This window comes from Corvus cornix, chromosome 10 (genome assembly GCF_000738735.6).
Source record: "Corvus cornix cornix isolate S_Up_H32 chromosome 10, ASM73873v5, whole genome shotgun sequence".
NCBI classification, from domain to species: Eukaryota; Metazoa; Chordata; class Aves; order Passeriformes; family Corvidae; genus Corvus; species Corvus cornix.
Window position 1 is genome coordinate 16,597,408 of NC_046340.1, and position 212,574 is coordinate 16,809,981.

Consider the following 212,574-nt stretch of genomic DNA (forward strand, 5'->3'; position numbering starts at 1 on the left):
ACTCAGCAACTCTGGGGGTGAGCCTGTACCAGGGAACAAGGGAACATTGTTTTCCCCTGTCACTGTCAGGTCCCTGCCAGCTCTCCTTAGCCTGGGAACTTGTCACTCTCAACTATGTGCGTAAGGCAACAAATAATTGCTTTGTAGCTTAAAGGTATGTGTATCCTGCTTGCACCACCTCTTTCTACACACTCAGTTGCCAAAGCGAAATGACAGAGGAGAAAGAGGACACCTCCACTATACCACAGCTGCCAGCAAGACCAGGATGCCTCACAAGATGTCTTTCCCTGAATGATGCTTCATACTCTGCATACAAGCACAGAAAAAACCTGTTGGTGCTTTGTTACATGCAGACAAACTGCCACTAGATGGAAAAAGCAAAATCTGTTCACTTGTAGCAAATGCTGGGGGGAAGAACCAAACCACAAAACAAATACAAACCACAAAATAAACACCTGATCATCATTCACATCTACTTCTGTCTGATTATCAAGCTTGATGGCCTACCAGTTTATCAGGGCCACTGCCAAAAAGACCTCCCATTCCTCATAGTTGGCAGCACAGAACATGGAAGCACAGACCAGGAATCCTACTGATGCTCAGCAGACGCAAGGTTACAATGAGAGCTGCTGTTTTAAAGTATGATACAACTTTTCCAAGAGGAGTACTCTAACTGTCTTGCTTTATCCGTAAAGATCCTTATTTACCGGTGTGATTGTGGAAAGTTTGTTGCCTTTCTCCACAAGCCAAAGGGAAGAAGAGATTAGTCTTTAATGTCAGACACAATCTGAATGTCTGCCTAAACCAACACAAACTAAATACTCTATAATCTCTCAGTAAATTAGTTTTACCTTTTTGGGACTGGAGGAAATACCAGTAAGCTTAAAAACAGGAAGCTGAAAATAAGGCACCAGAAAAATTGTATCATTTGTTTAACACAGTAGGGAGGAAAATTCAAGAAATATGGTGGCCACAAGGTGATCATTTTTCCTTCACTTTGTTCCATAATTTGGATTTGAGAAATTCTTCAACGAACTCATGTAACCTGCAGGCATTCATTACTAACAAACAGAGTCCATCAGATTTCCTCTGACTCAAAGTGACTACCCAGGCTGCCTTCCCCCATCATCCCCTGCCCTTTGACCAACAATTTCCCATTGCCAATATCCTTCAGAAATAACCTGGGAAACTTCTGCTCCAGCAAAGATCTGGATGCTTCCTGTGATGGTAGCAATCATGTTAAGGTTGTCCTTTTGAAATAGGTTGTTTTAAAACTTAACTTTCAGAAAACACACATTAAAAAATTAAATTCTATTAACCTGGGATATTTTATTCTCAAACTCAGAAAACTGGTTCTGCTGCTTGAGAAATTGCTATTGTTGATTTTCTTACCTTGACCAGTGCAGCTACAGTCCCTCCCAAATCTCCATTGGTTTACCTCTTCTGCTAGTTTGACTCTCTTCCCTCTTGTGTCTTCTCAGAGCCCCAGTTCTTTGAGCTGTTTTCCTGCTGAGTCCTTGGCCAGCTGGGCTGGTCCCCCCCAGCCACCACTGCCTTCCCAGAGTCATTACCCACTCCTGCAGAGGACTGCCATGTCCTGCAAGCTCCCTGAGGTGACCCCTCCCTCCTCTTGGTCTTCACTCCTCCTTCTTACCATACATCCATTATGTTCCAGCACAGGATCAATGTAAGCACAAAAAAGACACACTCTGTGCTGGGCCCAGAGCAGCTTTGATGGGCAAAGTCTGACTCTGTTTGCATGCATGAGCTGAATCAGTCTTAATTCTCTTTAGAGTTCATGTACACACAGCTTGATCAGAAACAAGAAAAATTAAATCATTTTCTCACTAAAATGCAGTCTGAGGTTAACATCCAAGCTAGAAAACATGAGACCAAAAACTTGTGATTTGACAAAGTTACCAATGACCGAAATCCAGTTCCAATGACAAGAAATATCAAGCAACCTAAATAACCAGCTTTATGAGCTATAATTGTAATCAGCTTCCTAATGTTTCTGGTACCTGTTCATTACCTGTACTTCTCTCGAGCCATTTTTCAAGAAAAGTTATAAAAATAATCTGTTTTCATAGGTTATTTTTACACAGCTGTTTAGAGCATTATATGTTCACATGCTGAAAGGATGTTAAATCAGCTTCACAAATATTTAATCAAGCTACAGCACAACTTTGCTCCTCTCTTTCTATAAAGACAAATAGCTGTGCCTTGTGGTTGCTGTAGTTACATCTTACTGGAGAAACATCCAGGCTGTTCTCCCTTTGGGTTTGAGACTTCCTTCCTAGAGCTCTGGGTCAGCTAAAATGCTAACTATAGTTTTTTAGAGAGAAAATCTACTATTGCCAGGATATTTCACTGGCTTTGTGAAGGAGTGTATATGGGTTTTCGGGGGTTTAAGGTGAAGTGCTGTTTTGGTTAGATTTTTGGGGAGTGTGGGGGATTATGAAGTTGGGTTATTTGGCGGGGGGGAGGGATTGGTTGTGGTGTGGGTTTTTTGGGAGTTTTTTTGATTTTTACAGAATACAGAATATCCGAGAGTGCTGAAATAATAACTCTGTAAAGTTCATTTCTATTACAATATATTCACTGAAATGAAAGGTCAGAATTTATGTCCCTCCTCTTCATGTGGTGTAAATTTTGTTAAAGCTAATAAAAAAAATCAGAAGAGATTTAAGCACTGCATATTGTTCCTCAGAGAGCTTTCATAAGTCTTTCCTAGAAATATGGTGGGGTTTCTTAACCCCAGCAATGAATTCCACTCAAAGAGTGATAATTATTTGTGGTTTAGGTTGCATGTATCGATGTTCAGGCTCAATCAGAGTGTTGACTATGGCTGCCTGGGTATTTGCATGAGTGTGACAGAAAACAAGCTCTCTGCTCCAACAGATGGTGGAGTTCCAGCATGGAAGCAGTTTCACTGCTGGGCAATGCTGAACACATGCCAGACTTGAAAATAGAAGGGACCTTGTTCTGCTTCAAACTCAGCCTTGTCCAGCATCACGCAGTGACACTTGGAGGTCTTTCAAGAATGTGTGTCACAGGCCCTGCTAGAGCAGATATGAAAAACAGCATAACTACTGCACAGCTCTGTGCTGTATGAATGCTGCTCCCATGCATGTTTACAAAGTCGCTACTGAATAATGAAAGGACATTTGAAAACATCTCTTTCTAAAGACATATGTGAAATGTATGTTTTCCCACTACTAAACTAAAGTGAACAATACAATAGAAGAAGTAGTAAAGATGGAATTTAGGAGAGTACTAAAGAAGGAGGGAAAGGTAAGCAGTATCTAATAGACATGCTTGTTAAGCTGCTCCTGTTACTCTACTTCACTAAACCTAGCTACACCTGTTTTTCTATGTCACTTCAGAAGCCACAGTCAGTAACTCCTAAATGGATCACAAGGGTCTGGATACCCTTTTTGCTGAATTGCAGCCATACAAATCCAGCTTCAGGGCCAACACATTACCTGCTGCGGACAGGTGTCTGGAAATGACTGAGGTAGGTAAGTAAAATACTGATGAGTTAATACAGGAGAAAGTGATAAAAATTGCATTGAATCCCTCAGGCTACAAAACCCATCAGATGATAGAATAGACTTATGAAATCATTGATGACAAAAGACAGTGAGTAGGGAGCAATTGTTCAGTGTTTCTTCCAATGAAAGACCTGCAGATTATCAAATAAAGATAGTAGCTAGTTCAGAAGAAGGGGAGACACTATTTCATACAGCACACAGCTAAAGTATGAAGCACTTTGCTGCAGGAATCAATGTTTACATAAATTCCGAAGGCTGCAAAAAATTCTTAGAGGAGAAACCTGTCTGCCACTTTTAAATGCAGTGAAATGGGTTGCAGATCAGAAAGCCCTGAAGCAACCTCAGCTCTGTAGTCTGGGCTGTGTCCCCTGAGCTGCGTCCCCTGAGCTGCTCTCACACTCCTCTTCCAGTCACTATTGCAATATCCTGTCTCAACACAGCACTGCACTACAAGAGCTTTGGGTTTCACCAGGTATGTGGCCATTCCTATGTTCTGTCATTTGCCTGCAGGACCGTAAACCTGACAGCAGCATTTGTGGGCTGTATGGTGAGCAGAGCACAGCACCACCGTGCACTTGGGTTCCCTTTATGGCAAGTTCATTTGCCTGTGGTTTGAGCCCACCACATGTATAGAGACAGAGGGACAAGTTTCTTCCTACTGCTGTGTTTATTTATAGTAATTTGCTCAAACATGGACTTTCACCATTGAAACGTAACAGCATGAATATGCAAATAGTAAATCCCTGTCAAAAAGTAATTTAGCAAGATGCCAGGTACCTTATCTGTCCTTTTCAATTGCATCATGACTTATCACAGCTGACATTTCAGTTAGGCTGTAGTAGCAGATCCAAATTTGAACATTCATAGGGAGAAGATGCAATACAACAGCTTTGGTGTCAATAGAATGTCAGTCTCCATCGACTTCATTCAGACTGAACTTAATTGCAGGAACTGCATTAATAGTCAACATAAGCCATCTGTTTAAACATGTGTGTTTTGAAAAGAACTGCCATGTACAATAAACATGCTCAACTCTAATGACTCACATATCTGTTCATGTGAAATGAGGATTCGGCAATTTCCCTGACAAAAACATTCAATTACAGGTTAAAAGTATTTTTATATCAAGTTAATTTGTTTTCATGGCAGGTGCAGTTATCTGACTGTTTTGAGGCAGTCTGGGAAGTATGTTCACTGCAGAGCTGATGAACCACACTGTTTGGCCAACCTTGCCTCAAGAACCTGTTTGGTAAGTCAAAGCTGCACCAAGAAACATCCGCAGCTCATGGCATTAAGTGGTGGACAGGCACATAGTTACAGTTGCAAAGTGTTCTTCAAAACATTTGTCCAGGTGCACATGGAGGCTGGGTACTCTGTCCCAGGTGTGAAGCAATTGTTAATTCCAAAACAAACCAAGTAAGCCTGTGGTACTGGCAGCCTGGCTGAGTGCTGTCTGTACCCACCATGGGCTCATGAAAGGGATAAGCATTCGCCTGGATTATACATTATACTGAGCCCTGATCGTGTATGGGGGGAAACTGTTACCCTCTCCTTTGCAGGCCAAAGCTGCTTCAAGCAGCTGACACACACCTGAGCAATTATGTGGGAAAAGTCAGAAATATGCAACCTCCCATTTTATCTGTCAGACTAACTAGGAAAAACCGACTTTCAGTCCTTTGTTCTTAAAAGTAACAGCACTTACAAGAGTGAAACATCCTGCCATTAGCTATCACTTGTGGTGTCATTTCTAAGTAAACTTTGTTAAATTTATCATTGTGATGCACTGGTGCCTGGACTTATTCAGCAGCAGCATTAATTATGAATCTGCTTTCATACACACTGAGCAGGGACACAGAGTCTGGCTGTGTGCTTTCCTCTCACGTGTACAGAGTAGAACTCTGTTACATTATTGGCAACACTTATTGGTGCCTGTATAGAGAGACTCAAAAACTGGTGGGGGAAGAGGGAGGAAAAACCCCTTGTAGTCAAGGTACATCATGAATTAGCAAATCCAAAATCTTTCCTCACCCGGACAGTTAGCTTGACATCACTATGGCCTTGCTTTTTTTGTTTTGTTTTTACCCCCGGAACCATTTTAAACTCCTGGGAGATATAAATAAGTCTCTTATTTCAAGCTATTCTATTGCACAAACTGCTTGTTCCAATGAGGTGCAATGCTTCATTAAATTAGGAGGTCAATAATTGTGTTTTATGATGTGCTTTAATATCACCAGTTTCCTCATTAAATGTTTTCTGCTTCATATACCTGAGCAAGTCCTGCTCTGTCAGTGGATTCTGTTAATGTTTATATTTCAGTGACGTTGAAATGGATGTGGTATAGAAGAAACCTGTAGAACTAGAGTTCTGTGTGGTGTACTGGATTGCTCCTTTCCCCTTACATCCTATTATGTCTCCTTTTGTAGTTTCCAGAAAATCTGGTAGCACAGGCCTGTGTTAGTTTAACCACATGTATGGCTGACAAGTCTCCTGGCACCTACCACCACTCAATGTGTAAGAGCACCACTAACAAGCAAAGCTGCAGTGTGCTGCCAGCTCCTTCCAAATCAGAGAACTTTAACCCACATTTTCAAAACCAGTCACCAGGGCAGTGTGAGACACTTAGGTGAGCATTGTAAAAAAAATTTACTCTTCTGATGTATTCTGGGCGAAAACTTCTCTTCAGACATTGCTGTATCACATGTATGATAATACATGTTTATCTAGCAAATTGTTCTGCAATGAGAGTTCAGGGTCACTCTTCAAGAGAACATTTAACAACTCCTGTCTTCACTTTTAACTGCTGTCAGTCTGGGTGGTGCATTTGGAATTACATACTGCAAATCTTTTCATCCTTTGACTTGACATCCTTTAGTCCTGCAGCCTGTGCAGTCAAAAATCTTAATTTAGGTGTAATAAGCAGAGAAACAGATCATGACTGAATGCCATGTTGTGCACTGGTAATCTATCAAAGAAGCAAGACTTCAGCCTTGCCAAATTATTTTTGTCAATGTACTTTTCAGGTTTTAAGTCTTGCTTAGTTTTCTAACACTTGCATTTTATACTGAGGACAGTGCATCTCACATGGATATTAAAAGTTTTTAACTTGGCACTAATGACATTCTGAGATTCCCTTTGCATATAATGCAAGCAGGGTCAGACCACAGATATTTGTCTTTTTTTTTGGAAAAGCCAAGATGGGTGAGACATTTTACATTTCTGGTATTAGCAAAACATATAAGCAAAGCACAGGAAAGTAATCTCTTGTGTTTGGAAGGTGAAACTCAATAAAAGGAACAATGGTAGTGTGATATGAGGAAGCAAAGATGCAGCCAAATTCTCAGTGCAATCAGAATGAACGAAAGGAAATGGGCACAGACTGAAACATGGGAAATTCCATTTAAAGAAAAGATGACACAGGAGAAGGAAGAGGAGAAAAATGCGACTTTTTTACTTTGGGGGTGAGGAAGCACTAGGACAGGCTGCCCAGAGAGGCTGTAGTGTCCATCCTTTGAAGATACTCAAAATCCAACTGAACATGGTCCTGAGCAGGCTGCTGTAGCAAGGGGCTGGACTCGGGGATCTCTGGGTCCCTGCCAGCATTGACTGTGCCGAGATCCTGAAGTTGACAAAAAGTCATGGGCCAAAGCCATAACAAGGACTATTTTTCTTTAGGGAAAAAAAGTTCTTATCAAGCAAAAGTGAAATATGAGTGGTACTCAGTCTTCAAATAGTATTTCTTTACAACACAAACACTGAGTGGAAATATAAATAAGTGGAGCAGATTAGTACCATACTAGTAGTCCTAGCCTGCATTTTGGCTTTTTACTATATCAGTTTTTCTTCCAGTAACTTCCCTGAGATCATGCTGCATTTTGACCTTTTAAAAAGTCCCATGGATTAAATCTCCCTTTGGTTTTGTTCATATTCATGCAATTCTCAAGTGTTCTGCTCATCTCCTGTGCCCATGTACTAACTTCCAAGGGTGACAAATCATTCCTGTCAGCTGGACATGTCTGTTGTCCCATAACTTCCACCCAGTCCCCTTCCTGAAGCAACCTTAACTCATTCATTCGTAGCAAAGTATCTTCAAAACAGATGGCTAAAAAAGCCACATGCTTTTTAAGAACAATACAGAAATATTCCAGCTGGTTTCCATACTTCTTTGTCTACATTCACTAGATGTGTCTGTTCCTTTCCAATAGACCTATTTGGGACAAGTCTTAGGAAACACGCTATTGAATTAGATTTGTGCTTAGGAATTGTGCAGACTTGGAAAGTGTTCAGTGTTCCCAGTGGGTTAAGAATAGCTCTCAGTTTCACCGATGTTTTCATACTAATGGTTTTGTTTCAGATTCTTCTGGATTATACAGGAGCAAAGGATTAGCCCAGCAAAACATTCTGCTAAAGAGACAGTTCGGTTAATGAGCAACAAAGCTGTAGGATAGGTTTTGTAACTTTTCCAAACAGAAATCAGAAGTTTTATCTCAAAAATGCAAAATGATTTCTCCGAAGCACTGCATCCTCTGACAGGGCACAAGGTTAATCCCCCATCTGAGGAGAAGGGTGGATATTTTCCTTTACAGAATGCCACTTGACGATGCCCTCGCTCCCAGCCCAGCCATCCTCCATCACTGGTGGAGCACACATGGCAGACAAACAACACTTAAGGCTCTACACAACTTTTCTTATCCATTAGAAATCATCTGTGGAGGTTTGACTCTCCTTCTTCCCCCACAGACCAGCTGATCCAACACTTCACAGCTGAATTACTGTCTTGAATCAGCTTTGACAGCAGCTAATTAGGGGTGTGAAAGTCAGCATTTACCACCACAGTCAGTTTTTCACCGTTTATGACATTGTTTTTGCCAACACTCAGCATGAGCTATTTGCCTTTAACAAGCTTTACTGGGTGATCCCCCTTCTCCTCGACTTCAACTCCATCTTTACTGTCAGCTTCAGCACAGCAGTCCCTGCAAGCTGGGCAGCAGGTCGTGCTGAGCCCATCTAACACCAAAGCTGTGTCATGCTGTTCAAGTGCACGCAGGAGCAGTGCTGGGGCCTCCAGCACAGCTGAAGTTCTGGCATCCAGCACTGCAAAAGCCAGCTGTGGCCAGTGCCTAACTCCTTCTGCAAAATATAGGAGTTGGGATTTCAACAGAAAGTAATTCTGGTAGGTACAGCTCTGCTATGGGCACTGGGTTGCCAGAAAGGATCAAGCAACACACATTTACAACTAGGGTATCTTCTAGAATCGCAATTACATGAATAAAATAATCTGGTTGAATCACAGAAACCTCAGCGGCAAGCTGAAGTTGGCTCTGGGATTTCAAGACAACATCTGTTACTGCTATTATATTTACTGGTATGGTAAATTCAGGTTTATTGCTCACTGGAAACAGACAGTGGTTAGCACAGGAAGATTTGACTCAAAAAAAAAAACAAACAACCCAACAACAAAAAAAACCCACCCCACCAAAACCAGAACAAAGATTCACGTTAAAGAGTTTCACCTTCTGGAACGGTGCACTTTCATAAAGGGCTTATAGAAATGATCCTGAATATTCATACAATGCCATTCTAAGCTACTTCATCTCATCCTTCACCTCTGCGCATGAGCAAATGAGCACCTTTAGTATAAGCCTCTTACCTGATTGACATTTCTCAATGTCTTTCTCACCTCTTAAGACAGGGAAGAGCTCTTACAGGCAACTGAGGAACATGGTGAGACAGCCATATGAAATCCACAGCACACAGGGATGCAAGCATCAGGAAACTAAACTTGTGTGACCTCCTCTAATTCACAGCAACAGTTTAAACAGGCTGTGACTTGCTTCCCTGTAAGTGCTTCTTCATCATAGAAATGTAATGAAGACACAAAACTTTGTCTGGTCTTCCCACTAAAAAGAAGCCACTCTAAGGTTTTTCAGATGACCTTCTTTCACCTTGTGCTCCTTCAAATGTTTCCTGACTTTGCACTGAAGAGGCTTAGAAAGGTAAGTACAAAAATCATTTAGATTTAACAGAACAGAGGCAAAATGGAAAATCTTGTTCAGTTCTTTCCTGTCTAGAACATGCAATGCTTGACAAGGTCAGGTTCTCATTGTACCACTCAGGATAGCTAATTTGTCAGCATTAGAATGTTTATAGCCAGAAATAGAAAAGTAGCAGGAAAAGGAAAAACAAAATCAGAAGACAGAGCTGTCTGGTCACCTGTGGTGGTTATCTGAGCAAAAGGGGTGGTGAATTTTATTCACTGCTGTTTGTTGGACCCTTCCTCTCATTGACTGTGCTCAGTTCCCAGTACCTCGCCTCAATTGCGCCACATACTACCAGGAACCGGGGCTGTAGCTACTTCTGTTCCTGACAGGAACAAAGAACTACTAGAAGCTCTTTTCCTCTCATAAGGATACCTTAAATGCAAAGATGCAGCAGCACAAAACATGACTTGCTTATCAAATGTAATGGAGGCACAAAATACTCAAAGAATGTAGCCCCTTTCCCCACTCTGCAGGCAGCATAACACTGTGCACAGCCCAGGCTGAAATGTGTTTTGGGACATCACTCCTGTGTTTTACATCAATTACCTCAATGCAAAGTAGGTTAGTTCACAGGCACGCTACAACATTAAAATTTCATTTTACCTCTGCTACAAGGACAGATTGTTCAGCATCAGCCTTTGCTTCTAAGACACTATTAAAAATAATATTAGAGTACATTTCAGTGCCAATCACCAGCATTAAGTCTGTACTGAAATGCCATTCATTTAAATATGCAGATTAATCTTACACACATTTTTTTTTCAGAGCACACAGTACTTGAAAACAAATAGCATCTGATTATGCTATTCCTTTTGTGAGCGTCAGGATACTGTTTGTTTTAATCAAACATCCTGCTGCAAAAAGCTATCAATAGATGTGACTCATTACCTTTCCTGCCCTGGCCAAATATGGCCCACAATTCAGGCACCTATGCAAGCTGGCGCTCCAGCCTTGACACAGGACAACTGCCCAGCAGCCAATGGTTGGGAAAGGCCAGGCGAGCATGGGGTGGCCCGGCGAGCATGGGGTGGCCTGGTGGGCACAGCTTGTGGCATGGCGTCCCTAGCGGTCCTGCAAGAGAAGTCCGGAGCAATCCCATTGACACGGATTTCTCCAGGACAACTTCCCCAGCTTGGAAACCCACAGACAGGCTTTTCACAGATTCATACATTCACCTAATTGTTCTTTCCTCAGTTCTCTGAGGAAAGTAGGAGTTACCCACAGCAAGAGTTACTACCTAGACTAAAAAAATAGAAGAATTTTTGCCCATTAGGCCCCATCATATGTTCAGTCTTTCACCACAGTCACTATGGCTGGCTGAAAAGTCAAGCCCCAGGAGCAGAAGTACCACCCTCCCCAAAAAGCCCTCTCAGATGAAGCACTTAGAAGCAGCATAGGTGCTGTGCTCAGCAGTGCCTCTCCAAAGCCAGTCTGAGAAATGGGAGCAGCTTAGAAGTGATGCAATAAATAGAATTTGATACTGCAGACACTATGCTGCCTAATCCCCAGTCTACAGGTCTGTCCTGTTAGGCTTTTTAGGTCACATGTATTTGCTTCCCTTGGTATTATTTCTGAACTTTACCTGAAAAGGAGCTCAGTTACAGGAATTGCATTTTACCCCACCATACCTCAGTATATTGCAACTCAAATTGTATTTGAGATAACCTGACTGGATTTCTGGAAAGAAAAACACAAGCCTTGCTTTGCAGTAACATTTCTCCAGAACTGAACAGGTGAGCTTGACATAACTGCGTTTGAAAAGGCCAGCACAAGTATTACTTCCAGTGCACCTAAAACAAATAGTATTTGCTCAGCAGAACTTGAGTCCAGGATCTTGGCACAAAGACCTTCTTTTCCTCAAACAATTGTCTGAGGTGTTTTTTTAAATTTAAATTAAGATGTGATCTTCCAACCAGTGAGCACCACTGAACACAGCTGATCAGACTACCCCAAAACAGGAGTTTTGCTTGAAAAGAGTCATTTATGCTCCCATATTTTCATGATATCTTAGAAGTTCCAAAAACTTATGAAGATAATATTTCTTAACTCTGAGTAGGTGTTTGCTAATGCCAGGAGATTGATTTTCTTCTTGCTGCTGACTCTAATATAAGCATTGAGGCATCATGAGTTTTTCCAGGCTGAAGTATCCAGTTGCCTTTTTGTTTGCTTATGCAGGTGTTTTACGTAATTGCCCCAATAAGGCTGACGCTTACGGAAAGCAGCTGCAGCATAGGCAGTGTTGTAGGTGTTCACCACTTACAGCTTAGCTGACCTCTAAGAGCACAGGAAAACAAGTCCTATGCCCTCTGAGTGTTGAGCAAATTGAAGTGTTCAAATTGTATTATGGCTTTGTATTGTTAATAACACCTGATAAGCAACAACCCCAAAGCTCAAACGGGATCAAATACCCCAAAATGTAAAAAGACACACTAAAATAGGGGGGGACCTCACCAAAGCTGTTCTCCATCTAGTGCTGCAGTCATGTCTAGTCTTGTCTAATGTACCTGAATAGGTACTTAATTCAAAGTTCTTATATTAAAGAACATAATTATTAAGAAAAATGTGAAGCTAAATTATTTACCAGAGAAACATAGACAAAGTCCATCTATCCTTCCCAGGCTTAAACTCTGCCTTTGAATTGGGTCTGCAAGTCTTCTACTAATTTGCTTTGTCCCCCTCTAACTTGAAGGCCGATCATCAAACTTCTGTGAGGAAGCTTTCTCAGAAATAGATCATTTTTTGAAGAGCCTTAAAACCAGCTCAGTTTCCTTTCAACCAATCAAAGATGCAGCCTTCACCTGTTTAAATACTTGACTGGATGAGCCCAGCTGCAAACCTATCTTCCTATGACAGGAAGGGAGAACTTTCTTTAAGGACTTAACTCCTTCCCTGCCTGATAAGGGATGAGACTTCAGAAGCACATTTCTTTTATGGCAATAATTGCAGTATGCCCAGTGGGCTGCAGAAGAGAAGGCTCAGGGAAGATCTCATTGATATGTACGAATATCTGCTGGGAGGGAGTGGAGAGGATGGAGCCAGGCTCTACTCAGCAGTATCCAGTGACACGGTAAGAGGCCACGAGAACAGATTGAAATACCAGAAATTTCACTTACACAGGAGAAAAAAAAAACTCTTCTAGCGGTAGGGTGGTAAAACACTGGGCTGTGTTTCCCAAGCACATTGTGGAGTCTCTGTCCTCGGAGACACTCTAAACCCAATGCAACATGGTCCTGGGCAACCTGCTGAAGCTGACTGTGCTTCTAGCAGGAGTCAGGTGATACAATCCCCAAAGGCCCCTTCCCCCCTGAACCACCCCAGTATTCTATGTCCCTGCAGGAGAGCACTGGCATGGCACAGGGCAGATAGATACCCACTACAGTGTGACTGTATGGGATCCTCTGAGGCCTGTAACTGTTCTCTGTTATCTCAGCCAGTCTCTCCATGTGAGTATACCTGTGAAGAGACCCTAAACCCCAAGAAGTAAAACTGTGATGGTGGATAAGTGAGAAGCCTGAAGGTGGAGCCTCTGCCTTCCTTTGGGAGATCCCACGCAATAACTCATTAAATTGGCTTAATTTTTTGCAACATTATTGATTCTTCCTCGAAGTCACATTTTTTAATTTCACTTCTCCCCACTTCCTTTAGGTTTTCCCTTATGGTGAATTTGCCCAGATTCAAGGATAAAATTGACAGTGTGTCACCTCCATCTGAGCAGTATGTCGGTACATTTAATTCTTTCCCTTAGCACAAAGGGATTATTATTCCATTTTATTTCAGTTGGCTTCTGGGAATACACCCAGCCATTTGCCTGAGTTGTCCTTTGTACAAGGATTCTGTTTTTAGAAGTATCTCGCATGAGTTGGACCAAGGATTAGCAGTAGGCATTTCTGAGCACCTGTGGTCACAGTCAACATGCTTTGGGCTTTTTCTCCTATTAGAAGGAATTTTCTATCAGCACATTTTCTGCTATCCTTCCTGGAGTACTTCAGTCTGAAACAGAATCAAATTATTCATTGGCCAAGGAATACCACAACCTCCCTGTGAGCAGTCCTATGATTTGCAGACAACCAGACTCTTGCCAGATTAGGCCAGGGGAGATTCTGCTAAAATCTTTGTGAAATAGCTTTTAAGATGTGTCTTTGGGCACAAGCAAGGCCCTATTTCTACAGCCTCAAAGGGAACACAAAAGTAAACCTTTGTTTTCTCTGCTCCATGCCTTTGTGGATTGCTCCTCCATTAAGGTTTATCAACCTTCACATAATGAAGCCTGCAACTTAAGCAAGGGAGGCAGCAACAAGCCTGGACTTTCAAGTCCATTTTGCCTCCTCCCAGTAATTTATCCATTTTACCCAGCCCCAAGTCCAACTCAGCAAGGAAAGAAAAAAAAAAAGAGGAAGATGGTCTCAAGCGTGCAGGAGTTCTGCACCTTTGTGTTTCCCCTGGTGCTGAAGCAAGTGCTGCAGTCACTCACTGCTTGGTGACAGGAAAGATTGATCACACTAACTGTATGACAATGACTTGAGCAAGGTAGGCATCAAGTCATTAGCTGAAGCAGGAATTCAGTGCATGATCCCAAACTGTCCTTTGCCCTTGCTGCACTGATACCTTACCTGCTTCAGCTTCAGCAAGGATTCAATAGCTGAATTGCTGAGGGCTGTAGCTCTCAGGTACATTCCTGACCAAAACACAGTTACCTGGCAACTTCATTCTAAGAGCTGTGAAACCGACCATGGAAAGGGAAGGTAAATGAAGATGCTGACTGTGCTGCAGCTGTCACCCAGGCAGGCAGGAACCTCTTCAGTGTTCATACTGTAGGTCAGTGTAAAGAGAGCCCTGCCTCCAGTGGCTTTTAGCTGCTGCTCAGAAGCTGATCTTGTTATCCTCAACACAAACTTACACTGGCTTTGGGAATCCAAATCCACCCGTTGTACAAGACCTTATTCTCCCTCCAAATACAGGGCTCATTTAAACATTAGTTTGTGTAAATATGAGTGCTGTCAAAATGGTCCATTGAACCGATGTTGTACCAAGGAGCTGCAGTAGAGTTCAGGGTGTACTGTGTGCACAGGCTGTTACCCACTCAGGGACCAGGAAGGAAAAACACTTCCACCTGAAGTTTATGGCCTGAAAGCTATAAACAAGAACAGCCTTGACTTGGTAACAGCCTAATCCTTTATCCTAAAGGCAAACTAGCCCTTCTCCCCTCTCCTGTCCTACTCTACAGGCAGGTCTTCTCCACAGCCTCCATTTAACACCAAATACCTCACTGAAGTGTTAAACAGCAAAACAAGGCACAAGAGCATGACAGTAACACCAAGCAAGGCAGTGCTTTTAAGTATTCTTAAAAAAAAAAAAAAACCACATAAAAGTCAACCCAAAACTTTATTTAGTAGAAAACTTTCAGAAGACAATTTGTTTGAATATTTGAAACATTACACTGACAACATACTCGTTAAAGACAATTCCCGTTCTCCTAAGGTATAATCCCGTTTCATACTGCACCCTTTGTTTGTTGCTTTCATCCTGACAGAGAGGCTGTACAGCTCTTCTGCTGCAACGCCATCAAAAAAGAAGTCCTCATTGAAGATGGGATTCCTGCTTCTCTTTATAACTGTGCTTCTCTGCTTCTGTGTTTTTCCTGGCACCAGGGAGAAGGAGATACAGCAGTTTATGTTTTTAGGCTCCACAGAATCATCATATAAACCTTCTGCACTGATCAGGCGGATCCGCAGCCTTTCGTTCTCTGAGCAGTATTCAGCCAACAGCCTCAACACACCTCCCTTGTCCATCACCACGGTGCTCTCTCCCACCAGTCTCTCCCGACTGTGGGTCAGGTCCAGAGGGAAGATGGGAGAACAGGAGGTGCTAAAGCTCCGCATGCCAAGCAGCCCCTCTGAAGCCCTCCTCATGGCACTGGGGCTGTTATCAGTGGAGCTGCTCTCCTCTGTAGAGAGAGAATTGTTCCTGGCCATACTAGATTTGCTCTTGGCTTTTAGTGCTCTGCAGAGCAATCCCTCCTGACTTTGTGCTTTGGTCAGGGAGTAGGGTCTGGGAGGTGACCTGCTCAGAAGTGGAGAACTGAAAGGAGAGGAATCACTGGAGGAGGCAGTGTCACTGTCACAGGCACCCTGCCTTCGCAGAGAGAGGTGCTTGGGAGGCAGTCTCACAGAAGCAAAGCTGATAGCAATGGGATTAGACATACTCCCTTTGCCACTGAAGGTGTTAGCTCTGGATCGAGACAGCTTCAGGCTGGGCAGAGCACCACGTGGATCACCATGGAAGATAGACTCCTTTCTCCGGGTGTGGGGACTCTCCAGCAAAGTGCAGAAGCCATAGGAAGTGGGGGCTCTGGCAAAGTGGGGCAGCGAGAGTGCTGCTTGGGACTGTGGGTCCGCATTGGTGCTTTCTTCCTCCAGGGCTGTGATCTCCTCCTCAACACTTTCCACCTGAATAAGATGTGGGAAAGACCTGGGGCTATAATCAGAAGTAAGAGCTGCATTCACTGAACTGCGATCCTGGTGAAAGCCACTGCCCTTGATGGAGCCAGAGCTGGTCAGCCTAGGGGGAATGCAGAATTCAGGGATTCTGTCAGGAGTGAGCACATTTGGAAAAGCAGAAGCTCCCAGACGGGCTTTTTCTGGCAGATTTTGGCCGTGTGGCAGTCCCAGGAAGGAAGAGGTGGGGAGATTTCCATTTTCATGTGAGGCTCTTATCTTTTCCAAGAACCACATCACTGTAGCTGGGCAGGAGATCCTCAAAGGGGAAAAGCTTGAAGGACAAATCCACCTGCAGACGCACAGAAAGGAAAAGGTTCACTAACATCCTTCTTGGACACATTACAGCCAAGCAAGGCACGGAGGGTGCCATTCAAGGCAGGACTAGCACAGGCTCATTCAATGCCCATGTTCAAAACAGCCCCTGCCCAGCACACTACGGTTAGCGAAGTCAAATGGCAAAGAAACGGAACTAAACCACTAAAGAGAGAACAGAGCATCGAGTTACTAGCAGAGGAAAACGTCCCTCTCGCATAATCCCTACCGTGCTTCTCCCTTAGTAGAGGACGTACCTTGACAAGCGCAAGCCTTGCTCTTTCCAGCAGCCCCGGCTCGGTCTCAGCAGCTCTAACCAGGACCGAGCAGCCCGCTCCGAGCCTGCTCTTTTGTAGCCGCGCCGCCGGCCGAGGGAGCGAAAGGGCTGCCGGAGGGAGGGAGGGAGGGAAGAAAGGGGCGGGGGCTGCCGCCCGCACCTCCTACTCTCCCGCGGAGAGAAGGGAGAGCAGCGCCGCAGCTGGCCTGCAAGAGGACGCTGCTGGGCACCGGGGCCATGCCCGGAGCAACGGGGAGGGACTTGCGAAAGGGGCCTCTCACGGGAAAGAGCTTTTGGACGGTCTCCCTTCGCCCCCGCCGAGCAGCAGCTGCGCCCGGCGCTTGGCACTCGCCTGCGAGCGCGGGGGGACGGGGCTGCCCGCGCCCGGCCCCCAGCCCCTTGTCCTTCCCCTGCGCCCAGTTTCTTTTCGATTAATATCTGCTTACAGAGGCGTCCCGAGGTGTTTCGAGATAACTAACACACCCAAGACGAAAGCAACATTGTCTTGGGGATTCTTTTCTTCTGGAGAGCCCAGGAGCTTTCCAGCGTCAGAAGTGGGGGTTGCGGTTTTCAAGCTCATTTGTAAAGAACTTTGGTGCCCTTTTACATCTGAATGTGTGTCCACCCCCTCGTTGCAAAGAACACGAAACGACGGAGCCCTGACACAGTGTTCTTACCGCTGATACTGAGCAACAACAGAAACGGGAATGCAGATGCAGCGAGGAAAAAGACAAGGCACAAAATGCTTTGGCAAGGCACCTTGAAACGCAGCGTCTCAAAAACACAGGCACGCGTGACGCTTAACAGACCCTGCACAGAGCCAGGTGGGATCGATGAACTTCCTCACCACTGCAGCAGAGCTTAAACGGACCTCTGCAAACTCTATAATTATTCTGCTAGCTGCAGATAGGAATCTTTATTGCAAAGCCAGGAAGGCCTGCCAGACTGGTTAGCTAAAGATTCGTTTGAAGCCTATAACACAGGGAAAGCAGACAAATAATATTCTTCTTCCCTTTTCTACTGAAGAGCTAAAGTGCGTGTTTACTGAGTGCTTGAAATAGACGAGATGTGCTCAGAGAAAACAAATCCTGTGGGCAACAGGGACAGGGAACATTTTGAACCTGCTGAAAGATTAAGTTGGGTAACACATGTTCTGGGTGAAAGCCCTGCTTCTCTCCTGCTTGTTTTATACCAGTTAAGATTCATTTGCATAACAATCCGCTAGACATAAAAATTGGAGAAAATTCTTTCTGCCGTGCTTTGTAAAAAGGTTCAGGACACCCCAAACATCCCAGCGACATTCCAGTTGTAGGAGCTCTTGTAGTTTACTTAAATGAACTTACTGATGTGGGTGTGCTCCAAATCATCTCCAACCTAGTTTAGAGGCTTCTGGAGAGGGTTTGCACTTTCTCCAGCCGATAAGACTTTTCAGCAGCACAGTAAGAGGAGTTACTGGAGACACTGGGATGCTCTCCTTTGGGAAGCAGTATGTGCATCATCATCTAGCTGTTATCCATTCTGACCAGGTAATACCATACTATATATTCTGTGTTACATACCACATAGTTTCCAAAGAGTAAGTGAGCTTTTTCCAATATATACACCTCTGCCTTTAATACCAAAGAAAAATTTTACTCTAAACATGGAGAAAAATTAAGGAAATGTAGCTTTTTAGTGGAAACCTTAGTGCCTCCAGTAACAAATCACAGAACTAGTTCATACACAGCAATCATGGCAACCAGCTTCAGGTGCTAAGTTCACAGCTAGCATCAGGCAGTGATGAAATAAAATAGCTACCCTGTTACCAGTACACGATTTCTCTTCAGTCTCTTTACTCTTCTTCTATCGTCAGGGAAAAGAGTTAGGGGCTTTTCCAGAGGTGATCAGAGTCTCCTGATCACAGTTGCCTGTCTCCCTCCGGTGACTGTAAAGAGTAAGCAGGTGCCTTACACTGGGTGGTGTATCCTCCCCTTCCTATGAAAGCCTGCACTTTATAGCCATTTAACAGATTGCTCCTGTGCTGGGAGTTCAGCAACACTTAAGCACTTGTACCTCCCCCGTGGAAATAGGCACTCAGATGTGTATATGTAGCTTCCTGTATTCAGAACAATTTCTTTTTCCTTGATTAGCTTCAGAGCATTATTAAAATATGCTGCCAACAAGGCTTCCTGTTGCTATAAAAAAAAAGCGTGTCTGCAGTAATCCACTTTTAAACCGGATATAATTCGTGGCAAGAGGCTTTATTACAACCCCTGTACCAACAATAGGTGAAACCCTGGGGTCTGGCCAGGGGCTGGAAAAGCTGTAACAAAATGGAATCTCCTACCAACACAGGAGGAAGTCGGGAGTCTTCCTTCATGTGTACTGATATTACTTACCTCCTGCCGTTCGGACTTCACTGGGCACAGTGGCCCGGCTCAGGAAAGTCCTGGCCACGAGTCCCGGGCAGTCCCTGCCGGCCCCGCCTCTGCGGGAGGCCGGGGGTGTCCGGGGTAAATACATCGGTATCCAAAACATGGTTGAAGCTGACTGGTTCAAGGGCCTGGAACTGCAAGGAGAACCCTTTCAGTGGTTTATAGGGGGTAGAGAGGCAGGAGAGCTGCAGGAGCTGACAGCCTTTAGAGAATAGGCACCAGGGGAGGAGGAACACTCCCTGCCCAGTCAAAATGACTGGAAAGATAAGAAACAAAAAACTCATGGCTTTGCTGTGAAAGGGGGAGAGGTGAATGCCAGCCATGGATGAGACAGCACATAATAGTTTGCTATTCTTAAAGCAACAGCAACGGCTGTGCACTATATTACTTAAATATCCAAAATTCCCTCAAGCTTTTGTGAGAATAGAGAACCCAGTTCAGCTTTATTTTCCTAAAGAATGCAGCAGTAATTCAGCTGTAGCTTCTTGAAAGAAGACTTCAGTCAACTGAGAGGTACTTAGATACATTTTTTTTGTTAGAGATTCATGATTTGATATCATGAGCAAATACAGCACAGTGACTGCATATAGCACAGTGATTCTTTCCTGTCACTTTGACAAATGTCAGAGATATCTGTCAGCAGACTGCTCACCACTTCTTGCCTAAATCAATGGCCAAATCATTCTGCATTACTTGTATAGTAATACAAAGTAGTAACAGAGGTTCAGCAAAACTAATCTAACAACTTGGGCTTTCTTTTTTTGTATCATAGAGTAGTTTATATTTTATCTCAGCAGCAAAGACAAGTTTCTGCATAGCTTTACAAGAAATGTCCATGCTCCTTTAAATGAACAAACGAATGAACAGATGCCCAAATGCTGCTTGGCAGCAAGAGCTCAGGAGCTGCAGGGTCCTTGAGGCACCTGGGGACTTCATGCCAAGGATCTCAAGTACCTTGTGTCACAGCAGCGTGAACTGTAAAATTCTAAAGGTATGAACTGAAGAATTCATTCTTGATGGCATATTACATGGTCCTGTGAAGAGAAGCTGAGAATTGCCATGCAAAAATCCAAGAAAGGTATGCTGTTCCTAATTCCACTCAGTTCCCCAAAAAAGCAAGTTTCTACCCATAGATAACTAGGATAAAAATTCAACAGCAAAGTGGAGCAGACTTCCTAGCACCACAGGGTTTACTAGACAGCCTGGGCAGTTTAGGTATGCTGATGAAAGGATCCTAAAGAAGATTGGAACTAGCTTGAGAAAGGAAGACAAAAAAAAGTGAGATTACCTAACCAAAAAAAAACCCCAAACAACAATAGGAAGACTGCTTGCTTCTGGAAAAAAATCAGGGATTTTTGAGCTGTGTTGCACAGCTCCAACTTTGAAGGCACATGTGACTCTCAGTCAAGGCTTGGCAAACTGCTGCCTTTCAGAAGAGTATTTTCTGCAGTTTGGTCCCATGCCTAATGTAGTTTAATTTGATGGTAATTCTCATGTAACCTAAATGAATTCATTCCATATAAAGTTACATTGACATCTGCAAGGTGAATCACACATACTGAGAGAAAAGATATTCTCTCCATCTTCTTTGTGCTCAAAGTAAATTTAAATATGAAAGATAAAAGCTAAAATAGTTTTTGTTTTCAAATAAAAATGAGGCTTTGTAAAAAGAAACAAAACAAAAAAGTCTCCACAAACCCTAAAATCAGTAAGGATCACTTCTATCAAGGTTAAAGAGAAAAAGAAGAAAACGGATTTCATTTCCTAGTACACAGTCCTGGCACTATGTTCGTCCATACAAAGAATGTATTTTTTGTACCCATTTCAAAATGTCAAATTTGAGAAAAGCTATGGATCTATGTGCTGATTTTTTTTATCATTTTAGACATCATTTTATGCCTCAAAGGAAGACTATATGAGTCAGCAAATGGATAATTATCTACTACTAGCACCTTAACCAGGCATTACAATGTCAATAGTTACTCTTCTGAGGAATAACTCCTAGGATTTCCCTGCTTGCCATCTTCCTTCAAGACACAAGGCTAAAACTGTCAAGTTAGACACCACATGCTGTGCCCCACGATTTGCACAAATAACAATATCAAGAGCTTCCTCCACAGCTGTGCCATATTATACTCCTGCAGTCATGCAGAAACTTGTAAAAGGTGATTTTGATTTCCAAAAGTACAGCAGGGTTGATCTGTGCACTGCAAAACACTTTCTGGCAGGTTTTATTAAACAAGCACTTCTTAATAACCTTCTTCCCTGCCCAGTCACACCCACAGAAGTCCTTCCCAAAAGAGCACACATCCAAAGCAACCTTAAACTGAAAAGGAGAGGAAAGATCTCTCTGTAATGCTCCTGAAATTCATGTTTTCAGGACTTCCTGGCTGGCTGCAGTGTGTCCTGCAAGTACAGTATGTATGAAGCTTAAAGGCACCAGATGACATGTCTGTGTTGAAGCAGCAACCTGCTGGTAACAAATAAGGCTCATGAGAAGGAACAAGGCAGCAAGCCAAGGACATTTCAAAAAGGACAATTCACCTTGTCAAAACATGCTGGATCTTGATTGGGAGTGTTTAACACTTCAAAAACAGGTGTGTTGGCAGACATCACTTCCCTGTATTTTCCATGCCATGAGCTACAAAGACTGAGGTGTCACTGCAAGAGGAGAGTTGCTAAGTTCAGCCCTAACAACAAGTGCAGTTGCCTGCAGGCCATGCAGTCATACTGTGATGGGTTGTGAGAGCCCACAAGCAGAGCCCAGCTCCAAGGAGCTGTGTGTGGAAACTGTTGTTCCTCCCTTGGGCCCAGCCCCACGCCCCAGTGGGAGATAGATTGAGAACTAGGTAGGGAATTCTGCTGCCGGAGCTGCCTCATAGAGGGATCCTAATGCTGCTCATGGAAGGGTGTGTAAAGTACATAAACAGCAAGCCAGATGACTTCCTCCTCTCCAGATCATAGACAGTGAATCTGTAGTTGTTTATTTCAGATTTCATCTAGACTTTGACTTCAGATTTGACTGGGAAACATTCCTGCTTACCAGCAAGTGAAAGCCACAAGCCACTCCAGGCAGCCTCACCTAGTCATTGCAAATTAAACATTAAAAAAAGCCCCTCACAAATAACTGAAGGGTATCCTCTGAAGAGTAACATTTAGTTGAACATTTCTTCTACCTGAAGGTGGCACAGCACACTGGTGGAATTGGCCCCAATATCGTGATGGGTAGGACATGTAGTCATGAGAGTTACACCTTTAAGTGGAATACATTTCAGAGTAGTTTCACTATCCAGCAGCATCTCGTTAAGACACAGACATTGCTTTTGGTACACAGAAGTTCAACCTTCAAAGCAAAGCTCAAAGCTAGACTCTTCACCCTTAGACTGTCCTCAGCATTTCTGTGTACAGAAGGATAGTTTTTTTCTAAAAGTCCCACATTTCTAGATTGTGGCTGTCTCCTAAGTTGTGTTTCTGCAGGAGTATTTTCAGAAATGAGATAATGTGCCATTTTTATTTTCCATTTAAAAAAACAGGGCCTGCTATGGCACTGACCCTGCAAAGCTTCATACAGATGATTTATGATTCCCTCCCTTATCTCAGAGCTCCTAATGCCCAAATAATATCTGGACAACAACAGTCCCTTGGACTATCAGTGGTGGGGAGAAAAAAAAAACATTAATCCATTACTGGTAGGAAGAATCTGATTCCAGGAATCAATGTAAAGAGCCCTGTAGACCTAAGGCAGCTTTGGAAAAAGGCTCAGGATTTTGTGGAGGTGCTGGCTTTGGTCTTTGGGAGCAGTAAGGGTGAAAACAGACAGGAAGAGGGTTTTGTTACCCTTTGTTTCTTTGTTACCAAGAGGAAATTGAATGCCTTAAATTTCATTTAAAGGAAAATTAGAAGAAAAGTCACAGGATACTGTAATTATATCCTGGGATAAAGCAGCAGCTCTGGGGCATGTTGTGGGGATCACACCCCAGCACTCCCACATTAAATATCTGCTACTAATGGTTTACAACCAGAGATGTGTAGCAAATTAGGTTAAAAGTGCCTGAAGAACACTGGCTCACAGCAGCAAGCAAGAAGAGTGGCAGAAATGCAAGGATTTTCCTTGACAAAATTCCTTCTAAGTCAGGAATCCATAGGCATGAGAAAACAAACTGTTTAACTACTGCTACCAAACACAGAGTTTAAACATATGGCCAGATATTACTGTATAAAGGAAAATAATTCACAGTTATTGCTGTCACATGCATATTCCCATCGGAAAAGTAGACATAGGATCATGTGGCTATAACATTCTCTGGAACTTGGTAAAAATTGTTTCACGGTGAGAAGCTTTGCTTACGTGGGAAGGACAATATTAAACCCTTTATTGTTTAGCTGCCTCACCCTTTCATTCCCCTGAGGCAAGCCTGAAGTTTGAATCCTGCCTCAGCCTCCCTCCCTCATGCCCCAGGGCCAGCAGGCTCCTGCTGGAGCAGGCAATGTGGAACACATGGCACTTGTGTTCTGGGAACCTCCTCCACCCCAAGTGCTTAAGAGAAAACAGGCTGCAGTTTACTTGTAGTGCATGTTTCACTTGAAGCTTCACACACCCAAAAGGAGAACCCAATACTTCAGCTGTTAAGACACTTGCGGGGTTTTTTGCTACCCAAGTATGTAAAGTAAAAGATGCTTTCCTCTGTTTCCTGGCACTTACAAGTCTCTTTCACCATTAATTTGTCTCAATTAAAATAACAAATACAATGAAAGCTCTGGAAAATGCTTCTTCTAGCACCAGTCTTACAAGGAGCTCCTTGAGGAGAAAGGGGAGACATGAAGGGATACCTTTTCCAGGCCATACTTGTAGGAAGGACAGCTCTTCCTTCATGATGGGCAGCACCATCCTCAGAGCTGAGTCTGAAACCAGTCAGGTGATCCAGCAGGTTCTATATTTTCCTCACACATTAATAAATTATAAGCTTCCTGCACAGCAGTCTTTTTCTATCCCTGACATTAATTTATTATGCAGATGATCAGCTGAGGGCAGGGACCAGCCCCTCTCATGTGTCTCTGGGGCAAAACACACCTGAAAGCTGCTGTTTCACAGAGAAAATCCCATCTCTGGCCTCCAGACAGATTGCTCTTCTATTCTGTGCCAGAGCAGTGTCTGCCTCATCAGCCCTCTCAGACAGTAGGGCCAGGATCAGAAAGCCATCAACTTGTCCCTTCTGCTTTTAATTAAGCAGAACTCATCAGCAAACTGCAGGCCAGCAAATGGCCCAGGCACTAATAAGCCTGATACCCTTGCATTGATTATTCCTAATACTGAGCTCCATGGTAGCAGCACTCTCACTCTGTGCTGTTTGCTCTTAATTGCTGCTTACTGCAGAAATCGGGAAGAACAACTGATCAAAATGTTATACTTCACAATTTACTGCTCAGCAACTTTCCTACAGCAACAAAGACTGATTCATTAAATTACAAATGATTTCGATTGGAAGAGACCTTTAAGATTATTAAGTTCAAAAGCAGCTAAAGTGGCAATAAGGCCAGAGGAGCTTCAGCCCCCAAATATTTAGCCCACATTGTCCATTCAAAGATCAGCTCTTTCAGGCAGACTTAAAGTCATCAACAACAGCCCAGCTTCACCTTTCAACAGTTTGCTCTCCTCTAAGAATATAATTCAGATCTCTTCTGCTTGTGATTAGATCTAAGACAAAGCCCCTTGGAAGCTGTGAGGAACCTTAGTGACCCTGGGCTTAATTAAGTTTTCTAAAGGAAACATGCAAAGTAAGTTACAGGTTTGTGGATTTTTCTTCTCATTTTTGAAGTACTGCCCTGGCAACAGGGAGCTGTTATGACACTTACATTGATAGAAGGCCTTCAAGGATGGTTTCAGAGGTACATGATCTTATTGGGACTATGCAGGATTACATTTCACCCATTGAAAGGAGTGCCAGACAAGGGAAAAAAGTACTCTTAGGCTTGTGCTATTATACTGAATGCTTTAATTTTATATCTTTTTCAAACTGCCTTCAGTGTGCTGCCCAGTCAAATTCTGGAAAGGCATTTCCAAAAATCAATTTAAGTTAGTAGCACATGTCCTCCAGTCAAAGAAATCCCTTATGGTTAATCTGTACAGTTAGCTATCATTAAAAGAAAGAACTGAGGATTACTATCAGAGAATAGCTGACAATAAGACAGAAGATTGATCTGATCACATAAAACGCAAACAAATTATACCTTGTGGGGGGTGTCAGTGAAAAACAGCATTAAAATAAATCATCATCAGACCTCTGGAGAGAAAGCAGCTGGGAACAGGCTAGTACTCCCTCCCCTCAGTCATGATGGCTTCACCTTCTCCATCCAGCTTCAGATTTGCACTGCACAACTGAGAAGAGAATCACATGACAGATCTATGCCATACTCCTTTTGACCCAGCTTAGCAAGCGTGACTCCAGAGTTACCCACATTAGTCTTTCTATCCATCCTGAACATCATTTTCACTGGAGCACTTGAGATCCACACCATAGAAATACAATGCTTTAAGAAAGCTCCTTACTGAGGAAATGAAAAGGGCTGTTCATATATCTGATCCTCCAAAGTAGGTGTGAGCAGACAGATACACAAAGAATGTAAAAGGAGCCCCAGAAGCAGACATGCAACTGCTCCATGTGAGCCTCTGAACCATGAGCTGCATCTCACCTGACAAAGCCCATCAGCTTTACTTATACTGAGCCATGCACCAGACATGCCATCATTTCCCCACTATTTCTGGCACCTATAGCCAGTTTTCTAGACAGGGATGAATCAAGAGGACATTTCAAAACAAAAGTATATCCTAACTCACTGCTCTTAGTTACACTCATTTCTCTCCTCTATAAAGATACTAATTTCCTGGGCCAAAACTATTTCTCTCACTTTCCCATTGTCTTGACTCCTCTTCTCTGCCCACATTATGATCTCACTTCTCACTATTTGGTAGCTAGCTTGCAGACTGTTAGATTGCAATTAGACATACATGCATGGTACCACCTGCTGCATGCTTTTTAGTTTTTGGCTCTGAAACAGCTGTTGGTTCCCATTTTTGCAAATTCAGTGTAAAGAAGAGGGATTTTTTGCTTTCCCAGATGCTTTAATTTTCTGCAGGGTATCAGGGCATGTAACAAACTCAGAAGAAAATTTAAGATCATGGGCAATCAATGTTTTACATAAGTTTTTTCAGTGAAACTGTAGACATGTAATTAGAGTCCCCAAAATGATTCAGGCCCATGACCACATCTGTTCATCCCTAGCAGTTTTTTTGAACCTTCTTCTGATTTTAACAATATCCACAAAGCAAGCCAAGGAACTGGAAATTTTATAAACCAATAAATAGAATAAGAAATTATAAAGCAATCAATGCATCAAAAATCTGCCAAAAGGCAAGATGGTAAGAGCTCACTGCTCTGTCTTGAATATCTCATTTAAAAGTGAGGGAGATAAAGATATACACTGCATCATCTACATGATTTTTCAACTCACTACATCAGTCCTTGACTTTACCAATAATGGAGCATAACTTTCTCAAAAGCATTGATGTGTGTCAGCTTAATTTTAACATCTTTTGACAAGTCAGCTGTAGAAATGCAGATAACAATCACAGCTTTCTACTGCTTGATGATGTGACAAACCCAGTCCTAAGTTGTCATAGAGGAAATGAACCTGCTATTGCAAAAACACAGAGGTGGCCATGCTCCCTGAAGTAATGCTCTTTCCTGGGAAAGATACTCCCCCGTACACAGGCTTGCTTGAGGTGTTGAACAGGGCTCTGGTAGCACAATATACTTTGCATCCCAGTATTAAAGTCCCCACAAAAACTTGAGAGCTGTTCACTGTTGACATGATTCCAACTAGCAAGTATAAACAAAATGCATCTTACCTCATGGGTTTTATTTGGGATTGCTTTCTCTCAAACATTCTACATGAAAAACCTCAGAACTGGTGATAAGCATAGCTCCCCCCATTGGAAGGGCTGTATGTCAGTATTGGGCAGGAGGATACTATTCCCTCACTGAATTGCTTAGCAGAAGCAGTGTCTAAGCACACAAGAACCATCTGCAAAACCTGTCCAAGAGCCAAAAAGGGATTTTGAGTTGTGAGATTGGTTGACCCTGTTGCCCTGTGGCCAAGTTTTCTGAAGCAGCAGAAATTTCCTTGCAAAACCACAAAGTTGTAACTGACATCCTACACAGTCAAAAATGCATAGAGAATCTAATGTTATACTCTCCCTTTTCTTCCCCCACTCCTTGTCTAATATATTTGCTATTTCCAACTATAACCAGTTTACAGCTGTTTTCCCAGCACTCACTGCTGTTGCACATCTCCAGTCTCATGCAACTGGGAAGCACCTTGTGATGGGCTGGACTGTACCTGTACTACAATGCTGGAGAGCTCTTCCCTGCAGTGGGACAGCCTGGCTGGCACAGGGGGGAAGTTTGGACACCTGGGTGGACTCTAAGCTGATTGGGATTTCTGCTGTCCTTCAATAAGACCTAAGCAAAGCAGCTCAGTGGAAAGTGCTTACAGTTGCTCTCAGAAAGGCAAAGCACAAAGGGATCTAAGTGTGCAGTGAGAGCTGAAAACATACACACTCAGTGATGGGAATCAACAATCAGTAGGGTCTCCTGAAATGAGATTTTAAATGACATTGGAATTATGTGACTTGCACTTACAGCTCAGGTGCTTTTACAGTCTGAACCACTTAAGTCTATCTACACAGGCAGTTCCATGCCTTCCTGAATTCAGCCCCTCAGCTGTTCAGCTCTCACTAAAATCTGCAGCAAAACATGTACTGACTTCAGCCACACACCATTTCCCCAGATACATCTGGTCAAACAGCCAGCTCTCTCCAATCCCTTCCCTGACTTTTAGTCAGGACACACCTCACCCAACAGCCTCCATCTGAGTACTGCAATGTGAACATCTGTACTTCCTGAAAAGACACCAAAACATCCCTCACAAGCTACTGGCAATTCTAACCACTGATCAGGATGTGCAGAAAGCCACCAAATCTTCAGCCCTTGGGCCTTGCCCTCCTTGCTATCTGAGCAGCATAGCCTTTGAGACTTAAGGAGACAGCTGTATGTCTGCATGGATGGGTTCTGGTAACTGGAGATTCAAAGGGACCAGCCCTGTCAAAGCCTTTACCCCTAAAATAGTAAGTGTTACAGGGTTAGCCTTTTCCTTAAATTCCAGTAAGAAAGCCAGTTACTAACACGGAACCTCATGGAGCTGAGCTGAAATTAAACTTCAGGGTGAAATTACAGATTTTATTGATCAAGACTAAACAATTTGTGTTCATCACTTCAGTTTCCATTAATTCTGGTACAATACAACCAAATGGTAGCTTGAAATTCAATTTCCCCACTAACATTAGTCCTTCATGTACTCAGAAGTACCTTCATCTTGTTCAAGCATTTAGTCACTACAGCATTTTCATTTGGCCCTCATTTCCCCTTTTTCACTGCAAGAAGCATTCATTCCCATCTGAGTTTAGCTTGAAATCTGACTTATGGCTTTCTCAGGTAAGTGAGAAGTGAGTCCCAGTGGAAGCCTGATATATCCCAGGTCTATAGGATGAGGATTGAAGCAATAACATTGAAGATGGCTGCATTGAGGACACACAACCTATCTTAGAAACAGGGAAGCAATAGTGACCCCAGCCACCAGCAGGCTGCATCCTGGATTGACCCCTTGTTACATGTCATTCTTAACTTTCTGACACTCATTGAAACACTCATTTAAGATCTGTGCATATGCCCCCCTGTCTGAGGGTGGCATTATCTCAGTACCTGGTAATCATTTTCTCTGTACCCTGCAGTGCCTCAACACAAAGGCCCTATGGTAATGCAAAACCCTGGTTGTTGTTCTTAGCTCACAACAGACTGCAGGCCCAGCTTTGGAGAGCTTTCAGCTGAGCAAATGGAAACCTGCCTTACCAGAGTGCAAAGCACAGAAAGAGGAAAACAAGGGTGAATATCAAGTGTAAGATGATTTTATGTTGTAAATCTTAACACAAAAAGGCTGCTCCTACTTACAGTGAACATGCTCAATTACTTGAAGAGGTTGAGTTCTAAAAGAAAGCTGTATCAGCTTACTTCTGTAGTTACTCACAAACTAGTAAAGCAAGTACCAACCTCTATTTTCTGGGGGGTTTTCTTGGCCAATCCTATATAAGGCCAATATCTGTCTCACAGAAAGGAGATATAACCACTGCAAGCATATTCAAGAGATGCTGCCCTACCATGTCCCATTCCCATGGTGTGACATTCCTTTTACTCTCTCCTAGGCAAAGAGGCAGCTGTCCTTTCTGCTGTGTGTTTGGGGCACACACATCTGTGGTAATCACTGTGGCACAGATGACTTCATATTGTAGCTGCAGCACTGCACAGCCTTCCCCTCCTCCTCCCTGTTCAACTCCCTGTGTTTGAGTAACAGAAGCACACAAGACTGCATTAATTTAGCAAGAGTGTGGAAGATGACTAGAGCATCATAACATTTACAAAATGGATTCCAGATTTCTAAACCTGTACATAAAGTGCAGTTACAAATCCTTTTCTCATCTGTTACTCCTGGGCTGCAGTCAACAATGATGAAAAAGTTCTGTTCAGGCAGGTAAGAAGCAGAAAAATCTCTCACGTTTTTCCTAAATAATTACTTAAGTCTATTGTCAAACAAGAGACTTAAGAAAAAAAGGTTTTTTTTCCCCTTTATACTTCCTCCCTACCCCCTAACATGCACAATACACAAGAAGCTGCAGTCCTGTTTGCTATGGAAAGCTTGAGCTATCTGCAAAGCTTGCATGCCAGCTTCTGAGGGCAAAGGCTGGCATTGACAGAGGAAAGCACAGCTACAGAGCCTGTTCTGTCGCTGCAGGAGGGATCCTTCTTCCTCCCTAGGTGGTTAAGAAATATTTAAACCATTCCAATTCTGTAAGCATAAAGTAATACTAAGTAAAATTCAACTAGAACTGGTAGAGTAAATTCATATTAGGATACAATTGAATTAAACATTTAAGGGATACAAAACATTTCTGTGCAGGCTGTGTTTCTAATTTGTGTGGTATCTCTAGTTTGGTACTGTTACATATTATTGAAGGAATGCCAAAACCATTCCTAAGGCAGGTGCTTAGACTTAGAAGTAGGTTTTAGTACTGCTTGCTGCAATACTGCAACTACCTCACTATAAGGTTATCCTGGCAACCTCAGGAGCAGTGGAAGGAAAAAGCCCAGCTCATTGTGTCACAAGGATTGCAGCTCCCAGCTCTCTAAAAAACAGCTAATAGGACAATTAATCCTCTGATGTAGCTATTGCTTCAGCACCATGCCAGCCATTTTTAAGATTCCCTAAATGCTTGCACAGAGAGAGAGCAGGCCAGGGTTCAGATACCACCACATCTTATGGCCTTAGTTCAGCAACACCTTAAGTGCCTCTTAGCCAAAAAACAGGGCTCTGCCTCTCCACTTCATTGTGTACTTTCTCCTTGTCAGTACAGCAGTGGTGCCAGTGCTCACCAGCAAGCTGTAGGAATGCCCCACAGATTCCAGCAGGATTTGTGCCATCAGCTTCAAGAGGTGCAGGATCAATCAGTAAAAGATAGCTTTTTCACAGACAGGACACAGACTAGCAGTGATGCCATAAAGACTTGAGCCATTTCAAAACCACAGCAAAGTTCTACTGGCCTTTTTAGGTGATGGGCTCCTTTAGAAAACTAATCCTTGCCCATTGGATTGTTTTTCCTCCAAGAAAAAAGATGCCACTATAAACATAACCAGATTTTCCTTTTCACTTTTGCCACAGTAAAACTCTGACTATGCTGCTATTGCTGAGACATTCAATCCTGATGCTGGCTGCTGAATCAGGGCCTAGATAAACAATTTGACACACAGAGCTTTGTCAGAGTGGTAGAAAGAGGCAATGCAAAGAAATCCTGACAAATAGGAAAGGGATCTAAAGGTGCCAATAGTTACTGAAGCTCTGCAAGAAATACATTTAACAAAGTAGGGGGTTTTTCAGTATTGTAACATGCAGATCAATTGACATCTAATTGCATGGATGAGTTATCCCCAGATACTGAGTGCTGTACATTGTGACACTTCACTGTCATTCCTCAAGGTGCAATAGTGAGGGGAAATTAATTTTTACCCCTGGTGTAGCAGCATTCCTGCTAAATCCATCAGTATTCGTCTCACAGAGGTGGCTGCACCTAACACAGTTTAAGTAAGCCTCTATTATATTTAGTTATTTGGGAGAATCTGCAGTACAGACTCCTACATGGAAATCCAGTTCAGTGGCCACAAAAGAAATGACCCTTCTGGGCAGGGGAAAAGTATTCCATCTCAGAAAACAAAAACAGTTGGAAGTGTGCCACTGGAGAAAGTTACTCATTGGACTCAGCAACAATTGGAGACATTATTACAATTTCCTCTGGATAGAATTGCAAAAAAAAGTAAAAGCAACACTTGCTAATGACTGATTATTCATAGACATTCTTTGTCCCATAGACTTATTCTCTATCCCTCACTTCCTCCACCAATGTAGAACAGGCTACTTCTAGGTCCCTTTACAAAGGCTCACAAAAGCACAAGAGCATTCTCCACAACTCTGACATCTGGAGCAATTTCTCCATCTTGCCTCTGCTGTCTGCACACCACATAAGAGCCCACAACTTGCTGCTCTGCTGGAACAGAAGAATTTCTCCTCAGTTGTTCTGCTAATCTTTCATAGTTCATTTCATGTGGGTCTAAGTTTTTTTTGTCTGTCTGTAAATATCCATGGGTGTCTGCCACTATTCATCAATAGTTTTACCTGACAGTTGTTTTTTAAAGCAGTATCTATTTGATTTGTGAAGTGACTAATGAGTAATTGAACACATTCTGTTCATAAGACACAGTGAATGCAAGCCAACCACCAGAGCTGGCTTAAGGCTTCTTATCAGAATAAGCAAACTAAGTTGTGCTGCCCTGAGGACGAAGCGCATATATTACACCCAGAGCTGGCATTTTCTGCCACAGAAGAGTGAGCAGGATCCAGCAAAGGCCCACATGACCCATTTTTCCTGAAGTAGCTGTTGTTTCATACAGTCTCATCCCCTTTCCTGGCAGCAGCAGCTGCCAGGCTGGTTTTCAGAGCTCTGCCAGGGCCCATTCTGCCATCCCTATTGCTGCCTCCTTTGCCTGTGCCTAGATCTGGCCCTGCCAAGCACCAAGAGATTAGTCTCATTCAAAAGTAACAAAAAAATCCCCAGACCAACTCTGTCTATGCTTTCTACCTATGCATATACTCTCACCTCACTAGAAATCATTTATCTAGCAATAATCTTGTCTGAAAAGTTGAAACAAAATTATGTGTAGTACATGCCATTTACCCCTTGAGTTTAACTCTTACTGCAATCTGCTGCATTACATTAAAAAAAACCAAACACCTCTGCCCAAATTACCAAGGTCACTACTAATTGCTTCTCTTTGGTAAATGAAGTAGACACATACATGCACACACATGTTCACAGACACCTATACTGCATTCAAAAGGCAAAGAACTGGTTTTGTGCTTTATTTGAATGATCAAATTTTCGAAAGAGTACTTTAAAAAATACCAACTCTAAAGCCAGCTATGCACAATGCAGGGTGTAGAACAGCATGTAAAGCCTAAGTATGGACCAAGTTCCCATTAGGATATATGCCCCAGTGAAGTCTTAGCTCACGCTCCATAATTAAAAAAGATTTACTACTCTTAAGAAATCCCTCAATACACTTCATGAGCACAAGGCTAGAGTGATATAAGAGAACTTGTACTGCTCCCTTGCTTTGGGATACCTTTTTTCTTAGCAATTGACCGCAAAATGCGTAATTGTGCATGTTCATATGCAATACATTCCAGCAAGTAAAGCATCAGGGATTTATCCACACAAGTTGCAGATCTCTCGGTCCCCCTTCCTGCAAGATGAGGAGGAGGAGCATAACACAATGAAGACTAACCCATTCTGAAGGAATGCAAGTCTGCACTGAAACACTAAATTTTGCTCTTGATGTGATAAATACAATCCAAGAAGACCAAATAATTTTGCAGAACTCATTACATCTGAGGGAAGAAAGCCATGGGTCCATTTTCCAGAGCTGGGACAAGCTGTCTCAGGTCCAGCCTTGCAAAGCGTTCAGCTGTGGGAAGGAAGGGGTGGTTTGGCAGAAACAGTAAAGCTGGTTAGGGAGTAAGGGAAAACTGCCAAATACACAAGTCCTGATTACAATTAGTAGATTTGAAGACTTCTGTTATGAGATCTCTAAAATGGAAAAGATTGGGGAATATTTAGCCCTGTTCTAGTGGTATAGCTGGGTACATTAGCCGCCCCAGGGCATCCCACTTCATTTGCATTACACAGCAGCAGAAAAGCGATGGAAATGGCTCCTTTCAGGGAATAATGTCCCGAGAAGGGGGTTGATGGCAACACAGGGCCCTGGCAGTGTGGCTTCCTAGAGAAATACAAGGGACCTGTGCTCAAAGCACAGTGTGGGACAAGGAGCAGTGCCAGCCATCCTTGATTTCCCACCACTCAGCAGGAGATATGGCAACTGAACCTAAATAAGGCAACCCCTCAAAGCTAAAACATCCCCCAAAACCAGAAAGCACAAAGCTGTCACACAGCTGAGCATAAAACCAAGAGTCATGGCTGTTGCATTCATGTTCCCCCCAGACCTCAGGCATGCCAGAAGTAGTATAGTTCTCATTAGTAACTGCATTATAATTTTAAAAAGGCAGTTCAATCATTGACTTAATACATCAACAAGAGACCATAATCAAAAGGTTTATCAATGAAGTCGCAGAAAAGGCAGCTTACTTTTGAAACAGTCTAAGATAAGGATTCATAGGACACAAAAAGGATGCACTAATCTATTTTTATAAAAAATAAATTACATGGAATATTGTATTAATTTTGTGCTGTCCATGATTTCATATGAAAAGTATGAATTTTTCATTTTACTAAGGAAGAATCTAATTTGCTAATCCCATGGCTAAAAAGCTGATTATATATAAATTTGACAATCATAATCAGAAATGATTAATTACATGGTTGAGACTGTTATTCCTATAAACCTGGTTTTGTATGCATGAACAAAATGCCGTGCTCTGATTAGAGCAGGAAGCAGAAATAACAGCACTAGCACAAATGCCTATAAAATGCCTCTGCAAACAAGAATGCCACAAGATCTAGACATCACTTCAGTTAAATACAGGCCATCCTGATGTGCACAAAGAGCATGCACACAGGTAGAGGTTGCTTGCTCAGCACTGCCAACAAGGACTCCACTTGCACATTTACCCTAAAGACATATTATGCAGAAGTTATGAATTATGTATAATTATAGTCTCCCACTTAATGGCAGAAGTGGCTCTTTTCTTCCTACACAAACCTTATTAAAGCTGATCTACTTCAGCATTATAAAAACCTGATACATTCTTCGGCCATTTGAATAGCACTGGATAAACTGACCTAAGACTTTATTGTAGAAGACAGATTCTAAAGAACCTACCACCCTCTTTACAGTAACTCATTTTTATCCTCTAAGTTACTGATTGTATAGTTCTATGCAACCACTTTGTTTATGGAGCAAAATTCCACCCACACACTGCAATCCCCTTCAGAGCTTGAGACTATTCAAAGCATTGCCACCAGCTGTGAGGAAGAAGTTCCCTTATGTTTTCCCCCCTTCAGATTTTAGGTATTTGTTAGCAATACAGTAAAACACCATTGAGCAAAAGCACTGGTATATTTCCAACACATAAAACCTATGCTTTTGTGTTCATATACTGCTTAACAAAAACAAAAAAAGATTTCTCCTGCTACTCCTGTTTGAGCAAGTTTCAGGATTTGGTTCACATTAAAAAAAAACCAAAAAACCCCAACAAGACACCCAGCAGGAATACAAGTATCTAGAAAGACACCCAACCAGATTCTCAGGTATGTGAAAAGTTAGTTTAAACCAAGGCCAGTAAGTACTATAGCAGAAGCACTTGGCAGGTCTTCCCTCTTGCTGTGGAAAAGGCCAGAATCACAAGTGCAGTACATATGACCCCATTCCACACCCACCTGCTCCTGCTCACAGCTCAATGTTCACCTTACACCTGATTGCAGCACCCACCCCAGTTCTTAAGCATCAAGGTAACAAGGAAAGCACCAGAAACATCAGTCAGGAACAAACAGACTAAGGAATCCACATAAGCAGCTTCCTGCCAGTACAGAGGACAAATGTCTTCCTGTACTTTGGCCTACCACATGCCTTACCTTAGAAATAACCACCCCAAAACACAGCTCCATTTTCCTATGATTTCATTCCTTGGCTCTCCAGTGGAGATCAATAATCACAGCAGTGCTGGCTGCCTGCAGAAGCCTGGGGCCATGCCATGGAAATCCCCATGCGGCCATAAAGAGAGCACAGCAATTGAACAGGAAGCAGAGGAAGGAACAAAGCTTATCTAATACTTCAGCTCCACAAACCCCAAGTAGTGCTAAAGTAGCACTAAAGTAGCACATGGCCCCCAAAGAGGATACTCCAGGATGGTTTTGCTTGAGTGAAAAGTTTGCAAACAAAAATTGATTTGGAAGAGTTACACTGCTTGGACACATGGAGTTTACCCTGTGGGCCCAGATGTTCACATTTTATTAAACACACATTAGAGGAGATTTGCAATAAAGAATAGTGCAAACAATGCCAATTTTTCTTTGGCAAAACTCCAGCAGGAAATAATCCTGTGTCAACTATAGCTCTGTCCTCTGGTACCAGAAAGACTCAGACAATGCATCTGTTAGATTCATTTAAATATATCCAAGTCTGCATTTCATTGCTTTTAAAGACTTTTTCTGTTATAAAGCATAAATAATCAATAATTCTGAACAATAGAACAACATGATAAAAACGAGGCACAGCCCTTACCAGTCATTGAAAGAGATTATAGGAAGAAAAGGAAACAGTTTCATGTCTTCAAACAAATAATTTAGATAACATGCAGTATAAGGTAAGGTGCTAACAACGTGTCTCATTTCAGAGGTAAAGATTTTTGTCTAACACCGAATTACCCTAGTTAAGGAAGTACAATAAAAATTACTCTTTATTCCAGAAACAGTTAATATATTGTAACATCTGGTGATCCAGGGAAAGAGCAATGCATTTCCTAAAATACCTGGCATTGTTCCAGTGCTTTATCAGCATCCTGAAAATACAGACAATTGAAAAAACACCCATTATTGCTGCATGATATGCATTTCAGACAAAGCAAAAAGTTCACCATAATTCCATACAAGTCACATCCAATTTGGATCACACCATGTAATAGCCAAGTAGTTTAGAAGGCTGAATTCAGTTTTCAAAACAGTAATAAAATGTGTAATTTTCATGTATAATTTGTACAGCAAACTTTATGTTCTGGATATGGACAAGAAAACAATAGAGGGTCAAATTTCTAAAAATAAACACTAAGTTAGTAGGCGTTTTTAAAAACAAATGTGGAAAAGCACGTATATTGCTACTCAGGAATACCTGGAACCCAAAGACTGCTACTTTCTGTTCATATTGAAAATTATCACATGGATGTGGGTTTGTGGACAACAGGCCTCATGTTCATTTTCTGATCCTTCCTGCAGCACTCTTGAAAACCTGGAAATGTTCATCAGACCAGAATGCAGTTCAGCTGTAATCAGAAGTGTTAATATGTTTATCAGAAGCCACAGAGACTTATAACCAAAAGACAACTTGTCCCTTCTGAGGGACAGCATTACAGAAAACACTGCTGTTCAGGAGTCAGAATTTCTCTGATGATACAAATCATCAGAAAATCATGCTGCCCAAGGGCAGCCAGACTCATTGACTCTGGGATCAATTTATGACCCTGCCACTGCATGTGCAGTGTCAGACACAACTGTGAGGGATGCTACTCTGGTTCTTAGTCTCCTGACCTCCCACACTGCCAAATCTGTGTCCCATTAACTTTGCTGGGAGTGACATTTTCTGTGGTAACCAGATTTGAATTAAAATCCTATCCTTCATTCTCTTCTAGCTGTTTCCTTGAAGCTTAGGTATCAAAATATCCTCTTTGTTTTCTGCCATCTTGGTCTCAAGAGCTCCTTACCAATGATGCTAACCCCACAAATTTATTTTCTCATTTAGAAATAGCAGATTAGTTTGGGGTTTTTTTTTGCAGACATGACTTCCATAAAAGAGAAATACAATTTCTTTTCCATATTGTATTTTGTAACCACAGAGCTAAAAAATTAAATAAGATCAGCTGATGCTACTTTGACAGACAGTGCATTGTCCTTTTATCACAACTAGAATTAGTAGAGCTAAGAAAAATTGTTAGATCATGACAAGTTTGCTACAATGCTGTGCATTTCCTAGAATACAGTAAGCCTTTAGCATAAGATGAGACAGACATGACCCCTTCAGTTTTTAGCATCTTTTTTAAGGACAGACATCCAAAGAGAAGCTTTTCTAATAAAATAATTTCTGAAAGTTCCTGTGAAAATCTAAAGAGTAAGATTCAGCAATACTGTAATGCCTCTTAGTAATAACCTACTTCCTTACAGAGCTGGATCTTTAGCAGGACCATGAAAAGTTTACAGAAAGGTCCAATTATTACAAGAATAAAGAAGACCATGTAAATTAAGAACATGGTTGTTGCAGCATAGTAGTACTGTGGGTTTGGTATAGTGCAATGGTATGGAATGGATAAAGTGGATGTTACCAAAAAGGCAAACAGTATTCACACCAGGCAAGCAGCAAAATTGCCATCCCCAATTTCACTTCCCTCTCACACATGCAAGACCTTCAGTGAAGGTGTTGGACACGAGATCTGGCACATGCTATTTTACACCCACTGGTGGACACGTGGCAGCTACCAGTGGAGGTGAGTAATTGGGAAGAAAATCAGAGCCATCCTCCTTCCCCTATACCCTTGTCCACCTGTAGCACAGGGGGCTTTTACTGCCACAGTCCCTCAGCTCAGGGAGGTCTTGGGATGTTGCCCAAGGGGGGTAGGGAGGAGATAGTTGTGGCTCTGATGAAGTCAGATGACAGCAATAAGACTCAAGGTAGCAGAAATAATTTAGTTTTCATAAAGCCCATTAACTGCTCGCAATTGCAAGAACCATGGTATCAAGAAGACACTAAATCAGCAGAAGTAAGCAGTACAGTTTAAAATACCTACGAATACTGAAGAAAACTCTAAAGAATCCAGAATTATGTGAATAAATGGAACATATGCTCCCTTGTCAATAAACTCAGATAGTAAAGAGGGGCTTAAAGAGAAAAAAAAAGTCTAGGTACAAATACTAATTAGAAATTAATCAGCTCAGTTTCAAAATAGCAGAAATCAGCTAGAGTTCATTGGATTCACAAATTAAAGCTAAAAAGACACTGGAGAGGGCTGCACAGATTTTGAAAAGCATGGAATTCTAATGATCCAGAGGAGACCACAAAAACCCTAAAGAAATTAGTAATCTTCTTACAAACACTTAAATAGGCATTAGCCAAGCAGAGCAAAGAAAAAATTTCAGTCTGTGAAGTTACAACTTCAATAAATATAAAGTCTAGATTACAACCCACTTGTTTATTGTGACCCAAGAGAGTGGAACAAAAAGAACCCATCTAAATTAGCACCACAAACCTGGACTAGGTTCTTATAGAAACTTCCTAGTAAGCCTAGTAGAATACCAGAACAAGCTACACCAAGACACTACAATATTCCCTAGGACAAGAGCTTTAACAAAGGAAAAAAACTGCAAACCCTCCCCCCCAACAAAACAAAAAACCCAGAAGCCACCACACAGCACCCAAACAAAAGCAACAAGACAAGTATTAGGATAGCAGACGAGCCCAACAAAAAACCCAAACCTTTAGAGACTACACCAGTAAAGCACAACCGAGAAAGCTCAAGTGCAGGGCTGAGCTTATATGGAGCTCCTGGGCCACGTGGGCAGAGGGGGTGGGTGGAGGCCCCAGGTGAGGTTGGTCAGGGCCATTAAGGCTATGAGAGCACTCAGAAGCATTCCCACCTGCTAATGCTGAAGTAATACTAGCAGTGCTGAGATTTGCTTAGTATTACTGACCAAGGATAAGTCTGACTCATTATAAAAGTCACTTTTATAAATATGTCTTCAATATGGCTTGCAAAGCTATCCCATGTATTTATTAAAATAGTCTTATCACACACACAGAATCTAGTTTACAGACTTGGGTATGATTTAGGCTGCATTTTAATTGACTTGTTCTGAGATAGTGATTTAAAATGTACTTGAAATGACAGATGAGAAAATTGTTTATAATGTACTTCATTGAAGGTCCCTGCGCACAGACTGGTTCACCCAAAACATCAGTAAATATGCCAGTGCTGCTCTCATCCACAGGATATTTTGAGGACCAGAATGCCAAAGTAATTGCAAAACAAGGATTAACAGAGGGCTGTGAACAAGTATGACAAGTATGACAGCATTTAGGGATAGTTTGTGTGGGTGCTTCATGAGTGTTTTGGGAGATCATTTAACGTCTGTCTCCTGACCCGTGGGAAAGGCAAACCACTGGAGAACATCCCTGATGTTCACACACCAGACCCATTTCACTTTGAAGAAGGACATCAGATTGTTGTGATTCTTTCTCTGATAAAACACACTTACCCTTAAAGTTCTGGGGTTTAGTAATCAGATGATGAAAGATAAGGTGTTAGAATAGCTGGGATGGCAGGAAAACATAACCTTAGAAGTGAAGTCAGGTGTCCAATAGAATATCTTAATTTCAAAATGTTCTCTGAATACAAATAAAGCCTAGAATTATTTTTTATGTTATTTTTCCACTCAGCCACAACGAATCATAACCATTACTGTCACAGATGGTAATTGCAACTGGAGTCAGATTTACTCTCAGGAGATTATTATGCCATGCAGATACTAATATCTCAAACTCCAAAGCTACGACTGGTAAAATCAGTTCAACAATACTCCAGGAAACCACTGAAAGGCTGAATAGGACAGACAGACCAAAACTTCTGTAGAAATGCTAAAGAAGTTTTGGGTTTTGTGAATACTTTGGTGTAAGTGCTTTCAGATCCATCTATAATGTTACTATTATTTTTTTTTCAAGGGAAATGCACCTATCTGAAATTTTTATAAGCTGAAATACTGTAAAGAAACCAGGAAGCTATAGTTCTGTTCTCTATATCCACTGTACTGAAGAAAATAAAAGTATATTTCTCATTAATGAAACAACAAAACTGAATCTCCACAGGACAGATTGACAGAATACCTCATTTATTATTGCATTAGTTTTATCAAGGAGTCTTACTGTAGAATGCAGGTATGTGCTCAGAACACCTCATATTTGATATGATGCAAACATAAGGGAAAAAAAAAAAAAGCTGGTTTTCCCCAAAGCAAGTCACTAGCTGGGTACAAAGGGAGATAGTAAACGTGTCCAGGGAGATAGTAAATGTGTCCAGACACACAGATGTATTGGGAGGAGCAAGACACAGAAATTATACAGGGGAGCCTAGTCTTGACATTGCACTCCATATTGTAGTGAAATTTTGTTCTTTGGGATTGGGGGGGTACTTTTAGTGACATTTTGATGAAATCTCTTTGCAGAGATTTCAAAGTAGCTATTTGGAGGTCAACGCAGCACAGAGATTTAATCAGCCTTCCTGTGAGCTGAGAGGAAACAGAAGAACACAGAAATGACAAAGGCAATAGAGACTGGAATTGTGGCTTTGCATGTTACTATGTGAGAGAACACATAGGTTAGGAAAAGGTTTAAAAATTAAGGCAGAAAAAGATAATGCAATCAAGTATAGTCATGGAGTACAAGAAGTTTCTCTTGAAGCAGTATTGCAGCCAGGAAATAGGATAATACTGCATGAAGAGAAGAATGAAATGTATCATCATGTATTTTTTAAGAGGGACGTTTAAGGGAAAACCACATTGTTGGAAGCTTATCATCATGGTAGTAAAAGGCCAGGGAAAAACCCAAACCAACAGCCAACAAACCAAAACACCCCAAACTGCTCTTTATGCAAATGTTATGGCTGTTCACTGGTAACTTACATGTGCAAAAGTACCTCTAAACCACAAGAAATACTTTAGTTATCACTTCTTTTAATAACAGATTGGATAGTATCTCTTTAGTAACAGATGATAACAATAACTCATTTGTAAAACTCGTATATTGTCAAGTATTGGCAAGTTATAAGGCAAATCCTGTGTAGCCTCTATTTTAGTTAAGAGGGCAGACACTTCTTGTTTGTTTGATAAAGCTGGCACAGCTCAGGGTAACTACTAGGGATGTTAAAATTGTGATGCTTTTAATTCTGCAGGGTGGGTGTATAAGATAATCTGGTTGGGTTTTGTATCTAAAGACTGCGTTAAACACGCCCACCAAGTGTGTTGATACAAGCTGTGTAACTGTGTTGGACTGTGTCACCAGGCATTGTGCGTTCAGCGTCTTAAGGTTGATTTGTTGGAGCAAGATTACTCTGGAAGGCAAAACAAGCTGTATACTGATGCAGCTCTTTTAAGCTGGTTACAAGTAAAAATATTTACTAATGCCTGTGCATCAGCTAAATCAGGTGAAATTATTTTAATTGCATGATTTTCAACTGTTGTAGTTTTACAGACAGAGGCCTCAGTATATATGGCATTAATTAATGTAATGGACCTAAGTTGGAGTAGGTATTTATTTTTTCATATTTGTATCAATATATTGGTGAGGAAACCATTTACACAACTCTAACAGTGTTAGAACTGTTCAAATAATACCAGCTGTGTAAGGGAAACCCTGAGTCTCCTTTACTGCTACAGCAGTTCAGTTGTTGCTGGTGTTGGATCCTGGCCTGTGTCAGGAACAATGTGGCCAGCAGGACAAGGGGTGTGATTCTTCCCCTGTGCTGGGCACTGGTGAGGCCACACCTCGAGATGTGTCCAGTTCTGGGCCCCTCAATTCAGAGAGAACATTGAAGTGCTGTAATGGGTCCAGAGAAGGGCAAAAGTGCTGGGGAAAGGTCTGGAGCACAGGTCCTGGGAGGAACAGCTGAGGGTGTTTAGCCTGGAGGAGGCTCAGGTGTGACCTTATCACTCTTTACAACTCCCTGAAAGGAGGGTGTAGCCAGGTGGGGGTCGGGTTCTTTTTCCAGGCAATCAGTAATAGGACAAGAGGATATAGTCTTAAGCTACGCCAGGGGAGCTTTTGGTTGGACATAATGAGAAATTTCTTTGCAGACAGACTGATTAAACATAGGAATAGGCTGCTCAGGGAGGTGGTGGAATCACCGTCCCTGGAGATATTCAACAAACAACTGGACATGGCCCTCAGTGCCATGGTCTGGTTGACGAGGTGGTGTTCGGTCGTAAACTGGGACTCGATTACCTCAGAGGTCTTTTCCAACCGAGTGCATTCCGTGACCTTGTAAGCACAGCACAACACACTCCGCGGGCGGTCCGGGCTGCTCTCCACACCTGGGGACCGGTACCCGCGCGTTTCTGTGGCCCTGGCCCCGTCCCCACCGCAGCTCCGCGGGGCCAGGGCGCGGCTCTGGGGGGGCCTGGCTGGGCGGGGGGCGCGCGGGCCCGCGCGCGCTGCCTGAGGGGCCGGCCGGGCGCCTCGCGCCCCCACAGCGGCCCCCGCTGGTGGCGGTGCCTTGTGGGGTCGTTCTCCTCCCCGTGGGGCTGCTCCGGCCTTCCTCCTCCTTCTCCTTCTTCTCCTCCTTCTTCCCCTAAGGAGCTGCTGTGCCCTGGCTGCCGTGGTGCCGGTTGGGCAGAGCGGGAACGACGCTATCTCACCGCCTGAGTGAGGGCTGCGGCCGGCGGAGGTGCCTCTCCCTCAGGCCCAGGCAAGAGGGAGCTCCGAGCCCTTGGCTGAGGCGGGCTCTGCTCCCGCCGGTGTCCGGGCGCGGGGTGGGAGCCGCGGGTCCCTCAGAGCGGGCCGGGCGGAGGGCGGTGGAGCGGCCCGGAGTGATGACGCGCTTCCTGCCCTCCCCGGCGGGGGTCTGCGCCTGGAGTCCGCAGCCGCGGCAGCTGCGGGCGGCGGCGGCCGAGCTGGCGGGAGCGGGCAACAGGCGAGCGGGGGAAAGGAAGGAAGGGAGAGAGCGGCGGGGCTTAGACGCTCCGCAATGCTACAGTAACAGCGTTCCCGGTAGGAGCCTGCGAGGACCCTTGTCCTGCCCCGCCGTTGCACGTTGCATAGAGCGTGTGGTCTGTGCGGAGCCGCCGAGAGGGGGAAGACTCGGCGCGGGGCTGAGCGGCGGGAGCGCGGAGCCGCTTGGCTGCCGCGGGGCTCTGGATGCGGGCAGCGCGCTGCCCCCGAGCAGCGGCAGCCGCCGGTCGCCAGTGCCCATCTCCCCCGCACAGGCTCGCCCGCGGGTAGCGCTGCCCGCCCAACAAGTTGCCGGTTCCAGGGAGGGCAGCAGCAGCCCGGGCCAGTGCTGTGCGGGCTGAACCCCGGGAAGAGGAGAGCGGCCTCGGCTCACCGATCCTTCGTCAGGAGCCGGGCCGGGAGGAAAACAGCGATCTTTCGGTATTTCCCTGTGCCATATAGGGCAGGAATAGGAGAAAGGTGCTGGGGCGGCCGGTCCCTCGCATCATGCCTGGGGGAGCGTGGCGTGGCCGGGGGTGGGTTTGCCCGGGGAACGGAGCTGTTCGTTGTTGGGCGCTATTGGCAACCGCGATGGAGAAAAAACCTTTTCGCAATACGTGGTGAAGTGACGACCTCCCAAGGACGATCCTGCCGCGTCTGCATACGCGTGGATCTATATCCATCTATCTGTGTCTCTGTCCGCATCTTCCCACGAGAGCGGTGGGACGGCTCGGCTTGGAAGCGGGTCGCAGGGCGGTCCTGTAGGGCCACCCCGGAGGGGAGGGAAGGACGCGGCCGCCCCTGCGCAGCGTAGACGAGGATGGGTGGGTGGCTGAGCCGCGCTGCTTCGCAGCCTCGCCGTTCCCCGGGCCGGCCTGGGCCGTGCAAGGGTCCAGCGGCTCCGGGCTACCTGCCCCGGTGAGGCTTCGTGTCCAGGGCTGAGCAAAGCGCAAAATCTCTCTTGGTGCGGGGCGGCACTGTGTGCTTGCAGCGGGGCTGTCCGTGCCCCGGACTGGGGTCCGCCTGTGTGTCCTGACACCTCTGTTTTCCCATGCCCTCCTATCAGATATCTGTGGGTGCAGTCTTGCCTTCGGGTGTCTGGAGATCCCCAGCGCAGTGTCACTGCGTGGGAACACCTGACTGAGAGCAGGAGCCTCTGCTGGCTTTGTGCTCACCTTCTATAGCGCTTTTGTTCTGCTGACCAGCCATTTCAGTTTTTTTAGGCTTTACTATGTATGTGTTAAGGTGCTGCTATGATGTCTAGTTAGAAAGATTGTGGGAATGTTCATCGATTGAAAAAATCTCTTGTAAGATTAAACAATTGTCCACTTCCCTCCAAATATTTTTAAAGTTTATTTTGTAGACCTGTATTTTGGAGCCAAATTTGAGCCATATTAAATTTCAAGGCAGTTCTGTGTTTGGAAGTATGTTACTTAGAGGCATTGGGGAGTTCTGCATTCTCAGGAAAGCCCAAAGGCTATGGAACAATGTCCCTAGGATTTAAAAACAAAGAAGCAACACATTTCTGAGATTGCTCTTATGTAAAACATGACTCATTTGTATGTAGATGGCAGTGCGTTTTAAGTAGGAATGCAAGCTGCCAGTGTTAATTAAAATACCTTACAAATTGTAGTATATGAAAAGCTTTCATATCTGTACGGTGTAATGGTCAGCCATACTTCCAACAGAACAGCTGTTAGACAAGTTAACTGTGAGTTAAGTTGGCTGAACTACCTTTCCTGCTTTAATTTTCATAATTTGACATTTTCAAGGGAGATTCAAGGTTACCACACAGCTGAGGAGGGAGGGGGCGTGTCTCTTGCCTCTTGGAAGTGCATTTCATTTGAGTTTCATAATGCCTCATTTAACTCACTGGTCACTGCAGAAGTAAAGGGTTTAGTGGAATTCTGGCTTATCTGTTGGTGACAAAATTATTGAGCTTATGTAAGATAAGAATACTTCTTGTTTCTGGTTGCCAATCTAAGTGGGTTAACTATGGCAAACTTGGATAATATTCAAGTTCTGAATTTCAGTGTAAAGTTAGGTAAAGTCTACGGCCATTTCATATAGGATACCCATTCATTTTACTATTCAGATTACAGCAGTTTATCCTGAATAATTGTCCTGTGTGTTCTTAGAGTAACATCTGTTGCATGATATCATGTAATGGAATGTAGTACAGCCTAATTTAAGTTGATTTGAAACATTGCCATTGCACTGTAGTAGTGCCTGAGAAGGCGAGAGGTTTTGTGGTGTGTGTGATGGATAGATTGGTTACGAGTAGACAGTATTGAGAAAGATGAACTTGCATTTGAACTGCATAGGATTAAGTAATTTTACTCTGAGCTTGGTTTGTTTTACAGTTTTACTTAGACTTCTTTCATCATTTGCCAGCTAATGTAATGACTGAATTCTGCTTATATTAGGAAATCCATCTACAGTTATAAATATAACTATCAGTACAAAACACCACTACAGTAGAGTCAAGTCTTATTTTGGAGTGGGAGGAGTGGGCTTGAAAGAACTGTCTAGCTGTGGCATAGCTTGAACTGCATGATGACTTAAAACTTTTGCTGTGAAAACTTTCTTTTATTTGGTATTGTTTCTTCAAAGATTTGACTCCACATAGCAAGGATGTTCTGAGGCATCAATATTTGGATTGTTACTTTATATGCTTACCTATATAAGATGTATCTATTAAACCTGTGCAAATGTAATCTAGATGGCTTGCAAAAATGGCAGTACTTAATTAGTCACCACATCTAGACAGTAGTTCAAACATCTCACCTCCATTCCTTTTTGTGGCATTGTAGTGTAAGATAACTGTTGGGATATTAGTGTTGTATGTTCATGAAATACGAGCAATACTGTTCGTTGAAGTATCCCTCCAATCCATAATTTTAGCATTATAGTACTGAAAGCACCATTTGAGTTGATTCTCAGCTGCCAGTCCTATCTAACCCTTGGAGATTTTGGTAAACTGCCAAATGTGTAGACATCTTGATATTATTTATTTTTTTCTTAATATGCAGAGTCTCTTGCTAAGCAGTGCTTTCTAGATGCTGCCTTTGCACCGGGTCCTAATTAGGAAAGAAGTGTGAATGTCTTTACCACTGTACCAGCTTTCAGAAATTCTTTTCTTTTCCCTGCTTTTGAATCTTTAAAAGTTTTGGCAAGTCTGCTTATGCATGTTTCTACAGACAATAGAATGCTGATGCAAATTGAGAACAGCAAGCAAAATAGTTGGGTGTTGTTGCAAATGGGGGGAGGCTGTCTTAATAAGGCTTACTCTTCATTTGTTTACTTTTGGATTTTAGTGTTTCAGTTGGGACAAATAGAGCTGGAAATTGCAGTTTGGTAGTCCTGAAGGAGAATGCAGGTTTTTGCTTCCAGGGTTCTGCTTCTCACCACATATGTTTATAAAAATACACATTGAATTGAACTGCACAATTTTTGGGGAGAGGGAGGATACAAACTGTAAAGCAGAGGGCTTTTTCAGAGTAGTTTAGCTTACGACTTCCAGAGGCTGTGTTAAGGAGAATAATCTAGGGTTTTGCAACTCTGTGAATGAGATTATGATTATGGACATCATGCTGTGTCTTAAGATCTCTTATGCTTTATTTTTGTTGTTGTGAATAAACAATCTATTCCTTTTACACAATTAATGGCTTGAAGGTAGTCTGAGCTCCTTAGATGTGTAAGTGCTCATCCACAGCATGCGGTGCAATCCGGGTCTGATCAGTGTTGAGAGAATTGTGCCTTTTGTCTCTGGGTGCAAGGAGGTTACACCTTTGGAGTGAGGCTGGTGTGCTTGAGGATGAGAAGGTGGTGGGGAGCCTGTGCTTAGTTTTGACACCAGACTTGTAACTGTGTACAATGAATTTTGTAGGTTTCTGTCCCTGCTAGTGCTGCTGAAAACCGATTTCACAGTAGAGAACCATTTCCCTGGGTGTGCTATGTGCATACATGCTTATCTTGGAATTGAGTTTGAATTAGCCTGCATACTTGAGGCAATTGTGATAACATTTTGATATTTTCCACTTCCAGTTGCAAGCTGGGATTTCATCCCCAGAGATACACCCCCTCGATTCTCAAAGCTCCTGTGCCTTTTTACTCAAGCATCTTCATAAAGCTAGAAAATGCACTGACTGACTTCACAAGGTGAGGGTGACTATACAACAGTAAGTCTTGTCTTAAAATACCTTTACAGTATTACAGTACTGACTTACTTGTAGTCCCTTTACTTGGCAGCTAATGGTTGAGTCCCTGCCAAGATGGGCCAGGCTGGCACTTCAAACTGCCTTCCTTTCATTCTCAGTAGGTAGCTCATCTTTCTGTGTTTGGGCAGCAGGAAGAAAGTATGGGGTGAAGTGAACGGTAAATGAACCTTGTGTCTTTCTCTATGGTAACTTTTGTAAGGTTGTGATTTCTTATTTCTTTATGAAAAAGTGACATATAACCCAGGAACAAGCAGGAGGCTCTCAGTCTTCTAAATCACAACAAATAACAATTGAGGTGATAAAGAATCAATGGTACTACATGGGCTGATTACTTTTTTGAGTTGAAAAACAATTTACATTTGTCAGCCATGGCAGATTTGTTGCTCTAATATATTGAAGTGTTTATTGTTTTGCTGAAGTATTTGGTGTAGTGGTGTGAAAACCTCTTAAACAATGATGTTGCCTTCAGCTTAAAAAGGTCTTCAGTTGTGTAATGCTTTTCTTATTACATATTCTTGTTTATTTTCATATACTGATCTCTCTTTACCTTTCTTGATAGTTGGTATCTGTAACTTGGTTAATTAACCCTTTGTCTCAGCAACCTCAAGTCCAGCCTATCCTGTGGTTTGGTTTCAGTTGTGTTCTGTACTAGCAGGATAGTTCTGATTTTTCTGGAATGCGAGATTTAAAGTTTGTGTACACATGACATAAATATAAGCATAAAACAGTTCCAAAAATTGCTGGCTTGAATTTGTACAGCTGGAAACATTAATTAGGCTTAAAGTAATTTATGGCGACTACAATTTACCTTTGCTCAGTTTACATGTGCCAAGTTGTTGCATTCCACTGTGGGGAACTGCGAGGAGTTCTTTTAAAAATGGATGCTCAGGAACGAAATTAAGCCAAACGAGGCAGGCGTTGTTATCTGAGAACCGTTTATTGGTAACGAAAAACAAAATAAAAAGGAGTTACCCTACTAATGAGGGCTAGGAAAGACACAGCAAGACTAAGGAAAATGGGAAAGGAATGGGGGGAGAGAGAGAGGGGACAGGGAGAAAAAGAGGGCGTTACCACCAGCGAGCCAGGGCAGTGCTGTCGGCGTCCAGGAGGCGGGGGTGCGCACGCTGCCTGCCTGCGGACGGGCTGGGTCTGACCGAGCCTGCGCGGCTCTCGGAGAGGCGTGGCTTCACTGGCGTGGCTCCCGCGGCGACGGCGCCGGCCACGCGGTGAGTGGGTTCTCGGACGGGCGGACCAGGACCCTGGACAGGGTCACGGCGACCGGCTGGATCGGGGCGGCAGGGTTGGATGCAGGCAGCCCAGGCAAAGACGCGGGGCGAAGCGGCAAGGCAGCGGTCAGAGAGGCAGGACAGGTGCGAGGGCAGGAGAGCCAGAAGGCAGGCTGGGGCCAGGGCAAAGGAGGGAGCGAGCGAACCGCCGAATGAACACCAGCGAGACCCCCGTGAGCAACACCGCAGTTAGTTTTTATACGCCCCGGCCCCTCCCAAAGTCCGCCCGCTCACAGGGCACCATTGGTCCAGTCCAACCTTTCTTTGCTGTCCGTTGGTGGAGACCTTTTCGCGACCTGATTGGAGAAGCCCCTCCACAGTGTTTCCTATTCACTGCCTCATGGGAGGTGTTGCCAGGCGAAGTCCTCCCAGAGACAAGGCTTGTAGTTGCCTCCTGCGCTTGGCACATGTGCACCCCTCCTTCACATACCTGTGACAACCATTGTTGAAGCATAACAAAACTGAATTGGCTCCTCACACAAGTGCTGTGTAGCAGGAAATGGCAAAGTGGCACTTGGCAGGCAGAACAGAAGCAGGAAAGACATTATTGATGTCTGACAGAAGTGATGGTGCCTTTTTAAGAAAAGACCTAGGGTAGTAGGAGGGATGGTGTCAGGAATGTGATGGTGGTGTAGCACTGAGGGGCATAATCCTTAGACACAATAAATATGTTTAGATACCATGACAGAATCAAAATTTAGCAATGGACCTATAAATGAATATATGAATAAATGAAATCAGGAAGCCCAACTTGAATATTTCAGTTTACTATAGCTTGCAATTTTTGTAATTCTTCATAATTTTTGACTGAAAGATTTTCTTAGATGATTTTTTTGTTGTGGAACACATCTGTTGACAGGGGCATATCTGAACTCCTGGGGAAAGGATCAAGTGGGAGTCACTGCTGCACAGCCAGCGCATGGGGTCAAGCAAAAGGAACCAGTGGCGTCTCCTGGGTCAGGGTGTCACTAAAGGCCCTGGTACAGGGAGGAAGAGATAAATGTCCAGCTTCAGTTGAAAAAAGCAAAGGCTGTGGGAAATGAGATCACTCTGTTGTGATGTTTAAAGTACTCTTTGGAATATTATGTGCAACAGCTGAGGATCTACAGACCCCAGGCAAGAACCCAAGATGTTGTAGTATGTACCAACCTTGAAAAAGATTTGGTGTTTTTTAATTAAAAAAAAAAATCAGTGCTGTGTTTGCAGTTGTGAGTAAGGTCGAGATAAGCCTGGTTGTTGCTGGGTTGTCTCTTCAGCTGCAGTGTCATGCTAACCAGACTTAGAAACAGCTGAGGAGTGTAGGTGTAGGTACAGAAGACTAAAACCTGTGAAGAAGGGGTAGTTAAGTTTGCCTCGTGACCTTGGGCAGATCAGACTATGGATTAAGTACAGAACAAATCCAGACATGAAGAGGGGTTGCAGGGGGTCTCATGAGTTTTGTGTGAGGCCTGTGTATGTAGTGGACCTGGATAAGTAAGGGGTCTATTGAAATGGTTCACAGGTGCTGTATGAATGAGTGAAAATCTGTTCTCTCTCTGTCATGGGCAGAGAATGTTTTTTCAGAGTTTTCATGTCAGAGCTTTAGCTGACTGTGTAATACCACTCCCAAGGGAATGGCAGGGCTTTAGTGATGAAGAGATGAGGCAGAAAAACACCTTGATTGTGGTACAAGTGTGTGGTTAAGGTGAGCTACTTACACAGCAGTAGTTGGAGGTTATTTAACACAGATAAGGGAAGCCTGCAAGTGGGAAGAAGGGTATATGTGGCCTGAGGAACCAAGCAGACCAGTACTGGAGCAACTGTAGGGCCGGGCTATGAAAGTGGCTCAGTAATGAGTGTGAATATCTGTGTGGGAACAATGTGTTCCTGCCTTAATGCTATTATCATTCCTCTTCAGAGATAAATTACAGTTTGAAGTGTTAAAAATGCCATCTACGTGTGAGGGCAAAAAACCTCAAGTACTTTCTGTTGAAAACTAAAAGCACTGTTTTCCATGTGGATCTTAGTATAATCAGCCATTGCCTTAACTTCTCTGGAATAATATTGCCAGCCTACCAGGTCTTTTAAGGCAGTGGTTTCCAAAGATTTTTTTGATCTCATGCCCTTATCAGTAAAAGATTTGTGAGCACACCCCAAAAATGTGTATTATTTATAAATTTACACACATACTATTCTACTATTATTATACACATTAGAGAACATACACAAAAAATAGAAATTAATAGAGGACAAGACAAATGGTTAGAAAATATGTTTTATTTTTTACCAAAACCGTTTTTTACTTTCATTAAGGAATAATTTAGTGAGAGCTATGTGATTGAATGTGCCTCTCTAAATTTTTTTAAAATGTTGGTTCATCACTTGTGTACAGCCATTTTAAGGGCTGCTTCTAGGTTCAGCTTATTTCAATACTTGGTTTTAATGGCTGTCCTATCCAAATGAGATGCCTCACAAAGACAGATCCAAGTGGAAGAAGTGCATTGTTGGTTTTGCTTACTAAATCATGATACTAATTCTCTGCTTCCATACACTAACTATGCAGAGGTTCTTCTTGGAATTAATCTATTAAATTTCCATCTTCCCTGATGTCAATCAGTTGCTCTTGCAGGCTAATGGCAAAATGTTGCATTCTTCTCTTTTCCTGAAGCACTTCTTTTGGAAGGTTTTTAAACAGGGTTTTGGGGGTTTTTTAAAGATTTTTAAAGTTTAGGAAATTATGTATAGCTTTCAGAGGTTTTTATAGGAGGTTTTTTTTCAGTGGAAACATTTCCAAACATCTGTTTTCAAAACAGTCTCTGTAGAGTGAGTTTCTTATTGAAGGCAATTACTCTCTCGCTCCCTGTTAAAATGTCAGCTTCACCTTTAAGGGACACCTTAGGTGTGTCTTTATTTGAAAATGTCTGGTAGGTAGCACAGTACTGACAGCCCCATGTCATCACAGAAAAGATCAGCCAGTTTTGAACAGTTGTCTTTGTAGGAAAAAACCGCATAACGTGTCGTTACTTTTGACAACTCTTTTAAGCCCTTTGTCACAAGATAAGTAGCAAAACTTACTGTGGGAATATGAATATCATGGTTGCTCTCCATCTTCTTACAAGGTATTCTACTGCTTGAAGATCTTATTTTTACAAAATTACATAATCAATGACATCCTGTAGCACTTGGTGCACTTCTGCCTGCAGCATTGCTACTTTAGTTTATCTATGAATGATGCGGTGAAAGAATTTCACATGTGGTTGTGGAGCGACTGCTTTAACTGGAATAAAAAATAGAAGGATTCCAGTGTAAAGGTTACAGATAAAACCCCATAAGTGTACACTTGCACAGTTTTCTCATAAAACGTTGTTTCTATTAAAGAAATAATTTACTGTTGAGTCTACTCTGATACATCGTTCCTGGAGTGACTCACAAAAGAGAAGTTCCCAATGTGTTTCACTGTTGAAACAATCCAGCATATACCCTAGGATGAGACCTGTAGGAAACATCTCTAAGGTCAGCCAACAGTGTAGCACACCTCCCACACTGCCTAATTTGTTCTGATACTTGTTTCTTCAAATCTTCAGCTCTTTTCTGTGAGTCTTCCAGCAGTATTTGCTGACAAAGTGCCATATTGTCTTCCATGTATTATTTCAGCCATTTTTTACTGCAGTAGGATGACTAAATGTTTCCCCAATGATATATGCCTTTGTCTCTTTTGCTGTAAAGTAAGAAGCCTTAAAAAAGGCTCCTGAAGATTTGCCATTAAGTTCAGGGATTTTTTTAAGGGAAATACTATATTAAGTATCACATGACTTGAAGAAATGGTAAAGGTTTGTCCTCACCTCACTGGGTACTTAATTTTTAAATGTCTTGCTAATCATGACGGCTTCATGTATCACTATCTAGTATCTCAAGGCAAAATGTGTATTTAGGGTGGGGTTTATCATTAAGGATAATAGACATAACCATATTTCAAATAGTTATCATCATAATTTCAACTTTTTTTTGCCAACTTTTTGTCAGATCTGATTAGATTGTTGATTTTACCTCGATGTGTGTGACAAGGAGTTTGTACTGGGAATAGGAAGTCAGTTGTTGCATATGGATTTTGAAGCAAAAGGAAGATCTGTCTTGGCATCTGTGTATCTGACATGATAACACTTCAGAGTCTTCAGGATCAGAGGTGATTTCAGCAAGATTTGCAGCAGTAGAGGGCCCTAAAGGCCCTAAACTATTTGTGTATTTTCCTGGTTAGAGTTCCTTGCCTTCATTTGTCTCATGTTACCATACTTGAAAATAGGGTATTTAGTTACGTGGTCCACATGTGTTGTGACAGCATGCAAATTTCTATAAGCATGCCTTTGTGAATTGTGGCCTTTGGCTGTGCCAGTTAAACTTTTAGAAATAAGCATTCCTAAATAATGGAAGTTTTGTTTTGGTGAGTTTTGTTGGGTTTGGGTTTTTTGCATCTGGGACTTGGAAGAAGGGACAGCAATTCTTCTAGTTTGCTTATAGCAGCCAACATAGTGTAGTTCCCATCCTGCCTGAGGCTACAGCAGATAAATTCCAAGTACCTGCAAAACATCTGCTATCAAGCACCAGTACTGTCTTGGTACCCACCCAATAAGTATATCTTTTTATGTACAGCTCATCTTTCTGCAGCTGCCAAGGAGTGAAGTACAATTTTAGCCCCTGAAGAAGATGCAAAAGCAAGGTGGGATTGCAGATAATTGTATTTTGGGTGAAAAGAGAAGATAAAACAGGGAGTTGCTTTTTAAAAGTTGTTTATAAGACACTTAAAACCAAAGGAAGAAATGTAGAATGAAGGCAGAAAATTACAGAATAGAAAGAAAAATGAGAAAGCTTTAAAAAAACCTGCCAGCTACAGTTACAGCTTTGTAAAGACTGAAGACTTCTAGTAGTGTTTATTGACTAATTGTTTTTTTTTTTTTTCTGGGCTATATACTCATGTCAGATTTCTTGCTTCATGTTTACCTTTCATTATTTTAACCAGAACTATATTACTGCTTGTGAAATACTCTGTTATGATGACCAGATACAGAAAGCAGCCGTGTCATCACAGAAACAGACCTTATAGAACAGTTGTGTTTTATATCTGCACTTGTTCTGATGTCTTCAATAGTTTTGCTGTTTCCTTCTGAATTTGAGTTGATCTGTAAGAACTCTCTAATTCAGCTGTCTTTTATTTGGGACATTTTTCTTTACATGTATTCTATGGGATCTAACTCTCCCATGACATGTGATGAGTGAATTAGGATGCTGGGGACTTGTGCAAGTGAAATTTGTCTTCCTTCTGGGCCTCTAGTAGAAGTTTTATTTCTTCCTGGTCAGTCTACAGATGCTTGAAACACTTGTACTTGTTAGGAGTTGCCATTTGAAATCTAAGCAATTCATACTTAAGATATCTCCAAGTAGCTTAGAATTAGAAAAGATTTCTTGCAACGTTCATGGGATATTCAACTAAACAATAGGAAGATGCTTCTTTATAAGTAATAAGCTAATGAAAGCCTAGTATTTGTATAATCAGGCTTACCTGAGGAGTATGACTGTCTTGGCAGTAGTTACTGGAATGCAGCCTTTTGACAGCACTGGAGACAGTCTTACGTTTTGGTTGGTGTGAGTGGATCAGTGACTGTTGGGTAGTGAAACAACTGCACGTGGGGTAGAGGAGCTGGGGCAAGTAGGACAGGCCCGTCTAGGCTTCTCTCTTAGAGTTCTTGTTGTTACGGAATGCTGGCATGAAACCAGGTCCTTCTCCACGATGCATCTGATGCAAAATGGGGTTAAACTGAGCTATTTGCATGAAAAAGTGAACGATATAAGGCTTGGTGAAGAATGTAAACAGGTGGATCTGGGTCATTGTTAGGCATACTCTGGTTCCATAGTGGATGTCTTGGGAACAATGAAATGAAACTCAAGTGGGATGCAGATCTTGGTGCAAGTCCCATAGCCTAGAAGTGCAAGTGATTGATAACAAGGAAGCTGTGTTCAGCAAAAAAGCTCTAGTGATATGTGGAAGACAGAAATCCTGACTAACAGTAACTAAAGAGGGGATTTAGAGAAGACCTTGTGCAGTTTCAGCATCTGTTTGCTATGTGCTTTGTCAAACAATATTTCTCTATCATGCAAAGCTTTAAATAACCTGTTCCACACGCAGTGGCCAGTGGCTGGTATCTCACTGAAAGGTAATAAGGACCAAGTGTGCTTAAGGTTCTTTAACCATAGGTGTTATACTGCAAATGAATAATAGAGTGCTGTATCTTCCTAGTGGAATGAATAAGGAGCTAAAGCCCTTGAAGCAAGTATTTATTTTAGAAGAGTTTGATTCTTTGAGCTGGAGGAAATAACTTGGTATGTTTAACTGTTCTGAGATTCTATGGCATTAAGTCTGCAGGGTGCTGCAACTTAATTTCGGTTTGTTTATACTGGTGGTTTCTAAATGTCTGTTCTTGGCTTATTTGGTGGCAAGTCTTACAATAGGTGTTTCCTGCAACTGAACAAAGGAGCAGTGTTGAGTGTTTGAGAGAAAATAATGTAGGCAAAAGACAGTGCTTATCAGGTAGCTGAGAAAAGGTACTTCCCAATAACTCAGCTTTGAAATCCTTGAACTGGAAAAAAAAAGCTTATTTTCTCACATGTGCTCTCCTTTTCCCATGCACACTCTGTCCTGCTTTAGTGTCTGCTGTTCAATCATTCCAAATACATAGGGAGCATAGATTTAGTCCTACATAAAGCAGTCTGTAGGCAGGAAGAGGTTTACCCACTTCTACATCTCTTTGAGGTGTATGTTAATGTTGAATAACTTCTCATATTGAACCAGGTGATTTCATTTTCTGAGCTGTTGTTCCTGATTCTTGTCCTGCTGAGATACCTATGTGACTTTGTTTTCTAAGGTGCTGTTAACAGACATCCAAGCTGGAAATGCAAAATTGAGCTAGTAATAGTTTAGGTCTCCATGGTGACCATGGGATCCTGGAAACTAAGGACTAGGTTACTCCTAGGCCCTGTGAGTTTAGGCTTAAAATGGCAAAAAGTGTTTCTTCAGGCAGTATAGAAAACTATATACAATATAGAACATAAACCCCAGGTTTGGGATTGCAAGAGAATGACGCTGTGGTAGTATTAAAATAAAAAAACAATAGGAAACCTTTGAGGAGGTTTACAGAGATGAATTACACTTTACAAATTACTTCAAAAGAATCTTATAAATAGTACTCTGGGTTGCCTTCATAAAGTGTCAAAAGAATAACCTTGCTGTATGACAGTTACTCTACACTTGAAGACAGTGTAAGTTATTAATGAGATGGTGAAATTGTGCTTTCTGTTGCATATACTTGATATCTTCTAATCTATTGAACACAAATTTCCAGTTAGTTATACACAGGCATGAGTCAAAGTCATTAAAGCACTAATGAAATCTGAGGATGAGAAGGAACAGCTCTGAGGGAATGTGTCAGTAAAAGGAGCACATATATGATGTGTCACATCTGTCTAAATGAGTACCAATACAGCCTGTGGCTTTGGCAGCTGATTACTTATTATAATTCAACTGTCACATCAAAATAAATTCACTTATCTAGTGCTGATGGTCAGAAAGAATAAATATACATTTATTTTGAAGAGTGGAAATAATAAAACTTCAAGATGGTTTGTTTGACTTTGCAAGGATAAATAAAGAGACCCAGGAGTACATGGTGTTGATTTTGAGTGCTTTAGCATAGTTAGTGTGAGTTGGAGACAAGGACCAGTCTTTGTGCTTCAGCTGACAAAGTGTCTAGACATTGAACTATTTTTGTAGCATTCTCTTACACAGAATGATGGTGTTACATACCCAGTATCAATAAATTACTGGCATCTATTTTTTGCTTCTGCATTTTCTTTTGGAGAAAAATGGTTTTGATAGTTGAAGGCAAAGTTTTCCTGTCATCTGATACTTTCCCACGGCATGGAGCCCCTCTGTGGCTTTTGGCTGTCGGAGCTGGGTAGCCATATGGGCTGTGGGTATGCGTGTTACAGCAGTAGGCCTCCACTTCAGCCACAAACAGTGCAATTTACAGAGAGAGCCTGAGGGAACAGTTTTTTCCTTGCATTGCATATGCAGGCTTGGCTGAACTATTGGGATTTTACCCTTCTCAGAAGCATTACAGGCATGTAATTATTCTGTCAAAGGTAAAGGCAGAAACCTCGATGGGCAAGGGCAAAGTAACTTCGTGTGTCACAGCAAACTGAGTTCCTGAAATGTCAGGTTTGGATTTGAAAATCTAATTTGAAATACTGACTTTGAAGGCATATTCTGACCTACAGCTTGAGTTCAAAGCTTTATTAAATTTGCAGCCCTCTACCCTTTCTTTCTCATGCCATTCTCCAGTAATGTTTCATATACTCCCTGAGCATGATGGAAATAACAAATCTGAATTGCTGTGTTCTGATACTTGAGAAACTCAGGGATTGGATTGTGCACACCAGTATTAATATTGTGAAAAGTCTTAATTTGCAAAAGTATGTATTTTTTCAGGGAAGAAAGCCTAATCTATTCAAATTGTTGCATTATTAAAAATAAAAGCCAAAGACTGGCAGCAATTCAAGAAAAGTTAAAAATGTTCCAGTTCCCCAGGGATATATTTCTCTTTTTGTATTCAGTGTTGTAACTGACCCCATCCTGCAGTGACATGTAACTTAAGTTTATTCCAGCTTCCTAAGTATTGACAGCACTTCGGCTTGAAGAACTTGTGACTAAGTTTCTAGATTGTGGCTTGCTCTCTACTTATACCTTGTTTAGGATTTTATAAGTTGTAAATTTGGTTAAAATTAAAACTAAGATGAACTGTTAAGTGTATGATTTTAAGTTATTTGTTTGTTTGTAATGGCCAGATAGAGAAAGTGGAAAGATCTTGCTCAGCCACTTGCACCTGGAATGTGGGCTGCCTGTTTTGATGTGCTGTAAGTATTATGTATTCTTAAAGTAAAAATGGATCCATTCTCAGTTACATTCTGTTACTCTTTATCCTAAAACTAAAAACTAAGCTTCTTCAACTTGGTTATTGGATTTGGTTCTTAAATTTGTGCTGCCTCACACCTCCCCTCCCCCCGACCCTCCCCAGCCCCACAGCTTTTTGGGTGTTTTTTCCCCAAACTGCTGCTGTGGTAAGCATTACTGAAATACTTGCCAGCTGCATATTGGTGTACAGCCCGTGACAATATAGGGGTCATTCATTGGAAGGTGAGTACCTGCCTGCATAGCAAACCCTCATTGTTCTACACATTGCTAGAATTAGTATCCCATCTTTCTATTTTGTAAAGAGATAATCCTATTTTATTAAAATTAAGACGTTGGAAAAAATGTGTCTCTCTAGCAAGGTTTGTGTTTCAACACTTGGGATGAATACCATAAAAATAATTTCCTGTGTCGAGCTACCACTTGTCCTCTGTAAGAAGCAGTTCTTTGTTTGAAGGTTGTCAGATTACAGGACAGACGCTTGCTTTCCTTTGGTTCCTCCTCAGCTGCTCTTAATAGGGAACATCTTTTGCAGTCGCCTGCTAACACTAAAGAGAGCCCTTGTTTTTAAGTGTGGGATGTGTTCAACAACAAATATCTGAGTCCAAATCTTGCGAGGAATGCTCATTACCAAGTTATTCCATCATCACAAAGCACATCATCCATATTGACCAATTGTCATTAATACTGTTTTCCTCTCAGATTGTCTGTTGTGTGGGAGAATAGGGATCTTATTCATGGATTGGTATTTATTGAATCTTGCGTAAATACTGCTGTCACAGCGCATTAAGGGGTGGGATTCAGACATGCAGCAGTTGTTCGAAAACAGTGAGGAATCTGCGCTTGCTCTGGGTGTGACATGTGATGTGTGGTCGTGCACATGGGAAATACTGGCAAGCTGGAGGTGCTGATGTTGGGGGACTTGTCTTCTTTTTCTCAAATACAGTTTTTGAAAGACTTGGGGGCATGTTAACTCCACAAAGAGGATGTTAATTCAACTAATGTCACACTTCCTGGTCCCATAATGTGGGTTCTACTTTTGAGCTATGTTTTAAAGAGAATCTCATCACCAGTTAATATAATTTAATGTGTATTTTGCTATGGAAACCCTTTTGTTTCATTTCAAGGGAAGTTATATTGATTTGCTGTTAGTAACAGTTTGACAGCTTCTCATCAGGAGTGAAACTTTTGGTACCAAATTTCAAGAACAGAATTCTCATCAGTTTTCTGTATTAAGCACTCTGGCAAAGATGGTTCCAAAGACTGTTCCCTGCTTCAGGTGATCAAAGAGAATGTAGAGCTCTTCACTGATTGTTGTGGTTGTGATGAATTTGTGACCCATCCAACAGTGCAAAAAACCTGTTTTACAGTCTCTTGTGTGCAGAAACATCTACAAGTGAGCTTCCTGATGGGATTAACTACACCGCTGACCATGCTTCAGTTTTTCCTGAAATTAGTAGCCTAAGTGGACTGTAGTACGATGGAGTTGGGGCAGACTGTAGTTTGATGGAGATGGGGCAGAAAAATATTTGGGCAGTGTATTAACAGAAGACTTAGTTGACTTCCAGTGTTCTTCTCCTCAACCTTCAAAATTGAAAGCATTCTTATGTTCATTATTTTAAATTTAAACGAATTAGAGAGTGTCAGGAGAGATTCTGCCTAACAGTGGGACAGAAGTTTTAATCAACTGTGGCTTTGATACTTTTGTTGTGTGAAAGCAAGTAATGATGTATATCAATCTGCGCGCTTCTTTTGGGTTGAGCTAGAAGGCAGAAATTCCTTTTGACAGAAGTTGTTTCTGAGGAGTGAGGTCTGCTTGATGGAGCAGACTTGCAGCCAAACCAAATTGTCAAAGGAGCTCAACCAATACAAAATCTATTCTTTCTTTCAGCTGAAAAGCTGTGGAAAAGCTAGTGTTAGTTTTCCTTGTTTATTCCTTATTTCAGTGCCAGGTACTTCCAAGTTCACTGCATGTGGCATTAAAATAGAAGTTATACACAGAACACCAATGTTGACTTTTATTAATTTGTGTTGTAGAAATGGTCAGTGTGTCTTCCTGGCAGATGAAGCCTAAGAATATTGTGTTTGGAATACTTGTACCTTTCATTTTTTTCCCTTCCCTGCAGAAAAAGTTGCTGTAAGAACTGGCTGTTAAATTGGAAATGACCTTACTTGCCTTCAGTTATAAATAGCAGTAAAAAGGAAGGGGATTCCCCTGCTGCCAAGCCCCATTCATGGCTTTCTATTTTGGTTAAAGCCATGTCTTACAATGAGTGCACTGTGACTTCCAGCCCTCAGCATGCTGCAACAAATGTACTTGCAATCCAAAAACTATATACTTAAGGTCATGAGCAGGTAAAGTTGCTATGGTACAAGTCCTTTTTTTTTTTTTTTTAGTTAGTGGAGTTAGAGGTGCCACAACGTATTGAAACACTGCCCATGTGCTGTTTTTTGTGCCTTATGCATTCCTTTGGGCTCTGTTGAATCATGAGAAGCTGTTAATGGTGAAGCACTACTGTGCCTGAAATTTGAAGAAAAGAAATCTTGTGTATATGACAGCTTGAAAGGGCAACTCTTTTTCCTTGTTCATATGGCTTTCTCTTAGAGGGCTGTGGTTCTTGTACTGTTAGGGAAGTGAAGCACTTGAAATAAATGGCAAAACAACTTAGTCATGTTTTGATGTGTGTTCTTTCTTTAAGACCACATTTAAACATATTTTTAAAAATCTGTTATATAAGGCATTAATAAAAATACACCCTAATTTAATATTAGAAGTGCTAACTGTTCTCAACCATTTAATTACATATATTGTGTGTCTCACTAGCTGATCAGTTATCTTATTAAAATACATCTTTGGCCAAATGTATGTTGGTACTGGTGTCCAGTTTACACCTCACCTTCAAGCCATACTGTTTATATCTTCAACTTTGCAATTCAGTAAGTGTGAATGTGTTGGGAGGAAGCTTTTGATCATTTAAAATGTGATCATATGATTGGTACTTGATCTTGCAAATAGTGCCACTGGACAGTAGGATTCCTAATTCAAAGGTTTCTGGTGGATTGTATGAAAAAGCAACTCCTGTAATGCAGAGTAAAAAGCTCTGTATCTGTTAGGTGGATGGCAGGGCAGAATTAGTGATATACCATTATTTTGTACATCCCTATAACCTAGTTTTGAAGGGAGAATCAAGGCAGGCTTGGCCTTTGACTTCAAGTGCTAGTGAAACTGATTTGACATAAGTAGTAGTTTTATGTCATTTCCCAAAACAAGACAACAAAACTGTGGGAGAAGGTAGAATTACCTTGTGAAACATCATCTGTCATAGGCTCCTGTCAATCCTTTTCCATCCTTTTGCTTATGTCAGACAAACTAAAACCAGATTTGTCTGGTTCAGTTTCCCTGGGATTGACACAAGTAGGTTACTAGTGGTGATTGTACTTTTCATTTGTTGAGATTAAGAAACAGCTACAATTGTGGGTTTTTTTGGTGCTCAGCAGTGGTCTTCAGTACTTGAAGGAAGCTGCTCAACTTCCTCTGCTTCCCTTTGCAGAGCTATTCCGTTGCAGCCAAGGCCATCGTTTACATGGACCATACATAAATTGTATATTTCATCCTGTATGAAACTAAAGATGTTTGTGGAATGTGTGCCCATTAGTAAAGTATCATTCTCTTGACAGAACATTAACTATCTCTTGAGAGAAGAATAATTTTGGGGTAATTTAGAGCATCCAATTTAGAAGTAACCACTATCAGCTATTTCTTATATTTTTGTTTTTGAAGCAAGCAGCAAAAGACCAGAATATCTGTATAAATATCAGTCTGGGAAGATGTATGAAATGTGATTAACTAGCTGAACTACATGGAAATGAAATCAGTTTTGTGTTCTCCATCTGAGATGGCTCTAATGATTTTTGAGTGACCAGCTTATTGATATTCAGTACCTTGGCAATGTATTCTTGCTCTGACTACATAACCGTTTGAAAGCGGGGTCTGAGCAGTCGTTTTTACTCAACACTGCAAGGACTTCGACATGCACAAACTAAAGCATCTTTTAATTCAACCCAGATGTCATAGAAAAGAATCGTAATTCTGCACTGTTTATACAGCCTGCTGCTGATATTGGACTGAAGATTGACTACAAGTCCTTACTGTTCCCTGGTCTGCAATGGGCACTGCATACACAGGAGAAGGCATCTCTGAGTATTCTTTGTGGAATTTTGTAGCATAATACTGCATTCTGTATCTTAACAATACAGAGATCGTAGTTTCCCATTTTGGGAACAGCTAATCTTGTGAAAATTCCTCGAGAGTGCAATGAATTCACCCAATGCTACAGCAGTGCTGGCCGTGTTGTGTTCTCCAAAGCTCCCATCCAGTGGATTGCTGAAGTCTTACTGTTGCAGTGCTGAGACCTCAGAATGCAACCTGGCATTTGATGTTTGAGGTACTATTTCACGAATATCTCTGACAGCAGTACTTAAATGAAGTGAGGTTGCTGGTGACAGCAGGCACAGGAGCATTCCAGTAAGGACTTTAGGTAAGACAGTTACCTAAGAATAGGTTACAGTGTAGGTGTGTTTTGAATCCCCAATTATTTCTGGCATGGTTCAGTTCAGTTTTCTTAAATAAAATTAGCATTGCCCATATCTGTAAACTCTTGAGATTAAATGTCTTAAAGTAACTTGTATGTGTTTATTAAATACTTCTTTCTACTGAGCCTTAAAACTGAAGGAAAGCTATTGATACACTTAATTTTCTTCAAATCAAAGGGAAAAAAGCTAATATTTTACATTACTTTAAGTTTTGTGCGTTACCCTCAGTAGGTGTAGAACTGTGAATTTTTATTCCCCTCTGCATTTGGAAGGCAGGAGGGCAGGTGCTCATGCAGGGAATATCTGATGTCTTTTGAAACATGCAGCTGTACTGCCTAGAAGAGCAACAGTGCTAAAGTGAATGGCAGTGACGGCTGCTGTAGTTTCAAGACCAACAAATGACTTCATTTCCTAGATAATTATTTTTTGTGAAAAGTTAAGCACTTGTAAATTAATGCTTGGAACCTCTAACAACATACTGTAGTGGCATGTTCATTACTGAGGTTGGGAGTAATGAAACCAGTCAGGAGTAGAGGCTATTCTGTGTATTTTCTGTATCTGCATGCATATGTAGGGTTGCTTTTGTGTTTGCGTCACTGGATAACACCATCAGCAGCTGCTAAGTTCTGTTTAAACGTTGTAATTCTTTTAACTTTGTGAGCATGTTGAAAGTTTCAAGGGCTAGTATTAAATAAGAAAGATTTGTTATACTTTCGTAATGTCAATTTTAGTGATTTGAAAGGGAGATGAAGTCCATGAAGAAGCACTGTAGCTGTAGCAGGTGCATTTCTTCTCAAATTAACATTTTAGCACCAATGTTCTAACACTCATGTAGACCAAAAATCTTTTTTTTTTTTTTGATTGCAATGTTTACTCCTTTACTGGCTCTAGTGTAATTTCTTTGCTTAGTTTGCTGTGTGAAGTTTAGCCCAAATATGTCAATGCTGAATTGATGAGTTGCATGAGAATAAAATATGGGATTTTTAGACATACGTAAAACTTGGCTATGATTTGGCAAAACTACTGTAGTTTTTGACAGCATGAGACTGTGGCCTTCAGGTTCATAATGTCAGTGAGGATGAATGACTTTGGCGTTTAAAGAGAAAGTGGATTCACAAACAATTAGAAGAGTCACTGCTTGAAGTGACACTAATTGGCTGTAGTGTTTTATCACAGATATCTTGAAAATTGAGATACCTTGTCTACAAACAAGTGTTGGGTGTTAGAAACAGTGACACTGCAAATCTTAAAATTATCTATCAAGTGTTATGTTCTTCTCCACACATCTCTAATACGAGCTTTCTTGGAAGCATTGATCAAATGCTGCAGGTTTGCCATAGCTCATGTCTGTTTGGACAGCAGTTGCTGCTGTCAGGTCGTTCCAGCTTAGTTCTGCAATTTGAGCTGCCCTGGTTTGTTATTAACTTTGCTCTGAGGGACTGAAATGTGGTTGCTTTGCTGCCACAAGTCAAGTTGTTTGGGTTTTTCTGTTACTGAGCTTGGTGTGTCTGTTATTTTGAAAAGCAGTGTCATAACATGCTGTTTCTTTCATGAACCTCCTAGCTTAGGTAAAGTATTCAAAGTGTTTTTCTCGTTACATGTTTCCCCACAACAGTACTCTGAAGCGAGTTAACATTGAAGTCTTGCTTGCTGCTAGACTGTCCTGTAGACCTGTTCCTTATTCAGCGTTCCCAGATTGGCAGGAAGGAACCAGTAAGTACAAGGGTATGGGGGAATATTTTACTGGCATTTCATGCTTTACATACCTCAAAGCCAGGTAACACCAGTCAGAGTAATATTGTGTGTGCTTTAAGAAACCTGGCAAAACAAGTGGCCAGTGCCAGCATTTATTTTATATTTAGCCTTTAGTGGTTAGTATATGCAGCTGATCAGTAATCAGAGTTTAGGCACTGCTGTCTTAGAACTGTATTTTACGTCTGCATCCCTTAAAATATTAAATGTAAAAAAGAGCAGAAAATTCTCTTAATGTATCTATCTTCTTTAGAGTCTTAACATCTTAGGGAAAATATGTGACTGCATAACCTACAAAATTGTATCAGCAGGAGGAGGAGCACTACTAAATATGATCAGATTTAATTTGACAGTCTGCAGTTTGCTACGAGGAGCCTTTGTCTTTGACAGGACAGCATGTGTATGTGTTGTTTCACCTCATCTCAGTGTTCTTGGCATGTGAATTATTCACATGATATTTGTATACTGGTACATGGTAAATACATAGAAAGATTTATGTTGTAGTATATTTTTTTGCAGTTGCTTAGTTTGGAAACAAGTCTTGTCATCTGAGCAGCATTCCTTCTAAATGCACAGGGAGTGTCTTGTTAGGTGGCATTTCTGTTGAGAGACTCTTATTTCTGCCCAGATGTCTGAGCTGGCTTCAGGAACTGAAGCACAGTAGCTGTAGCAGCTGACTTGATTTCCTCGCTGATCTCATGCTTAGTGAGTTCTGTTGCCTTTTTCTTTTCTGGTTCTCCTCTTGGACACCTCTATAGCTGGAGCTTTAGCAGGTGTGCTAAAAGGCCTTTCTGGTTTAGGCACATGCAAGCTTGTAATCACCAATGTGTGTTTTCTATGAGGAACAGCTGAATGTATCACTCCACCTCTTATTTCAGACCACTGAGACTGGATCCCTAATCAGCAGCCTTTGGGTGCCTTTGCTGCTTTGTGCTTTGTTTTGCTGTTGCAAAGTTGTGGATAAGACTAGGAATATCATACTTGAACAACTACTCTGGAGGAAATGGTATAATCTGCAGAGGAATGGAAAATGAAGAGAATGGTTGCTGAAATAAGTGTTACAGCAAAAACAATGAAAAAGAAAAAAGTTTGGGGTTTTTTTGGAGCAATTCATTAGGTTCTCCTTACTGAGAGTGCCGTAATATACACTGCATAGTATTCCAAACATCTGTCATGCTGCAATAACTGGGTTCTAGAGAAACACCTGAAATAAAACTGGTTTTGTTGCCAGCATTTCATACTGTCATAGTTCAGAAATGGGAAATACTAGATTATTTTATCATTGCCTCAATTTACTATGAGAGGAGGCAGAAACATGAAAACACTTCAGTCAAAATGTGATTCAAATGTGATGGGAAACTGCACATCTCCCTTTGAGGGAATCTATTGATGTCTTCATCAGTTATCTTGCTCTGAAAATGAAGGTTTCTTCATCATGTGACAAGCATTTTGACTTTTTAATTTGTTTTGGGGTTTTTTTCTTTTTTAATGAAGAGTGGCATGGTAACTTAGCTTCCCCAGTGTTCTGTTTGAGGCCATTTTTGAGCGCAAGAACATTCGAGTGTAAATAAAATTCATTTTCTTCTCCCACTGCCATTCCTGTCTTCACTTGCATGACTTTCTTCTGTCAATACAGTTGATTCTCAGTATCAGTTGTATTTAATTGTCTGAATACTAACTTGAGTTTGATACTGGCTTGATTTTGAAGTGCAAACACTCAGACTTATCTGGAATTTCCACTCCTGAAGATTGCATCAGCTGCTTACTGCCCTGCTGATACTTATCTCATATTTGGGCTGCTTGTACGTATATACATCAATGCTCACACAGCTATTGCAAAGAAGGTTTGCCTCTTCCATTCCAGATTTGAAAACACTGAAGAAAAAAAACTTGTACTTGCTTTGTTTGTTTTCTTTCCTTATCTCACTGTGTATATATGTAGAGTAACTCTTAAAAGCTCCTAGGTTAATTTATTTAAATAGGCTTAATTATATGCTAGCTTTTAAGGAGGATGAAAGAGTAATAAAATGGCCTCTCCTACAGAGGGGGAAATGTTCAGCCTGACATACGCAAAAGTAGCCAATCTCCAGTACACTGTTAGTCCAACAATAAAGTTACTGTTCAGGCAGAGCTTCCCAACTTACTTGGCTTTTTGGCTTGCCAGGGCTGATCTTAGGCAACACTGAAGTTGCAACTAAAACATTCTTTGTTATAGGTAGGGCTGGTGCTGTGTCACCAACCCCGCAGTGTTGCCCAAGTGTCCTTGACTTCTGTTCAGATTGAGTTCCAGGAAGTTTGCCAGTATGTTGTTGTTAGCTTCTTCAAAAACCTACTACAGCCTGAGGTTATGTATTTGTGTCCTGCTGCCAAGCACAGTTTGTTGCAAATAGGGTTGGTGACTGGATGGTATGACTGCAAAATGTGCAACTTTTGGTTTAATATTTTTGTGCTGATGGGGCTCATAGTTCAAAGATGATTCTAAAGGTTCTTTTTGTAAGAAAGAACTGCTCACAAAATAACGTAGTCTAAGATGCAGAGCCACTTTAAACAGCATAATAAAGAAGACTTCAATACTATGAGTTTTACAAAGTTGTGTCAATTCATATTTGAGGAAATGTAAAGCTTGTAAGAAGTTGGTACTGACTGTAAAGCTAAAGGGGTGTTCCTTTGCCTTTTCTGGCAGAAGGGAAAGACCCCTTGGAATAGGCCTTGAAATATTTGTCCTGAAGTTAAAGCTAAGGCATTATTCTTGTTTTAGTTTTAAAAAAGTTACAGTTACATCATGTATAAAGTGGTGTGCATTTTAACTAAACTCTGTGCACACTGGTTCACATTCTCTGAACCTTCTAGAAAGTAGGAGGGCCTTTTGTACCTGTCCACATTTTAGCAGAATTCTTATTCCTATTCCTATTACTCTGTTACTTCAGAGTTGTCTATCTCTCTGCTTTTTCTCCCTTAGATTTTTTGTGCATTGTTCTTAAAGGAAAACAGTCCAGTTTATATGACTTTGAAAATTATGTTGAACTTAAGTGATACTTGGTAATCCGGGCATATCTTATCAGTCAACTCTGTTATATCTGAAGAATTTTCTGATGTTTTCTGAGATCTGGCTTATAGAGAAACACTCTTTCCTACCTTTCAGGAAACAGACTAAGAGAATTGCAGTTTAAATATTCCATTCTACCAAATATTTTTTCCTTGTATGTGCTTTCCATACTTCAAATAAATAGATAAGCAGTTCTGGCCAGTTAATTTCAGGATGTGTCAGAAGCTGCTATCTTCATATATCAATGTATGAGAAGTTAGTTATCTTTTGAAAATGTATAAAGAAATATTGAGCTTAAAAATATCTGCTTTGACCAAGTTAAATAAATGGACAAGGGGCATTTAACAACTAAGGGGAGACAGAAGGAAAGCTCAAACATTTTAGGGGCAATAAAATAATAGAATCCAAAAGTCTGAGGAGCCAGCAAGTATGCTGGGACTATAGTACCAAATCATGATATATAGTATAGAGTGAAAAATCCGGTTTTATATTGTTAGTGCTTATACTATCATTACAATATAGTTCTTTTCCTGGAATTTGAGGGGTATAGGAATTAGAAATGCAGCTAATAGAAGGAAACTTTGAACAGCTTGCAGTATTCAGGTGGACATTGACTGATATTTGAAATAGTTGAAAGGAATTACACACATTTATGATTTGCAGAGTCCTTTTCATCAAGGATCCTTTAAAGAAAGATCTTATTTAGATAAGAGATAGGAATAGCATTAAAGTTGTTCTTTCTTGAGTTTAAGTGCTCAACATAGAAAAAAAGCTTCTACCTGAAATAATGTAAGATAAAGAACATAGTAGTGGAGTTTTAGTACTCAGGACTTCAAAAATTTTTCAAGAAATGGGAGTGCCTTATGCATATTCCCTTTTAGCTTACAGAACAAACTTTGCCATGTGTAAAAGAGCTCTGGAGCAGGAGCTGTTTTGCCGCCTTTATCACCTGCAGCTTTGATTGCTGTCCCAGAACTGGGTTCTCAGCCTTCTGCAAGGTCAGTGATGTGTTGCTTTGTGTGTGAGGCAGCAGCTCAAGAGGGCAAAAGCTGTGGAAACTTGCTCTGTAGCTTAGGATTTTTTCCATATTTCTGCAACTGTTCTTTGATGGATGGGACCTTTATAAACAGCTGCTGTGATCAGATCCTTAAAAGGTTTTGGGAAACTTTTAGAAAACGCTAAACCTAGAACAGACTCTGCATTGTAGCCATGGATGTTGTTGGTGATCAAAAAATGCTTTCCCTGTCTGGGTAAACAAGCTAGTATATACTTTTACAAGGTTCTTGCAGGAAAGCTCAGTGTAAATTGAGCAATAGGTTGGTTTTGTTTATTTGGAATCTTAATTTGATTTTGCAGTTGGGATTTAAAAATGCTACCACCTCAAAAATCCAGTATGCAGTTTAATAAGGAATTATGCAAAACAAAGAAAGTCTCCTGTTAAGCAATTGTGTGCAGGTGTTCTGTGATGAGTTTAGTTGAATTATTTCACTTTCACTAAGTGATCAGATATCTCTCATTTTGAGGCGGGTTATAAAATACCAGACTGAATTTTAATTGCGTATCTGGACCCAAGAGGGGCCAGTTACAGAAGGTGCATTCATCCCTGGGATGTACACTGGCATCCTGTTTGTCTTTCTTCTGTGATACTCTTGCCAGAATATCTGAAGCAAAGTTCCTTTTGTCCTACTTCTGCTTGGGAACTGAGGAGATCTCTTCTAGGTGACAACACTAAAAGAAGTGTTGGTTTACTAGGGAAAGGTGAATGGGTGATACAGTGATGATGTTATGACTCACTTGGAGTGTGGGACCAAAAAATCTGTGGAGCAATAGGCCCCAAAGCCTGTTGAATTACAGGTTGAAGAGAAGCAAATGGTCACTACTCTAAACTGAATTTCTCTGGGAAATATCCTTCAATACAGAACACAGTGAAGAGCTTGCTATAACTTCCTCATGGCCACACATTTCCTTGTTCTGTGTGCCATATGCCCTGTCTTCAGGGTTTCTATTGCGTGGCTGTTAGCACACGTCTCCATCCATGGGATAGGATAAAGGCATCTTAGAACTTCAGCAGGAGATCAGAGCGAGTTAACTCAAATTATATATGGATTCCATGGGAAATGGCAATACAGGCTACGGTACTCTCTTAGGCATTTAAGTGTTTTTTCTGTGAAGTAAAGTGCTTCAAATTATGCTGCTGTTGTCTTCAACTGGGTCAAATGATTTGAAGTTCATGTGAGTGGTGTCAGCAGGGTAACACATGCTCATTTAGAAGTTGGTCAGGAAAGTAAATAAAAAAAAATCAAAGATGTATTAGTGCCATGGAAACCCAATATATATGATTTCTGACAAGTGAATTTTACATTGATTGTGTAAAAATTCTGTAATCAAATTTCACTGACTGTAGCACTTCTCCCAGTGTTTCTATGACTTGAGCTTTGATGTTACACTTGGACTACTTTCAGGATAACTAATGTTATAATGTTAGTGGTGATGTACCGTGTGTGAAATTGAAACTGTAAAAATCTGTTGGACTGAAGGTGCAGCACTGGTGCTTGACTGTCAGTGGTTGAGCTGAATGAGGAAAAGTAGGAAGAAATAAGTATCTGCAGCTTTTCTTCCGTTTTAGAAGCACTGAGGGATCTAATTCAGTCTTCACCAGATAGAAAACTCAGTAGGATTTACATTCACTCTGTTTACATTTGATGAGAGGCGGCCCCTTGGTTTTTAACTGTTCCCTTTGACTCTTTCAAACCATCTGGGGATTTTACTCAGACTCTCTCTTCCTCCAGGGAATGTGGTTAAAAGAAAGGTGTCTGCAAACTTGTCAGTACAGATTTGTCACTGTCAAGTTATATCTGAATCTTGATCTCATTATTGTCAGCTTCTGTTTAGTTTAACAGGAGTTCAGCCATCTTTCCACTTATGCAGAGGAAAAAAACCAAAACAAACCCTGCATCTTCATTGCAGTTGTTGCTCTGCTGTAAAATTCTTTAACTGCTGAAGTCCATACTTGGATCATCTTTGAACAAGAATTTTGAGATAAACTTGAGTTAACTGGAAGGAGAGTTGCTGGGGTGTCCCAAGTCTTCATTTGATACTTTAATTCTTTTAATGTTGCAGCTGCCTCTGCAACCTCTTTTTCTACAAACCACTGCAACTGATGTGGTCCTGGCTGTTGCCTTCAGTGTCCACTTTTGCATCCGTGTTTAGTACACTTAATTTGTTCATCACCTGCATGCTGTCAGCTTTCTCTTTTCTGCAGCCTGAATTTCCTGACTTGGTTTTTTGCCTGCTTGCTGCAGAAGTCTCCTAAGGGAACAACGTCAGAAAGGTCAAGCTTCCTTAATATGACAACTGTCATTTTTTGTTACTTGAAGTAATTTTTTTCTCTTTTCCATTTTCAAATATTGTAAATTATTTCCTATATCCAGTGTAATTTTTTCAATTGTTACTTAGAGTTGGTAGTAATTAAAGGTGTCATGCATGTGATTGAGGTCAGTTTTTCGGTTAGGAGTTAAACACATGATCTGCTTAATATTGCTAACATTCATTTAGGTACAAGTGAGGGGCTGTATTTCTTCCCATTGCATCCAAGTGAAGCTGCAGTTTTTAAATGAAAATCTGAGCTCTGTGCATGGGTCAGCAAATGGGTGACTTTAATACTAAAGAACTGGACAGGGGCTCTGGTGATAAGGCAGCAAAAGCTGTAGTTCTGCAGTGGATTGACTTGCATAAGGCAATTGTTTTGGAGAGCCACAAATGGTGGTTTCCCAGGTGTTCAGCTTCCTGCGGCTATGCGTCTCAAGCTTCTTATCAAATGTGAATGCCACAGACTGTTTTTTCATAAGCACTATATGGAAGGAGGAATTGCTGCCAAACCCTTCTCTTTATCTTCCCCTTCAGCCTGCTGTTTTCTACCCTCTGGTCTTCAGGTTGTGCGGTCATTACTGGTCCTTTTAAAGGCTGTATATTTGCTTTGGAAAGGGCACTGTTATTCCTCTCCATATCCAGAGAACAGAGGCAGCTGAAGCAATCTCAAGCTATTGAGCACTTGTGAAAGGCTGTGAAGGATGTCATATCTTGGCTATACAAATGAAATACTCAGTTCTGGTCCTCTTCCTTTTGTGGTTTGTGTGGTTGGTTGCCCTTTCAAGGGTAAAGGGCTTGGAAACCACAGGGCTTAGCTGTGATCTGGGCCTTATTGAGAGTGTGGTGGCCCTATTTACGTCTCAATCTGATGGGGAAAGGGTCTTCTCCACTAATAGGGAGAGCAAATAATCTCTTCCCATCTTCAACTGAGGAATAAGTACAGGCACCTTTGAAGGCTAAAAAGTGTGACAAACAAGATGTCTAAATTCTCCCTTGTAATGCCTGATTCTTTATCTCTATAAGGCTTAACCTAGTCCACAGGAACTTTCCATTGGGACTTTCATGTTTACTCTTAACGGTTCTCTTGAACACATGCATTGCCTTTTAGACTTAAATAGTGTAATTTGAGATGACAGCAGTATATCAGCAGCTAAATATATCCTTAGAGCAGAGCCCAGGAGTCCAGCATTCAGAATCCAGTTTTTGAAAATAAGGAGGGCTTTGATATTTTTTAATTGCCATGCCATGTAAACAGTTATTTTTCGTGTGGTAGTGTAATTTAATTTGAATTTATTTGTACATTTTTCTGAGGTACTGTTAGGGGTATAAGAGCTGGTATGATGAAGTTAATGTGAAGGAAATCAATTTAGGCTAAATGGTAATGTTTAGTTTGTGGGGACTATGGATTTGCTTAAGTAACAAAGTGTCACAGTGTAAGTTGTAGGCTGTCATAATTGTCATGTAATGCCATTAGACACACAAGATGAAAAAACAATCTATTCCATTTGATGGCAGAAATGGTTGAAATTATACTGAAGCATCCATAGTGGAATGTGTTAATAGACGGTTAATGGAAAAATGCATGGTTGGTGAAGATTTCTGTATAATTATTGCATGAAATTTTACATGCTATTGAAGCAGTTAAATTTTGTCTTGTCATAAGAAATGTGGCATAGAGTAGGAATAATGACATAAGAAGCCTGAGTGGTTGCAATTGAATTTCATGCATTTTATAGTACATAAATGCTGAAATGAAAGACACTGGTGTTCGGCCTCTGTTCTTTGTTGAAGTTTTAGCTATTAACTTTCTGCAGTTGAACTGGTGTTGCCTTCCAGAGATAAGAAAATTACCTAACATAGCTGAATTTTGCTCAGTTTTTAAACCATAGCAGTTTTCATGTAGGATTCTCCTGACTGAGCACATTACAGGTAGTGAGGAGAGACACAGCCAGAAAGAGGCTGCTTTGCAAACTGTGTTTTACAGATGAAGCCTGTGGGAGCACATCGGGAGCATAAATGACCTTCAGTGGTGGGACAGCAAGCTCTGCACTTGATTGGATTTTTCTGCATTGCAGATGCTCTCAGATACGTTGGTTGCAAACTAATGTTCCAAAAATGGACTTGGCTGTCAGGCCTCTTTCTAGATAGTTCTAGTCAAGTTACAGATGTCTATAAGAAATTGTGGGCAGACATGAGAAATGATGTCAACTCTGTGAGGCAGCAAATAGGAAGGGAATAGGATGCCAGCTTCCTCTTATGACACGTGTAAGTTGGTTTTGATCTTCCACTCAATAAGTAAATAATTTTGAATAAAGCTATTTGTAGTCAAGGTTGTTTACCAGGTAGGCTAGAAATGATGAAGATAAACAGTTAAAATATTGCTAAGAACATTTTAAAAATTAGATTTCACTGACTGAGGACAACTGCAAGTAGTAAACAGGTGTCAGATTTGGAAACCTCTCCATACGGAGAGCCTGATGTAAATCAGTTGCTTCTTTTGCTTACTGGTTGTTCATATTGTTTGAAAGTACTGTGTTTTCTCTTTGAGAATGCTAGGAAAGAATCAGTGAGCTTTGCTTCATTGACTGTAAGCTCCTCCACTTTGCAGGAGCTTTTGCCTTTCCAGAAACTCTGTGCATATTTAATTTGGAGGAGGGACATTTGAAAATTTAGATTTCATAGTTCATAATCACAGAAACATGGATTTTTTTTCCTCTGGGCTAAATTCAAGTATTGTGTTAGCTCATATCACCCCACTGCAGTGTATTGGAAAAAGGTCACAGCTGGAATTTGACCATGTGGCTGAAACGTGCTTTGCTTGTTGACAATGTCTTCTCATTCTCAAGCTCATATTGCTGTGTACAATGCCTTCTGTGAAATAAAGCCCTGGAATTACAGTGGAAGTTTGTTCTGGACAAGTGGATTAAAGCAGGGCTTTTGCAGCCACAGAGGAAGACATGGAGGTACAATGTAACTTCCTACGTTTTTACTGGTGTCACTTCTAGCATTCAGCTGTATTGTGCAGTAGGGAGAATTGCTTGGTTGCACATATGGTGTCTTCAAAGGGTAGTTTAGGGCCTTGGCATCTCTGCTGTAATTGTCACTTTTAAAGGCTGACAGCTTACTCCAGTCCTCAGAGGGGTGAATGCACTCATGAAAATAGTGAAAATGGACCACGTGACAGAAACAACTGCTTGTTTTTTGGACCAGCGGGAAAGCTGGGAGTGCCTGTAAATCCCTGTGGAGAATGAGAGATGCCTTGGAAAATGTCCTGAAACTTGGTTGTTTCAAAGGAGTGCCTGGTAGGGGGAATTGGAAAGCTATTGTGGAGCAATTGCTGCTGGAAATGAAAGTTAAAGGGAAAAAACCTCCTTTGCAACTTGAAGATGAAAACCTCAGAGAAACTTGGCTTCAAGTAGAGGGCACAGAACTCTCTGGGAGAATTACAAACCACTCCATGACCTTGAAGAAAGCTACTGTGTTTTTGTGAGGGTGCATTTGGCTCCATTGTGGTGACAACCCCCCAAATTGCCAAGGTCCTGGTTGTTTTTACACTGGCCCTCTTTGCAGCTACTTCCATCTCTGAAATTCTTAAGAATATCTTTTATTGTCTCAGAATTGTAACCATTGGGCAGGTGAGCATGGCTAGGTGTCCCTTTCTTCCCCAAAGCCTGATTTCTCTGAAGGTTTTGTGCAGCAATTACCTGTCAGTTCAACTGAACCACAGATTTCAAGGCAGAAGGTTCTTCAGATGTTTCCCTGCAGATACAGCTATTAGTTTATGCTTTTTATGTTGCCTTGATTTTGTTGTAAATTTTGATTTTGTTGTTTTAAAAGTCTACTCTGTGGTAGTTGTACAGCAGCCTTATACACACTTCCTTTGTACAGAGGCATTTCCTCTCAACTCTTGTTTCATGTGTCAGTATTACCAGATAACTTTTTTTTGTCTTACCATTTGTTGAATGTTCTCTCTGCTGCCTGTGCTACAAATAGGTTAGGATTGTTAACATTATACATATCTATATGTCTAGGGAAAATCATTGAAGAAAGAAAGAAAAAAACGTTCACTTCTGTTTTTTCCCCATCTCTTTTTCCCTGCTTTCCCTGTGACTAGAATTTCAGTATCATTATTTTAATTGAAATAATTCAGTCACTTCAAGCATGTGTGTCCTTTGGGCAGAAGGCATAAAAGCTCAGAGACATAAACTGTCCATCATAAAGTTTTTTTACTTCCCCAACCATCTGGTTGTGGAAAAATCTTTTCTGTCACCTGAATTTTTTTAAGTCTTCGTTTCTGGGTCCATGCCCTTATGGACTTACACAATCAGAGGCTAATACTCTCCACCTTCACAGATGTCTGTGCAAAGATACAAGGAGGTAGAAACAGTGCCAGAATAGATGAGCCTTTCTCAAATGCACTGGCTGAGTTCTAGGCAATTGTGGAGATTTCTTCAGATTTAAGATACTGTATCCTTGGTCTTTTCCCTGAGAGGGAACCTCCCCTCTTCCAGCAATTTAGAAGTATTTCAGAAGAATTTAATACTGTGGAACTGAGTATTTTACATTGCTAAAACTTTGTTCCTGTGCCTGTTGTGTGTGTTTCTTGAAGCTACACTAATGTCATGTTGCATTTAGTCTTCTGTTTGATCCTAGAGTGGTACTTCTAAATACAAGACTTGATTTGTCATCTTCCATGCCTTCAGACTGATGTGTCCCTTGTCACTTTCTCACCAAGAAAAAGGTTTCCTCTGTAAATATTTGCCAGTTGCAAGTTCAGGGCAACATGCCAAGTGACAAATATGTCAACCAGAAGTGTGGTTCTTCCCACATGCTGCTCCCCATGCCAGTCCAAAAAGAGCGTTTTTCTCGGACATTCTTGGCAGAATTGCTTCCAAAAGCTTGTTGTCCATCTGCTCATACAGCTAAGTGCTGTCCAAGGAGCCAGTAACACACAGTTATAGGAGACTTGAGTGTTAATCATTCATGAGAGCAGCTGGAGTGAAAGTCAATCCAGAAAACAGCTCTGAGTTGGGCTGCTCTGAATTTTCAGACAAGTCAGAAGCTTTGCTTCCAGAGTGCACTATGACAGAAGTGGAATGTATCAAAGCATGAAGAGGATTACTTAAAAGTTGTTATGATAAAACCCATTTAATATCTAAACCGCAGGTTTAGAAACAGGGCAATAAAGATGCAAGTTGAATTCAGATATTGTCACTTGGCCTGTTGACCTGTTAAATGCTACCTACCAAAGGACAGTTGCATTATTTTACCCGTTTTAATGGACTTGCTCACTTGCTCTGTTCATCCAAAGTGGCTTATGTATAACGTCGTGCTAATCATTTACTTAATGTTGGTTCATACACTCCTGTGATCTGTGACCAAAATGAGTGTTACTGAGCAGGTATTTTATTTGTTGCATTTAACAATCACTTGTAGACTCTTGTATTTTGATTTTAAGATCCGTGCCTTCTCACAGCAAAAGCTCTCTGGGCAGAAGTTTCTGACTTTTTTGCATCTCTGACTAGTGCCTGTTCTCTGATTGCTGCGTTCAAGCTATGCCTGTGCTGTTCCATTACTGGACCTCCAGATCTGAATGTTACACATCAGCTTCACTTATCATTAACTGCAGTGGACCTGTGTTGGCTGTTGCTCTTCTCATGTGACATAATTCGTGTGTCTGCGACACTGAGGTCAGTTGTCACCTATGTGCTAACTTGATCCAATAAAGCTGTTAAATGCAGAATTGGACACAGGTCATGATTATCAAATTTTGCTTTTAGTGCAATTTCTGAATGTAGTGGTTTGGATTTTTGGTAGAGAATGGGAAGAAGGTCAGGGAGTGTTGTATGCAGTAACTCAAGGTCCCAAAACGTTGCTACCTATTTCAAGTAGCCTGCACTGTAAGTTTTGGGTTGCCTTCATCTTCCTTGTTAAATGTATTTTTCTGCCTAAAAGTTGAATATGGGCTTTGTATGCTTGGAATATTAATACACAGGAAATTAATACAAGTCTTTTCTGAAGTGAGACTTTGGGATGAAAACCAGAGAGATTTTAGCAGAGCTGTTAAGACAGCTCAGCTGAGTTATAACAGTAATTCCTCCTTTCAAAATCTGGAAGCAATAAACACTTCAGATGTGCTTTTTGAATGCAGGGGAATCAGTCCCTTGGGCAGAGATTGTACAAAAAACTTTTGGGATTAACTTTGGATATCAACTGTATGTTACTGTGAAAATACTGAGATGCAATATGCAAACTGGAGCTAAGAATGCGATGTTTTACCTCTTCCTTTCTAAAGCCTTAATTCTGTACAGACTGATGTTACAGTGTTTCAAAAAGACCAGATAGGAAAATTACTTGATTTACTTGGGTTTCTTGGCTTCAACTCCAGGACAATGAATGGAAAATCAGTGAAAATATGTTTCTGGGATCTCTATTATTCAAAGTGTTAAAAGTCAGTTCATTCTTCCATACAAGCAGTTTGATGTGTTGCTGACATGCTGACAATGTGGAGTAGTTGTGTTTTGGTTTCTTTTGCATTTGGTTGGGGCATTTTTTGGTTTTGGGGGGGAGGGGGGTGGTTTGGGGTTTTTTTAAACCATGAAATCCTGCAGCTGTATAGGGCAACCATTGTAACTGCACTTCTCAGTGGTAGGTAAAGGGCATTGTCTCCATCTGCAGCCGCAGTGTTGCAGGTCTACAATCACCTTAAACAACAGAAACCAGCTATGAGTGACTGAGATCATTGAGTATTTGAAGTTTTTTGCAGTTTTTAAGTAGCTTAGTTAACATTGAAAGCAAACAATGCTTTCTCTTTAGCAAATTGCCTCAGGGTCGCCTAATTTAAGTTTCTTCACAGAATTTCTTCACAGAAAGATTATGGGAGTCTGGGCTGGTGTGTGGAGGAAGCTTACAGGAGGTAACTTCAAGGTGAACCATAGTGAGGCAGGAGATTTGAACTGGAAGCAGCTCCGGCATGGGGGTAATTGGAAAGGACATTACTTGGGATTTGACAGTGTTTCTACACAATTGTCTGACTTGGTTCAAGACCATATCAGTGCACAAGTGTGGTGGAGATTTGCTCGCTCCTTAACCTATTGAATAAGTATAAAATATTTATATAAATATTTATAAGTATTTATACCCCCTTGACCTAAGATGTCCACATATCTAGAAGTAGGGGAATCATCCTAAAAAGCATTATTTCGTGTTCTCCAACAAAACTCAGGCACTGTCTCATTCCAGAAACATGTGCTTGGAAAGCTCAGTCTGTCAAGAGAAGGCATCTCTCCTTCATTTACTGGGAGGGGGGGAGTGAGAAGGAGGTTGAGCTTCTCATATTTTTGATTTCAATTAAGAGTATTAACAGCATATATTTCTTAAGTATGTGTTTTCCAGCATTGCCTCTCCTTCTTCCCCCACTTAAATAGCCCTTCCAGACAGTGTTCTCCCCTAGGAAACAGTAAGTGCTGTTCATCCTCTCTGTGAACACTGTAAAGCATCATTTTTGTTCTTTAGGGGACTTGAAGGGAAGTAATTAAAATGACAGGAAGTGCTTGGGACTGAAAGATTTATGTCTGTGGGAAGATCTTATGAAATTCAAAGCATATTTTAATCAGAAAGAATTGATTTGGCAGCTGCATAGTTAAAGAAGTGCTGTGTCTTTCTGAAATGTTAACTTAGTGTCCTCCAAGGCAAATCAGGCAGAAAGGGAACTGCTTTATGCATTTCTGGTAGAGTGAACAGCAGGAATGTGTATGGTCTGTAAACATACTAAATTCTCAATCACTGAGGAACACTAATAAGTAATAATGATTAAAGCTGCCTTTTAAATTCCCCCTCCCACAGTCACATCAAAAGACACGTACCTCCTTCAAGAAGTAAACGCAGGAGGTAGACACTCAGCTTCTTCATCCGTTTGATGTGTCTTCACTCGCATAAATGGCTGTTATTTGGAGAGGGAAGTGTATTGAAAGTAGTTTAGAAATCATGGTGTCTCGGTTTTGAAAGACAGGTGTCTGCTAAGGAAGGCAGAGGCCCCCCTTGAAGTGGCAGATATAACCCCTTTTCCCTCCAAGTTATTATATTTTGAAATCAAGGGCCTTTAGGCAATGATGTGGGAAATAGGAATAACAGTTCTTTACTCTCTCTCTATATATATGTATATAACCAGTCAAACAAAACAACAACAACTATGGCAGTAACAGCAATCACAAACCCAGTCCCAGCCTTCTCGGCTGTCGGGCCCTTTCCCCTCGGGTGCAGTTCCGCTCGCAGCCGGCAGGGGCGCTGGCGGCTCCCGGTGAGCAGGGCAGGTGCGATGGTTCCCCCGCGGCTGCAGGGGGCGCTCCGGAGCGAGCTCGGGAAACACGCGGCACTGGGGGCCTGGGATCCCGGGAAGGGATGGGACAAAGGAGCTTCACAAACCCCTGGGCAGCCGATCCCAGACTCTCGGGAACAGCAGGCTGGAACGGCAGGCTAGAATGGCAGGCTGGAGCGGCAGGGACGAACGCAAATCCCGGGTGGCAGGCGAGATGTATCCAGATGGGAGAACCCCACGGAGGCCCAGGCAGGCAGGGCGAGCAGGGCTACAGCGTAGCGAAAAGCTCGAAGCAGCAGCGGGGCAGGGCAGCCACAGCCCGGTCTCCAGCAGGGCAGGGAAAGCGGCTTTTGGGGTCCCGGCGTTGTTTCCAGCAGGAAGAAAGAACGGCCAAAAAGAAAGAAGCAGCAGCTCCTTTCTCTGCAGCTTCTCTCTCCGGACGCTCAGAGCGAACTGCCCCCACACCCAGGTGTAGACAAAGGAGTAGCCAGGCCCGCCCCACTCCCCTTTTTGTCTTTCTTAAGTACAGCTATTTGTCCCCTAGCAACATGCATATGGGAGAAAATTCCTTTAACAGGAAAAAACTAAGACTAAACTAAAACCCCAACACATGGTTAATGTTGGAATCCTATATAGGAGGCTTGATACCAAGTCATGGTACTGGGAACATGAGCTTCAAGAATACAAGAAAATCAGCAAGTAGTGCCTTGGCCTTTACTTCCCCCAGAAATGGTTTATTGGATGTTCTCCGCATTTTCTAGTGTTCTGAAGTTGTGTCTTTTCCCAAATGCTGATGGGGTTTTCAATTCGGGGTGTACCTTGGGGTGTATCTATGTAATAGACTTCCTCCTGTTGGAAACTTCTCTCCTTGACTGTGTTGAAAATGCGGAGTGTGCTGATATGATGGAATGTGGAGAACACCTAGCTAAGGTTGTGATGAGCTCTGCAAGAAGGCTGTGTGTGCTTGCACGTCTAAGTAACAACATGTATGCACATGTGTGTGTGTATATAGAGTTGGCCCAGAATCACTTCTCCTCACATCTCAGTGTAGTTGCATTTTGTTTGGTTACCAGGTTTGATTCTCAGGAGGTCTAGGACTGGTAGTGTTTGTTTGTTTTTAGATTCTCTGTAATGGAGACTGGCCTGGTCCATCAAAGGTTTGTTGGTGTGCTAACAGAAAAGAATTTAAATTTGTTTTGTATCATTCTGGTTTGAGTTCAAAATATTTTCTTACTCCATACATCATAAATTTATGTGCTGACATGAACTTTGGATATTTAGTGTATTTGTGATTCAGTGTGTTTCCTTGCCGGGATAGTTAACTAAATTAAGTGTATGACAGCTTGGTGTGAAGATAAGGAATTTTTACAAACCGCTGCTCTTTAAAAAGAATCTCTTCAGTCTACTGAAGTAACGAGGATAATATAAAAGTGGAAACCCCAAGTTTTATGTCTGTTGAAACTGAGTTTCCAACACTTTGTGTCTGGACTCTCTGAAGCATTACTATACTCACCCTTTGGATGCAAACAGAGCAGCCCAGCTTTCGAGGAGTGTGTTTGGAAAGTTGGCAAACTTCCTGTAAGTCATGCCAAAGAAGTAAATTGTATGTTTTGTCTGCTACAGTGTAAGTGGGCCATAGTTCTGTTGTGAACAGATTTAGCTGGCAAACTTTGTTAACTGCAGACAGCTTGAGCATTACACCATTGGAATGGCAGGTGCCCTGTCTTGGTAACACACACTGAAGAAATTGTACCAACAGCAAAACCCTGGTGCTGTTTTGTTGTGGGGTTGGTTTTTTTTCCTTCTCTCTCTCTCTTTTACCTGCCCACTGAAAGATTACTTTTATTATTTTATTGCCTCATTAGCTCATGCACCTACCCTGGATGTGAAATCTCAACTCCTAACAGCCATATCACCAATGACTTTATTTGCAGGCATTTAGGCAGAAGTGGATGATGAATTGCATGTCATCATTCAAGGTGGAAGTGTTCACATTACAGACAGTCTCATTGGGGATTGGGAACACAGACTGTTATATCCAGGATTGATATGCCTTTTGGGATAAGTAGTTTGAAGTGAAATGTGAATCTACTGTAGAGTATTGAGGAGAAATGTTTGAGGCCTAAGTGATTCGTGGCTGAAAAACAAAGAAAAAGTGCAAGTTCCCGTACTGTTTTTACAGTAATTGCTTATGAGAGCTGAATTCACACTTTTTCATAAAGATCATGCAAAATACACCATTTTTTATTTATAGTGCTGTAGGAGGGCAGAAACTCAACAAGTGTCACTGAACCAGTGCATCCTTGCATTAGATTGCTGAATAACTGATTCTGTAATGTATGGCACCATAAATGGATGAGAAATCTGATTAATTTTGATCTGAGTGCAAGTAGACGTTTGGATATTCAGAGTGTACAGCACCACAGCATGGGAAGAAAACAGGCCCTGTGCTGAGGAATTTCTGATATGTGGGGTTGTGTTCACTGCTGCTCAGGTGTTGGTATTCAGCAGAGCACTGCAACTATTCTAAGGCAAGCTGCACTTGCTGTTCTTATGGAAGTTAGGCTTAGCATCTTGTTTACATTTGTTAAACTGCTTGTAGACTGTCTGTTTGGAAATAAAGGATAACAGTAACATAGATTCCAAACTGTAAAAAGTTAGAAACTACAGTTAGGGTGAATGGTACCTTGGTGAGGAAAGTGCCATGTACTCATTTTTGAGGACCTGTTGTTTCACATCTTTACCTGAATTTTAAATTACTATACATTGTATTATACAGTTGTAAATTATGTATTTAACTCTGCTTTTAAAAGACTAAATTCTAAGCTCAACTCTATAGCCAGAGATTTTAGAATAAATGAAGAACCCTTGATGGTGGCTGTCGTTAACTCCTCACAGATACTGCAAGTCTGGCATATGTAGTAGTGGCTGGTACATGTCATTGTGTGGTCACCTCTTGTAGTGGTGTTGGGAGGGTGGGGATCACTCATGTCATGACAGGAGAATAGGTGGGTTTGACACATGGCACCTTCCAGTACATGAGTTCTTAGGAGGGCCAGAAGGCCTGGCTGCCTTGTGCTTCACATCATTCCTGTGCAGTCAAGTCAAACTTACTGCCTTTCATCAGAGGAGAGGCTTTTCCATTTGATGCCAACAAGACATGCTGGTCTGGGCAAACACGTTTGAAAGAACTTATTAAGGGTGACTGAAAGTGAATATTTGCTGTAGCTTTTTCTGTAGTAGTAGCCGTAATAAAAATTGCACTCACAAAAAGATTGAAAACTACCATTTAACTTTAACTGTAATAGGAGTACAACTCACTTTAGACAAGATTTTTGTCTTTCTCCTAGGCAACAAAATTGGAACGTTTGTCTTTTTAAACTTACTTAGAGGGGAAGCTGGAGTTTAGAATAAAGTTTGAATAATAACTGCTCCTTTATAAAAAACTATTGACTGCTCTTGAAGAGCCCTGAACAGCAGACAAGTAATATTTGCTTGACAAAAAGTTCATATTCGTGAAAACAGATGAACATTAATCACAGAAAGTTGGATCAGCAGCATAATGTAAGAGACGAAATTTACATAATTTTGAAAATTAATCTGAGTATGGTTGAGTTTAAATGATCACAACAGATACTTTTTTCCTGCTGTATATAAAAAAGAAGTCTTGAGAAGAAATTAATGTCATACTTTGCTCTTGTGTTGCAGAATTTGCTTGTTTTACCTTGTCAGACTTCCTCAAAACTATTATTCCAGATGTGCAGGTTGTTGTAAAGATTGGTAAACAGAAGCTGAAAAACAGTAGTTAAGCTCTGATAAGAGTGAAGCAATGATAGGTCCTGGGGGACTGAAAGCTGAGTTTTGGCAGACCAGTGCAGGGATGAGCTACCACCATCTGTGAGGTTCCCAGAAAGTCTGGCTTGAACCACCACTTTAAAAAACCTTACGATTTTTAAGGAATAACATTTTGTTCCAAGTAGGGAAGAATTGTATTTGAGAGTATAGTTTCATACGGGGGGTAGTCAAACTTGCCTAAATGCTGAAAACCTTGTACTAGGTGAATTGTGATCATTTATGAAGTAGTCTTGAAGCAAGTAACAGAGACAGGTAAGGAGGATCTGGGATTTGAAGAAGTTACACACTACAGAACATCTAAATTAGTACCAGCCTGAAACAGCCATTTAATACCCTTATTGTGTGCAAGGAACGTAGTTTGGAACTTGATCACAGAACTAAGCTTCCCAGTGTTCCGGATGTCCTAAACTAAACTTCCCAATGTCCCAAAGTAACTATTCTCCTGTCTGTAGTTTTAAAATATTAAGCTATTAGCAGATTAATTTAGCAGAGGTGATGCAGTAAAGGCGTGGTGAATGCCAACAGGATTATGACATATCCAGTGTAATGGACCATAGATTTGGATTTGGTTATGGTTAAAAAACCCCCAAACCCACACAATCAAAGAAGCACAAACAAACAAAAAGAACACCCCACAAAACACAGCATAGGAAAAACACACATCATAAACCCAAAGGAAATACATGGGCAGGAATATGTTCCACATTCAGAAAATGTAGTATGAGTTGATGCCAGAATTTATCTGTTTAATCCCAGTGAGCCTGTAATCCATATGCTACTGAATTAAATTGTTATCACCAAGAATTTAGAGAATGCAGAATACCTAGGAAATATCTATAAAGGCAAAACTGTAATTTGCTTCTAGTTCATAGTGTAGGAATCTGCAATAGAATTGAAAACGTACATTCTACTTCAGTGCTTTTCTTTATTCAGTTTTCTTGTTCTATAAATAACATCACTAGCATTTGAACTAAAAGTATTTCATAGAAATCTAGCTGCAGCTAAGGGAAAAAAAGAAGGAGAGGGGGGAGCAGGGGGCTACTGCTAAGAAATACTCCAGATATTCAGAATGTCCTGTGTAAACTTCTGGAATTAGGTGGTTTATGCACTCCTTTGCTCCCACCCTCCAATAGATTGTAAACAAATCCTGGGTTCAGGGCAGCTGCTTTGCTGACTGGGCTTTTGTGCAGTCTAGTTCCATCTCTGACTACATTCCAGGAAGTGAGGACAATAGAATAAACAAACAGTGATTAAGAGTTTTTTTAGGGTCTCTTTAGCTCCCTGTTGATAAGTAAAAAAATATATGGCTGCTTCAGCAGTAATTAACCCACTTGAAAAACAAATGTTGTTTCCACAGTCACATTTGTTCCAGCTAGTCTTAGGATATATCACAGTACAAGCAACTTTTGTTTTCCTCAGACTCCACAAGATACATTCATATTTCTACTCTTAAGTATTTTGATGACTTAAAATCTACTATTTAAAATTAATTTGTCATTTTGAAACATGGTATTCTCTTTATTGAGTTACTCTGATAGTATGTGCAAATGAACTTTGTTTCTTCCCTTGATGTAAAATGTTAAGACAGCAGTTGCTTTACCTCTTTCCTTCCCAGTCTCATTAACACTTAAGTAGATAGCCCCTCCTGATAAACTACAGAAAAATAAATTTCTCTTCCCCACATTTGGTATACAGCTTGAAAAAAACAAACTATTGGGATGGTTTCTTTTGTGTGTGTGATCTTTTTTTTCTTATTTTTTTTTTTAAGCAATGGTTCTGTTTTAGAACCGTATTTGAAAAGAACAAATTTTGAAGCAGTTTCACAACTGTTTAAATCACCATGATGGTAACAACATGTATTGAATTGGAAAATTTATCTGGGGGCCTTTGTGCAGTGCAACTAGAAAGGAGCAATATTGGGATGGTCTCTTCATTCTCTGCTACTTCTGGTTTTATTCTTTTCTAGATGTGGTATGTTCCAGAGGCATTCAGTTTTTGATACAAGTCCAGAAAGTGTCAGCCTTCATTGATGATAGTTCTGAGTAGAGGTGAAGATGCCTCCAGCTGGTGCTCTGTGCTTACAGAACATGGGGACTTGAAAAGGCTTCTGGTGTCTTTGTTAACAAAGGGCTGAAAACAAAGACAGGTAGCAGTTGCAAGTGACTGAACTACTTCACAACTGCACTTGAAATATATTTTAGAACTTTAAAATATATGCAAGTATGGAGGAGGACATAGTGATGTCCGGGAAGTAGGGTGGCTGGTTAGTTTATGGGCTGTACTGAACAGGATTTTGGCCTGTTACTGTAATACAGATACTTGTCTTGCAGATCAATCCCTTGTGCATTGATACAGCCACCTAAGGGATGGATCAGATACGCAGATGTTCTGTGTGATGAACTTGCTTTTATCCTGACCTTAATTTCTATCAGGAAACTCATGAGGTGCAGGCTGCTGGCATACCTTTAATTAGATGTAATGGTACATTATTTGTGCATTACTGGAGACTTGGCAGGCATTGAAAAGTTGGATGAGTGTGATCAGGGATCTAAATTTCAAAGTAGCGAACCACTGTATTGCCAGTTTTAGTGCAGGTGATCCATTGGGTGCTGTAATAATTGTCTCAACTATACTGCATTTACTCGATTTGCATTGAATCTGTTAACCTGCAGTCAACAGTTGTGTAGGCATAGAGCTGATGTTGCTTAAAAGTCCACTGAAAGGAAAAAATCACTCTTTTAACCAACCAAGACAAGAAAAACATTCAGTGATTAATTTGTTCTATCAGAAATGTTTTTGCCAGCTCTGGTCAGTTAAAATTTGCCAGAATGGTTTTGTTGCTGTGGGACTTTCTCAGCTAAAAGATGTTCCCTGCTATGTAGCTGTATGCACATATAGCTTTATTCTTTAACGTCCTGATCTTTCTAAATTGATGCATAAACTGGTTTCAAATTTGGATAGCTGCTGTGGAAGTTTTTGGTTGTCCAGGAGATCTAAAAGTGGGATGAGAGCCTTCCATAATTGCACACATGGAACACAAGTCTTTGCTAGCAGCAAGACCTGGGCCTGGATAATACTGTGCCTGGAGGTGTTTGGAGATACTTGGAGAGAAGCTGGTGTTTATTTCAGAGCACTGTGGGGGTCCAGGATTGCTAAATGGCAAAACTGATTTGCCCATCCTCATGATTATTAAACCACTATGATATATTCGCTTTTGTTTAGAGTAAAAACTGACAAATGATACTAAGAAACCTAGGGGGAAAAAAAGAAAACAAAGTCTAATAAACAAAGCCTGAAAATATCCAAACAAGAAAATCCACCTCATCAAAACAGCCAAAGCCTTGAAACAGAGTTTGTCATCTTTTAGAAACAGAACTCTATTTTTACCTTTTTTTGCAGCCATACTTTCAGAACGGAGATTGCCCAGAGACACCCGAGCTGTAGTGCTTTAGACTGTTATTCCACACAGGGACAGTAAACTATGGAAAAGCACAGTTAATGCAAAACAAATGGCTTTGAGAGGTTGGTGTGATTGTTTAATTTATGTTAGCATCCAGACTTGTGCTACAACTGTTTTCATAATTGACTAGGCAGTTTCAAAGTGTTTACCTGTAAAGACTCAAGAATTCATTTATTTATTATGAGCTTGTATGTGTGAGTAATTTAAAAGCCTGGACTGAATTTTATTTTCTTGAACACAAAGACATTTTGGCAATGCAAACTCTGACTCCTAAAGGGAAAAGGAAACTTACGACTTCCGGAGTTGTTTTCTTTCCAGTGTGTTGGCAGAGAAGGTACGTGAAAAACAGAAATTAATGGACTGGGGATAAGAAAGTAACTTGTTTGTATCTTGTTACTGGAAGCCTTCCATGTGATCAAACACTACTTTCAGACAAACTTGTTTTCTATTAAATGAAGTTTAATTTTGAAGTAAGGTCCTGTTTAGTTGTCTTTGTTATGCATATAATGACATAAAACCTACAGTAATTTAAAAGCTTGTATATATTAGTACAAAATTTTCTTTAGAGAGTATGTGAAATACATACTTCTGTGGCTGTGTTTATGAAGAGGGAAATTAAGCTGAAAAATAAATGTGATGTATGAATATTGAAGTGCCAAGTAAATATTGTCATTAACAGCCTGGAGATTAACCTGATCGTGACAGACATTGACTGTTTTGAAACAGTTGCCAGGGAGAGTGGAGAATATGATCATGTAATAAGTGATTTCTCTAAGCCTTAGGAAAAAGGGCCATGCCTTTCATTGGTATGAAACAAATAGCTGAGAAGATGACTTAATTCTTTCATCTGAATACATGTAAGAGGTGACAAAAAGAACAAGGAAAAATCATTACTAGAATAACTTCACAGATAAATAACCATTTCTGTGCTGTAATGCTCTGAGGAGAGAATGTCACAAAATGGTAAAATTGGCTTTGGGCAAAATGTCGATAAATCTCACGCCATGTTCTTAATCTGTTGGAGTTACTTTGACCTTGTCCACATCACTGTTCTAAATGTGTCTCTGGCTTTGACTACTCATCTGGAAATGGTGCTTGAAATACTGAAAGGTCACTAATGGAATTTTGTCCTGCAATTCTCCATGTTTGAAAAATGTCTTTAGTGAACTTTCAAAGCGACCTATAATTAAAGCAGCATGTCAGTTTATATCAGATACGTCGAAAGACAAGGTTAAATGAAGGTGTTTTAGGTACATCTTGAAATAGGCTTTGAACAATAACAAAATATCTGAATTTAGCTTCAACCATTTGAAGTCTGCCAAGCTGACTTCAAGCTTATTGGTAAGATGTGCTCTTTCTGAGCACATTTGGTGTAGGAGGAGGTTTGACTTTAGATTAGCACACAGTTGGCAGTGTACTAGGCTAAGTATAATCTAATTGACATGTGATGTTTGCACACACTGTTACACCCTGATAGAAGTTCAGCTGTGTTTCATGATTTCTTTGTTTCTGTCTCTGTTGTAGAAGTAGTGGATGTTTTGGGGTTTGATCCTGTTCCTTTCAAAAATGTAAGTTTTTCTTGAACTTAACCCTGTTCATAAATTTTTGAAAGGATGACACTTCTGATTTCTGTCCTTCCTTATCCGGTAGGTATGAGCTTTTCCCTTGGGAGGGTAGGTGGTACTCTTAAAGCTGGAGCTCAGTCTCCGTGTTGTCCTCTTTTGTGGCTGTGACAGAGATGTTGATTTGATGGGTGCAAGCACACTGTTCTTGCGCAGCTTTTCTGTTTTCTTTAGTGTTGCTGATTCTGGTAGTAACTGAGCCTTCTGCAGTCTATTGCTATAGGTCTTTTTCCTTTCCTCGGCTGCTCTTTTTTTTTTTTCCTCTTTACCCCTCTGTAAGCTGTACTCAAAGTTCTTTCGACTAGCCATTCCCTGTTTGTTTCTTCTGTTGGAAGAAGTGTTCTTATTTAATAAAAAATAACGTAGTAATCAAAAAGCAAAGTCTGACATCTCTGCCAGAACCTGAGGTTCAGAAATGTTTACAGCTGGCCTTTCAGATGGCATGAAATGGTTAAGTTTTGGGACACCTTGTTGTTCCTTCCCTTCCCTCTCTATTCAGGTGTTGGCATCAAGAAATGAAGAGATCATGCACTAAGCTCATTCAACCTTGCTTCAGTAGCATCAGCCAAAGCATTGGTATTCTAAATATTGAAAACTATGGTTGGTAACTGTGTGTGGTAAATCTCAAGTAAGTAATGGAGGTTGGAAGAGCAAGAAAAGCTTTTTTTAGTAGCTATTGAAACCCAGTGGGAGGAGATTGCATGATCTGCTGTTTTTCTGTTTGGCATATTTTATGAATACACACAGTCTACAACTCAGATGGTGCAAACTGTTGTCTGTGGTTCTCCAGGATCATAATGACAGTTCCATGTGACCCCCTTTCTAATGAGGGATGTATGTTGGATTAGGATTGCTGTCTTCACTGGCATGCAGATTTTTAAATTTTTGCTATTTTTCTGTAAACCCTTTTATCTCCATGATGTGAAAATTGATAAAGAATGATGAGTTATTAAAAAGTTGTGTTAATCTCATGTTGATGCCAAATTGAGATTGCTTGTGAGAAAAAATTGTCTGGATGATACTACAGTAGATGGGATAGAGACCCAAGTGTTTAAGGGGTAGAAGCATAACTGGATTAATTATAATTTAGATTTAAGTAGTGCTTGGCTTTGTTTTGAGTTCTCCACTAGGTATTATTAGGCCAAAAGTGTGCTAAACTAGTGAACTTACCTGGTGCTAATGGGAAAAAACCCTAACCTGTTGAGCTGAGTTGTTCTTCTTACTTGTTTTGTGTGCTTAGGTTTTCTAAAACTTGTTTAGTCTGCTTGCTGTAGGAGAATAAGAGAGTAATAGTTCAAGTTTCAAAAAACACTTCACATTCACAGGTATTCTTACTGATCTTAAGCAGTGTCCAGTGTCTTGGCTTCTAACACGCTGCATTTCGTTCCAAGAATCCAGCTCAGCTGCCTGTGGAGTAGTTCCAGTGCATATAACCATGTAAAGCAAGGGTTGAAGAAATGCCATGAAGTGAATTGTTCTGGTGGACTTGATTCACCATCTGATCCTGGACAATCTGCCTCTTTATGGAACTTCCAACAGCAGTATTGAAAGATTCAGAGAGGAATTGCATATAATAGTTAGCATGGTTCACTTGATGGCTTTTCAGGATTGTTATTGCAAGTGTCTCTTTGGCCTGTCATTTCCAGTGAGTTGTCATGTACCTTTTTTGCTAAAAACTCCATGCTGTGATTCCTGAGGCCTCTTCAATAACATTTTGTGCCGAAAAAAAGTTGGGTTGGGTTGAATCAGTAGGATCACAGTTCTTGTCCAATTGTTTTTGCAAGGAAAAGTTTATGTTCGTTTTCAACACTGGTAACACTCTGCATAAGTGACACCAAAAATGCATCTTCAAGTCTGAAAAATATCTGTGGGAAGCACGCAGAGATTTTTTTCATTTTTACTCCAGGCCCATAACCTTATGATCGGTGGTTCATATTAGGATTCCAGCAGAGAATTGTTTTGCTTGCAACAAATTCTGTTAAAAGTACTGCTGCCAGCTTGATTGTTAGGTTGATGTTGACTCCTCCAGTATTAACCTCTGGGGTTTTTTTGTTTTAGCCTAGTTTGGACTCAGTGTTAGCTGGGTTATTTTACTCATGTTTCATTTGTTCTGTGCTTAATTCTGTTTCAAAGAGAATGTCCATGATGGCAGCAGAGTTCTGTTTACACAAGTTTAGACGACGCTGGAAATGACTGGCCAAAATGTCTGTTAGTTGTTGAAAAAACTACAGTAACACTTGATGTTTGTCACAGTAAGAGGTGCCTAAGCAAAGAAATTACTCTATAAAATATTACCTGTACAGATCAGAGAATCAAATACCTAAAGTATTAGAAACATTAGTAATCCTTTTAGAGTTGGTTGTACCATAAGGCTTCTTTATATGTGTTCTGATAGTCTGATTCTTAATTATGATTTTCTTTAATCCCGTATTAGCGTGTAGTAGCTTCTTAAATGATCATATTTTTACCTCAGAGTAAACCCTAAGATTTTTTCTTTACTGCACATACTTACTTATTCTTTAGTTTTTACTGACTTTTCACAGTGGCCTATCAGCAGAATGTTTTTCTTTACTTTTTGACCAGTATTTTATTACTGTAACCGTGATATGTATCTGACCTACATAAATAGCACGTAGTGGTGGCGTTTAATGAGAAGACCAGAATCATCAGTATCTAATGCCGTTTTATATTTATACGTAGTGTATTATGGAAGTCAGCTTTAGGCTGCATGCTGAGCATTTGGGGGGGTGGGGGTTTGTACCACTATGAGAAGTTCTGGATTTATATTCTGGTGGTTAAGCCAGATAGTATTCACTATTCCCTTAGTTGCCTTTTTATTTTTGTTTGTTTGTTTCTTTGTTTAAATCACTGTCTTGGAACAAAAAACACTATGGAAATGAGTATTTTCTGTGACAGTGGTTTTGCTAGAATTTGTATTCCTGACAAACTCAGATCCTGAAGATTTAAACAAAAACAGTAGCTCAAGCTACCATTTGGATTTGTTTTGAGCTATGTGATTTTAAAGTGCACTACATTTTTCTGTATATGGCTGTTTTAACGTGGAAAGGATTTTAGTGCATTCTGTATACTTGAACAGAGAAAAATTGGGTTAGCTTGCCTAAAGAGTACCTGTAACTTTGTCTGGGACTCACTTTGCCATGCTTTCCGTGATATAAATGACAGTCAGTCTCTAAACTGTCAACCTGAATTTTCACTAAATGACTGGGCTCTTTACGAAGCCTCCTGCTTTTCAAATGGGCCTGCAAGAAATCCCTTTGCCTTCACCCTCAATTCGTGAAGATTCTAGATGAGCAGATGAGGCTTATTGTGGAGATTATGTTTGGCTACCAGCATGACTACCAGTTCTGTGAACTCTTCCACGTTCTTCTAGGCTTTCTTAGAAGTGGAATGCTGACTTGCTAAACTACAGTTGCATTCATTCAAATAACATTTCATAAATGTTCCTTTTTTTCTGCCTTACTTCCTTTTTAAGTTATCTGCTTTAAGTAATTGTATTAATTGATTTTTAGGACAAATGGATCAAAACCTACCAAGAGCAATTTCAGTGCCTGTTAAGTCCACCATTTCATGGAATCAATGAGAGCAGAGAACCATTCCATATAAACCCCATCACAGGACTGGCAAAAAAATTACTGTATTTGAGCTTCACTAATTTTCTTCTGTGTAGCAAAGCTGTTTCTGAAGACTCAGCAACCCCATCTAATTCTGGATGGCGATGCTGATCAAAATGATCAATGTGGACTTACTGCAGTGATCTCAGTAGCTAAGTGGATTTTATGTTATGAAATAGTTCAGCTTCTGTAACAAATAAAGAAGGTTGGTTATAAAACCTGTAAGAAACTCGAGCAGCCTGTTAGTTGCCTTTATGTTCCCTAAGGGAGATAATCAAGTAGAAGTGTATGAGGTAACTGTTGACTGCTGTTCTTCATAAAAACAACGATCAAGAAGTTCCTGGACACCATCAGATGATGTTCAGGCAAGTGGAAGGAAAGCAAAAGAAGAATCCATATATGGTTTACCATGACGGTTTATCTGGAACTTTGCAATACTGTTTCTCTGCCAAAACATGTCACTTAAAAGGAGTAGTAAAATAGAAAATGCAGAGTAATAGTTAGACCACGGTATGATATGACCAAGACCAAGAGGTCATATCCTAGCTGTGCCATTAAATGACTCAAATAAGAACTCTCAGTCATTTATTACATCCAATTTTGTGGTGCCTCCCAAGAATGGCAGGTGGAGCTCAAAAGTTTGAGTGGTGGCTTCAGTTAATTCAATGGGGAAAAAAAAGCATTGACGTGATTGTAAACTTCAACATAAAAGCTTTAAAATTGTCCTTCAAAACCTTACAGTATTTAAGCAGTTGAAAATAGTGTGAATATACAGAGCTGTGTTAACAGCCCACTTCGTAGTTCAAACTATTACTAAGTGTGATTTAGAATCTGGGTGAAATGTTTCAAATAGTCACATCTGCTGCTTTGGAGAATCAGTTTTCTGTTAGCAGAACTTTTCCACAGAATAGGAAGTATTTTTAATCTTTGTTTATTTTTCTTATCCTATAATTTACCTAGGTACTAGAGATCAGAAAATATACTTGAAGCTGTATAAGCATATAAGAATATATCCCACTGTAAGCAAGTTGCAGTGCTTGAGATGGACCTAGACTAACCTTACAGGAGTTGGGCTTAAAAAAATAAAGCACCCCTCCAAAACCCAACAGCCAACCCTTTAAAAAGAGGAAAAAAAGCTCTCAACCAGACCCACACCAAATAAAAATGTCTTCTATACATCAGATACTATTTTAGTAATAGTCTGTGCTTATATTTACTACTGTCCTACCAAAGACTCTGGGACAGGAACCTAGCTAAAGGATGTGATTCACTTCTGATTTCTACAGAAACTCGTGTTTCTGGTTTTGGTTTTCTCTTGCAGTGTTCTTACAAAATAGGAACAAAAGCCTGGAAGGCCTTTTCAAAGACATGTCATTGACTGCCGTAGTGGAGACTCTTGTTCCTGAGGCTTGTGATTTCTCTGTTACAACTAGCTCCGGTCTAGCTTTTTGCTTATCTTATCTAAAAGCTGTTTCAGCTCTGTCTGGGACAGTGGCATTCCTCCTGTAGTTTCTTAAAATTCCTACTTCCTTTTGAGGATACATACAAGCAAGTTAGTTTGCAAATATGCCTTTTGACTTAAAAAGCAAACCGAAGCTGAATTACTAATAAGCTGACTGTCCTGTAAACAACTCCTAATTATGCTCAAATATTTTGGTCTCTTGCATAATTCTGCTTGAGGGAACTTCCTTGCTGGGTTCTTAGGAAAATAGATGCTGTTGCTGTATGACTATAAAGCGTGAACTGAGAATGGTATCTGTTAATGCTTACTAAATAATTACAGCCTGCTTTCATAGTAGTCTTTCAAAACTTGCCCTGGTTCATCTTTGTTTTGCTGTGGGGTTTTTTTATCCAAGTAGTTTGTTTGTAAAATTTAGTACTGCATGCTGCAGATAAATGCAGTGAATTCTCCCTGAGATTCTTGTAGGTTTTTAAGGTAAACTTGCTTATCAGTGTGTGTGGTGTGTGTATACAACCACAGTAGTTGAGCAGGGATTTTCTTTGGGCAGGGGCTCATGTGAGAGTTCTTGCATTTTAATTGTCTGTGCACACTTGCAAACAGAATAAACGATGTTTAGTGCTGTACAGTGTTAAGTTCCTTGTATTCTAACTGATGAAAGGAAGAGTTATGCTTTTTTGCTTGCTTGTTCAAGCTTCAAGAGCTCTGATTAGCCATCCCAGACAGTGTATGGTGTCTGAGGTTGCACGCTACTTCTGGACCCTCCAAGTTCATATCTTTGTACTTTACTGCCCATTTAGAACATCAACTTTTATTCTATTGGTTTACTGCACTTGCCTTCATCTTTGAGCTAATTAGAGGGAAAATGAGATATTGTTTTGTTTCCTTCTGATCACAAGAAGAGATTCTAACTTACTGACAAGACACAATTTCCAGTCCGGTGTTTACAAGTGTGATATCTGTGCGTAAGTGATAGTTATCCCTGAAAGCACCTCAACACCGTTCCCAGTGGAGTGGCAATGACCGATGATGACGTCTTCACAGTGTCTTGTCCAGCAAAGTGTTGATGATGGCTTTGCTGTGACGTGTGGGCGTGCATTTAAGGCATACAACCCACAGATGATAGTTTGGCTCCCATGCCGTGCTCTGGTGGAGAATCAGCTTAGTCTTCTAAAAAAGCCTATTAATGGCAGCCCTTAAGCGCTGTTAAGAGCATTGTGGGATAAATGAGTTACAAACTGACAGTGATGGAGCACTAAAGAGAGGGCTTCTTGAAAGGTGTAGTGTCACCTCTTGTATGATAAGATGCTAACACAGGTGCTGTTGTGAGTTAATAGTAAAATGGGTGTTGTTACTCTCTGTGCCTCTGCAGTCAGCTGCCTGTTTGCCTTCTTTGTGGCTCCATTATCCTTGATTTTTGAAGGATGACACTTTCATTTACGTTCATAATTTTGGAAGTATAGAAAGCTATCAGTTCAACTTGGTTTGTGCTTCTGAGTGCATTTTGGTCAAGGAGGTCTTAACAGGCATCAATCCACTAAACAAGTATTTCATGTGTACAATAGAATTAGATGTTCAGCCTCTGTGAGCAACAGAAAATGTCATGTGTCCTGTATTGCTGGTGCCCAGTGCCAGCAGGTAGTTGGTGGGAATACTGAAAAGGATAGAGGACTTCTGTTCCACTGGATTTTGTTACAAAGTTAGTCTAGTATAAAAATACATAGCTTTGCCTCTATTAGCTTGTACACATACAGGCTTTTAGGCTGTGACAGTCTCATGACCTAGATTTGTGTTTGCTCAAGCTTGAATGAACCAGTTAAGAAATATCTCCAGGGAGACAGACTTTTACTAAATCATGGCACAGCTTTGCTTTTAGCCATAGCACTGGCGGTGACAACTTTCCTTTAACTGGGTGGTGTGGTGCATGTTTGGCAATGTCAGCGATGGCTGTTGCACATTTACCTGGTTTTCACATGCAGGTGGTTTTGGGCTATGTGTTACCTCAACACTCTATTGGCAAGGATGTGAAATGAAAGGCAAAGAAATGCTCATACCCTCATAGCATTGAGCTGACATTTTGCATTCTCTGTTTGCTTAGCACTGCAGTTGGAAATACACAGATAAAGTCATGGCTTCATCAGCTCAGACACCACAGATATGAGGGTAGGAATTAAGCCAGATGAGTAGGTGAGTGATCAGGGAGGTCAGTGTGCACTAACTGGATTCCCCTCTAAATCCCCTTTCTCCCATGCATCTTTATTCTGCTGTTTTATTTTATGCTTTTGGCTTGATGATAGTTTCCTGTTGAAATTGTGTGATGCAAGCTTCTGTCCTTGTCAGTATTTGGAGAAACAGCCATTTACCTTGTGTTACATGTCTCTTGAGAGGCCTTGTAAAATGCTTCTTGAGATAACTCTGCTGCCCCTTGCCTTGGTCTGTCTCTATGTACAGCAGCTGATGAGGATTTAATTGTAGTGTCAGTGCCACCTTCCCAGTCTAGCAGAGCTGGGCTCTCAGGTACAATTTAGTTTATTGGGGTATCTTTTCTGGAATTCCTGTAATTGTGGTTTTATTATGTTATGAATCTCAGCAAGATATTGTGGAATGGAGACCAGTTTTTTACATTACCTGAGGCTCACATTCAGAGTATTGATTTGACTTGTGAAGTTTTCAGTAGTGTAGAGTTGGATCCTACACTGATTTAGTACTAGCTTAATGAGACTGACAAAAAATCATGGAAGCTTTCTAACTAGGGCAAGTCTGAACTTGATCATAAGTGTGTCATCTATCTCAGTGCTTTTAACATTTTAAGATAGACACATTCACAAAGAGCAGACAACTCATTTTTGCATACTGCTACAGAAGGCTTTTTAGGGAGCTGGTTGGGAAAGCTGTTTGTTGGTGAAGCAGAAGTGGAACAAGGAATTTTGAGAGTAAATCCATGCAAAAACTGTTCATTTACTATGGTAGCACAGCCAGTGTGTAGAAATTACTGCTTAGTTAGAAAAAAACTTTTCTAGAAATTACTTTTGGGACTGATAGAGGAAGAAGTGCAGTAGGATATGAACAAATTAGTTTGTTACTCAGCTTTGGCAGTCCTGGTTAGTTCTGTTTTGCTCCTCTTGAATGACACCAGGAGGAAAAGCAATTTTAAATTAATTTTCAGCGGAAATTAAGGGTGGGCGTGTTTTGGTGTCAACTTTCTTCCTGTTAATTTAGGGACATTTCTCAAACAAATATATTGGGGGTTTTGTTTGAATTATTAGGTTTTTATTTGCAATAGGCAATTTACAGATTTATTTCAGGGAAAATAGACCTAAGATCTTTTAATATGTGTGTTTCATCAGAGAACCTTTTTTTTGTATTAAATGTTCAAATTGTTTCACTGAAAATACCTACTTTACAAGATATGAAGAGATGTTTCATTTTGTAAATATTGGTCCTTAGAATTTCAGAAAGCTTTTTTAATGAAGAGAAATTATGAAAGAAAAATATTTTAACAGTTCGTGGAATATGTATCTGCTTCTAAGTCCACACCTTTTGTAATTTAATAGTAACAGCATCCTAGCTCTAGTGAGAATGTGTCCAGGCAGGGAGCTTTGGGGAAGGATACAGTAACTCAGCTGAGGCTTGCAGAAAGGCTGTGCAAATGGAGTGGAGGTGTCTGCTCAAGCTTTGTCCTGCTGAGGTACAGGGACCAGAGCCCATGGTGACCCAGCTGGGACAGTGTTTCCTTCCTGCTCCTGTGCTGGAGTGTGCTCCTGCCATAGATGTTCTGGCTAATCATGTATAATCACTCCTTAACCCAGAGGCACATATTCCTCCAGCTTGAAGTTACTTATTGCTTGTTCTACTTTTCAGTCCTTTATAACCTCTTCGGATAATATCTTACTATCTTACCTTATATCTTATTACCTTGGATAATATGTGCTTGAAGTATTTGTGCTTGTTTGCTTTGCTGGCAAGGTATCTCTGTGAGCACACCCAGGCCTGCTCATTTTAATTCAAGCACTGGTTAGACTTCTGTTTTGTTCAGATTTTCCAGAACATGAGCACTGTGATGGTTCAGCTCAAGGCCTTGACATGCACACTGTGATATGTATCTGCAGGCACTGGGTTCTCTGAGTTATCATCTATGGTTTTTTTAAGAGCTTGAAGCTGCTGCTGTCTCTCCAAAAGCTGTCAGATCCATAATTTATTATTCCAGTCTTTCACCTTACAAGAACAGATCAGTCACAGTCTGATTTAGAAATTTCCTACCTCATTACCTGCAGAGAATTAGACAGTACCAGGCAAACCATTTAATGTAAAATTCTCTTAATTTCCAGCATCCTTTTAACTTTTGGTCAGCCATTCCATGGACTGAGTGGTTTTGGGTGAAGCACAGAGTCTGTTACTTGCACAGAGAAATATTTAAATGTGGTGTGAATCAATGTATAGAAGGTAAAGGGAGCCTGGAAGATATTTTCCCTTTGTTTTTCTCTGTGATCTCAGCCCTTTTTCTTGACCAAGTTCTTAGTTCTTTTGAGAAAAAACAGCTGTCCTGTTCTGGATGTTACCCAGGAGATGGAAACTGCCTGTACCGTTTATTACTGAAAGCCAAGTAGGGAGATTTAGAGCCTGAGGATAATCTGGAAGAGGCAAATGAAAACCTTTCTCTTGAGTTTGAGAACACAGTGTTGGAGGAAACTGATAAGTCATGAACTCTTTTCATAAGCTCTTTTTCAGATGAAGCATTCTTTGGTGCCTCTGAAACCAAGAGCACTGAACTGGAGGAAACCAGACCGTTTAAGTCCTTCTGTCTTTGAGATGAATTTGACCCTGAAAAGAAAGGAGTGTCAGTGCGAGGACACAGTAACAGGTTCCCAACTTGTTAAAGTGCATTAAAGATGTCAGGGATAAATTTGCATGTCTGTTTATGTAGGGAAGGGGAAAAATATTCTTTTGCGGAGTGGAGAACTTAAGTTGAAAACTAGTGAAAGGGAGAACCATCCCTATAAGTAGTAAAAAGAAAAATAAAAATGGAGCAGTTTACCTACGGATGCTGTGGATTCCATTTCAATGGAGTTTTGTCAGAATGGATTAAATGAGCATCTGGCAGGGACAGCATAGGGATGCATCATTTTGCAATGCAAGGCACTATGCTAGGCTGACGTTTGAGGTGCCTTCTGACACACGTGTTTATGGTTTATGTGGTGCACAATCACAAAGTGAAAATATTAACAAGCTGAGAACCTAAACAATGTACTTCTAAAAGAACGTTCTCTAAGAAACAGGACCTCTGCTTGTTTTTAAGTTAGCCGGTGCAGCATTGGGTCACACAAACAGGAGTACACCTTGCTGCTAGAAAGCTATGGCCCGGTTGCCTTTACTGAAACCTGGTGAGATGAATCCCATGGCTGGGGTGTGGCTCTCGATGGCTACCTGCAGTTCAGAAGGGAGAGGAGGAGGGTGCCAAGAGCTGTCTCTGAAGAACAGCCATGAGCAGGTTGAAAGCCTGCAGAGTCTCAGGCAACAAAGAGAACCTCGTGGCTGGTGTCTGCTGCAGGCTGCCCGATCCAGGGGAGCCTGTTTACAAAGTGCTGGCTCCAGCAACAGGTGGCATTACGGGCCCTCGTCCTGCTGAGGGACTTCATCCACTCCTGCAGCTGCTGGAAAAGTAGCACCGTGAGCTGTAGGCAATCCAGGAGACTCAGGGAATGCATGCAGGGTAACCTCTTACAGCATTATTACAGGTAATAGACAGCCCTTCCAGAGTGAGTGCAGTACTGGACCTGGTGGTGACCAATGGGAGCTAACTGGGAATGCCAAGGTTGGGGGTAGTCTGGCCTGCAGTCACCAGGCACTGGTGGGGTTGGCAGTTGCGAGGGATATGGGTCATATGTAGGGTAAAGTCAGGCCCCTGAACTTGAGGAAAACAAACTTCCAGCTCTTCAAGTTAGTCAGTAGGATCCCCTGGGAAATTCCTATTTAAAAACACACGCATAAATTTATGCAGAAATTATTTGGGGATTCTAGTGCATTCTGTATTTATGGAGAAAGGATTTAAGTTCTGAAGAGTTCTTGGAGATCATTGTGGAAAGTCTAGTGATGGAAGAGAGGTTTGAACTGTTAAAACAGCAAGGGAAGACATTGAAGACAAAACCCAGACTATCTACAAAATCAAACAATACAAAAAGCATCTGTAGCTTCCTGTTTCTCTAAAAAAATGCCGTCAAATTTAGTGTAGTTTCTGAAATAGAACTGAAATGAAAAATAACTCATTCTTGAAGCTCTTGTAGCTGTGCAACAGGCTAAAAACATCTAGCAGATCTAATGGAGACTTGAGAAAAACCATAACACTGTATTGCACACGTCAGAATCTTCAGGGAAGAGTAGTTATGTGCTAAGAAAATCCTACTTTTGATGAAGCAGTTATCTTAAGCTGTTGGTTACCAGCAAGTCTAAATGGTCTAATAAAAATGTGTGATGAGAGAAAAATAATTTTATGTCAGCAGTAGATATGTTGGCAGTATACCCAATAACTGTATTGTTTTTCTATGCACCATTTCAACCTACCTCAAAAAAAAGTATGAACATTTAGTATGTGTACACAAGTTTTCAAAAAGGGATTTCCATTACACCAAGAAAAATACATGTTTTGGATAGTTTCTAGCTTGTTGATACTAATGAGACTTCATATAGAAGTTCATTTGAATAAATCTAATTCTACTGAACTAGTTTCATTTGTTTAATGAAAAGCTGAATCTATTAAATTATTAAATTGAAAACTGTAAGCAACAATGCCATTACTGTTTTTTCAGGTACTTTAGTAGGCACTTGCAAGTGACTTGGCACCATGGTAGCCCTTTCCTTGAAGATCTGTGTCCGTCAGTGCAATGTAGTGAAGACGATGCAGTTTGAACCATCCACTGCCGTGTACGATGCCTGCAGAGTTATTCGTGAGCGAGTGCCAGAGGCTCAAACAGGGCAAGGTGGGTTCCTGAATTTGTCCAAAGTCTGTTCATTGCCTGAACTGAAAATAGATATAAACCCATGGGGGCTCTTTACTTTGTCCTGTTCCTGTTTTGTTTTGTTGTTGGTTTTTTTTTTTTTTAATTTAAATTGTAAGGCTCTGAAGTGAAAGGAAACAAGTGCAAACAGATTTTTAAGTGACAGAAAGTAGCTGAGTTGTCTTTCTTCCTTTTCTCCTGACAAAGGTTTTCCCACAATGGATGTTTTTTGTGAAATTTTGACTTCTTAAATAAATATCTTGTTTGCCTAAAAGATGAGAAGTTGCTCTGCTGCTTGGAGAGCAATTTTTTTGGTATTACCTACTTAAAGCACTGTTTCTGGCAATGTTTTCTAAGAAAATCTGGGCAGACTTATTTTGTGCCTCATCAAAGAAGAGAACACAAATTACAAAAGAATGGCTGGATACCTGCAAAATGTGCAAAGAGAAATGTTTGGAACTGGTTAATAACTAAAATTATCACCATGCTGTGCATACCACAGTTACCATGGTGCTACATGTTAATCAAATGTAACTGTCTCTGTACCTATTGAGCAAATTAGGTGAATGCAGACTGGGAAATACCATGGGCAAAAGGTCTGGTTTTAATGTAGTCAAAGTTGTCAAAAAATTCAGGTACTTCAAAGCCCTTTGGTGCTGTGTTGCATATAATGCTACTGGAATGTAATTCTTAAAGCAGGTTGTTTATTGAGGTTTAAGCTCTCCACCTTTACAACCGTTTCAAAAATCTTGTCTGAATTGTTAGAAAAACTTGCTAGTAATGGACTTCATTACTATTACTCAGAATTCCTTCTGCTTTGCAGGAGTCCTTTGGAAGTCTAGTTACAGAGCTTCAGTTTTCAGATAAAAGCTGTACATTCTTGCCATGCTGGTCTCTCAAGGCAGAGCTTGTAGACAGCTGTTGAATTCAGACGTTGAGTGATAAATATCCCTGAACATCATGAACCTCAAAGAAAAGCCAAGGAGTTCTCAGATTTTATAGTAGGGCTTTTCCTTTATTTATTATTGCAGTGCAATTACAAACTTCAAAAAGCCTTATGAAGTTGAGTGATGAACAGGAATGTTTCCAAGATATCCTTTCCCTTTCTTGGTGGCTCAGAAGACTCACCGTAGTGCAGGATAGTTGATAGACTTGTTCTGCACAACAGCAAATGCTCTTGTGGCTATCAGCTGTGCACATTTCACTCCTGCCAGAAGCCTGGTCCCAGCACGAAGGTGGCCATGATTTTCATGTGCAAGTTGCACAGCTCCTGCGATTTCATTACCGGGTGCATGCCCCACAAATGAGTATCAGAGCAGTCTGTGCTTCCTTGGTACTTCTGTGCTCTGTGCAAGGCACTTTGTTTCTAAAGGTCACAACCTATTTATAGGCACAAATTCTAAAATCTTAGCGATGTGATTCTGTATTGCATCTGTATCATAAACATTGCTGTATGTACAGATGACTTGACCTTTCAGGGGAGTTTTTAATTAAGATCCCCAGGGAAAGTTTTTCATCTTATTCAGTTGTTTTTGGAAGGACTCTTCCTTTAAAATTGTGTATTTGTAAGTCAGTCACACTTTTATTAATTAAGTGTAAGGTCTTTTATATAATTGCATAAGTAGTTGTGTGTTTAAAGTAAATGCTACTAAATGTAAATTATTGCTATGCGTGGCATTTAAGGATGAAATATTATCCAAAAATTGTAGGTATTTTTACCTGTTTAAAGGGTCCTGACACAACAGCTGAAAGTAAACAAGGTAGGGCCCAGAGCTGCTCTAGCAGACTGTGCACTGCTGGCCATGAGAAGGGGCATTAGCTTAACCTGCAGAACTCCAAACAGAGCAGGCTCAGCTGCTGAAAGGTTGTTTGTTGTTTGTGAAGTACAGTCTGTATTGACTCTTCATGCATATGGATAAGCCTTAAATTAAGTCGTGATACTTCATTTTGTGTATCTGGAGTTTAGTCTTTGAAACCTAAGCCTGGGTTTGTTTTGGTTTTGTGTGGCAATGAAAACTTTATCATTTACTTCTGAAAGAATCAATTGACATTGTTTAGCCTTCAAAAGATGCAAGTTTTTCCTGTGTTTGTTGTGGATATAATTCTAGAAGCCTTGTATATTTTTAAATACCTAAGCCTGAATCATCTACCAGATAGATTCCCAAGTTTATAATAAACTCATTCTGCCGAGGGTTGAAAGCAAACTGTGTTTTGAAAATAGAACTGCTGCTTGAAATAGTACACTATGGTTAAGGCCAAACTTGCTTGTATTTTTGGTTAGTCAATTCCAGAGCAGGACCTGTGAGCATTTAAAAAACGTTGTCTCAAAGAAAAGTAGTTACAAATATAATGCACAGTAGATGTGTGACATGTGAAGAGGTGACAGTGAAGCTTTTGTTCAAGTCTTCTATAAAGCCTGATGTACCCTCCTATCTGCTGCTAAACTAAATATTTCATGAAGCACAGAAAAAAAATTCTACCCGAGTTTATTAAGAATGGAAGCTAAGTGTAATGTAGGCTTAACCCTGAAGCTGAATAGCCCTGAATAAAACCACGTTGGCTTTACTAGGTTTGATATTTTTCAATGTGTCTCTGTCTGTTCTGTTCTGCAGCTTCTGACTACGGATTGTTCCTGTCAGATGATGATCCTCGCAAGGGTATATGGCTGGAGGCTGGAAGAACACTGGATTATTACATGCTGAGAAATGGGGTATGGTGCAAGTCTGTTTCTTCCTTTACCACCATGTTCTTAAAAATTTGTTTACTTAATAGCAAGAAGAATGTTTAGCATTTGGAGGGGTAGGAGGCTCTTGAGCCTGTTCCTGAACTTGACCTAGTCCTTTTCCTTGCTGTGCCTCAGATGTCAGTTTTTTCCTGCATCAGGTTGTGACTGAGAGCTACTGTGGTCAGTAGTGTCTTCATAGAATGATTAACAGAAAGTTGAAAACTAACTTCTGTTATATGCTTTATATTTGAGGTGACCTTGTGTTAGAGTTGGTTTCTTGTATAGTTGTGGTGGTGAGGTCATACTGGCTCACATTCTGGCCAGCTTGCTACAGCCACAGGGCGTTGCAGTCCTTTTGAAATGCTGGACTTGGTTTTGCAGAAAAAGGCACTTTGGTCTATCTTGCCCTGACAAGGTCTTACCACTTAGGACAATTCTTGAAAAATTACATTGGCAGATCTAAAAGTAGACACTTCTCAAGTTTGTTAAATGAGTAAGTTGCCTGTTCTGTAACAGAAGAAAAATCCAGCTTGGAGAGTGGGAAGGGAATCCTGTTTTAGGCATCTAAGGTAGTGCATTGGCTTGTGGTGGCTTCCAAAAGCATTTTGAAACAGTTGTGTTTATTTCCTAGGATATATTGGAGTACAAAAAGAAACAGAGACCTCAGAAAATACGTATGTTGGATGGTTCAGTGAAAACAGTCATGGTGGATGATTCTAAAACAGTCGGAGAATTGCTGGTTACCATTTGCAGCAGGATAGGTAAGATTCTGGGACCCACATGCTTAAGAACTTTTTTTTCTGCCATATTTAAATTTTGATTGTTAGGACGTTATGTGTCTAGAAATTGGCACATGTGAAAAATTTAAACTTGTTTCAAGTTACTGTTTACTAAACACTTTCTTGAAACGCATTGTCCAGGTTTTATCAAGGTCTGTAGAGAGTCACCTGTATCCTTAAACTTCAGGATTTAGCAGTTGAAGGCACAAAGTTATCCAACAGTACAGGTACCAATTTTTTATTGTACGTTACATTTACGTACTCTTTCCTGCAATGGGGTAGAGATTTAGAACTGAATTTATACTCAGTTTTAGCTGGATAAAAGAGGAACACTGCTGACCTTGAAATGTACCCAAACTTAGGACTTTGCGTTGTTATGATTAGAGTTGATCACAAAATTGTATCATTTGTAAAGCAACATATAGAAGCCATCCAGAGCAGCTGGTCAAAAATGTGTCATATTTCTTATAGTCTGTCTCAGTATTTAGCTAAATAGACATTTTTGAAAACAAATCCGTATTTAATGCATGCACTGTAAGCATGTGTCCAACATGGCTTAATTTAAGTCGTAAACCTGTGCTTAAATCTCATTTAGAATTCAAGCGGCCTAATTTGATTTATGTTACTTTACTTGGAAAGTGAATCATCTGTTTCAATTTTGAGTTTTTCTATGTTGGATTCTAATCTGCTGTAACTAATTTACCTCAAAAATGAGTTTGATTTATTTTCATGAATGTCGTCATATAGGTGAGCATTTAATTCGCTGTCTGGTATAACATAACCATGCTTTTCCAAACAGTACAAAAACCACGCAGAACAAAGAAATGAGAACAACCTAGCACATCTGCTAAATATTGTGAACTGATTTTTGATTCAGTTTCATGTAAAATTCACAGGAAGAGTTGAGTCTTAACACTTCAAAAAATTAAAAAATCATAAATTTCACATGGTTTCTGTTCATCAGTTGGCTCTGCCACATTTCTTTTACATCATGGACAAGCTGAAATTACTCAGTCCTCAGAAAACAATTGTAGGCATCCCTGAATGGAAATTTACTATAGCCAGTCTCCATTTTGGAATTTACTGCTATTTTAAATTCCATCATGTTTTTAAACTGGCAGCTTCTCTTGATAGGCAACAGAAAAAAAATACCTTATGCTTAATACCTTTCTGAAAGTGGCAAATGCAGCATATGACAAAGAAATGATGTATTGGAAAGACAAGGTCAGATATTGGCAAGATGTCTTAAATGCAAAAGTTGCAGAGTATTCTTCTTGTTCCCCATACACAGTTTTAGCATTTCATCTGGCATATACTTATTGTGTTTGGAATAAGCCATTGGTATTTTAATATGTGGAAAAGAATATTTCATCCGTCCTAAAATGTATTAAATTTTTATTGTTACAAGCACTGGATTTATTTATAATTCCAGGAATAACAAATTATGAGGAATATTCCTTAATCCAGGAGAGCATCGAAGAGAAGAAAGAGGAGAGTACAGGAACACTTAAGAAAGATAGGACACTGTTACGTGATGAAAGAAAAATGGAAAAACTGAAGGCAAAGCTTCATACAGATGATGACTGTGAGTAATGTATTCCAGGGTAATTCTTTGATTAGTATCTTTCCACAGTATAATGCAAGGAAGCCATGCAGGAATGCATTTTTCGACTATTCAGTGTGTCTCAGTTGGTTCCTGGCTGTATTTTGCATCCCTTTGTTTGTAGTGCTGTCCGCGACTGAGTATTTTTAAAATGAAGTGAATGGGCAAGTTAATGCCTCTGAGAGTCAGCAGGTGTTTTGAAGTGCTTTTTGTTACGTTTGGTAGGAGTATTCCAACCTAAAGTGTGAAGGGTCGTTTTTGTCCCTTGATTAAAGTTGCTTATTTAATAGCTGATGACTACTGAAAGCCATCAAAAGGTAGTTTTGTGTTTGAAGGCATACATTTTAACTGTCAGTGAAGTTTGCCAAAGAACTAAGGCAGTATTTGGTTTGTTTTGTGTGTTAAGTCATGAGAACTGTTTTTTCTGTTTTGCTGTAAAACACTAAGGTTAATTGTAAGTAGCAGGAAGATGTTCTAAAATTGTGTTTAGGAATAAGAAAGGTAAACAGAATCATTTGTTTTAGAGGTAAAATGTGGTATACTTAATTTGTAGTGAAGATTTGAAGATCTAATTTTAGTGGTAAAACATTACTATAGTTGTTTCGTCAACAATATTAACGGTGTTTATGCGGTAGTATATCCTTGTTGATCAGCAGTGCTGTTTTTCAGTTCTCATTTGTAGCAAACCTTCAGCACTGATGACTAGAAACAGAAATGAAAGCAACATCTCTTGTGGAGTTTCCCCCCACAGTGGATATGCCAATTATCCCATGAGTTTCACAACAGCCTTGAACACTGGCAACAGTGTGGATTTAACAATGTGCATGTCTGTGGCTCTGTTGCAGTAAATTGGCTGGATCACAGCCGGACCTTCAGAGAGCAAGGAGTGGATGAAAATGAAACGCTACTCTTGAGACGGAAGTTCTTTTATTCAGACCAGAATGTAGATTCAAGAGATCCTGTTCAGCTTAACTTGCTTTATGTTCAGGTACAGTAGCTTCTACCTTGCTGAGGAAACCTATTAGGTTAGTTAGAAAACTTCTGCTGTTTAAATACTCTGTCTTCTAGAATTCCAGCTCTGGATGTGCTTTAGTTTTACTCTTTTGTCTATCTCTCCAAAACCACATGATAATACAGAGGCTTTGCTGATTTTTTAAAATCAAATACTTTGAACCCAGTAATGGACACTGAGGCAAAAATCCACTGGCTTTCATGTCCTGCTTCCTTAAAATTTGTAAGCGTCTTTAGTCCCAGTTTGCTCTTTTTAGTCCTTCTCTGTCTTCTCTGGATGGTGCTCTCTGTGTAATGTGGAGTTTCAGGTCAGTCTTGTGAACAGCTTTATGTTTCTCCTGTCTTTTTCTCTTCTGCCTGATCAGTGAGAGAGCTTCTTCTGCACTCCTTTCCAGTCTTCCACTCAGACAGCACACAAGGCAGGCAGGTTTCCTGTCAAAAGGGTCCATGTCATGGAACACAGTAGGAGTCCATCTAAACATGTTCCCAAAACTGTTAGAGGGACTGTACATACCTTAGCAAAGCCAGGAGCTTTATGCAGAAGATACTATTTAACTGAAGGTGCCATCACAATTGCCTGCAATTTAGTCTGAAAAAAGTAGGCTTTTAAACTCTTTGTTAAATGTAGGGGGGTTTTTTAAGTAAAAAAACAAAAATGAAGGTTTGATGAAATGAGCTGTTGTTACACTTGATATTGCTCTAAATTACATTTTAAAAATCTGAGGCAAAAGATAAGGCTGTTCTATTGCTTATATCAATACATTTTCGAAGTTTTTTTAGAAGTCTACCGTACTGAGCTGTTCTTCTGCCACTAAAATATTTCATTCAGGCTGGTATGACAGTATGTGTTGATAATGCTTTGTCATTGCTTTGTCTATGGATAGGTGAGCCTTCTATTGCCAGAGCTATAAAAATCTGTCATCTTCAATGACTGCCAAATTTATACAGAAGGAAAAAAAAATGCTGTGTGCCTTCTACTGTTGCCATATCTCTAATAGTAATTTAGTTTTTACATACTAGTTATGGAGGTCCTTTTCCCTCCTATATGAGGCAGTAGGATGAAAGCTTTTCGATGTGTGTGTATATGCACAGGCACGTATCTGTATATATGTGTGTACACACAGAGAAGTGTATGTGCATGTTGTATTTTATTTACATGCATCAGGAAATGGCTGTCAAGTTCTCTTTTTGATCATAGCTTCAGTAAGTCTCCATAGATACTCACAAAGAAATAATCTAGCCCTTTGTTTTATTAGTCACATACACATCCAGGATGGAATAATAAGGACATTCAGAAGGAGAAGTGTGTGTTGCTGGCTATATTCAAGCTTTCAAGGAATTTGAGCTGGAATAGTTGTTTTGGGTGTCCCTGACATATCTTTGTTTATCTTCTCTAGGCTCGTGATGACATTCTGAATGGTTCCCATCCCGTCTCCTTTGAGAAGGCCTGTGAATTTGGAGGCTTTCAAGCACAGATCCAGTTTGGACCTCATGTAGAACACAAACACAAACCTGGATTTTTAGAGTAAACACTTCTAACTTCTAAATTTGGGTGACCTCGAGTGTAACTAATGTTGAGTTGTCACAGATTAAACACATTTTATTACTCCAAGCAGAGGTAATCAGATAAAGTGTGTTTTCTATAGCAAATCTCCCAGTGAAAGGAGCCTTATTGCACGAATCAGCAGCCTCAGCTGATGAGGGGACCTTTGGCAGTAGCTTATTAGACAGCACAGGGCACTGGCTCCTCCCAGAGTGCCAGTTAAGTACACACTTAGTACTAGGAAAGTACAAGACTAGAAAGAAGATTTGTCATTTAAATAAAATGAATACTGCTGTGTTTAGAGGTTAAATTTGCAAACTTTTTAGTGGTATTAATCACATGGTCAGATTCACCCTCTCATGGTGTTGTATGAATTGAATTCTAGGACTGTGTTCTTTGTTTCAGGCATGGCCAGAAGTTCTGCTTACAAGTGGCTCATCGTTAGTTTTTATTGTGATACTTAATTTACTGCTATCAGCAGGGCAAGTTAAGTTTGACTGAAGTCTAGATGTCCCACTTTTCTACTGATTTTGATTTTCTGATTGGTTTACCTGCAGTAGAATTAACCAAGGGCTGAAGTCTGAGGAAGGCAGTGTAGGAAGGTAAAAGAGAGCTATTTACTGCACAGTCCATAGAGCCTTGCCTACATACGAGGCTCATAAATACCTTAATTGGAGGCACAAAACAATGGCTGCATATTTGGTTTCTGTCCTGTTCCACTGGCAGAGTGCTCAGTGCTGCCTTAGGCTTCCTTTGTGAGCCCCTCTGGGGTTTACAGTATCGCAGGGAATCGCTGTGAAGTTGTGTCTTGCTGTGGAACATGCATTGCTGCAGCATTGGGTGTTTGAAGCACTTCACTTCTGAAAGATATTCCTGAAGCAGCAGTTCAGTTATGCAAATAAACATCTTTCAGTTCAATTAATAATCAGCTTTTCTTTTTACTATCTGTCTGCTCCTGATTGGCCCATGAACCTTTCCTGTTAGAACTACTCATGTCTAGGAATTACAGGGGCCCAGTGTAACAGCTTCAGTGTACTCCTGGTTTTTATTTCCTAGAACTGTGACCAGTTAACACAACAATCTTTTTCTGGGATTTGTCCGTTGTCTGCTTATTCTTCCTTTCTCCCTCCACTCACTGAAGAGTAGTCCTGCAGCAAACCATTGGGGTATTATCTCATGATAAGCTAATCTTGTGTCATGGTAATGATTTCAAGAGTTAGGTGTTCCCCGTAGTTGCTTTTAATTTTTAGAGCGGTGATTTCCCACGAGCTTAACCAGCAGCTTTTGCAAACTGCTGTACAGTGTTCCATTGCTTAAATTTTTCTAGGATTTTCTAATGTACTACTTGGTTTTTTCAAACTCCCTATAGTAAGTGTGTTTTATGGCAGACTGAAGCTGCTAGCTGGATGATGCTTCTACTTTGTACGCAGCGCTGGATAGTTTGGAGTCCATCACGAAATAGCCATCACTCATACAATGTGCATTATCTTTTTTTAATTCTAATAGAGATGAAACATATTTATAACTGAACCATATATTAGAAAAAGAATGTTACTCCAGTGGAAATTATTTTGAACCAAAATTCCAAAATTTAGAACCTTATGTTTTGCATGGCATTTTCTCTACTGTTGTTTTATTTTCATTTAGGGCTTTGATTGTATTAGAACCAAACTTGGCAGGTAACCAAGTGTAATTGCTCTCTGTCCTGGTGTTTAATCAGTTTCATAAAATTAAGTATTTCTGATTTAGAGGTAATTCAGTTTTTGTCCTCTGTAGATGAAGCTGCTTCAGAACTGTAAGACCCTGGTCATTGTCTCCTAATTTGAAGTGTACATGTTTATGATTTAGTGTCGATGCATTTGGTTTTACATAGCCTTCATGACAGCCTTTTTGTGAAACCTCATGCTTTTGTTTTGTGAGTCTAAATGAGCCAAGTGATCCTGGCTCACTATGAACCGTATATAGAAACAGTGTTGTTAAATGCTCAATTTTTTTTTCTGAAGACGCATCTCTCGTCCTTTCAGAAAAAAAAACTTCTTAGTTTGTTTTGGTTTTTTTATCCCCTTGAAAAAGAGCGAGCATTTTTTAAAGTTTCATCCAACTGTCTTCTACTGTTTGGTGCATAAACACTGGTTCTTTTCAAGTAAGAAAGTAGTTTTATTTTATATAAACGGTATGCTGTAGCTCAGTGTGTGAAATACATTTGAGAGGTATCCAGTCACTTGCTACTGAAACCTCAAGTTGCTATAGGTTCCCTTAAGGGGAATCTGTCAGCTCGTACAGAAAACAGCATAGAACAGAATAACACTAGTATTTCATGAAATTGTTTGGAAATAGCTTAGTTTAGTTTGCCATGTCTACAATATGTTTGTGTAGAGAGACCTTTTGTATCCTTTTCGGTCGTTGCTAAAGTATTCTTGGCACAGATAAAGATTATTGCCTGCATCTTGCTAAGACGTTGGCATTGGTTGTTGGAATTCCCTTGAAGCTCATGCCAAAGTAAATTGTGAAAGCATTAAACTATCAAATTACAAGTAGTCCTTCTTTGTGCCCGTCATGGTACAGATGCAGTTTTGCATGGCACCTATGGAGGTACCCTGGGGCTGAATTTGCTGAGAGAATATCTAATAAAGAGCTCGCACTGTTTGTCTGCAGATAGGAAAGGAACACCTCCAACTGCACACTTCCACTTCTTCGCAAGCACACTGGCAAACAGAAAAGCTGCAAATGATAATTGAGCTTGATGTTGAGCCCAATTCTTGAATCTAAGCTGGTTTGCTGAATTAAGCTGTATTTTTCACAAACACCTTTATGCTAATGAAAAACAATCTAAATGTTGGCACTCGTGCATAATTTTTTAAGGAACTAGAAGATGAAACTCAGTGTAAATCAAGTTAAATCAACACTGCTTGCTATTAGCTGTTTTTAACTGAGTTCAATGTCCTTCTAATATGTGTAATTTAAGGGATTAGGGAAGTCTAAATTATAAGGTATTTCCATTCATTTTGCTAGCTCCAAAATAGCTGCAAAATAAAGTGAAACTGTGTTTGTAAAGAAAATATCTGGATTATAAGTAGAATTAAAATAATTTCAGTCTGTTCATGACTGGCATTTCACCCTTTCAGCTGAGGTGTGATAACTTGTCTCTTGATTTAAAAATAATGGAAGGTGATAGGAGGAAAAAGCTTCCAATCCAACTGCCACTCTCATGTGCAGGGGCATTACAATTGCTGTTTAGTGGACAGAGCCCAAATTATTTTCTTAACTCTTGCTTCTTATGAAGCTCCAAGTAATGTTTGCTTAGCAGTGTTATCTAAAGTGTTACATTAGTTGAAACGTAAGTAGACAGGCTTAAAAATGTAATGGTTTTGAGAGTTTATCAGAACATATACATATGGATAGCTGAGAAAATTAACTCTAGAATTTAAACTGCATTGATAACTATAATTTGTTTATGTAAATCCATTTCCAGAATTAAACTGTTTAATTCAGGTTTGGGTTTGTTGTTTTTTTAATTTGCCTTGGGATTGAATTTAACTAAACTGGTTTGAACCTGTGAAATTCTGTATAAAAGCACCAGTTGTTTCATACTAGAGACACCAGCATTTAAGACAATAAGCTGTATTCAGTCCTTACCTACAGTTTTAATTTGGCTCTTCAGCCTTCCCTACCCCATGATGTCTTTGTAAGTAAGTCCCCAAGAAAAGCTTTCATTATCATGTTTTAGTGAGATGTAGCTACTACAAAATCAGAAGAAAGATTAGCAAGAACAGTTGTTCTTACTTCGTTTTATAATGCTAAAACTTCATGGAAAGGACAAAATATGTGATCTCAGTACTGGGTAGTATTTTTGAAGCATGAAATCCTAATTTAGTCCTTCAAGCTATTTTGTCGATTGTCTGCAATGGCAGGCTTTTGTGTTTAAAACACACACACACAAAAAAAGCACAGTAACATAAACAAAAAACTCAACACAAATACCCATCCCCTCAAGATAATAAAACCAAAGCAACTCCCTAGGAACAGCTGAGCAGGTTTTTTGCCAATCTTATTTAAAACAATCCATGCTTCTCAAAACTTCTAACTTTGTATCTTAATAGGTAGTTCTAGCCTTCAGTGTTAAGTGTTGTTTGTTTACAGAATACATCAAAATAAGGAGGACATTCTCCAGTCATACTATTTCTGTGATTCTTAATAGTCTAAAGTAGGGGGAATCCTTAGAGACTAGTTATTTTAACAGTGCAAGTTTCTTCAGGTGGAAAATGACCTGCTGGGGGAACCTAGTGCCAGTAAAGATGTATGGAAAGCATCCTTCCTCAAGAAGGAACCATTAACTTTGGAATATCTTCTTTTTTTTCCCCCTAGCCTGAAAGAATTCCTGCCTAAAGAATATACCAAACAAAGAGGGGCTGAAAAGAGAATATTTCAGGTAATTGTGAGGCTGATAAAACTACTATAGTTTCACTACCTTTATAAGAAAAATCTGATATTTCCCAGGTGTATACTTTGTGTATATTTGAACTGTATAGCTATCAGAAAATGAAATATGAAGTATTTGACAGCTTTCATTTTATTTCTTCAGCAGATTTATTGTCCTGATCCTTTTTTCTTCACTGGTGAAGAAATGTGCTTTGTTAAAGGGGAGATAGTGAAAGTTCAGTATTTTTAAGATCTTTTTGTCAGTTGCATTGAAATATAAAGATGCATATTTGTACTAAAATAGACAACGTTTAGGAAAGCCAGTTTTGATTTCAAAAATGAGCCTCAATTCTGCTTGTTAATGCTTGAATTCAGTGGTCTGTGTGGGAATCATCCCATTGTGAAAGACTGGAGCAGTTGAGTATAAAATGGTAAAATATACTGATACTGTTAGAAGTGATCTCAGAGTCTGAGTACTGTAGATGCACCAGATATCTCTGCCCACTGAAATACAAGTTCGGCAATACAGTGGAAGTTGGAAAATTCTGAGGTCAACAGGTGAGAAAAAGTCATCTGGCTTCTGGAAGGACACACCAGAGATCTGTGATCTCAACCTGGGAGACAGGAGCAGGAACAGATCACATCCTTTCATTTGTCTGCTACACTGCCAGCTGAAGAATTCTGTAACTTTGTAGGTCTGTTCTGCCTGGATCTTTCAGTACTCCTTGTAGATCAGTATGTCTAACACTTTTGTGTGCACCTTTAGGTGGTGCAGTGACATTGCAATTCAAGCAAAAACCAAATTTATTCACCTCTGAGTATTGTAGCCATGCTGTTCATAGCATGGAATTTTTGCCTGTGTCAGATTAGACCTATGAGTAGTATCTGTCATTGCATGCTTTAGTGCATGGCCCAGAAGCTTATCAGTGAGGGCACTGATCTGGGCAGAGATGTAACAGCAAGGTGGAGTATGTGAGTTGTCTTTTTGAAAAAAACCCCAGCTGTTTACCAAGTCATAAAATTCTGGAGCTTGGCAGGTGTTTTTCACCAAATATTCCATCTGCAGTGACTCCATTTGTGCTCCTTGCTCTTTCGGGATTCTGGGTGTGTTCTCTGTGCTGAAGTTGACAGGTAGGAGCAGACTGTGTTCTTGGGATGCAAGAGGTTTTTGGAGTTGCGGTTGCTTCTCCCAGGCCTCCCCCTTGGAAGCTCCCACACTGTCGAGGTGGGAGCAAGTGGAGTGGGAAGGCGTTTCCCATGTTCCTGGTGCTCCCCCTGCTGCCATCAGTCAGCATGAAAGAGGTGGCACCCAGCAGTTCAGAAGCACGTGAGGGGAAGATAGGGTGGGATAGGGAATCCCACAAACAGGATTTAAGTAGCCAGGCGTTTGGATACGATTTTCAGCACAGTGGTCTGGGATAGGAGAGCAGATGCTGGGAGAAGTTTGAATACATAAGATGGGTACGTGTCATTACTTATAGGTAATAATCAATCTACTAATGAGCAAGTTTTTTAAATAATAAATAGAGACTGAGTTACAAGGCACACTTAGATGAGTATTTCAGGATGAACTATTTAGAAAAATCATTGTTCCTCAGCTGTAGAATTATTTTTGTGTGATGGAAAAAAATGCTGGATAGTGTTGCAACTGGCAAAAAAAGGCCTATTTGGAAGTACCTGAAAGACATGAGAAATGGTGAAATACAAAATGTGAGGCTGTCATGGATCAGAAGTTCTGGGCACAAAGCAGGAATAAATAATCTGTTTCTGGGGGGGAAAAAAAGGCTGCTGGTACATGTAAGTGATTTTTTTAAAGCTGAGTGAAGAGACATTAATTGTATGAAACCTAATGGTGTCAAATAGCAGGAATACCTAGAATTTTAAACTGTGTCAGAAATGGTTCAAATGTGCATTGTCTGAGACACAGATTGAATGGTTGATGGTCAAAGACAAGTGTTCTATTTGCCCAGGTTGTTTATTTTCTCTGATGTGAGGGATTATATGATAGTTTTGCTAACATTTCTACCTGGTATTTTTTCAAATATTCTAATTGTAATGAGTATTAACTAAGCATCCTGAAACAGATAAAAGCTGTACCCTTTTTTTGTTTCCAGAAAGTGCAGGTTCTGCCTAATTGGTACTGAACTTTCTTACAGGAGCACAAAAACTGTGGTGAGATGACTGAAATAGAAGCCAAAGTGAAGTATGTGAAGCTGGCGCGTTCCCTGCGCACCTACGGGGTGTCATTTTTTCTTGTTAAGGTAATGCAGCTCTTGCTGTGACCATCCTGTATCCTTGGTTGTGGATTACCTCAGATCCCTCACTAAGCAAAGGTTTGATACCTCAACCACTAAAATATTTCAGTTTCCTGGAGGACTGAGAAGAGGGATTGTCTTTTGAACTGAGTGGTAAAGATGCACTAAAGACCAGAGCTTCTTAATGCATTGCTTGAAAATCATTGCCTGTAAACAGACAAACTAAGCCTGGAGTTTTAAATTGTCACTGTCTGCATGCCAGTTTCTTCCCTGTGTCAGTATATTCTATCTTGCGCTTCCTTTCTCCTGTGGCAAGCCACGTTTGTGTGGAAAACAATCTTCCACACCTTTTTATAGGAAAAAATGAAAGGCAAAAACAAGCTGGTTCCTCGTTTGCTGGGGGTCACCAAGGACTCAGTGATGCGTGTGGATGAGAAGACCAAGGAAGTGTTGCAGGAATGGCCACTGACAACTGTGAAACGCTGGGCTGCCTCACCTAAAAGCTTCACTCTGGTAATCTTTATATATTCAGAGGACAAGATCTGTGTGGCAAGGAGATTTAGAACAGTTTCTGTACTGTAACTTGTTCTATCTTTAATTTTCTAGCATTATGTAGAGTCACTGAGTCCTCATGTAATAAATTGGCCCATATTGGAGTCCAGGTTCAATCTGTAGTTTGGTGCTTCTAGACAGGCCAGTTCCTCAGAAGTACTGTTTGAATCTTCTAATAAACCACTGTTTAAATCTGGTTTGTGCCTAAGTACTAAACAGTTAAAGCATTATTATTCACACTTGTGTAAATAGTTATGGTCCTTCTCATTCATAATGTGCTTTGTGACTTGCAAAATAGGAACATGAACAAAGTCAGATGGCTGATTCATGCATCTGATAATTACAAATTTAGAGAAACTTCATGAATGTGATACTTTGTTAATTGGTCTATAGGAGGCCACTGCAACATTCATTTTGGATATTAAAGGTTGTTTAAAGTGATGGAACAAGAGGCAGAGGCTAGAAAGTTGCATTCACTTGATTCATGTGCATCTAATTTCCAATTGCCTGGATGATTATGCTCTAGGATTAAATTCTAAAAAAACTTTTCTCCATCCTCGAGTGAAGGAATCTGATAAAGTTAGATGAAGTCTCTTGGGCGTTTCAGTTTGTGGAACGTGTGTGACTAAGCCGAAATAAAAAGCATTCTTCTCTCCTCCCTTAGTCCCCCATATAGACTGGTTTAGAATCTTGGAGCAGTTTATCTTACTGTTGCATATAATAAAATGTCTATGCAATTTTAAAATTTGAATTTTCTCACTTGTATTTGGTACTGTTTCTTCATTTACTTACTTTGCATTTTCAAATAGGTTTTGGGTTTTCTCCCCTTTTTCTTCAGGATTTTGGTGAATATCAGGAAAGCTATTACTCAGTACAGACCACTGAAGGAGAACAGATCTCTCAATTAATTGCAGGTTACATTGATATCATCCTAAAGAAGGTACAGTATTAACGTCTTGGCATGTAGCAAAAAAGCCAATGCACAACCTCAAATATGTGCAAACTGCAGTTTTTCTCTCATTAAGTCAATGTTGTGTTTTGATGTTCTATATTTTTACCTGCAAGTAAGGCACTGCTTCTGGAAAAATCAAGGCTATTTATTACACCTCTAGCAAGGGTCAGACTCAGTACAGCACTTCTGAAAAAAAAAAAAAAAAGCTTTGCTTTTCTGTCTGGAAGGTGACCTTGTGACTGTGAATATATATCCAGGGAAGAGTCCAAAGCTTCAGTTATGGATTTTTAAGCTACGGTCCAAAGTGATGAATCAGGTGGAAAGAAATTATCCTAGAAACAGTATTTAAAACTACAGCAAGGACTACACAATAGTTGTCCGGGTGCTGCTGTATATAATGTACCAAAACTGAGAAAGTTTTTTGGCCAGAAAAACAAACCAAAAAGCCCCAACAGTACATCGCTTTAAAAACACCGTGATTAGTAAAGCAAAGAATTAGACCTCAGTTGTGCAGGGAGGGATAAAATCAGTGTTTGTGAAGAGGTCAGACTGCCTTGAAACTTGTTTTTATGGAATGTACCTGGCAGGAGAGAGGAAGGCCTGATACGCATCTCCACTATTCAAAATATTCCCAAGCGAGCAAGTGCAACAGCAAAAAATGGCAATTTTGCCAACAAATGTGGAGCTGAATGGTCCCATTCTAAGCATGCTGTATAGAAAAGCAAGGTGTTCCAAACAGCACTGATTGCTTCTTGTCAAATTTTTACTTTCTTGACAATCCAAACTACATCTTTATTTACTGTAATGGATTTTAGTAGTAAGAAATCACAAAGTTAAGTAGCCCAGAAGAATTTATTGCCTTTGTTCATGTGAGCAGTGTAATATGTAACATCAAGTGTTACGTAATAAGAGGTTGAGGAGGATTGCCAGAATTCATCACATGCCTTTTTCTCTGAGGCTGTCAGGCTCAGGTTTAATAAACATCAAATAAATTGCAGGTTTCTGTAGATGGTTTAAAACTTGATTCAAAAGTAGCTTTGCTCTCTAGTGCCAAATGAAAGCAGCCTTCTGTCTTGATAGAATACAAATGTGCAAATTTCCACTCCCAGTCCTTTGATTTTTTTTTTCCCTCTACCATCTGCTGACACAGCCAGTTTAAAATGAATGAATTAGAAACAGGTTAAAGCATAAACACCCATGATTCATATGAGAAGCTGCAGTTCACAGTTGTCGAGCCCACGTTATTTCTGTGATGGATGCCTCAAAGTGGGGTTTATTGCTCTCAGTTGCATGTTGTTAATTCTTGGTGTGTTTTGGACTGGTCCACCTCATTTTCTTTGGTGTGCATTGATAGATATGTTTTTTTTCTGCTCAAGTGTTATTAATACAGTGTTCCCCCACCCAACCCCTCATGTCCTGCAGTTTTAGTGATAGGTCATTAATCAGGTGACAGGGAACCCTGAACTTGAGTAGCTTATACCAAAATTAAGAACAGTAGATTTTTTTTACTTCACATTATTATGGAAGTAAGGCACAATCTTGATTAGAAATAAGGAGTTTCAGTTCATGCATAAAATCAAACTCTGATAGTAAGAACTTCTTTCTCCAAAGCCGTGTGTTCATATAGATGTGCATGAGAAGTTTCTCTTAAATGTATCCAAGGTCATAGTGGATACTTCTCTATTTATGTTCATCTATATGGACTCAAGCTACGAATCATGTAGCAAGGTGGAAAGCAGACAGTTTCTCTGCACTAGGCCACAAGTAAAAATAGTCTCTTTTTATAAGGCGCTATTTCTATCATTTGTAGTTCCCTGTTGTTTCTCATGGTTTGCACTTAATGCCCTTATGTATATTTACAAATCTCTCTTAGCGCTAAGAAACCCCTCCCTCATGAAGTCAGACTGTCCTGAACTTTAAAACACCTATGATAAAATAACTTGGAGACAGTATTCAATTTGTTGTCTTTACTTACAGATATGTGTTTCCTACTGGTAGGTAGCACCATACAGTAACATTTCAGCACTTTCCTTATACCTTTGTTCAGAAAGGCACCAGCAGGCTTTTTCCTTTGTCCTTCATCTGCCAGGGTTAAGAACCTGGGCTGTTAAAGGCTGAAGAGCACCTCTTCTCCAGTGGAGGTTGTATTGTCAGTCACTGCCCAACAGCATGGTGTTCAGCACCAGACAAGGCTCTACAGGTGTCGTGGTTTAGCTACCATGACAACAGGTCATTTGATTAGGTTTGTGGTAAATGGCAAGGAAATGGTGGAGAGAAAGTAAAAAACAACACACATTGTTTAACTTATCTTTTTTCCCCCTCCTCCAGAAACAAAGTAAAGATAGATTCGGGCTTGAAGGTGATGAGGAATCAACCATGTTGGAAGAATCTGTTTCACCTAAGAAGTGAGTGCATGCCACAGGAGGAAATGGTCTGTCTTTAAGAGCGTCACATTTAGCTGCGGTAGCTTTTTCAAATTAAGTAGTACAGTTATTACTGCTAAAGAATGGTTTCCTACAGAGTATTTCAATAGAAGGAGGGCTATCCCCAGGCAATTCAGCAGGCTCCTAGCTTCATTCAAGGATTGAAGACAAAATTGTTGGTTGGCGCAACCAGCAGTGGCACCAGGTTGTGCTAATTTGACCCTTGAACAAAGGCACTCAGGCTGTAATTCAGTAAAATGCAGGGGCAGAGAGTGGGATAATGAAGCAGAGCTGAAAAGCTGTAGTATTTTTTTCATCTTCGTGTATGATTTACAAGGTTTTAGTTGCTTGTGTGTGCTAGTTCCATGGTTTCCAGTAGATTTGACTCCTGTCAGTTTAGTTGTACTCAGTGTTATGAGCAGAACTGACTCATTTCACCAGCCAAACCCATCAGATGTGTGGTGGCCATAGAGGAAAGGGTTTGGTACAAGTAGGGCAGGTTATGGTCTTGATGGGAAAGTAACTGAATATAGCAAAACACAGAACTGTAGAGCTGGCCATTCTCTTGAAAAGGAATGTCAAATCTTTCTGTGCAGTGAGACAATAGAAACAGATTTGTGACATTTTAAGCTGTAATGAGCCATTCAAGTCTTTTCTTGGAACTCTTGAGGGTGGCAGTGTCAGCAGTGTGTATGTGAAAAGTCCATTTGATTTATTGTTAAGCATACAGTTTATATGAGATAGATTTGTTAGCTATTTCATGTGGCCTTATGGGAAATTTTGTCTTTTGATGGATCACACATGTTCAGATGTGCTTTATTTTGATATGGCCCTTTCCAAATCACTTCCAGAATATACTGTTAGCTAAGTGCTGTGCAGAGAAGCCCAAAACTTGTAGTGGATAAATACAAGATTTTTTCACAGTTGAAATCACTCTTCTTTTTCCTCAGCAGAGTGTTGTTGTTAAAGCCTGAATTTCTGTCAACGCTTCTAGCTATTAAAGCTTAAACCATGTTTAAATATGAGCAGTGTATCTGGCAAAGCAGTTCGTGACCGTGGATGGCAGTAACTTTATTTATTGTTCTCCAGCCCATTATCTGATGGACTGCCAGATTATTTGCAAGTGCTGTGTGCCTTTGTTTGTATAAAGGTGGAAGAAAGAAAGTTTTTATCCCTGTTCTAGGGAGTACTTGAAAAAATCTCTGTAAGGTTCGTGCTTCTATTTTCTATTTATCAGCCTGTGATACAGCTGAAACAAAGCAGTTGTTATGCCATAAACCTTGCTCTAGTTCTGTCTGCCATGCATCTAAAAGGGGTAAAGCTATTGTATCATCTATAACAAAACTGCCCAGTGCCATGTTTCCTTGGTGCCTGCTCATTAGTGCTGTTAATAACTGATCTGCCAGAAACCCCAGATTATCTTTTTTTCTAATATGTTAGAAAATAGTTAGAAAGAAAAACCATAAAGTTTTCCAGATTCTCCAGATGTTGTGAAATGTAATTTAAATCCTAGAGGAAGAGCAGCTGGCAGAACTCAATTTGCAGGAGCTCACTAATTCTGTGTTGGATGTTTTTTCCCAGATCCACTATTCTGCAGCAGCAGTTCAACCGAACCGGGAAGGTGGAGCACGGCTCCGTGGCACTGCCGGCTGTGATGCGCTCTGGCTCCAGCGGCCCTGAGACTTTCAACATTGGCATCATGCCTTCTCCCCAGCAGCAAGTCACAACCGGCCAGATGCACAGGGGACATATGCCCCCACTTGTGAGAAACCTCCTTGTTTTGTGTGTGAAACCTGCCTGTGCAGCAAGTAGTCAGAAACAGCATATTATACATATTTGTAAGAGCAGGAGCCCTGGCTGTAACTTCCTGACTGTTCTACCAAACATAAGTTTTGAGTATCCCTTAAATATTTAGAGTGTCACATTTTGACTTATTTCCTCATTTTCTTTGAAGCAGGCTTTTCCAGCCTTTTCTTTACTTCCAAGCAGTTAAAACTAGTATTGAAAGGACAAAAAAAAAAGGTTTAAAGACTGGCAAAAGTAAGCAATTTTAAGGATAAGGCTTACTTCTAGCTTATCACTAGCCCACCAACTTAGAAATTTTTTAGCAGGCGTAAAGCTGATAGTGCTTTTTTTCATTTAAATTGAAAGACTTTCACAAGCCCTAAACAGCATTTAGAGAATATAATCAATGCTTAAGATCATGACATACTGCTAGAAGAGTAGTCTGTGTAGTGGATTGACCTTGGCTGTTTGCCAGATGCCTGCCCAGCTGCTTTTTCACCCCTACTCCTCAAGCAAAGAAGTCTGTATGAAAGATATACAAGATTAAAAAAAGCTTTATATCAGTATAGGTCAAGATAAAGACAGGGAAATCATCAATTACTTTCATGGCAGAACAGAATCAGCTTGGAGGTAATGAATTTAATTTATTGTCAATTAAAATACAGTTGGATGGTGAGAAACAGATGAAAACTAGAAACACTTCTCACTCACTCCCTTTTTTCACACAGACGCAACTTCACTCCTTCATTTTTAACTATTCTGCTCCTTGCTCACAAGTGGTAAATTTGTAACAGCCCATCTCTGCTTCTTCCTCCTCACACTTTTCCCCAGCTCCAGTGTTTCCTTCTTGTGGGCTGCAGGCATTCAGGATAAACTGGCTCAAGTGAGGGTCCCCTATGAGCTGCAGTTCCCTTCAGGAGCGCCTGCTCCAGCACTGGGCTCCTTCCTGGCAAGGCCCTGCTCCAGCACAGGCTCTCCACAGGCTGTAACTCCTTTCAGGGAAATACCCACCTGCTGCAGTGTGGGGTGTTCTGTGGTCTGCAGGGCAGATATGGGGGTACCCACTCCAACACAGCCCTCTCCACAGACTGCAGGGAAATACCTGCTGCACTTTGCTCTCTCCCACAGGCTAAGGAGACTCAGCTCTGCTGTCTTGAGCATCCCCTCCACATCCCTCTCAGTCACTGGTATTTGCAAGGTTGTTTCTTGAACTCCTTTTTCCCTGCACTGCCCTTTCTCACCAGTTTATCCCAGAGGTGCCACCGGTGTGGCTGCTGACCTCAGCTGTGTCCTGTGCTGTGTCTGTTGGAGCTGTTTAGAACCGGCTGTGCTTAGCATGGGGCAGCCCCTGGCTAATTCTCCCAGAGGCCACGCCTGCAGCCAAAACCTTGCCACAGACACTCAATCCACACAGCATCCTGCTCTGCCTAAACCCCTTCTGTTTTCTCTTAGTTTATGCATCTTGATGACAATTTAGTTTTAGAATCATCCTTGATTGCATTGGGAGGCTGTCCCAGAAAATCAATAATGATCTCCTAGAAGCAAGTTGAGTTTTCATGTTGCTCGAATGCAGGTTGCTAAGACAGCTCAGTGGGTTTGTGTATGTCTGATGGCCATTGTTTGAGCTGAGACAGTTGAGCACTTTATATGTGTGTGAAAGTACCGAGGAGAGTAAAATGGCATAAGCAGAATCAAGACTGTGAGAAGAGTTTGCGAGCTTTGCTTTCTCCACTGCGCCTGGGGAATGGCAGCTCTCTGAAATTGGCCTGGGGTGGTTGCTGAACTGTTGTCACTCAGGGTCTCTTCATGCTCATGTGATGTGCTTGAAATGCTCTCTGGAACACAGCACAACCATTGCCTTGCTCTGCCTTGCAGACCTCAGCTCAGCAGGCCCTGATGGGGACCATCAACACCAGCATGCACGCAGTTCAGCAGGCACAGGCCGACCTCAGTGAAGTGGATAACCTGCCACCTCTGGGGCAGGACATGGTGAGTTCTTCTAATCCACACAGAAATGAGCCTTAGTGCTTTGGGGTGTTTACAGACCAGTTTAGTCATGGTCCCCAGATCTAAAGTGATATTGCTAAAGCTTTTAAAATGAGGTAAAAATGTTGTGCTCCCTTTGAGGAATTCATGCACAGTGTTCCACCTCACTCTAATCAGTCTCCTGAGATCGGATGTAGCAGACTTCCTTGCATAAATCTGCCTGGAATGCTATTGTTTTGTGGGCATATGTACAGTTAAACACAAACTACGGGTAATATTAATGGTGGGACTGACTGCCTCCCAGAGACATGAAAAATAAGAACAAAATATGATTCTGTTGTTCTTGATCCAGGCTAGGGCAGGAGGACAGAGCCAGAGGGTTATTGCTTACAGGGGACTGTCATTCAGGAGTGTTTAGCCTTGCTTATGGCATTTACCATAAAAGGGCAACTGTTGAAATGTGAGAGCAAATCTGTAGTGAATTAATCAGCAGAAGAAAATGCTTGCTTTCATATTTCACTTTAAGGGCCTGCTGGTTGTCCTCTGTTTCGCTTTTAGAAGTTCATGCAGGAATGGGAGATGCACATAGTATCTTGTCTTACGGAACCTCGCTGAAGTCCTTAATTCTTCTTTTTGTTATTGCTCTTCAGGCATCAAGAGTATGGGTTCAGAACAAGGTTGATGAATCAAAACATGAAATACACTCTCAGGTTGATGCAATCACTGCAGGAACTGCATCTGTTGTTAACCTTACAGCAGGTAAATTTCACTGGGAAGGATTTCCTTGCAGTCTCCTAACTATTTGTCAATCTCTAAATCAAGTCACATATGAACTGAGTATGGGGCAGCTGCAGAAAATTTTCTTTAAAACACGCCAATAGCTAAGTGCATTGATGTGTGGAAACAGCTTGGTGTCCCTCCCAACGCAGATTTTTGTATTTGCAGTTTCTGTAAAGGTGTAACAGTCACAGAAGACAAAATGGAGCTTGCTTATCCAACAGTAGAAAGTGCTGGCCAGGTTACTACAAGAAAGCACCATTGATCTGGCTGTTGTTAAGGAGAGATTGTTTTTATTGACAGTGGTTTTTTCTTCAGCAAATTACAAGTTGAGGTAGCTACGTGTGGCTTAAAGGGGACAAAGCTGTATTACCTTAGGTTCTTTCAGTATTTAAAGAGGCTGAAACTGTGGCCTTCTCAGCAAATTGCATTGAATGAAGACAGATTCTCTTAGAGGATAGATTATTGCACAAATGTAGAAATCAGAAAATTTATAGCAGTCTAATTTTTTTTAAGTGATGAATTACTTAGTAGGCATTGCTTGGCTGTCTTGAAATGTCTCTTTTCTCTCAGCAGAGTGTAGCTTGTTGTAGCTGCCCCCATTTCCCTTGCAGCCACTGAACCATTCTGATCATTGAAAACCATTTGCTCTGCAGGGGACCCAGTTGACACTGATTACACTGCTGTGGGATGTGCAATTACAACCATTCCTCCAACCTCACTGAGATGTCCAAAGGTGTGAAACTGCTTGCTGCTCTCATGGATGATGAAGTTGGAAGTGGAGAAGACCTCCTGAAAGCTGCTCGAACCTTGGCCAGTGCTGTCTCAGACTTGCTGAAGGCTGTGCAACCTACTTCAGGAGAGGTGAGTATAGAAAAACTTCTCAGGTTTAATGCAGAAGTTCCTTGAGGAAATCTAAAATTCAAGTAAAGCTCATTTTCTTTGAATTAATGCATTTCACTGTTACGTCTTCCCAGCCTCGCCAGACGGTTTTGACTGCAGCTGGAAGCATTGGACAAGCAAGCGGGGAGCTACTGAGACAAATTGGAGAGAATGAAACAGATGAAAGGTTCCAGGTAATGAGGGGGTTGCTTGTCAACTGTCAGAACTGTGCAGTTTTATAATGAGGAGGTCCCTGCATAAAACCAGGCTTCCCAAAGTGTGGTTAGAAAATGCTGGAGTTTCTCTGTACTGATTGAGGTGAATCCATTTTGAAGTTGTTTTTAATTACACAGTCACAGAGTGCTGATTTCATAGGAACCCCTACTTCATTCTGTGCATCATACAGATGCTCTCATGCTTCATGGAGACCTTTGTGCACTGTATTTCTTCTCATTAAATACAGTGGGTTTTATGTAAGTGTTTGCTGTGCCTGTATGTATACATGTAAACCAGAAGTTAATAAAATCTTTTGGTAAACTGAGTAGAAGAAAACCATTGTATTGCAGACAAAATCTTTTTAAGATGAATAGTAGTGTCAATTATAAAATTATAATGCTTTATGATTTAACAGTGTTTGCTATTAGCAGTTTAAGACCACTAAATGCTCTTAGACTACTTATATGCTCTGTAAAAAACATGACTGGATTTTTTCACTGAATGGCAGGGACAGGTTTGTACCAGAACCACGGGAAGGTACTTTTCAGCAGCAGATAGACCTCTGGAGTGCACTTTGTGCAAGGTGTCTGCTAATAAAACTTAAAAGCCGTTTTTAGCACTTCATCCATCAGTAAATCTGTGGAAGCTTCATCAGAGTTCTCATTTGTATTCCTAGCTGAGTATGTATTACAGCTCTTGGCTAAGAGAAATAATCTAAGAATTCTTGTCTGTGTTATGGAGTGTTGGAGAAGGTGGGTAAGGAAAGGGATGGTTTATCATATCTAAAAGCAAAACAAAAAGTAGTGAGTTTAATTTTTGAAATGCAAGGTTTTCTGCCTGCTGTGAAGTTGAAATTATAAGTAAGTGTATTGGAAGTTTTTTGTTTTTACTGGAAAACCAGGTCATTTTAACAGTACAGGCGTTAGGAAGACTCCATCCTACTAAAAAATTGAAATATATGGGTGGGATTTGAAGTGGAGAAATGGGAAGAAATTGTTTGGACTTAGTGATTGCTGGAATTAATGCCTGAGTGTGTTTCAAGGTCACAGACTGAGTTTTCCCGTTTCTTTACCAGGATGTTCTGATGAGTTTGGCCAAAGCTGTTGCCAACGCTGCTGCCATGTTGGTGCTAAAGGCCAAGAACGTAGCACAGGTGGCTGAGGACACGGTCCTGCAGAACAGGGTCATTGCTGCTGCTACCCAGTGTGCCCTCTCTACTTCCCAGCTTGTGGCTTGTGCCAAGGTGAGGCAGTGGTGTTTGTGAAGGGGCAGAGCATCGTGTCCAGTGAGTGCTGCTGTGCGTTCCCAGTGGCCTTGGGAACAGACTCTGTTAAATAAGCCTTTTCTGAATGCTCTGGGTGCTCTTTCCATGCAGGTGGTGAGTCCCACCATCAGCTCCCCAGTATGTCAAGAACAGCTGATTGAGGCAGGGAAGCTGGTGGACCGTTCTGTGGAGAACTGTGTGCGGGCCTGCCAGGCTGCCACAGATGACGGTGAGCTACTGAAGCAGGTCAGTGCGGCTGCCAGCATTGTCAGCCAGGCCCTCAACGACCTCCTGCAGCACGTGCGCCAGTTCGCCAGCAGAGGGGAGCCCATCGGACGCTATGACCAGGCCACAGACACCATCATGTGTGTCACTGAGAGCATCTTCAGCTCCATGGGAGATGCTGGTAAGTTCCTCTGAGGAGCAGTAGCTTGCCACAATTCAAACGTGCACCACTTTTCAAGTCAAGGAAATAAAAATCCTTCTCTGACGTGTGCTCTCCTTCTAGGCTAGTGCTGTCATGATGGGTAGTGATCCAGCCCATAATATAAATCAGCAGCATGCACATAGCTGTGTGCTAGATAGAGTAAATGTTCTGTGAAAACAATCAATACCATGCTAAAGGAACACTATAATATTTTGTCTGTTTTCTGCCACTGCTTCACTTCACAGAATTGTATAGCAATTTCTCATCTCCAAATATGAAGACAGGCACCTGGGCGAATACTTCACAGTGATTGACTTCCTTATGCATAGATTTTGTTGTAGGTTTTTAAGCTTACTTCTGCTTTTTTTCTGAGATGTTTCTAAAAAGTGCAGCTTCTAGAACAAGAAACAAATGGTTTTGGTCAAAACCATCTTAATGGTGCTAAGTGTCTTCTGACAAAGTTCTCAGTTTATATTGGACAAAAGATAACTCCCCAAAAACACAGGAGAAAGATGGGTTATTTTTATTGAAGGAGTGAAATCTTGGCTGAGATTTGAAAGCAAAATTATTAGTCTTTGCTGGGACAGGAGTTTCCTTGAACTGTATATTCAGAACTAGCTAAAAATACTGATCGTGTGTTTTTGTCTTACTATCTAGATTGCAAATGCTACATTTTTTTCTTAATCTCCACTGTAGTGGTTTCTGTCATTTATATTGTGATCCAAGATTTGTTTATGAAACTTTCAAGTTATATGAACTATGTGTGTATCATTTTCAAGTAGAAAAATACTTCAGCAAATGTAACTTCATTTTTGCCTTGTGAAACGATGCTGAATTTTGAAACCAAGACTGAAATTCAGAGAGAAGAAGGTAAAAATGCAGTTGTGCTCCCCAGGTGAGATGGTGCGGCAGGCCAGGGTGCTGGCTCAGGCCACCTCTGATCTTGTCAATGCCATGAGATCCGATGCCGAAGCAGAGATCGACATGGAGAACTCCAAGAAGCTTCTCGCTGCTGCAAAGCTCCTGGCAGATTCCACAGCCCGCATGGTTGAAGCTGCAAAGGTACCAGGAAAATGAACTGTCAGCTTAAAATTGTAAGGCTGTACACAAAGAAGAGATGGTATGTGGGATTTATAAATAGGATCTGGCTGATAGTAGAGATAGTTTCTCTTATCCTGCGGAAGTGTGGCATTTCATGATTTACCCTAGGTACATTCCAAAAACCAATTTATCAGCTGCCTGGATTTTTTTGGTTTTAAAAGATCTTTGTGCACTGCTTTTGCTTTCCTGTGTGCATGGTGGTCATGACTCAAGCCATGTAGGGCAGTTACCACCAGCCCTGAGCCGTGGTGCAGGGTCTTGTGCCAATGCAAATGGAACAACAGAACCACAGCAATCTCTTAGTGGAGTCACTACAAAGCAACTCCCCTCTGTCTAAGCCTGGGGAATCTTGCCTGTATTGTTCCCCTCTGCATCCCTCCCTCCTCGTTCTCACAAGAGAGGCAAATATCTCAGGTTTTCTTTCCTTTCTGTGCTGTAAACCTATGTCAATCTGCTAGGGAGGAGTATGTCCTTTGAATTGTTTCCCAGATCCTGTGCTGAAATGGTTTTTACACCAGCAGTGCCAGCCATTCTGCTGGGACTCTAGAAGGCCTGCATGCCTGCCTGCCTATCCTTGACTTTCCGGTACTTTCTCAGACTTCAAATAGAGAAAACCTACTGCGTTAAACTCAAGTTTTGGACTGCAATTACTGAAGGACATATTGAATTGGAAATTTTAAAAACTGGGTTTTTTTCAAAAACCTTTATTCATACAAGTACATTATTTCAGATCATAGGGGAGGCAGTTTAAAAAGGCTTTTTTCCCAAGCACCTGGAGTGGTATATGAAGCAAATGTTCAGCTTTCTTCTTCTAAGTACCAGACATAGGCAGTAACAGCCTTCCACTAGAAATAGATTTTCTGCTTTGAGGTTTTGTAATATTTCAGTGTTCTTCTAACTTTCCTTATGATAATTTAAGGAAAATGAATGCTGATGTACCAGACACTGTTTGAACTTAAGCCTTGATGTTCATCCACATTTTCTCCAATAATTTTTACTCAGACTTACAGTTTTTGCTTGGAAATTTTGTGCAGGGAGCTGCAGCCAATCCTGAAAATGAGGATCAACAGCAGCGTCTGAGAGAAGCAGCAGAGGGACTGCGGGTTGCTACAAATGCCGCTGCACAGAATGCCATCAAGAAGAAAATTGTCAACAGATTAGAGGTTGGAAATCAGTGTTGTATTTTCAGCTTGCTCCCTTTTGATAATTAGTATCTGTAGATAATTTCAAGAAAGAAGAAATGCATATTTCAGTGAAAGTGCTAAGCAAAGAATGATAGCGCTGTAAGCTCAGTTCCAGAGTGCAAGGCTTAGAATTAGAGATGCCAGTATATCATAACATAGTCCTCAGAAAACTGAGCATCTTGTGTCACAGATGTGGTAAAGGGGTGTAAGGCTTTGACTCAGAAGGTGTTTGATGGTGGCTTAGTCCTAAAATTAAACAGCTGAGCTGAAACTGCTTCACTGCTGTGTTAATTTATCTCTATGGTGTGCCATTTACACACAGTATCTCTTGGTGACTTTACTAGGATATAGAGTTCCATATGAATTCCTGCACAAAGTTAGTTGAATCACAGCATATCCAATTAAACTGGGAAATTACCCAGAGTCAAGAAGCAGAAATGGATGTATCTTTTTACTTCCGATCTGGTGGCCCAGCCAAGATGGAGAAAGGCAATTTACTGTGCAGCAAGGATAAAATATCATGGAAGTTTGTCTTGCTGGCAAAGTTTGATATTCACATTCTCAACTAAAATTAAGAAAAGACAGATTAAAAAAAGAAACTTTTTAGTAATTCCTAGTTTACAGCTGTGATTTTTACATTAGTGTGATTCAAGTGCAATAAGGTGACCATGTTCCAGAAATACATTAAGTTCCTGTATCTGTCTAGCACTGAAAATCAGGAGTACTTTAGGAAATAAAGACTGATGCCTGTAATTTTCTAACTGCATGCAAGGGAGTTTTAGTCAAAGAGTATTTTGTTTTGCTGTTATAACATATACTGCCTTACGAAGGAGTAAAATGTGTAATAAACTTCATGCTTGCTTCTGTTTAGTGGGCCAGTTAGTGTTGTACAGCATGTTGAAGTACCTTGCATAAACTGTTGAATTTTTAATTTTGTAGTAGGGAGATGTTGATAATAATAGATATTTGAAGAAGGTCTTCACAAAGCTTTTAGACTCAGGAATACCAGTATTTTGTACCTCTGGGTCATTTTAGGATCTTTGCTTTTGCTGTAGAGCAATCTCAGCAGAAATTGGCTCCCTTGAGTCCTGGGTCAGAGGTGTCAACGTGGCTGTGTGAAGCACTACGGGTACTTTGCCTGTTTTCTCTGGCCTTTATAAGGAGATAATTGTTTAGACCAGTTCTGCTGTTTGTAGTTGACTTCTTTTCCTCCTGTTGAATCATAAGCTATGAAAGAGTAGGAGCACAGAATGCTTCTAATTCTGTCTTCTTCTTCACTGGCAAATAGGAGATGGGTAACTATGTTCAAATAATTTTCACCTTGAGAGAAGTGCAATTTCCTTAAGGCAAATCAAATTAAGGGATAAAATGTATTCATTTGTTGATGTTGTTACTGTCAAAGTTACCTATAAGTGTGTGTTTCATCCTCTGAATTACGCAGTTTTATCACTGATTTAACTTTCTTTTTCTCAAAAGATTGCAGCTAAACAAGCTGCAGCTGCTGCTACTCAGACTATTGCAGCTTCTCAGAATGCAGCTGTTTCCAATAAGAACACAGCAGCCCACCAGCAACTTGTGCAGAGCTGCAAGGTAAACACAGCACAATCCATGACAACTCTTGAACTCTCTGCTTTATGTGGTACTGATGATGATCATCTCCTCTAATACTGTTGCAACCTCAAAACAAGCTTTAGAAAACCCCCCAACCCCCCCCATGTTCATGTGCGTGGGTTCTGGAGAATCCTCGTTTACTGTATTATCCGTGCCCTGCTGTTTGTAGAGCTTTGCAAAGCTGAGCTACTGGTAGTGCCATGTAACCCTTGGCTGCTACAAATACCCCTGCACACGCTTTAGAAAAAGGCTTGGCGGGTGTGGATCTGTTGAGTAACAACCAGTTTGCCTGAAGTACTTTTACTGCAAGTTTTGGTACAGATCAGCCAGTGATGGAACATATGCAAAGCTGTGCTAGAAGCACTGTACAGAGGGGTCCCATTGCTCAGGAATTTGTGATTCCCTGACTGTGGTTCTAAGCCTTGGCCATGCATTCGCTGTATGAGTGTGATCTTCAGCAGGGGAGTAGCTTTATGGTTATCAAAATGGGCTGTTGCATTATATATGCAGTGAAATGGAGCTGAGGTCTGTTGTGGCATAAAGGTAACCTTTGGATTTTCCATAATGAAGGATGGAGTAGCAATAGCGATTTATACTATAATGGAGTGAAATTCTTATTTAACATATCAGTTATATAATGGGTTATATAACTAACAACTGATTTGCTATTCTGATGTTCTGCCTCCAAGCAACTGGGACCTTAAATGTCACTATAAAAACATAAATTACAGACCTTACAGTGGGATTACCATGATTCCTAGCTTTAGGTTAAAGCTGTAAGATCAAAGATTTCAAGGTATGCCTGAAGTCAAGCACATTTTTATAGTTCCAAGCTAGAATTCAGAGTCTGATGAGAAGCTGTTCCCTTTTATGTTTAAGCTGTATTTGCAAAAGACAATAGAATGCAGAAAGATTTTGTTCTGCATCAAAGGGCAGTTCTGTGGGGAAAAAGAACAAAACCATTAAAGATGATATTGTTAAAAACAGCATTAACATTCTGCAATTACTTCTTGTCATGGTGCAATCCTAAGAAATGTAGGAAATAACTAAGATAGCTCAAGTATACCTCAGAATTGTGTTGTAGAGAGTTTCTGTTTCAATATGAACTTTAAGAAAGGGCAACGTGATAACTGTTGTTTACTCTTCATTCTAATTTTGTCTTGATGCTCATTTATTAAATAGCGGAGAGGATTTGGTATTTACTTTTTTACATTTTGGTGGTGGTGGTAGTTTAGTATTGCACTGCTGAAGTGTTATTGTGCAATGGATGGACAATGAGGACAGTCCAGGAGTAAAGTTTTAGCAATATACGCTTGCACATGCTCCAGCCATGCTACGAAGTTGCTGAAGGCCAAGGAAAAGTAGGCTGAGGTGCTTGTGTGTAAAATGCAATGTTTTCCTGAAAGTGGGAACTTCTCTTGAAAAAAATCTATCCCCTCCACTACTGGCATTTGAACATGCAAAGGAAATAATTCAGAGTACTTGATGTACAGAATTCTGCATAAAAATCTTGGTTTGTCTTGTAGGAGCCTTTAACTAATAAGTAGATTGAATAAAGATTTCTTAAGGAGAACATCACTTTAGAAGTCCTATTGTATATTAATTTGGTTCCATGGAATCCTAAATGAATTCTGTGACAGCACAAGAGTATTTCACTTAGGAATACTGCAGTTGTCTTTAAAGGGAGTGGGAAGCCTGTTTGTTTTATTTTCAGAGGATTTTGAGTTTTTATTTATTTACTAAAATATTTTCCCTTTGTCCATTTTAGAATGTTGCAGACCACATTCCTCAGCTGGTGCAGGGTGTAAGAGGAAGTCAAGCTCAGGCAGAAGACCTCAGTGCCCAGCTTGCTTTAATAAATTCCAGCCAGAATTTCCTTCAGGTGAAGTGAACCAATTATTGCAGTAGATGCAAAAAGCATTTTTTTAGTGCTGTATGTTTTCATTTGTGATAAATAGCCAGTAAACTGTTAAAAACCATGTCAAGAAGTTCATTGCTGACTATGAGCCATAGATAGGAGAACTTAGTTCCTCAGGTTAGGTGGCTGAAATACATTGTATCTGTGGAGAGTGACAACTGCTGACATTGAGGTTAAAAGTAACAAGAAAAAACGAATGTTTATGGAGAACCAACATTCATTGCCATAGCACTTGCCTTCTGGGAAAGAGTTTAAAGAACAAGCTGAAGAGAATTTAGCATCTTTCTAGGTAGAGGTCTGAGTATGTGAGAGGCTGTTGTAACCATTTTAGGCAAGGTACACTTAGTGTTGGAGCAACAAGTTTCAGAATTCGTCAGAAATAAAAGGGAATATTAGCCTGGTTTTGTAGATATTAGCCTGCATAATGGATCGGGATTGACGGTTTGGCCAAAACACAAAATTTGACTCTGTGCTTTTTCTAAAACATCTTGAAATAGAAAGATAGAATATTGAGCATTGATAACAAAATTATTGGCTTATTGTTAATGTTGCAAGAAACAACACCAGAAACCAATTCTCTGTGTAATGGCAGGGTCATTACTTGGCATCAGTTAGTCTTGCCTTAAATGTGATTTCTGTTAGCAGGTTTTTACGGTCCTGTCTAGGCAGAGGGATCACAAACCATGTTCTCATTCTGTTTAAGTATTTGCTCTATGATTCCCTCTGGAGTCATTCACATGATTGATCCATCTCCCCTATGGCTGTATGTGTGTACAATGGTCATGATGAGAATCAGCAAAGGCTTTTAATTGTATTAGCAGTAATCTCTCTGTAGAGGCATTGCTTGAACTACAGTTTCAATTTCATAGAATTTTGGTAGAGATTAATATTTAGAAAAATAAAGAGAAATTTGCCATCTCTGCCACCTGGACCTGATTCTATCACATGTATGCTGACTGGCAAAATTTCACATTTCAATAATTTTAAGTAGTCTACATGACTACTTAATGGCCTCAGACAGACATTGGAACCAATGGAGTAGTCATTGTCCCAGTAAAGCACAGATGAGTCCTGCTGCAGAGGACACGGAAAGGGGACAGAATTATGACTGGGTACTCCAGCTTAAGGAGCAGGATTGTGCTGGTCATTAAAGAAAAATCTAGAAACCTCATGAGTGTGTGAATGGAGAAAGCAGTTTGTTTATTGACTCCTAAGCCTTCTTTAAAAAAAATGAGCTGGTAAAACCAATTGTGTTCACTGTTGTTCCTTGAACAGCCTGGAAGTAAAATGGTGGCATCTGCTAAAGCTGCTGTCCCCACAGTAACTGATCAAGCAGCAGCAATGCAGCTCAGTCAGTGTGCAAAGAATCTTGCTACCAGCTTAGCTGAGCTACGAACTGCCTCCCAGAAGGTAGGTAAATACTGGTTTTAATCAGCTAAAACAAGAGGGCTTTGCATCTCCCCTGAGGGAACAGCTCATGCTCAGGCAGTGTTCACCTCTCACTGCTGTGTTTTGTGCACTCTTTGCTCAGACTCCCAGGTGGCCTCTGTATCATGATAGAAAGGGGAGGGAGAAGGGACAAGAAAACTGAAAAGCTTGTGCTACCCTTTCCACACGAGACAGATGTGAGGAGAGTATACAGAGCAGCACATCAAGACTCTGAGCTGCTGTTACATTTGAGGGAGAGCAGGGAAAAGGGAGCACATCTCGTGCCCCACCAAAGCCGTGAGAACCCAGCTACTGCATTGCTGTGCTCACTGTTGTAATTGTGAACTGGAATCATCATCTCTAGAATTCAGGGAAGCAGAGGCTCTCTGTGTTTCACACAGAGATTTCTAAACCATGTGGGGCTTAAAAAAAAATACGAGTGGAAAGTCTCGTCTTTTTTGCGTGTGTGTACACTGAGGCCTGAAACCAGGATTGTAGCATTGAGGTGGCTGCTCCTGAGCTCGTGCTGGAAGTTCCATCTCGTACTGATGAATGTGGGCTGCCACATCAGGGGGTCAGCATGGCTTTGGTCACGATGCACAATGGGGCCACTGGTGAAAAGGGAAATCCAGAGTGTAGCAGTTACCTTCTCAGTCCCTGAGCTGCCTGCTGTGAGGGGACATGTACGCAAGCCAAGTGCACCTTACTCCCCTGGTGCCTCTTAGCAGAGTGTTATTCTCTTCATAGACTGAAATGCAGGAGTTTGGAATCCATGATGTATAACATTTAGAGGGCTCACAATTGCCTCTGAAGTAGGAAGAGAAATAATTTGGGAGGGGGAGATCAGATCTGAAGCATTTACTGTTTCTGAAAGTTGCTTACAGCTGCTAACAGTGGTACTGATCTGATTTCTGAATAGGCTCATGAAGCTTGTGGCCCAATGGAAATCGATTCTGCTTTGAATACAGTCCAGACACTCAAAAATGAACTTCAAGATGCAAAGATGGCAGCTGTGGATGGACAGTTAAAACCTCTCCCAGGAGAAACTGTAATTGAGGAAGGATGTTCTTCATTTAAAAACAAACAAACAAAGTTAGCTGTTAAAAAACTTAAATATTAGAGGCAAAACAAGTCATGAGGCTTTGGATAATGATGATGCTGATAAGAGTTTACATTGATTCACTTAAAAAGAGTATATGTTACTTCTACGCCAGAAGTATGTTCTGTAGTAGAGTTATTCATGGAACTGTAGGGCCGCCTCCTCTAGTGTACAAATTACAGTTTGGTACCAGAAATGTTTCAGTCTTGTAAAAAGAATTTCTTTTCAATTGTGACAATGATGAGAACTCAGGACAGCCAGTTCTAGTAGGCTTAAAAAGTGAAATGGTTTATTTGGGGAAAAAAAAGAAGCCCTTCTTAGATGAAGGTATTTACTTCCATTGCTAATTATAAAATATTTTTGTTCACACTACCTAATATGTTAATTTACTTCATCCTGAATAGGGAAAACATGCTAGTCAGGTTTCAGAGAAACTGTGTGTGTATTCAGTAGCTGAGGTGAAAGTTTAGGTTTTTGTGGAATGAGGAATTTTGTAGTACTGTTTAAAAAGAAGTGTTTTCGTTGACCTTAAACTAAGTATTTTGTCCTTTGCAATTTTTTGCAGCTTGAGAAATGCACTCAGGACCTGGGAAGCACATCCAAAGCAGTCGGTTCTTCAATGGCCCAGCTGTTAACTTGTGCTGCTCAGGGCAACGAGCACTACACAGGTACTGGTTTATTCAGAATGGCTCTGTGAAACCTCTTCTTTCCATCAAATACTTGATGAAAGGTTTTCTTATCACAGACTACTTAAATCAAGGAATTACTCCATTTTTTTTTAGTGCTGACAGTGAATCGTGGTAAGCTACTAAGGACTGTGAGTGTGACTCGTACTTCGTAAAGAACCGTGATGCAATCTGCTCTGTCTTTAATCAGAATAGATTGGGACATGTTGTTTTTGTAAATATGTGCCACTGAAACTCTGTGAAGAGCAGAACTAAAATATGTTACACTTTAAAGGTCAGTGCCACTGGAAATGCTGCTATGTCCTTACAGAAAGTTTAAAGGAGTGCCTTGGATATGTTTTGAAGCGACATAGTGGGGCAATTTGAAGCAAACATAGTGGGGCAGCTTGGTGACGTTCAGAACTGCGTCTCTTCCTAGGTGTTACCAGGTCACATGTACAATGCAGCTGCTCTGGCTGATTCATTGAGCACATTTGCATAGTTTCAGGTAAAGCCAGCAGGGAACCTGGGCACACAGATTCTACTGTTTATTTTTGGACCTGTACTTTTAGCAACAAAAAACCACCTTAATAAGAAAAACGCTCTGCAGGAGGGACAACAGTTTACTTGTAGATGTTTAAATGTTCTGTGTCCTTATTTCTGATAGAAATGAAAGCTGTTGTTGCAAATGCTCCCATAAGATTTTTTTCTAATATTACTGATAAAAGGCGTTATGGCAATTACCACTTCATTGGTTATAATTGCATCTGGGCTCTAGAACTTACAGTTGCTTTCATTTGAAGCAGATGGAATTGCATCGAGATGGCTCATGTTTCTATCACATAGTTATGCAGAAGTAGGCACTGGGTGTCAGGTAAGGGAGTACCGATACTTGCAGCTGATAATGAATAGCTAAATCTAGTAGCTCTCTTATCATCAGGTTGTAGGAAACCTTACAAAGCAATGAGTTCCTTTTCAATAATTGCCTAGATAGAAGGAGGAGGCCATTATTCATGTAGACTTACACCTTAGCACTGGAGCTGATGGATGTCCTTTAACATTGGCCAGACAGACCACAGAAACTAATTTTATTGCATCCTTTCTGTGACTTCATTCAGTTATTTTTATTTATTTTTACTCACAGTGATGTTAGGTTATACCAAGTTGTATCATTCCTAATAAACTCTTCTTTGATTGCTTGAAATTAAACTATTGTGCTATGGCTCTTGACTCCTGTACACCATTCTTGCAGACAATCACTTCCCCCATAGCTTGGAGTATGAGCTTTTCCTCATCTACAGGTTTTAGCTTTTCTTTTTCAGTGTTTCACTGAGATGTAGTCAGTGGTGTAGAGAGCTGTGCCCAGAATGGTCTTTGGGCTATAACATTTACTTTATGGCTTCACTACAGGCATTTCTCTAAGCAAATGGTACTGTGTATTTCAAATGTGTTTCTGTTTGAAGATTTTCTTTTAAATTGAATTTGCAGTGTTATTTTGCAATAGGATCATTACCTGCAAGATCATGTCATAAAATACAAAGATTGTCTTTAAGGGTACTAATAGAATCCTTGGTGAAATCTTACCATAGGAGTTGCTGCCAGAGAAACTGCTCAGGCCTTGAAGACTTTGGCTCAGGCAGCACGAGGGGTTGCAGCGTCTACCACTGATCCTGTGGCAGCACACGCGATGCTGGATTCAGCCAGGGATGTCATGGAAGGCTCTGCCATGCTGATTCAGGAGGCCAAGCAGGCCCTGGCTGCCCCAGGGGATGCAGACAGTCAGCAGAGATTAGCCCAGGTAAGCTGGGACTTGAGCAGCTGCATGAGTTGTCAAACACCTGGTGAATTTATTCCAAATCAGCATTAAATAAGGAGCGAGAATGACAGAAAATAAGGCTGCAAGGCATGTCAGCTTTCTATTCCTTTCAACAGCCCTCAGACAGTAACATCATGCCTATGCTAAACAATGCAGATGGTATAAAGTATGGTATTTTAGTCATCTCTTAGAAAAATATACAAAGATGCAGCTCTCTGCTTTTACCCACAACATATGTGAGGAGACTGCTTGATTGCAAATGTGAGACAGCCATTAAACTCATAATTTTTAAATAAAATATCTATATCCATGTTATATTCAAAAAGTGAGTGCATATTTTATTCATATGTGGCACCACTGCATCTGAATACTTTAAAAAGTGGCAGGTTCTTTTTTTACTGGTTTGAAAAGTTCTAGAATTGGCCTGCATTGTAAATAATTTCTTATGAAGATACCTTTGTCTTAATCGGAACTTTTTACGAAGTGGCATGCAACAAATTTCTGTGATTAGTATATAGATAACTTCAGGGGCATTCCCTTACCTGCAGCCTTTATCCCAGGTGCCAGGAGCAGTTGTGGGGCTGCCCTGCCAACACTATACTGTCAAATGGATGAGACTAAAAAAAGACTGCAGGGCAGCAAACCGGGGAAGTTGCAAGCCTCAAAAATGGCCCTGTAAGGGTCAGAATGTGGGAATTGCTGGCTGTGGAGTAGAGGCTGTGCCTCCTATTAATGAGCATTTAAGCCTCTCTGTGTGAATGTGTTCACTTGTGTGTTGTAGGTGGCAAAAGCAGTGTCTCACTCCTTGAATAACTGTGTGAATTGTCTGCCTGGACAAAAGGATGTGGATGTGGCCTTGAAGAGTATCGGGGAATCCAGCAAGAAGCTTCTTGTTGATTCAGTAAGATGGCTTTTAACATGGAAGTAAATTTCAGAAAACTGAACAGCAGATCTGGGTTCCCCATGTGTCAAATCATTATTTAATAAATGTGCCCTAAGTATACTTAAGTGTACTTAATGTAAGCCATGTTTAAGTTTAAGCACCTTTAGGCAGCTGCTACTTAGACTGAAACACTGTTTTTCTAGTTTTATGGGCAAGGTGAAATGTGTCTATGACTTGTGAAGGCAATATTAGAATTATTGTCATAGCTTGGTATTAAGTTTTTGGTTTTGAAAATGGCAACTATGACTTAACATTCTGAAGAATATAAAAATTAGAAAATTATAGTTCATCTCCCACCTAGAAGTGATCAGTTCACTTGAAGGAGCATTGTGATCTGTCAAAAAATGTTTGGTCGTTTTGTGCAAAGAGTAGAATTGTTACTTTGTTTAACTGCATCCATCTTTTTGCACTGGTATTTTGCCAGAAGGTTACATTGTTTGAACAGCCTTTTTTCTCCTGCATCCACCAGTAACCTTGCTGTCTGTGAATGAAGGAGGAATGGTGTTTTGATATGTTTGTGCAATGCCTTTTGATAAAACCAGGGGTTTTTTGCCAAGCTGTGTTACCAGAGGGAGTTTAGAGTAATTCTGAAGAGCTGCCAATAACTTGTGTCCCTTGAAAAGCTTACAGACTTGTCTGTCCCTTGAAAGAAGCAGCAGGACTCGTTACTGGACAGATTAGTGGTTGACAGCTGTCCCATAGTTCCAGCTCACTACTCTCTTGCATTTAGTGTTCTCAACGTGTGTTGAACTCTCCAGTCATGAAAGGCTGGTGTGATGTGACAGACAATAAAATACTGAACTTTGCCTCTTACAGCTACCTCCAAGTTCAAAGTCATTTCAAGAAGCTCAGAGTGAACTGAACCAGGCAGCAGCAGACCTGAATCAGTCAGCTGGAGAAGTTGTCCATGCTACACGGGGCCAAAGTGGGGAACTGGCTGCAGCCTCTGGGAAATTCAGTGATGACTTCGATGAATTTCTTGATGCTGGTATTGAAATGGCTGGCCAAGCACAAGTAAGTTCTTGATCATGCTAATTGAGGGATAATCTTGGCTATAACCTCTGGCAGTGCAGTACATTGTTTATGTAGCAGTAGGGTGCAGTACAGCATGCTGGTGTGAGCCTATCCCGATATGCCAGGAGGTGTTGGTTGTGAGGCAGTCATCTGGAACTGGTTATCTGGAATGAAGAGAACTCAGCATTTGCATCTTCCACAGGATTTTGGTATTTGTTACTTGTCCAGTCAGAAATATGACTTTGTACTCCCCTGTGTAGTTTGGTAACTAATTTGAGCTGCATATCTGAAGATACAGAGATGTGCTGAACCTCTGAGCTTGTGGAAAGGGTTGCTTCTATTGCAGTAGAACTACCATGGAGCATAATTTAGGTGAATGCTGTTCAAAATTTAGCACCTTTCTTTGCTACTTTTGAAATACTTGAAGTGGATGGAGGAAAAGATGCTTTGATATCGCTCTGTGGGGCTGTGGACCTGCTACAGAGTGGAGCAAGCACTTGAAGAGGGCTGCCTAAAATGCCATCCTTGGATGTGACAGCAAGCACTTGGACTTGTGTTCAGTGATTTAAAATGTGGCAGAGTTCTACTCTGATGAACTCTAACAATCAGGAATGTTGTTACATGTGACCAAGCTTATTCCTGGTAGTCTGGGAACTCATTACAAGTTGGAGATACCACCTTCAGTTTATCTACTGGGTACAGTTGTGCTGAGCTACAGTAATTGATCATTTGGCAATGTTTTAGCATAACAAATGTCAGTATATAAAAAGGAATTGTGTATCAGAAGAGATGGGAGGAATTGCAGAAAAAAGAATCTGCAGATGGTTTTGCCCTGGTTCATAGGAGGATCCTGCAAACCTAAGAAATGATTGCCAAAGGAGAATGGCAAGAAGGTCCTGCATGTGTCAGTCCTTTGAAGTCATTTATGAAGTGTCTCTCTAGAGCAGATGCTTTGTAGATAGACCTGAGTAGAGAGATCTGACAGTGGCTGGTGGTTGTTGTCCATCACAACTTCATCATTCAGGTTCCAGATGTGTGAAGTGAGTTAGGCTCCATATACAGCTGAGTCTGAAGGTGAGAAGCAGTGAGATACCTGACTGTCTCTTTAGCTGTGGACCACATTGACTTTTAGAATGTTTTGTTTGAGGGAATTCAGTGAAGGTAGAGGTAGAAATGATACTGTAAATGGCTTCTTGAAATGAGAATCCAGCTGCTGATGATCTTGCGGCCCTTGTGAATTTGCTTATCCTCCTGACACAGGGGATGGTAACCATCTTAGTTATTAATGGCTGATCCTTCAATAGAGAAGGCCCTCTGTGTGTAGTTGTTTGGCCTGAACAGAAGCAATACCAGGTATTTTGGGTGACTAGCAAAATGTAGGGGAAGGGAGGAAGTAGAATGTAGTAAATACAGAGTAAAAGTTATTCATATCAGCTGAACAATATGCAACCTTTTTACATAAAACTGTGAACAGACTTAGAAAAAATGGGTTCCCTTCTACTCTTCATTCACAGAAGAGTCTAGTCACAGCTATTTGCTGTGAAAATGCAATACTCTTCTGTAAGTGTATTTAAATGCAGGTTTCCCTTTTCAAGAAATGGCTTAAAATAAGTAATAGAACATCCCAGTCAAAATACTGACCAAAGTAGGCTTATAGAAACTTATTTTCATGGAAAAGATGACTTTCTGGAGGATATTTTTGTGTGAGCAATCCCAGTTAGATGCTAGAGAGCCTGTGGGCTGCACAAAGGATGCCAGAATACAGAGAGCATACACTGACAGAATAATGTGAAGCAGTTGTGCCAGGCAGAGACACATAAGAGTCTTGACAACAAAAGCATTGTTCAATAAGTAGTAAAGTTTCTCCATTGCTCACTTGTGAATACTACCATTGTTAGAAGCCAAGCTATTTGTTGTAAGGGTCTTTTTCTGTTATGTACGTGAAGCTAGAGGCACCTGTCTGGGTGAACAGAGGCTTGGGCCATCCTTCTCTGGGCTCACGTATGTCAGTGGTTTCAGGTGGATAAGCAAACTGGGTTTCCATATGTGGTTTTAGCACACTCTCTTTATTGTAAATTTTGTACTTAATGTTATGCTGCTGTGGCTTTCCAGACTAAAGAGGACCAGATTCAAGTCATAGGTAACCTCAAGAGCATCTCTATGGCTTCCAGCAAGCTGTTACTGGCTGCCAAGTCTCTGTCTGTTGATCCTGGAGCTCCTAATGCCAAGAACCTCTTAGCAGCAGCAGCAAGGTAAGGATGTGTTGATTGCTTTTTGTTTTCCTGTGATATTTGCTTTTCTCTGTGATATTTATATTGTGCTTATGTATTTTTCTGCTGTTGATAGTGAACTGAGTGGTTGGAACCTGTAGTTCTATTTAAATGGAAGTAGGCCAGAGGAAAGTTGCTTATGTTGGAGTAGTTCCTCAACTGGTATAACTTGTTACCCTTGGTGGAAATAGGAACCAGCATTTGAAGACTTGGCCTGTTTTTGAAAGGAACCAATGTATTTTACCTACTGTTTTCTCACCATCTGTGTTCTGACAAGGCAACAAGCCTCTCAATCCCTGAAAGAAAAGGAATTGAATAATATTTTTATATAGAATGTGTTTGAAAATCGTATTGTAGCTACCTATCACTAACAGTGTGCATATGTGTATGATCAGGAATGCTTGAAAGGATTTAGATGCTACATTTCTTCAGTGGAGCATACCCTTACTTTAAGGATTATAAATCCACTCCCTCACTAAAGGGCTTCCTTAAGAATCTACGCTACTTTACTTTGTCATGTTTCGTAAAAAAAAAAATTACATCTATTTCTATGTCTCCCTGGAAAAAAAATAGCATCTATGAAAATTGTGGGTAATGAAAGACAGGCTGCTTGAGAGTGAAGGAGTGGCATGACTTGTTATTGCCGCAGCATCAAACTGCTACAGATTTCTGCTTTAGGCTTGGAGCATTCCTGATTGGAGTGTAGAGGAATTTAGAGTCCCCAGTGAAATCCAGGTAGTTTTAACTTCCTTCCAGGCTGGTATTCCCTCTATGGAAGCATGTAATAGAAAAAGGGAGGTGAGCCAGGTCGAGCCTTTAGCTGTTCTGTGTGTGCGTGTGTGAGACCTTACACAGACACCACATACCCGTGTGAAGTGAATACTGCATCAGCTCTCAGCTTGTGTTTAAGGTGCTAAGGAGACGTTGTATTTCCCTTCTCAGATCCTCTGGGCTGGCTTGTGACAAGCTTGCCAGGTCTCTGTTCTTTCCCTGCTATGATAGATTAGGGTCAAACATTTTTATTTTCTCTCTTCTCACGAAAATGAAAAAAGAGACACAGCTCTCTTATTATGAGATAGCTCTTCTCATTTTTCTCTCACCATCTATGGTATTGTGATTAGTCTTGGGTTGTGTTGGTTTTGTTTTGCTTTCTTCCTCCTTTCCTCCAGCTGTGATAGACGCTTCAGCTTTTTCAGTAGCTTTGTCTTCCTTGTGGAGGCATTTTTCTTGACCACCTCTGACAGGACTGCAACACTGGCTGAGTTCCTTGCAGGGTCCAAGTATTTGTGTGTTGTATTTGATGAAAATAGATGTGGCCTTTAGAGTCCTAGCACGCCCTTCCCACTCTGGGATTGGTGTTTGAGGAGCCACCTTGTTGGTTCTACTGTGTCCAAATGGTTTTCAGAGTAATGTTTGTACACTGGATGGATTCCTGGTAGAGGTACCTGGTGTGTAATAATGATATTCATGAGACCATGTGGCATTCTCTACAAAGCTGATAGTTCTCTCTCTTCAACTGCTGATATTCCCTGAGTCAGAGAATTGAGTCTCACATTACAATCAACAGCAGACAAGATATTTTTGTGTGAGGTTTCTCTGGGAATGAACAGAACTTTCAATTTTTGTCATTTATTCCTATGTCTGTACACAATCATATTTTTCTGATGCATAGAAATCACTGATGTTCAGCAGGTGGAACACCAGGTCCTCCACAAGGACAACAAAGCTGCTGAAAAGGGTAGGAGTCTCAGTTAAACAAGTATGTCTACTAGTTTCCATTCTTTTTACCCTGGAATTTAACATGAACATAATGCATGTAATAAGCACATCCTGTTTGCTTTTGTAACAGTAGGATACCCTCCATCCTGGTAATCATGTTATTGATATGTTATTGAGTGCCTGTTTTCTGAAAGGGAAAGTGATGCAAATGCCATTCAGTTTCCAAGGCCAGAGGAAAGCATATTCTCCATGCACTCCAATTTCACTGATTTTCTCTTCTTCTAGATGCCACGTTCCTGGGTTGTTAGTCATGAGTCTAAAATGAATGTAGTTATCATGAATTTTGCCTATTATCAGAGCATCTATCAGAAAGACAGATAGTGACTGTTGTATGTCCAGAGCTGTGAACTCCTATAGGAACATGATGCCTTTGCATAACTTGTTCTCTGTGGATATAAACCTATGGGAGAATATCAGTTATTAGCTACAGAGAAAAAAAATGATTTGGTAACCAACTAAGGAAGTATATAGCAGGATTGTGTGTGTGTATTATCTATGTCAGACAAGATACAGGACTTTGCTAGAGAAGGGTAGATAAAATTTACTTTAAATTCAAGCATTGTTTTCCATATCAGTCACTTGTTTCTTTATCCTTCAGGGCTTTTGGGGTGGTAGTTGAGAAATGATTTAGTTAATGTCAGACCTGGAGAAGTGCTGAAATACCTTTCAGCAGCTACACTCTATCGCTGTGCCACTGTAATGTGCTGGCCTTGGCCTGCTGCCAGATGGTGTTCTGTCCTTTGTCACCAGTGTTTTCCCAGAGGTACCACCAGTTTGGCTGCTGGGCTCAGCCATGTAGTAGATCCGAGTTTTGTATCTTTATGCAGTGTACAGTTAATGACAAAAGTTTTACTAAGAGGAATAGTTCAACTATAAAATCCACCTTTTTTCCTCCTACTCTCCCTAGAGCTGTGACTGAGAGTATAAACCAGCTCATCACACTGTGCACCCAGCAAGCTCCCGGGCAGAAGGAATGTGATAATGCACTCAGAGAACTGGAGGTATTACTATATTTCAAAAGTTCTTATAATTGAAAGTGGACCCCAAATGTTTGTTTCCTTTGTATTCTTTGTCTGAATAGCTCCTGTCACTGTCTTCTCACTTGACGTCTGCGGCAGGGGTTTTAATTGCGTACAAGGTGAGCATGGAACCCATGAAAATCTTGTCGTTTTGGCCAGAATTAAATTTGCTACCCTGTCCCTGTCTCCGCTTTTCTGCCCTCCAAAGGTACAGTTTAGTCCCTATTATTCATACTTACTGTGACTTAAGGAAGAATCAGGACAAGATGGACATTTCTACTACCACCAGTGTGGTGGAGGGCGCTGCAATATCTTGGTTTTTCCACTTGCAGGATGTTGTTACTGACATCCCACTTTAGGGTGGTGTTTGCCATCTTTTACCTTGACCTTTCTTTTTTAATGCCTTGTTTCTGCCTTCCCTATCAAACTGTGATGTGTGTGTCAATACAGGCTTGTGCAAGGTATGTTCTTGATCCTGTGTGAAATGTTTGGCTGGCTAAATAATGGGTCAGTTGAAAGACCTAATTCCAAGATGCTACTGACCACAGACAGGGCCACTTTCAGTAGTAGGAAATAACATCTTTTCACTTAAACGAGATGTTTGTTGTTTACTGTCAAGGTCAAAATATCAAGGGGTGACTGGCCTGTGTTGAGAGCATAAAATACCATTAAGTTTTTTTATTTCTAGCCCTTAGTATCAAAAGGATACAAAGGTCATTGCAATAAATTCCAGGATATTGTGAGTTTTCTTAATATGCGAGTCCATGGTTATCATCCCAAAATGTTGTAGGGAGTTCCCCTAGGAGCTACTTTGTCCTTCTGAGTTCTTAGCTTCTTAAGTGTTCCCTCCTTGGTCAGAGGGAGCAGCAGCCAGTCCAAAGAATAGAAATAGAAACCAGGAAATCAGGCTGTAATGTAAAGGAGCAAGCAGGGGGAATGAAGTGCTATTTCCCAGGACTTCCTGAAAGACTAATGGGGAGAGATCTATGAAACAGCAGGTATGTGAAAGGTGAGAATTTCCAGCTAATGAGCCACAGAAAACTGAGAGCTTAGAGGAGAAATGTAGGGCAGAATAGCCTTGCAGAGGGTTCTGTGCCAATAGCACAGAATTGCACGTGCTGGCATGGATTATGACCAGGGCCAGCAAAGGGCTGAAGGAAGATCTGTAGCACCTTGAACTTCCCAGAGAAGGAGAGTTAGCAAGAAAAGCCTGGGTATGTGGAACTAGGTTAATTTCTGGAAAAGGGGAAACCAAAGCAAAAGCACACAGTCCTGGCATCAGACTGGAGACTCAAATCAAAGTGACTGGAAGAACCTATGAAATTTTAGAAGTCTTAATTTCTCTTTACAATGATTAAAACTTTTGCCTCTTCCTTTCATTTCCCCAACTCATCATGCACTATCCCTAGTCTTTCCAGGGCTTCTTAACTACTAAAAATCATTGTTTCTGTAGAAAGAGTGTGTCTCAGCATGGATTTGATAGACTGTCAGTATTCTCTGTGGTCTTCTCTGGAGACTCTGGAAGACTGTTTTTATAGAGGACCTCATTTTCTAACCTTCAGTGAGGCAGCTAAACTTGCCCAAAATTGCAGCTGAAAAGAGTAACACGGGTGTTGCAATATTTGCAAATGTATGTTAGTGGGAAGTTTGTGCTGGCTTGTGTTTTGCCATTGTGTTCCTTGTATTCTGAGGGCTTCTGTCTCCGAAGAAGTGTAAGTGCTGTAGGAACCTCGTTTGCTTTTCAAGTTATTATTTAATAGAGCACAACATGAAGAGTTGATGCAATGTCTGTGAGAACTGACAGACAGAAGAGGCAACTGGAAATTGCTTTCTAGACACCATGTCTTCACATCACCTTTTTCTCTTTTTTAATTGCTGTAAGGCTTTAAGTTAGACTTTTACAAAGCAATAGCTGAGCTGTTAAAAATACTGTAGGTGTATCTTAATGTTCGAAGTTGTGTTACAAGAAAAGTCCAAGTGTCTAAAATCATGCCTGGAGAAGTGCTTCCTTTAGGTGGAAGGCAAATGTCAGATACAGCTGCCGGTATCTTTCTCTACTTAATTGATTTCACTTTCATCGGAAGGATTAAAAGTCTTTTCTGCATGATATTTGGCAGTAAAATAGTGTTCCTCCAAACTTGAAAAAAATGTGCTACAGATATTTTTATGTATAAAGGAATTAGCCTCCTGCATTTTACAGCTTTTTACAAGTTTTGTTATCTAGTTGCATTCATTCTTCTCAATGAATATTTGACTGATTGTCACATTGTTATTTCCAAGACTCAGAATCACCTCAGAAAAAGAAATTAAACCCAACTATATGTAGTTTTCTGACAGAAAGTTTTCCTAGGCTGGGGGAGTCTGTTGACAGTGTAAGAGGCAGGCAGGTGGTGGATGCGTACTCAGTTTGGTAACCTTTTGTGTTTCCAGACAGTGCTCAACAAATGGCAGCTGTTTTTCTTATAACTCTTTTAAATTTGTTTATGAAATTTAAAATAGTACTGAAAACATGTGTTACACTGTTGACACCTGACAGATTGCCTCATGTTAGCTGAGCATCTCTGACCATATATCACTCATCACAAAACACGAGGTAAACCATAGTAGCCTGGACTTCAACAGATTGTTGGTGGACAAACATGGAGTTCCCACAGTTCCTGTCGGGTGGGGTTTCCTGCATGGTACACCCTCAGGGAATGTGCAGCTTTGGCTGCTTGCTGGAGACAAAGGTGTAAGATTACATTGGAATAAGCAGGATAGATGTGATGGTATTCTTTTCAGCTCAGTATTTCAGACTCTATTAATAATCAGTTTCTTTCATTATTTCAGACAGTTAAGGGAATGCTGGATAACCCAAATGAACCTGTGAGCGATCTTTCATATTTTGATTGTATTGAGGGCGTAATGGAAAACTCAAAGGTAATTTATTTGTCCCACCTGTGTGCCAATTATAAAGTGTGTTTGGATTTTCAGAAGTTTCCACGTGCATATTGAGTGTTGAGGTTCAGTCAGTGTTTATAGCTAAAATGTCTGCTGCATTCCTTGATAAACTCTGCCTGAGATAGGTCTCTTACAGATAATTTCAAGTTTTGGTCACTTAGAAGGTGTATTGCCTCAGTAAGAAATTTTGAATTAAGTGACTGGTGCACAATACTCTTAAAGCTTCTCCTCTCTCCCTTCCTCTCCTGTGCACTAGACAGCATGTCATACTTTGAGGTGCTGTATTTTGACTGCAGTTATGTTAGAACATCCCAATGGGAGGCTTGGCAGTGAAATCCCATTGTATCGTTCTGTGCAGAACAGCTTTGCCAAATGTCTGAGCAGTCCAGACACCCCAGCACGTCAGAAAACCTGTGGGAAACCTCTTCAGTTATTTTGAATCAAACTATACTGCACAGCTTCCTTTGAAGCTGGCTTTTGGTGTCCTTACTATTTGATGTGTTGGAATTGTCTCATATTCCTCCTTCTCTGAAAGAAAAAGAGAGTACCTAATGGGTGTATGTGATCTTGCATCTAATGCTCTACCACAGTCAGAGCTCATTTTGAATTAAAGCCAAGTGAACTGAATTCAGTGGGACATACTGTGGGAATTCATGTGCATTTTGACACTAAGATGGTTCCAGAAGTCTAGGTGCAGTTTCGTTTAAACCGAGCCTCAGTGAGTTTGGGGACAAAGATGATCCCGGATGTGTCAACAGCATCTGCAGGACTGGTTGTCATGTCATGTTCTGCAGTCTGTGGAATGCGCTGAGTGCCAGGTTAGCTGTGATGGTGTATAGATGGCAGCAAAATTAATGAGGGTTAATTCTGTACCCTTGTAGTGATTTGAGCTGTAGTAGTGCTTATGTTCCCTGTCAGTCCAGCGTTGGTGTGCATGCCTGATCCCTCACACCACATGTGCCCACTTCAGTGAAGTCTAAAATTTCTGGAAGCCAAGTCCAGGAGGTTTGTGGGCCAAAATTGGTTTCAGGCCAGCAGTCACCTGCCTCTAAGTGGCAGGGATGCATACTTGGAAGATAACTTTGTTTTTTAATTTCTGAGGTTCTTGGAGAATCAATGGCGGGCATTTCCCAGAATGCGAAAACCGGGGATCTTTTAGTCTTTGGAGAATGTGTTGGAGTTGCATCCAAGGCTCTTTGTGGCCTCACAGAGGCAGCAGCTCAGGTAAGTTACTGCAGGCTGTAAAGCAATTATGTTTTTATTTTTTATCAAGCTCGTGTTGTGGGTTTGTAAATCTGAAGTTCACTTCCCTGTGGTCAAGCAAATGATGACTTTGTACTACACAGTGAGTTCTGTGTAGATCCACAGAAGTTGTGCACACTGTACGAGGAGCAGAGTGCAACACCATGTGTATTTTCTAAGGAAGGGAAATGACATCAAGATGGAAGCTTTGCTGAGGATAAAGCAAAGCTGCAGCATATGGAATTCATGTTTGCAGCTCAAGCTCAGAACTATTATATCATAGAGAAATGCACAAAAAAGCAGCCACTGTTAAAATTAATGAATCAAATTCTAGTTTGTAAAAGTTCTTAAGGAGCACTACAAATTTCAGACATTTGAACTAAGAAGAAACCTGTTTCAGCTGTTCAAATACTTTTGGAATAACCAAAATTCTGAAGTTGCTACAACAAATTAGGGTCTGATCTCTGTGGTTTCATTGATCTGATAACTGAGTGAACTATAGAGAACTGAAACAGTCACCTTGGTGAATGATTTGGCTGTGGGGGTTCATGCTCTGCATCTGGAAACCTCTTCTTTTTGGTTTCCCCAAATATGTAATGCCTTCATATGGACTAAATCCCCTCCACATTGAACTCTGAGTCGCCTTGCTGGCATATGGAGGCGACAGATAATTGTATCTGTAATGTATATAAGGAATTTTCATATATGCTTGTGACAGTTTAGACAAGTTGTCATTGTTGAGAAGCATGAAACTTACAACTGAGTGAGGAGGTAAGGTTGGCCATCAGACGCCTTGAGCTGCAGTGAGACCAGCAGCTACAGGCCTGATGGGACCTGCACTCAGCAGAAGTACCTTTGCTGGATTGCTTTCCTAGTCTTGACAAAAAACCCCCACTACCTCCAACCATGGCTAATACAGTAAATAATTTGCCAGTATGTGTGACCATTAAAGCTCTCTCCACTGGCTGTGCAAGTGACAAGTCATGTTTTCAGGGATAGCAGCTGTCTAAACAATGGGCAGTTTTGTTTCAATTAAATTTCTCAAGTGTAAGGGTATGTTTTCTTGGTTTCAGTGGATTCTGGAGATGTACTGCTAAAAACAAATGGTAATTGTATTTCACAGTATGATTTTTGAATAATCTCTGACCACCATGTGCTATGACATATGGCCAGCTTACCAGAGATTCAAGACAGATTTAGCATGATTTCTTCGGATTGCTTTCTTCTTTTCTCCATTTCTAGGCTGCTTACCTGGTGGGTATCTCAGATCCAAACAGCCAGGCTGGTCAGCAGGGCCTCGTTGACCCAATTCAATTTGCCCGTGCCAACCAAGCGATCCAGATGGCGTGCCAGAACCTGGTCGACCCAGCGAGCAGCCCATCGCAGGTGATTGCAGAGGATTGCGGGGAGACCATCCCTCTTAGGACACGGGACTTTGCTTTGTTTCTGTCCAGTCAAAGGCATTGTGGTTTGACTCTGCTGCCTGGCTTTGGGCACTGACGTTGCAGAGCTGCAGTGTGGTTACTGTCCTGCCCCTCTGACATTGTGCCTGTTCTGTGCTGGTTTTTGCAGGTCCTATCAGCTGCCACGATCGTGGCCAAACACACATCTGCTCTGTGCAACGCTTGTCGCATTGCTTCGTCAAAAACAGCAAATCCTGTTGCCAAGAGACACTTTGTGCAGTCTGCCAAGGAAGTGGCAAACAGCACTGCTAACCTGGTTAAAACTATCAAGGTACAAATGCTGCTTAATTGTGCTTCCTTCTTCCTTTGTGATTTTAGGGGATTTTCTTGTTTGTTTTTTTTCCCCTGTTGAGACAGAATCAGAACAGTTAGGAATATCTTTTTACCTTCTTGGATATGCATGGTTTAAAAAAATCACTAATTACATTTTTGAAGATCTGAATTGGAAAACATGTTCAATAGTATAGCTTCTGAAGTCAAGATGAAAAAAATTGGGCAGTTTCACTATTAGGAGAGGCAGCTGGCCGATCCAGTATGAGACCCCTCAGGATTGATGTATTTAATGAGCTTGCACCATAAGAATAATCTGCAAGCAACTGAATGTGAAGATTTTTAATGGTGTTAAGTTCCTCAGTATTTGGAGATTTTTGGAGCTATTTCTGACAGCTTTACCTTACCTACAAGAGAAAAAAAAAGGAAATAAATAATAGTGGGAACCAAACAGAAGCTATTTATGTGGCTAATAGTCTCCTGTTAGTAGTAACTTTTTATTTTCCAGATTCCTGCTAGCAATTTGGTAGAGGGTAGTTTTTCTTCATGCAAGCAGAAGTAATACTTGTGAAGCCATGGAGAATTCACAATTCTAAACCCTTCTGAAAGCCATTAGCTCGTTTAATCTGATTTCATTAGCTGAAATGTTTATTCTGAGATTGTGAGAGAGATCAGTTGACTTGGGTGAAAATGACAGCAATATATTACTGCTTTGCTTAAAACAGAAATAAGTAAAAAATTTAAAAATCAATCTGTAGGAAACAACCACCTTCACAAACCATAAAAAGGTGGAAGTTAGCTCCTTCTGCCCTTTGGAGTGTGAGGTCCTGGGACACAACTTGAGAGTGTCATTGGAGTGCAATGACAGAAAACCTGCAGCAGTTGAAAGTTTAGGGTCAGTAACCAGCTACAGAAAGAAGATCACACCTAAAAGATCACATTCTTTGCCTCAACCTTGTTTTCAGAGGAGCTTTCAAATATAAACACATAGCAGTTTAAAAGTAGGAAGGCTTAAACCATCTTCCTTCAATTTTACTAAAGAAACCCAGTCAGAGAGAGCTCAATCCTGATTCCATTTCCAGGCGCTGGATGGAGATTTCTCTGAGGAGAATCGCAACAAGTGCAGAATTGCCACTGCACCTTTAATAGAGGCCGTGGAAAATCTGACAGCATTTGCTTCAAATCCAGAGTTTGTCAGCATCCCAGCACAGATCAGCACTGAGGTAAGGCAGGATGCTGCATTTCTACCCTTCAAAAGTTGAAAATGTTGAATTAATCACATGTTGGGAGAGAGTGAGTGTAAATACCCCAAAGTCCTTGGGTTTCTGGGTGTTCACTGGGCATTCTGCTGTCTTTTGTTTAACCTCTGACTTTGACTTTTCCACCGGTAGGATGCACAGTTTGGCTGCAGTAAGTGCTGCAAGTCTGCTGTTAGCAAAGCCATACAGCACAGGTGACTTGCATGTTTTAGTAGCTGGATTCTTCCATGCAATACAATAATAAATATCCACTTTTTTTCCCCCTCAAAAGTGGTTTTAACAAATGGAACTTCTTTAGTTCTGAAAAGAATCGAAGGGATGTTGCTGGGTTTTTTGCTTTTGCCCACAATTTCTCTATCCTCAAGCTGTGTAACTACAGCAGAGTAGAAATTCCTTTGAAGAGACCAATAAGGGGTTCATTGGTTTGGGGTTGCTTTGCACGGGGAGAAGAGATAAAAAAGCAAACCCCTCAAGCTTTGTAAAAGCTTTGGAGTAGAGGTCATGTGTTGTTACTGGCCCTCTAAGGGCTGCTTCTCAGGCTCTGATCCAGATGGCAATGTCAGATGATCCAGTAACTGTTGCAATCTTACAGCTGTGGGGCTGTAACTGAAATCTAAGAGTGTCCTCCACGTCTGTGGTACCTGGGTTTACTAGGTTATTGGCAATAAAATAGATACACAGATGATAACCCGGTTAAGAGTCATCAGTCATCACGTTAGTAGTCTGACTAAGGGAAAGAGCACATCTGTTGGAGATGACAGTTTTTGTGACAAAGTGTATTTTCAATGATATTTCTGTAGTCTGCGACTAGACAAGTGTCGTTGTTTTCTCTTGTTTCTCAGCTGGAAGATGCTTTTCTTGAGATGTGTTCCTTAAGCATGTTTCAGAGAAAATTGCTGGACTGATTATTTTAGTTCTATTTCTGTCTTGATTATCTGTGAATATGATAGTACAATGGAGGAAATTATAATTCCATTTTAATGCTGTTAATTAAATAGACTTTTAGGAGCAGAAAGTGTGGATGAACTCAAATAATAATTTAAATGTTCTTTCTGTTCTTATACCTTCCTGACCACAGGGTCACGAGCACAGGAACCAATTCTGGTTTCTGCTAAGACAATGTTGGAGAGCTCATCTTCATTGATCAAAACTGCCCGTTCTCTAGCTATCAATCCCAAAGATCCTCCTACATGGTCTGTACTAGCAGGGCATTCCCATACGGTCTCAGATTCTATCAAGAGTCTTATTACCTCTATCAGGTATGTCTTTTGTAGTAATTGAGCAGCCGTTCATAAAGAAAAATGCCATATGGCCATTAGCACTGTGTTATTTTTCACTGATGGAAATTACTCTGTGATGCACAATATCTCCCCAGTTACACTGGATGTTTAATTGTAATTGATGACTGCAGCACCCTGCAGCACAGGGCTGTTCTGTGTTTGTATTCTGTTCTCCCTCTGGTTCCACCTCCAATTCACTCTAAGGTAAATGTAATAGAAAATGAACACTGTAGCTAATATTACCTTCATGCAGACCCTGTACCAACATGCAATATGTGGGAAACAGCTTTTGGGGTTTTTTTCTTGTTTTGTTTTTGCTTTTTTTTTTTTTAAGTGAGCCTGTGTGCATTCAGGAAGGACCCTGCTCCTTGCCACCATGCTCACTTTAGTGTTTCTTGTGTTGCAGGGACAAGGCCCCAGGGCAGCGTGAATGTGATTTCTCCATCGATGGGATCAACAGATGCATCAGGGACATTGAGCAGGCCTCGCTCGCTGCCGTCAGCCAGAGCCTGGCCACCAGGGATGACATCTCCGTGGAGGTGAGGCAGAGAGCACAGGCACCAACAGAGGAGTGCTGAACAGCCTCGCCCACTGCTGCTCAATCACAGCACAATCCACTGCCAGTGAGGGGAGGAGCGTCCTTACGCGCATCTTTCTAGGCAAAGTCATAGGCTGACCAATGTGTATCACTTCTCCAAAGATCCCAGAATCACCAGGGAAAAGTAGGGGTGAAAGTAGTTATTTTTTACTGCCACCCACATATTAGTCTGATTTCCTAGGCTGATATGACAGACTGATAGAGTTTTTGTGATGCCTTGCCCTGTGGAGGCCAGGATTAGTTTCTGAAGAGTCATAATAGATTAGTTTCTGAAGCTAATCTATTACTAGAAGACCAATGACATAAATGTCGATGTCCTTTTTCTTAATGCCTATTTTATCCTTTAAGAAGTGAAATTCAAAGTTGATGTTGATATGTTCACTTTAAGAATGCTTCCTTCTGTGCCCTCTTCCCTGTCTCCTTCCCCAGCAACTCATGTTGAGATTCTCAGCTTGGTATTTGTCTTTTCATACTGTAGCTTCTTGAAATTATGTATTTATTGGAGTGGTTTCTTTGGGCTGCAACGCTGCATACTAGAAATGTCAGACCAAATTAAGCTGTGCAAAAGAAGTCGTTGCAGGAAATATGTCATAATTCATTTTTATTGAAATGATGAAGTTATCTTGGACACTATGTTGAACTGAAATAAGTGGTACCAAAAATGGCAGTTATTTACAAAGCAGAATGTAACAAAGGGCAAAAATAGTATTTTTTTTCTCTTGCCTTTCAAGAGAGTGACCTTAATCCTGATGGCTGCCAAGATATCAAGTGCCTCTGAACTGAAAGCCAGTATTTATGTCTTGACCAGGCCATTAATATGCTTTTAATGTTTACTCCTGTCCTGCAGATGGTATTCAGGTGGTCACTCCTCATCTCTGCCCCTCAGAGATGTGACATTTTTCCTTTGCCAGTGGATTTCTCCTGCTAGCTTCAAAGTCTGCAGAGGTTTTTGTTCTTGTGCTATATTTTCTGCTTTGAAAAACATTTCTTCAAACTTAAATCAGTGCTCCTGGCAGTTTTCTGATTGGTGATACTCCAATCAGATACTAAATCAGTGATACTAAATCTTTGTCAGGGCAAAAACAGTTTGGGAGGTGTCGGGGGGCCTTGGTCACATTACAGTGAGAAAGGACACCTAGCCCTGAGTTTGCTGCTGTCAGCACTCTCTCCCCGGACTTGTCATATAAACCTAAAGAGGAGCAGGCCCATCTCAGGGTTGCTGTTGTTGAAAGAGGGTAAGGGAGAAGAAATGAGCCAGTATGTGAGGGAAACCAGCAGTGTGGGTTTCTGCATCCTGCCATAGCAGGTCACTTGAACAGCTTTGAGGATGTTGGCTGATCTGAGGGTGATTGTCGAGTGTGGTACAACTTGGTAAGAGAACAGCTGTGATAGCAACTGACAATTCCTCTTTCTCTTAGGCTCTACAGGAGCAGCTGACATCAGTTGTACAGGAAATTGGCCACCTCATCGATCCCATTGCCACCGCAGCTCGGGGAGAGGCAGCTCAGCTGGGGCACAAGGTACTGTCTGGCCATGAAAAAGGCATTTGAAATCTCGGACAGCTGAATGTTAGGGAAGACCTCAATTTCATAGCAGTTTCTCTTCCTATGGGAGAGCAGAAGAAAGCATTTGTAAGAAGAAAAAATCTGGAATTTTCAAATACTCCAAGCCAAGACCCAAATAAACCGGTTTACATTTTGGGCCAGAGGAAAGATATTCTCACTGAGATTTTTGGTGAGGGACTTTGTGTAAATGTTCACTGTTACATGGAGTGTAAGTAGAGTCAAACTTGTGCTTATCAGATGTCTGTCCAAAAAAACAAATGTTAGAGTGCACATACCAAAATCATATTTACCATGGTTATTGCAAGATTTAGTAGTTTCTCACATAGCAAGTTCTCATCATGTGATACATTCTTGAGAGTAAGAACTGTAGAGGCAACAAAGATTGAGAGGTTCCTCCCTTGCGCAGAGGAGATGGTTTTCAGGGATGCTCTTGAACAGCATGTGGCTCCCGTGACCATCTTGAACACGGTTTAATATGACCTCAAGGGACCATGTGCTTCTGAAGGAGGAGATGTGTGGCTTTGCAAAGGAGGTGGACAGTGAGGGGAGACACAACTCCTGGGCACATGATCCAAACCCAACGCTGTACATTGCAGAAGCACACTGTGCTCCTTGAGCTAACACACATCCCAATGGTAAACAGGGAGTGTGCTTTCTCTGAGTTTCGCCCGGAGAAATGTGGTTAATGGCTTTCTGGGGTTGTTCTTGCTTTCTTAGGTAACACAGCTGGCTAGTTACTTCGAACCCCTGGTTTTAGCTGCAGTTGGTGTGGCATCCAAGACACTGAATCATCAGCAACAGATGACCGTGTTGGACCAGAGCAAGACTCTAGCAGAATCTGCCTTACAGATGCTGTATGCTGCCAAAGAAGGGGGAGGAAACCCCAAGGTAAGGTGGTTGTGTGGCATTAAGGGTGAGAGGAAGGCAGGTAGAACAGAAAAACCAGTGCATACCTGTTGTACAGTCAAGGGATATGTTTGCAGTGAAAGTGCCAGTGGCAGCTCTCGTGATGTCTCTGAGAGTGGAAACATTTCTCCAAGACAGGATTCCAGTCTCCTCACAGCATCCTCTCAGGGGACACAAAGTCAGGGTATGAGAGCTGTCTAGGCTCTCATAGAGAAAGCAAATGGTTAAAAACCAGGGCCTGTCTGGTGCATGGCATCCCAGTGGGATGGGGACCCTTGCCAGGAAAGAGCAGCAGCACACGACTGTTCATAACTCAGCTGTGATTTGCGCCTTACAAAGAGCCACCGTCTTTAGAGGACATTCAAAAGACTGTGGCACCTGAGGCTGAAAGTGTCATGTGCCATGGCTCCTTGTTGGAGTTGACAAGTTTTGTCCTGTCCACTTTGTTGCAGTGTTTTACTTGTCCTCTTTGCCCAGAAATGTTATTTTCAGTGCCGTTACTGTTTTAATTTCTTATGCTTCTGATTTTCACATTGTTTTGTAGAGATCATCCTCTGACTGTCTCGGTTTTCTCATTCTGTGTCCTCCAGGCATCTCATACTCACGATGCCATCACTGAGGCTGCACAACTGATGAAGGAGGCTGTGGATGACATCATGGTCACCTTAAATGAAGCCGCAAGTGAAGTTGGCATGGTTGGGGGTATGGTAGACTCAATTGCAGAGGCAATGACCAAGGTGAGCATAGAAATTGACCCTTTTCTCACTTTGTGCCTGAAAGCTGATCCACACTGCAAGGCTTTGGAGGAACTGGGGCTGATTCAGTGGTCAGTCATGAAACATTGTCACAGGAAACCTGAAGATTATGTGATTTTGCATATTGTGAAATAAAACTGATGTGGGCCATGGTGCTCACGTTTGCAACCTATACAGTACCTGTCAGTAGAATTCCTACAAAATATTTTGTTCAGTAATATTCTGGCATTTAACTCTCATCTTAGGTCAAGTGACCTCTTATTTTTGCTTCCTTTTTTTTTTCCTTATCTTTCATGTTAGTCTCTTAAATGAACAGCAGGCTAACTGTGAAGCAAATTACTTTCAGAGAAGATGATGTCAAAGCCTGAAATGCTGTGCTATGCTTTGTAATGCATTCTGCTGAAGATGTATAGTTGCAAAGTGTACATGAGTTCAATCCAAATATTTGGCTTTTCCTATTGTGACTTAAAGATTGACAACTTTAGCACATAAAGAAATCTTACATTATCTACTGGCATGAACATTTTGGTTTATAACTTTTGCACCTTTCTTTCTATATTAGCTGAGAAGAGAGGTTGTTTGACCTTGCATGAGAAGCAAACCTCATGCTCAAAAACTTTGCACTGCACATTCTCAGCATCTTCTATGCTCATAACCTGGGCTCAAGTATTTGCTGAGCTTCTCTCTACATCCTGGTGCACTGTTTTCACTTGAGTATCTTGAGAGAGAGGAGGTCATAGAATTGAATATATAATTTTACTATTGCCTGTAAAGTATGCTGCTTAGTGTGACTTTTTAATGCTGTGTTTTTCCCTCTTTCATGCAGCTGGATGAAGGTACACCTCCAGATCCAAAAGGAACTTTTGTTGATTATCAGACCACTGTGGTGAAATATTCTAAAGCCATTGCTGTAACAGCACAGGAAATGGTAAGAAATTACTTTAACCAGGTGCAAACTCTGTATACATAAGGAATGTGGAATTATTTGTGCAGTGTTGAGACACTCTTGATCATCAGATTTTCAATAACCCTCTCTCTTTAGGGGTAATGGAGCAAAAGGAGTGATGATTTTGTCAATTTAACTCTTTCGTCTTAGTGGTGTGATCATAGAGGGGTCCTCTTCGGGAGGAGCACTGGCTTGTATTGTGGCTCTTCTGCACAAGAGCTCTTTAATTGGCTCATTTTCAAGAAGAAATAAAAGGCAAACCATGTGCTTTTTCATCAGCCCATTTAACTGGGCTGAAATGCCACCTTTTGTTTATCAGCAACTTCAGGATACCCTTTCACACTTACTGTTTCACTAAGCCTGTGAAATAACGCCAGTGTTTTCAGAGCCCTGTAATGTTTAATGAATGAATGCAGATCAGCATCCCACACTGTCCTTTTCTTGCATTTCTATGACTCACCTGGGTTTAATAAAAGAAAAAAGTTGAATTGAGATTTTTCTTGACTTGTGTTTCACAGTAATGCATCCATGTGCTTTCCCTTGGAACAGTACTGTGGTTGCTAATTTGTTGTTGAGAGAATGGAGAGGACTGTTCATGAGTGCTACAGACAGGATTTTTCTCAAAGTCGACTGCTCTTGCAGTCAAGATGGGTCCATGATTATGCTAGTAGAAATTTATCTAAAACTAGTTTTGTCCCACGGATGGACCTCCGTTGCTTTTGCTTACATTAATTTGAGACAGAAGAACTATCTGTGTTATCTGTGTTAAAAGGCAGGAATTTTCTAAAGAGAGATTCAGTTATTTATACTGATACCCTACGGAGACATTCTGTGTCATCCTGCCTATTCCTTCTCCATCCTGTTCCGTCATCGGAGATGTGTTTTGCGTTGGTGCTCAGATTTTTTTCATGCTCCCATGTCTCAGCTGAGTGATCATGCTTAGCTCACCTTTGACAAAATAAGGTGGCTGTGACACAAAAACCCCACTTCCTTTCCCAGTCTGAATAACTGTACCTGGCCAATGGCCCCTCAAAGAGTGAAGGATTGGCTCTAACTGCTGCTCTTTGATTCCTCCGTGTGTTCAGTGACTGCCTGGTTACCCATGACTCTAATAAAGCATGTTTGCTTGAGTTTCCTCTGGAATTCTTGCTGGAGGACAGGTCCCTTCCACGGCAAGTGGATTACCCCATTTTATCAGCGTGGCCAAACAGATGAGTGTGCTTCTAATCTGGGGGTGTATTAACAAGTTATTCTCATGCCTGTCAATTTTCTTTTTCTCTCGCCTGTGTTCTTTTTTCAGATGACTAAGTCGGTTACTAACCCGGAGGAGCTGGGAGGACTTGCATCGCAAATGACCAATGACTATGGGCATTTGGCTCTCCAGGGCCGAATGGCTGCAGCTACGGCAGAACCAGAGGAGGTCTGCAGTTTTTAGACCTCTTTATTCTCTGTACATGGTGGTGTTAACAAGGATGTTCTTTTACTGTGAAGAACACAGTAAAGGTGACAGTCCTTGTTATAAGAATTGTCCAATCAAAGAACAGAAATCCTTTGTCAAAATCTCTGTCTGGCTTCAGAAAGAAACAGCTTGGGATAAAAGTGGATAATTCCATAGACTGTAACAGAACCTCCTGAATTACCTGGGCTTTCACTTACAGGCAACTTGCAAATACAAAGAAAACTCCTAAAACTCTTAACTTGTTACTATGTGGCTTTCCTTCAATCTTGCATGTTTTTACAAGTTACAAATATGTATATGCTTTTCTTATCTTGCCTGTAAGTGATTTTAAGTATAACTTCCTATCCTGAAAGTGAGATTAATGCAAGCAGTCAGAGCACAAGTATCTTTTGCTGAAGGACATCTCCCATAGCTCAGAGTTGGAATATGATGTGGGAGAAGCGTCTTGCCTCGTGCTAAGTGAGGAGGATGGGCTGTTCGCCTCAGTTGTATTCACTTGTTCTGGGAGTTGCTGTATCTTCTCTGAGCACAACTGCACAGCTCTTTCACCCCTCTCTTCTTACTGGAGCATAGACAAACTTTGTCATGATGGGGTAAGAGGGTATCTCACCTTCTCCAGATGTATCAGATTATCTACATAAAAGTCCTTCAAAGAGTTTTTGACTTTGTGTTTACACATCCTGCTAATACACTGCTTGAGTGTTCTGTGCTACGTGAAGAGCAACAGCTTGCACTTGGCTCGATATTGTAAAATTGAATTACCATTTCTGCACGTTACTTTGTGCCTGAGGTTGAAATAATTCCCTTTGTGATACTAATGGCTGTGATTTCTGCTCATTTATTAATCCCAAATCACACCTGAATGACAGAATACATGCAGGGACTACAACTATCATGTTTCGAAACAGGGACCACACGTCTTAGGATGCAGGATTATTAATAAATCAGAAGCAGTAATAGCAGGATTTTCCACATTTCAATGTTCTGCATGGATGTAGTTGATTCTGGAGAGTGGAGACTCTGAAAGGTTCAAAACCAAGCAAAGAGAGTCAATTACTTTCTGACCCAGTTTCAGCAGTGTACAGTAAATGCGTGCTTTTTACGTGTTGCACGTACCTTGAGTGCAGCTCACACTGACAGGGCTGTTCTGGAGGATGAAGTTGCATTTAAATGTGAAGTTGCTTGAATTATGTCTGACTCGGGTACCTGCCTTATCCCTTCTCTTTCCTGGGCTCTGGGTCACTCCTGCCCTGTTTCATCAGTGAGCCTTTTATAGGGTTGTGCTTCATGCGTAGGTGAAATTACATCTGTTTCCTTTTTTCTGGTCTTGCAGAGGGTGTAGTCGTGGGTGGAGTATTGGAAATAAAGATTCACCAGAGAGACAGTGTTTCTATTTCTATTGACACAGTGTACCAGCATGACATTTACTTATTTGCTTTGCTCTTTCTTCCTTTTTCCCTGTGCTGCCTTTACCATCTAGATCGGGTTCCAGATCAGGACTCGGGTGCAGGAACTTGGCCATGGGTGTATCTTTCTTGTGCAAAAAGCCGGAGCTCTCCAGATTTGCCCTACAGACAGCTACACCAAAAGGGAGTTGATAGAATGTGCTCGTGCTGTCACAGAAAAGGTGAGACAGCCTTCCATGTTACCCCATGGTGTTTGTCTACCAAGCTTCCACTGGGAGTAAACCAGTCAAACTGGATTCAGGAAACTCTTTTAACTTTGCATTCCAGTACAATAGTGTCTGAATTACTCAACGGTCTTACTTTTCTTTCAAGCGTTCAGTGTTCACGTGCTGGATTAGCCTGTGATTAGTCCTTGCTCAGGCCTTGCAATAAAACTTCAGCCTCCTATCAGAGGGAGATTGGTCTAAAACAATATCCTAAGATGTGAGATGACTCTTGTGCCTTATGAGGCACTCCCTGGCTATAGTTACTGTGAGGTTGGTCAATGACATGTGGTTTCATGTAGCAACATCCTCCCCTTTTAGGACTGGGCCAAAGTAACTGCCTAGAACTGCATCTTCAAACTCTGTGGGGCTTCTTGTTCCTTGGAAACACCCCTTCAAACAAACGGCGTGCGTAGTTTTGCTGAACCTTTTTGATGGCTTCTCTCTCCTTTTGTTGCACAAAACATTGAGGGTTGGTGTCAGCTGCTTTCAGATTTCACCAAACACCGTTGGTTCAGCCTGTGTTCGTGTGCTGTCAGCTGTACCAGTTTTCCATCATTATGTATCCCAGGAGTAGTGACAATTCCAAATTTAGGCAGGGGTAGACAGTACCTTGTAAGTAAAGTTAAAGCTGATAAAGAGAGTAGTAATGATTCACAGGACCAACTTTCTTTCAATGACCACCTTGTTGCTTTATGTTGTTTCTAGGTTTCACTGGTTTTATCTGCCCTCCAGGCAGGGAACAAAGGTACACAAGCCTGTATTACTGCAGCCAGTGCTGTGTCTGGGATAATTGCAGATCTGGACACCACTATCATGTTTGCTACTGCTGGAACCCTTAATGCTGAGAACAACGAATCATTTGCAGATCACAGGTCAGTGCTGCTGAAAAAGATGGAAGAGTGCATGCCAGGGGAACACTGGAACTGGCAGAAGAGATTGGCACATGGAGATAAAATTTTACCTTTCTGGATTCCTGTGAATGAAATTGAATGAAGCAGGGGAGTGAGAGGAGAAACAGGAAACCTGGGATTTGACTTGTTTGTGAACTACATACTCAAAGTGATTTTTTCTTTTACCCAGATGTTGCTTTGGATTTGCTGTCCTGAAATGTCAAAACACAGATATGGGTGGAAGAGGGTGGGGAACCCTGACCAGGACACACTCTCTGTTCCTGTTGCCATTCTTCCTTCCACCTTCCTCACCCATGATCACTTTAGTTTCTTTACAATATGCTGATTAATGTGGACATTGAACAGCTGGTACTTTTCTCACAGTATGGCCAGGTTTTCTCTTAGTATTCAAATACAATGCTCTATGATGCTATTGCCCTATGTATTTCTTTTAAAGATGGGCTTGTTTTATTACACTGCCTTGCATTTGCCCCAAATGCTCTGCTACTGTTTTAATAGTTGTCTTTTTTTTTTTTTTTTTAAACTTACTCCCTGACCTGTGCTATGTTATGAATGGATACTGGCATGATGATTAAATAAGCTCTTTCATGTAGCTGTTAGTCACCATAACACTGGAAAACACTTTTTTCTCTCTTCTCCTTTTCCACTTCCTTCCCTGCTTCCTCTTCTTTTGCTACAGGGAAAACATCCTGAAAACAGCAAAAGCTTTAGTTGAAGACACAAAATTGTTGGTTTCTGGAGCTGCCTCAAGTCAGGACAAACTGGCCCAAGCAGCTCAGTCATCAGCTAACACCATCACTCAACTTGCTGAGGTAGTAAAATTGGGAGCAGCTAGCTTGGGATCTGATGATCCTGAAACACAGGTGAGATGTTTTAAGATTTTTCTGATACTCTTAAAGAGAACAGGGACAGTTTCCAATTGGTAAAACTTTGTGTGATTTATGCTTTTAAGCAACACAATATGGTTTATCTCCTCTGGGATTTTTTTGGGTTTACTCAGTTATCACTTGTTTAGAGTACAGTCAAGAGGCTCAAGCATTGGGTGGAACTAATCAGGCCTTTGTGTAACCCTTCTGCTTTTATTTCACCACTGTGTTCCAGCTGGGATGCTCCTGGCAAAGTATTTGTCTCATTTTTACTAAATTGTGATTGGACCTCTGGCTCGTCCCATTTTTGTTCTGAAGAGCTTGCAGGTCTTTAAAGCTGCTTATCCAGCTTATTGACTGGACTCTGCTCTGTGTTATTTGTGTAGGCTGACAAACTCTTGCCATTCTCCAGCTTTATCTGTCTTGTTTTTCAATTAACCCTGCAACTTTTCCATATAGATTATCCCTAGTATTTCTTTAGTTGTTTGTTTGGATCTCAGTGAAATGCAGGCTGGCAAGCATATTGCAGATGTTTGAAAAAACATTGATTTTTATTTTTAGCTGTGTTCTAAAAATCACACTCTCATGCTGACACCCTTTACTGCCTGAGTCTTATAGCTAGTTCTCATTCCATAGGTTGTTCTGATCAATGCTATCAAGGATGTTGCAAAAGCCCTTTCTGATCTCATTGGTGCTACCAAAGGAGCTGCCAGCAAACCAGCAGATGATCCATCCATGTACCAGCTGAAAGGCGCTGCCAAGGTAAAACCTTATTCTTAGATTTTATTTGAAAGTGTCTGTTCAATCACATTTGATAAACATGTGGAACTTTGACTTCAGCAATTTCTGATTGCCTGAAAACTAATTTCTTTATTTAATTACCATGATATCATGGCCAACACAAGAGTTGGTATTTAGTCCTGTAGCAAGTGGAGTTCATGAAGTCTCCTAGGTCCTACTAGAAGTAACAATGCTTCCCAGCTTAATTTGCCTTGCTTCATACCCTGCCGTCTCTGAAAATGGGAGGTAGGATTCACATATTATTGTCTTCACTTCTCTCTTCTTCAGGTGATGGTAACAAATGTCACATCCCTCTTGAAGACTGTTAAAGCAGTAGAAGATGAAGCTACTCGAGGGACAAGAGCCCTTGAGGCCACAATTGAATACATCAAACAGGAGCTCACGGTACAGAACTAAATAGCCGTAGTGGGTTTTGCAAGTATGGCCTTATACAAAGCTGGGATTAACTGCTTCCTTTTTCCTTAGACCTTAAGCTTTCACTACTGATACTTTTTTCTGATCCGATGCTGTTCACTTTTTTGTTCCTGGGTTTGGTAGTGTCCCCTCAGCATCATTCCTATACTGTGTCTGCAGTTTAATCTTTTTTTGTATTTTTCCCTTATTATGAAACGATCCTACCAGTGGTACATGGCCTGCTATTGATATTCTGTGTAAGCACGAATTAACGGTAGTGTGGAATTCACTCCCAAATTAGGTGTTATACCATGACAATTGTTTTCCTTCCTCTTTAAGATATATGAAAGTATAGTTAGGGGTTTTTTTTACTGGCATAGTAGTGAGTGACATAAATTAATACCTGCATGTTTGTGAAGAAGCCTGATTTTTTCCTTCCTTTACTTACAGTGGATTTTTATTTAAAAAACCCTGTAGACACAGTCTTCAGCAGGAAATGCTTTGTTGTATAGTCTGTGGATTAGCAATTCTTACACCATAACTGCACTGGCATAACTTTGTCTTGTCAAATGCTCTCCATCAAACATCCAGTTTTCGCTGTGTGAGCAAAGCTGTTGTAATGAGGAAATTTATTTAAAAATGCTTTCTTTATAAATATCTGTATATAGTAATTGGGAATTCATATGGCAGTGGTCAAACCTCCTGATCAGGCATGTTCTGTACAATATCTCACGTCTTGTATTCTCATGAAGGCCTGGCTGTTACATCCCATCGTGTAACTGAGCTAAAACCTGTTCAGATCTGTCATTGGAGGACTGTGCATTATCACTTCTTTCTCAGTTTAGTTGGTATCTGTTTGAAATGTTCCTCTTGCTTTTGTCAGCATTGCTAAGGGATGGATCTGTGGTTGTGGTATTGTCATCTCTTTTATGAGGCAAACAGAGGGTGGCACATAGGTAATCAAGAAAATGTGTCAGGCTTGATCTGGAATTCCAGGGGCTGAATCTGAGCAACATTGAGGGATGTCTTCACATGTATAACTGGAATTAATTTTTAAACATTGCTTCTATTTCTGGAGAGAGGAAGTGAAAAACTTAGGAACTGGGAGCACAGGATAGACCAGGCTCTTTTTTGTCCAGACATTTGCATTCTGAAACCACTGGCCGGCTTAGGTTGCACTGCGTGTGGTCAAGAAACCACTTGATTAATTGTGCACTGCAAATTGCCTCTGCACAGTAAAAGAATGGCAAGCAAATACAGAGTGTACATTAAAAGAATGGCAAGCAAATACAGACTAAAGCTCAGGAAAAGAAAATGTGATCAAAGTAAGGTTGCGCAGCTTTTGTTACCTACATCTTCCCACAGTTCCTGAATTCCAATATTCATGAGAGTTGTGCGTACTGTCAAGTAGTTTGAACTATTTTCACATGATTCACCCTGCAAAATTATATCTTCAGGCTTCTAAGGGAGACTAAATATAGCCTAAGAGACAACGCTCCACCTCTGCTGTTTTAAGACACATTTGAATATTTTAGTGGTGATGTTCTCAGTCTCTACTGCTCTGTGCTATCAACAAGCACTTGGTAGGGTCCAGCCTTTGTAGGGGAAGGATCTCCTCATGTGAGTAGACCAGCCTAAACAGCAGTCAGGATCAGAAAAGAATATAATGAAAGGAACAGTAATTCTTTTCATCCTGTAAGGTTCTGAACAGCTGCCTGTAACAACTGTCATGTGGGTAGTTAAATGCAGATGAGATGAATGGGTTAACCTTTTTTGTTGTCTCCGTCCCTCAGCTTATTGTTTCTCTCTGGTGTCTGTAGGTGAGCAGGCTTATCGGATCCAGGCCCATTACAGGCAGGAATGATATCCAAGTACTCCAAATATGTTTCTAATTTCCTGCTGTTTGGAGGCTGCTTCCGTTTGCTGTCTCTTTCTCATGGTTGTTCTGCTTTGAGTTGACTGGTATCAGACTTTCCTTCTGCTTTCACTTTTAGGTGTTTCAGTCCAGCGAGGTTCCAGAAAAGACATCATCACCTGAAGAATCAATCCGGATGACGAAAGGAATCACCATGGCAACTGCCAAAGCTGTTGCAGCTGGGAACTCATGCAGGCAGGAGGATGTGATTGCTACAGCAAATCTGAGCCGCAAAGCCGTAGCTGACATGCTAACAGCTTGTAAGGTAAAGATTCCCTTCCTTACCTAAGACTGATCTTCTTGTGTTTGTGTGCCTCTAAATCCATAGAACATAATATTTTTTGTTTAGTTTTCTGCTTTTCATATGAGAAAGTTAATGGGTAAGATAATTTTAAGGGACTCTCTCTCTCAGAAATGATTTTGTGTGCTATGCACACAAAAAAACCCCAGCACTAATATTCACTGTTTTCTTTTTGTGAAAAAGAGGAATTTTATTTGAGCTGAAATTTCCTGGTTTCCAGTCAGAAGACAAACAATCTGTGCAAGTAGTAAAATATACAAATATTCCTGTGGTCACAAATATAATTTCAGTATTCCTAGAACAGTGATAGGAATGGTGGAAGAAATCACTCTGGTCTATTTTTAGTGGTTCTTTTTCCCCGGACTAAACCTGTTGGTTTGCTCAATTTCTTCTCTGCTTTTCAAAAATGTGTGCAATTTTTATTGCAATTTTTTTATAATAGCAGTAACCCTATAAAAATAGTGTAGCCCTGTTTTCTACACTGTATGCTATATAAATGACTGTTAAGCCATTTGGCTTTGTTCTGATGATAAAACAATCTAGGCATAAATAATTAAGAAATGGGATTATAAACATCTCATTCCTTTTGATTTTCTGTAGTGACTGTAGCAGCAAACTGCCTTTGCCTGAAAATTGTAGTTACTTACTTTTGTCTTTCCATGTATGGAAGGTGACAGTGAAATAATAGTGCTCTCTGTGTGGTGTCTGATTTTCAGTATTTGGTCAAATCCTAACTGCCTACATCAGTCCCAGGTTAATTTTTAGCTTAATACTGCCCAAACAGAAGGAATATGTTTGCTTTTAAAATAATCCTCTTGCAAAAGTACAACTTCTAATATAATTTAGAAATACCTTTCTACAAAACCACTGAATGAAACTTCTTATATTGACTTAGTTTTGTGACATGTTTTTTAGTGTCTAATAGTTCTTGACCACTTTGCATGCTTCACATTTTGATTTGTGTTTCCAAACATGCAGCAAATTCTCAGAACAGAATCCTCTTTTTTCAGTAATGTTACAAAGATACTCCCATGCATGCACAGCCCAATAAATACTTTTGAACATCTATTTATGAACATTCCTTTTTTTATGTTTACATTTGTTCCCAGTTAATTTAATGGTTTCCAAGTGGTTCATGCATTGTAAGTGGCTAACAGGATGAAACTTCCTGCAAATGGAACAGTGGAGGTTTGGGATGCTGGAAAAGCCTTCATGATCTCCCAGGGAATTGCTTTCACAAAGAAAGGAGTCTACAGAAGGGAAAGGGCTGGGAATAATTTTACTTGCCTGTAATGATACAGTGCCGTGGCCTAAGATCTAGTTTTATCTTGTCTACTTTCTTAAGACCAAGAGCATTTATTGGAGAAACAGAAATAAAAGTCTCCAAGAATAGTACTTCTATGCATTATCTAAAATGTATGAGAAAATAGCTCTATCATTTAACGAAGATTTTAAATACACAGTTTAACTAGACTTGATTTAGAAAATCTTGTTTCTACACATTTTGCTCAGAGTCTTAGAAATCTTATGCCATTAATTCTACCAATTGATTACTGTACATGGCATTTCTGTTATAAGCTGCATTCCTTGAATTTTAGGGATAGGAGCCAGCAGTCTTAGCCCCACTATGCTGTAAAAGCTGTGTGATGCAGTGGGACTTAGGGTTTGTGGTATTTGACGAATACTGGAGGGGTTTCCAGTGATACTAAGCTACTCTGTAGAATTAGTACTGATAAATGATCAGATTTTTATGTCCTTTGGGCCAAGACAAAAGTGCATGTATGTGTTCTATGGTAGAATTTTACCAGACATAGCTCTGACTTCCCTTGTGTCAGAATTTGAATTTAAGTTCTATTTCATTGCCTGTTGCCTAAGGCAAGTAGTATAAGGAATTTGAATTAGCAATTATATAGATGCCTGTTCTTGGTCTGCTATAGATGAATTTACAGTACTCGTTACTAATTCTGTTTTTATAAGCAGATGCTAATTCTAAAGACAATAAGGTTGCTTATTGTGGCATGTACCGAGACAACTCTAAAGTCAGTGGAAATGCTGCAATTACATTTATTGAAGGTTAGAGCAGCCCCTAAGATAACAATTTCTTTTTTTATTACGTATTTGTATAAAATAATGCAGTAATTAACCTGTACATGGTATCACTATTTGTAGTGATTGCTGGTGGAAAGAAAACAGATATGAAAGGCCTGTCAAACCCATAGGAAGGGATGGAAGTGAGCAATCACCTAGATCGTTCCATAGGCAGTAGATTGAGGGAAGCAACTTCTCGCTGCAGCTGGTGGCACCGGAGGCAGCTCAGCAGGGCCCGGGCTGGAGCACAGGCCCTGGGAGGAGACAGGGCCGAGCTGTGGTTCAGCCGGGGAAGAGATGGCTCCAGGGGGTGCTCACAGCAGCCCTCTCAAACACACCTCCCTCCACAAGGCACCCAGCGCTGCTGACGGGATAGGAGTTGTACCAGGGGCGGGTAGTGCTGGCTGCATACTGCTGGGAAAGCATGTGGAGAGATGAGGAGGGCTGAGAGTGAAGGAAGCCTCAGCATGAGGAAACAAATGTGTGTTCTGGTTCTTCAGGCACGTTTCAGGCTGAGATGTTTGGGCAGACCTTCTGTCCAAGGCTGGAAGAAAAGATATTTCTGTTGTGAGTCCCCACTGGTGTTGTGTTTGGATGTTTCTGGGTTACAAAAATGATTTCCTAAAATAACTTCTGTCACCTCTTCAGGCTGCTGTGAAGTATACGGAATATATACTGAACCTTAAAAATACTCCCAAAATACTCTGATACCAGTCTTGGCTATGTATGCAAAACATAAAAGGAACTTTATATTTCCCTGCTACCAATGCTTGCTCTAATTCCCCGTATTACAGTAATATTTAAGTACAGAAGAGACATTTTGGGATGCTTTGCAATGTGTGCATAAGAAATACTGGGGAGCCCTTTGCCCTATTTGAATTTTTTTTTTAAACTGTTCTGGATTTTTTGGGTTTCGGCAGCTCGTTTGAAGTATGCTGAAGATGAGGAAAATCAGTCCTGTTCCTCCCATCTTCCTTCCCCTCAGACAGGGTGTTGGCGGGATGAGGAGGCGGAGGCGGCTCCTGCGGGCCGTTTCCGTACTCCGCTCATCCCGAGCTTCCCTGCAGAGGGAGCCCAGAGACCAGCGCCGGCCCTGGCTCGGGATGTTGCAGGTTGCAGGAAGGGCCGAAAATAAGTGAGCCGTGAGATAATCCCCCATCCCAACAGGAGATAAGAGGCTGCAGGAGTGGAAGGAGCTGTTCTGTGAAAGGAAATGCTGTACGTTTTGGGGACTTTCACTTGGCAACAAGTGGTACTTCTGCTCAAGAAAAAAGTTTCCTAGAAGTTTATTGTAGAAAGTACAAGGCTTGAAGAGGCTGCAGGTTTCACTTTTTATTAAAAAACAAATGGTTGAATTAGTCGGGCTTATGTCAAATGCCAGACATTATACTTAGTGGAAATCCTTACAAAGACTTGACTCTGCTGCAGCTTCTCTCTATATTTAAACAGATGGTTCCAGCAGTGCTATTGCTGTGTTAAATCTCTCCATAAAGCTAACACCATTAATGAGTCTTCACAGAACTGCAGCTCTGCTGCTCTTCCAGTGCTGTTTGCTTACAACAGAAATGGCTGGCCATCAAGCTCAAATGTCATTTGCACACTACAAAATATCTCTTCCCTTCTCTTTCCCCCATCTCTGTGTGTTGATCTTCTCTTGTGGGAGCTGTTTTGGGTACTAATGTTGTTTTGCTTCCTCAGCAAGCATCATATCACCCAGATGTGAGTGAAGAAGTTCGGGAGAGAGCCCTGCGCTTTGGAACAGAATGTACCCTGGGATACTTGGAACTCCTGGAGCATGTTCTCCTGGTAAGGAGTCATCTGCATGCATATACTGGGTTGCTTCCAAGGAGAGAGTAATCTCTCTGCCCTCTTTCTATAGTGACTGCTAGTGACACGTTTTTATCAGTTTGTCACAAGGTTATGAACAGTTTTGTTGTTAGGAAGAGCAAGCTAAAGGAAACTCAATACTTAGCTCAAACTGTGAGGCAGAAGGCATACTGGAGTACTTAAATGGAGCTGCATTCTGGATCAGATCTGGAGACAGTACAGATCTGAACCTAGGAAAGGTCCCTGACAAAGAAATTAAAATAAGACATTTCAGTATGCTTTTAAGCCCACCATAAACTCTAGACATACTAGGGACAGGCCTGTCCCCCAGACTGAAGAGGTTTCATAATCTTTATGAAGGCACTGTTACATGCCTCTTGCAGCCACACCTACTCAAAGCCATCCCAAAATCCCCAGCCAGCACTGCCTCACAAAGAACTCTCCAATACATCAGAAATGACACCCCCGAAGTTCTGCATAAAACTTCTGCACTCAAATCCAAACTCATGAATCCTGCTGTCAGTGGGCTTTTCTTGACCGTACATAATTATCACATAAGATACTAATTATCCCATATTTGTTCTTCTGTTGCTATTAATTTGTAGGAAGCAATAAAATGTGTTTGAACTAACATTTATGAGATATTGATGTTTCTGGAGAAGACTTAAATCAGAGATCAGCTTCATGGATGACCAGCGATTTCTTTTAGGTGGCTCTCAGCTGATGTATTAAAGTCTCTGAAACTGAAATTTGCAGCCACTAACTGCAGATTAGCAAACCCAAATCAGTTTTGTTGCTGAGAACAGAGCATGTGTAATTACTTGCATCAACTTGCTGAAATATATGTATGAAACTACAGTCACAGTTGCGCTTGTCACTAGCGGGGAAATAGTTCAAGAATGTTGGAACTTGCTAATAGAATTCTTAGAGCTGTATTTCAGTAAGTGATTTAGCATTAGATGTCTGATCCATTTTTAGTTTAGAGGTACTGTGGTGAGTTCTTCAGATTTGACCCCTGGAACGCTGTCAGTATGTGTTTCAAACTGAGTGCCAGAACAGACCGAAGACTTGAATAAATTTTTGCTCATTTTATTTCTCTCTCTCTCTGCGTAAGTCAAGAGGCTTAAGGTAAGGAAGGCATGTTCCATTTTATTGAAGTAACAGGCCTTTCTTACCTTAAGCCTCTTTACGTTCAGGGCCCTAAAGCCCTGAGAAAGTTCTGCCCCCTCGTACCACGCCCTGCCCCTTCCCTAGTGTTGGCTCCCTTAGAAAACTCTGGTGGTTTAGAACCCCTAGGTCTGCAATTTCATTTAATTTACACCATCCAGAAACGCAGATCATGGGGGATTGGAAATCTCCAATTAGTCCATCTGGCACCCTGTGATACAGTTGTCAGTAAGTTCAGTTATACCCTCAGTGGTCAGGCTAGGGATGCTTGCAAGGGCTGCCTCAGCACAGGGTGCCAGGGGTTGTCCAACAGCCATATTTCTTTGAAAATGATACTTGTTAGGTGCAAGAGTTGTCAGATGCAATATCTAAAATTTCTCAAGCCCCAGTGTATTAACTTGTGCAGAGGTGGCATTGGGCAAGTGGCACAAAACTGACTTGTTTGCTCAAAGGAATATTCCACTAATCACCTAGCTAGGGGTAGAGCCAGGAACACGCTAATTCCAGCTGTACGGCATGCTCTTCTTAGTAAAACTCCTTTTAAGTTGTACTACTCTGGTTCAAGACTGACCTGTTCTGCATATCCATACGCTCCATCCTGGTCTGTGTTGATCCATGGGTACTTGAGGGAAGTCTGGAGCTTTGGTTGTTGTCCATGACTCTGTGGGGATGAGACTCTGCTGACAGTTCTAAGCTGGCTTTAAAACAACGCAGTTCTTTAACAGCCTAGTTTTAAAATGTGCTCAGTTTTTTCAATTCCAACATTGTCAACACTATGACAGATAGTACTAGTGTCACAGTTACTGGAGTAAAAAATGGCATTCTTTGTAATAATCCTGACCACATGTGTGTATTTTTTTGACGTTTTTGCTTATATTTGGAAGGTAACCCTTGAGGTGCTCTGTGCTCAGTTTCTGCCATGAGAAGAGTTTATGCAGTGTATAAATTTTGGTTATAACTGTGTTGTTATATTTTGTTAGTGTTGCAGATTGTAGCCATTGAGGATTCATGTACTTGTGATTACTGTGGAAATTTGTTGACTAAGGATCATCCTTAGGAAGCAGGAGACCAGTCCACACATGCGTTGACATGGGAGCTCCAGAGAGAGAGAATTCCTTGTGTGGCAGAGTTCCTACCAGACAAAGTTAGGAAAATAACTTGGTTTAGTTTATTCTGTCAAAGTAAATGGGTCATGCATTTGACTGCAGTATGGCAACACTCTGGCAAAAAGATACAATCTGTTTTCAATGTGCATCCAAAGAGGCTTGCAGGGGAGTTTTTGAAAACATTAAGAAAAAACAAACCTGGGTGTGACTTTCACAACTCAACCATTTGTTTTGCTCTTAAAGCTCTACCTATGTCTGTCACTCTTCTCTCAGAAGGAGCTTTTGAGTATACATAAATTTCCAGAATTTAATATTTTTCTTTACAATATGGTCATTAAAAATGCAGATGTTCCTGTTCAGGGAAAGAATTCCACTTCACTCTCTAACTGTCTTCGTGTTTTTCATTTGAAGCAGCGCAGTTTAATACTTGATACAAATTTAGTTCAGAGATTTTTTATCTTTTCCTTCTGTTTGAGGGTCTTGGCATTTTGTGTTCACCATTGCTGATTTTTTTCCAGAACAGGCAACTGGTACTTCCAGAACTCTGTAATTCTGTCTCTCAGAAATAGGGATGAACCAGTCTGTCAATACTTCAAAATCACCGTCTCTCCAAGAGTGTGAAAAGACTGAGCCTGATGCATAAGTATGACTAAAATACCTGAGAATGGAGGGCTAAAGCTGCATATTCCTCCCAGATACTCACAAGTGTGCCTCTGTTTTGGATAATTCTGTCCTAGGTTTAGGATTGAGAACTTCCAACAACGTTGTCAGTTCCTGCAGCTGTGCAAGGCAGTGCCACTTTCCTGGTGTGCATCCAACATTGCAGTGTAAGCCTTTGCTCCCAGTGCTTCACTGACAGTTACAGTTCTCTTGCTGGGCTCTCACACAATTGCTGTATAAAATAAAGCTTTCACGAGAGTGCCTTGGGAATCTTCCAGCATTCTGGAATCCTTACTAATGTGCATTCTATCCCTTTCTCTAGATTCTTCAAAAAGCAACTCCAGAGCTAAAGCATCAGCTGGCCTCTTTCTCCAAGCGGGTTGCAGGTGCTGTCACAGAGCTCATCCAGTCAGCAGAAGCAATGAAGGGTGAGTTGGGAAGCCGGACTACCAGTGTGGTGTGCTCACTACTCCGGAGATGATTATCTGATATTCAGTGTAATGTACACTGCAGGGTCTTCTCAGTTATTTCCTGCTGTTATCCATACATGATCCTTGGAAATCAATCCGAACCATAAGCAATTTTCATATATGGGAATCCATAATTTCTTTCCTCCTTCCCTCCTTATCTCTTAATACAGTTACTCTTTTTCGTAGAACAGTGATCTACATTATGCTGTTTCAAGTAATCTGTTCAAGTAGCTTTATTCAATTCTTCAGCTTTTTCTGCATTCTCTTTTATATTTCAAAATTTCAGTTTCCATTTGCTAACGAGGTAAACCAATATCAGATTTCTTCTATTCCCTAAGTGCTTTTTAAAAATCCTTATATTATTCTCATCTTTGGAGACATTTATTAATTTCTGGCAATTTTTTCATTTTACTTCATAGTCATTAAAATAAAAATTATTTCTTTTTTCACTTACTGCCTGTAGAGGATGTCTTTATTCACTTTAGAAACTTTTTTGTGGGAAGTAAAATGTTTTTTAACCATTCACAGTTTTCTTTCCTAATTTTCATGTATAGGTACATAATAAAATTGTCTCCTAACAAATATAACATGTAAATGTTTTAACCTTTGTGAAATGCCTTTTTTTGAAGAGGAACTGCTACATTTTACAAATTCGGGGTTGACTGTACTTACACTTGCTGCCTTCTTTCTTTTTTCCTGTTTATCTGCCAGTATTAGGGTTTAATATAGAACATCTTCATCCTGTACAGCATTTGAGCTGAGAAATGGTTTCTAGACCATGCCCTTAGAGGTTATGAACTTCTTTTGGCTGTTTCATTGTTTCCCTCAATTCAGAATATGGATGCTTTCTGAACCTTGTAATTCAGAGAATGATGTTAGGAAATCAAAAATAATAATGCACTGACAACTTCCAAAAATCTGAAACCACTTCCAGCCAAGTATTCATTTTGTGGATCTACAAAATTTCTTTGAGAAAAGAGAAATGCCAAAAAGTCAACAACAACAAAAAGTTGACCTTCAGATGTGATACAGAAACTGCTTTGGCCTGTTCTACATCACTGTTAGACACACACTGCCAAAAGTGTGCTTCCTTCAGTCAGTGCTAACTTCATCCCCAACCACTGCCAGCAAACAGACTGCCAGGTGTGCTGGGGGTGACTGTGTTGGCTGTAGCCTGTTCTCTCTACCGTTCTGTCAGACTTCTCAATGAGCCCTATGGCTTGGTCAAGTTAGGAGCCATCTGAGTAAGACCTCTGATAAACACAAGTTGAGTGACGGCTGGTTTTGTTCCCAGTATGGACAGTACCCCTTTTTGAAGCTTCTCTGCTTACACAATTATTAAATAAGTTACTTTCATAAGAGAATAATCCTGCTAAATACTTTTTTCCCCTCTGCTTTACAGTTTTCTCTGTGACATAAATCACTGGTTTCATGCCATTATGGCACTAAAATCAGCTTTCTGTGATGTACATTCTGTATTGGATACTTGAGGTGTGATTGCAATTCCCCCTGTTTGAGTGGCAGCTCACAGTGACACTGAAGTTATTGTCTCGGTCTCCATTAATTTCAGGGACAGAGTGGGTGGATCCAGAAGACCCAACAGTCATTGCAGAGACAGAGCTATTAGGGGCTGCAGCATCAATTGAGGCTGCAGCAAAGAAGTTAGAGCAGCTGAAACCGAGAGCCAAGCCTAAGGTGAGTGTCCATCCCCATTGTTTGTTTGAGGTTAACAAAGCAGAGGATGCACATTGCCTGTAGCCTGGTGTGTACTTTGCTACTGGCCACGATAATGGTGTAAACAATCAAACCTTGCATGAGTCTCAGTGCCACAAGGTGCTGCTCTGGATGGCACTTACCCCTGAGGGTAGAGGGTAAAAAGATGCTTTTCAGGGAGGGAGTCAAGCACCAGCCATGAGCAAGCAAAGGGAGATAAGCCAAATGTTAGAAATGCTTGTAATAGTTATGGCATCATTACTGTTGATTATTTAAATTTCTGTTTCCAAACATATTTTACTGGTGTGTAGTCATTCTCACTTGCTTTCTTTTGGAGATCCTTTGTTCACATCTGAATTTGTGTAGTATAGCAGGAGAAAGCAGCAGCAACACAGATGGGATCCAAGAGAATGTAAATAACCTGCAGGATTTTCTAAGACTAAAACCAGCATTTTATGCCATGCTCAGAGAATAGCTCTTTCAGTGTAAAATCAGATACATTGTATGATCATTTCTATGTAATTTTCCTGAAGAAAATTAAATTACAGTTCATTATGATATCAATTGGTGTTGCATGTTGCCAGGTCATTTCAAATGTGTCTCTGAAGATATAAAATTAAGCCAACTATTTTCATGTGCAGCACAGAGGGAATATATGAATCTGGTGGATCCCAGAGAATTGCTACCTTTTGCCTGGTGTTAACGGGCAAGTTTTAGTAGAAATTACTATGTTGCATCTCGTTAAAATGAAAAACGTGTTTTGGCTGTGTAATTGACTTCAGGAAAGGACTATGTATCTATTTTCCTGTTTATGCTGCTTTGTAGGTGCAAAACTGTTTTCAAAGTGAAGCTAATGAGAGTCTTTCTAAAAAGCAGAGCCTCAAGAACATTCAGTGTTGGATGATTGTATTGGTGCAGGGTAGTATTTTGTTATTTAGGAGCATCAGATGAAATAGTTCTTGGAAGCTTCAGCCTTTTGAGGACTTCCCACCCCCCACTCCCTGCTTAGTGATAGGAATAAATTAACTCATGAAAAAGAAATGCTCTTTGTCTGCATTTTTTAGCAAGTACATCCATTTTGGTTATAAAGAAAAATGGTCCTTTATAATGAGATTCTACAGAGTGGAGGACACAGGCTGAGTCTGAGGAGTGGAAAAGTCCTCCATCACCTTTTCTATACAATCACTGCACAATAGCACATGTGTGTTGCCTGGTAACCATAGAGCAGTTTCCTTCCAACATCTAAGCCACTCCAGGGTCATTGTAATTTCCCAGTGAATACAGCTCTCACACCTGCTCATCATTTAACATGTTAATTTGAGTATCCAGCCTGCTTGTGACTTATTGGTCTGTCATTTTCTGAAACTAAAATTCATATCCAACTGTTTGTTTGATTTGGGATTTCAGCGGCCTTTGCATCCTTTTCAGATGTTTAATCTTTTTCACAATATGGATTATAATCCACATCAAAAGGTACTAGGAAGTTCACAGAGTGGCTCAAATAGCACTTTTTTCTGCTGCAGACTTGTAGCTTGTATCCTCCCAGAGCAGGATTTCCTGTGGTGAACAGGCTCTGTCTTTCTGATGCCCATCTTTGCCAACATACAGAGTACTGTAGTAGGAACACTTAGACTAGGTGTAAGGGTTGCTTTGTCTTGTGCTCAGTCTATGAAATGCAGGAATAGGAGTTATTTTCTACAATGAAACAGACTATCTAGACAATATCCTGCTTTGGTTAACAGCAATCATCATCAAGTGAACTTGCAGAGAAGTCCTTAGTTGGTAATTTTAGAATATCTACCTGCAGGAAATCCATCATCTTCATCATTACTAGTTGGTGGCTGATTCTCTGGTTTTTGGTAAAGTTTTTTTATTGGTGCAGGGAGTGGGAGTCATTTGATTTAAGCTTGAAATTTTCATCTTTGTGTTCCAGTTTGTCTTTTACCTCTGAAAAAGCCCCTAATAGCTGAAGGTAGGGTTTCTTCTCATTTGTTCCACTATCTTCATTATGTTAAAACTTTTCAATTTTTTTTATTTCTTATTTTCCTTGTTTCCTCTTCATATCTTTGCACCTCTCATGCTCCCATTGATGTCTTAGGCTGACACAAATAGCATGAGACATCTTCATTTTATACTACTGGGAATCATCTTATCCCAGAGAACAATTTCTAATGAGATACAGTCCTTCTAACTGTTGCCTGTGTTTTATTGTACGATGCTTATTTTGTTTGCTTTAAATCCTGGTTGTTTGGCTGCAGGTGAATGTGCTCCCAAAATGCTTAGTCCACTAGACCACAGCCCCACTGACACCCTTTAAATATCTGTACGTCTTCTGAGTTTGTATCTTGGAAGAACTTTGAGGACTCTCCTGAGCAGGTGTTGTTACTACTGTCTGTAATACAAAACCTGTTCAGTGTTCTCCTTGCCATGTTCAAGGTGGGAAGTGATCTGAGAAGCAATGAGATCTTTATGGTTTATTAAACAGGATTTGGCTGTCATGTTTCCTTTAAGTGCAATTATTTTTCCTGAGTGTGGATGCTTACTTTTTTCAGTTTTCCATTTGGAGAGTCAGGTGTATTGCAATGCAGGCACATATTCCTTCTGTTATGCAAATATGCTACTGCCTGTAAAAAAACAACCCCCAAAACGAGTAATTTTCTGAAGAAGAAAAATATTTTGTCTAATAAAATCTACATGCTAATACTGGGCAAAAAAAAACACTTTAAGTAAAAAGATATGGTAGATGAGGTACAACAGGAGAGAGCATTGCTGTCCCTACCCTACTCTGTCTGCTCTTCATGCTTCTGTGCAGGCCTCTGCCTCCAGACAACACTGGTGCCTTGTAGTCAGTAAGAGTTCCCTGCTGGTAGCTTTCAGCAGTTGGTCCTTTGTTTTTTTAACCCAAGATGAATCAAACCTGGATGCCTTTTTCTGCAGGACTCTGTGTGATATGTTTGATATATTAGGTTGTTATTTAATCCAACTATATATCAAACATATTCCTACAGTGTCCTGCCCTGTCTCCGGGGGTTTTAACATAGTAGAAGGCAATATGAAGGAGTACAGTCACTCTCAAGCAGGTTTAGAAGACTTCCTGCAGACTCCTAACCTAATCTGGTATAAAATACATACATGGAGGGCTCCTTTATCAGTAGAGTTGCTCTTGGAGAGACTTTTAAGTTGTGTAGGGCTCTTTGTGACAGTGAGCAGCAGCTGTGCCAAGAACTGACTTTCACTGAAATGGTTACTGTGTTTTCCGTGGCCCAGTGCAGTAACTTACTCATATTGGTTTGCTCATTATGAAGTAGAAGATGAGAGGTGCTTGAAAATAAAATGGTTTGTCTTTTGTAATTTTTGCTACTGTTTTGCAATGAGATTGGGGGCTCATTTGTTTTCCTATTAACCCTGACTTTATTTATGCTATCCCTAATAATGGAGATGCTGTAGAAAAACGGTTAAAATGCACTACAAAAACATCTTTTTTGTTTTGTTTTCAGTGGCATAATCAACATTTTTAGGATATTCCATTCTACAGACTTTATAGTGAGCCTGATGTTTGTCTGTTCTCGTGACTTCATTTTTCAATCCATTTATAGCTGTACGTAGTTAATAACAGCATATTAGTTTAGGCTTGAGGAAAATGAGATGCTGATCTTCATGGGGGTTGCTTGATGAAGGAGAAGCTAATCACTTGTGTCATAGATCTGGGTTTCTAAAGAAACTCGCTCTAAAATCTCACAACATGGTATTTTCTGCCATGTATCACATCAACGCTCTCAACTTTATTCATGAAGGCTTTGAATTGACACATGTTGTGAGGGTACTATATATGAGTGTGAACTTAAGACAGTCCAGGAGACACTCTTTTAATAATGGGAATGGTGGAATAATTATTTTTCTTGTAGGGCGTTTTGCAGTGCCCAGTCTTGTGCTGCTCCCTGTCCTCATTACTAAGGAATGATCTTGGGAGAGCACAGGCAGGAAACACACCCACAGTGCTGGCTGAGTGTTGTGCCGCCTCCCCCATTGATATCCAGCCCTTAGATGTACGTCACACCTGAGAATGCTGAAGGGCAAACCACAGGGAAGGACTAGAAAAGAAGGATTTGTTAGAAAAGATGAAAAGCCAAGAGGCATTCAACAGTTTGAGTGCTGTGTAAGGCTGCTACAAAAATAAATTCTTCACAGAAGGGATCAACTGTCAAAAGAATTTTTTTTTTTTAAAGTAAAAGAACTTGTGAGATGTCAGGGAATGCAAGACTTGAAAGTTTGAGAACCTTGAGGTGTGGCTTGTTCTTCCAAGCCCCAGATTTCAATATAATTGGAAAGAAACTGATTTGGTAAACGGGGGAGAAAAAAATCTGTTACCAGATGAGATACTAAAGTTTAGCTGTCTGTTTTTCCTGCTGAGCTTCACCTGCTGCTCCACTGTGAAAGTTAATCCAGCCATTGAACAATGGCATTCTTGATAATGCAAGCTTTGATTTCTTGGCATTCTCTTTGAAAAGTAGTAATTTTTGCTTAGGACTCGTGTACAATATTTAGTCCACTCACTACCCTGAACTGAGTTCAAACAACTGCTTTTGTTCAGCATCTTTTTGGTGGCTGTTTTTTCACAAATTGAATTCCATCTGGGCACATACACAGCTGTCCAATAGATCAGACTATGGCCATGAGCATTTTATTAAACTTCAGCAAAGACTGACTCCTCCTTTGTAATAAATAAGCAGATATTGAAGTTCTCACTCACTTAAGTTTGAGTTCCTGACATTGAGTGCTGACATATAAAGAGTAATGCACATAATATATTTTATGTTGGAAATAAGAATTTAAAAACTTGATAGCAAGAAGTCTTGGACAAAAGTAAAAGTGCAGTAACAGTCTGTTAAATTTATTGTCAGTCAGTGGTACTTTTGTTGATATTTCAGTTTCAGTCTTTAGTCAAATCAAAGTCAATAATGCATGTTTTAGTAAGGACAATAATTCTGATAGAGACTTTACTGGATTCATTTTAATCACTCTGGCAATGTTGTGATTGAAATAAGAGTTTCATAAGTAAGACCTGAGACATGTAGAGGGCTGACGTGATTGCACTTAGGTATAATAATGTTCATGATGTTGCATTGCAAGCACTGCCAAAATTTTATGTGGAACATGACTTTCCAAAGCTTTGCAAAGATATATACTTTAGTTGATGGGAATAGCCCAATGGCAAGGCAAGACAAATACTTTTCCATGGATTAGGTGGCTTTTCCTAAAAAAAAAAACAAACAAAACAAAACAAAAAAACTTTCAAGTGGTAAACATCTTTATCTACACATCAGTTTTCCTTTTCAGATGATTCAGTTTTCCTGGTGTCTGTGGATGCTATTGTTTCATCTCCTGGACTTTTAGTTATGTGACAGTTACACGAAATGCTGTAGGACTGAGCACTGCTTGATGGGCCATTTTGTAATTACTCATAAATATCTTTTATTATTTTATAATTAACTACTATTTCATCAAACTACAGTATCAGGAGAACTAAATCTGACTTAAATTTATATGGGTGTGCTTAGACTTGCAAACGAAGTACCCAATTTTCTAATTCACAGCCCACCTGGCTGGTGTTTCTAAAGTTACTTGTGTGACACAAGAATGCTGCCAAAGTTAGAAAAACCTGTATTTCAAAAGTCTCATCTCTCTCAAGGTAGAATGCCCTGATACTGTAGCCACTAGCCCTACTCGTCATACAGCCTTGGATTCCACTGGCTTGTGATTGGATCACAAACAAAATATATTATGTTGGATTATTTTATATAAAAAACTATTGCAATATATGCCCAGGCCTGGTTCTGTCTAAAATAATAATAACTGTTCATCTCTATCTATTTTGTTAACTGTTCAGAAGCTAGTAAGCATGCTTAGATGGCTAAATGTTTTCAATACTTGTTTAAATTATTTGAAAGTCAGGAAAGTTCTTACAGAACAATAAATTGGCATTTTAAATAGTAAGAAACCTCATTAGGAGGTTTTGCACATGCTTGTTGAAAGACATGCTTGGATGACTGAAGTGTTCCAGACAGACCTTTGGAACTTCATATCTCCAAGATCACTAAACTGGACTGCTGCACAAAGCTGCTTTCTGTGCAGTGACAGCTCTTAGCAAAAGCTGCTAAATCTATGCTCTTGCTTGGTACCTACTTTACGTTCCTTAGTACAGGTGAATGAGACAACACACATTTATCATTGTTCAATGCCTTAAGTCTTCAGGTATTTAGAAAATGCTTTCCCTAGTTTAGCAATCCTGGAAGCCACTGTTATGGCACTAGAGAGATCATCTTGATAGGAAAAACAAGAATTTCTTTTCAAACTTCCACTTTTCTGAATGTAGTTTAGAGTAGCCCTAGTGGAGGTAATGCATTAGAAAGTTGATGGCATTCTTTAAGTATCTTGTGTGATACTCTGTTTCAGTGTGGGCAGCCACAAGGGCAAGCTAATACTTAATTTATGTTGACTCCCAGCTTTAATCCACACAGAACTCCTTTGCAGAAAATGATATTGTAGGTCTTACTGACTTTACTGATGAATTCCAAAATCTTCTTGTCTTTGTATATGTCCTCACTCTTGAAAGTGTAATTGCTTTCAGGTGAATGTGTAACATTGTTTTTTCTTGGTTATAGCAAGCAGATGAGACTCTGGATTTTGAAGAACAGATCCTGGAAGCAGCTAAATCCATTGCAGCTGCTACCAGTGCCCTTGTGAAGTCAGCTTCAGCAGCCCAGAGGGAACTGGTGGCTCAGGGAAAGGTGGGTAAAGAGGACATGTAGCAACAGTAGTGGGGGAAAGCACCGAAACTGAATCCAGTCTCCTAACTGTGCTGTTAAAAGCAGTAGGAAAGAAGCTTGGGAATGACTAATGGAAATGTAAATTTTTCATTGCTCATCACAATACACGGCCCAGATCTGGTTCTGTTTAAAAAATCCCACAGTTAGGTTTATTTAAACCTCACAAGTGGTGTTTGGTTCTTCAAATGATTCAGTTGTGGGTAGTTTTACTGTGGGGGTTTTTCACTTCATGAAGATCTGTGATTCAAGCTAGTAATGTATAGTCCCACACAACAGTTTGGGGATCCAAACCCAAATGTCACAATGTACAATACTGCTCTGGACCAGAACAACAAAAGGCGTCAGTAATTGTGCCCTCAGTGTCTTGTGATTCAATGGGGACACAGGCCTGCATGTAAAGTCAGTACACTGAAGTAGCTGTGCTTGTAGTTACTGCTGGGACCAATGGAAGGAGTGTTTACAATATGTCGTATCCTGTAGGTGTGGTCAGAATTGAGGTTTTGTAAATTATTTCATATCCATCACTATTTTTCACACTTAGTATACTCTGAAATATAAAATCAAAACATCAACCAGGTATGTTGCCTGCAAGAACAATTTATTATAGGACCATTGTTGTATAGTTATGGTTTCCATTTTCACCTAATTCTTAACTTGGAGCAGGCTGTCTTACAGATCCCACAATCAGGCTATGCTGTCTGCTTCAGCCTGGATTCTGGGAAGCTAGTGCTTTTGGCTCTAGCAGGAGCACAGAGCACTTAGTCTGTGGTCTACTTAAAAGTACCTGTTCAGGGGATGATAAGGCAAGAAAACCTTGAAACCTAAATAGTTTAGGGACCTAATGGGTTTTTTTTGTATAACTGATTTTTTAGTTACATAAAAGTATCACCATATCTACAAGAGAACATACCTTCTGTTTATGTTGGTGCTGCACTTAATGATTTGATTTCATTCCCTGGACTTCTCATTATGCACAAATCCCTGTTTCCATTTCTTTTAAAACACAAGCTTCTGGACCATGTTTGCATTTCACATCTTCCAGCTTCTCTCCCAAAACCACTCAGACCCAGGCAGCTGGGGGTGTAGGTCTGGCAACCAGTTATAGAGTTTAGTTTCATTGCTTTCATCTAACATGGGAAGAAGACTGTCTCCAAATTGTTGCTGTTACTGCTGATGCCACGAACACTTCAGTGGAAAAGCCATGCAGAAAACTGGGCTGCTGTCCTAAACTGCCATTATTAGGCATGAAGGCACTTGGAGGGCTTCCCTGTGAAGCTTTCTGATCTGTACCTTCCCAGAGTGCTTGCATCAGAAGAGATGAAAGAATAATGTAAATTCAAATGTATTATGGAGACAGAAGTAAGTTATTTTAAAGCCTGGGAGTTAAGGAACTGCTGCTTCAACTGTTGCTTAGGCTGTGGCTTCAACCATCAGTAATATGCTAATTACTGGTTATTCTGGTAATTACTTCTGTGTGTTCCAAGAGTGGGTCAGCTGAAGCAGTATAGTAAGTTGGACACTTCCTGAGCAGGCAGATGTATGCTGGAAGCACAGTTACTCTGACAACTGACTTCCAGTTGGATTTTCTGCTCCTGGATGTGCTGGGCACAGTCACAGGTACAGGTGTTTCCTTTCTTCATGGATTACTGCTTGTCTAATTCTGAGACAAACCAATTGTATTTTCTGTTTTCTTGTAAGCCATCTCTGAACTGTTTTTTTCAGGTTGGAGCAATCCCTGCAAATGCAGCTGATGATGGACAGTGGTCTCAGGGACTTATTTCTGCTGTGAGTAACTACTTCTCTTGAGAAAACTGGCACCTTCCCTGAAGAAAGAATATCCTGTGAGAATAGACAGTGACTTTTTTTACTGCCTTCTAGGCCCGAATGGTGGCAGCTGCAACCAGCAATCTCTGTGAAGCAGCAAATGCATCAGTTCAAGGCCATGCTAGTGAGGAGAAACTCATCTCATCTGCCAAACAAGTTGCAGCTTCTACAGCACAGTTGCTTGTGGCTTGCAAAGTGAAGGCTGATCATGACTCTGAAGCCATGAGGAGGCTACAGGTACTTGTTTTCTTAACTACTGAAAACCCATGGTAGTGCTATGTAAACACTGTTTCAGCACTCCAAGATTATACATGTGTTCAACAATTTCTTTAAGTGCTAGCCTGGATTGTGGTCAGTCTTCCTTTGTTTCTAGGAGTCAAGAGATAGCAGTTGTAGATAGAGCATTTCTAAAATGGAGAATCATTGTTAGACAGTAAGAAGAGAACCTAATGCAACATCTCAAGTCTGATTGAGCTTCTTTACATGAAACTGGTTCCCTTTTACTTTACACATCCATTTCATGCTAAGCTTCTCTGAACTGCTGCTGAATTAACACTGTGTTTTGATGGGTAAAATCTAACATCTCCAGAAGTTTTGTTTGAGGATGGTAATTTTTAAAATTACTACAGCCTTCTCTGACATCATGCCCTGCAGGCTCAGCCTGGAAATTAAGAACTGTTTCAGCTGCTTTTTTATACCACCCTTGGTGAGCAGTGAAAATTCCCCTTTTTCTTGTACTTGCACAGGTGCAACTAGTGGACACTCAGTGCAACAGTTCAAGTGTGGATAGGCAGAATCAAGTCCAACAGAAATACATATAACTAAGTATCTGTCTGAGCATGAGGAACTGATGTCATCATTTTTTTCAAAGTAGAAAAATTGTTTAAATATTTAGGAGGAAAAAATAAATGTATGAATGCGTGAAAAATCTGTTTGTTTCTATAGAAGACAGTGGTATGTCATAGGGCACTTATAGGGCTGAGATGGTTTTAGTGCTTTATAGTGGATTGATGTAGATTGACATTGCCAGAGGGGTGTGGGGAAGGTGTCAGTACCCGGAAGGTGGTTCTGCCCATAGTGCAATCTGCTCTGTAATATCCAAGGGCCAGGATGGGTCCAAAGGAATTTTAAATGCAGAACAAACAATAAAAACAGGAAGAAAATCAACTACTAGAGACTTTTCTCAGCTCTGATAGGAAATGTAGGGTTCTCAGTCATTGTGGGCAAATATTGTTAAATAGACATCAAATGTGAGAAATTGTTAGGGAATGTGAAAAGGAAATAAGCCCAAGCATGGACTGAAATTGAACTTTGCCATTTTACCAAGCTTCATTTTAGTCCCAGAATGAATAATGAATGGAAGAGCAGTTTGCACTTGGAAATCATGTCCTTTATCATAGCAAAACCAGTGAGTTGATGTCTACTAAATATTATTACTGGTGAACTTCCCAAAACTACTAAGACTTTTCAGCTGACTTTGCCCCCAGCAGAAATGTTTTCACATAGCTTTAATCAACAGGTTGGATTCAGGACTTTAAATGTTTTGCTTTTCTCCTATGTACCCCAATTTGAACTGCATTTCCCATGAATGTAAATTTGGAATGCACTGTTACAGAATCTTCCAAAACTTAATGAAACAATTGGAAATGTTTCCATTCTTTCTGGATGAGCTCCAGGTTGAGCAGAGCAAATTTCAAGTAATTTTTCCTTGGGCCATTTCAGTGAGAAGAGTTGAAAGGGAGATGTAGCTGGAAATATGGGATAGGACTGGGGGAAGGTGGGGAGGCAGGTTCAGAGCTGGTCCATGTGGCTTCCCTTCCTAGTGCCAGCATGTGGGAGCAGATTGTCTTGGCCTGCTGGCAGTACCCAGTTCAGACAACAAAAGATGTATTTTTACAAATGTTTAACTGTTTCTCTTTAGAAATCTGAGAATTTTTAGGAAATAAAGGTTTAAATCTGAGATAACCATGGCTGTGTAAGTTGCTAACTTGCCCTGATGAAAGTCCACTAATTTAAAAACTGAATTGTTTTATAATATCTTTATACACTAGCTTTTAGTTTCTGTTCTTCTCAAAAAACCAAAATCTGATCAGCATAATATAACTTGCAGTTTCATCCACTGTTTTATTTCAAACTGTAGGAAAAACATCTCATTTGTAACTTCTCCAACTTTCAGCTTCTTAAAACAAATGAATTTTTTTCTCTCTGTAGCACTGATTTTCAAAGATTAATTTGCTTTTCACTGGGGAAAAAAACCCATACCTTTTCTATGCAGTCAAGCAAAGATGTTTTAGTTTTGATGTTCACACAAATCCACATTAGTTACACATTTTCCTTATTACTGAATTTCTTACCTTTCTCAAAGGCTGCAGGAAATGCTGTCAAGCGTGCATCAGACAATCTTGTCAGGGCAGCCCAAAAAGCAGCATTTGGAAAAGCAGAGGATGATGACGTTGTGGTCAAAACGAAGTTTGTGGGTGGCATTGCTCAGGTTGGTACAATCACTCCAGAAATAAAGCAGGGAAAAACCATCACAGAAATGAGCAGTGTTACAATGTCCACCTGCTGCATTGCAGGCTGGACAAATCTATTTAGAAATTTATAATCAATTACTTGATGCCTCATTATCATGTAACCCCTGACATAAGAGCACAGGATGTGCTGAGTGGTGTTTGCACTTCTCCACTGAGCATTTGCTGTAATAGCAGTTACCATTGTCCAATAGCTTTTATTTTTGTTCTGATTAAATGAATGGATCTTTTCAGAATTCAATTATGTACTTTAAATGTTCCCAAATCTTAATGAAACAATGGCTTTGCGTATATTTAAGCAAAGAAAAAAAGAGTGAGAGATAAAAACCGATGATGTTTTGTTGTGTGACCATAATAATTATTGGAAAATAATAACAATATTTAAAAGTAGATTTCAAGGCTTCGTACCAAGGAAGGTACCAACTTCTAGATTCCTTATAATGAATGAGGTACCTCATATTCTGTACTTGCTACTTAAAAGATACTGGACGTGATTATTTCTGCATATCTGTACTACTGTAATTTTTTCTTTGGCGTTCTGAGATGCAGGAAAATACTGTGGATACCTGCAGTAAGGAATGTTCAATTTTACTGTCACTCAGACATTATGTTAAGACATGTGCTAATTCTGCATGTTCTAAACCCCCACTCTGCTGAATGTTGGGAGAATGCAAAGCTGTAAAATTCATCATGGATACATGATAAAACTGTGGTGGTAGATTCTTTTTCTCTTTTTCTTAGTCCTCTTTATGAAACAAGTGGGAATATAATACTTTTCTTGATGGCCTAGTCCTGGGATCTAGAAAAATTTGAGCAATTCCTGATGAAGTAATTGAAATTTGGTGCTTCTCTGGAGAATGCTCAAGGGCCAGCTGGGGCGTCATAGAGAAAGAAATCTTATTTTACAGACAGTATTCCTTGCTGTCATAATTCATGCTTCTGTTTTCTAGATCATTGCAGCCCAAGAAGAAATGCTGAAGAAGGAAAGAGAGCTGGAAGAGGCAAGGAAAAAGCTGGCTCAGATCCGCCAACAGCAATACAAATTTCTACCCACAGAGCTGAGAGAAGATGAGGGTTAACCTGCTGAGATTTTTTCTTCCTTTTTATTCTTTTGTTTTCTTTTTTTTTCCTCTTTTTTTTTTTCTTTTTAAGAAATAAGCTAAAGGGGGACAGCACATTGAGAACTGCTCTAACAGCATACTGGTATGCCAAGCACTTAGATAAATAAACTGTCTGTCATAGCTTTGGATGAGCAGAGGGCAATAAACACTTGTTCTTTCCCATCTGCTCAGCTGAGGTGCATGATGATCAAATAATGGTACGGTGTTAGGTTCATCATTCCTGTTCCTCCCTTGACTTATATCTCAGGAGAGAATGTTTCACTTTTTACTAAAGATACTAAGTCAGTATTATTGTCACTTTCCTGATGCTTGAGGTATTTATCGTTCCTTGACTTGTTCTAAAATATTGATAATATTAGTAGGAGAAGAGTCAAGAAATATTTCATATGATAAATATCACATGAGCTGGTGGTTCTCCCCAAGTACCCTTGTAAAAAGAAGACCAAGATGGAGAAGGATGTATGGCTGAGTGGAGAAACACGCATGAGTGTGGCTTTGAAGAAGAAGCCTGTCCTCTTTCAGTGTTATATAGCTGGTTCACCCCAAAACTGGAGGAATTGTCTCTGCAGCTGTTTGCACTACTAGTATTGCTCCTTACCTGATACCAACAAGCTTCTGCTTGTACAGTATTTAGGTTTACAAAATGTGGCAATTGCCATTCTTTAAAGAGCTCAAAAAACAAAGAAATGGAAACCTTGTCACTGCCTCAATAATAGCAGGTTCATGAAAGAAAATGCTGTTTCAATTATATACCTCTAATGTGTGACTACTTTTACAGTATTATACACACATACACATGCTCTAACATTGGACTGAATAGTTTGCATTTTGTTTTTTAATTGAAATTATCTGGTTCGTACTGTGGTATTTCTGCTAGAATGTATCTCAGTTAAAAATGGGAAATGCCCAGTACAACAAAAGACTATCACAACTCTTGTTATTATTTTAATAATTACATTTATAATTATTATGTTTTGAAACCTGTGGGAATTGTAGGAGAAAAGAATAAGTGATTTACAAGTAGATTTACAAGTTTTCCTGTAATATATTTTTAAAAAATTTGGACTCTAGAGAGTTTGTTTTCATAGTTGCTATTGATGAAAATGTATTCACCAAGGAATTGCAGAGAAGAAATAGCAGCAATCTATCAGCAATCTTTGTCTTCAGCTGCAGAAAGGTACAGTATGCTCTCAGTATCTCTGTTGTGACCTAAACAATAGAAATTTGGGTAGAATAACATATTTTACTCTGTCAAAGAGAGAACACAAGTCACAGCAACTTTAACTAGCAAAAGCTAAACTATTTGACTAACTACAGAAACATCTCTTCTAACAATAGTTTCCAACATGTCTCCGACTCCACTCAAGCCCTCTTAAACAATAATGGCAAGTCTGTTTAGGTCAAAGGATGTTGCCCCTCCAGTCGTTCTGAAGGCTGTGCTGTCCTTAGACCCCGCCAGGTACGTTCAGCTGAGCCCGTTGTGTTCTGTGCATACCCGCCTAGTTGTCATTGCTGCGGAAAATACTTGTCTTGTAGACTCCCCAGTAACCCCCTAGTGGTAGGTTCATCAGTTTGGATAGTGCTAACTCCTCATTTAAGTTACCTGCATGAGATAGAATTATCAGGAATTTTGTCACACTAGTACTAAATATATAGCAAAAAAATTGCTAGAGAATTAATAAATATTGACGTGTACAAAGGTTTTATTGTCTCTTCTCTGGTACTGACATATTTCAGACTTAGTAGAGTTGCTGGAGAATCCACAATCATGAGACGAAAAAAATTGGTATATCCCAAATGGAATCACTGGCATTGACAGATGTGCTGTGATGTGTAGGCTTGTGTGCAAATGCAAACCCTGTACCATCAGAGATGTGCAATTCCAAGTTCTTTGATTTGCTACTTCAACACAATCAATTTGGTTTTTCGTTCAACTCACTGTGAAGAGTGTCACAGTCTGGAATCCTACACCAAGAAAAAGGCTTCCTGTTAAGTCTTTGGGCAGAAGGTTAAACTGGTATTTATTGCTGTAAGACCTAAATAAAGACCGCTCTAGTGATAGGGATTTTCTGCTGCTGTTGGTAGGTTCAACTCCTTTGCAGCTTATGCCTTTCTCTTGTCTCACCTGGATGGCCTCACTTTCTGATCTCCTTTTCAGAAAGATCTGCAAAGCAGATTTGTTACTTTTTCCCTTTCAACGTATGTTTAACTGTTATTTGATCTCATTAAAGCATGAAGAAAGATGATGCTGTCTTTAACACCATGCCACTATTTTATTGTAGGTATAATACTGATGTAATATACTTTGGTCAGGATGGTATTTGCCAGTTTGATATAAGCCAAAAAAACCTTGTCAAATGCAACTATGTATGGAAATTATATAGCTAGAAAACTTTATCAGTATGTAGAAGGTAAGAGCATGTTCAAATGGTGCTCCAGAGAAGAGTGTTTGGGAAGTCCATTTTAGCACAGCTATTTTCAGACTTCTCTGTTTCTGATTTAGTGCCCCCTCTTACATGACAGAAAGTATTTTCTCCTTAGCTGTATGCTCCATAGAGGAACCACAGTCAGATGAATAGCTGAGCTGGACAACTGAAGTATTTTTTTACTCAGACTTTTGGGTCTTCATTTGTGAACCATTAAGAGAATATAAGGTCATTCTAAGTCTTTCTATTTCAGTTTTTTTTCTTGCTGTTATAATTTGCAGTATTGCTGAAGTCCACATGTGAACGTCTGTGGAGTTTGGAACTAGCCCATGCACTTCTTTGGCGTGGGGACTTGCAGCAGGAAGTGACAAGTTGGAGTAAGGGGTAGATGCTAATTGATAAGAAGGACAGATGTTTACTTTGTTCTGTTAACTTGTGAAATGATGAATGAGCTCTGTTGTATCTCACCCTTCTTCATGTGGAATTCACTCTGAGAATTGTATGCAAATTAAAAACAAAATGCCTCAAAGTTCTTTGTGTGCAAATAGTCTAATGTCATTTCCCCAGCTATTCAGAAAATTGAACATTTTATCATTTGTCTAAACTTTTATATATCAGAAGCCTCTAAAGTTACAAAAGGTTTGAAACAAAAATTGAATTCCAGACTTTTTTCATCTGTCCCTTTCCCTCTGATTTTCTGCACGTTCATTACCTAACTCCTAATGAAGGGAGAAGTACGTAAATCTAGAAACCTTCTCAACCTAAATATGTTTAGATCATGAGTGCATTTTTGTTTTTCATCAGTGCTTATCAAACTGATAAGATATTCAGGCCAGGAGTATGGCATTTATCATCCCTACGTATTTTTTTAACCTCTTGGGTTTTGGGTTTTCTCCCCTTGGGGAGTGGGCTTGGTTTAGGGGCAGGTATCTTATACTGTAAAAGTTTTCTCCTTATGTAATTGTGTCATGGTTAACAAAGAGAGTTATCTGCCCATAGTTGTCATGATTTCTGAAACCTGCTTTTCTGTATTCATGTTGCTTGCATTAAACACATTGTGGTTGGTCATGTTAATGGAACAACACATTTCTGGGGCACAGTTTATGATGCCAAATGCAAAAACTGTTCAGTCAGGTGAGTTACAACTCTGTTACAAATTGCTCTCATTTACCGAGCTATAAATAAGTGCCATTTTGTCACTTTAAAAAAAAAAAAAAAAATTAAAAAAATAGAAGAGCAGTACAAACCCCTGTTTTTTCTCAAATTAGTGGACCTTGTTGCAGTGGAAGAACCTCCTGTTCAAGATGGTTTTGAAATTTTATGCCGGAGTTTCTAGGGGTTTGAACTCTCACTTTGTCTTCCTCTTAAAGTTTTAACCCCAAGAGAGGCACAATGAAGTTTGTAGTCATGCTACCATACCATTATGTATAGTATTTATCTAGCCGTAAAAATAAATAAGTAATATATTTCAGTTTGGTTCCACCAACAATAAGCCCCTTGAAGGAATTTTTTTTTTTTTTGCATGCAGGTGTTTGTGTTGCAGGGGTGGTCATGCAAAGGATTTGCTCCTTAAGCAAAATAAGGCTGAAGTTGCCTGTAAGAGGTTAAAATTCCCAGGTGACAGAGGAGAATGTTCTGTTTCAAGTTCTGCTGCACAGACAAAACTATCAGTGCTTACTTTGTGACATGTCAGTATCAGGTATACTTTGTGACCATTCAATATCCTTAAAGTAAAATACATGTTCATCACAAAAATATATAGAAAAATCAAACACCAGTTATTCAAGGGTGTTGGATATTTGGTGTTGTTCACATTTGTTGGGGGGAAGGCAAGTTTTGCTTTTATATTTGTTATGATTTACATTTCATTCAACATTATTTCCAAGTCAAATATAACTGTGTGTGGAGGTACTCCAGTTCTCTGTGTGAAAACTGTGCCAGAAATCTTGCCACTGCTCAGCTGCATTACAAGTACTTTAATGTTGCTACCAGAAGGGGCTGTTTCTGGCATAATTACACTCATGTCAAAGTGGGATCTTTTGGGCGTTCTGTGTGTTCATCAAGTTGCTCACCAGATGTGTATATTATGTCTCTGATGACGTGATGGCTTTTTCCACTCATTCTTCATGACAGAAACAAGACTGAAGATGCTCCTCTTCCAGTGATGGTTAGCTGAATAATGAATGAGGGGCTGTAGAGAGGCCCTAGGTATGTTTTAGGCTAAAATATTTCAAAATTGCTATGAAAATAGATACTACTTTAAAAAAAGGTATTTAGCAAGTTTGCTGCCTGTTCATATTTTCTGTATAGCACAATTTTAATTTGTGTTCAAAACATTCTAGGCACTACTTTAGAGACTCCAGGAAAATTAATTCTTTTTGCTTGCACAGTATTGCCTAAAGACTTGAAAACTAAACCAAAATGTTTTGATATGCTTGGATCCCTTTTGACCTTATCTTTCTTTACAAGTTTGTTTGCCTTTGCCTTTCTCTTTTGTTTATGAAAGCTGGATTCTTTCCTCCTGGAACGTCTTTTATCAATATATACAATTCAGTTTTCCACCTGTGCAAGTCAGTTGTGTTTCATGTGGCGGGAAAAATACTAATATGTGGTGTTTACCCACATACTGCCTAATTTGGATGATGTAAAGCTTATCTTACAAACATGATTTTATTTCCATCCTGGTTACTTTCTTGAAGTATATTTATTTATTTTAAAAATTAATAATAAGGGCTGCTGACTTTGTACCATTCTAAAATGTCCACTGTGAGGGTTTATCTGGGTGAAGAAGGTTTCTTCTGGCATGGTTATATGTAACCAGGTTTTGCTATAAATTTAAACATCTCTTTATTAAAAAATTACATGGAGCATTAAGTTTAGAAGGCCAGAACTTTTAAGATGAAAATTTGCTCATGGTACTGATTCAAATGTTAATTTAACAGTCAGAGGCATTTTCAGGTTGTGGAAAAGAGGCTGCATTAGGACAGTGAGAAAATGTTGCTGGCTATTTTCTTAATACAGTTCTTGCTCTTAAAGAGCCGAATTTAATAAAACTAATTGGAATCTTCAATGCCACACAGATCGATATTCAGCACTGCCTAGGCTGTTAGTATAACCCTTTTGTTATAGAATAATTACCTGTACTTTGCTCCATCTTCACTGAGTGTGGTTCAAAATCAGGTCTTTGTGGCTGTTTGTAGGGGGCAATTGACCAAGTAAAAAGAATAGGGAGGGTTCTTCCAGCATTATAGTTGGATGATCTTTCCGTTCAAATTGCATTGCATATTCTAAGTTATTGGTTAAAATATTTAATTGAACATAAGTCACTGAATTGTTGACCTTATTAAGTCTTGAAAAGAATGGTCAGGTTCTGGGGCAGTGGGTGCGTTATAAATATGTATTTGCACTGTCTTGTACCTTTTCCAGTTTGACCATAAGTACATTACATGTATTAAGGATGTACTGCCTGATAGTAGTTCATCAGCCTTGCTTCCAAAACAGAAAAAGTGTTTGTCCCAGTTCACCAAATGCTGTAGCACATATTTACATTATTTTTTAAGAAAATCCTTCATATCCTATCTCCAGTATAGTTGCCTCAATTTGGGATTAAGCCCATGCTTAAGAGATTTCCAAATGACAGTGTTTCAAACCTCAGAGAGACAATGCTTGGCCCATGGGCTTTACTGCAACAGTATTAGAACCACCTCTTCCATCATACCCATTCCAAGATCACCACAGCAGATTTCAAGCATTAATAAAAATAATCTGCTCTTAGAAACCATTTCTTATTTGTCCTTTATAGAGCACTACAAACTAGTCACTCCTATTTTACAGATGGCAAAATTATGTTGCAGGAAGGGATATAATTTGTTCAAATCCATAGAGCAGGTTGCACTGAATGCAATAGCCAGTCCAGTTCCTGTGATCTACATAGAACTAGATAAACCAGTAGTAGCCATGTTCAGGAAAGGGTTAATACATATATTCCCATCTAGTTCATAACTGGTCTGCGTTATCTTTTGCATTAATGTTTCTGCACTCTGTCAGTTCCAGAGAAATCAAATGCATTCTTTATTGGTAACTGTATAGCAGAGGGACTTTGATTAGTGCCAAGAACAACCATCTTTCACTGCCAAGGTTTTAGACAAACATCCTGTCTTCCAGAGCTGAATTTAATGTGCAAGAAACTCCGCTCAGTTCCTTGGCTTTGCCTTACATTGTAACCGCTTCTGTTAAGGGACAAGCCTAAGTTCCCTTCCATTTAGGACTTACTGCACTCTTTTTCTCTGACTTTTTCTACAAGAGGAGTGACAGCTTTAACAATTTGGACAAAAGCTCTGCATCTTACTTAAATCAGCTTCCTGCTTTCTCAAAGCTTCCTGGAAAATACGATGAAAATCCTGAGACACTGAAGCCTTTAGTGTGACACTTTTAGCCACAGAACCTGTTTTGAAGTTTACTCAGAGGTGCCCTTAGTCAGCTGCAGTTATGCTACACTAATGATTCTGGTCTGTCTGCAATTATTTACTCTTTGCCTTCAGCTATATAAGCATGAGTATTTTCTCTCTTCTAAATATTCATCTCTTGTTTGCATTTTTTAATTGTAAATGAGTTGAAATGACACTATATTTCTAAAAGGCTAGTACAGTTTCTCAAGGTCCAGTCTGATTAGTGTGTTTTAAGACATAAGGGGTTTTGTTAAGACTGAGCTTTTGCTTTATGAAGTCAGTTGTGATTTTAGCTAAATGTTTGTGTGTGAGTGTAACTTTGAGAATGTTTCTTTTTGCCTTAGAAAAATGAAAGTGAGTGAGAACTTTAATGACATGTTGCTGTTCTTGCTGATCTCATATATATTGCTGATCTCTTCTGATCTGGGACTTCGTGTTACTGAGATTTCACATGTGAAAACTGTGGGGAAAAAAATAAAGAGTTCAAAAAGATGACCTCAGAAAAACAGCTTCATCGGTCATTCCATTGTGTTTGGCTTGCATTCCAGTTGCCATACTCTATCATTTAGTGGTGATAATAAGGCTATTTAGGGTAATTCTCAAACTAAACCACTGCTGTGATATGCGTGTGATGCTTCCAGATTCCTGTAGCTCAGCAATTCAAACCACAGAGAAAATTTTCTGGTTAGTTTCTTGACTGTTCAGAAGTCATCTCGGATCTCTTCCAAATGACAGGAGTGGCTCCTTATTACATGACCAGATCCCTCATATTTTGGTTTGTCCAAGGTCTTTTTATTTGAAAATAGGCTAGATGCAAAAATTTCTCTTCAAAGGATGTCCTACTTCCCTCCTGGAACTGGAAAAACTGAATATGGTGAGTATTTTGTAGACTAAATGTTTTGTAAAACAAAACAGGCTGCCATTGTATCCATCTCAGAAGAGGTCAGAGCCTATTCACATCTTCTTCCCTGTCTTAAGGATAGGGAAAATTAAAAGACCCATTAAAAGAGAGCCTTCCAATTAGTCATTTTGCAAAAGTATTTGCTTGCAGCAGAGTTCATACTGCTTGATCCCTATGTAGATTCATAATGAGTAGATTCATGATGTCAGTTGTTGAAGATAGCAGGTACTCCCTTTTATTTTGTTGTTTCATACTCTTCCTTCTCCCTGCCAAACATGCTGTATGGTTCCTGGTATCCTAATTGCCTCTGAGTGTAGGGAGAGCTGCTGGATACAGAACAGAAAGTTGCCTGTATTTTCCTTCTGGGACTGTAAGGCAGGCACAGCTTAGGGAGTGGCTTTGTTATTTGCAGAGGTCTCTCTCTGGTGGGTCATATTATTGCAGTGGAACTGAGAAGCCAGCACAGCTTTGGATATGTGTGAATGTGTCCTGGAAATGGGGCTGGCCAAACACTGCAGCACAGAGAAGTCTAAATCCTGTGCTGGAGACAAAAAATAATCCCTGTGACCAAGGGCAGGGGGTCAAAACATGAGGTAACAGCTTTTCATCCTTTAATAGACATACTGAAAGACATCACTGCATCTTTACTGTATTGCAAAAGGGAAACAGGGTAAGGATCGGGGGAACTATATTTGGATTTTACTAGCAAGTAAATGCTGTGTTACTTTCATAGAATGGTTTAGCAAAACTCTAAAAATACATAAATTTAGACAGCAAGCAGACCATTTGAGGCTTGTTTCAGATATTTGCTTCCAGACAAGCATTATACCATCTGTAGTTGCTCCCTGCCAGTAAAAATGGCACTGTTGAAAGGCTAAGTCAAACTTGCAGTGACACTACTTATGATGAATTACAGAATTACATTTAAGATCAGGTGAACTCAAATGTTGTTTTAGTCCCCTTTGATGTTGCAGAAAAGTAAATAGTGGCTTTTGAGACATCTGTGCATTTCTGAGAGTCCAAGCCACCTTGGAGTTCAAACAGAAATATATGTAGTAACTGGGGCATGTTGAAAGCCATGACTTCATTTCTTAGAACTTTAACAGCTGTATAGCTCAAAGACAAATAACTCATCCCTGGCTGTTCCCTGTAATAACACAGACATCCAGAAAATGCCTGGCATTTTTTTGTTCACTACTTGGGATCAAATTCATCTGATTTTGTTTCCCTCTGGACTAAGAACAGGCTATTCTTTATGTTGCAGCCCTAAGGAGAAATTTTACATCCCACTGCAACTTTGTTTCCACATATCATATGGTCCCTGGAAACTTCTACTGTGTTAGTAGTCACTGTCCAGTCTCACATCCAGCCCCTTCCATCAGCAGTGAGTTCCTGTTGCTTCCTTTAGATTTTCAAAGAAAAATGCATCTCTCTGCTCAAAAACCGCTTGGCAGCTCTTCAGCCTAACTGCTTCGCCAGAGCCCTCGGGAACTCTGTAAAGAGCTGCTTCCTGCAGGGCTCATTCTAGGTACCAGTTTTGAATGCTCTGACAACCTTTTTTTCCCCCCTACAGAAACTTCCATGGTCAGAAACTGAGCTGTCAAAACACAGCATTTCAAAGGGCAGAAATTCTGAAATCAAAAAGAAGTTAGAGTCTGTCCTGAGAGTCAGAGGGAGAAGTGTTTTGTTTAAGCATAAGAGACTGAGCCAGTCTGTGCATAAAAACAGCAAAGAAGGTAAGTGCAGATTTGGGCGATAGGGTGCTATTTAAATTCACAATAGTGTTGGCATAAGAGGAATTGATGTGTATTGGTCCTGGATTAGATTAGGCAGGAAGAAAATTCTGGACTGGACTTAAAGAGAAGAAGTCAACCTGTTTTTGACATCAAGAATGAGAAACAGGCTTTAACAGTCACAGTAAGGGTTTGGCCTCAGGGCCTTTGTGTCTCTGTCCTTTACAGATTGTTTACTTTGTGATGGGAACCCAGTGTTAGGGTTCCAGGGTAATCGGCCTCAATGATTGCATCTAAACAGTTGCCCAGATTACTGCAGTCCCTGCAGTCAAGACAACCCAGGTACAAGTGCGTTAGAGCATCCACAAGTGTGTTAGTGCATCCAGTCCATTTCTCTGCTATTACAAGTACTACTATAGAGAACATTTTCTGGTGCTTTCACACAATCTACCGTTTTAATACACTTTTTAATGCTTTGCTGGAGCTCCCTGTAGACTGCTCTGAAAGTTTTTTTTTGTCAAGACAACTGTAGTTGATTAAAACAAGCAAGAGGATGAAAATCTAACAGGATTCGTCTCCCAGAATCCTGGGTGTTTATAACCTGCCCTTCACCAGTCAGGGTTATGTTGAAATCCTTACACTTCTCTCACAGCCTGTCCAACTCTTCAGAGCTTTATTCTCTTATTCCTTCATTCATGGTTTTCACTGCCCCAAATCAAATACAGTCTTAAAGTTGACACTGAGTAGAGAGGAAGGGCATTTGAGTGACAGAGTCTGCTGCTGCTAAATTGCTTTGATGCTTCTGCAGCCCACTGCTTCTTGCAGGGGCCGCTTTCCAGCAGAGCCTGAACTGCTGTTGAAAACTCCATTTCCTGCTACACAGAGCTCTCAACCAAAGCAGAAATCAAAATGAGCAAACCCAGTGCAGACTCTGGCAAAGATCACCCTCTCTTCATATATAAAAGGGAAGCATTTAGCCTGACCTCATAAAAGACAGAACTTAAAGGACCATTCTACACTTTGAAATGCTACCCTCAAGGGCATGGAAACAAAATGCTGAGTTGGGAATTTCAGCAGCTCATTTCACGTTCTGCTCAGCCCACTCTACTTCCTGAACATGAAGTGGCTATTGCATCATCCCAGGAAAATGAAGGTTATTGGGTCACTGCCTGCCCTTGTAATCTGCTCAGTAAAGAATTTCTCAAGGGTATAGACTAGTGCCCAGAATAACATTTAATAAGATCTGGAAAATTATGCCTTCTACAAGCAGAGGCCTCTTAAAAGTTTGCAGGAGGCCTACTGTTTGGATGAGTTAGCAGCACACCCTGCTCTGTAAACATCACTTAAAACAGCTGCTTCCAGGAGCCAAGGAAAGAAATAGCTAAGGGAGAGAGTCCACATGACTTTGCCAGAAGTTTAGTACCTTTCTTAACATACAGGCCTGTGCTAAATGGAGGAAAGTCACTATCGAGATCCTACTTTCCTCTAGAATATGTCAGTCAAACACCACCCTGGAGTGCAGGTATGGCTGAAACTTCATGCAAAACAGTACCGTGTTTTCCCTTGCAAGTGTTGTATATTCTCTGTATGTGAATTTTGAATTCCTTTCATTTGAGGGACAGAACAGTATCTGGATTTGTGTACCAGACCAAAAAGGACAATTACATGACTTTGTTCGTCAATTGGATTGCACCTTTTCACCAGGGAATAGATGCTGGGACTTAAGGAAACCTCCCACCTACTGGACAGATGCCACAACAGATGAGATTAAACTTATTAATAGCAGAAAAGTGCTGTCACTGTAGAAACTCAAATATGTTGTGCCTTGTGATCTCAGACTCTCTCTCCATTCGCTTGGGTGATGATTTGACTGTGAGCTTAGAGGCTTTCCCCAGCTGCTCTTCACTCAGCCTGCTGGTGCTGACAGTTCCTTTATGCCTGTGTGAATGACCCAGTTCTGCTGTCTCTGCACTTGATCACTGGAAGGGTTTGAGTGGAAAGCTTTTCCTGCTCGCATTTGTCTGCTCACTCTCTTTTTGCCACCAAAGAGAAGTGAGTTTATGAGGAAGTGATTGTTTCAGGAAGTGATTTTGGGTGAACCTTCACATTTTCATTTTCTATTTGTTCCTTGCCTGTGAACTGAACGTAAGAGAAAAGCTTTGTCAATCTTAACTGGTGTTTCTGGCATACAGCTGCTTAACTGACCTCTTAACTTGGCTTTGCTTGAGAGGAGCTGAGAGACTGAAGGGAAGAAGGAAGGAAGGAAGTAGGAAAAGTTCATCATCCTATAATGGACTATCTGGAGGATTTTTCTCTCAGCAGTGACTCACAGTTGAACTCATCCCCCCAAACCAAATCAGCTTTGATAATGTTACTCCAGGCTTGTCTCCTCTCAAAGCTGCTTTGATTTGTTAGCACCTCTCTGGCACGAAGGTGGTCTGGAACCTGTATAGTCTTCAAGGCAGGGTTTGAGCTACAGCAGAGCATGAGGTCAGGCCACATCCTATCAGGGGTGGCAGAGACATGTGATGCTCCTGCATCGCTCACTCACAGACACTGATGCTGTTTGCACTGCCCAGCTGCAGGGATGTGCAGTGGAAAGCAGGAAGAGGGTTATTCCTAGGAAGTGTTTCTGATTTCTCCTGTTTGTGTCAGCTGGTTCTATGCCTCGAAAAGCTGCTGCTCATGCTCCATCACCTGATCTTAAACCATGACTACAGTTGAACCTCCTCTTCAGCAAGCAATGCTGAACTGCATCACAGTTTTTCTTAAAGTGTGCAATTGCATATACACCAGTGAGCACAATTCCACACAGCATTCTTGTACGACAGAGACAGATGAAATGTCTATCAACAGATAGAATGGTCAAAGCTTGAAAATATTAGTGGAATAATTTCTAGTTAGTAAGCCCATTTTTATAATGGGTAACATATGAGAACAAAAGGCACAGGGGAACAGAGGCTTTGGAAAATGGAGCTTAATACTAAATTATATATTTCATATTGTTTTTAAAAATCCCAACATAAGCAGTGCCTAACTGCAATTAGATGAAATCTAAAACATCTGCAAGAACTCCTAAATAAACCGTGGGAAGAATTGAACAAATGTTGGGAAACAAAAGAACAAGGTGCTGGGTGGAATTTATGTGTCTGCTTCAATATGCCAAGCTTTCCCCCATATTGTTGTCACTACTGCCAAGCAGAAATTGTACTTTCACTATTTCCCTGTGTAAAAGTTCCATTAACATTGAGGATCTACAGCCCTCAAGCCTGAGAGCTGAATTTCTTCTACCATTGAGCTATATGTCTCTTGGAAATTTTCCTCTCTGTTCTCTTAGTGAATACAGGTAATGGAATTATTTTTTCTCTTTAGAGAGAGGTATTTAGGGTTAACTTGGGCAAAGAGTTAATTTGGCATAACTTCTAAATTATTTTAAATAAAAAGAATAACATAACAATTTGAAAAATGGGATAACCTTCAAAGCCAATTTTGCCTCTTGTGATATTATCTTTTAATCTATTTTGCTTCTGCTTTATTTGTATCCCCAAAGACATTTGGTTGAGGTAGACCAAGCAGTGAACAGTACCTTCTTTAAACATACCTTGAAATAGCTCACAGTTCAGATCCAGCACAACACTTACCCCAAGTTATCAGCAGCACAGCCAGGTACCATTCCTGTCCCCTTCTTGTGGAAAGAGTTCCACAGAAGCACAGGAAGTGGAACCAGTGCCCATCAGGCATGGGGGACACAGGAAAATAAATTATTTCACATACCTGTGGAGAACTCTTCCTATAATCTGGGAAAAGGTTTGTATGGTTAGGGGTCTTTTAAAATTTGAGATTAGTGAAGCATCCTTCTTCAGGAGTCTAACATAAATAGGATTTGGAAGGGAACCACTTAGTATAACCACTTTTGCTGTAAAACACTGAACTGCATTGCAAGAATGGTCAACAAGATATTTTCATTTAGTTCTCAAATTGTTGCAGACAGCTCTATTTGAACTGTTTTAAAAATAAAATTCAATCAGAACAGTGTTGCACACAGGCACGAGACTTAGGAAGTGCAGTGATAGAAAGCTTGTTCCCTTTTTTCCTCCTCAAAATTCAAACTAAACTGTTACAGTTTTTCTCATTCTTGCTATGTTTGGCTCAGAATCAACTTCTCTGGACAGGAAAAGGAAACAAAATGGGAGAAATGTCTCAGTACTAGCATTTAGAAGAAGGGAGGGACTTCCTCAGAAGTATTATTTTTTTTCATATGACTACTTCTGGTGTCCAATCTCTCATTCAGGGCTAGTTTGAGTACCTCTGCTATATTTCTGTGAGAAATCCAATTCTATAAATGGAAGATGCTAACACCAAGTATACATATTCCTTCTTGTCAGGATAATTCTTCTTTGAGGTAGAAGTCATTGTTGTGATAAGGCAGACACAGATCCATTTTGTATACAAAAATGCAATTGTTTACCACTTCCTCAGTTGTCAGCATCATCAGAACTGCAATTCCACCCAATAAACCTCCTCTGTCCTTATTTAACTTAGCTGCTGTGCCCACAGCGAAGCAGTGACCACTCCAAAATGCCTTCAGTGTTAACTTGGATGCCAGCAATTGTCCCCAGGGAGCTCTGAAATCCTTCCCAAAGCAGGGCTGTGTAGATTGGCTCCTTCACATTTGCCAACAGACATAGCCTCTGGCAAAGGCTCAGTTGCACTAGTGTGGAAGGAGCTTCCTCTAGCCATCACCCTGGCACGCTCCAAGGCACTACCTTACATTAAAAAAAAAAAAAAAGGAAAAAGAAAAAATAAGGAAGTTGTGAGTGACTACTTGTAGGTTGTTTTGCAGTAAAAATGCAACATTGTAAATATACTCTGTTGTAATCCACTTCTTGTGTGTGGTGATGAAAACTTGCTGCTGCTCAGACTCATGAATCTGCAAAGGCATTTTGGAATGCTGAAGCAGGACCATATTTGGCCACTTCTCTTCATAGTCCCTGTCTGGTTGTAGGGAAGGCTTTTGCATCCTGTTAACATTCCCAGACTGCTGCTAAACATGCATTAGAAAGTTCTGCTTTCCATTTTCAGAGTTGTCAAACAGCTTTAAAGAGATGCTGACCATTTTGAAAAAGAAACAGAAAATCAGACTTTCAAAACAACTAAGGTCAGTCTCCATGCACTTCTCTCCCACCCAGGTAATACATATGTTGTGTCAGTTTTCAGCGTTGTACTTGATTGTATCATATTTGCTTGCATATGTAACATTTTTAGGGCCTGATCCAAGTGCCTTGTAATCTCTGAATTACCTGAGCCTTGAGATACTTTGCAGTTTGTGCAGCTACACTCTTCTTAAGTGTCGTAAATCTTTCCAGCATTGATTTGAATGTTTAGACTTCCTTCCCAAGTAAATTTGGTGTGAAAAGAGGGAGTCATTCAGCAAGAGCATCTTGTCATACAGGAAGGCCTGAAGCAGCACTACGTCATGTTGAATGGTATTGAGGAAACATTTTTAGCAACTCATTGGGATCACCACATCCCTAAGGAAATTAGGGTGTATGCCAGGAAACAGAGCATCATATTACGGTGCTCGATAAAACAAGGGGAAAACTTAGAATTTAACCACAGCAGTCTTAAAGCTTTTCATGCTGAATAGGCTAAGTGATGGAGACAGGACAGAGAAGATTAAGTAGCAAGTGTACATAAATGTTTTCATCTGCCCCTAAAATCTCAGGGAAAACAAAGGTGGAGATCAAGAAATCCCCACAGACTTTTTGTGCTTAATAGATCAAGTAATTTCCCTCAGTAATTTCATGAGATGTGTCTTTTTAAAAGGCATGTTCAGCTTTAGAAATAAATGTCTATTTGCCAGTATTCATACCAGCCACATTTCTGGTAGCTGTTTATTGTTGCTGTAGTTCTCCAGGGTTCCAGCTGGCCCTTTCTAAGTGTTTTCCTGAAAGAATGGGAGAGACTTTGACTGTGGAGTTATGTCTCAATTCACTTGCTTCAGGCCTCAGCAGTGGGAAAGAAGTCCCTGCCTGTGACTATTCTCCCATTAGGATGCAAACCCTTCTCAGTCCTTTGGAATTGCACACCGCTGTCCAGCCTGATGTCTCCTCAGTGTAATACCTCAGCTAGCAGCTAATTCCATGTGTTTCATAGGAAAGACAAAGAAATCTTTTGGTGATTTTCCCATGAGCTAAGCATGATGAAACATGTTTAGCACACCTGAAACATGGTCAAGCACACTTGACTCCCTTCCTTCTTTTGGGGTGGGTTCTGTGCTCTCATCTGATTCACGAGGAAGGAGTGTTGTCATCTGCACTGCTACTCTTACACAAAATGAGTTCCCTTGGCTCAGTTAAAACTAGAGGGTGACACTGGTAGCTTCAGTGTTACACCGGAAGAGTTTTGCTCCTTATTAGAACCATGCAGAAGTTGAACAGGCTAAATGGCTGTCTTTGCCTTTCTTCCTCAGAGCAGTCTGAAAGCCTTCTGCTTCTAGGAGTAGATGGTGTAGTCTGATGTTAGGGTGCTAGATTCTGCACACTTAAAGACCACACTGGGCCTATAAAAGCACTGTTTGAAAGTCTGGGCTTTATCATTTGGTTGGTTTGGTTTCCTTTAAACTAAACAAAAACTACACAGAGTGGTCTCAGGCATAGGGAAAGGCTGGCTGTAGAAACAGGAACAGTTATTTCACCATAGCAAAGATGGCACATGTTATCCTGTCAGCTCAAAGCAATGTTCAGTTTTGTGGCCATTGGCGAGTTTTAACCTGCCACACCAATGAAACAGACACTTGTAATATTGCTAGATTATTTAGATAGATACATGGGTAGATCTGCAAGCAGGTTATCTTTCCTTACACAGAAATGCCAATGTTGGGAAATTTCCAGTAACATGGTGCAGGAGTGCAGAAGTCTTCAATTTGCAACACTCAGTCCCCAGGCTGAAGACAGAGCTGAGAGCTGTCTGGTCTGGCCCTGCACTACCCAGTGTAATACAAACGCTCCAGCATGTGGTCTACAGCTCCACGTAGCTCTGCCAAGAGACTGACATGCCTACAGACCTTGAAAGAGGATAGAAGCAGAGTGTCTGTCACATGTAAGACTTGGCTGTTCATCTGCCTTTGCAAGAAACAAAGGGGTGCTGCCTCTGAGGGAGATGCTGCATCTTGGCCTAGAGGTGTCATAGGGTAGCACTTCTGAAAGTACAGTGATAAACTTGAATGAGTCTTGATAATAGCATTCTGAGAAAATTCCCAGTCCTTGCCTTGAAGCATGGGAAAAGCTTTTATGGTGTTAGGGTTTTCTAATCTTTCCATATTTTGTAACTAAACATCTAATTAGATTTTTTTTTAAAGAAGATGGGTGTTTCTGGCTAATTTCCAAGCTGAATAATTGCATTCTTACTTCTTGTCACATTTCCTTCCCTCAGCATCAGTGATGCAGGACCAAAACAACATCTGGCTCCTCACAGAGGTCTTCAAGTGTCAGTATGTCAGAAGCACCACGTCCAGCACAAAAATTCTAATGTGCAAAGTGTGTTACAATCAAAGGCACTGAAAAAACATCAGCTATTATCTTAAATTAATAAATATCCTACAGCTTGAACCAAGATTCTCATCCCAAGGGGTTTCAGAGCCCACCATGGCAGGGAGAGGAGCTACATTCTTTCTAGGTTTCCCAAGGAGACTTGCTTTTCTCTGCTAACATCACAGTACCATAAACAAATGGATCAAAGCTGTAAACCCTCACATACAATTCCCTTCATTCCTTCCCTTTATGTGTTCACACAGATGCATTCACTGTCAGCAGGGTCTCTCCTTGGTTTCTTTCAGAGTCTGCTGCAGTGATAAAGGCAAACCTCCAGTGCCCTACTGGAGACAGTGTCTCACCCGGGAGATGACAATAGCCAGTTCAATACCTCATCCTCCCGCAGACTTCCTGTATGACCTCACTCCTGTCTTTTAGTCTCTATCTCATCTGTAAAATCGGATAATTGCACATAAACCTCGCAGAGATATTTGGCAAGATTAAATGTATTAGAGGTGCTTTGATCTTACACTGCTCTAGTTCCTAGAGAGCTTTGCAGGGATGTGAATATGCATCTAACTTGGAATGACGTGAACCAATTTTCCTGCAGAAGAGGAGTTCCTGTGGACCATGCTGGACAGTTGACTTGTCTTTTTGTTTAATATTTGTCTGTATTTTCTGAAGGAGTTCAAAGCAATCTCTACTTTGTACTCATGTTTTTATCACCATAGATAATTGCAGGTAAACAGGATTAAAGAGGACATCCCAACCCAGTGCCATCCTACTTAGGCAACTCTCCTGGAAGCATTTCTGCAGCACACCAGATGCTTACCAGGTCACTGTGAGGGAACAGACTGCTGTGTAGTATTATTCAGGAGTGTCCCTATTTCTATTTGCCAAGATTTAAAAACTTAACCTGAATGACAGTAACAAGCTGAGGCTTGCTGCTTACCAGACAATGCCATTAAGCATATCATTGTAGAGAGAAGATACAACACTGGTAGGACGGTGATAAAAATAATGCTAAGTTATCTGAACTAATCCTTTGTCAAATTCCCTGGATCCTTTAGGCAGTGTGTGTACAGCTCAATGTTAATTGGTATGGGAATGAATTGGGTAAGTTACAGCAGTTGTTGCTGTTGGAGATAAGCTTATCATACACAGCTCAGTAACACACTTTGTCTGCCACTCGCTGGTGTCAAGCGCTTCAATCTGCTGCTGGAAACATTACAGCCAGGGTTCCTCTGGTGAGCTGCAGTCTGCCAGCACTAGGGAATATACGGAGCCTGGGACCAACATGCAAGAAACTATGACATCCCTGGTTCCCTGCATTTTAATTTTTGGTTGATATGTTCTGGACCACAAAGGTAAGATTTCAAAGCAAGGAGCATTCCCTGCCCTTGCAAGTTCCCTTTTGGGTTTGGGAACACAAATAAGTTAGTAACATCTAGTTTTGACTGCAAATATCCAGATGGTTTTTCTTTCCCCTATTTTCTCACACCAATACCAGTCATTTGGTGAAGCACAGGAGTGCAAATGTGCTAAAATGAAATAACGGCCATCTTGGGTAAGACTTTTCATGAGACTTTCAACCAGTGTAAACCAAAATGGCTTCATTAAAATCACCTTAACACAGGCCGTGATAGTTAAAGCAACCCTGGAGATTTGACCCACTGAATCAATCCTTTAGTACCTGTTCTTGAAAGACAAAAGGAAAATGTAAACCCAATTTTGGAAAACATAAGGATGAAATATGCTCAAGCCCCCATCTCATTCATTACTGTGGTTCAGAGGAAAAGTGCAGGGCCACTGGCCAAATTTGGTAACTCCTGCTTCTTTGACAGGCAAAAGAAGCAATTTCAAAATCAGAGGAAATATATCCATGCAAACTTGTGATACAGCATGACATTCAAGCTTTGGGTACTCCTGCACTGGAAAAATACTTAAGTCCCCCTCACTCAGCACAGCTAATGCCTTCAGAAATGCATTGAAAGCTACAGAGTTTCCTCCCAAGCAGCTGTTTTGCTCCGACATGTTAATAACAGTTATGCTTATCACCATCTTCTTCCAGTTTCCCTGCTCCTCATTTGCCAGGTTGGGACTCTTTCTTTGTTGTTAGCAACAACTTTGACATTGCAAGGTTACAATTAAATGATGCAGTCAACAGCACTGCATTTAGAGCAGTTGGTTCAGACATGGGGGACATTTCAAATTCCTGACTAATTCCAATCATGCAGGGACTTCAGTCTGAGTTTCTAGTGTCAGAGGTCAGTGGGTAGTCCTGGGTAAGTAGGGATGTCTAACGTCAGGAAAAGGCATGTAAATATAAATCATGAGCTCAACAACGCAATGTTATCTTGCAAGAAATGTCAAATAAACTGCAAAACCATCTTTTTCCTTGCTCACGTCTATAGGCCAGACAGAGCATGGGACTACTTAATTATCCAATATACACCACCCTCTCTTGCTGTACAAGTTCCTACAACATTTGGATTCTATCCTGCATGGCAATGCAATGTACTTAAACTCTGCTGTTGCCAGGTGAGCTGCACAGGCAGCTTTAAAATAGCTCCAGTCTAGTGGATTTTGATTAAAGCTCCATCCTCTAAATCATTCCAGTGGCGAGAAAGAAGCACTCCAAAATTTACATCATCTTGCTGTCTGCCAGATCCTGCTCACTGTTGCCACTTGCCTCTTGAACAGTCAAACCCCACTCATAAGTAACTGGTGGTAGCCACCAAATGAAAAAATGGGGAGCTGGGAAGGAAGCATTTAAAAAAAACAGCTACTTAGATTGCACAGAAATTCTCTGCCTGACCTTGGAAATTTGTTAGTGAAGGTTTTGTCAATGCCTGTGTTGTGCTTGAGAAGCTTGGAAAGTTCAGTTTAAAACCCAGCCTCTGTTTATCCGCATCTGAAGCAGAGTGGTGATAGGAGGAAGGAAAAGTGGTTTGGCAAATGGAACAAAACCCCCTTAATTCTGAGTGGCTATGTACAGCAGGACTAATCTATTCTTGGATGCCTATCTTTAGCCAAAAAGGTAATTGAAGCAGTCATTTTTTTCTCTTTTTTTTTAAAGTATTTTGAGGAACTACTGCTATAATAAGCAGGGGTTTGTGGCATTCAGGTATATCCCAAATATCCTGGTGTGTGAAGTTTCCCTAATTGCCTGTTATTAGGAGTCTCAATAGTAATGCTGACATGATTAAGCCATTGCATTTGTAGTGTTCTGCGCTTACAGGGTAAGGACCTTCCGTGATCCCTCTCATCCCACTTCTGACTGCTGTGGATTCTGACTGTTGCAGCATTCAGGCAGTTTTGAGATCTGGAATTTCACTGATCTTTTCTAAATAATCAGGCAAGACCTGCGTATCAGAATTTATCCTCCTGTCCTTGGCACTGATGGAGCAAAGTATTTGCTCTGATGGATCAGAAATGCCTACATACATGTGCTGTCTCTTGGAAGGATACAGAGCATCTCTAGTCACAGGTAATATGTCATTTTTCAGTTGATTCCTTCATGACAGCCTGCCTGTGATGAAAAAATCTTATGGGGAGATACCTAAACACACTTTTTTTTTTTTTTTTTTTATGAAAGTTAACTGAGGTTGTGATTCCAAAGGCCCACAAACACTGTGTGTAATTAAACTTTGGCAAAGGCAGATTATACAACTTTGGCAAAGAAAAGCTTGCATCTATAAAAGGCAAGATCTGTCCTTTGTTTATTCCCTACTAAACCAGTGAGGTATGTCTTGGCATTTTAGCATCAAGTTAGCATATTTTACTTTGCCTTCCAGTTTATAGGCCAGTGGAAAATAGAGATTGACCAAGCTGACTAATGACTTAAAGACTGTTCATAAAAAACACTGGAAAGCAAACAGTTTCTCAGCTCTACAGATAACGGGCAGCATACTGCATTTATAGTGTGGCATTACAAGCTTCAGGTGCCACAAGAAAGATAAATATAATTTAAAACTGTGCTAGCCAGCAATGAATTTGAAATGGCATTTAAACACAGGGACAGGTCAGGCTGCATGTACGTAACAAACATTACTGGTGCTGTCACACTATCACTGACATCTAAAGGTACTGAGGGTTTCTCTGCAAATGGTTGTCAGAAGAACAGTACAGCACTGACCACATCACCCATTTGCACTGCCAGTGGGATGTAACATCCATTTTCATTAGCATTTTAATTTAGACTCAGGACTGTAGTTTTGATGTGAATCTCTTTGTTAACCTCACTTCCTGTGCTTTTGTTTGCATTGCTGAGTGGCCTTGAGGCACACGAACTAGGTACCTTTTAGAGAAGAGAAGATGTGGTCAGACCCCAAAGCAGCATTTAGTCCAGACAAGACTAGAGGAAGCCTGAAAAAAACCTCCATAAAGTGTATATAGGGCCAATTTGAGTCCTTAGTACCAAATGATTTGCTCCAAAACTGTTACTTTTCCACCACTCTACTCAAAATGCAGATACAATTGTACTGGACTATCATTACACACATACATATATGTATCTGTAAGTATATAAATAGCTTCCTCTGATCATGCTTTGAGATTTATTGGGTTGGATATTTAGCTAGTACAAGTCAGTGCCATTAACTGAAACCTGCCAATATCAGCCAATAACATTTCCCAAATATTACAGTATCTTTATAGTCAGCTAAGTTTGCCAGATCCTCCCCCATGTTCTTGCAGGAAGTCCAAGGATAGATAGCTGGAGCTGTCCTAAGTAGTGGGATTCACAAGCCCAAAGCTGAGGAAACATAAATTCAAGTAACTTACTTGGCAGAGAAATATGTCTTCTGATTGCTTCTTTGAACTCCAGTTGGACATGACCAGCAGATTCTGTAATGTCGACCTCTTTGTGTGGACTGAAGGGGGTAGTTCACTATAATGTTTCTTCAGTCTCTCATAAAAATACCCATTAAGTGGATTAATTGCAAACAAAAATGAATGCCAGGATTAAACTCTGTCACAGGAACACCAGATAAACATTCAGAAGGAGTAAAAGGATTTCCATATTAAGTGATATGTTAAAAATCAAGCTCACAAAATGGGATGTTAGAAATAGATGAGTTAATATATGTCATTAGTAACAATGAACAGGAGAACTTTCAGTGTCCTTTAAAAGGCAAGTTAACATTGGATAAAGAAATGTGGGAGGGCGTGAGACTCAATTTATAAATGGGGTTAATGACAAAAGATCAGTCTTGCTTTCCCTGAAGTTTTCCATAACAGCAGGCTTTGAGGGTAGTTGTTTAATTTCAGACATTATCTAAATTTCTTTGTTATTTACAGTTTTTCCATTTTTCCTCTGGAGAAATACCTTCAAAAAAGTAATTTCAGACAGGAAGAGAAAGAAAGTACCTTAATGAAAATTGTTATCACAGGATTTTGCTAGTTTTGACTTGTTCTGTCATTGTCTAAGATGAGATTTCAAATAATCCCAATATGAGGAGGCCAACATGAAACAGTGTTCACTCACACTTCCTTATTCAGCGTAGAAAGCAGACACAAGTTCGCCCTATTGAGTAATCCCAAGTATGGCCATGAAATCGCATCTGCCAGGGCTGACTGCAGCTGTGAGCTCACTCTGATGCTTTTGCCTCTCTTCAGAAGCTTCCTGCCAAGACCTATCACTCACACTGGTATCCTAAAGGAGATGGAGAGCTGTGCAACTCTTGGCTCTCTCCTAAAGACTGAATTCCATCAGAGAGTTCTCTCCCATATGCGCGTGTTTGCCATTCCCTCACTTTAATGATCGTGTGCATTGCCATTTCTGGTATCTCTTTCACTTGTGTTAAAATAAACACTGAATTTTGTATGCAGCCAGCAGCAGCTTTAATATAGGCAGGCAGCCTTTTAGCATTCACAGAGGGGAGAACACACAGGTGCAATGAACCGCGGCTGTTTATAAACTCTTTTTCTACCACAGCGATGGTTTTGAAGCATGAGTGATCTCTGGAAATGCTCCAGCTTCTGCACAGGCCTGTGTCAGTTATAAAAACACGCATCTTCAGGATCCTGGACAAGTGTGACATCATGGACATCCTGGGCTTAATTCTCAAGTCCCAAGCATAAGTCATTCTGGCATGAAATGGCTTGTGAGATCAAAATCAGGACTTTCAGACTGTTATTAAGGCATTTTAACTGGAGCTACTTCTCATCAGAAGTGGAGTAAAATAAAAAACAAGGACAAAACGCTGCCTCAAGGGAACATCCTGAAAGACTTGGGTTTCTTTTTCTACCTTAGGAAAGAATAAGCTTATTTCAAATGTAGACGATGGAGAGTCAGCTTCTGATTCAAGTGTTGAACCCTACACTACGAGCTACCATTTGCCTTAAGAGGCATTTTGGCTGAATGTTGAAGATCCATCCATAGTCTAGTAATTACTGACGTGCAAGAAATTTGCATTTGGGAAATCATGCATCCTGTTCTCTTGCAGGTTTCCTTTCCTGCCAGTGCAGAACCTGCATGCTATTTCTATGTATCATTCCTTTTCTACAAAATCCAGTATGATTTATAAAACCTTTTGCTCTTTTTTCAGCAAGCTTTTGCTGAACTTCTGTACCCTTTCTCAAAATGGTGTTTTTATTCCTTTAGTAGCAACAACTGTGGCTGTTACGTACTCTGAGAGATGGTCAGAATGCCTCTCAGGTGCAGCATCCAGTCCCCTTTGCTTGCTTTCTATTACTGCAACTTTATTCTCCGTGCCTCTTAATAGGCCTAATTGGTCTCTCTAGTTGTGCTGGTTGTATCTCACAGCATCCCCTCTTTTGTCTGGTCCTTTCTCAGACTCCATGACAGACCTGAAGTACTTATCTTCAACCTTAACCTGATACGCTTTTGATTTTTCAGAACAGATCAACCTACTGCCTTTGCTTCAACCAAGCCCGTCACTGTAAGTGAAAAATTAGGTCAGGACTGCAGACATACTAAAGACAAAACTAACTGAACATTAAAGAAGCCCCAGACTTTCTTTTGAATATCTCTGTTCAACACTGAATCAGAACTGGTGTTAACATTCCAGTGGTCCTAGAGGCTCCACAGAGATCAGCTGATTCCCAGAGAGGTCAGTTCTTCAGGGCAGAGGATGTTTTGATCTGACTGTAAGGGCCTTGGAGCCATACATCATCGGCCATAATGCACATTACAAACATACACTGCACAAACCAATGCAAGAGCTTAAAAGCTTTTTGAATACCCCTAGTAAATCTGTTTGATTTAACCAGAATTACCAGCCAAAACTGAAGATGGGGAAAACTCAGAACACCAGGACTTGCTAACAGTCAGGAGGTAAGCAGAAAGCTGTATTTAGCATTGAATCTCAGTGCACATGTTTCCAGGCCACTTTCTTACCTATTAGCTTAAGTATAATCATAGGTGTGTCATTCTCAACTGTGTATTTTTATTTTCTGTTAAGTCCTTTTTATTGAACAACTTTTCCCTCAGTCAGGACAGCTGCACAGTTTGGATGAAAAGCCAGCCCCAAGTGCATCCCAACTAGAACTGTGGTAATTAAATCCAAGTAATTAAGACATTCATGAGTGGCATGTGGAATCTCTGGAAACTGGCAATGAATTTTTTTGTGCAGGCTCATGTCACAGTGGGCTGGACATGAGATCTGCTGTGTGTTACCATGTGTATGGAGAGCTCACTTCTGTGACTTTCTTCTGGAGGAATGGATCAGTATGCAAATGTCAGCTTCCTAATTAAGCCCTACTTTCATGGGTTATTAAATATTTTGAAATGGTTTTACCAATTTCAACCATTTTTTGAGACCAAAAGAAAAATACTCTCATGTTAATTTGTATACAAATCTTTTAGTGGACACAATTTAAATGCCAAGTTATTATACAAGTATATTTATACTGGAAATTGCATATGACCCTTTTAAAGAGCTTCAGATGCATGCCACACTCAGCCCCGTGGTGCTATGGATGCACTTGAAACTGCAGAAATGTTTAATTCTTCAATTTAGCTTATGAAAACTCTGTGTTTCATTCAGTGTGCTGGACTTTAGCCCAGTCTTTAATATTCAGTCTGAAGCCTTACAGGGAGAGTTCTGGAAAATGCTTTTGGCATTGACAGACTGTTTTCTTACCTGCCCATATTATACCAGAGAAACACTGGCAAAAAGTATGACTCAGTCACTATGAAGACTCCAGAGTATAAGGATGTTGGATATAATCAACCCAGCTGTGCTGTAAAAAGGAAGGAGAAAAACAAACCCTCAATTCCCCAGAGTTCAGGTATAAACCATAGAAGAAGTTCTTGTCAGCAAACTGAGAGGCTGGCTTCATGAATTACAGAGTAATGAGACTCCCTTGAAGTATCTGTTCTAAGGCATAACAACACCCTCTATATCAATGAAGGTTAGGTGGTAGATGAGGAGGGTTAATCTCAGTCACATAAATAGGCACAGCCTGATTCTTCCTTACAAGAATTTCCTAGATCCCAATACTAATATTTTAGTGGACAGAGCCTATCTAGTGTTGTTCATTAAAATCAAGCTATAGAAGATGATTGACTTATTTCCCAAAATCACCAGGATTAACTTACTGCAGTGATCTTAGTAAAGAATAGTGAGCTAGAGACCAAAGCTTTCCTTTAAAAGACGTATTAGCCCATAAACATTCCAGTTCCATTTCCTTAACCCAACTGCCAGGACCCAAGGAAGAGGCAAGAAAAAAAAAGGAAGACGAGACATAGTTCTGCTTATCAGTAATGCAGCAGAAAACCTCAGCCCTAACCTAAATTCAGAAAGAGGCTATTTTATGTACTGCTTTGGTCACATGCAGCACACGTACAAAGATTTCCGAAACTGGAGACAGGAATTAAATCTCTGATGAAAGATGTAAAATACTGAAAGCACTTATTTTTCACTTTGCTTGAGTTTAGTCAGGAAACACAGAGGTCTTGTTGGAGCCTGCGGGCGAGTGCCCGGCAGTGCCTCCCACCCCCGGCGGTGCCACCGAGCCCGGGATGCCGCTCACGTTCCGCTGCCTCCCGCTGCCTCCGGGTCTGTCACCGCTGCCCTAGAGAGCCCTGGGAGCCGCCCGAGGCTGGTCAGCGCCTCTCTGAATCTGCCCCTGTGCTTCTCTGAGACAGAAGGTACCCAAGGCTTTTCAAAAATGGAGCCGACCTGTCTCCCCAGGCAAACTGGACCAGAGGCTCTGAGAAGCAATGCTGTGGTGATGGGAAAGTCGTACCCATTAGCACTCGAGTATGGTTTACAGAGCAAGGCTGAACACATTCTGTGGTGCTGCTTTTGAGGATGCTTAAAGAGAACATGGAAGGCTAATAGGCCCTTATCTAGTTAGAGGTGTCTGCCTGCCTCAAAATATGAGTGTATTGCTATTTTTGCATAATACTCTAACAACCTTT

The 212,574-nt window shown here is 40.6% G+C and overlaps 2 protein-coding genes across 4 annotated transcripts; one reads left to right on the forward strand and one right to left on the reverse strand.

The window, feature by feature from the left end:
• Positions 1–14,955: 14,955 nt before the first annotated feature.
• On the reverse strand, positions 14,956–42,670 carry LOC104683799 (C2 calcium-dependent domain-containing protein 4C-like). Of its 3 annotated transcripts, none has more exons than XM_019280865.2 (2): positions 42,519–42,670; positions 14,956–16,378 (listed from the first exon to the last, which is right to left on the reverse strand). In XM_019280865.2, exon 2 carries the CDS (start codon positions 16,321–16,323, stop codon positions 15,025–15,027), a length of 1,299 nt encoding a protein of 432 aa, XP_019136410.1. In that variant the 5' UTR covers positions 16,324–16,378; positions 42,519–42,670; the 3' UTR covers positions 14,956–15,024. The 3 variants fall into 3 exon arrangements, with proteins under 3 accessions (XP_019136410.1, XP_019136409.1, XP_010389076.1); XM_019280864.2 differs by lacking the exon at positions 42,519–42,670 and adding an exon at positions 19,057–19,615; XM_010390774.3 differs by lacking the exon at positions 42,519–42,670 and adding an exon at positions 16,659–16,784.
• Positions 42,671–43,153: 483 nt separating this feature from the next.
• TLN2 (talin 2) lies at positions 43,154–189,789 on the forward strand. Its single transcript, XM_039558008.1, is given in 58 exon segments — positions 43,154–43,283; positions 99,633–99,803; positions 102,434–102,531; positions 103,178–103,307; positions 104,758–104,910; positions 105,774–105,916; positions 107,337–107,464; positions 111,848–111,911; positions 114,058–114,162; positions 114,514–114,669; positions 115,547–115,648; positions 117,989–118,065; positions 119,665–119,845; positions 121,744–121,857; positions 122,505–122,613; positions 123,288–123,335; positions 123,338–123,495; positions 123,609–123,707; positions 124,805–124,972; positions 125,105–125,399; positions 126,316–126,482; positions 127,556–127,684; positions 129,182–129,295; positions 131,085–131,198; positions 132,510–132,644; positions 133,582–133,710; positions 134,327–134,429; positions 136,016–136,224; positions 137,024–137,143; positions 138,002–138,199; positions 140,312–140,451; positions 143,156–143,249; positions 146,097–146,186; positions 147,309–147,431; positions 148,692–148,835; positions 149,022–149,183; positions 150,265–150,405; positions 151,519–151,700; positions 152,128–152,260; positions 153,738–153,839; positions 154,602–154,772; positions 155,381–155,527; positions 156,372–156,473; positions 157,792–157,911; positions 159,431–159,577; positions 160,328–160,494; positions 161,213–161,396; positions 162,036–162,161; positions 162,468–162,584; positions 164,588–164,773; positions 168,596–168,703; positions 171,980–172,085; positions 173,698–173,822; positions 180,503–180,628; positions 182,390–182,452; positions 182,546–182,728; positions 184,857–184,982; positions 185,973–189,789. Coding segments are annotated over 57 exon segments (7,626 nt in total). The 5' UTR covers positions 43,154–43,283; positions 99,633–99,667; the 3' UTR covers positions 186,102–189,789.
• The last annotated feature ends 22,785 nt before the right edge of the window (positions 189,790–212,574 follow it).

Bases quoted from the DNA above. Each gene is read 5' to 3' on its own strand.
- LOC104683799 (XM_019280865.2), bottom strand. From the start codon at position 16,323: ATGTGGTTCTTGGAAAAGATAAGAGCCTCACATGAAAATGGAAATCTC.